Source organism: Aquarana catesbeiana, linkage group LG06 (assembly GCF_042186555.1).
Source record: "Aquarana catesbeiana isolate 2022-GZ linkage group LG06, ASM4218655v1, whole genome shotgun sequence".
Lineage (NCBI taxonomy): Eukaryota > Metazoa > Chordata > Amphibia > Anura > Ranidae > Aquarana > Aquarana catesbeiana.
Window position 1 is genome coordinate 25622277 of NC_133329.1, and position 261495 is coordinate 25883771.

The 261495-nt window shown below is 43.5% G+C and overlaps 2 protein-coding genes across 5 annotated transcripts; both read left to right on the forward strand.

The window, feature by feature from the left end:
* Positions 1-10385: 10385 nt before the first annotated feature.
* Positions 10386-132805, forward strand: LOC141148237 (uncharacterized). Of its 4 annotated transcripts, XM_073635487.1 has the most exons (11): positions 10386-10560; positions 24405-24652; positions 41087-41308; positions 66321-66347; positions 69770-70042; positions 71369-71569; positions 74844-75065; positions 79065-79262; positions 84818-84867; positions 106365-106626; positions 131936-132805. In XM_073635487.1, the coding sequence occupies exons 1-11, from the start codon at positions 10511-10513 to the stop codon at positions 132118-132120; spliced, it is 1938 nt and encodes a 645-aa protein (XP_073491588.1). In that variant the 5' UTR covers positions 10386-10510; the 3' UTR covers positions 132121-132805. The 4 variants fall into 4 exon arrangements, with proteins under 4 accessions (XP_073491588.1, XP_073491589.1, XP_073491591.1 ...); XM_073635488.1 differs by lacking the exon at positions 66321-66347 and having other exon boundaries at positions 131936-132804; XM_073635490.1 differs by lacking the exon at positions 74844-75065 and having other exon boundaries at positions 10388-10560; positions 131936-132803.
* Positions 132806-171582: 38777 nt separating this feature from the next.
* On the forward strand, positions 171583-225640 carry LOC141148238 (guanylate-binding protein 3-like). Its single transcript, XM_073635491.1, has 11 exons — positions 171583-171799; positions 171898-172096; positions 179922-180049; positions 188874-188983; positions 190231-190418; positions 199192-199449; positions 201726-202006; positions 204610-204822; positions 205113-205215; positions 209806-209990; positions 225271-225640. Exons 2-11 carry the CDS (start codon positions 171910-171912, stop codon positions 225493-225495), a joined length of 1878 nt encoding a protein of 625 aa, XP_073491592.1. The 5' UTR covers positions 171583-171799; positions 171898-171909; the 3' UTR covers positions 225496-225640.
* Positions 225641-261495: the final 35855 nt, after the last annotated feature.

The window sequence follows — 261495 nt, forward strand, 5'->3', positions numbered from 1 at the left end:
TAACTCTATTAGTCCAAGATTATTCTACATTCTAGAGAGAAAAGATTCGACATTATAGAGAGAAAAGATTCGACATAGAGAGAAAAGATTCGACACAGAGAGAAAAGATCACTGCTGAAATTGGGTGGGGGAAGTAAAATAAAAATAATGATGATGATGAATGTTATTGGCCGATTGTAACCAAAGAGGAGGAGCAGTAAAATAGCTAGAACTAAGTACACACGTACAGCCAACTTACTTTCACTTACGATTTGCTAGCAGAGAGAGACGCACACACTGAATCATTTGAGAAGACAGTCAATCTTAGCTGGTCCTTTTGTCAGAGAACCTGAATTATTTAGCAATTAAGCATAAGCACAGCAGAAGAACAATAGTGAAGCAAGCTACAGTTCAACTTAACTTTTTCATAATAATCTGCTGCTATTGTGTTAGTGTTGTGAACTTGATAGTGATACTAGTGTTACTAGTGTTGTGATAGCCTCAGAGGCTGCCCGTGTTGTGGGGGGGATTTATTATTATAGATTCTATATTATAATGCCATATCATTATCTGACACAACGTCGGATGCCGCGCCCACCATTGCACTTGGAGATTGAGAAACGAATGAGAAAGTTGGCTGACTGTTGGGGTAGAGTAGACCATTCAACATGAACGACGAAGATTCGAAAAAGCAACGAAAAACATACAAATATCGAATATTTGGTTTATGATGTCTGTCGAAAGTTCTTAGAAGATTTGACGGAGCAGCTAAACTGTACGAAGCTGCAATCATAATTTTCCGGTCAAATGCATCTGCCCATAGGCTAGAAAAATTCTAATGTTGGTTGACTAGTAAAATAATTAATAAATATAATTATTACTAGTGCCATACAACATTAGAATTCTACTACAGCTAGCTTGTAGGCAGAAAATTTGACCGGAAATGTACGATTGCGGCGTCGTACAGTTTAGCTGCTCCGTCAAATCTTCTTTGAACATTTGACAAACACCATAAGCCTTCAATGACAGTTTCGACCTTAATTAATTTGGATTTTTGGACAAATGCAATTTTTAACAAAAAACTAAATAAATAAAAACGAATTTTCGGGAGTAACTAAATAAATTTATTTTTCGGACAAAAATGAAATTCCGAAACGAAATATTTCAGTGTGCACTTGTCTAGTTACCAATAGACATGTAACAATAATATGTATATTACATGCATACAAAAAAAAACATTATTTTATGTTTCAATAGTTTTGTATTAATTGTTTTAGTAAAATAAGAAAGAACAATTGGTAGAGCAGCGAACAATCCTTGCTTGCTCCAAGTGTGCAACGTAGAAAATAAAAAAATGTGGGGCTTAATAAAGATTAACGAAGACCCAACACGCAGGTTAGGTCTGCTATGTGGCCCCCCTAACAAATTTTAACTATAATATAAGTCAGGACAGTAACTAGTTCTGAAATACTGACAGAATGTTTGAACTACATAAACTCTCTGAGGCAATCGTCCTACTAGCCACCTAGTGCATTGTGTGTATGCAAGACAATGTGGTCACTGATACACAACATTGCTATGGTTAAATCACAGTAAATTAGTCCAGGGGGCATATTGTGTTATAAGTAAAGCTCTTTCAGCAATCATTCATTACAACTGTCCCCTATAGGGGACCCCATTCCCAACAATAAACCCAGGAGTGTCTGGGTTAACAAGAGATAGGAAAAGCGAGAAGAACATAAAAGCACGATACCATAGGTAGGCATGAAATAAAGAGATGAAAGAAAAGAAGGAAAGAGAGAAGGGTGAATCCATCCGGGAATCCGTGGTCAGTCATCCAAGTAAATAACCCTACATATCAGGGACCTGTAGGTACGCAAGCCAGGAAAAAAAAACAACATTTTTTTAAAGTGGTTGCAAACCTTTACATACCCATTGAAGGGACTAGTCTCAGGTGATAAACAGAGATGAAACAAATCCTCCTACAAAAGCATGACTCCCACAGGCAGAGGCATGATGGGATTTGTAGTTTTGCAACAGCTGGAGGGCCTCCAGTTTGAGACCCCTGCACTATAGAGGGATACGCTTTGTTCATAATTCATGTTTGAGGTTTACAATCACCTTTTAAATACTTCAGTCACCTGGAGGTTTATGGCCACGTCATATCATTCTATGGCTGCAAATACAGTAGCTGATCAGACCTGATAATCCTGAAATAGATAGATATTCCACAGTAATCAACTACTATATCCAGTCACAGGATTATGACCCACAATTGCATCCATTTACTGAATGATTGAAGGTCCCATCATGTCTTCCAGTAATTACAAGTATTTTATCTGTACACATGTCCAATACAAATAAGTTCAAAACAACACTGCCACTCGATAGACAAGTATCCAGATAAGAAACTTGGCTAATAAAGATAAATTCAACACAATGCTGCTAGGAGAGTTCCCAGAAACAGAAAGCAACACGTTCCACCCATCCCAGACACTAATGGAAGATTCCAACCTCATCTACTAGTAATTCACCTAGATTTGTGCATTGATATTGGGGACATTTCTCATTCACGTGCCTTCCTCACATCAAATGGGTGTTGGGAACATACCCCAATATTTATAGTCACACGGGGAACTCTGTCACGTGAATGTGCCTCAAGGCAGTTGCTGATTATTAATGATGGAAGGTGAAAAAGTTTATTAAAGGAACCTGTTCTAATTACAAGTTGTGTTAAAGTGACAATCAAACTCTAACTAGAACAACCATCCCTAAGAACAGTTGAGGGGACTTTAAAATCATCTGTCACCATTATATAATATTATTGTTTTATCACCTCTACCTCAAATTTGACAAATTACAAAAAAAAGAAGAAATATGTTTCACAAAAGGATAATCTAGGAATTTGAAGTACATGCATGAAGGAGCCAACTTCCCAAAGATCCTCTATGAATGAGAGCGATAATAAACAATGGCTGCTTACCAAAATGATTTGGCATCAAACATTAATGGAAAAAGATAACAAGCCTTAGGGGATAATTCCCCAAAGTATCCACACAGGTATTAGCGATCAGTCCAGATTCTGCTCACAGCAATAGAACATATGAAATACAGATGCTCATAGAATGATACTGTATGACAACATGTTTATTTAAACCAATAAATTGCACTCACATTTTCGTAGTTAAAAACAAGCATCTCAATCAAGTAAAAAGCAGCACAAATTTCAAAAACGGCGATATCATATAGATTCAGCTGTCAATCGGTAAGCATGGTGACATCACATCTCGTCCCATTCTCACGCGTTTCATCATACATTTGAAGCCATCAGGGGCTTTTATTGCTGTGAGCGGAATCTGGACTGAAGAGCTCTGGGATCGCTAATGCACTTGTAACTTCTGGATTATCCTTCTGGGACACTTATTTCTTTTTTTTTGCACAGTGTGGGGACACTATTTGCACATATTTGTATTTTTCACTTATTTTGATAAGCGCTGCACTTTTTTTTGTATTTATATGTTGTAGGATTGATTATTATAACCTGTGCTAGCAGTCGTTATCTTCTTTGGTTATTACAGATCTAGCGCAAATTTATTAAAAATTTTTTTGCAGATTTCACACTTGTTGCCACATAACAATTAACACCTGCCCCAGACTTCCTGGCACCATGGGAATGGATTATGTAAATAGAACAGGGCAGTTTCACAAAATGTCACATCATGCATCCTGATCTTGGATAATCAATATCTGCTTTGACACATTCCATGGTGATTAGATGAAGGTGACTGGGCTACCTGCATAATGATAGATACTTTGGTCGAATAAACAGAAAAATAAAAAAAAAATTCTAAACAATCAAAAAATAAATAAAAAAGAATGATAAACAAAATAAGATGAAAAATAAAGAAATAAAAAAAATACAAAATATAACAAAAAATAAAAAATAAAAAAAAACCCTTTTTTATGTTTTTATTTTTTATTTATTTTTTATATTTTTAATTTTTTGTATTTCTTAATTTTTCATCTTATTTTGTTTATCATTCTTTTTTTAATTTATTTTTGATTGTTTATCATTTATTTTTTATTTTCGGATTTCGGATTGGACTCCCAGCCTTGCCCATGTCTGCCCACTGCCTGTGGGTTAGTTGGAGATCCGTCAAGGGTTTGTTACATACCCCCAGGCGACTACTCTATTCTCCTCTTTCCATCTGGTTCCCCCAGAGGCATTCTTGCAGGCAATCTGTTTTTCCATCCGGGGAAACTGGTATGGGGCGACTTTTGGGCCGCCTCACTTCCAGCCTCCATACGGTTGCTTGCTTGGAACGCAGCGTCTGTGATGCATGCTCACGCGTACATCATTTCCGGCACCATGCTGATCACGGTCCACCTCCCCTCTCTGCCGCCTGGCCCCTATCCCCTCATGCCTCCTCCTTTATATTAGGAATCGGCGGCGATGGGTCACGGATAGGGGATCGGACATGTTTTTTTAACATGTGTTCCCCTCGGCCTAAGTGGAAAGATGAGCCCGCCCTTCTGTGTGTCAGTTTACTGCCAGTTTAACGCTATATCGTTTTGCGTGTGTTACTGCCAGTTTAACACCATATCGTTTTGTGTGCGTTACTGCCAGTTTAACGCCATATCGTTTTGCATGCATTACTGCCAGTTTAACACCATATCGTTTTGTGCATTACTGCCAGTTTAATGCCATATAGTTCTGTGTGCATTACTGCCAGTTTAACGCCATATAGTTTTGTGTGTGTTACTGCCAGTTTAACGCCATTTACTTCTGTGTGCATTACTGCCAGTTTAATACCATATTGCTTTGTGTGTGTTACTGACAGTTTAACGCCATACCGTTTTGCGTGCGTTACTGCCAGTTTAACACCATATAGTTTTGTGCGTTACTGCCAGTTTAACACCATATAGTTCTGTGTGTGTTACTGCCAGTTTAATGCCATATCATTTTGTGTGCGTTACTGACAGTTTAACGCCATATAGTTCTGTGTGTCACTTTATGCTTGGAGCATTATATTGCAGTATATTATAGTGTATCCATGGAGTGTGTCTGTGTAGCTTGAGTACTCAAATTAAAGTGCACCAAACACCTCTTTACATTGATTAAAGTGCATCTACCTACAGATTTCAACTTCTTCTTTACATTTTCTTAAAAGCAATGCCCCCTCCTTTCCAATAATGTCTGGGAGGACAACAAGGAGAGGCAAATGTTCCCTTGGCACTGTAAGGGGGCCAGCAACAAATATGTCCACAGGCAAAGGTGGACATGTTGGTCACTCCTCAGGCAGGTCATAATTTCCTCTGTTTAGTGAGTTTCCCCCTGCTATCCAGCCACAGCATGCAGAGGAGGTGGTGGACTGGCTTACTAAACCTTCCTCATACTCCTCATCCTCTGTCACGCAAGCAGAGACAAGTGTGCAGTCCCCTGCCATTGCCAGGGTGGTTAAACCTGCCTCCTTGTCCACATCTATTCCTACCATAGCCCCAACATCAGCCATTGAGGAGTCAGCTAAGTTATTTGACCACAGCGTCAGCCACTTGCTCCTTGATGATGCCCAGCCATTACGGGATTCAGATGTTGGTTCTGAGGTTGAGGATGACAGAAACTTGAGCCTAGAGAGGCCAGACAAATTGGCATTCATGTTCCCCAAGCCGCAGCGTATTGCCGAGTTGTCTCCAGTGGTAATGATGAAGATGGAGGAGATGGAGATGATGATGATGAGGTCACTAATGCGACTTGGGTGCCAGATAGAGCAGAGGAGGAAACTGAAGGTGAGGCGGCACAACCCCAAGGAGGCCGACATCAAGAAAGAGTAGAGAGCAGCCACCCTATTCCATCACATTCTGTAGCTGTTATCTCCTGGCCCACGTCCCAAAGCTCAGCTGTCTGGGCCTTTTTCAGCACATCTGCAGCAGATCGCACTGTTGTTATCTGCAAACTGTGTCTCAGGCACATCAAACATGGCAAAAAAACAACCATTTGGGTACCACATGCCTAACAAGGCATTTAACGTCCAACCATTCAGCCCATTAGCAAGAGCACCTAAAAGCCACACAAAAGGGGCACAAATATGTCCCTAGTAATTCTCCTCCTTACCCACTTCATTCTGCCCCTGTTATACCGAGTCATTACCTCTCGGCAACCATCGGATGATGGTATAGCACAGGGTGTCCTAGGTCCTAGCAGCACATCTGCCACCAGCATACCACCAGTTGTAGACTGTAGCCGGCAAATTTCTCTGCCCCATCTGCTGCAGTGGAAAAAAAAAACAGTCCCTGCCACCCACATGCCCAGCATCTGAATGCAAGCTTGTCAAAGTTGTTGGCTCTCCAACTTCTGCCTTTCAGCCTGGTGGATTCTGTCCCCTTCTGTGAATTTGTACACAGAAGGGGGCAGAATCCCCCAACTGTGGCAGAATCCACCAACTGCTTGCAAATGTACCACAACGGCAGGTTCCCAGTGGCTACTACTTTTCACGTAAGGCCGTTCCATCTCTCTACCATCATGTGGAAGGGAATGTTCTGGCATCGTTGGACAAAGCAGTCAGCCGTAAAATCCACCTTACTTCTGACACGTGGTCTAGCAAACATGGGCAGGGATGATATATTTAATTTACAGCACACTGGGTAACGCTGCTTGCAACTCAAAATAATGCAGGACTTGACTTGTGCAGACGACTGATGCCTCCACGGACTTGCTGCCTCGGTTGTCCTGTTCCCTCTGTGGCTGTCGCCGGCTGAGGTACGTGCCGGGAAGAAGTTCCTCAGTTACCCCTGCACCTTCATCTATGTGACAGCAGGTTGGAAAGCCCAGGCGATCTACCAGTCACCTGGCGACGATCGATTGGTAGATGGCGTTCCACGGGTTGCCGACCTGGGTTCAGAGTATGGATAAAAGATTATGGGGTCAATTCACTGATGTTTACCGCATGCGACAAGGGTATAATCTTACTCATTTGCATAAATAAACACATGCGGTAAGTTAAGTACAATTCACTAAAAAAAAATAATGATTTTGCAGTAAACAACAAAAAAAATTGTCGGTAACTATCGCAAAAAACGTGCGGTAGTCTGATAAGTCCAATTCACAAATGAAACTGGAACTAAAAAAAGGTGTGATATTTAACACCACCCTTTTGGTGTCGGTAACTAGTGTGGTACCAGAAGGAGGGGCCAATTCAAACCCTCAGAAAGGGGCATTCCACCCACCGAGAGCTTAATTCAACCCACAGAACACCCACAGGAAGGGGCACTATTCCACCCACAGAAAAGGGTGGAATACTACCCTCAGAGAGGGGTCTAATTCCACCCACAGAGGACCCACAGAAAGTGGTCATTATTCCACCAGCAGTGGACAAACAAAAATGTGGCATTATACATCCCAAATACACAAGTATTTTTTTGTTTTAAAAAAATATTTAAAATATAGTCCAGTTCTTTAGTTTCCACAATATAAACATAGGTAGCAGCACAGAATTGGGCCAAAAACATAGAAAAGAGCACTTTCAACACCTCTAGTAGGCCATACATTTACAAAAAAACTAATTTATGAATGTATGGCATGATGGATTTAGTAAAGGAGCTTGGATTACCAAGTAAATGCCTCTAAATACAGATTACTGTAAAAATGTTAGATTAAAAAATTGTCCTTTGCAAAAGAAAAATAAAAAAAACGTGTTAAAAAGTAAAATATTATAAGGAAATGACCTTCACAACCCTTAAAGCGGAGTTCCACACAAAAATGGAACTTCCGCTTTTCGGAACCCTCCCCCCCTCCGGTGTCACATTTGGCACCTTTCAGGGGGGAGGGGGTTGCAGATACCTGCCTAAGGCAGGTATTTGCACCCACTTCCGGCATAGACTCCCATGGGAGTCTATGCCTCTTCCCGTCCCCACCGCGCTGTCTCCTGGGAAACACACAGCTCCCAGGAGAGAGCGGGGACCACTAACGATGCGCAGCGCGACTCGCGCATGCACAGTAGGGAACCAGGAAGTGAAGCCGCATCGCTTCACTTCCTGATTCCCCCACCTAGGATGGCGGCGGCAGCTGCCGAGAACCGAGCGGGTTCTCGGCGTTCCCTGCTGACATCGCTGGACCCTGGGACAGGTAAGTGGCCATGTATTAAAAGTCAGCATCTGCAGTATTTGTAGCTGCTGGCTTTTAATTTTTTTTTTTTTTTTGCAGTTTGGGTGGACTCCCTCTTTAACTACCGACATGTGCGATAAAATGGGGTAGTTACCAATTTGGTATTTAACCGCTTCAGCCCGGAAGATTTTATCCCCTTCCTGACCAGAGCACTTTTTGTGATTCGGCACTGCGTCACTTTAACTGACAATTGCACAGTCGTGCGATGTTGTACCCAAACAAAATTTATGTCCTTTTTTTCCCAGAAATAGAGCTTTATTATATTATTTATAGTGGTATTTTATCACCTCTGCGGTTTTTATTTTTTGCGCTAGAAACAAAAAAGGGCAACAATTTTGAAAAAAAGCATTATTTTTTACTTTTTGCTACAATAAATATCCACCAAAAATATATAAAAAAATATTTTTTTCCTCAGTTTAGGCCGATATGTATTCTTTTACATATTTTTGGTAAAAAAAAAATTTCAATAAGCGTATATTGATTGGTTTGCGCAAAAGTCATAGCGTCTACAAAATAGGGGATAGTTTTATGGCATTTTTATTTTAATTTTTTTTATTAGTAATGGTGGCGATCTGTGATTTTTATCGAGACTGCGACATTATGGCAGACATATCGGACACTTTTGACACTATTTTGGGACCATTGTCATTTATACAGCGATCAGTGCTATAAAAATGCACTGCTGACTTTGTAAATGACACTGGCAGGGAAGGGGTTAACCACTAGGGGCGATGAAGGGGTTAAGTGTGTCCTAGGGAGTGATTCTAACTGTGGGGGGGATGGGCTTCAACTCACATGACAGTGATCGCTGCTCTTGATAACAGGGAGCAGTGATCTCTGTCATGACACAAGCCAGAACGGGGAAATGCCTTGTTTACATAGGCACTTCCCCATTCTGAGGCTCTGTGACACGATCGCCGGGAGACCGGCAGACATCGAGTCCACCAGTCACGCGGACACGGTTACGCTGTACATGGCAGGTACACGTGCCTCTGGCTGCCCGCGCGTGCCTGCTGTCCCCGGCTCATAAAGGGGACGTACAGGTCACCCATTTGCCCACCGCTGCCATTGTGCCGATGTATATCGGCGTGCGATGATCGGCAAGTGGTTAAAGGGGTTGTAGAGAACATTAAGGTGAAAAACCTTTTGTGCTGCAGCACCCCCCCTCCCCTTTTTCTTACCTGAACCCAATCGTTCCAGCGACTGGGATGAGCACAGCAGCTCCAGCCGCTGTCTCTGGTCCTCATTGGACAGGTTGACTGTATTTGATTGACTCAATCAAATCCAGTGACAAGGGAGCCGGGGGCAGGGCCGAGTCCTGCTGTCTGGGTCTATGGACGCAGCAGCAGGACTCAGGAGCGCGCCCGTATGGGTGCCCCCCATGGAAAGCGGCTATCTGGGGGGAACTCGAGAAGAGGAGGAGCCAGGAGCGACACGGCGGGACCACAGAAGAGGAGGATTGAGGGCCTTACCACTTAGGAGGTAAGTATGATATGTTTGTTATTTTAAAAAAAAAGAACCTTTACAATCACTTCAATGCTAAATTCTTAGTGAATTGAATTTTCACAACTGATTTACCGCATGCGTTATTTTACCGCATTTTATTTACCGTCATTTAACTCTTAGTGAATCGACCCCTATGTGACGTATAACAGTTTGGGGGGGGGGGGTAAATTTGATCCAAAAGAGTGACAACAAAATAGGAAAAAGTAACGGAGGGTCATGGCTTTAAAGTGGTTGTAAACCCACTTTTTGGACTACTACCTATAAGTAAGCCTAGAATAAGGCCTACCTATAGTTAGATGAAATATCTCCTAAACGTGCGCCGTTTAGGAGATATTTCACTTGTAGTCCTCCAAAAATACCAACGGTGCATGTGCGGGGAAGAAAATAAAGTAAGTGCTGTTTTTTCCCTAGCCTGTGCCGTTAATCGTGGCTCCCGTGCGCATGCGCAGGAGTGAGGTCACGCGTCTCCAACAAATCACAGATCCGAAGTCCGTGGCCCGGAAGGAAGAGGTGCCAGAAGATGGACGCTGCCTACACAGGGGACACCTCTGGATGTTTTTGCAGGTAAGTGGCACATAATGGGCTAGCATGCTATGCATACTAGCCCATTATTCTTTTCATTTGCAGGCTTTGCAGCGAGCAAAAGAGGAAGTAAAACCCATCAGGGTTTACGTCCTCTTTAACAGTTTCTTAGAATGAAGGCCAGTTGGGAGCGATGTTTGCAGCTGAGGGGAAGTGAAAGTGAAAGAAATTCTGACAAATATCACACAGACATTTCCAAACACCGAAGAAAGTTACAGACACAGAGTGACATCCCCGGAGCAGAGACCTTGGAATAACAGTAATTCCTAACATAATATTACTATGCAAGACAATCGATTTTCAGATGGAGGGGATTGGGAACAACAGAAACAGTAAGTACTCTAAACTGACTAACAAATCCCTTAGAATAACTGTTTAGAATGGTCAATAATAGGGCTTTGTTATGTGCCAGTCCCCCTCACTTTTATCCACTTCAGCTCCCAGAAGAATTTGCCCCCTTAATAACCGGGCCATTTTTTGTTTTAGGGCACTGCGTCGTTTTAACTGACAATTGTGCGGTCGTGCGGCGCTGTACCCAAACAAAACTGATGTCCTTTTTTTCCCACAAATAGAGCTTTCTTTGGGTGGTATTTGATCACCTCTGCGGTTTTTATTTTTTGTGCTATAAACAAAAAAAAGCGACAATTTCAGAAATAAAACACAATATTTTGTAGTTTTTGCTATGATAAATGAAAAAAAAAAAATTTCCTCAGTTTGGGCTGATATGTATTCTTCTACATATTTTTGGTAAAAAAAAAAATTGCAATAAGCGTACAATATATTGATTGGTTTGCGCAAAAGTTATAGCGTCTACAAAATAGGGGATAGATTTATGACATTTTTATTTATTTTATTTTTTTTTTACTAGTAATGGCGGTGATCTGCGATTTTATCAGGATTGCGACAGACAGATCGGACACTTTTGACACTATTTTGGGACCAGTGACATTTATACAGCGATCAGAGCTAAAAATAGCCACTGATTACTGTATAAATGTCACTGGCAGGGAAGGGGTTAACACTAGGGGGTGATCAAGGGGTTAAATGTGTTCCCTCTCTGTGTTCTGACTGTAGGGGGGCTGGGACTGTCTAGGAGGAGATAGAGATCGGTGTTATACAGCGCTCTATGATTCTACATTGTGATATATGTGTATGAAGTAAGTTGTGATATATATAAAAAAATAAGTGCACCCCTTTGAAACTGACATGGTGTATTCATTTCCATGATGTACGTTAAAGTGATTGTAAGGGTTTGTTTTTTTGTTTTTTTAAATAACAAACATATCATACTTACCTGCACTGTGCAGCTCGTTTTACACAGTGTGGCCCCGAGGATTACCTTGCGGGCATGCTCCCAAGTCCAGCATTCGGCGTCCATAGACACGAATGCCGGACTCGCCCCCGCCCCCCCGGCGCCTGCGTCATTGGATTTGATTGACAGCAGCGGGAGCCAATGGCTGCGCTGCTATCAATCTATCCAATCAAGACCTGGGAGCCCCTGGAGAGAGGGAGAGCGCGTCCCCACCGACTGAATGAATGGGGTTCAGGCAAGTAAAAAGGGGGGGGGGGGCATGGGGGGGCGGGTGACTGCCAAGTGTTTCTTCATCTTAATGCATAGGATGCATTGAGGTGAAAAAACACGAGCCTTTACAACCCCTTTAAAGTTCATGCTTTTCATATAGAAAAAAAATAATAAATTACCAGCTTTACCAATGAATTTAACCTCAGCTATAAAATGTCTGGTGTTCTCATTCTATTGATGTGTGTAGTGTCATCCTACACTATATCACCAAAAGTATTGGGACGCCTGCCTTTATACGCACATGAACATTAATAACACCCCAGTCTTAGTCCGTAGGGTTCAGTGTTGAGTTTGGCCCACCCTTTGCAGCTATAACAGCTTCAACTCTTCTGGGAAGGCTATCCACAAAGTTTAGGAGTGTGTCTATGGGAATGTTTGACCATTCTTCCAGAAGCGCATTTGTGAGGTCAGGCACTGATGTTGGACGAGAAGGCCTGGCTCGCAGTCTCTGCTTTAATTAATCCCAAAGGTGTTCGGGTTGAGGTGCAGGCCAGTCAAGTTCCTCCTCCCCAAACTCACTCATCCATGTATTTATACTATATACTTGATATTTGCGTTAGTAATGGAACCATTCATGCGTGGAATTAGAAAGAACAAGGAGATAGTAGGGATGCATATAGGCCATACGGAACATAAAGTAGCAGCGTATGCGGATGACTTATTATTTTTTCTCTCCGCTCCCCAGACATCTATAGCCGCATTGATGGTGGAAGTACAGAAATTTGGAAGGGTGTCTGGCTTTAAGATTAATTTTGAGAAATCAGTCATCCTTCCTAGTCATGTCCCAGTGGAGATAGAAAGATCACTGAAGGAGATGTATCCATTTATTTGGAACAAGGAGTCGCTGACATACCTGGGGGTACAGATAAGCGCAGACTATGAACTATTGTTTGAGTATAACTATGGCGCATTAGTGAAAGAAATAACAGAGGAGTTAAAGAAGTGGAAGGGGAAATATTTGACCTGGTTCGGAAGAATCAGTGCCATAAAAATGAGCATACTGCCCAGAATATTTTATGTGCTGCGTACAGTGCCAATCAAGCTGCCGGCGACTCTCTTTAAACAAATGCGTTGGCTGTTGATGGCCTTTGTGTGGAACGATAAAAGGCCTAGACTGGCTTACGACATTTTAAGAAGGAGTAGAGCGGAGGGAGGCCTAGGACTCCCGGATATAACATCCTATTATAGGGCCATGGCGCTAGTTAGAATAATGGACTGGTGCCATGACCTAAATAGAAAACCAGGGGTACAGGCAGAAATGTTGATGGGGAGAAACCTAGCAGGAACACCATGGATCCAAGGGTCATTGAGAGGGCTGTCACAATGGACATCACCAATGACCCTGAATACATTAGAAATATGGGATAGAATGAATAAAGAGGGTGGGTATGCCCCACAGACCTCCCCTCTGGCTCCTCTGGAGGGATTCCCGTGGTTCCCCCCGGGGGAGAAGATGGGAAGTCTGGGGGTCTGAGGTCAAGACGGGAATACTAGATGCGGTAAGTTTGCCCCAAGTGGAGCTTTATTATCATTGACAGAGATGATTTTGAAATTTGGTGAGACAAGAATGGCGGAATGGAAACACCGTCAAATGATGAGTTTCCTTAAGAAAATAATACAGTTAAGACCCATAAATACACTAACTGCATTCGAGAGGCATATAAGTTCCTAGCGAGATGGTATAGGACACCAGTTAAAATAGCACAAATCTCTTCAGAAGCTAATGATAAGTGTTGGAGGAGTTGTGGACAGAGGGGAACCTTTCTTCATCTTTGGTGGACATGTCCAATAATTAAGCGATTTTGGGAATCGGTGGCTCCATGGATTAAAAAAATGACAGCGGATCACATGGAGTTTGGGCCTATACAATATTTATTCCATGGAGCGCCCGGACCTATCAAAAAATATAGAGAAAGCATAACCCCACATTTATTAAATGCAGCAAAAAAATTAATTCCAAAGTACTGGAGACAGGACCGGATTCCGTCAGTCATAGAGTGTAGAAATGAGGTTAATACAATAAGGGAAGCGGAGAGGTGGGTTCATGTGGTTAAAAACCAAGGAAAGAAATTTGAAACAATATGGGCAAATTGGGAACAATGCGCTAAGGAGATAATAGAAAAGGGAAATATAGATGGGTAAAGGAGAAAGAAGTGGTATAGTCATTAAGAATAAAGATATAAGAAGACTGGCCTTGAAGGATAGACGTAAATAGTAATAAACTTCTAAAATGCTAATCAAGAGGGAGGGGGGTAAGACAATGTACGGTTATATGTATATGTGGATTTTTTATTTTTTTTCCTTTTCTCCCACAGTCTTGGTAAACATTGGATGTTTGGGGGAGGGGGGGGTGGGATGGGGAGAGATGGAGAGAGAAACTTCCTTTTTTTTCTTTTTTTTTTTTTTTTTTTTTGTTCTTTGTGCTAAAATAAACACACACATAAAGAAACGTATGGGTACTAGAAGTTTAGAAGGGAAGGGGATGTCCCCCTTGCTCATTATTTTTAAAGGGGAAAGGGAGGGAAAGGGAAAGGAAAGGGAAGGAAGGGAAAAGGAAGGGAAGAAGGAAAAAAGAAAAAGGAAACACATATGCATCCATGTATTTATGAACGTTGCTTTGTGCACTCATCCAAATCATTTGGCAGAGGGGGGATTATGGTGTGGGGTTGGCTTGGCCCCTTAGTTCCAGTGAAGGCATAGCTCCCAATTGTCCCTGATTTTAAAGGGACTGTCCATGATTTGGAACAAAGTCCCTCTGTCCTCCTCATTTGTCCCTCATTTTGGTCTGATCTATAAAGTTGTATATAAAAAGGACTATTTATCTAATTCTCCTTTAGGGGGCATGGCAGGGTCTACATCTACATCTTTTTGCTAATAGGTGTCCCTCGTTCCCATATTAGAAAGTTGGGAAGTATGGTGAAGGGAACTCTTAAGGCATCAGCATACCAAGACATTTTGGACAATTTCATGCTCCCAACTTTGTGGGAACAGTTTGGGGATGGCCCCTTCCTGTTCCAACATGACTGCGCACCAGTGCACAAAGCAAGGTCCATAAAGACATGGATGAGCAAGTTTGGGGTGGAGGAACTTGACTGGCCTGCACAGAGTCCTGACCTCAACCCTATAGAACACCTTTGAGATGAATTAGAGTGGAGACTGCGAGCCAGGCCTTCTCGTCCAACATCAGTACCTGACCTTACAAATGTGCTTCTGGAAGAATGGTCAAACATTCCCATAGACACACTCCTAAACCTTGTGGACAGCCTTCCGAGGAGATTTGAAGCTGTTATAGCTGCAAAGGGTGGACCAACTCAATATTGAACCCTACAGACTAAAACTGGGATGTCACTAAAGTTTGCGTGTGTGTAAAGGCAGGAGTCCCAATACTTTTGGGAATATAGTGTACCAAGATCAGTAGAGGAAATTATAGTGTATAGACTCCTATTGCATGTGTGTGGGATTCATATGTATGACTTTTGTCTTCTGTAAATGAATAGTTGTGTTTTATCTATCTTCAATGCCACACTCCAGAAAAATGTACACTTTCTTTATGGTTATGTAAAATTCCTACAAGACATCGTTTCTGCTAAATGGGGCAATGCCAGCTTTCAATGTCACGTTTGTACTTGCTTTCTTAGCAGTACACCATTACCTGTATTGATGTTTTTATTTGATAAACGAAAAGGCTAATTTTTATTATGTTTTATATTCAATTAGATCCCCTTATTCTGTAGGCATAGCTTGAAAAAATGTAATGGTGGTCTGTAAAAATATATAGAAAAAGTCCACAACTTCCACAACATTGTAGTTTAGAGTTTCGGGTTTTTTTTTCTGGGAGGTATGATGTGACGGGAGGGCCCGTGGAACCCAGAATCCCGAGGAAAGGTTGCAAAACCCTTGATTCAGCTCCCCATGCACCTCTTATGTCTAAGTCACCCTGTGCCATCCTGGCACAGGGTGACTGAGAAAATATATCTTGGATTACCTAAAATGGGACAGTAATATTTATCCACAATATCTCCCAGGATATATGTAAAGACTATTCTTGGTTTGTCTGATTCTGAACTCAACATGTTAGTTCAGAGAGCTGATCACATTGGCCTCTGTACAATGTAGGAGACAGGCCGACTCCTGCTGGAGCTCCTGCTATTGTGAGAAGGTGTCCTGTGTTTATACTTTTGATAATGTATAATCTACTGTGTGAAGCTCGGTGGCAACAAGTCTGACCTGTAGTGAAATCCTGATTAATCATAACAATGCTCAGGAGGGCACGGAGTCACTTTGGCTGCTTTAAGGGATTCGTTAATTAGCTCATGTTAATTAGGTTTCTGGTTACAGTTGTATTGTTAGAGTAATATGAGCAGGAGGGGGGACCTCCTCTTCTACTGTATATAAGACTTGTATTTTGGTTCTAATAAAGAGTCCATGTACAGCAACTAAACAAGTATCATCTTGTTTTGTGCTTGTGAGCGGTTGGAATATCTGATATCTATATTCAGACTGGGAGGAAGTGGTATATGACGAAAGCACTCAAGCGGAGTGTGGGACGTTTCGTTACATATATCAAATTTTATTTCATTTTTGATCAGGTCCTTTTTTCGGGATCCATAGTGTACACTTGTTATACAGTACAGTGAGTTTAGCATTGTCGTCCTAGGATGATGAGATGGCAGAGTGTCCATGAGCATCCCATAGGGGAGTATCCATGAGGGGAGGTTGAACAGTAGTAAGGGTAGTGCCGAATTTAGACCTTGGGGGGCCCAGGGCACTTTAAGATCAAGGGCCCCTTGACATAGAAATTAAATTGTATAACAAATAAAAAAGTGAGCTGAAATGAATGATAAACTGCATTTGTTCTAAAAAAATATGTTAGGTTCTCAAGAAGACACTTGTCTGATTTTTTTTCTTAAGTTTATTGACTGTAAGAATACACATTACGCAGGCATTACACATCCCGGTCATACATCACACTACAATATTTACAAAAAGTATTTTTTCCTGAACTTAGCATCTGCAAAATCTGTAATTAACTCATCAAATCGTATCTTGAAGACACTGCTCAACCAGTGGCTATCATGCTCAAATATATTCTTATGCCCCGTACACACGATCAGATTTTCCGACAAGAAAACCATGGATTTTTTTTCGAAGGATGTTGGCTCAAACTTGTCTTGCATACACACAGTCACACAAATTTTGTCGGAAATTCCGAACTTCAAGAACGCGGTGACATACAAGACGTTTGACAAGCTGAGAAAAATGAAGTTCAATAGCCAGTGCGGCTCTTCTGCTTGATTCCGAGCATGCATGGGCAAGTTTTGTTATCGGAAAATTTGAGAACCTGCTCTCAAACATTTGTTGGCGGAAAGTCCGACAGCAAATGTTCTATGGAGCATACACACTGTCGGACTTTCCGACAACAAGCTCACATCCAACATTTGTTGTCGGAAAATCCTATCGTGTGTACAGGGCAAAAGAGCTACATCAACACCTGAAAAGGTATCGGCAAGTCCTTCATCATGTAATAAAACTGCCTGTGAGACATGACCAGAGCTTGGCAAAGGCTGCAAACTGGACGATTTCCTCAACAAACATACTACTGAAGACTCTAGGAAAAATATGTTTTATTTTTTATAAAATTGTCCATTTTTGCCCTTTATATAGTGCATCCAGAAAGAATTCACCACACTTCACTTTTTCCACATTTTGTTATGTTACAGTCTTGTTCCAAAATGAATTAAATTCAATATTTCCCTCAAAATTCTACAAACAATATCCCATAATGACAACATGAAAGAAGTTTGAAATCTTTTTGAATTTATTAAAAATAAAAAACTAAATAAATCCCATATACATAAGTATTTACAGCCTTTGCTCAATACTTTGGTGAAGCACCTTTGGCACCAATTGCAGCCTCAAGTCTTTTTGAGTATGATACTACATGCTTGGCACACCTATTTTTTGGCAGTTGCTCCCATTTATCTTTGCAGGACCTCTCAAGCTCCATCAGGTTGGATGGGAGCGTCGGTACACAGCCATTTTCAGATCTCTCCAGAGATGTTCAATGAGGTTCAAGTCTGGGCTCTGGCTGAATCACTCAAGGACATTTGCAGGGTTGTCCCGTAGCCACTCCTTTGTTATCTTGGCTGTGTGCTTAGGGTCATGGGTTAATCCATAAGCCAGTCCTCGCCCTGCACCCAGAACCTCCAGCGATTATCAAAACCTTATCCCAGATTGTTTTGGTCTACCTCTAAACTCCCAAAGAGGGGGTGGAGCGGAGACTGGCTGATGGATTAACCCTGATTGGATATGTACCTGGCATTTGGAGTCTTCCTATTCAGAGGGATTTAAAGCGATGGGATTCAAAAAAATTGAAAGTCAACATCTACAAATACTGCATCTGCTGACTTTTAATGATCGGACACTTACCTGTCCCAGGGTCCAGCGATGTGGCTTCACAGCTGGGCACGCACTACGCATTCGCGAGCCGCGCTGCGCACTATGACTGGCCAGGCAATCACCTGCGAGAGGGAGGACGGAGAGGTGAACTTCCTTCCGGCGCTGCGGTACCCCGGGAGGAAGTGGGAGCTGGAACTCTCTAAAAAGAGGGTTTTCTGCTCCCCCCTCAAAAAAAAGACATGCCAAATGTGGCATGTCAGGGGGGTCACCTTCCCTTAAAGCGCAAGTTCCATTTTTGGGTGGAACTCTGCTTTAACACACACATTGGACCATTTTATATGATGGTCCACGGGATCCGGTAAGAGGCTCATTTATCTGGTGTCACCCGTTGGTGGAAGCACTGAATATTGAGAACGTGGGAACACTTATGGAATAATTGGATTGTGAATTGATTGTTCCTTTATTAACTTTGTTTTTCAGCACATTTTTTCTTATGCCCTTACTGATGGGCTTTTATGGACTGATTATTTTTGTCAAAAATTTGTTTGGTCATCATAACACATAATATTTTTGTTTTAACAAATATTGTTTTAGGGTTTAATCACTGTTTATTGGTTTAGCGCTCCTTCCAAACGTTATTATATTTATTATATTTTGGCTGTGTCACAATTTGCTTAAACGGCTGCTCATTTTCAGCATATATGCTCCAGCGGAGGTTTTCTATACGATCAGCAACTGAAACTTGGATGAGGACCTCTGGGATTTGCAGTGAATTTGGGTGAAGTTAGGAGAGCATGAGGGGGCTACATGATGACAAGGCTAAAATTGGATGAGGAATATGTCATTATCAGAGGGTAAGATCACCTGGGGCTGTAGCTCAAGATCTAGCGGCCAATGCAACAACTATAAACAAAATTCCAGGGACGGGGAGAAAGCAGGAAAGAAGCCCAAAGGGCTGAAAAAGGATTTGTCATCCAATGCAACAACTAACCAGGTGTACCTGGGTATGGGTCCTCACAGATGTGGGAGCAGTGTGACCACATGGAATGGTGGTGTGCCACAGTCGCAGGGCTACCCGGTCTTCTCTAGGGCCACTGGTGGTGTGGGTGTTTCGCTGCATGGCAGCCCTCAGGTTGTGGCTCTCTAGCACACCCATGCAGGCACAATAGCACTCTGGAGGGACACGGGGTACACACAGGAGCTTAAGCAGAGAAAGAAACAAACAGTGATAGCAAATACTAAAAAAAAAACACTGACAGAAACCAAAGGGAATATACAGCAAAGTCAGAGGGAAACACTGATAACAAAGTCAGGATCAAACAACAACCAGAATGAGGAATACCCAGAAAAGCAAACTCCAGAGGAACAGAAGGGTCTGGCGTCAGCGTACACTAAGCCACAGGTTCAGGGCGGATTGGCCGGAACCCACGCAGCTCAAAGAGGAGGTAAAACCCAGCGCCAGATCAATGTACATTTAACCGTAACAGAATGCTTATGATTTGAATGGACATGTGTGATTCGTTTTGTTATAAATCAAAATTTGGACCAAATTGTCATTATTTGGTGATTCGGATGTACTGTATACAAATCTCCAAATCACAATAGTATCGTATTTCAACTAATCTGAAATAAAGTATAATGAAAACAACAAATTAATTTGTTTCATTTGGATGACAGGATGCAATAGTTTGAGCTTTTTGGAAATGCGTGCAGCATCCAAAACAGCATAACGACATATTGAATGATCCAAATTGTTTCAGATCCATGTCGTTTTTATGTTGTATTCACTTTTTTCATTATTATAAAAAATGCACTACATATGTGATGGAAACATATTGTAATAAATACAGTAAGGTATAAAAGTGAAAATCACTACTTATTGTGTTTGGGTTGGGTGGAGGTGGATCCGTTAGAATCTCCGAATCATAACATAACAAATTAATCTGAAATGTATTTTAAATTTGAAATGAAAGTGATTGTAAAGTCTCATTTTTTTTCCTATAAAAATAACAAACATGTTATACTTACCTGCTCTGTTGCAGTGGATTTGCACAGAGCAGCCCTGACCCTCTTCTTCTCAGGTCCCTCTTTTGTGCTCCCGGCCCCTCCCTCCTATTCAGTGCCCCCACAGCAAGCAGCTTGCTATGGGGACACCCAAGCTGAGTCACAGCTCCCTGTACCCATTCAGATACTGAGCCCCGACCCGATCCCGCCCCCTCTCAACCCTGATTGGCTAGCTGAATGATTGACAATTGATTGACAGCATCGGGTGCCAATGGAGCCACTGCTGTGTCTTAGCCAATCAGGAAAGAAAATCTCAGACGGCTGAGACACTCATGGACATCGCTGGAGGTAAGTGTTAGGGGGGGCTGCTATACACAGAAGGCTTTTTATATTAATGCATAGAATGCACCTTCTGCCTTTACAACCCCTTCAATCAATTTGTTACTTTTGGATACACTCGACTCCAGTCAATATCATCCAATCCCCTCATTACATATTTTTTGTGTGTTGGACTAGCAGGGATAACTCAGAGTGCATAATCTTCTGAAATAGCTTACTAAAATATGAATCAATTCCGAACAACTAATATATGAAACAAATCCTAATATATTAACCGCTTCAGCTCCGGAAGATTTACCCCCTTCCCGACCAGAGCACTTTTTGCGATTCGGCATCGCGTCGCTTTAACTGACAATGGCGCAGTCATGCGTCGTGGCTCTCAAACAAAATTGACGCCTTTTTTTTCCCACAAATAGAGCTTTCTTTTGGTGGTATTTGATCACCTCTGCGATTTTTATTTTTTGCGCTATAAACAAAAGAAGAGCGACAATTTTGAAAAAACACATTATTTTTTTACATTTTGCTATAATAAATACCCCCCAAAAAATATAAAAAAACATTTTTTCCCTCATTTTAGGCCGATCGTATTCTTCTACATATTTTTGGTAAAAAAAATCGCAATAAGCGCATATTGATTGGTTTGCGCAAAAGTTATAGTGTTTACAAAATAGGGGATAGTTTTATGGCATTTTTATTAATAATTTTTTTTTTACTAGTAATGGAAGCGATCAGCGATTTTTATTGTGACTGCGACGTTATGGCGGACATGTCGGACTTTTTTGACACATTTTTGGGACCATTGTCATTTATACAGTGATCAGTGTGATTAAAAATGCACTGATTACTGTGTAAATGACACTGGCAGTGAAGGGGCTAAACACTAGGGGGCGGGGAGGGGTTAAGTCAGTACTAGGGGAGTGATTCTAACTGTAGGGGGGATGGGCTGTGTGTGACACATCACTGATCTCCGCTCCCGATGACAGGGAGCAGTGAACAGTGATACTTGTCACTAGGCAGAACGGGGAGATGCTGTTTACATCAGCATCTCCCCGTTCATCCTCTCCGTGAGGCGATCGCGGGAGTCCCCGCGGCGATCGAGTCCCCGCGGCGATCGAGTCCGCGGGACCCGCGACCCAAATCATGGAGCTCCCGGACGGCGCGCACGCAATGGCACGGTGGGGAATTCAAATGGACGTACCTGTAAGTCCATTTGCCCAGCTGTGCCATTCTGCCGACGTACATCGGCGTGCGCCGGTTGGGAAGTGATTAAATCAACTCAAAAAATTAATCATTCTAACATAACAAATATGATGAAACAAAATTATTTACTTAACGAATGGATACAAAACAAAACACATTTTTCCGTTGTGCACATCTCTAGATTTAAAGTAAAACTGGTAATACATGGCTGAACCAATTCCCCCATCTACACAATCGATGTGGATGGGGGAATCCTTTCCACTGTGTTATTGTATTCTGGCAGCGGGGACTCCTCCACTGTCAGAATAAACTGATCGTTGCTGCAGCCAATTGGCTGTAGCACTGATCAAAGGTAAGTTTTTCAGCAAGCCTGTTCAAGAGAAGATGATCATTAGATTGAATTCTTTTGATCAGAAATGGCCCTAGATAGATTGAAATTTGGCTGGACCCTACTGAACCCACCCAATTTCAACCTGTAATGACACCCCGAGTATGAAAGGGGTTAAAGCCATTTAGGACATTCCATTTCCGAACACAAAGGCAGCTACCGAACACTCCAATCAGCCAAACAAGAAACCCATACGAATAATTCTCCCCCCAAGTACAAGACGAGGCTCTGTATTGAGGGTCAAACAGGAATGAATCTATTTTGAGATCTCACACAAATATATACAGCAGGATGAAAATACAACCTCTCACCAGAAATCTAATTAGCATGAGCTCATTAACTAATCCCTTTAAGCAGCCTGGTCATTGTTATGATAAATCAGGATTTCACTACAGGTCAGACTTGTCACCGAGCTTCACACAGTAGATGATACATTAACATAAGTTTAAACACAGGACATTCTCACAACAGCAGGAGCTCCACTAGGAGTCGGCCCGTTTCCTACATTGTACAGAGGCCAATGTGATCAGCTCTTTCAATTAACATGTTGAGTTCAGAATCAAACAAACCAAGAATAGCCTTTACATATATCCTGGGGGAAATTGTGTATAAATATTACTGTCCCATTTTAAGTAATCCAAGATATATTTTCTCAGTCACTATTTGTAATATGGCATATCTTGGGTCCCCAGAGTCTGGGGGACATGGACCTGAATCTTAAGTAACGCCACCTCAAGGGCCCCAGGCATACAGTTTACAAAGAGCACCGTTCCCCCAAATGCCAGGGCCCATAATCGGTAGGCAAGAGGCTGGCATTCAGTCCCCTCCAAAAGCCTCTGTCCTTGCTAGGTCTGTCACACAACCCATCTATGGTCAGCTTAGGGAGGAATACTCACCTTCTCATAGCTCTGGCATCTTTTCGGGTCGGCTTGGCCGCTGTAAGCTGACCTCTGCATACATCATGGGGTCACTGTGAGCAGATGGGTGATTTTGCTTTATTGCAGAAGAGACATTGCGTGTCTTTTCTGCAATAAAATATCTGCCTGCTCACAGTGTATCATTATGTAACTTTAAGACTTTATTGAGTTTGAGAAGAAGATGATGATTATGGAGGTTTGAAGGTGTAGCAGGAAACATTCTGAAATACACCCTAACCTGGATGCCATATATAGGTTCTACTAGCCATATCCAAATAATCTGCCCATGGCTATCACTTTGGGCAGGTGTGCAAAGTGGTGGGAGTTATAAGAGATGGAAGTGGTGAGATAGCAAACAGTGATTAGGAGGGTGGGGGTACTAAAGAGGAGCTCCAGGCTTCTGCAGAAATTTTCAGCAGTTCAGCAGCTACACATACTGTAGCTGCCCTTTAATATTAGGACAATTACCTGTCCAGGAATCCAGCGATATCTTCACCCAAGCTGATTTTTTAATCGGCTCTCGAGTGCTGCCGCCACCATTTCCAAAATTGTCAGTGAAGCCTTGCGGCCTCACAGCCGGCTCTCCACTGCACCTGCGTGAAGTGCACTGCAATCTGTCATTGGGCTGGCTGAGGGGGTAGGAGGAGAGGAGCCAAACTCACCCAGAAGTGGGAGCGGGTACTTGTCAAAACTATGTTAAAATGATTGTAAAAGCTAAAGATTTTTTTACCATACTGCATTCTCTGCATTAGTGTGATAAATCTTTTCTGTTCGCCCCCCCCCCCCACCCAGCCCGCCTAAATACTTACATGAGCTTGATCTCGATCCAGCAATGTGGTCAAGAGCAGCAGCACTGCTCTCTCTTTCCCCATTGGGCATGGAGGTAGCAGTGGCAGCCATTGGCTGCTGCTGCTGTCAATCAAATCCAGTGAAGAGGGAGCAGGGGGCGGGGCCAATAGATGCACACAGCCTGGCCATGGATTGAGTCTGCATGGGTACCTCCATAGCAAGCGGCTTCCTATGGTGGCACTTGGAGATGAGGAGGAGCCAGGAGTGCCATCGGGGACCCCAGAAGAGGAGGATCAGGGTTGCTCTGTGCAAAACCACTGCACAGAGCAGGTAAGGATAACATGTTTTTTATAAAAATTAAAAACAAAGGATCCTTTACTATCACTGTAAGTACAGATAATATTGGTTTGGGATGCAGGAAGAGCAATGGGGGTTTGGGAATGGTAAGTCTGGGGCAGTGGGTAGGATGCCCAGGTGCTGATAATTTGTTGAGTTAAATTAAACCCTATAATATGTCCTAATTTTATTAAGGTTAATACTTCTCTTCCTCTGTTTTAGCAGTAATGAACAAATAAACAAATACCCAGTATTTTTCTTCTGGAACAAGAATACTGAGATACAGTGGCTGCGAGATTTTCTATCAAAGACTTCAATCACCGGTGCCTCTATTTGCTATATTTCACATCCTCCTGACTGGAAAACTCTAGCTTGGAAGTCCTCACCCATCATTCTGTGCCACTCGTTCTCTACAAACACTGAGTGGACCTGTCTAGAGGAATTCCTTACACACTCCAATGGATTACCTGGTAAGTAATATATAGTGTTAGATAGATTTGAGTTCATATGGAGTTACAGCATTGTACTATATGGGTTATTAGCTATGGTTAAGGGTACACTCCAAAACGCGTAAGCCCTGTATTGTTTTGTGCTACACCTGGATTAATAAACTCATTTATTGTGCTAGATTGAGTTGCCGGCTCTCTTTTACCTGTATGCCTGCTCAGATGCTAAGAGGACACTACTAGCCAGCGCACCGACGGCTAACCACCTCGGGAAATTACAATAGGTGTCTTCTACTATATAATATGGGGTTAAGAATGTAGGAGTAAAGCCCAGCTCATGCTAACTGGAACAAGCAGTGGGCAAAATAAAAAAAGACATATAATACAGTCTGTCAGAAGCATTAACACAGCATTTATTTTTTCTGAGCCCTTCCAACCCGACTCCCCACCCCCCATCTTAACGTAGTTATACTACTATTGATCCTGCCAGTAAGTCTATTTCTTTGGTCTGTAACAGCTCAAAGTGGAAGTTAATTCCCCCTCTCTCCAAGCAAAAACTATGGGAAATTATGTTAGATTTTTTTTTCTATCCTTTTTAACCACTTGACCACTGGGTACTTAACCACCTCAATACAGGGCATTTTCGCCCCCTTCCTGCCCAAGCCATTTTTCAGCTTTCAGCGCTGTCGCACTTTGAATGACAATTGCGCGGTCATACAACACTGTACCCAAATGAAATTGTTATCATTTTTTCCCCACAAATAGAGCTTTCTTTTAGTGGTATTTGATCACCTCTGCGGTTTTTATTTTTTGCGCTATAAACAAAAGAAGAGTGACAAGTTTTAAAAAAAACACAATAATTTTTACCTTTTGCGATAATAAATATCCATTTTTTTTTCTTTAAAACAAATTTTCTCTCAGTTTAGGCCGATATGTATTTTTGTACATATTTTTGGTAAAAAAATTCACAATAAGCGTATATAGATTGGTTTGCGCAAAAGTTATAGCGTCTACAAAATAGGGGATAGATTTATAACATTTTTATTTTTTTTAATTTTTTTACTAGTAATGGCAGCGATCTGCGATTTTTATCGTGACTGCAATATTGCGGCGGACACATCGGACACTTTTGACACATATTTGGGACCATTCACATTTATACAGCGATGCGTGCTGTAAAAATGCATTGATTACTGTATAAATGTGACAGGCAGGGAAGGGGTTAACACTAGGTGGTGATCGAGGGGTTAACTGTGTTGCTAGGGAATGATTCTAACTGTAGGGGGCGGGGACTCACTAGGGGAGGAGACCGATCGGTGTTCCTCTGTACTGGGAACACACCATCGGTCTCCTCTCCTCTGACAGGACCGTGGATCTGTGTGTTTACACACACAGATCCACGGTCCTGCTGTGTTACCGGTAATCGCGGGTGCCCGGCGGACATCGCGGCCGCCGGGCACGCGCACCGGGTGCCTAGTGACACAGCGGGCGCACGCGAGCGCCGTCGGCGGCGCACGCGCGCCCCCTGGTGGCCTAGGAAAGCGAGGACGTCATATGATGCCCGCCCGCCACGAGAGCTGCGCCGCCTGGCCGTCAATTGACGGCCGGCGGTCAGCAAGCAGTTAAACCCCCTTCCTAACCAGACCAATTTTCAGCTTTCGGTGCTCTCACATTTTGAATGACAATTACTCAGTCATGCAACACTATACCCATATGAAATTTTCGTCCTTTTTTCACACAAATAGAGCTTTCTTTTGGTGGTATTTGATCACCTCTGGGTTTTTTATATTTTTGTGCTGTAAATGAAAAAAGACCGAAAATTTTGTAAAAAAAAATAATTTTTCTTCATTTTTATTATAACATTTTGCAAATAAGTAATTTTTCTTCATAAATTTGGGCCAAAATTTATACTGCTACATATCTTTGGTAAAAATAACCTAAATTGGTGGATATTATTTAGTCTGTGTGAAAGTTATAGAGTCTACAAGCTATGGTGCCAATCACTGAAAATTGATCACATCTGATCACACCTGATGTACTGAGGCCTATCTCATTTCTTGAGACCCTAACAAGCCAGGCAAGTACAAATACCCACAAAATTACCCCTTTTTGGAAAATAGACATTCCAAGGTATTTAGTAAGAGGCATGAGTTTTTTGAAGTTGGTATTTTTTCCCACAATTCTTTGCAAAATTAAGATTTTTTTTATTTTTATTTTTTTCAAACCAATTTGTCATTATAACAGGTTATTTCTCTCAAATGGCATGTACATTACACAAATGACACCCCAAAATATATTCTGCTACTCCTCCTGAGTATGGCGATACCACATGTGTGAGACTTTTACACAGCCTGGCTACATACAGAGGCGCAACATTGAAGTAGCACATTCAGGCGTTCTAGGAGCATACATTACACATCTAATCTCTCAACCACCTATTACACTTTTGAAGGCCCTGGAGCACCAGGACAATGGAAACACCCACAAAGTGACCCCATTTTGGAAAGCAAACACCCCAACGTATAATCTATGAGGCATAATGAGTCTTTTGAACAGTTCATTTTTTTCCAGAAGTTTTTGGAAAATGTGGAAAAAAAATGAAAACACATTTTTTTTACACAAAGTTGTCCATTTCTAAGATATTTCCAACACATAGCATGTACATAGCAAAAATGACACCCCAAAATATATTCTGCTACTCCTTCTGAGTATGGTGATACCACATGTGTGAGACTTTTACACAGCCTGCCCACATACAGAGGCACAACATTGAAGTAGCACATTTAGGCGTTCTAGGAGCATAAAGTACACATCTATTTTCCTTACGATCTATCACATTTTTGAAGGCTCTTCATATTTCTAACACATAGCATGAACATACCAAGAATTACACCCTAAAATACATTCTGCTGAGCAAAGGGTAAACAAAAGATTACCTGTGGTTTTAGTAGTGCAGTTGTTCACAGGAGGAGAGCCCTGATCCAGGCAGCAGGCAGGGACATGGTCAGCGACAGTGAATGGAATTGTCCAGGCAGCAGGCAGGAATATTGTCAATAGTACAGGCAGGGATAATGTCCTTGTACAGTCCAGGGTCAGTGCAAGTAGAGACATTGCCAGCAGTGCCAAAATATTGGTCCTGGTAGTAAGCAGGAACATGGCCCAAGTAGCAGGCCAGGAAAGAATGGGGACAGGGGTAGAGGCTTCTCCCACCCAAATCCTAAATCTGGGAATGAGAAAACTAAAAAATTAGTTTTCTTCATCCAGAAAAACATTTCTGGAGCCCCTCACATATGTGATACCCCTGTGTTCCCACTAGCATAGCAGAGTAAATGATCAGTCCAAGAGGCAGGCAAATAACGTGGTCAAACAGTCCAGGGTCAGTTCCAGAGCAGGCAGAGGTAGGTACAATTTAACGTTAGGCATAAGCTTGGTCGTATAACAGGCCAGGGTCAGTTCCGGAGAAGGCAGAGGTATGTTTATCGTTAGGCAGAAGTTTGGTCGTATAACAGGCCAGGGTCGATTCCAGAGAAGGCAGAGGTATGTACAGTTCAGCGCAGTGGCATAAGGGGTGTGGAGGAAAATGACAGGAAATGAGAATTACGTTTACCATACTTCCCTAATAATGTAGAGAAGTATGGTAACGGCGGAAACATTCACCTATACAGAGGCCTGGTTGGGAAGGACATTGGGGACAATAAAATGAGGTGTCTCTTCTAATTCCTCCTCTGGAACACACCCGGCATCTCTTCTGACGTCTCTGGCCTGTTTCACTGGGGGGGATTTTGTCAGGAAAGTGGCGTTCGTGGAGTCTGCTCACGGAATCAGAGCGAATAATTTCTGGTGGGCTTTCAGGGCACAAAGTGGCGGAGATTACTTGTTCCTGGTAGTGCAGATAGGATACGGGGTTCTCTGTAGATTTTTGGTAAATAACATATTTGTTATACATGGCCAAACTGAAAAAATAAATGGACACTTTTTTATACCAGTGGGAAGGTAGGGTTCAATCATCTGATCGTTGAAGTCCACTCCCCCCATAAACAAATTATAATCGTAAACACAATCAGGTTTCTGGACTGGGCCGTTTCTTCTTGGGACTTCCACGTAGGTGTCATTATGGATTGTCGTGAGCATGTGGACGTTTCGTCTGTCCCTCCACTTAACAGCTAATAGCTCCTGGTTCCGCAAAGACGCCGTCTCCCCTCGGCGTAGCCTTTCATTGACCAGTTTTTGCGGGAAGCCTTTTCTATTCCTTCTTACGGTACCACATGCTGGGGTGTCTCTCCTGTGAAGATTGCGGAAGAGGGGCAAACTTGTATAAAAGTTATCCACATAAAGGTGGTACCCCTTTCCAAGGAGTGGCTAAACAAGCTCCCAGACAACTTTGCCGCCTTACTCCAATATATTCTGGACATTCAGGGGGATGCAGTTGGGTGTCCTTCCCTTCGTACAACCGGAAGGCGTAAATGTACCCCATGGCTCGGTCGCAAAGTTTGTGCATTTTTACCCCATATCGGGCCCTTTTGCTGGGGATAAATTGTTTGATGCTGAGCCTGCCGGAGAATTTTACAAGGGACTCATCTACGGAAATATTCTGTTCGGGGGTATAAAATTGGGGAAATTTTTCAACGAAATTATTTAGGATTGGCCGAAGTTTGAATAATTTGTCAAATGCTGGGTCATTTCGGGGAGGGCACTGGGTGTTGTCATTGTAGTGGAGGAAGCGCAAAATCATAAGGTATCTTGATCTTGGCATTATCGAAGAGAAGAGTGGCATGTGGTGGATGGGGTTAGTTGACCAATATGAGTCCATTTCGTTTTTTTTTGTGAGTCCCATTGTAAAAGTTAGGCCTAAGAAAATTTTAAATTCCTCTATGGTAAGCTCTCTCCACTCAAAGGGATGGGCATAACTAGAGCCAGGGTTGCTTACTATGTACTGCTGTGCATAGAGGTTGCACTGGGCCACAATGGACGATACTAAGTCTTTGGTAAAAATCAAATTAAAAAAATCAAGCATCACAAAATCATCGGTGTTCACCTGGACACCTGGCTGGGCGGTAAAAGGGGGGATATTTGCTGCTCCGGAATGAGGGGGAAGCCACAGGGGGTTTTGAAGGGCATAGGGAAAGGTGGCATGGCCTCTATCCTTTTGTGGCTGAGAGGACACTCTACTGGTACCTGAAAAATCAAAAAGAAAGCGCCTCTTAAGTATCAGGATTTATTGTAGTATAAAAATCACATCAAAGCACTTACATATAAGCTGGTGAATGAAGACTTCCAAGAAGAACTAATCCCAATGTCGTCAACCATCCAGGTGTATGTATGGATGAATAGGAGTCGGCTGTTGTGCGGTAGGCAAAGGGGACACTTCCGCGTTCCAACAGGGTCACATGGTCGGTGACGTCAATCAGGCAGTTCTAGTAGCTGGGATCCACTACGCCTTTCTGAGCATGGGTCTTAAGAGAAGTAGATTTGGGCATCAATGTATGTCTTTAAACTGGTGTTGTGCGTTAAAGCATGCTGGTATGATGATGGCTGAATTTTCTTCTCAATCTGACAGTCACCTGTCTCCATGTGTTCACTCTAGAGATGAACACATGGAGACAGGTGACTGTCAGATTGAGAAGACAATTCAGCCATCATCATACCAGCATGCTTTAACGCACAACACCAATTTAAAGACATACATTGATGCCCAAATCTACTTCTCTTAAGACCCATGCTCAGAAACGTGTAGTGGATCCCAGCTACTAGAACTGCCTGATTGACGTCACCGACCACGTGACCCTGTTGGAACGCAGAAGTGTCCCCTTTGCCTACCGCACAACAGCCGGCGTCTCCGAGCGGAGGTCCGCGGCCATCCGCCCAGCTCCTATTCATCCATACATACACCTGGATGGTTGACGACATTGGGATTAGTTCTTCTTGGAAGTCCTCATTCACCAGCTTATATGTAAGTGCTTTGATGTGATTTTTATACTACAATAAATCCTGATACTTAAAAGGCGCTTTCTTTTTGATTTTTCATGTCTGTTATGGAGAGCTGACTTCACTCAACAGGAAGCTGCCCTGGGTATTGGATGTACAGAGATCCATTTGACTCCCACATCCATTAACAACATCGATGGATTATATACTATAGACTTTACTTCGTTCTTTTTACATAGCATTGGACTATTTTTACTGGACATTGTTTCCACTTGTCTATTTATCCTTACTGATTGATTTTTCATTGATTGATTATACACACATATGTGTGTTCATACATTTGTACATTATCCCTTTATACACATGGACTGAGCGCTGCTACATTATATATTTTACTTTACTGGTACCTGGCCTTTGTTGCGGTGGCACTGCGCTTGAGGTGGACGGCACAGCTCTTGAGGTGGATGGCACTGCGCTCGAGGTGGTAGTAGGCTGCTGCTCCATGCCAGAACGCTTTCTTTTCACGGGCACACGTTCCTCTTCCGATTCTGTATCAGACTCGCTGCTTGTCACGGGTTCATAGGCTGAATCCGAATCAGACAGAGACTCAGAGAGCTCCCCGCTGCTCTCATTGGTCATGCTGAGACGCTGGTAGGCCTCCTCGGCCGTAAATAATTTTTTTGCCATATTGGTGGCTGGTGAGGTTGATGTGGCGCCAGGGCCGGTACAAGGCAGGGGCGGAAGGGGCACGTGCCCTGGGCGGTACCATTTGCTATAAGGAGAGGGGGCGCAGCCTGCAGGTGACGTTCTGCCACGGCCGCCGCCCGCCAGTGTGTACAATAGTACAACTACTGTCTACAGTCAAGTGCATTTACAGCGCCCAGCGGCACTGTACAAATTGCCTTTGTGCGCTCCTGCATCCTCCCTTCCCTCAGCACACAACTACACTCTTACAGTTTACTCCCCCATGGAGGAGTCTCGTAGTCCCTGCCAGCGCCGTGACATCACGCATGGCCGGAGGCAAGGTGGGAGGATGCAGAGGAGCGCAGGGAGGCGGGAGTTGGGAGTTGGGAGCTGTGTCGGCGCGCAGGGAGGCGGGAGCTGTGTCGGCGCGCTGTCACCTCAAGCAGCAAGCCGAGCTGAGCTGAGGCGCTGCTGCCTGCCTGGCTGGCTGGCTGGCTCTAGTAGCTGCTGCTGGATTCAGTCTGGAAAGAAGCGAAGGTAGACGATTGCAGTGCCAGTGTGTGCCACTGCCAGTGTTTTGACTCAGATCATCAGCAATGGTGGTCACTGGTCATTAACCTCGCCTCAGCCTCCTCCCCTCCCCCAATCCAGCCATTTATTAATCTCTTTTTTAGTGTTTACTTACACAAGTTCAGGCTCAGAACTTCTGAGTCTGAACTTGTGTAAGTAAACACTAAAAAACAGATTAATAAATGGCTGGATTGGGGGAGGGGAGGAGGCTGAGGCGAGGTTAATGACCAGTGACCACCACTGCTGTTTAATGACGGCTACAGGGTGGTTGCTTAACTCCGGGAGGACGTACTATGACGTCCTCCCAGAATTCCCCTCTCGCAGTGCTGTGGGCTGGATGTGTAGTGCCCACAGCGCTGCTCAGTGACATCCAGCCATCCATCCATCCATGCTCAGCCATCCCTAATGCTCTGCAATGCCCCACAATACTCTGCAATGCCCCAGAATACTGTGCAATACTCTGTAATGCCCCACAATACCCCGCAATACTCTGAAATACCCCGCAACACTGTGCAGTACTCTGCAATACCCCCACAATACTGTGCAATACTCTGCAATACCCCGAAATACTTTGCAATACCCCACAATACTCTGCAATACCCCGCAATACTCTGCAATACCCCGCAATACTCTGCAATACCCCGCAATACTTTGCAATACCCCGCAATACCGTGCAATACTCTGCAATACCCAGCCATACTCTGCAATACTTTGCAATACCCCACAACACTGTGCAATACTCTGCAATACCCCACAATACTGTGCAATACTCTGCAATACTCCACAACACTGTTCAATACTCTGCAATATCCTGCAATACCCCGCAATACTCTGCAATACTTTGCAAAACCCCGCAGTACTTTGCAATACTCTGCAATACCCCGCAATACCCTGCAATACCCTGTGATACTCAGCTATACCCCGCCATACTCTGCAATACCCCGCCATACTCTGCAATACCCCGCCATACTCTGCAATACCCCGCCATACTCTGCAATACCCCGCTATACTCTGCAATACTCGGTGATACCCAGCCATACCCTTCCATATCCAGTCATAGTCAGCATTACTCTGTGATACACAGCCATGCTCTGCCATACCCAGCCATGCTCGGCCATACCCAGCCATGCTCAGCCATACTCGGCTGTACTCAGCCTCTGTATGTGGCCAGGCTGTGGAAGTCTCACACATGTGCTATTGCCATACTCAGGAGGAGTAGAAGAATCTATTTTGGGGTATCATTTTTGGTATGTACATGTTATGTGTTAGAAATATTGTATAAATGGACAACTTTGTGTTAAAAAAAAATGCGTTTTAACCACTTCCCGCCCGCCGGTTTTCATACAACGTCCTTGACTTTGTGCGGGGATATCTGAATGAAAAATGGGGGGGGGGGGGGCGCAGTTTGCCATCTTCGCCCTGGGCACCAAATGGCCTTGTCCCAGCACTGTGTGGTGCAGATGAGCACTGATGGGCACAGGTGGCACTGATGTGGCACTGGAGTGGGACTGGTGTGGCTCTGGTTGCACTGTAGTGGGACTGGTGTGGCTCTGGTTGTACTGGTGTGGCTCTGGTGGCACAGAGGTGGCACTGGTGGGCTCAGGCGGCACTGGTGGGCTCAGGCGGCACTGGTGGGCACAGGCGGCACTGATGTGACACTGCAGTGGCACAGATGAGCACAAGTGGCACTGATGGGCACAGTTGGCACTGATGGGCACAGGTGGCACTGATGGGCACATATGGCACTGATGGGGCACTGGTGTGGCACTGGTGTGCACTCTAGTGGCACTGGTGTGCACTGTGGTTGCACTGGTGTGGCTCTGGTTGCACTGGTGTGGCTCTGGTGGCACAGAGGTGGCACTGGTGGGCTCAGGCGGCACTGGTGGGCTCAGGCGGCACTGGTGGGCTCAGGCAGCACTGATGTGGCACTGCAGTGGTGCTGATGAGCACAAGTGGCACTGATGGGCACAGGTGGCACTGATGGGCACAGGTGGCACTGGTGTGGTAGAGGTGTGGCACTGTATTATCACTGGTGTGGCACAGAGGTGGCACAGGTGGTACAGATGGCACAGGTGGCACAGATGTGGCACAGTTGTGGAACAGATGACACTGTTGGGCACTGTTGTGGCACTGTTGGGCACTACTGTGGCACTGTTGGGCACTGCTGTGGCACTGTTGGGCACTTATAAATGTAGAAAAACTCACTGATTGGCACCGTAAAGCTCTCCTCTCCTCTCACGCTGCATCGGTGTGAGGAAAGGAGAGCTGTAACCTCCTGATGACCCTGCTTTCCCTTTTTGTTTACATTCGTGATCGCTCCGTCATTGGACAGAGCGATCACATGGTAAAGGGCCGCTGTCATTGGCCCTTTACCGTGATCCGTGTTGCGCCGGGTCCCGTGGACCCGGCGAACACGGATGTTCCTGTGTGCGCGCCCGGGGGGGCGCGCGGGAGCAGTTTTCCGGGATCACGTCATATGACGTGATCCCAGAGTTATCCAACCGCCCTGCAGCCGTCATTCGGCTGTGGGCGGTTGGCAAGTGGTTAAAAATTGTTTATTTTAGCCCTGCCCCCTCCATCATTCTGGCCTAGGCTACTTACATCTCTCAGGAATCTGCAGGATCAGTACACAGAGCGATCAAAGGGCGGACTGGGCGGTGGGTGGGGGCAATCTCGGCCCCACCCGCTGTAGCTGTCAGATCGGGAGAGAGGAGAGCCGGCTGGTCACATGAGCGCTGAGCGGCGCTATTAAATAAGGTATAGAATGGCTTTTTTTTTAAATAAAGCACATAAACAGGACACTTAGTATTACGAAAGCCAGGGGATTGCGTGATTTTTACTAAGTGGGTTTACAACCAGTTTAATGCATTCTATGCATTAAGATAAAAAAAAACTTCTGTGCTCAGCAGCCCCCCTTAGCCCCCCTAATACTTACCTGAGCCCCATCTAGATCCAGCCATGTTGCAAGAGAGTCTCAGCTGCCAGGGACTCTCCCTCCTTATTAGCTGAGACAGCAGCGCAACACCATTGGCTCTCACTGTTCTCAATCAAGGTCAGTGAGCCAATGAGGAGAGAGAGGGGATAGGGCCGAACTGCGGCTCAGTGCATGAATGGACACATAAAGCAGTGGCTCGGGTGCCCCCATAGCAGGCTTCTGGCTGTGGGGGTACTAAGCAGGAGGGAGGGGCCAGGAGGGACTCGAGAAGCTGAGGATCAGGGCTGCTCTGTGCAAAACCACTACACAGAGCAGGTAAGTATAACAAATTTGTTATTTTTAAATAAAAAAAACCTGAGAATTTAGTATTTAATATTAGTATTAGTACTTTTAAAATTAAAAAAACTATGCATACCTTTTCTGCAGCTGCTCCAGTCCGATCCCAAACTGAGTTGTCAATGGCAACTTCTGTGTATAGACATGTGTAGAAGAGGCCGCCAACAACAGAAGCCCCAAAGTAATTCTATGGGTGACGTCACTTCCCAGGCATTTCCCAGCCATTGTCAGGTATCTCCTGCACACAGAGTGTATGTCATAGCACATGTTGGGGAAGATTTACTAATACTGAAGAGTATAAAATCGGGTGCAACTGTGCAGAGAAACCAATCAGTTTCCAGGTTTTATTGTCAAAGCTTAACTTAACAAGCTGAAGTTTGAAGCTGATTGGTCTCTGAGCTGCACCAGATTGTGCACTCTACGGGTTTAGTAAATCAACCCCTTTGTTCGCCTTGGCATCTAGGTGGGCTATGCATAAGGAAAGGAAAGTTCAAGATGTACTAAATTTTACACAGATCAAAGTCACAAGGGTTGATTTACCAAATGGAAATAGACTGTGCTCTTTGCAAGTTCAGTTGCTCCAGAGCTTTGTAAATGAGAGGAAGTTCTGTTGACTTACATCATCCAATCAGATGCAAGCAAAAATACTGTTTTTTTATTTCCTTTGCATGTGATTGGGTGTTCTTTGTAAAGTGAAGTTTCTCCTCATTTACTAAGCTCAGGAGCAACTGCATTTGCAGAGTGCACAGTCTATTACCCTTTAGTAAATCAACGCCATAGTTACATAGGTTGGATAAAGATGCCTGTCCATTAAGAAAACCTAAACCCTCAGTTTATCCAGGTGAAGGCACCAACTCTTACAAAGCATGGTTTTATTTGCTGCAACGGAAAAGAAATCTTCAGGTTCCCCAAAAGCAATCAGATACTCCCCGGGTTAAAAAATACAAAATGTACAGTGCCTTGAAAAAGTATTCATACCCCCTGAAATTTTCCACATTTTGTCATGTTACAACCAAAAACCTAAATATATTTTGTTGGGATTTTATATGATAGACCAACACAAAGTGACACATAATTGTGAAGTGGAAGGAAAATGATAAATGGCTTTCAAATTTTTTTACAAATAAATATGTGAAAAGTGTGGGGGACATTTGTATGGCACCCCCCTGAGTCAATACTTTGTAGAACCCCCTTTCTCTGCAATTACAGCTGTAAGTCTTTTTGGGGATGTCTCTACCAGCTTTGCACATTTAGGGAGTGACATTTTTGCCCATTATTCTTTGCAAAATATCTCAAGCTCTGTCAGATTGGATGGAGAGTGTCTGTGAACAGCAATTTTCAAGTCTTGCCACAGATTCTCAATTGGATTAAGGTCTGGACTGTGACTGGGCCATTCTAACACATGAATATGCTTTGATCTAAACCATTCCATTATAGCTCTGGCTGTATGTTGAGGGTCGTTGTCCTGCTGGAAGGTGAACCTCCGCCCCAGTCTCAAGTCTTTTACAGACTCTAACAGGTTTTCTTCTAATGGGGCGTACACACGGGCAGACTTTTCGACTGGGCTGGTCCAACGGACTTTCAACGGACTTTCGACGGACTTTTTAATGAACGGACTTGCCTACACACGATCAGTCCAACGGATTCGTACGTGATGACGTACACAAACTAAAATAAGGAAGTTCATAGCCAGTAGTCAACAGCTGCCCTAGCATCGGTTTTTGTCCGTCGGACTAGCATACAGACGAGCGGATTTCTGGGTCCGGCGGAGTTACGATGTAAAGATTTGAAGCATGTTCCAAATTAAAAGTCTGTCAGATTTTTGACTGGAAAAGTCCGCTGAAGGTCCGATGAAGCCCACACACAATCGGATTGTCCGCCGGACTCGGTCCGTCGGACCAGTCCGGTGGAAAAGTCCGACCGTGTGTACACCGCTTAGGATTGCCCTGTATTTGGCTCCATCCATCTTCCCATCAACTCTGACCAGCTTCCCTGTCCCTGCACAAGAAAAGCATCCCCACAGCATAATGCTGCCACCACCATGTTTCACAGTGGGGATGGTGTGTTCAGGGTGATGTGCAGTGTTAGTTTTCCCGCCACACATAGCGTTTTGCTTTTAGGCAAAAAAGTTAATTTATTTTTCATCTGACCAGAGCACCTTCTTCCACATGTTTGCTGTGTCCCTCACATGACTTCTCACAAACTGCAAACAGGACTTCTTATGTCTTTCTTTCAACAATGACTTTCTTCTTGTCACTCTTCCATAAAGGTCAGATTTGTGGAGTCCACGACTAATAGTTGTCCTGTGGACAGATTCTCCCACCTGAGCTGTGGATCTCAGCAGCTCCTCCAGAGTTACCATGGACCTCTTGGCTGCTTCTCTGATGAATGCTCTCCTTGCTTGGCCTGTCAGTTTAGGTGGACGGCCATGTCTTGGTAGGTTTGCAGTTGTGCCATACTCTTTCCATTTTCAGATGATGGATTGAACAGAGCTCCGTGAGATGTTCAAAGCTTGGGATATTTTTTCATAACCTAATCCTGCTTTAAACTTCTCCACAACTTTATCCCTGACCTGTCTAGTGTGTTCCTTGGCCTTCATGATGCTGTTTGCTCACTAAGGTTCTCTAACAAACCTCTGAGGGCTTCACATAACAGCTGTATTTATACTGAGATTAAATTACACACATGTGGACTCTATTTACTAATTATGTGACTTCTGAAGGCAATTGGCTCCACTAGATTTTATTTCGGGGTATCAGAATAAAGGGTGCTGAATACAAATGCACACCACACTTTTCACAGTATTTTTTGAAAAAAATTTGAATTTGAAAAGCATTGATCATTTTCCTTCCACTTCACAATTATGTGCCACTTTGTGTTGGTCTGTCACATAAAATCCCAATAAAATACATTTACATTTTTGGTTGTAATATCACTATCCCTACCTCATCCAGTAAGAGGAAGCATTGTAATCATCAATACAAATACAAGGTTTCCTGTGATTGGCATAGCAGTGCTCAGCCTTAGTTGATTATTTTCTGGAAATGGGACAGGAAGTCTCCATACCACTGTTGGAACACAGTGCTGTATATTGTATGTAGTTGATGATGCGTACAGTTTATACAGTGCTAACAGTGGCCACATTTCTTAGTGAAGGAAATAGTTTATTTGGGCCAACTTGGTTCAAATGGACTATTTAAAAGAGAAGTATGGGTTTGTTTGTTTTTCCCCCCATCATACCTACCTAGGTGGACGCTGGATCTGTCCCCCAGCGCCTCTTCACTGAGAACTGAGCCATCGAGCATCGCCGATGGCTCGGTTCTCACAGCTCTCCGAGCAGAGAACTGCTGACTGTCAATCAGAAGATCTCCTCTCTGCTCCTCCATGCTCACTGGAGCGCTGAGCTGTGGAAGGGTGGGGATCGGCCATCTCAGGCTCTCTGCAACTCGCTGAGGGGCTGAGACAGGCATCAGTCCAGGCACCTGGCGGATTCAGACTTTATTGTCGTGATGATGCGGTGCCTGGACTGATTCCAGTGAGAGCAGAAAACGGGTCACAGGAGTGCAAAACAAATCTCACTCCTGTGACCCATAGGAGAAGCCCAGCCAAACGAGCCCAGGCTGGACTTCTCCTTTAAAGTGAGACCCTTGCAAACCCTTGCAAAAGTCAGTCACCCCCCCTTACCACACCCCCCATACCAGGCTTTGTACTCCCATCGGAGGGACCCAGGAATGGCATGGCAATTGTGACCGGGTAGAAGGGAGGGAGGTCTGCTAAAATCTGTCCTACTAAGTACCCAGGAGAAACGTGTAAAATGCTACTACCGGGTTCTTCTGTCACTTACTGCTGGGAAGAAGTTAATGTAGCTGTGCTTCATTAGCTTCATTAGAGGGCAGGTAATACCCATGATGACTCCTTAATGCGGAGCACCACCCAAAAGGGGAAGCTCCACTTATTTGCACCCTCCCTCCACTGCTACATTTGGCACTTTTTTGGGGGAGGGGGGAGCAGGTACATGCTCCCACTTCAGGTTCAGATCGCCACAGCCAACTGAACCATAGGGCCCCCCCTCCTTCCCCCGCAGTCTTCTGGGACACTTTAAAGAAGACTACACAACCATTCACAGGGTGCAACACAACTCACGCATACTGGCACTTGCACCCCAAGCCAATTAAAGAACCAGCTCGGGTGAAGACATTGCGGGATCCCTGGACAGTTAAGTATAACTGATTACCTCGACTCTGCAAATCCTCTCTTACCTCTGACACCCTTGGTTCTGTCATGTCACCAGCTGTGATAGTAAATAGAGACTCACACAATATTAAAGAAGCAGTTGAAATATGTTTACTGTAATGTCAAAAACACAAAGTACATAAATATATATATATATCAACTTGGTCCTAAATGGAGACACTCCTGTATGCCCCGTCCCTTGTCTCAAACTTATTAAGTAAACACAATATATTAATGAACAAAGGTCCCTTGATTGTGAATGTACAAAAGTATTACCTCAATACAGGAACCTATGTGAAGAGGTGAACAGGAGTGTAAACACCCGGCACTATAGCTTATGTGTCAAGTGCCTTCCTTCTGTCTCCTCAACCCAAAGGCCAGCAAATCTTGCACAATATGGAAACAGTATAAACTATATTACTTTCAATAGGATGGCTCCCTTTATCAGTTCAGCACATTAGAGCAAATGAGGAAAAAGGATTATAAAAGGAAAGTGAGGAAAAGGTGTTCCTTGAAATCCAGATATCTTCAGCTAGCCTCTTTATGTTGTAAATTAAGTAATCCAAAATGGCAAGGTGTAACAAAATTAGCAAAGCTGTGGTTTATCCTGGTAGTAGTATAACTCAGTGTTTCTCAACTCCAGTCCTCAAGGCGCCCAAACAGGTCATGTTTTCAGGATTTCCCTCAGATGAAACGGCTGTGGTAATTACGAAGGCTGTGGAACTGATCAAATCACCTGTGCAAAATAATGGAGAGCCTGAAAACATGACCTGTTGGGGCCCCTTGAGGATTGGAGTTGATAAACACTGGTATAAAATTCCTCCTTTTATAAACCCAAAGGTGTCAACTGATGTAACTACTGAAATCAGTAATGTGTACTGAACATAGGCATCTGCTTGCTGTGTTATAACAGAGGATGTAACTTCTGTGGGACTACAAGTACTCTGGATAATGGCGGCAGCCGCCCTACGCTGCAGCTCACTGGATCCTGAATGGCAGGCGCCTCTGGATGACCCGGAACACCCTCCGGTCCGCTGTACTGAAGAAGCGATGCTGTCCACAAAGATCCCTCTGGATGCAGCTATCCCCGCTGTGTAGGCCACAAATCACCAGCAAACTCCCTGTCACACAGACCTCCTGCTGGCAGAGTCAAAACGGCGTCCAGAAAGACTGATCTAGGCCTTGCCAGCCCCTTTAATATCCTCTCCCAACAGTCTGTTCTGTTTGCTCAGCATTCTTTTCCTTGTAGTTCAGATCAGTCCTGCTGGCAGAGTCACTTCAGCATTCTGAACTACACATCCCATGATGCTTTGCATTGTATCCTCACACAGGAAGTAAGAAAATTCCAGCAAACACTAGAGGGAGCCAACCCCACATTAACAACACAGAAAATGTCTCTAAATTATAAGCATTATAGCTGACCTTGGCTACATATTTTAAACCAAAAATCGTTTAATATATTGTGTTTGTGTGCACTAAAATTTACTCCTATGTATTTTTTACTAAAATATTACCCTTGATAAACCTTTGCGCTGATATCATGTGACATCAAAATTTGGAACTACAATTATAATTTACAGAAACCAATAGGAACAAATTTACTATTCCTGATTATTATGAGTTCTAAACTTTTTGCAAAAAAAAGCCTGCCTATTACAGTATGTATATATATATATATATATATATATATATATATATATATATATATATATATATATATATATATATATATATATATATATATGTAATCTAATATGTAAAATTTACATGTTTAGGTAAACGAGTGATTGTCATTATTACTGATGTGAAGGATAGAGGTTCTGAGAAATCAATACAAGAAGAATGGGGAAAATGGAAATTCCCTGGATTTGAACTCATCACCCTGACATGCGAAGAAATAGACTCCATCAGTACATACATATCACAGGACTTATCACCAGAGAGGAAAATGGCTAGAAAAATTCATATTCTGAAAAATATTCTTCAAACAACTGCAGGTAGATGTGGGGTGTTATCTGTTGTATCTAGTGGTGGGCAAGTCTGCAAATTTTTAAATATGAAAGATGTCAGATCTGAGCTGCTTTATACTTTATACTCTGTGGAATCTGTCTCAACTATATCCTTCATTGCTGTAATAACATACACTATTTATTGTTGTAAAGCCAGACGTAGATAATGCAATTTCCTCTGCAAGTGCAGTTGCTCCAGAGCTTAGAAAGTGAGCAGAAGCTCTGTTGACTTCCATCGTCCAATCATGTGCAAGCAAAAATGCAGTTTTGTTATTTTCCTTGCACGCGATTGTGAGCTCTTTGCAAAGTGAAGCCTTAATTTACTAAGCTCTGTAGCAAAGTGCACAGTCTATTTGCATTTAGTAAATCAACCCCACTGTGTTCTCTAGACGGGGGGGCAGGGAATCATCCCTGCTGGGGGAACACAGAGGGGCTATAGCCACAGGCCATAATTGCATACTAGAAATCCAACATGCTGGTCGTACCCAAGTCGATCGATGGATCAGCCTGCCCATGGATGTAACAAATCTCGACGAGTCCCTGCTGAACTGGCTGAGATTTGAACCATCTATGACCGGTTTAACGCGTAACTCCACTTTTGTTGAGAAAAAAACATTCCCCTCAATGTGATCTCTGTACATTACAGGGATTGTAGCCTCCCTGGCGGTATGATTATGTCAGATTTTTGCATCTCAAAGCGGTACAATTGTTTTACATAGAAACTTGGCATTTTATATTGTAGGCCTGTAATTCTTAGCAATAACACAATTAAATCTGTCCAAACAAGAGTCTAGTAAACAGCCTGGGTATGATACAGTTTGAAACACAAAATCATAAAATATAACCGCTTCAGCCCCGAACCATTTGGCTGGCCAAAGACCAGAGCACTTTTTGCGATTCGGCACTGCATCGCTTTAACTGACAATTGCGCGGTCGTGCGACGTGGCTCCCAAACAAAATCGACGACCTTTTTTCCCCACAAATAGATCTTTCTTTTGGTGGTATTTGATCACCTCTGCGGTTTTTATTTTTTGCGCTATAAACAAAAAAAGAGCGACAATTTTGAAAAAAAAACACAATATTTTTTACTGTTTGCTATTATAAATATCCTCAAAAAATATATAAATTTTTTTTTTTTCCTCAGTTTAGGCCGATAAGTATTCTCCTACATATTTTTGGTAAAAAAAAAAAAAAAATTGCAATAAGCGTATATTGATTTGTTTGCTAAAAAGTTATAGCGTCTACAAAATAGGGGATAGTTTTATGGCATTTTTATTAATATTTTTTTTTTACTAGTAATGGCGGCAATCAGCGATTTTTATCATGACTGCGACATTATGGCGGACACGTCAGACATTTTTGACACATTTTTGGAACCATTGGCATTAATACAGCGACCAGTGCAATTAAAAATGCATTGATTACTGTAAAAATTTCACTGGCAGTGAAGGGGTTAACACTAGGGGGCACTGAAGGGGTTAATGTGTGTCCTAGGAAGTGTTCTAACTGAAGGGGGAGGGGACTGTGCAGGAAAACTAACAGATCATCTGTTCATATTCTGTATGAACAGATGATCTGTCAGTTCTACCCTCAGAGAACCAGAAACTGTGTGTTTACATACACAGATCCCGGTCTCCGTGTGCTGCTGGGCACTCGCATCAGCTCTGTTGGCGAGCAGGGTGCCCCCCTAGTGGCCGTCTATGGTACCGATGTACCATGACGGCGATTCGCCTGCCTGTGCCATTCTGCCACAGTATAACTGCAGCGGATGGTCAGCAAGCGGATAATATAATAAATAACTATAAATAATTATAAAAATAATAGTATAATAATAATAAAATTAATTTCCCCACGATTCACTCACTCAATTCTGCAAGTGCTCTAATTTACTATCGCTGTTTTCTAGCTGGTCTAAAACTACTTTTGACATAAAGGGACAATTTTTGGTTGCTATGGACAATCTCAAGTTTCCAGGCAGAAAGAACAGTATATATCATAAAAAAATGCATGCAGGGCATTGGACAAAGCACTGGGGACAAAATGGATGTGAAATGATTTCATACAGTAATGTAATCTGTAAGATGAATTTTCTATTTTTTGAATTTGCAGCAGGGCTCCGCCCCCATGCGTTGCAACGCTCGCAGGGAACGGAGCCCGGCACACAGAGGCATCAGGCTAAGGACACAGCCTGCAGACAAAGCGGGGGGTATATCGCAGGATCCTGGGGACAAGGTAAGTACACTGCTCCAGGATCCTGCAATGCAATCCTGAGTGTGGCTCGGGGTTACCGCTAATGGTACTGAAATTTAACCCCGAGCCACACTCGGGAAAACCACCAGGGAGGTTAACAAACTTCGGTGCAGATTTCTACCTTTTGTTATTTTAAATAAATCACTTTTTGTTCCTCTGTGCCCAGGTGTCGAGTGAGTCTAATGGAATTAGTTTCATAATTATCAACCAGCTGTGCACCTGCTGGGCTCTAATAAGGAAAATTGCAGGGTCCGCATCCCTTTAGCCATGATTTTCTATTGGGAGTATCTCACCAAAAATTATATTTTTTGTTGTAGGAGTTGCCTGAAATCTGACTTGTGTCTTACTGCAGACTTCTGGGAAAATCAGAGACTATACGGAAAAATGTTGTAGCATCGTTGGGCAAGGCAGTTAGCTGCAAGGTCCATATTACTGCTGACACATGGTCCAGATAGCATGGGCAGGGACGATATATTTCACTCACAGTACACTGGGTAACTCTGTTTGCAACTCGGAAGGATGCAAGACAGGGCTCAGTGCTGAAGCTTGCTGCCACATCTCCATACAGCTGGTGGTGATGATGTGAGATTTGTCAGCTCCGCTCCTCCTCCTCCTCCATGCCCTCCTCTGCTGAATTGTCCTATGAACCACCAGTACCCCCTAAGTGTTCAAGGGGCTATTCAATGGGTCAGGCAAAAAGATGCCAGGGGACAGGAGCCACACCGGAGCAGAGATTTCAGCTCTGCGGGGACAGGCCCAGAGATGGTTCACGCCACGGAAGCTTGAACCAGGAATAGTGGTGTGTGATAGTGACACTAACCTCCTGTCCGCCCTTAGACAGGGAAAGTTGACACATGTGTTATGCCTGGCAAATGTACTCAATTTGGTGGTGCAGCATTTCTTAAACAGGCAACCAAGTTTGGAAGATCTGCTAAAGCAAGCCAGAAATGTCTGTAGTCATTTCAGGCGGTCATACATAGCCAGTGCACGGTTGACTGAAATTCAGCGGGAATTACACTTAAGCCCATAAACTGCCTGATTTGTGACATGAATTGGCAAACTTTGCTAATGTTAACACAATTTAAAGTGATATAAAAGGCTCTTGTTTTCTAAAATAATAAACATGTTCTATTCACATGCTCTGTGCAGTGGTTTTGCACAGAGCAGCCCCTATCCTTCTCTTCTCGCGTCCTCCGCTGGCGCTCCTGGCCCCTCCCCCTTGCAGAGTATGTGCATGCTCCCGAGCCCTGCTCCAAGTGTCCATAAGACACAGAATGCTGCTTGGCCCCGCCCCCCGCTCCCTCCTTACTGGCTGTGATTGGTTGTGAGCCAATGTATCCCAGTCAATGAGGAGGTAGAGGCTTGGGAGAGACGTTGCTGCACACAGAAGGTTTTTTTACCTTTATGACCATTTTAAATATTTACAGTCTAGTCAAGGGGTCTCCAAGCTTTCCCAACAAATGTCCTTTAGGCTTTTGGGGGCTGGACTGTGGCCAGTGGGAGTAGAAAATGACCCAATGTCAGAGAGAGTAAAAAATGCCCCATGATTGGTTTCAAAGGGAGGGATAGTTCCCCATCATTAATTTTAGTGGGAGGAATAGTGTCCCATCATTGGTATCAAAAAGGAGGGTTTCACCGTATCAGATCAAAGAGTGGTTGCCATATCCCTGATATACCGTATATACTCGAGTATAAGTCGAGTTTTTCAGCACATTTTTTTGTGCTGAAAGTGCCCCCTCGACTTATACTTGAGTCAAGCACTTTTCTGCAGCAAAAAATTTCATTTTCCGAACCGACTTTGGGGCCCCGTATCTCAGGGCCACTTGATTCTAGAAACCCCAAATTTGGTGTTCAAACCCAGTAGAACTGGTACCACAGGAGTTGGAGTTACTAGCACCAAGTGGCCCCGAGATACGGGGCCCCAAAGTAGGTTTGGAAAATGTCATTCTCTTGCAGAAAAGTGCTTGACATTTTCTGAACCGATTTTTGGGGCCCTGTATCTCGGGGTCACTTGGTGCTAGTTCCACTGGGTTTGCACACCAAATTTGGGGTTCCTAGCATTAAGTGGCCCTGAGATATGGGGCCCCAAAGTAGTTTAATTGTGTCCATCTGCAGCAATGTCATTTCGGGACCCTTTGGGTTCAGAGACCCCAAATTTTGGCTGCAGGTAGGGGGCATCTAGGAACCCTTAACTACCAAGTTTGAAGTTCGGGGGACATATGGCTGCAAATGGGCACAGGGAGGCATGCAAATGGGCACAGTGAGGCTGCAAATGGGCATTGTTGACCCTCTTTTCCACTTACAGTAGCTATGCATTTCTCACCCTCGTCTTATACTCGGGTCAATACGTTTTTCCCATTTTTTTGTGGTAAATTAGGGCCTCGACTTATACTCGAGTATATACGTTATACTGTAATTGAAAAAAAAAAAGAGAAATCCCCCTTCATTGGGACTTTGTAGGCAACATACACATGTATTAAGCAAACGATTATATTTATTGAATATGCATATAAACATACGATCATAAAATGATCAATATAAAAAAATCTGAATTTTTACAGAAAATGTACACAACAAAACCACAAAAAAAAAAAAAAAAAAAACAAGTTACATGAAAAAATATGACAACAAAATTTGTACTCTCCGGTATATAGTGATCCCCGGTAACTGACGCGTTTCTGGTTAAACACCTTCATCAGGGGTATAAAGTAGGAGCATGTATGGTCGTAACTTTGTTTTTACTATAAAAGATAAAAAGGACATATCATAATGGTACAGAGAAACAGGGATATCCATGACAGCCATATAGAACAGTTGAACAATCACATCATCTGGGAAATACCTACCATGCAAATTATTCCTTAGAGGAAGATGGGTGAAGCAGCTGTGCCAGCGGGGGTGTAGATGGGCGCCAACCAAAAAGCGGTGAGAGTATGGGAACCAAATGTTCCCTATATTAACATTTGCCTGATGAACAGCAAAGGGTCAATTCTGGCAATATGACAGAACTAGCAGTGGAAAAAACAGAAAAAAACAAAAAATAGAAAAATAAAAAACTGTTTGAAAAAAAGGAAGTGTAAACCCCCTATAAGATTTCAATAGGGGCCATGATAGCTATTCCTAAACATAGGGTGTGTAGAACTCCTATCTTAAATGATGGTGTGTCACACCTACATAACAGCATAAATAGAGCGGGGGGGGGGCGAGAAAAGCAAAAAGTATATTTACCAAAGTCTGTTGATCTATACAGGATGGGAGGCTAAATATGCACAAGTCACTCAAAGATTCCTACCTTCTATAGTCTTCCTAAGGTCCACAAGGACCTTAAAAAAACCCAGGTAGACCCATTGTATCTGGGAGGGGGAGTATTACCGAACATCTTAGCAAATACATAGATGAACAGTTGCGTCCTTTAGTCACTAATCTCCCCTCATACATCAGGGATACAGCCCACCTGTTGCAAAATCTGGAAGGACTGTCTGTCCCACTAGACTCCATTTTGGTCACTGTGGACGTCGAAGCACTCTATAGCTCGATTCCACACACAAAGGGGATTGAGGTAATCAAACATTTTATTTCCCAATCACATAGAGACGATAAACCATTACACCGGTTTATTTTGTCAGCCTTGGATTTCATCTTGTTGCACAATGCATTTGCTTTTGATGGCTCCCACTTCCTCCAGATACAAAGTGTGGCAATGGGGACCTGTTGTGCCCCATCTTATGCCAACTTGTATCTGGGGGAGTTGGAGAACTATTTTCTATCTGATGATAGATCCAGTGCGTTTACTGAAAAGTTATTAGTCTGGTATAGATATATCGACGATATCTTCCTTATCTGGAATGGATCAGTCGACACTCAGTCCACAGGTCGCACTGACTTTAACTTGAAATTTACGATAGCTTGTGATCATCACAAGATTACTTTCTTGGATGTCACTATTTTGAAAAATCCAGATGGTCACCTCTCAAGTGTATTGTATCATAAAGAGACAGCGGGCAATACAATTTTACATGCTACCAGCTTTCACCCCGCACCACTGATTAAATCTATTCCCTATACCCAATACCTTTGTATTTGTCTGAACTGCTCTGAGGAGAGTAGTTTTCAAATAGAGGTGAACAAACTACAAACTAGACTTCTACAACGGGGATATTCCTCTACAGGCTTGAAAGAGGTCTATAGAAGAGCCAAGGAAAAAAACAGACATATGGTGCTCTTTGACACCTCTAAAAAGGGACAAAATTGAAATAAAGAAGATTCACAGATAAGAATTATCACCACATTTAACAAACAACACAGTTTAAAAAAATGTTGGCTAGACATTGGCATATCCTCCGCATTGACCCGATCAATTTAAATTGATCAAGTTAAATCAATTTATACCACATAATCCCCCGATTATGTACAAACGCACATGATCATTGAAAGATAGATTACTTATCAGTGAGTATACCAGAGTATTTAGAGGTGATCCATGTAAGAGGCGGGGTACCTTCAGATGCGGAAGGGGCCCCTATTGTCAATTTATCAATACTGAGAAGGACTATTTACTACCGAATAAACTCAAGTATAAGCCTTCTCACTATGCTAATTGTGGCACACCCGGGGTAGTCTACCTTGTAACCTGCCCTTGCGGCTGCTTCTATGTTGGGAAAACCAAGTTAGAGCTACATAAAAGAATGTACAGACATGTAGAACTTCCACTAGGTGGACACACCCGAGATGTACATCAGGGTAAGTTTCCCAATATAAAATTCTAAGTATTGGATCGCGTCCATCCCAACAACAGAGGGGGCCACATTACCACCAGGCCTTAATGACTGTATAAGCTATCGCCCATTTTTAGAAGGTTTCATATCTGGTGTTTGGGAAGGAGTGGGTTAGACACTCCTAGAGGGTTTTGTGTTATTCATTTTTGGATAACTCTGGATATTGGACTCCTCCTGCCCTTTGGAGTAGGCTGTTCTCTAGCAAATGGGTTATGCATGGATTTTCTCTCATACCCCTTATTTGCCAACTTTTGTTCTCCTTTTCCTTGTCAAAAGAAGTTTATTGAGTATACAATGTTATAAAGATACATAAAGTAAGTTTACAAGGATCTATAAAGTAAGCTCATTGTTTTACAGTAGGGTTTATATAGGTAAATATCATGAAATTTCAAATATTAAACATTGGGTTCACGTAAACCTAAATTAAATTAAAGATATATATCATTTCCTTAATTACTTTTGTAGGTATTTAAATGATTTATACCTACTATACATATTGTTTACAAGTAGAGTGTATATAGGTCAAATAAATTCTGATAATGAGCTTTAATCGTAAGGTGGAGAAAAGGAAAGAGAAAGAAGAAAAAGGGTAGAAAGGTAGAGGTATGGTCCACAAGGTTGTCCCGCTCGTCAGTTTATTATTCTTTTTAGTTCTCTTTGAAGCCTTAGAATGGGTGTCTCTGTAAGTCATTTAATCTGTTACCATGGCAACAGGACAGAGTCATTGAAGTTTGACAGGAACTGTTGTTTTATCCAAGGATGCCAAAGTTTTTCAAATTTTGGAATTTGATTTTGATCGATGGCTACCATCTTAGCATGGGACATTGTATTATTAATTCTGTGAATTGTTTCTGCTAGTACCAATGTAGGAGATTTCCATGCCTTGGCCACTGTTTGTTTTGCAGCCGTTATTAGTTGGATCATAAGTTTGAATTGAGAGAGTGTTAACCATTCTGGTTTTAGATTAAGTAAAGTTAAATATGGATCTGGTTGTATTATTTTTTTAAATATTTTAGATGCAATCACAAAGACTTCCTTCCAGAAGGTTTGGATTACTGGGCACGTCCACCATATGTGTAAATATGTGCCTATTTCTGGGCATCCTCGAAAACAAAGAGCTGAGGTATTAGGAGAATATTTTGCCACTCTAGCGGGTACAAGGTACCAGCGAGTTAGGACTTTATAATTTGTCTCCAGTGCTAAGATGTTGGGTAAAGATGACTTAGATGTGAGCCATATGTTAGACCAGTCCGTGTCTTTTAAAGTTCGTCCCAGGTCCTCCTCCCACCTCTGAACGTAAGAGGGTCTATTAAGATTTGCTACTCCACATAATTGATTATAAAGTGATGAAATTGTACCTTTAGCAAATGGATCTTTTGTACAGATTGATTCAAAAATGGATAATTGGGATAATGGTGTATCCCCCTTTAGGAATGGTGTATAGAAATTTTTGATTTGGAGATATCTAAATATCTCAGAGTTTGGTAGATCATATTTTTCTCTAAGCGATGGGAATGAAAGGAATGATTTAGATGCTATGAAGTCATTTAGTGTCTGAATGCCTGATGTTGTCCAAGCTTTAAAAGAATTTGGGTAGATCCATGCCGGATAAAAGGCCGGATTTCTGATAAAAGAAAGGAGAGGATTGTGTGGAGATTGTAACTGATATTTGGTTTTTAGTTTATCCCAGAGAGATAAGAAGTGTTTAGTTATGGGATTATGAATTTTAAAGCGGTCTTTAGGATCAAGCCATAATAAATTTGATATTAATAGAGGGTCATTTTCTGAAGCCTCTATAAATACCCATAATGGGATTTCCTGTTTTGCATGGTATTTGGACAGACTGGCCAAATGTGCTGCTCTGTAGTAGTTAGTAAAATTAGGGTATCCCAGGCCTCCTTTATTTTTGGGAAGATGTAGTGTGTGTATAGGTATACGTGGTTTAGAAGAGCCCCATATAAACGAAGTTGCTCTTTTTTGTACTATTCTCAAAAAATAGGAAGGAATTGGAATAGGGAGGACTCTGAATAGATAAAGCAATTTGGGTAGAATAGTCATTTTGATTGCATTAATCTTCCCTATCCAGGATAAAGGAAGTTGCGACCATTGTTTTATTAGATTTGTGATCTGTCTTAATACAGGAGGATAATTGGTTGAGAATAAGTCAGAATGAGATGCTGTTAAATGAATTCCAAGATATGGGATTGATTTTTCTGCCCATGTGAATGGGAGTGCAGCCCTAGCCGGGATCAATTCCATGTTTGTGAGTGAAATATTAAGCACTAGGCATTTCTTAGGATTAATCATAAGGCCGGATAGGGCTGCAAATCCATCAAGAGCTGGTATTAAGTTAGGACCAGAGACCTGTGGTGATGATAGAAAAAGTAATATATCGTCTGCAAATATACATAATTTGTGTGTAATACCTCCTACTTCAATGCCAGTTATAGTTTGGTTTGTTCTGATGTATTGGGCCATGGGTTCGAGTATAAGGGCAAATAATAAGGGAGATAATGGGCAACCCTGTCGGGTACCTCTTTCGATATTAACCTCCCTGGCGGTTTTCCCGAGTGTGGCTCGGGGTTAAAATTCAGTACCATTAGCGGTAACCCCGAGCCACACTCGGGATCGCATTGCAGGATCCTGGGGCGGCGTTACTTACCTAGTCCCCGGGATCCTGCGATGTCCCCCGCAGTGTCCGAGGGCTCCGTCCTCCTCCGAAGCCTCTCCGTGCCAGGCTCCGTTCCCTGCGAGCGGCGCGACGCACGGGGGCGGAGCCTGGCGGCAAATTCAAAAAAATGTCAAAATCATAACACATACAGTACTGTAATCTTACAGATTACAGTACTGTATGAAATGATTTCACATCCCTTTTGTCCCCAGTGCTTTGGCCCATGCCCTGCATGCAGTTTTACATGATATACACTGTTCTTTCTGCCTGGAAACTGGAGATTGTCCATAGCAACCAAAAAGTGTCCCTTTACGTCAAAAGTGGCTTTAGACCAGCTAGAAAACAGCGATAGTAAATTAGAACACTTGCAGAATTGAGCGATAGTGAATTGTGGGGAAATTTATTTTATTACTATTTTTTTTAATTTTTTTTAATTATTTATTTTTATTTATTATATTATAATTTATGTTTTTGTGTTTCAAACTTCATCATACCCGGGATATCTACTAGACTCTGGTTTGGACAGATTTAAGTGTGTTATTGTTAAGATTTACAGACCTACAATATAAAACGCCAAATTTCCATGCAAAATAATGGTACCGCTTTCAGCACCTAAAATCCGAAATAATCATACCGCCAGGGAGGTTAAAGGCTTCAGATTTGTATCCAGCATATTTTATATAGGCTTTGGGTTTATTATATAATGCTTTGATCCATGTTAAAAAGTGGGGTCCAAAACCCCATTTTTGTAATGAATATTGCATATATTGCCAGGATACTGTGTCAAATGCCCTCTTAACATCGAGAGATAGAAAACATAAAGGGATTTTCCGTTTTTTAGCAATATGTGCCAATAACACTGCCCTGCGTATATTATCGCCTGCCTGTCTATTTGGCATGAAGCCTACTTGATCATCTATGTATTAATTTTCCTATAATGCTATTGAGGCGTTTTGCTATTATTTTTGCTAATAATTTAATATCGAGGTTTAACAGAGAGATAGGCCGATAATTCACACAGGAAGTATCATCAGAAAGGGGTTTTGGGATCATACAAACAATTGCCATTAGTGTTTCTTGCCGAAAAGAATGTCCATCTAGAAGTTTGTTAAAAGTTTCAGTGAGAATGGGAGAGAGTATTTCTGAGAATGTTTTATAGTATAAAGCCGAGTAGCCATCTGGGCCTGGTCTTTTGTTAAGTTTTAGGTCTTTTATGGCGTTAGCAACTTCATCTATAGTTATAGGCTCATCCAAACTGCTTTTTTGATTCTGAGATAACTCAGGTAAGGTTATTTTTGAGAAGAAGGATTCAGCCTCTGTAGGATTAAATTCATTGTTTGTCTTGTATAAAGTTGCGAGATGTGAGTGAAATTTATGGGCTATTTTAACTGGATTACAAGTGTAAACATTTTTTGATAATTTCAAACGTATTGGTTTGAAAGATTTGTTAGTTGAATTTAATGCCCGAGCCAAATATGTACCTGGTTTGTTTGTATTCATGTAGAAATTGTGTTTGGAGCGTTTGAGGGATTTATCAACTGACTCAGTGAGAAATAGATCGTATTCCAATCTAGATTTTTCCAGATGAGATTTTGTACTCTGAGATGGATTATCTTGAAATGATATGTAGGCTGCATTAAAATTGAGTTCTAGTTTTTTTGCTAGATTTTTGCGTTCCCGTTTAAATAGTGCCATTTGTCTTTGTATTGTACCACGCAAGACAGGCTTATGAGCTTCCCACAGTGTTATTGGGGAGATGTCTGTTGTATTATTAATTGATATGTATTCCTTTAAAGCTTGTTCAATGGCCATTATTATTATTATTATTATTATTCAGGATTTATATAGCGCCAACAGTTTACGCAGCGCTTTACAATATAAAAGGGAGACAATACAGTTATAATATAATACAATACAATACAATAGGATTAAGAGGGCCCTGCTCAGAAGAGCTTACAATCTAATAGGGTGGGGTAGGTGGTACAAAAGGTTGTAACTGTGGGGAATGAGCTGGTGGAAGTGGTAGGAGATTAGTTGGAGACGTGATAGGCTTTCCTGAAGAGATGAGTTTTCAGGGATTGCCTGAAGGTAGCAAGAGTAGGGGCTAGCCGGATAGATGGAGGTAGCGAGTTCCAGAGGATGGGAGAGGCTCTGGAGAAATCCTGGAGACGAGCATGGGAGGAGGAGATGAGAGAGCTTGAAAGCAGGAGGTCTTGAGAGGAGCGGAGAGGACGATTTGGGTGATATTTGGAGACAAGATTAGTGATGTAGCTTGGGGCAGAGTTGTGAATGGCTTTGTATGTTGTGGTTAGAATTTTGAATTTAATTCGCTGGGTGATTGGGAGCCAGTGTAGGGATTGAAGTAGAGGGTTGGCAGACACTGAGCGGTTGGTAAGGTGGATAAGTCTGGCAGCAGCATTCATGATAGACTGAAGAGGGGATAGCCTATGGAGCGGTAGGCCAATGAGAAGGGAGTTGCAATAGTCAAGGCGAGAGATAACAAGGGAGTGAATGAGGAGCTTGGTGGTTTCATTTGTTAAAAAAGGGCGAATTTTAGAGATGTTACGGAGGTGAATTCTACAAACTTTTGACAATGATTGGATTTGAGGCTGAAATGACAAGTCGGAGTCTAGGATTACACCTAGTACCCTGGCGTGAGGGGAGGGACTGATGGTTGCATTGTTGATTTTGATGGAAAAGTCATGGAGGGGGGCACGGGCGGGGGGGAATATTAATAGCTCACCTAGCCCATCTGATGTAGTGGGTGTTTGAGCATTATGTCCGGTAAGTACCACGTTGGGTCATGCGCTTTTGGTATGGCTGAGGCTATAGTAGTGTGTACTGCATTATGGTCAGACCACGGAATCGGAATTATATCTGATGCAATAATTTCTGGTATCATTCCTATTGTTAGAAAAATATGATCTATTCTGGTGAAGGTTTGATGGGGGTGCGAGAAATAAGTGAATTTCTTTTTCATTGGGTTACTTTCTCTCCACGAATCTACCAGATTGTATTTGGAAAGAAGTTGAGAAAAAGGTAATCTAGAGGTTATTTTGGATGGTGTAAAAGGTGATTTATCTAGAAATGGGAGGAGGACCTGGTTTGAATCCCCACACATTATCACTGTTCCTATTTTGTGTGTATTAATCACTTGTAATATATGTGAGAGGAATGGTGTAGGTTGTTTGTTAGGAGCGTAGTAGGAAATCACCGTGATTGCTGTATCCATTATATAACCCATGAGTATCAGGTATCTACCTTCTGGGTCTTTAATTTCTGATGATAAGGTGAATGGTGTGGATCGGTGAAATGCAATTAGAGTTCCCCTTTGCTTGGTACAGGCAGAAGCCGTGTAAATTTGTTGATAAAAAGGAGAAATATATTTTGGAGTAGAATCTTTGGTGAAGTGTGTTTCTTGGAGGCATACTATGTGAGCCTTCTTGTTATGGAAAGTACGGAAGGCTTTGGTCCTTTTTTGAGGGACATTTATTCCCTGAACATTCAGGGAAAGTATATTCAGTGGTGCCATGGCAACAGATCAAATAGTTTTGACTTAATTTTTGTTATGCAGAGCTGACTGCGCAGATCAACCTGTGTGGACTGAAGAGATGAATAGATAGAAAAGAAACCAGTGAATTCTGGAGTAAAGAGTAAACAAAAAACATATGAGATTAGATGATACATTGTATAAATTATTTTTTGCAAGTAATCACAATTTACCCGTGAAAGAGAATAAATATCTCTCTCAGGGGAATAAGTGCCTTCGTCACACTCCCACATAATATGGTTGGGAGAATGAGGAGGGCTAATGGGGGTACATGGATCTTCCGCTTACAGGAGAGAAGTGCTATGTCAAAAGACATCAAAATGATGTTTCATTAATTGGAGTGCAGAATATAGTTTTTGTTGAAATTATTTATTCCAGGGTGGTTGTATATGGTTAGTCTTGCCCTGCGCTAAATAATTCAGTTAGAAAGGTACTGTTAATAACTTTGGTATTGATGAAGATAGTTTGAATTATTTTGGGATTTTAACCCTTTTAGAGTAAACAATTACATATTTTATTCATATGTAACTGTTTAGATATGTTAACTCATAAAATTGAGGTTGTATTGCTTCAGATTAGAATAAAAAAAAACATAATTCTAGGAACTAGTTAGGTAATAATATATTTGTTTTAAGAAAAGAAAGAAAAAGCTTCCATTACTTCTGGATTATTGAATATATTTGTCCTAAAAAGTAATAAATCTATTGTTATTACCTGATAATATATAACTGAACAAGAATTTCCTTATTTCACTTATATATTCTAAGGCTATATGAATCAGAAGTAATAAGAAATATAACTGGAATGTAACATGATCCCACACAGTGTGTGACTATCAGAATGCAGTTACATTCAGTTATAAATACAGGTTTTTTATAGAGAACTATCTCTTAGTATAATAAATGAAGAGATATCAGGAATTAGGATGTCAGTCCATTGAATCTTCTTGGTCCATGGATGATGTGGCATAACGGCCTCTTTTGTGAGAATGATGATTCCCATTTTGTTCTGATATTTTCTGGGTGCTGTCTGAAGGTGAAGATGATGCCATTCTTCTGCGTGTGGGAGTGTTGCTGCTTGTGGGTTCTGTCAGATTTAATTTTAAAAGGGTTTGTTGTAGTTCATCTGCTGATCTGCTTCTGTAAATTGTACCTTGGTAGTTAAATCTGACTGAAAAGGGGAAGCCCCATTGATACATAATGTTGTGGCGTTGCAGTTCCATTAGTTGGGGTTTCATGGATCGTCTTTTAGTAATAGTAAGTTGGGATAGGTCAGCAAAAATTTGATAATTGTGTCCTTGAAAATTAAGTTCCTTTTTTTCTCTTGCAGCAATTAGTATTTGTTCTTTCGTTCTGTAATAATGAAATTTTGTGATTATATCACGTGGGGGTCCATCTTTCTTTTTGGCTGTGAGGGCTCTGTGTACTCTGTCCAGTTCTAAACGTTCAATAGGGATATCTGGCTTTAGTTCTTGTAATAGAGCAGTAATAGTAGATTGCAGGTCTGTCACAGTTTCAGGTATTCCCCTTATGCGCAAGTTTGAACGTCTGGCTCTATTTTCGTAATCTTCGAGCTTAGTTTGAAGTATTAAATTCTCTTTTTTTAATTGTTCCAATTCTGTTATATTTTCTTGGGTTGTAATTTCAATTTCATCCATTTTTATTTCTAAGGCTGCGGTGCGGTTTCCCAGCTCTCTTATTTCTTTGGTTAGGCTTTTTGTTATTTGGTCTGAGGTTTGTTTTAAAGCCTTATGAAGCATCTTTTCAAATTGTAATAATATTACTGGGGATACTGAGGAGGCTTGTGGAGAAGTTTGTGAGAGGATTTGTTCTGTATCTGACTCAAATGGAGAGTCTTGCTGTGACATTTTCTGTCTGTGAGAGCGCCCTGATGCTGTATCTTGTGAGGTGACTGGAGCTGCTTCAGCTGCAGTGAGTGCCTGTGAGCTCTTTGTGAGGTGATTTTTATTTCTGCCATGGCTTCCTCCCAGTACCATATTTCCTGCCCAAACTTTCACAGTTTGTTCCCTGGGGTAAAAAGGTTCAAATGGATACCTTTTGAGCCTGCAGGCTCCGCTTTGTCCTTCTCTTCTCTCCTCAGCGGTGTGGAGCTCTAACAATGCATGTCTGCTCTGCTAGGCTCCGCCTCCTGCCCCCTGTTCTCCTTTTCTAACCAAATGAAACCCTATAAATCCTTGCATATTTAGGGCTACACTGCAAGGTGAGGTGTCTGAATATATATTGTTTACTATTGCTATTTTGTAATTTGATTCCATCTGATGTTTGAACATTATCTGGGTTATATACGTCCTTACCTACAATGCTTCCTTATTATGGTTTTTTCTGACTGTTGTATATTTTTCTTTCTAGGTGACGCTCTGACTGTGGGAATGTGTATGGGCATTCCACCAGTGGTTCTAATTTCTAACTCTCGGGCTCCCAGGGAGCCAATTTGCTCTAGCGGTTATGATTGTTTGTTTATGTTTTATTTTTGTGCCCTTTTTTTCGGTCCGTGGCTTTCTAATGTGATCTGCCGCCTCTTGGGGCGTTCCTATGGTGGGACGCATGGCGACGCCTCTCTGGGAGACTGGTGGATGCGAGATGCATTCCATCTGTCCCTGATATGTCAGCGCCGCCTGTGCGTGCGGCCTCTTGTCGGTTGATCATTCATGCGCGGTCGCGCCGAGAATGCGCACGAGCGCGGGCGTCCGGCACCATTGTTTAAATGGTCCCCCCCTCTGATGATCTGACAAGCACTGCAGAGCGGGGAGACGCCAACCTTTGTGTTTTTTCACATGTACATGGTAAGCCCCTTCTTCTCAGACGGCATATTTAGATATTTATTTATATTTTTATATATATTTATATATATATATATACATATTTATATATTTTAGACTAAGGGCTGCCTGCTGATGGCCGCTTATATTTATGTTTTACCATTTGCCCTCTGAATCTAGCTCTGTCCCTTATAGGGGATATATACCCATAAGACCCATATAAGACCCATAAGACACGGGACGCCCTAGAGTCATTCACTGACCTGGAGCTTTATTCAAAGCTCTGATTAGCCTCCCATCCTGTATAGATCAACAGACTTTGGTAAATATACTTTTTGCTTTTCTCGCCCCCCTTGCTCTATTTATGCTATTATGTAGGTGACACACCATCATTTAAGATAGGGGTTCTACACACCCCGTGTTTAGGAATAGCTATCATGGCCCCTAATGACATCTTATAGGTGTTTTTCTCTTCCTTTTTTTCAAACAGTTTTTTTATTTTTCTATGTTTTGGTTTTTCTGTTTTTTCCACCGCTAGCTATGCAAATGGTAATATAGGGAACATTTGGTTCCCATACTCTCACCGCTTTTTGGTTGGCACCCATCTACACCCCCGCTGGCACAGCTGCTTCACCCATCTTCCTCTAAGGAATCATTTGCATGGTAGGTATTTCCCAGATAATGTGATTGTTCATCTGTTCCATATGGTTGTCATGGATATCCCTGTTTCTCTGTACCATTATGATATGTCCTTTTTATCTTTTATAGTAAAAACAAAATTATGACCATACATACTCCTACTTTATACCCCTGATGAAGGTATTTAATCAGAAACGGGTGCCGGGGATCACTATACACTCGAGAGTACAAATTTTGTTGTCATATTTTTCATGTAACTTGTTGTTTTTTGTTTTTGTTATTTTTTATGTGTGTACATTTTCTGTAAAAATTCTGATTTTTTTTAATATCGGTCATTTTTTAAAATAAAGTCTATCTTTATTAAGATTTTTTCCATTATCAGGAAATACAAACAGGTAGTACATGTCAATCCAATAATACAGAGTAATAAGAACAGTCATTGAGAAGACATACAACAAACGTCAAACCTTAAGAGTGGTGTCACAGTGCTACCAGTCCATCAGAACATGGGATGTTTACCATACAAACCAGGGAGGGGAGGTTAAGGGAGGGAAGGAAGGACCCAGGGAGTGGCTGAACAAACAAAAATATTATTTCACATAAAAGAGATTGTCGCTCACTGGGTCTAGTGTCAGTGGGGTCTCCAAGGCGCCCAAACTGAGAGGATCAGGGCGCCTCAGGGGGGACCCCACTTGGGGGGAAGGGGGATTGGGCTGAGATAGGGAGAACACCATGGGATCCCAACAGATTAATAGAAATGAGAAAGGATAGAGTTCAACATCTATACTTAAGAGGGCGCCACATAACCAGAGGGTAATAGAACAGTTCCTGGGTTAAGCTCTGAGTGATCCCACAAGTCCCAATTTTTTTTAAATTGAGGAAGTGTAATGTGAACTGTTGCAGTTAGGTGTTCCATTCTGCGGATGTGTTCCAATATTTGCAGCGTCTGTGCAAGGGTAGGAAGGGAGGTGGACAGCCATCTCAGGGATATAGCCCTTTTTGCTGCCAGAAGAATATAGGCAACTAATTTTTGGGTGTGTTTGGGGATGCCAGGGAACGGCAGACCCAGAAGAAACTGGATCTTGTCCAGGGGTAGAGTAATTTCAAGGAGTTTCTGTAGATGGGCATGTATAGAAGCCCAAAAGGGTTGGATAATGGGGCACTCCCAAAAAAATGTGAAAATGGAAGCCTGTGTCCTCCTGGCACTGCCAACACACCCAGGGAGTCTTGGGGTCATATCTATGTATGATCTCTGGGGTTCTATACCAAAAAGAGAAGTATTTTTTATGTTGTCTCCCTCTATTCCACACATCTTGAAGACTTGGAAGCTGTCTCCCATATCTTCCACCATTGTGGAAGTTGAATAGGCTGCTTAATGATCTGGGACCATTTCTGCATGTAGGAATGATATGTGTTAGTGAGTGAGAGAGCTTCATGTAGGTATCTATAGATATCAGAGATAAGATGAGCTTGGTATGGACCTTGAGAACATAGGAGTTCAAAAGGGGTGGGCTTATCCAAGGTTAAATCAGAGGATTTAGAGAGAAAATAGTGTTTAAATTGGAGGTAGGAATAGAATGATTGTTTAGAGAACTGGTATTTATGCTGCAGTTCATTGAAAGGTAGGAGTGTGTGGGTGAGTTAATGTACCAGATTTCGGAGCTGAAAAATTTCAGCCTGTGTCCATGGGAGCATTCGGGTATAGAAGAGGCTATCTGGGATGTCAGGATTAAACAATACATTCAATAGGGGTGGACATGGCGCGGAAAGGGTGAATTGGCGGGAACATTTTTTCCATATGGAGAGGGTGAATAGCATTGGGTTTAAACAAAGGCTTCAAAGTTGTGTCATAGAGGCCTCTAGATCTGTCCAAATCATGGAGCAGGGGGGTTAACCGGGCTGGTGATACTCATTTCAATCTCTGCCCAAATGCTGGATGCCATTCTGTAAGACCAGGTGATAATCGATTTGAGGTGAGTAGCAAAATAATATTTAATAAGGTCTGGGGCTCCCAATCCACTTCTGGACCTAGGATCTAACACTACTGAACTAGCTATTCGATGAGTCTTATAGTGCCAGATAAAGTTGAGGAATGACCTCTGAGTGGCTTTGAGTTGGGACATGGAGACAGGTATCGGTAGGGTTTTAAATAGATAAAGGAGTCTCGGCAAAATAGACTTCTTCAGGACATTGATGCGACCCAAGAGAGAAATGGGATATGTATCCCACTGTCGCAAGAGGTGGTCAATGTCACGGAAGAGTGGGGGAAAATTGGCCTGATAGAGGGAGTATGATGGGGTAAGATGTATCCCTAAATATTTAAGAGAATTTGGGCACCAGTGATAGGAATAGTTTTGTTGAAGGGTGGCAAGGTCTCAGTGTGGAATATGTAGTGGCAGGGCCTCTGTTTTGCTTGTGTTGATTTTATATCCTGAGAGGAAGCTAAATTCTTTGAGTAGAGCATGTAAGTTCAGGAGAGAGGTGTGGGGTCTGGTCAGAGTGAGCAGAATGTCGTCTGCAAACAATGACAGTTTATACTCATTATGACGTAAGGAGACTCCACGGATGTCAGAATGAGTGCAGATAGCTGTAGCTAGAGGTTCTAGACAGAGGATAAAAAGTAGGGGCAAAAGCGGTCATCCCTGTCTGGTTCCATTACTCAAAGAGAAAGAAGGTGATAGATAGGATGATAGCTGAACTTGGAAGGAAGGATGGGAGTATAAGGCATGTAGTGCTGCCATAAAGGGGCCATCAAAACTATATTTGGAGAGTGTAGCAAACAGAAAGGGCCAGCTGAGCCTATCAAAGGCTTTCTGTGCGTCAAGGCTCAGAATCAAGGCTGGGCGGGACGTTTTGTTTAACAAATCTATGAGGTCTATGATACGTCTTGTATTATCTCCAGCGTGTCTGGCTGTTACAAAGCCTACTTGGTCTTTATGTATGAGTCTGGGTATTAAGTGAGAAAGTCAGTTAGCTAAGATTTTTGTAAATATTTTGTAGTCGGAGTTAAGTAAAGCAATAGGTCTGTAGTTGTCAGGGAGGGAGGGATCTTTACCGGGTTTCGGGATCACAGAGATGTGGGTATGAAGGAATTGGGAGTGAGGTTCTGTGCCTTGAAATAAGGAAGTATAGAGAGAAATCAAATGTGGACTTAAAATAGGTAAAAAGGTTTTATAATATGAGTATGGCAGGCCATCTGGGCCAGGGGATTTTTGGGTAGGAAGATTTTTAACTACTTCAGCTACAGTAATTCCTCAGGGGTAATTGCAGAGTTCAGAGAAAGGAGATGATCAGGGGATAGTTTGAGTAGATGTAGCGAAAAGAAGAAAGAAGAAGAAAGAGTCAAACCTCTTCTGCGTAAAATCATAGTTAGGGTCAGTTTGTAAACAGCTATATAATTTGTGATAGAATTCTCCAAAAGCTTTGGACATGGTGAGGGGGCAGTAAGTAGGAGTACCGTCAGTTTGTCTGAGGAAATCTGAAGATGAAAGAGAAGGGCAAGGTTTTAGTTTATTCACTACCATTCTATGGGGCTTATTTGAATATTCATAGAATTTCTGTTTGGACCACAGGAGAGATTTGTCAATTTTTTTCAAATATAGTGATCCAAGTTGATTACGCAGAAAAATAACGGCTCGGAGCCCAGCCTCTGTGGGGGAAGATACCAAGAGTTTCTCAGCTTTGCGGAGTTTAGACAAGAAGGAGGAGCGTTGGAATGTTGCATCTTTTTTTAAGCGAGAACCAGTGGCTATGCAATGTCCTCGAAAGACGGCCTTGTGGTCCTCCCATAGGGTGGAGGGCCCCGAGACAGTATCTACATTAAGTTCAAAGTATTCAGTTAAGCTTTTTGAGAGGAGGTCTCTAGTTTCAAGGGTGTGGAGAAAGGACTTGTTAAGACGCCAATGACAAGTTCTGGGGGAGGTGGAAGAAAGGGCAATATCTAGTTGTACGGAGGAATGATCTGACCAAGTTATGGGGTTGATTTCCGAGGAGACCACAGAAGTCAGGAGGGCAGAGGAGATGGGGGTGAGAGTAGAACGTGTATTGTTTGTGTGTAGGATGTTTAATCCTCCAAATGTCTAGGAGGTTTTTCCCTCTGATAAGCTTATGGAAGGATTTGGAGAAGCGGTCAGATGACGGTGTTGTGGGTGGGAATAATATGTGTCTGTCTTTACTAGGTGACACGGTCATGTTAAAATCTCCGTCAATCACCAAAAAAGGCTGTGAAAATTTGTCTAGAGTGTCAAACATAGTGGTAAGGAACTGAACCTGACCTGAGTTAGGAGCATATACATTTACTATGGTAAGAGATTGGGTGAGAAATGCACAATCTAGGATAATAAATCTGCCCTGGGGGTCCAGGTGTGAGGATTTGGCTCTTAAAGGACAGGAACGATTAATTAAGATTGCAACACCTGCTTTCCCAGAGGGGTCAGAGGCCATGAAGGATATCGGGAAATGTTTGCTAGCAAATTTAGGGGATCCCCCAGGGCGGAAATGAGTCTCCTGGACCAAAATTAAGTCAGCTTTGGAAGCTTTAAACTCTTTCAGAGCCAACCATCTCTTACAAATAGAGTTTAAACCTTTTCCATTGCAGGTAACAAATTTTATTGCCATATTAAACTAGTATGGTAAATAGGCAAAAGGTAAACAGCGTAATATACAGTAGGTGAGGGATACCATTGTGTAATGATCAGTATGTGGTATATGTAGTATAGTAGTAGCATTGTGACAAAAATATACACAGTCCAAAAAGTGTATCAGCCTTAGGTCAAAAAAAGGGGGCCTGAGGAAAAGCAAAATGAAAACAAAAATGAAAATAAAAGTAGAAATAAAAATAAAAATTGAAAAAGGACAAAAAAGAAAAAAGGAAAAATGTATCTGTGTCAAAAAAGAAGCCTGGAAGGCTAAAAGCCTCCAGGAAACCCATGTCTGAGCCTAGGGGTGGGAAGGGGAGCATGAGGACCTCCAAAAATGGGGGACGGACATCCCCCCTCACCCTCCAGATATCAAGGCCTGGGTCACAAAACAGGAACTATAGAACAAACTAACTTGTGAGCTAGGGTGCCATAAAAACAGCAAGCAGCACACCCCATGGGCAAGGGGTGAATAAATCCATCACAGGATGATGGGTTAAACAAGAACCTCAAAAGGTCATGTAAAGTGGGAGTCAAAGCTTTATCCAGATCACAGGGTCTTCAGGTCGGGAACCTGGAGGTGGGGCGCCTTTGAGGTGTGAAGTTGGCTTTGGATGATTTCTGTTGAACCGAGGTCCAGATGCGACTCTGAGCTGTTGGAGGCTGAGGGGTAGCAGGGAGCAGCAGAGGGTCTTCGTCTGGAAGCGGCAGAAGGCCTAGGTTACGTAGAAAGTTGTCACTTTCCTGGAGATCCTGTAGTGAATACTGTATGCCTTCACGGGAAGCAGAGAGGCAAAACGGGAATCCCCAGTGGTACATAACTTTGTGGATTTGAAGGTGTAGTGTCAGCGGGTGTAAATTTCTCCACCTGGCAAGGGTGATAGGTGAGAGGTCTTTGAAAATCTGGATCTTAGAACCCTTGAAGTCCAATCTGGATTGGTTGCGGGTGGCAATAGTAAGTGCTTCTTTGCTGTCATAGTAGTGAAACCTGGCAATCACATCCCTCGGATTGGCTCTAAACGTCAATCTATGTCAGGGATATTAGGGGCCACCCACCACATTGAACAGGCTTAGGAGGTATGAACGGAGGTCTCTATCCTCTATTGCTTCAGGAATACCTCTGATTCACAGGTTCTGCCTGTTTTCAAAGTCCTCCTGTTGTGCTTGAAGCTGGGTGACTGAGTGCTTCATGGCAGCATTATCTTCTTCCAAAACTTGAACATATTGCACTAGTTCATCAAACTTGGACTCCAGTGTATCATTGCGGTCTCCCAATTGGCCTATTTCCCCTCTCAGTTCCTTGGCAAGTTTACCCACCTCATGTGCAATGTTATGGGTGATGGCCTGGAGCAGGGAGTGCAGTTTAGTGTCCAAAACCTCTGCCGTTAGTGGGGGATGATCCCTGTAAGGGCGTGGGGACATAATCAAAGAGTACCTGTCATGGGCTCAGAGCGCTCCGGAGGGTCTTGCACCCAGTCCTGGCTACTCGAGGCCATGGATGAGGGCCTGTGAAGGAAGCGGTCTACGGTGGAGGAGGCCCAGGGCTGGAGGACTGCAGCGTAGGTCTGTCTCTGGTCTCCAATCTTGCCCGTGGTGTGCTCGTGCACTGCGGGAGACGAAGGAGGTGACACCCGTGGTTATCAGAGCTTCGGATTGGTCAGCGGGAGTCCCAGGAAGGCGGCGGGGGATGGAGCTCTAGTCTTACACATCCACCATATTCAGAAGCCACGCATGCGCCTACCACCGATCATTTTATGATCATATGTTTTTATGCATATTCAAAAAATATAATCTTTTGTTAATACATGTGTGGGTTGCCTACAAAGTCCCAATAAAGGGGGATTTCTCTTTTTTTTTTAATCATTGGTGTCAGTGGGAGGAATAATGCCCCATCATTGGTGTCAGCGGGAGAAATGGTACCGCATCATTGGTGTCAGCGGGAGAAATGGTACCGCATCATTCTTGTCAGTGGATGGAATAGTACCCCAAGGGCTGGATAATGGCAAGCAAAGGGCCACTTCAACCTCCGAGCCGCAGTTTGGAGACCAATGATCTAGCCAATAACAGAAATATGTGCTGACTCATTAAATAACTGAAGTATGAATTAACTGAGATTTGGGAACCTAGACCATGCTTAAAAAAAAAAAAAATCAATTTTACAGACGCTCCCAAAATTAAGCATCTTACCCACCTAGAGCCCCATGGTGTGACCCTGCAGTCCCAAGTATTCTCTCCTCTTCTAATTACATGAAGAAAGGTCCTTCTTTGGGTGTCTACATCATTTCCAGCATGAGGTTGGCACTTTCTATTGGCTTTTTCAGTAGTGGGATCCTCTCAGCATCCAGAAGATGAGTTTGCAGTAATGATGTCAACATGAGGGGACTGTCAGGGACTGAGTGGTGCATAAACATCTGCAGCACTGCACTAGCAGTCCCCTGAACCCAGAAATGGTGCCAGTGAGGGACCTAGATTGTGGCCTTAGGTGATCATATCTTGTTTTACAGGGTAAGAAAAAAACATACAAAATAGGTTAGCAGAGGATGGGAGAGGTTCACGTTTGCCTGGAGATGAGCTCTAAGATTATTTGCTTTCAGTTTGACATACTATTGCTATCATGTTGTTGTTAGAAGTGCTGAAGCCTCAGCATGTTTCTGTGCACAACCTTCATTTTATGAACGAGAAATCACTCCAGCTGTGAGGTGATGAGGAGGGAATGCTGATGGGAAGGCTGAGCATTAAAAGTGAGCTGTTAAGGGGTCTAAATGACCAAAGCAGATCAATTTACCCATCAATGGCCCATCTGTGGCAAATATCACTGTGGGTCCCTAAGTTGTGTGATTCTTCTTGGCTCTCCTCTCAGACCGATAATGAATCTTATCTAACAAGATGAAAAACATTGTTACCAGTACTGCATCTTTAGCTACAATTAGATACATATTTTAAAAACACTGCTACATAAATTGAAGGTCTTGAAGCAAAAAGGAGGCAACTCCAGTTTCACAATTTTTTTTTCACAACTTAAATTATTTTTTTCAACTTGGCTTTTTTACCTACTTGTTGTCAATGTATTAACACATGATTCAGCACTGTCAGCACTCAGCACACAAATATATTTTTTCAATAAAGCAGGGCAAATTTTAATGTTTTGAAGCTGCCTAGTTCTTCCATCAAACATTTTAGACTGGCAGTTCTATCTGTTGAGGAACATGGAAATCAATGCTCAAAGTTGTCTCCTTTTTGGACCAATCAAAAGAGCAGATTTTCCTGAACAAAATAGGACAGACATATAACCGAAAAAGTGAATACATTTCAGCTTCCTCCTTTTTGCTGCAAGCCCTTCAATTGTTATGTATATTTTTGGCTTGTATTCATTTGTATGGCTGTAGACCAGTGATGGCGAACCTCGTCACCCCAGATGTTTTGGAACCACATTTCCCATTTACTCTGCAGTGTAATTAAGAATCATGGGAAATGTAGTTCCAAAACATTTGGGGTGCCAAGGTTTGCCATCACTTCTGTAGACTGTAGATATTGGCAATCATAAATGTCACTGCACTGGTGGCCCAGGGGGACAAGACCTCTGCAAACGACAGATATTGTAGGTCATTTGCAATAAACTTACACTTACACAGTATGCTATTTTGAACCAAAGCACAAGCTGTTTTTCTCAGTTTTTCTGTATCTTTTTCTACCTAACAGAAAGAAGGAAGGTGGTCACTAAGAGATGTAAGTTATTAAAATATTTTTACACTTGGGACACTATAAGCAAAGTAGAAAAATGGAAAATGATGTGTTAGGTATTTAATTACTTTTTCATGTGTATGTACTATACATTTTAATGAATAATACACCTGTAACTCAAAATATATGACATACATTTTGCACTGGTTGAGTTTAGCCATCATAAATGAATCAGCCAATTTGGTTTTACTTGAATTTTTGGAATCCCAATAAAATTCCAGGAACTTGAGTTGCATTAAAGTCAATGGGCGGGACACATTTTGATAGTCACTTGTGGTCCTTTGGAGCCCTCTAGGCTACCTTTTGTCCCTCAAGACTGGGTTTCAAGACTTCATTCTGGGGAAAGATGGGCAGTTTAGAGTCGTAGGACTGTATACTTAATTTTTGCTGTTGTCCATCTTTCCCCTCTTAACCCTGGAGAAAGGCTCATAGGACAAAGTAAACAAGGCCTGATTTTTTTTTCTCCCTATGCTAAGCCTTAATCATCTCAACAAGGACTGAATAGGAATTCAAATGAGTTTCCAACCAAATGTGGTGGTCCCCACATATTATATTCGGGTTCCCTTTGTTGCATACTACCCAGCTGACAATATTTTTACCCATTCTGCATTTCTGTCCTTGCCTGTGTTTGTTTTCCTTGACTGTATGAGTAGAAAAAATGAAATTAAAATTAATAGCATTTATGTTCTAAAACTTAATCTGTAAATATTTTATAAGAAAAATAAAAATTCATAAAATATATATATATATATATATATATATGTATATTTAATGATGGAGGGAAAGAATATGTTAAGTTCAAATAGTCTTTATTGAGATTTTGAACAAATACAAAGGAGAAGGGGGGAACAAAACAGGAGAAAAGTAATACGAGTTCACAAATATATTAAAGGAGGAAAAGAATATGTTAATGTGGAACCCCCTCAGGCCATAACCTGGAGGAAGGGGGCTGTTATCACCAGTTCCTCACCATGTATGATTCAGTGACTTTATCCTTATTGCTTAACACAGCAACGTTTTCCAGGGAAAAGACTACAGGGGTTGCTTTCCTCTGCATGCTCCCACAAACAGAACACAAATGTAAGTTGTGAACTTTTTAAATATTTAAATTGCTGCCCCTGCCCATGTTTGCTTGACTTGGCAGGGATGGTGTTACAAGAAAAAAATAAAACTAACTTTTAAAAAATTGTAAATATGTGCACAATGAAAATAACAAATAAAGTGATGGTGGTTGAAAATATCATGGGGTTGCCCAGGTCAGAACATTTCTGCTAAATATGGGAGGAGTTGCAGTTCATTGTCTTTGTGACAGATTAACCACTTCCCCCAGGAATGTTTACCCCCCTTCATGACCAGGCCATTTTTTGTGATACGGCACTGTGTTACTTTAACGGACAGTTGCGCGGTCGTGCGACGCTGTACCCAAATAAAATGTATGTCCTTTTCCCCAACAAATAGAGCTTTCTTTTGGTGGTATTTGATCACCTCTGAGGTTTTTATTTTTTGCGTTATAAACAAGAACTTTTGAAACATTTTGAAAAATAAACAATATTTTTTACTTTCTGCTATAAAACATATCCAATAAATAAAAAAAAAAAAATCTAATTTCTTCATCAATTTAGGCTAATATGTATTCACCTAAATTTTTTGGGCAAAAAATCCCAATAATTGTATATTGATTGATTTGCGCAAAAGTTATCGCATTTACAAACTATGGGATATTTTTATGGCATTTTTATTTTTACTTGTAATGGTGGCGATCAGCGATTTTTAGCAGAACTGCGACATTGCGACAAATCGGACACTATGTGACACTTTTTGGGAACCAGTGACACTAATACAATGATTAGAGCTAAAAAAAATGCACCGTCACTGTACTAATTCCACTGGCAGGGAAGGGGTTAACATCAGGGGCAATCAAAAGGTTAAGAGTGCTCCTTGGGAGTGCTTTCTTACTGTGTGGGGGATGGCTTAACTGGAGGAAGAGATAAATCCATGTTCCTGTTTAGCAGAAACTCAAGATCTTCATCTTCCTCTCTGACAGATATGGGCAGACTGCCGTTCTGCCTCTCCTGTCAACGATTGGCAGGCCCAATCAAAGTGGGAGCAGTCGGCGGTGGCACACGTGTGCCCCAAACCCGGAAGAAGCCACAATGTTCAGGTACAGTATCTCACAAAAGTGAGTACACCCCTCACATTTTTGGAAATCTTTTCTTCTATCTTTTCATGTGACAACACTGAAGAAATTACACTTTGCTACAATGTAAAGTAGTGAGTGTACAGCTTGTATAACAGTGTAAATTTGCTGTCCCCTCAAAAGAACTCAACACACAGCCATCACGACGATCGTTGTTGACACGCCGCAACCCCACGATCTAGGTAAAAAGTCTGACAAAGACTCTTTACCACGTGATCAGCCGTGACCAATCATGGCTGATCACAATGTAAATAGGAAGAGCCGGTGATTGGCTTTTCCTCACTCGCGTCTAACAGACGCGAGTAGAGGAGAGCCGATCGACTGCTCTCCTGACAGGGGGGTCTGTGCTGATTGTTTATCAGCACAGCCCTCCCTCGGATCCCACCCAGGACCACCAGGATTGCCACCACACTGGACCACCATGTATGCCCCCTAGACCCCCAGGGAAATACCAATCTATGCCCAGGCAGCTGCCAATCAATGCCCAGCTGCCAATCAGTGCCCACTCACAATGCCTACCACTGCCAGTGCCACCAGGGATGCCTATCAGTGCCTCATATCAGTGCCGCGTATTAGTGCCCATCAGTGCCGCCTATCAGTGCCACCCATAAGAACCCATCTTTGCAGTCTTTCAGTGCCCATCAGTGTCGCCTATCAGTGCCCATCAGTGCCCACCAGTGCCACCCAGTGACACCCATGAGTGCCCATCAGTGCCGCCTATCAATGCCCATCAGTGCTACATATCAGTGCCACCCATCAGTACCACCTACCAGTGCCCATCAATGCCGCATATCAGTGCCCATCATCAGTGCCCATCATCAGTGCCCGCTCATTGGTGCCACCTCATCAGTGCCACCTTATCAGTGCCTGTCAGTGCCGCCTTATCAGTGCCCATCAGTGAAAGAGAAAACTTACTTATTTACAAAATTTTTTAACATAAACAAGTAGAGCTGAAAGCTGAAAATTGGTCTGGGCAGGAAGGTGTATAAGTGTTCTGTATTGAAGTGGTTAAGGATGTTTTGCAGAACTGGCTGCAAATCACATCTGGGCAGATTCACTCACCCCCATACTCAAGCACCCCTTTTTTTGTCTTGGAGAAGATGATAGTGTTTATGGACATGCAGAGGGCTGCTAGGATAGGAGGACATCAGCTCATGTATGTCAGATATTAACATGCTTTCTCTTTTTTTTTTTACATTTGTATTTAAAGTGGAAAAAGATAAAATTGGAATCTTCTCCAGATCGGATAGCAGTGAATACACCTGGTTGGTGAAGTTGCTCACATCAACAAATTTCAGTGGTTGGGTTCTGAGTGCCACACCGTATTATATAGCTAACTATCAATTCGAAAAGTTCAAAAATGATGTGTCTCAGTGCACATTCGGTATATTATATCATACGAAGAACAGTGGAAGAATCAATGTGACCAATGTAACAAGTTCTCTGTATGATGAGGAGCTGAAACATCTTCATGAAAAACTTGGTAAGAGTTAGATTATTATGCAAATTAATTAGCACTTTTAGTGTTTTATCTTCTTTCCTTCTTTTGCCCAAAAAAGACAAACGAAATTATTACATCATTAGTCATAGTCATTTGAAAAAAAAAGTGCATCCATAATACACAGTAAACCTTGTGGCAATCTCCTTTAACCACTTCAACCCCGGAAGATTTGACCCCCTTCTTGACCAGAGCACTTTTTACAATATGGCACTGCATCACTTTAACTGACAGTTGCGCAGTCATGCAATGTTGTACCCAAATTAAATTTGCGTCCTTTTTTTCCCACAAATAGAGCTTTCTTTTAGTGGTATTTGATCACCACTGTGTTTTTTATTTTTTGCGCTATAAACAAAAAAAGAGCAACAAGTTTGAAAAAAAAATAAATACATTTTTTACTTTTTGCTATAATAATTATCCCCAAAAATGTTTTTAAAAAACAAATTTCTTCATCTGTTTAGGTCAATATGTATTCTTCTACATATTTTTTGGGAAAAAAAACGCAATATTGATTGGTTTGCGCAAAAGTTATAACTTCTGCAAACTATGCAAATCATTTATGGCATTTTTATTATCTTTAGTCTTTTTAAAAGTAATAGCGGTGATCTGCGATTTTTAGCAGTATTGCGACATTGCGGCGGACAGATTGGACACTTTTGACACATTTTTGGGACCATTGACATTTATACAGCGATCAGAGCTATAAAAATGCACTGATTACTGTATAAATGTCACTGGCAGGGAAGGGGTTAACACTAGGGGGTGATCAAGGGGTTAAATATGTGTTCCCTCAGTGTGTTCTAACTGTGTGGGGATAGGACTGACTGGGGGAGGAGACATATTGTTCCTACTTAGTAGGAACAATCGATATGTCTCCTCTCACCTGACAGAACAGGGATTTGTGTGTTTACACACACAAATCCTCGTGCTGGCTCTCATGTCCACGATCGCACCGACGTGCATCGGAGTGGTGGCTCTTAAAGGGAACAACATACCTATACGTTGTTTTGCCCAGCGGAGCCATTCTTCCGACGTATATCGGCGTGAGCCGGTCGGAAAGCGGTTAAATATGTATTGTATAATGCAATTTGCATGACTGTAAACGGAAATATTAAGCTGACAGTCCCACAGAGTTCAGGAAGGTTGAAGGAGTTGTGAACATCCAAAGAACAAAATTGATGGCCTCGGGTAAAGAAGACCCAACAAATGGGGTGGGTTTATAAAAACTAGAAGAAATCTTGTTGCAATGCAGCTGGTTTGTGTGTCTAGAATTTGACCGGTTTCGACCAATGACTTGTATCCCATCTACAGGGAGGGACAATGTGATTGTGGTGATTGACGATCTGGAGAAAAGCACAGATCGGGTGAAAAATCAGATCCTGAAGGAGCAGCACAGTATTAAGAAATGGGCCCGGGATCTTTTTATTTTTTGCCAAGAGGAAAAAAAAACTGATCCACATATCATACCAAGTATGGAGGAAAAGATGAAGCATCTGGAAGCCATGATAACAGGTAATAATCACACATTAATTAATAAAACTTAACTTTTTTAGCACAGTACCTAGTTCATTTTCACTACCAACAACTCTACTTTTTAAAACACACATTTACAGAAGACAGACTGCAGGTAGATGTGCCTCTTTCCAGATCTATTGTCACATCCTGTGCCACCAAGGCTGTAGAAGTGTCCATAGATGATCGAGGGAAGATGGGTCTCAATATGGTCATTGGCTATACAAATGCTAATGTGGAGTTGATGGCTGGGGATATCTCCCCCCCCCATTGGCTGGAAATATTACAAGATCCAATGCACGTTACATTCATGCATGGTGACACAATATTGGCATTTATAAAGTTTTCCTAAAGGTTAAGGGCACAAAAAAACCAAAAAAAAACACTAATCCAACTAATAATAAAAGCTATGTATGCATGGGGCCTTTCATCAAATCTATATACCGCTGTTCATATAGTTTTGATTCCAAGTAATTTAAACGATAACCTTAGTATGTCCATTTGACGACCAGCAATGTACCGTTACGTCGCTGAACTTTGAGGCTGGATTCTCACTATTGGGAATTGGAAGAGGATTTCTCCGCATCCAATTCACATGTCAGGAGATTGTGACCGGCTCCATTGAGCCTCAATGGAGCCAGTTTACGCATCTTCAGAGCGGCTCCGGTGTGAATTTCACAGGGGTCCTATGCGTTTTCTGGTCCATTTCAGGTCCGAATTCAGGCCAAAAATTTGGACCGAAATCAGACCTTAAATGGTAAACAGGGATGTACCGGACTCCTGCTGTGAGTGGCTCATTACAGCAGTGTGAACCCAGCCTGAATGACTATACCAGGATGATTCCTTCAGCTACAGGCATCGTCCCAATAATGCTGCAGGCATCAACCCAGTATTGTTTTTTTCAGCAGCTGGCTTTTTTGTAAAAAGAAATCCTAGTGGCTAATTAGCCGCTGGATTTCTTTTAAAAGCAGCAGGAAGGGCGCTAGGATTGCTTTTACAAGAAAGGCGACTGCTGGCTGAATTAGCCTTCCACGGCTCTCTGTTTCCCGTCACACCAGGAAACTTGAAAGTGCAGCCGGCGGCTGACCATAGAGCTGATCAGAGACCAAAACAGCTCCATTCATCTTTATGGTCTAAGAAACCAGAAATGATAAGTATTTTATCACTTCTGGTTTCACGGTTGTAAACAAACCCTTAGTGGTTTGAAAAAAAGCATCGGATCATACTGAACTTGGTAGGATCCAAGGCTTTTAAGGGCAGAGGAGAGATCTGGGGTCTAATAGAGAAGGATGGGCAAATGGTTCGGCCCGAGCATAAGTTTGGGTCGAACTTTGGTTGTTCGGATGTTCTGCAGAAAAAATTTGAAAGCCGCGGGAACACCATTAAAGTCTATGGGACACTAACATGAAAAATCAAAAGTTATTATTTTAAAGGTTAATATGCAAGTTATTGTCATAAAAAGTGTTTGGGGACCTGGGTCCTGCTCCAGGGGACATGTATCAGTGCAAAAAAAAGTTCTAAAAACAGCAGTTTTTTCGGGAGCAATGATTTTAATAATGCTTAAAGTGAAACAATAAAAATGAAATATTTCTTTAAATTTCATACCTGGGGGGTGTCTATAGCATGCCTGTAAAATGGTGCATTTTTCCCATGTTTAGAACAATACCACAGAAAAATTACATTTCTAAAAGAAAAAATGTCATTTACAACTGATTGCGGTTGTAATGAATTGTTGGTTCTAGGCAATATAGATAAAAATCATTGAAAAAAATGGCATGGGATCCCCCCCCAGTCCATTACCAGGCCCTTTGGGTCTGGTATGAATATTAAGGGGAACCCTGAACCATAAATTTAAAAAAAAATTGTGTGGGGGTTCCCCCCAAAATTCATACCAGGCCCTTCAGGTCTGGTATGGATATTAAGGGGAACCCTGCGCCAAGTTTAAAAAAAAATGGCGTATGGGTCCCCCCCAAAATCCATACCAGACCCTTCAGGTCTAGTATGGATTTTAAGCGGAACCCTGCGCCAAAAATTTAAAAAAATGGTTATTGTTTCACTTTAAGCATTAAAAAAATCACTGCTCCCAAAACAACGGACGTTTAAAAAAAAAATGTTTTGCATTGATACATGTCCCCTGGGGCAGCACCCAGGTCCCCAAATACTTTTTATGACAATAACTTGCATACAGTATAAGCCTTTGAAATTAGCACTTTTGATTTTTCATGTTCGTGTCCCATAGACTTTAACTGTGTTCGTGTGTTCTACCGAATTTTTTGCCTGTTCGGATGTTCTGGTGTGAATCAAACCGGGGGGTGTTCGGCTCATCCCTACTAATAGACCCCATATCTCCCAGAGTACCTGTCACTGCCTATTGCTCTCACAGGGGATATTTATATTCTATGTGATTACAATTAAAGTGATCAAAAAATAAATAAAAGGGACAGTGTAAAAATAAATAAAATAAATAAATGTAAAAAAATGTAAGCACCACCGCGCGTAAAGGCACGTCAGTCCCGCACATGTGAGGTATCACCACGAACGTCAGATTAAGGGCAGTAATTCCAGAACCAGACCTCCTGTGTAAATCTAAAGAGGTAGCCTGTAAAGGCATTTAAAGCGTTGCCTATGGATAATAACATTTACGTAGTTTGTCACCATTGCACGGGCATGTGCAATTTTAAAACGTGACATGTTTGGTATCTCTTAACTCATCGTAACATATTTTAGCAAACAACTGGGTATTATATTGTGTTTTTGTGCAATAAAATTCAAAAAAGTGTATTTTTTTCCAAAAATAGTGCATTTGAAAAACCCATGCGCAAATACCGTGTGACCTAAAAAATTGCAACACCCATTCTTTTATTCTCTAGTGCCTCAGCTTTAAAAAATATATAATGTTTGGGGGTTCTATGTAATTTTCTAGTAAAAAAATACAGATTTTTACATGTAAACAAAAGGTGTCAGAAAAGGCCTGGTCCTCAAGTGGATATTTAGTCTCATCCAGATCAGTTTACAGTAGGCCTATTATTTTCACATAATTAAAAACAACAAATAATGCCAAAGTTCTTTGCACTTTAAAGTCATTACTGGAGGATCCTTCTTTGCATATAGGCCTTAATTGCACCTGAGAGTACAAGCTGACTTATGTAACTTCTATTTCTAAGAATGTGCGGTACTAGGGAAGTGGTTGGTTCACCCCTAGACCCCCCTTGGGCTAAAATTTTCTCTCAGACAGTGAAGAGGATGTACCACTTACTCAAACTCTGTGTTGCAGATTCAACAGGATATTTCCTTGCCTCCACAGGTTCAACAGGACAATGCGTTGCAAGTTTGACAAGACAACGCACCCCTGCCTTTCCAGGTTCATCAAGACAAAATGTCCGAGCTTCTGCTAGTTTAACAGGGCAAGGTCCTTCTGCATCCAAGGTTTTCACAGCACCCAGGTCATTTTTTCTTAACAATTCTTCCACCAGCCAGGCACAAAGCAGGGAATCAGGTAAGTCGCCATCTCCCAGCACTGAGTGGCCAATCACCAGTCCTGTCACATAATAGGGAGGGGAAATACTTTACATATCTAGCAGTAGAGATGCACGATTCTGGCTAAAATGAGGATCACGATTTTTTTGCTTAGAATAAAGATCACGATTCTCGCGGTGTAACATCATCTTTCACATTATACAAAAAAAGTGAGCTAACTTTACTGTTTAGTTTTTTATTAAATCATGAAAGTGTATTTAAAAAAAAAATACATTTGAAAGACGGTTGTGCAAATACAGTGTGACATAAAATATTGCAATAACCGCCATTTTAGTCTCTAGGGTCTCTGCTAAAAAAAAATATATGTTTAGGGGTTCTAAGTAATTTTCTAGCAATAAATACTGACTTTAACTTGTAAGCAACAAGTGTCAGAAAAAGGTTTAGTCTTTAAATGGTTAACCACTTACCACCCGTCGACCGTCATATGACATCCACCCAGAACGACCGCTCTTGCGCACCCGTGGGGGCGTGCATCCGGGCGATCGGTGGTGTGGTGTGTCAATCAGACACACCACTACACCGATCTCCGTAAAGAGCCTCTGACGGAGGCTCTTTACCATGTGATCAGCCGTGTCCAATCACAAAAATGTAACCAGGAAGAGCCAGTGATCAGCTTTTCCTCACTCGCGTCTGACAGACGCTAGTAGAGGAGAGACGATCGGCTGCTCTCCTTACAGGGGGGTCTGTGCTGATTGTTTATCAGCGCAGCCCCCCCTCAGATGCCCACCCAGGACTACCAGGATGCTGCCAGGACCACCAGGGATTGGCACCACCCTGGACCACCAGGTATGCCACCCTAGACCACCAGGGAAATGCCAATCAGTGCCCAGGCAGCTGCCAATCAGTGCCCATCCCCAATGCCTGCCAGTGCCATCAGTGATGTCTATCAATGCCAGTGCCATCAGTGATGTCTATCAATGCCAGTGCCATCAGTGATGCCTATCAATGCCATCTATCAATGCCGCATATCAGTGCCCATCAGTGCCACATATCAGTGCCCATCAGTGTCCAGCAGTGCCCATCAGTGCCCAGCAGTGCCGCCTGTCAGTGCCACCCATAAGTACCCATCAGTGCAGTCTTTCAGTGCCCAGTGTCGCCTATCAGTGCCCATCAGTGCCACCTATCAATGCCCATCAGTGCTGCATATCAGTGCCACCCATCAGTGCTGCCTATCAGTGCCCATCATCAGTGCCCCTCAGTGCAACCTCGTCGGTGCCACCTTATCAGTGCTGCCTTATCAGTGCCCATCAGTGAAGGAGAAAACATATTTATTCACAAAATTTTATAACAGAAACACAAGAAAAAAAGTTTTTTTCAAAATTTTAGGTCTTTTTTTATTTGTTTAGCAAAAAATAAAAAACATAGAGGTGATCAAATACCACATAAAGAAAGCTCTATTTGTGGGAACAAAATGATAAAAATTCTGTTTGGGTACAGTGTAGCATGACCGCGCAATTGTCATTTAAACAGCGACAGTGCTGAAAGCTGAAAATTGGCTTGGGCAGGAATGGGGTGTAAGTGCCTGGTATTGAGGTGGTTAAACTGACTTCATTTACAGACCAAAGTTCATCCCTTTGATCTAAAAGAACTAAATGTTACAACATTTCTCTTTGTCTCCGCTTAAGTGATGTTATGACAAACTTGGCAGGCTGCCTGTTTTTTTTTTTTTTTTTTTACTGCTGTCAGCAGTGAGCAGAGAACTCTCTGCACTGAATCGAGGAAATTATTTTTTAAGATCATGAGAGGGGAAGAATTGTGATCTTGATTCTTTAACGCTTAACTATGAAGCTCTATCTAGCAGCCACGTTCTTTTCACTTTTCTTTTGATTGGAGAGAGGAATAGTGGGGAACAAAAGGAGGGTTGGTATGTGCTTATAGGAAAAAGACAATGAGGTTGATTTACCAAAACTGGAGAGAGCAAAATCTGGTGCAGCTGTATAAGGTAGCCAATCAGCTTATAACTTCAGCTTGTCAATTAAGCTTTGACACAAATAAAAACTGGATGCTGATTGGTTTCTATGTAGAGCTGCACCAAATTTTGCACTCTCAAGAAGGGATGAGCACGATGTTCGAGTCGAACGTAAGTTCGGCTCGAACATCGGGTGTTCGCATGTTCCCCGAATAGCGAACAATTTGGGGTGTTTGCGGCAAATTCAAAAGCCGCGGAACACCCTTTAAAAGTCTATGGGACAAAAAAGTGTTTGGGGACCTGGGTCCTGCCCCAGGGGACATGTATCAATGCAAAAAAAAGTTCAAAAAACAGCAGTTTTTTCAGGAGCAGTGATTTTAATAATGCTTAAAGTGAAACAATAAAAATTAAATATTCCTTTAAATTTCATACCTGGGGGGTGTCTACAGCATGCCTGAAAAATGGTGCATTTTTCCTGTGTTTAGAACAGTACCACAGAGAAATTACATTTCTAAAGGAAAAATTGTCATTTAAAACTGATCGTGGCTGTAATGAATTGTCGGTTCTCGGCAATATAGATAAAAATCATTGAAAAAAATGGCATGGGATCCCCCCCAGTCCATTACCAGGCCCTTTGGGTCTGGTATGAATATTAAGGGGAACACTGAACCACAAATTTAAAAAAAAATTGTGTGGGGGGTCCCCCCAAAATCCATACCATGCCCTTCAGGTCTGGTATAGATATTAAGGGGAACCCTGCGCCAAGTTAAAAAAAAAATGGTGTAGGGGTCCCCCCCAAAATCCATACTAGCCCTTTAGGGCTAGTATGGATTTTAATGGGAACCCTGCCTCAAAAATTTTATAAAAAAAGGTTATTGTTTCACTTTAAGAATTAAAAAAATCACTGCTCCCAAAACAACAGCCGTTTAAAAAAAAAATGTTTTGCATTGATCCATGTCCCCTGGGGCAGGACCCGGGTCCCCAAATACTTTTTATGACAATAACTTGCATATAAGCCTTTAAAATGAGCACTTTTGATTTTTCATGTTCGTGTCCCATAGACTTTAACGGTGTTCGTGTGTTCTTCCAAATTTTTTGCCTGTTCGGATGTTCTGGTGTGAACCAAACCGGGGGGTGTTCGGCTCATCCCTACTAATAGACCCCAGATCTCCCAGAGTACCTGTCACTGCCTATTGCTCTCACAGGGGATATTTATATTCTATGTGATAACAATTAAAGTGATCAAAAAATAAATAAAGGGACAGTGTAAAAATAAAAATAAATGTAAGCACCACCACGCGTAAAGGCGCGTCGGTTCTGCACATGCACAAATAGCGTTCACGCCACACATGTGAGGTATCACCACGAACGTCAGATTAAGGGCAGTAATTCTAGAACCAGACCTCCTGTGTAAATCTAAAGAGGTAGCCTGTAAAGGCTTTTAAAGCGTTGCCTATGGATAATAAAATTAACGTAGTTTGTCACCATTGCACGGGCATGTGCAATTTTAAAACATGACATGTTTGGTATCTCTTAACTCATCGTAACATATTTTATCAAACAACTGGGTATTATATTGTATTTTTGTGCAATAAAATTCAGAAAAGTGTATTTTTTTTCCAAAAATAGTGCATTTGAAAACCCATGCGCAAATACCGTGTGACCTAAAAAATTGCAACACCCATTATTTTATTCTCTAGTGCCTCAGCTTTAAAAAATATATAATGTTTGTTTGTCAGAAAAGGCCCGGTCTTCAAGTGGATATTTAGTTGCATCCAGATCAGTTTACAGTAGGCCTATTATTTTCACATAATTAAAAACAACAAATAATGCCAAAGTTCTTTGCACTTAAAAGTCATTGCTGGAGGATCGTTCCTTGCATATAGGCCTTCATTGCACCTGAGAGTACAAGCTGACTTATGTAACTTCTATTTCTAAGAATGTGCGGTACTAGGGAAATGGTTGGTTCACCCCTAGACCCCCCTTGGGCTAAAATCTTCTCTAAGACAGTCAAGAGGATGTACCACTTACTCAAACTCTGTGTTGCAGATTCAACAGGATGTTTCCCTGCCTCCACAAGTTCGACAAGACAACGCACCCCTGCTTTTCCAGGTTCATCAAGACAAACTGTCCCAGCTTCTGCTAGTTTAACAGGGCAACGTCCTTTTGCATCCAATGTTTCCACAGCACACAGTTCATTTTTTCCTAACAATTCTTCCACCAGCCAGGCACAAAGCATGGAATCAGGTAAGTCACCATCTCCCAGCACTGAGTGGCCAATCACCAGTCCTGTCACATAATAGGGAGGGGAAATACTTTACATAACAGTAGAGATGCACGATTCTGGCTAAAATGAGGATCACGATTTTTTTGCTGAGAATAAAGATCACGATTCCCTTACGATTCTCGCGACGTAACATCTTTTACATTATACAAAAAAATTGGGCTAACTTTACGGTTTAGTTTTTTTTTAATTCATGAAAGTGTATTTAAAAAAAAAAATTACGTTTGAAAGACGGTTGTGCAAATACAGTGTGACATAAAATATTGCAATAACCGCCATTTTAGTCTCTAGGGTCTCTGCTAAAAAATGAGATATAATGTTTAGGGGTTCCAAGTAATTTTCTAGCAATAAATACTGACTTTAACTTGTAAGCAACAAGTGTCAGAAAAAGGTTTAGTCTTTAAGTGGTTAACCACTTCCCGCCTGTCGGCCGTCATATGACATCCACCCAGAACGACCGCTCTTGCGCGCCCGTGGTGGCGCCCATCCGGGTGATCGGTTGTGCGGTGTGTCAACCAGACACACCACTACACCGATCTCAGTAAAGAGCCTCTGACGGAGGCTCTTTACCACGTGATCAGCCGTGTCCAATCACGGCTGATCATAGTGTAAACAGGAAGAGCCGGTGATCGTCTTTTCCTCACTCGCTTCTGACAGACGCAAATAGAGGAGAGACGATCGGCTGCTCTCCTTACAGGGGGGGTCTGTGCTGATTGTTTATCAGCGCAGCCCCCCCTCGGATGCCCACCAAGGACTACCAGGATGCCACCAGGACCACCAGGGATTGGCACCACGCTGGACCACCAGGTATGCCACCCTAGACCACCAGGGAAATGCCAATCAGTGCCCAGGCAGCTGCCAGTGCCCATCCCCAATGCCTGTCAGCGCCAGTGCCATCAGTGATGCCTATCAATGCCATCAGTGATGCCTATCAATGCCATCTATCAGAGCTGCATATCAGTGCCCATCAGTGCCACATATAAAAGCCCATCAGTGCCCAGCAGTGCCGCCTAGCAGTGCCCAGCAGTGCCGCCTAGCAGTGCCACCCATAAGTACCCATCAGTGCAGCCTTTCAGTGCCCAGTGTCACCTATCAGTGCTTACCAGTGCCACCCATGAGTGCCCATCAGTGCCCCCTATCAATGCCCATCAGTGCTGCATATCAGTGCCACCTATCAGTGCCCATCAGTACCCATCAGTGCCACCTTGTCGGTGCCACCTTATCAGTGTCCGTCAGTGCTGCCTTATCAGTGCCCATCAGTGAAGGAGAAAACTTATTTAATTTACAAAATTTTATAACAGAAACAAAAGAAAAACTTTTTTTTCAAAATTTTAGGTCTTTTTTTATTTGTTTAGCAAAAACTAAAAAAACATAGAGGTGATCAAATACCACATAAAGAAAGCTCTATTTGTGGGAACAAAATGATAAAAATTCTGTTTGGGTACAGTGTAGCATGACCGCGCAGTTGTCATTTAAACAGCGACAGCGCTGAAAGCTGAAAATTGGCTTGGGCAGGAAGGGGGTGTAAGTGCCCGGTATTGAGGTGGTTGAACTGACTTCATTTACAGATCAAAGTTCATCCCTTTGATCTAAAAGAACGTAATGTTACAATGTTTCTCTTTGTCTCCGCTTAAGTGATGTTATGATAAACTTGGCAGGCTGCCTGTTTTTTGGTTTTTTTTTGACTGCTGTCAGCAGTGAGCAGAGAACTCTCTGCACTGAATTGAGGAAATTATTTTTTAAGATCATGAGGGGGTAGAATTGTGATCTTGATTCTTTAACGCTTAATAATGCAGCTCTATCTAGCAGCCACGTTCTTTTCACTTTTCTTTTGATTAGAGAGAGGAATGGTGGGGAGCAAAAGGAGGGTTGGTATGTGCTTATGGAAAAAAGACAATGAGGTTGATTTACTAAAACTGGAGAGACAAAATCTGGTGCAGCTGTATAAGGTAGCCAATCAGCTTCTAACTTCAGCTTGTTCAATTAAGCTTTGACAAAAATAAAAACTGGATGCTGATTGGTTTCTATGTAGAGCTTCACCAAATTTTGCACTCTCAAGTAGGGATAGATAGGAAAAAAAGCTGCGCTAAATTAAAAGTCCAAAAAAATTGACATCAAAGGCAGATGAATGTTCTTTAGAATAGAAGGTCATAACAACACCACAGTGTGCATCCACAAACAAAAGTGCCCGACCACCATAGCTGTAGATTAAGCTTACCGGACGGCAAGCTTTAAAGGGCAGGTGGCTTTAGTCCAGCCTAGGCCTTTAAGCTTGCTGATGGCCACAATGGGAGCCTCTTTCAAATGGTGAAAAATCGTCCTCTTAGACTCACGTGCAGCATCAACTGCAATCAACATGTGGTCAGGAGCATGACCAAAAAAAGAACTCAAGTAGGGATGAGCCTGATGTTCGAGTCGAACATCGGGTGTTTGCCTGTTCGCCGAATAGCGAACAATTTGGGGTGTTCGCGGCAAATTTGAAAGCCGCGGAACGCCCTTTAAAAATCTATGGGAGAAATCAAAAGTGCTAATTTTAAAGGCTTATATGCATGGTATTGTCATAAAAAGTGTTTGGGGACCTGGGTCCTGCCCCAGGGGACATGGATTAATGCAAAAAAAGTTTTAAAAAACGAAAGTTTTTTCGGGAGCAGTGATTTTAATAATGCTTAAAGTGAAACAATAAAAGTGAAATATTCCTTTAAATTTTGTACCTGGGGTGTGACTATAGTATGCCTGTAAAGTGGCTCATGTTTCCCATGTTTACAACAGTCCCTGCACAAAATGACATTTCTAAAGGAAAAAAAGTCATTTAAAAGTACTCGCGGCTATATTGAATTGTCGGTCCCAGTAATACAGATAAAAGAAGTCATTGAAAAAAATGGCATGGGATCCCCCCAGTCCATTACCTTTCCTTTTGGGTCTGGTATGAATATTAAGGGGAACCCCGAACCAAAATAAAAAAATGGTGTGGGGGGCCCCCCAAAATCCATATCAGACCCTTCAGGTCTGGTATGGATTTTCAGGGGAACCCCGCGCCAAAATTAAAAAAAGAAACTAGCGTGGGGGTCCCCCCAAAAATACATACCAGACCCTTATCCGAGCACGCAACATGGCAGGCCACAGGAAAAGAGGGGGGGACCAGAGAGCGATTCCCCTCCTGAACCATACCAGGCCACATGCCCTCAACACGGGGAGGGTACTTTGGGGTAGCCACCCAAAGCACCTTTTCCCCATGTTGATGGGGACAAGGGCCTCAACCCCACAACCCTTGCCCGGTGGTTGTGAGGGTCTGCGGGTGGGGGGCTTATCGGAATCTGGAAGCCCCCTTTAACAAGGGGACCCCCAGATCCCGCCTCCCCCCGTGTGAAATGGTAACGGGGTACAAATGTACACAAATGAGGAAAAACTCTTGCGAGCCACAACAATCTAATGCCAAATATGTTACAATACTCAGCTGCAGGCGCAGATCCGTTTCATATGCTGTGCAAAATAATTCAAAGAAAAAATATATGCTGCGCTAGAGTGAACTATATCAATCTGATATCTCTTGATTATAAAATATGTGCAAATTAACCCTCTCTGAATCAATCAATTAGTGATAAACAAAAATCAAAAACGTATATATATAAATAAATTCATTCATATAAACCAGACTATTTAAAGTGCAGTGTGCATAAGAAATATTGCCAAATATTTAAAGTCCGAAAACAGATACAAAAGTGCTTAGTGCTCCATAATATAATAAGCAGTCCTGATAGATATTCCTAAAGTGATTGGTGAAAAGTCCTGTAAATCAACATCAAATAGGTGTGTAAAAACAGTGTCCATAAACAGTGTTATCCAACATGCTCATGAAATCCTTGGTACTTCAAACCATGCTCCGGTGCACTTCAGTGGCCCCCCTAGGTTAGTGTGCTCACTTCAGAGCGTGTGACCCAGCTGCTACACTGAGTCAAAACACGCTTTGGAGCCACCCCCGGGCTCTGTGCTGATTAACAGATGTCAGTCTCCAGCTTAGTTCAATGCAGCTCCATAGGCATAAACAAAAGAGAAACTCAATGGTGTGATATTGTTGGGTAAATGTATTTATAAATAAATTACACTCCCAAAATGGGGTACTCACATTATCCCGGTGCATAAGTGCACCGCTCTATATCAAGCCTCCGAAATGACAATAAAATGTAGGTATGGCGTGTGGTATGGTATGCGTCTCTACTAGACAGACTCCGTGCTGCTCACTCCACACAATAGGCAGACAGCCATACAGTTCAAAGCCTCCAGCCGGATGCACCTTCTTTGGCAGGACTGCTGTCTCCTATGGCAACTAAGCTTTAACAGTTTCCAACACGGTTGTCCTCCTATCTCACAGTTTCCCACTGTAGGTCTTCACTCACTGAGCTCCCAGTCTCACACTAGACTTCCAGATCCCAGTCGTCACGTCACCAGATCCCCTGAGCTCTTCCACAGCTAACCCACTGTATACTCCTCAAGCGTCAACCCCGCTAACCCACTGGGTCCCTGGCTTGGCACTCGCTGAAGATTTCCAACTTCTTCACCGTCCCCCCGGTGGTGAGAAGACGGCTCTTGTACTTTTTCGGGGCTTACTTACAGTAGTCTCTGGTAATAAGGTGATTGGTCCCTTAGTGGCGACTGCTTCCCCTCTACCTCTGACCACGACTGGTTCCCCATCCGGCTGAACCTCTGTAATTCGGTTGGACTCCAATCCTGCAGTCCCAACCCCGCGCTGCTTCTCCTGCTCCTAGATAGGCCTCAGGCAGCCTAGCAGCCAGGTGTCCCCGGGATAGGCTGCAGGCTTCTGGCCTAGCAACAAGGAACAACATAACACATGTCCACCCAGACAGCCATCCAGGTGGCACAGAACACAATCACCTGACTCCACCCAAATAAATTGTCTCTCCCAGCAGGCCAAGGGACTAAAGAAACCCCAGCCAATTGGCTAAGACAACCCATCCATTCATAATCTGACCTTGCTATGCCCTTATTGATCAAATGTCACCAGCAACAGTGCCACCCAGTGACAGAAGAGAATAGGTGCAGCAACTCCAGAATTAGAGAGGGATCAGTGGATCCCCTAAAAATTAGCCAGAACGCTTTCTATCTGGCAAACTAAATTTGTGAGCAGCCCTGCGTAAACACCAGGGTGCTACACCTTTAGGACAGAAAGTGAAGGGAGATCTCTCCAGTGGGAAACAGATGGCAAAAATAAACCTTACAAGGATTATAACCCTCCCTTACTCTATCCAAAGTTTGCCTTTAGTACTACTTTAAGACTGAATATTGAAATTCTTGCATAAACCAAATTGAAATACAATAGAAATGAATTATACTGCTATTTCTGACTAATTATAAGAGCAAAAAAATATATATATAAAGACAGTTATTCATATGACCATATCACTGTCAAATGCACAGGTTTGCAGAATGCAAATTGTTATCAGTATAATTTTTTAAAATATTTTTTATGTTATTATTGTTGTTGTTATTATTTATTTTTTAGGATTTAATTTAGGCAAAGAACAAAGTACAGAGAAAAACAGAAAATCTATTGTAAGTAAAGCCTCTACAATGTATTTATTTGCGAATGTTTTCTCCAAGCTTCCACACATGCTGGACCTGATTTACTAAAGCTTATGCACATATGACAGTTTATTCAATGAACACAGACTACCAAATTATGTCTGTCTTTACAAACACAAGGGAACACAAAGCTTAGTGAATGAGATGAAGCTAAGTGTAAATTCACCTTGCCAAGTGAACAGCCTTTTCTCCTTTAGTAAACGGGAGAGATAAAAACACTTAAAAGAGAAGTATGGGTATTTTTTTTTAGATTCATACTTACCTAGGTGGATGCAGCATCAGTCCAATGCTGCATCTGTCCCCCCGGCGCCTCTAACACTGAGAACCGAGCAATGAATCTCTGCCGATCGCTCGGTTCTCACAGCTCCATAAACTGTCAGTCAGCAGCTCTCTGCTTTGTCCCCCCCCAGTGCTCACTGGAGCGCTGGGCTGTGGAAGGGCGAGAGCAGCCGGCTTAGGCTCTCAGCGGCTCACTGAGAGGCTGAGCCAGGTGCTGGTCCTGGGATCTGGGTGGATCACGACATTATGGTCGTGATGATGCCCGAGCCTGGACTGGCTCTGTGACGTCAGCAGGAGCGGACTCTCTGCTGAAAACAGGTCACAGGAGTGCAAAATGAACTGCACTCCTGTGATTCACAGGAGAAGGGTGGCTTAACCTCCAACGTAAAAATGCATTTAAAAGCAAAGGAGAAGGCCTTCAAAAAATACAAGGCTGAGGGATCATCATCAGCATTCCAACTTTACAAAGAATGCAACAAGAAATGTAAGGGTGCAATCAGGGTGGCTAAGATAGAACACGAAAGGCACATAGCGAAACAGAGTAAGAAAAATCCCAAGAAATTCTTTAAGTACATAAATAGTAAGAAAAGGAGGTACGATCATATTGGTCCCATAAAGAATGATGAAGGTAATCTGGTTACTAAGGATGGAGTGATGGCGAAGGTATTCAATGTATTCTTCTCCTCAGTGTTCACGAGGGAATCGGAGGGACTTCAGTAACCAAAACTGCAATGTTTAACATCATGACATGTTACAGGAAGCACCCCCATGGCTAACAGAGGACAGAATTAGAAATAGACTTGAAAAACTTAACATTAATAAGTCACTGGGACCAGATGGCTTGCATCCGAGGGTCCTTAGGAAACTCATTCAAGTAATTGCCAGACCATTGTTCCTAATTTTTACTGACAGTCTACTAACTGAAATGGTACCAGCTGAATGGAGAAAAGCCAATGTAGCACAGATAATTAAAAAAGGGCCAAAATACATCTCTGGGAATTACAGACCAGTTAGCCTAACATCAATAGTATGCAAGCTCTTGGAGGGGATGATAAGGGACTATATAAAAGATTTTAGTAATGAGAACGGTATCATTAGCAGTAATCAGCATGGATTCATGAAGAATCGTTCTTACAAAACCAATCTATTAACCCTCTATGAGGAGGTGAACTGCCATCTAGATAAAGGAAGGCCCGTAGACATGGTGTATCTGGATTTTCCAAAAGCATATGATACAGTTCCCCATAAATGTTTACTATACAAAATAAAGTCCATTGGCATGGACCGTAGGGTGAGTACATGGATTGAAAACTGGCTACAAGGGCGAGTTCAGAGGGTGGTGATAAATGGGGGGTACACAGAATGGGCAGGGGTGGAAAGTGGGGTCCTGTTCTGTGCTTAGACCAATCCTATTTAATTTGTTCATAAACAACCTGGAGGATGGGATAAACAGTTCAATCTCTGTATTTGTGGACGATACTAAGCTAAGCAGGGCAATAACTTCTCCGCAGGATGTGGAAACCTTGCAAGAAGATCTGAACAAATTAATGGGGTGCGTAACTACATGGCAAATGAGGTTCAATGTGGAAAAATGTAAGATAATGCATTTGGGTGGCAAAAATATGAATGCAATCTATACACTGGGGGGAGAACCTCTGGGGGAATCTAGGATGGAAAAGGACCTGGGGGTCCTAGTAGATGATAGGCTCAACAATGGCATGCAATGCCAAGCTGCTGCAAGCAAAGCAAACAGAATATTGGCATGTATTAAAAAGGAGATTAACTCCAGCGATAAAATGATAATTCTGCCGCTCTACAATACTCTGGTCTGGCTGCACCTGGAGTATGCTGTCAAGTTCTGGGCACCAGTCCTCAGGAAGTATGCGCTGGAACTGGAGAGAGTCCAGAGAAGGGCAACAAAGCTAATAAAGGGTCTGGAGGATATTAGTTACGAGGAAAGGTTGCGAGCACTGAACTTATTTTCTCTGGAGAATAGACGCTTGAGAAGGGATATGATTTCAATGTACAAATACCGTACTGGTGACCCCACAATAGGGATAAAACTTTTCAGCGTAAGGGAATTTAATAAGACATGTGGCCATTCACTAAAATAAGAAAAGTGGTTTAACCCTAAACTGTGTAGAGGATTATTTACTGTAAGAGCGGTAAGGGTGTGGAATTCCCTTCCACAGGTGGTGGTTTCAGCAGGGAGCATTGATAATTTCAAAAAACTATTAGATAAGCACCTGAACGACCACAACATACAGGGATATACAATGTAATACTGACAAAAAACACACACATAGGTTGTACTTGATGGACTTGTGTCTTTTTTTCAACCTCCTCAACTATGTAACTATAAGTACAGCCAAACAAGCTTCTCCTTTAACTCCCCTAACTCCTCTAATGAAAACACTTCACTCCCCTGTACAGAAGGAGCGGTGATGGTGCATATAGAAGAACCCATAACCTCCATTTTCCTCCTGCAGCCGCTGAAAACCTGCTTCTCCCTCTCTCCCTCACCCCTGCATTCAGCAGCTGCAGGAGGAAAATGGAGGGGATTGGTTCTTCTATATACCACCCCTCCTATCCAGGTTCTTCTGCCCTTGGGCTCCTGTGAACTCTCCTGGCCCCCTTATCCCCCGCAGTTTTGGCAGGTTCTCCCCTCCCTTGCCAGCTGCTGCAGGGGATGCTTTCAGGATAGAGAGAGAAGGGGCCGGTAAATATATAATTTAATGGCCCCTTCTATTTTTGAATGGACAGAGTCAGTGATCCGTGCTGACCACTGACGCGTTTCATTTATAAATGAAGCATAGCAAACTGTTTACTATGCTATGGTTTGTGAATAACCAGGAAGCTCTGTACAGAGCTATTCCTGTCTATTGATTCTGAAGCTGCAGAGATGGAGATTGAGGGCTATGTCCTCAATCTCCTTTCTCTGTCTCAAAGGTGGAACATCAGAGGTCTGCTTAGACCCATGATATTTCACCACAGTCCCAAAACAGGGCTCCTAAAAAATGTAAAAAATTATAGAGAATAGAATTGTAAAAAACAAATAAAAAAATAAAATGGTAAAAAAAAATAATTACAGAAACAAAAACTAATGACACCAGTGGCAGAACACCAGGGTCACAAAGGTTGCACTTTTAACCTGGCATTCCCCCACCGCAGAGGGGGGCTCAAGACAGTGGGAAGGGGCCAGCTGCAGAAGGTGTGAAAGTGTCCCATTGCAGGACTGTAATAAACGGATTAGTAGGAAGGGCCCCAGGCCCAGAGGGAAGGGCCACGGCCGAGTCTTTCACCAGGGCCTTGAAGGTTCTAGTTAAGCCTCTGATTTATATTCTGAATGGTATAAGGTTATTAGTGGTGTTTACCGCAAGGTAAATTTCAGTCTTTGCAGATGACACCAAGCTATGTAGTGGAATAACGTCCTTACAGGATGTCTCCAATTTACAAGCCAACCACAATGCTCTGTTTATTTGGGCAACTATGTGGCAGATGAGGTTTAATTACTAAATGTAATGTTATGCATTTGGGCGCTAAGAATATGCATGCATCATACATACTAGGGGGAGAGCAACTGGGGGAATCCATAGTGGAGAAGGATCTGGGGGTTCTAGTAGATTACAGATTTAATAATAACACGCAATGCAAAGCTGCAATTTCCAAAGAGAGCAAAGTGCTTTCTTGTATTAAGAGAGGTATGGACTCCAGAGAGAGAGATATCATCTGTACAAATCATTAGTAAGACCTCATCTGGAATATGCAGTTCAGTTTTGGACACCAGTTCTCAAAAAGGATATCGGGGAACTGGAGAAAGTGCAGACAAGGGCAACCAAACTGATAAGAGGCATGGAGGAGCTCAGCTATGAGGAAAGATTAGAGGAACTGAATTAATTCACTCTTGAGAAGAGGAGAATAAGGGGGGATATGATCTCCATGTTTAAAAACATAAAGGGGGATATGATCACCATGTATAACTACATAAGGGGGGATATGATCACCATGTATAACTACATAAGGGGGGATATGATCACCATGTATAAATACATAAGGGGGGATATGATCTCCATGTATAAATACATAAGGGGGGATATGATCACCATGTATAAATACATAAGAGGGATATGATCACCATGTATAAATACATAAGGGGGGATATGATCACCATGTATAAATACATAAGGGGGGATATGATCACCATGTATAAATACATAAGAGGGGATATATTCTCCATGTATAAATACATAAGGGGGGATATGATCACCATGTATAAATACATAAGAGGGGATATAATCTCCATGTATAAATACATAAGGGGGGATATGATCACCATGTATAAATACATAAGAGGGGATATAATCTCCATGTATAAATACATAAGGGGGGATATGATCACCATGTATAAATACATAAGAGGGGATATAATCTCCATGTGTAAATACATAAAGGGGGGATATAATCTCCATGTATAAATACATAAGGTACATAAGGGGGGATATAATCTCCATGTATAAATACATAAGGGGGGATATGATCACCATGTATAAATACATAAGGGGGGATATGATCACCATGTATAAATACATAAGAGGGGATATCATCTCCATGTAAAAAAAAAAAGGGGAGATATGATCACCATGTATAAATACATTAGGGGGGATATGATCTCCATGTATAAATACATAAGGGGGCGTTATGATCTCCATGTATAAATACATAAGGGGGGATATGATCACCATGTATAACCCCTTCCCGCTGAGCGTACACAGATGTGCATACTCAGCTTTCCGGGGTTATACTGGGATGATGCCCACAGCTGTAGACATCATCCCGGTACCATTGTTTACAGCGGGCGATCGGCTATCCAGATATAACAACCGATGCGGCTAAAAGCCGCTCGGCTGTTATACTGGAGCAGCGGGAGGGGACTTCCCCCCCTCCCGCTGCCACCCGCCGTGCCATCGGGAGGCCCGGTGACCAATCGGGTGCCTCCAGCGGCTGGGGGCGGGCTGGAACGAAGCTGTGGGCAACTTCGTTCCAGCCTTCTAATTGTAAATGCCCTGACGTCACTTCCCGTTTACTCGGCTGCCAATGGCGCCGGTTTTAAAAAAATACACAGTATTCAGAATCGCCGTTTTCAGCGATCTGAATACTGTGAAGTGCAAAGGAGGGATCGGGGGTCTTTTAAAAGTCATCAAAAAATTTTTTTTTTTAAACACAATTTATAAAAATAAAAATAAATAAAATAAATAAGAAAAATTTTTTTTAAAGCGCCCCCGTCCCCGCTAGCTCGCGCAGCAAAGAAAACGCATACGGAAGTCGCGCCCTCATATGTAAATGGTGTTCAAATCACACATGTGAGGTATCTCCGTGATCGTCACAGCAAGAGCAATAATTCTAGCACTAGACCTCCTCTGTAACTCTAACCTGGTAACCGTAAAAAAAATTTAGATCGTCGCCTATGGAAATTCTTAGGTACTGTAGTTTGTCACCATTCCACGAGTGCATGCAATTATAAAGCGTGACATGTTTGGTATCTATTTACTCGGCGTAATATCATCTTTCACATTATACAAAAAAATTGGGCTACCTTTACTGTTTGGATTTTTTTAAATTCATGAAAGTGTCCCTTTTCCCAAAAATTTGCGTTTAAAACACTGCTGCACAAATACCGTGTGATATAAAATATTGCAACAATCGCCATTTTATTCTCTAGATTCTCTGCTTAAAAAAATATATATAATGTTTGGTGGTTATAAGTAATTTTCTAGCAAAAAATATGGATTTTAACTTGTAAACACCAAATTTAAAAAATAGGCTTAGTCACCATATATAAATACATAAGGGGGGTATGATCACCATGTATAAATACATAAAGGGGATATGAGCTCCATGTATAAATACATAAGGGGGGATATGATCACCATGTATTAATACATAAGGGGAGATATGATCACCATGTATAAATACACAGGGGGGATATGATCTCCATGTATAAAAACATAAGGGGGGATATGATCACCATGTATAAATACATAAGGGGGATATGATCACCATGTATAAATACATAAGGGGGGATATGATCACCATGTATAAATATATAAGGGGGGTTATGATCACCATGTATAAATACATAAGGGGGATATGAGCTTCATGTATAAATACATAAGGGGGGATATGAGCTCCATGTATAAATACATAAGGGGTCCATATAGTGAACTTGGTGTTGATTTATTCACTGTACAGTCATTCTAAATGACAAGGGGGCACTATTGATGTCTGGAGGAAAGGCGATTTATTCTCCAAAAGCTTCTTCACAGTAGGAGCTGTGAAAATGTAGCTCAGTAGACTGTTTTAAAGAAAGGGCTGGATGCATTCCTAAATGTGAAAAATATAACTGGATACTAATAGTTACACCCGAGGAAGTTGTACCAGGGAATATCCTGTTGTGTTCTGGAGAATCAGGAAGGATATTTTTCCCTCACTGGAGCAATTTGCATCATGTTTTCTTTGTGGGAGGGGGGTTTCCTTCTTCTGGGCCAGTTGTGTAGTATGCAAGCTCTTGAAGGGGATGATAAGGGACTATATACATGATTTTAGTAATGAGAACGGTATCATTAGCAGTAATCAGCATGGATTCATGAAGAATCGTTCTTGCCGAACCAATCTATTATTTTTCTATGAGGAGGTGAGTTGCCATCTAGATAAAGGAAGGCCTGTAGACGTGGTGTATCTGGATTTTGCAAAAGCATTTGACACCAGTTCCCCATAAACGTTTACTGTACAAAGAAAGGTCCGTTGGCATGGACCATAGGGTGAGTACATGAATTGAAAACTGGCTACAAGGGCGAGTTCAGAGAAACTATTAGATAAGCACCTGAATGACCGAAACATACAGGAAAAAAAAAATGTAATACTGACACATAATCACACACATAGGTTGGACTTGATGGACTTGTGTCTTTTTTCAACCTCACCTACTATGTAACTATTTACCATAAAACTAAAATATGTTGATAGTTAAGAAACACAAATAAATGAACACCATATCAGCTATCAAAAAATGTGCTGAAGGGGGTGTGGACAAATAGGTAATCTTTTTCATATATTTTGTAAAAATCTTACCAGTTACTGGAGGAAAATATTCTCTATCATCTCAGAAACCACAGGGGTGCTATATAAACTTGAATCTGCCCTTGTCATGCCCCACCTAGGTATAGTGAACTTTCCTCATAACTAGGGATGAGCCCAATATTCGAGTCGAATGCAAGTTCGACTCGAACATCGGGTGTTCGCCCGTTCGCCAAATTTAGAACATTATGGGGTGTTCGCGGGAAATTCGAGCTCCTGCGGAACGCCTCATAATGAACTACCAGATCGTCAATGCACTGCGAGATTGCAGTGCATTGACAGCTGCTGATTGGCCAAAGCATGTACCTGACCTGCATGTTTTGGCCAATCACAGCACACTCTGCTGTGAGAGCCATGATTGGCCAAAGGCAGTCCACGCCCCACACTATGTAAGGCTGCTTACACAGCGTCCATATATAGTGATAATTAATGAGAGCAGCAAAATTACATTTCTAAAGGAAAATATGTCATTTAAAACTGCTTGTGGCTGTAATGTATTCCCGGATCCCGGGAATATACATAAAAATCATTGTAAAAAACACCCAAGTTTTTTAAAAAATAGGGTGGGGGTCCCCCCTAAAATCCAAACCAGGCCCTTAAGGTCTGGAATGGATTTTAAGGGGAACCCTGCACCAAAATTTTTTAAAAAAAGGCGTGGGACTTCCCCCCAAAATCCATACCAGACCCTTCATGTCTGGTAATGATTTTAAGGGGAATCCCATGCCAACATTTTTTTAAAAAATGGCTTGGGGTCCCCCCCAAAATCCACACCAGACCCTAATCTGAGCACGCAACCTGGCAGGCTGGAGAAAAAGGGGGTGGACAAGAGAGCGCCCCCCCTCCTGAACCATACCAGGCCACATGCCCTCAACATAAGGAGGGTGCTTTGGGGTTCCCCTAAAACATCTTCTCCCCATGTTGATGGTGACAACGGCCTCTTCCCCACAACACTTGCCTGTTGGTTGTGGAGGTCTTGCTAGCGGGAGGCTTATCGGAATCTGGAAGCCCCCAGATCCCAGCCCCCCTTATGTGAATGGGTATAGGGTACATTGTACCCCTACTCATTCACCAAAAAAAATGTCAAAAAGTAAAAATGACAGAAGACAGTTTTGGACCTTTATTTAAAAAAAAAAAGTGTCCTGCAATGTCCATCTGTCTTCAATCATGGCGTCAGACAGACCAAAGAAAAAGAAAAAAAACGGAAAAACTCTGCCTCCATGGGAGGCGTCCCCGCCGACTGCAGCCTTTTTGCAATGACAGCTGTTATATAGCTGAGGGCGGGGCCACTCAGTGATGTAAACGGGTGACCCTGCCCCCCTCCGACGTCACATGTTCACACAAATTTTTTACCTGTTCGCATGTTCTGCTGTGAACCAAAGGGTGTTCGGCTCATCCCTACTCATAACCTTAGGACGGTCGTCCTACACACTGTAGTGGCAGCAAAAACAGTGATAGCCAGGCACTGAATGAAAAAAAAAAAAAGGAACCTAACCCCTCTGATCAGGGCTGGCCCTAACATTGGACCCAATGGTACCATTGTTCCAGGCGGCACTTTCAGGGGGCGGAAAATTGCCATCCGTCAGCCAGCCCGTTCCACCCGCTCCACTGCGGATCCCACTGTGAGGAGCCCGGCGCCGAGGTGAAAGGAGCATGCAGGCAGAACAGCGCTTGCACAGTAGTAGCCGCCGTAAGACTCCGAACAACCGAATTGAAGATCAGCTGTAGACGGCGCCTGCGCACTATAGCCAATATAGTGCCACACACTCCCGATACTCCTGCAAGTGGCGGACTTGTTCATGATGGGAGCGTGTGAGGGGCAGGTGGCAACAGAAGGGGGTGTATTTAGTAATGATGGGCAGTGCTGTTAAGATAGGAGCAGAATTTGTCACGACACTCAAACACATCTCCTAAACAAATATATCTCTGCTATTCTTCCTACACGTGTTGCCCTTAACTTATGTAGGAAGAATAGCAGAGATATATTTGCTTAGGAGATGTGTTTCAGCTTTGTGACATATTCCTCCCCCATCTTATCAGCACTGCCCATCATTACATGATACGCCCCCTTCTGTTGCCATCCTCCTCTCACACGCTCCCATCATGAACAAGTCCACCCCTTGCAGAGGGCATCGGGAGCTTACTCCAATGTTCGGTGGCTTTCGGCCGCTCCATACTGCGCAAGCGCAGTAAAGGGCGGGCATTATTCGACAGGGGGCCTTTCTCATCAGAACACCGGCGGGCGGGGGAGCAGAGAGATGACATCTCTCACCGCCCGCCCTGCATTTTTTTTTTGCCACTTCAGCGAAATATTTTCCGGGGGATGTTACTTCACCTCTACAGTTCAGTATATTCCCTTATATCATCACATCATTGTGGCTTTCAACTTCCTCTCAAAGAATAAAACAAGAAAACAAACGGTTTACATTGCTTTCAATCATAATTACCCCCCTTATTTATCCATCCCATGTTATTACCCACCCACACCCCCCTAAACCACCACCTCCCCAATTATCCACCCCCTTTAGTTCTCCCCCATTGCTTTTCCCCTACTTCCTTCCTTCCTTCCGTACCTTCTCTCCTGCTCCCCTACTCTCCCTCGACCCTTATCAGCTCTTCTACTATATATTTTCTATTATCTTACCTGTCTAGTATTCTCTAGTTATTATGGGGCCTCTATCTAAATACCGCACACCTCTGCTGCTCTTATTGAGTACCGTATTTATCGGCATATAACTCGCACTTTTTTCCCCTTAAAATCAGGGGAAAATCGCGGGTGCATGTTATACGCCGATCCCCTGCGATCCTGAGCTGTCAGATGTGAAAAATCGCCGACCGCGATTTGAAAATGGCGCCGCCGGCGCCGAAATACACAGTGCTGGTCCTCGGCTCTTCTCGGCCACTTTCGGCTTCATTCGAGCGCCGCCCGAACCTAGCCGAGTGTACTCGGCTAGGTTCGGATAGCTCCGCTCACAGTCACGCCCATCCTGAGTGGAGTCGAAAGTGAACGAGAGCCGTCGAGAAGATCCGAGGACCGGCTCTGTGTATTTTGGCGCCGGCGGTGCCATTTTCAAATCGCGGTCGGTGATTTTGAAGTTCAGCGAGCTGCAAGGCTGCACTGGGGCAAGGCTACACTGGGGCAGGCTGCACTGACAAGGCTGCACTGACAAGGCTGCACTGACATGGCTGCACTGACATGGCTGCACTGACATGGCTGCACTGGCAAGGCTGCACTGGGGCAAGGCTGCAATGGACACTGGGGAAGGCTGCACTGACAAGGCTGCACTGACAAGGCTGCACTGACATGGCTGCACTGACATGGCTGCACTGACATGGCTGCACTGACATGGCTGCACTGGGGCAAGGCTGCACTGAGAAGGCTGCAATGATGGGCATTTAAATGTAAGTTTTTTTCCCTTCAACTTCCCTCCTAAAAGTTTTTTCACTTAAAATTCCCTCCTAAATTGGGGTGCGCGTTATACGCCGGTGCGTGTTATACGCCGATAAATATGGTATCTATATTTTATCCACTTCCTCCATGTCATTTCGAAAACTTCCAAATCCAACCCTTCGTTATACCTTAAGTATTCTAAATAATATATTATATTGACTTTATTGAGCCACTCCATATTGAGGGTCTTCTTTCCTCTTGCCAATGTCGAGGGATAAGGCTTTTGGCCGCGTTTATAAGGTGTGGCACTAGCGTTTTCAGATATATTTTCGTGGGTATTCCACTCCCATGAAATAGACATACTCGGGGATCATCTGGTATGGTGACATCTGTAATCTCCATTATAATACCCCTTATCTCATCCCAGTACTTCTTGATTATTGGGCACGTCCACCAAATGTGTGCCATTGTCCCGATGTCATTACATCCCCTCCAGCATTGTTGTGATGTTTCCGGCCGAATCTTATGTGCTCTATCAGGTGTGATATACATTCTCGCCAATAGTTTATAATTCATCTCCCTTATCCTACAATCCACCGAGGTGGTGTTTACTCTTTTCAAAATTTGCCCTGTCTCCCATACATTAAGCTTGAAGTCCAGTTCGTTCTCTCACTTCGCCAGAAATGGAGGAGGTTCTACGCTCCACAATTCCATCAAGACTCTATAAATCTTAGAGACCCCCCCCTTTCCCTTTTTTCTCGGTAAAGATTTTCTCCAGGGGAAGCAAGTTCCTGGTCGACCTAATGGGCCGCGGGAGTGAGTCAATAAAGTGTTTCAGTTGTTTATAATGCCAAGGATTTATAATAAACCATGCATCTTTATCTTTTAGTTCTTGGTATGTACAAATATTACCCTGTCACATAACATCTTTTAATTGAGCGTCCTCCTTTAGTATCCACTTCCCAAACATATCCTCCTTCCCTGGAGTGAAAAATTCAGTACCTTTACGTGGGATCAATGGGGAATTAAACTCCCATTTTTCCCTTTTATGTAAATTATCCCATATTTTTAATATGTGTCTAGTGCTCTCCATTGTTCCCATGCTTACTTTTCTACAGTGTGGTGGAATCCATACAATCTTACCCAAATCTACTTCACTCCTGCTATTCTCAATTTTCACCCAATGTTTTTCTCTATTATTTTTTACCCATTCTAATGCCCGTGATAAGGTGATTGCCTCATAATATTTCCTAATATCAGGTGCTCCCCATCCCCCTTTTGTCTTCTCTTTGGTTAATTGTGTGAAATTTATTTGTCGTTTCTTTCCTCTCCAGACAAACCTCACCAGCATAGTGCGCAACCTTTTAAAATAACCCGGTGGCAGTGCAATTGGAAGCATTTGCATTTTGTAAAGGATCTTTGGTAATATTATCATCTTATATAAATTTATTCTCCCACCCCATGAAAGCTGTCCTCTTGAGATTTTACTTAATTCTCTCTTGATCTTATTTAGAAGTGGGATAAAATTAGCCTGGAATATTGACTCTATTGTTGGGGTAATTTTAACTCCCAAATAGTTTAGTTCTTCTATTCTCCATCTAAAAGGGAAAATATTTTTGGTAGGAAGTATCCCCATTCGTATTGATCTCCAGCGTTTCGGATTTATCTGGGTTCATTCGAAAGGTAGAGAGCTTCCCGAATTCTTTTAGGGCCGATAACAGGTTTGGGAGAGTGGTCCTTGGGCGAGTGACAAAACAATATGTCATCCACATAAGCGGCTAATTTGTACTCCTCATTGCCCACTTTAACCCCGCCCGCCCTGCATTACTGCAGTTCCGCCCTCACTGTGCAGCTGCGGGCAGCAGGGAGATTACATCATCTCTCTGCTGCCTGCCTTTACTTGGGACACAGCAAGTGGCAATCCACTGCATGTGGCAGGTGACGTTGTGGCAAGTGACAATCTGCAACGTGTGGCAGGTGACATCGTGGGAAGTGACAATCTGCAACATGTGGCAGGTGAAGTCATGGCAAGTGACAACCCACTACGTGTGGCAGGTGACGTCGTGGCGAGTGACAATCCGCAACACGTGGCAAGTGACAATCCACATCTGGTGACAGGTGACGCGGCAAGTGACAATCCACATCTGAAGGCAGGTGACGTTGGCAAGTGACACGCTCGGGGCTCCCACTGATTCTGCATCATGGTGAGTTGAACTATTTTATTTTATGTAACACTGTAATAATAGAAATATTGCACTTCAATAATTTTTTTGCGATACAGCAATGCGTCACTTTAACTGACAATTGCGGCGGTCGTGTGACATTGTACCTAAACAAAATTTATGTCTTTTTTTTCCCCACAAATAGAGCTTTCTTTTGGTGGTATTTGATCACCTCTGTGGTTTTTATTTTTTGTGCAATAAACAAAAATAACGACAATTTTGAAAAAATATATATATTTTTTTAACTTTTTGCTATAATAAACATCCAAAAAAATAAAGATTTCTTAATCAGTTTAGGCTAATATGTATTCTTCTACATATGTTTGGTAAAAAAAACCCGCAATAAGTGTATATTGATTAGTTTGCGCAAAAGTTATAGTGTTTACAAAATAGGGGATGGATTTATGGCATTTTTATTATTTTTTTTACTAGTAAAGGTGGTGATCTGCGATTTTTAGCGAGACTGCGACATTGCGGCGGACAGATCGGACACTTTTGACACATTTTTGGGACCATTGACATTTATACAGCGATCTGTGCTATAAAAATGCATTGATTACTGTGTAAATGTCACTGTCAGGGAAGGGGTTAAATGTGTTCCCTGGGAGGTGTTTTTAATGGGGGGGTGTCGGACTGACTGGAGGAGGAGAGAGATCTCTGTTCCTAATCACTAGGAACATCAGATCTCTCTCTCCTCCCCTGTCAGAATGGGGATCGGTCTGTTTACATTGACAGATCCCCGTTCTGGCTCTCTGTGGAGCAATCGAGGGTGGCCAGCTGACATTGCGGCCGCTGACCACGCACAGGTCCTTTTATACTCCTATATACATTTATAGAGCCATGACAGGTCCTCTTTATACTCGTATCGGATCGTTTGTATGTATGTAGTGGTAGCAGAGTGATATAAAAGAGACAGCATTCAGGTGTTAACTGAATCAATGTCTAAGTGATCACGTATCTGAAACCAGAAAGAGACTATAGGAGGACATTGCCACCAAATTTGAATTAAAGTACCCAACTCCTGTCCACACCTCCAGCATAGGTCAGAAGAAAGTGGAAACACATTTTTTATCTTAACAGGCGTGGCATACCAATACGTGAGCAGGTTATAGGCAGTTTCTTGGGTCCTGGTGCTAATAGAGCATGTATGTGCTAAAATGCAGACATTCCACCATTGTTGTTCAGAAATTTTGTGTTGAAAAGCAGCATAGGCGTGCGCAGCCTATTGCATTAGGGTGTGCACCCGAAAGCTCAAGCACACATACGTGTGTGTATATGTATGTATATTCAAAAGTATTGGGACACCTGTCTTTACACACACACATGAACTTTAATGGCATCCCAGTCTTAGTCCGTAGGGTTCAATATTGAGTTGGCCCACCCTTTGCAGCTATAACAGCTTCAATTCTTCTGGGAAGGCTGTCCACAAGGTTTAGGAGTGTGTCTATGGGAATGTTTGACCATTCTTCCAGAAGGGCATTTGTGAGGTCAGGCACTGATGTTGGATGAGAAGGCCTGGGTCACAGTCCTCACTCGAATTCATCCCAAAGGTGTTCTATCGGGTTGAGGTCAGGACTCTGTGCAGGTCAGTCAAGTTCCTCCACCCCAAACTCACTCATCCATGTCTTTATGGACCTTTCTTTGTGCACTGGTCCAAATCATTTGGTGGAGGGGGGAGGTTATGGTGTGGGGTTGTTTTTCAGGGGTTGGGCTTGGCCCCTTAGTTCCAGTGAAGGTAATTCTTAAGACGTCAGCATACCAAGACATTTTGGACAATTTCATGCTCCTAACTTTGTGGGAACAGTTTGGAGATGGCCCCTTCCTGTTCCAACATATCTGCACACCAGAGCACAAAGCAAGGTCCATAAAGACATTTACTTAGCAGGGCTGGTGGGAAATAACTTCAAGTGCAATGATTCACATTATAACCGTAACTAAAACATATACAATTAAGTGTAATACTCTAAAAAATAAAAATTCCAAAGTGTGAACCTCCCAACTAAAAAGTTGTTGCACTTGAAGTTAATTTGTATTACAATTATCTGTAGAGGGGTTTCCACCATCCCTGCTAAGGCAGCACTGATGAGCACTAATAGGCTGCATTGATTGGCAGCACTGATTGTCAGCGTTGATGGGCACTAATTGGTAGCACTGATGTGCACTGATTGTCAGCACTGATTGGGACTGATAGGCGGCACTGATGGGCACTGATATGCATCATTGATGGGCTCTGATTGGTAGCACTTATGGGCACTGATAGGCTCTGATTCGCATCACTGATTGGCAGCACTGATGGACACTGATTGGCAGTACTGATGGACACTGATTGGCACTGATAGGCAGCACTGTTGGACACTGATGGGCACTGATAGGCTGCACTGATGGGCACTGACTGGCAGCACTGATGGGCACTAATTGTCAACACTGGCACTGATAGGCAGAATTGATGGGCACTGATATGCAGCACTGATGGGCACTGTTTGGCAGCACTAATGGGCAGCACTTATGGGCACTGATTGGCACTGATAGGCAGCACTGATGGGCACTGATATGCAGCACTGATAGGCAGCATTGGTTGGCACTGATAGGCAGCATTGGTTGGCACTGATAGGCAGCATTGGTTGGCACTGATTGACAGCATTGGTTGGCACTGATTTACAGCATTGGTTGGCACTGATAGGCAGCACTGACTGGCACTGGTTGGCATTGATAGGCAGCATTGGTTGGCACTGATAGGCAGCACTGGTTTGCACTGATAGGCAGCACTGATTGGCAGCATTGATTGCACTGAAAAGCAGCACTGGCACTGATTGGCAGCATTGGTTGGTACTGATAGGCAGCACTGGTCTGCACTGATAGGCAGCACTGGTTTGCACTGGTTGGCACTGATAGGCAGAATTGGTTGGCACTGATAAGCAGCACTGGTACGGATAGGCAGTACTGGTTGGCACTGATTGGCAGCATTGGTTGGCACTGATTGACAGCATTGGTTGGTACTGATTGGCAGCATTGGTTGGCACTGATAGGCAGAATTGGTTGGCACTGATAAGCAGCACTGGCAAGGATAGGCAGCATTGGTTGGCACTAATAAGCAGCACTGGCACTGATAGGCAGCATTGGTTGGCACTGATAGGCAGCATTGGTTGGCACTGATAGGCAGCACTGGTTTGCACTGATAGGCAGCACTGGTTTGCACTGATTGGCACTGATAGGCAGAATTGGTTGGCACTGATTAGCAGCACTGGCACTGATTGGCAGTACTGGTTGGCACTGATTGGCAGTACTGGTTGGCACTGATTGGCAGCATTGGTTGGCACTGATAGGCAGCATTGGGTGGCACAGATAGGGGAGAGGGGGAGTTTCACATTCAGGAGATCGTGAGAATTGCCAGAGCTGTTCAGTGTATGAAACTGTCAGATGATGACACTGCATGCAGGGAGAGAGACCAGCTGTTAAAAGTCAGCGGTGATGTTGGTGGTGGGCGGGACTGAAAAGTTACCAAACACCAGCCAATAGGATGGGTCTGGGCGGGCCACTACATTTCTCTGGCTCCGCCCCCTCTCTGAAGCAGCCCAATCATTGGCTGGTGTTGGCGCTTGGTCCCGCCCACCCCCGACATCGCGGATTAGCTGTGATGACTTACAACTCAGCCACGATGTCGGGTGTGGTCGGGACCAAGTGCTATAAACACCAGCCAATGTTTGAGCTGCTTCAGAGAGGGGTGGGGCCACATAAATGTAGCCGCCCGCCCAGACCCCATCCCATTGGCTGGTGTTTAATGGCGGTTCGGTCCCGCCCACCCCGACATCACCCCGACATTTTGACAGCTGGTGTCTCTCCCTGCTTGCAGTGTCATTAGCTGACAGTTTCATACACTGGACAGCTCTGGCAATTCTCACGATCTGCTGCCTGTGAAACTGTTTCACAGGCAGCACGGGCCACACACTCACTTGGATGCAGCATTTTGGGGCAAATCTCTGGAGACAGCACGGGGTGATTAGGGTGTGCCCAGGCACACCCGGCACACCCCGTGCGCACGCCTATGAAAAGCAGATTCCTACCTTCGCCTGAAGCCATCTTGCTTCTGGCTGTGGTTTTGTTGCAGCCAAGAGTGAGGCTGGCCATACACAGTGCTAATTTTGCACGATTCCCCCATCAACACAGGCAGTGCTGACATCAGCAATTCTCTTATTCTGGCAGGGGGGCGGGGGAAGCCACCCCCAGCCAGGAGCAGAGAATTGCTGATTCCCGTGTCAGCAGTGCTATAGCAGCCATTTGCGATAATCCCAAGCGAATCCGGCAGGCTGGTTGTACCCAAGTTGATCAATGAATCAACTTGGTACATTCAGCCTGCCCATTACCTATTCGAATCTCGGCCGGTTTCCTGCTGAATAGTGTATGGCCGGCCTAAGACGCTGAAGCAGCCTTCTACAGTCCTCTCACTTCAGACATAATTTCTCTATCTCTGTAGGCTTTTTGTCAAAATAGAAGTTTCCACTTCTTACTAGTAAGATGAGCATGTACCTGTAAGTACATCCAAAAAAGCATATAAGGGAAGTCTTTATCTGAACACAAACAAGTGGCCACTGCCCCCACCTATAACTGGTCTTTGCAGCAAGGAGCACTGGAAAGGTGATGTATGTCAAACAAATGCAAAGAGATTTCAAGGGTCAAACTTACCAACCAGCCAGCGACCAACCAAATTGTCCTGTCTAATAGTGTGCATTAAAACAGGGGTTTAGTCTGCACACATTTACAAATACATGCATGAGCTACAGGCCCCGTAAAGGCACGCTGTTTTATGTGGTCCGTAATGCTAACACAGTGGAAGAACATGCATTTTAATGGAAGGTAAAGGGCAGGTGGACCTGGAAGGACTCCACCCCTCCTTAAAGGTACAGGGGCACACTGCGCCCACCTATAACTGGTCTTAGCAACTGGAGCTTGGAAATCTCTTTGTATTTGTTTGACAGAAGTCTTTATCTGCCCTAATTTCTGTCAGAGTTGAATACGTTTTAAATTTTTTTTTATTTTTTCTTTGATTTAAAACGATGGATTTGTGTCTATTTACAACCAGACTAATGATGTAACTTTGGAAACCAATGCCAGCATTAAAATGTGTGCTAAAATTAATTATTGCAAATATGTGTGTTACATTCTATGTAGGTGTGTGAAAATCAGTGACAGTTAGTGGTATCATTTGGGGGGGCAAACAATGCACCCACAGCAACCCTCCCTTGGTCGGGACATCCCCAACTCCCCCCCCCACCCCCATGGGTTGGTCGGTCACCTGCACCAAAACCTCCCCCAGCCGGTCGGTCACATACGAGTCCTGCACTTACCCCATCTATGGCACGGGGAGTGATTCCCTCTGGGCGACGGGTGGCTAGTTCCCCTCCTCGTCACTACAGCAACCCCCCCTCGGTTGGTCGGGTCACCCCCAACCTCCCCGCCCGTGGGTCGGTCGGTTGGGTCACCTGCACCAAAACCTCCCTCCAGTCGGTCGGTCGCATACGAGTCCTGCACTTACCCCATCTATGGCACGGGGAGCGCTTCCCTCAGGGCGACAGGCCGCGGGTTCCCCTTCTCGGCATCACTGTGGCCATGCATCTCCTCCCTCCTCCTCCTAGGCCAATGGGCTCGCTTCTCCTTTTGGCCAGTGCTCTGCTCCCCGAACCCACCCTTTTTTTGAAGACAATTAGAGCCTCTGGCACTAATCACATAATTAAAAAAAAACAACAACACCCCCATTGGAATCCATGCATCCGGCACCCTGCATGTAGATTAGGGGGGGTGATTGCATGGATAGGGGGGCAGCGCCTCGTGCGCCTGTGATGAGCAGTGTTAATTTCATCAACTAAAATATTTTAGTAGATTAAATTAGTATTATTTTAGTCGACCTAAATACGGCTAAAACTAAAACACTTCATATGACTAAAAATACGACTAAAACTAAAATGACATTTTAGTCAAAAGACTAAAGTACAACTAAAACTAAAATGGCATTTTAGTCAAAAGACTATGACTAAAACTAAATTGAATTTATATCACAATGGCTAAAGCTGTGTCTGTAGTGCATGTTCAAACCTTAACCTCCCTGACGGTATTCCCGAGTCTGGCTCGGGGTGGATTTTCGGTACCAAAAGTGGTAACCCCGAGCCACACTCAGGATTGCATCGCAGGATCCAGGAAGAGGTAACTTACCTTGTCCCCTGGATCCTGCGATGTCCTCCCCGTTCTGTGTGCGAGCCGTCCTCCGCCGAATCTATTACAGTGCCCGGGCTCCGTTCCCTGCGAGCGTTGCGACGCACGGAGAATGGCGCCAAATTCAAAAAGTGAGGAACACAATACAGATACAGTACACTGTAATCTTACAGATTACATTGCTGTATCAATTTATTTAACCTTCCTTTTGTCCCTAGTGGTTTGTCCAGTGCCCTGCATGCAGTTTTATATTACAAAAACTGTTCTTTCTTCCTGGAAACTAGAGATTGTCCATAGCAACCAAAAAGTGTCCCTTTACATCAAAAGTGGTTTTAGACCAGCTAGAAAACAGCGATAATAAATTAGAATCACTCGCAGAATTGAGCGATAGTGATTTGTGGGGAAATCCGTCATCAAACACTGAAAAGTAATGACAGCGACAATTCTGCAACTGAGCAAATGTCTGTGTTTTTGATTTGATTACATTATTAAATACATTTTATTATTATTATATTATTATTTGGTATAATTATTTATAGTTATTTATTATATTATAATTTATGATTTTGTGTTTCAAACTTTATCATACTTGGGTTGTCTACTAGACTCTTGTTTGGACAGATTTAAGTGAGTTATTCCTAAGAATTACAGGCCTGCAATATAAAACGCCAAATTTCCATGCAAAATAATTGTACCATTTTCAGCTTCAAAAATTTGACATAATCAAACCGCCAGGGAGGTTAATACCGGAAATAATAAACATGTTATTAGATTTTTACTCCAGAAGTATATAATGTTTGGCAGTTCTAAAGAAATAATGCATTAAAATTTAACTAAACCCATTAGATTTTAGTCTAATAAAATGTACTGGAGATTTTAGTAGACTAAAATTTGACTAAAACTAAAACAACTCAGATGATTAAAATACGACTAAAACTAAATTGAAATTTGATGTCAAAAGTAACACAGCTGATGAGTCATCGTTTCCCAGCCCGCACCTTAACAACCAGCTATTCGTTTAACCCCCTCAATACTGGGCACTTTCACTCCCTTCCTGCCCAAGCCATTTTTCAGCTTTCAGCACTGTCACACTTTGAATGACAATTGCGCGGTCATACAACACTGTACCCAAATGAAATTGTTATCATTTTTTCCCACACATAGAGCTTTCTTTTGGTGGGATTTGATCACCTCTGCTGTTTTTATTTTTTGCGCTATAAACAAAAGAATAGTGACAAGTTTGAAAAAAACACAATATTTTTTACTTTGTGCTATAATAAATATCCAATTTTTTTTTTTTACATATTTTTTACTCAGTTTAGGCCGATATGTATTCTTCTACATATTTTTGGTAAAACAAAATCGCAATAAGCGTATATTGATTGGTTTGCGCAAAAGTTATAGAGTTTACAAAATAGGGGATAGATCTATAGCATTTTTTTAATTATTTTTTTTTACTAGTAATGGCGGCGATCTGCGATTTTTATCAACTGCGATATTGCGGCGGACATATCGGACACTTTTGACACATTTTTGGGACCATTCACATTTATACAGCGATCCGTGCTATAAAAATGCATTGATTACTGTATAAATGTCACTGGCAGGGAAGGGGTTAACAATAGGGGGGTGATCGAGGGGTTAATTATTTTTCCTAGGGAGTGATTCTAACTGTAGGGGGAGGAGACTCACAAGGGGAGGAGACCGATCGGTGTTCCTCTGTACTGAGAACATACCATCCGTCTCCTCTCAACTGACAGGATGTGGATCTGTGTGTTTACACACATAGATCCACGGTCCTGCTGTGTTACCGGGCAATCGCCGGTGTCCGGTGGACATCGCGGCCGCCGGGCACGCGCATCGGGTCCCCAGTGACACGGCGGGTGCACACAATTGCCACCAGTGGCTGTCATATGACAGCCGGCGGTCAGCAAGCAGTTAAACAAATACACAAAACAAAATTAAACCACTTTCAACTAAATTTGTTACTTTTTCATTTGGAGATTTGTATTCATCTGAATCTCAGAATAACCAAAAATTTGTCTGAATTTACATTCGGACCGGAACGAATTGCACACCCTTCTCCACTCTATCCAAAACTAGAAAAAAAGGTTGCTTAGAAATACACTTTAATAAATTTGCCTCAAAGTGCTTATTTTGGTTTAATGAGAATGCAATAATTTTATATTTACTGGACGGTTGCATGTATGATTATTGATATTATTTCTTGACTCTCATAGACCAAACGAGTCCATACAGTTGGGATCTTCTCAATAACTGAAGACACCGAGTACAACTGGCTGAAATCTCTGCTTGGAAAAAAATTTAGGAGTGTCAAATCATTCTACATCTCCTTTAGCCGGTTTCATCAGTTCCAGGATGGTTTGTCTCAGTGCACCCATGGAATCCTGTATCACACCAAGAACAGAGGACGTATCAATGTGACCGATGTCACCGACTCCTTGTACGATAAACATCTGAAACATATGTCTGATACACTTGGTATGTATTTAGCTTACATTATACAGGTATACTATCAATATCAATTCCACTGTTTTTTTGTATTATTTAATAATTTTTATTGCTATTTTAAGTAGAAAAACAGTTAAGAAAACAGTACAATGTAGTTTATGTCAGACCTCATAAATTCCAATGGAACATCCCTTTAATAATATGTTCCTATTGTTAGTGAAATTAATCCGTACAATGGATGTAGTTAAAACTTCGACATGTTCTAATCGTAAATATATCTTACATTAACTTTAAACACATACCATATACATTTAAATGTTTAATTCCCACCCTCCTCCCTTCAAGGAAATAGAAGGTAGGTGGGAGGGAGTAACAAATAAGAGAAAGGAGAAAACAAAAATAAATAAATAAATTCAATCAATTCCAGTGGTGGGGCACAGCAGCACTAAAGATTTATAAAGTTTTACAAATTTCTTCTGGTAGCAATTTGGCCCAATATGGGTCAATGATGCTGTTCATCCAATCCTATTTTAGCAACCATTATCAATAAAATACCCTAACCCAGATTTTTTAATTACAATCATGACATGTTGAGTAATGATGGCATACTTAGGATAACATGCATAGAAACTCTCTCAGTATCTGCCAAAGCTGCCTTACTCTCAATTGGGACCTGCCCCTCTTCCCTGATCAATACCAATCTAATCATACAAACATACATCTGGAATGTCAAAGAGCTGGCAAGCATGAAGAGCAAAGCAGTAGCCATAGGTGTGTACAGCCTATTGCATTATGGTGTGCACCCCAGAGCACAAACACACATGTGTGTATATCAGCAGAGCAGCGGGTGGAGTCTGTAGAGCAGAGGGTCTAAACCAGGGGTAGGCAACAGTGGCGGCTGGTGAAGTTTTAGGATGGGGGGGCGCAAGACCCAGCCCTTCCTTTTTGACCCCCCCATCCGGTGAAAATGGGCGTGGTTTCGACTAAATAGTGGGCGTGGCTCTAAGGTGGTGTGGTTAGTGTCTGAGATGAACAAGGAATGGAGGGAGAGGGAGAGAGGGATGGAGGGACAGCAGGCCCAGATCCTACACAACAATAGAAATATGTGTATTCTAGAAAGTTTAACAATTAGCAGATAAAGATATTCCAAACACCTGGTGTTAGCACTTCAATCATCCTGGCACCATGGTTGTTATGGTGTCAGGATGATTGAAGCACATTATTTCTATCATTACATTGTAATATAAAATGAAATCATTCAACTCACCATAATGCAGAATCAGTGGGAGCCCCGAGTGTGTCACCTGCCACGTCCCCGGCCACCAGATGCCATCAGGTGTCCCCAGCGGAATCTGTCCTTACATGCAGCCTGTGTCACACAAAATGCAGCTTGTGCCATACCAAATGCAGCCTCCTGTGTCCACCAAATGCAGCCTCCTGCGTCCCCAAATGCAGCCTGTGTCCCCCAAATGCAGCCTGCTGTGTCCCCCAAATGCAGCCTTCTGTGTCCCCCAAATGCAGCCTCCTGTGTCCCCCAAATGCAGCCTTCTGTGTCCCCCAAATGCAGCCTCCTGTGTCCCCTAAATGCAGCATGTGTCCCCCAAATGCAGCCTCCTGTGTCCACCAAATGCAGCATGTGTCCCTCAAATGCAGCCTCCTGTGTCCCCCAAATGCAGCCTCATGTGTCCCCCAAATGCAGCCTCCTGTGTACCCCAAATGCAGCTGCATGTGTATCCCAAATGCAGCTGCATGTTTACCCCAAATGCAGCCTCCTGTGTCCCCCAAATGAAGCCTCCTGTGTCCCCCAAATGCAGCCTCCTGTGTCCCCCAAATGCAGCATGTGTCCCTTAAATGCAGCCTCCTGTGTCCCTCAAATGCAGCCTCCTGTGTCCCTCAAATGCAGCTGCATGTGTCCCCCAAATGCAGCCGCATGTGTCCCCCAAATGCAGCCTTGCCTGTGTCCCCCAAATGCAGCCTTGCCTGTGTCCCCCAAATGCAGCTTAGCCTGTGTCCCCCAAATGCAGCCTCCTGTGTCCCCCAAATGCAGCATGTGTCCCTTAAATGCAGCCTCCTGTGTCCCCCAAATGCAGCCTTGCCTGTGTCACACCGACCCCCCCCCCCAGGAGCACAGCGGTACTACTTACCTTGCTGTGTGTTGTCCTCTTCTGTCCTGCGGTGTCTTCTTCCACAGCGTCGATGGAGAGGTCCGTCTGTTCCTCTCATAGTACTTCCTGTTTCCTTTCTCCCCGGCGCAATGGGAGAATGAAAACAGGAAGTGACATCAAACTGAGATGTCAATCAAACCGCCCGGCCGTAGTAATATATACTACAAGCACTGGGCGGAAGCTACTCAGCGCCTCGGAAAGCGCCACAAGACGGGCTAAATGCCCGCAAATGAAGCGCCATGTCTGCAATCTTGTGATTGCATAGACGTGGTGCTTCCCATAAGTGCACTGTGTCTGGCGTCGCACTGTGTCTGGCATCCGAACACAGTGCACTTAAGGCCCTTTTTTTGTATTTTTTTTTTTTAAGGGCCAGCATTAAAATGTTTTTTTTTTTGACTGCCTGGAGGGGGGAGCGGCGCCCATGCGCCCCCTATGGACGGGCCGCCACTAGTAGGCAACCTTAAAGAGATGGAGATCTACCTGAACAAAACAGGAGAAGTCAAAGATCACTGGGTACAGTGTCACCTCCTCACACCTGATTTAAGCCTTTAATAGCGGCACTACTGTGTCGCAAACGTGTGCATTGCATGCCAATAATGGGTTTAAATCAGGTAGCAAGAAGGCAACATATTGCCACTTCAACATCTAACACCCACTCGGATTGCTTTTTAGAAGAGCAGTACTTGTGCTGCACTTTTGAAGGAGCCCTTAGTTGCATTTGGCAGTGGCACCCTTGGGGCTCATTCACACGTAAAGTTGGGGGTGGTAAAACAGCAGAATATAATAGAAGTCTATGGCTAAGCGCAGCAAACCTCTAGGAAAGTTGCAGATATGGTGTGGGTAAACCACAGCACATCAGTGTGAAAGCAGCCTTATAATATTTTTCCCAGTGTATTGCTTCACATTGACCTGAAGACCTTTTCTTTCCTGCTGAAGGCACCACTCTGGAGACCACTCTGGGGATAAGAGGTAGAGTGCAGTTGCTATCACTTTGCATGGGACAGGAGCCAGCACTACAGAGGAGGTATCAACTTATGCGGCTCTTCCTCCCTACTACAGCTCCAACTTTACAAGTAGTCCCTCTACATTGCACTGTGTTTGATGTTCTGGGGTGGTGGGTCAGCAAGCCCAGACCAAGATCTACCAGTCACCTGTCCGCGTTCTACTGGTAGATCATGATCGACAGGTTGCTGACCCCACATCTAAGCAGACCCCCTGATGTCTCACTTTTGAGAAAGAGAAAGGGACTGAGGACAGAGCTTTCCCAGTCCATTTCTCTGCAGCCTCAGCTGCACTGTACAGTGAATGAATGGTAAGTGCTTCTACACAGCAGCAGATGCCCTTTTCTCCCGTATCTCTCTTCCCTCACTCACACAATTGCAACAAGTTCAGGGGGTCCCCGGGTTACGAATGAGATAGGGACTGTAGGTTTGTTCTTAAGTCGAATTTGTTTGTAAGTCGGAACAGTACCTTTTCTAAGTGCAAATCCAGTCTCAGAGTCAGGAAGTGAGATTAAATCCATCTAATGAGGATACAGACAGTATATTTTTTTTTATTTTAATTATTCTTTACTTTTTTAAATTACTTTGCTATTTTTTTTTTTTATTTAATTTAATACTGTATTTCTTATTTTTTTTATTTATATTTTTTTATCAATTTTTTTTCACTTAACTTTATTGCTATCACACAGGAGAAAACAATTCCCTGTGTGATAGCAATTGGAGGTGACAGGTTCCCTTTATTGACCCTGTCACCTCCTAGCACTGCTAGATTTTCTGTCATAGCTGAGAGGGGAGGAGCACAGCATATTACAGTACTGCCGGGCTGCTCACCTGATGGCACAGCAGGGAGATGGATAGATGGTGTGTCCAGGCAGGCCGGCCGTGGTGCACCTCCATGGGGCAGCGCTCGTAGGAAAGACCGGGGATCCTAGAGGCTTCACTAGGTCGGACAAGGCCGCAGTAACGTCACTCGGGCCCCGTTCGTAAGTAGGGGTCGTTCGTAAGTCGGATGTTCGTAAGTCGGGGACCCCCTGTAGCACTTGAGTGTCCCATCACAGATGAGGAAGTGGCATTAGCCATTAAAGCCCTAAAACCACACAAGAGACCGGACCCGATGGGTTTTTCGGCGATCATAAGCAATTCTCACACATTTTGACACCCATGTTAACAAACACTTTTAACTCCCTGCTGAAGGGACATTCATTTAGACCCAAGACGCTAACATTCATAATCACCATGTTACCCAAACCACGATCTGACACTTCCTCCTGGGCAAACTATCGCCCCATCTCCCTCCTGAATCTCGATGTCAAACTGTTAGCCAAAATTATGGCAAACTGGATTCGTCAAGCTGGTGATAACATTCGACATGCCCTCCTCCTATCTCACAGTGCCAAAACGCGACGTATTCCAACATGCTTTCTGTCCCTGGACATCAGGAAAGCATTTGACTCAGTTGGTTGGCCATATCTACACTATACCCTCCAACGCTGCTGTTTTGGGAGTCATTTCCTAACCTGGGTGTTATTACTCTATAATCATCCACGGACGTACATCAAATATGCTGGGTATAAATCCGCAATGTTTAACATACAGAGAGGCACCAGGCAAGGCTGTCCCCTCTCCCCCCTATTGTTTGCCCTGCTTATTGAACCCTTGGCACAACTGATCAGATCGGATCCTGATGTCCGGGGGATAGAACTTGTAGGACACCAACATAAAGTGTGCCTGTTTGCGGACGACATACTAATATTTTTATCTTATCCCCACGTTTCTGCCCCATACCTGCTTTCTTTGTTGGAAAGCTTTGCCTGAATTTCAGGCCTTCAGGTTAATCCCAAGAAGTTGAATGCGCTGAACATTTCCCTATCTCCCATGGAACTCCAACAAGCCAAGACTTCCCTGCCATTTACATGGGTGCCACATCAACTTCCCTACTTGGGGGTGCATCTCACGGCTTCTATCGCCGATTTCTTTGCTGCTAATTCCTTACCCTTGCTTAGACAGGTTACTACTTTAATGTCACAATGGTCCTCTCTATCCCTTTCCTGGATGGGCAGGATCAACGCCATTAAAATGTCGATATTGCCCAAATTCCTATACCTCTTCAGAGTACTTCCCATCCCGATTCCAAGCTACTTTCTATGCCTTACACTACGCAGTATAATGTCCTATATTTGGGGTGATATAAGGCCGCGTATCCCCAAATCCACACTTTATCTTCCCAAAGTGAGCGGGGGGGCTGGGGATCCCAAATTTTTCTACATATTATTACGCAGCACAACTCGCACATTTACCCAAGTACCATACTACAAAAGAAACACCAATATGGGTGGCAATAGAATCTATCGATTGCATCCCCATTTCTGTAGCAAATATGTTATGGCTGCATCCGGCCGATAGAATGAGCATACAACGAGCATACAAAACCCCATAACAAAACACTCTCTATCTATTTGGGATAAACTTAGAGCCACATGCAATTTACAATCAACTTATAACCCCCTCCTCTCATTTCTCAGGAACCCAGTGTTTTACCCAGCATGGGAATCACCAGGTGCATTTGCTGCTTGGTCTTCCACCAATCTCCTCAGACTTCACAACTTGGTCACTAACAATGCTATACACACATCCCCTACCCTATGTGAAACCTATGGACTCCCAAGGTCAGAGTTAGGGGAGGTAGGGGCCGGATGTGGGCGGTGGGTTAGAGCGGATGCAGAGCCCGTGCCGAGTCCGCGCTGCACGAGTAGCTCTCCTCGATATGCTGCCGACTGGGGACGAGGCTGCATAGCCCCCTCCGTCCTTACGTGGCCCCCTGTCTGTCGGTCCTGTGACCTCACCTCCCGGACCCCCTGGCTGACAAAGACGGAAGCCCGCCCCTCATCCCGATAGGAGACTGGAGATCGGCTCACATGGGCACACGCATATAGCGAAGCTGCAGAGAGAAGGAGAGCAGAGTGGCCGTAGCACGCAGAAAACTTCTGACGATCAGCGCTAATGTGATGTATGCCTCTCCTGGGATTCCCGGTGCTCTGCTGAAGAGGATACTGAGGTAAAATACACCCGGTTTTCCTGCCGGTTTGGCAGGTCCAATTTGTATAGGAGGTGGAAGCTGTATCTCGGGTGAGTCAGACGATATTAGCTTGAAAATCAGACACTGCACACAGAGGAGAGCACTGCTGAATCACCTGATATAAATGACATGCCGCATATAGAGCATAAACAGATTGTGTAGAGTATGCTGGGATCATAGTTGTATCGGCTAGAGAATATAAAACATTGTGGACTGTCAGCAACAGAAAGGAATCCCTGTTTTCTTAATATACCTTAACAATCTGTCTCATCGTACCAGAGTCTCACACTGATGAAGCTATGTAGGAGGGTGAATTGCGCCCTCCAATTGGTGATCTTGAACTGTGTTATCAAAATGCTTTTATCGTGTTTACAATGGTTAGACTCTGTCCCAGCCTAAACGAAGGGGGAGGGAGGTGGCTGGTTTATACAGGAAGACAACTCATTTAGGCATACTTCTCTCCTTCCAAACAACTAACAGACAGATCCTCACAATTAAAACCCAGGGCGATGTATAATCAATAACAACATATGGTTAGTTGTTGCATGGTCTGCCTTGATCGTAGCTGAGATAAAGAAAAAGCGTAAAGAAAAAAATAAATCCCGGGCAGCCCTCCGGATTTCGGCCCGTGTCCACACATAAAGAAAGAAAGAAAAAAAAATCGAGCATACAGATATACAAACCAGAACTTGAATTGTATATTAAGGGTACCTTTGTGATTGTGATTTTTTTATTTTTATTTTTTTTTTTATTAACTCCATCCAATTGCAAGTATAAAATGGAGTATTACACCGGTAGCAGCCTCAGCACTGGTGAGCTAGGTGATTTCAACGCCCTACATGCACATAGGGGGAGTGCCCATTCCTCTTCATCTCCTTTATCTGAGTAGCGAACTGGGTTGCAGACACCCCGATAGTTAGGAGGCAGGGGGAAATGAGGGGCAAATCTGGGCGAGGGGCTTCAGGTAAACCACCCAGAGTAAGTGCCAGCCCATGAACCATTAAAAAATATATGACCCAGGAAGGTGAAAAAGAAAGCCCGGAGGTCATCAGGAGCCAAAAATAAAGTAACAGAGAGCTCACAAAAGAACGGATTGAAGAAACAATTGGAAGACTCAGATAACTCGGCAGGAGGAAGAGAGGCGCCATTCGATGAATCCACAATGGATACTCGACAAAAAAAACAGCTACCAACAGCTACCAACAAAAGATGAAATGGCAGAAATGTTTGCAAAAATGGAAGCGTCAATAAAAGGTGAAATAGCAACTTTGCATGAAGGTATGAACCACTTATTGAAAAGGGTGGAGGTCACTGAAGAAAGGTTGGTCACAGAGAAGATAAAAATGCTTAAGGCACAGATGGCCGAGATGCAAAGGGACCAAAGGAATATACTATATAAAATCGAGGACCAAGAAAACCGAAACAGAAGAAAAAATCTTCGGATCAGAGGCCTACCGGAGACAAGAAGGGAAAATGATGAATTACAAGAAAAAATGGATAACATCTTTGGCCATATGGTAATTAAAACAGGAACAAACAACAAAATTAAGTTTGAAAGAATCCATAGGGTTAGGAAGCCCGCCGAAATAACAGGAGAGGCTCCAAGAGATGTCATCGCTAGATTTCACAATTTCCAGTATAAAGAACAGATAAGGGTATATTTGAAAACTAACCAACCTGCTAAATATGGAGAGACCACCCTCTAAATTTTCGCAGATCTGACTGTGGAGACCTTAGCCAGGAGAAGAACTCTAAAACCCCTGTTGGATCAGCTGAAGGCGCACAATATTCAATATTCGTGGGGATTCCCTGCCTGCGTAATAGGACGCAAAGAGGGTAAATCGGCAATTTTAAGGTTCCCAGAAGATACGCCTAAATTCTGCAATCATTTGGAGGTCCCAATAATAGAAATCCCGGGATGGTGGGAAAAACGGGTAAACAGAGAAAACGCTGAGGAACAGCAGACGTGGCAACCAGTAATTAAATCTAGACGACGATAACTGAAATATAAATAAGAGTTACAAGAAGAAGAAGAAAACTTACCACTTAATGCTGGCCAGTGGCTAGGGGTGGAGGGGGGGCGGTGATTTGGAGGGGGACGGGGGGAGCTGAGCGATAGCGGACACCCCAAACAAAAACTGGGGGGCAAATGGGTTCTAACAGGCGACCATATCTGAGTTCAACCTCCAGGGGGCCAACCGTTGAGCCAGGTGGAGAGAGGAGGGCTACAGTTTTTGGGGGCATGGGGAGGCTACCCCCCCGAGGGAGTAGGACAGAGGGGGAGGGGTGGGGGAGTAAGTTGGATTTGGGTTATGGAGGGGGTTCGGGAGGGCGAGGGAGGTGGGGGTGTGAGGTGGGGGTGTGGGGTGGGGGGGTGGGGGAGGGGGATGTCAGGGTAAGGCGAGTTATCAAGATATGGGCCCCTATCCACTATATGGTTTAGTAATCCGAGAGTAAGAAAAGATGTCTAGCTTAAATATTATTTTCTATAATGTAAGGGGCTTGAACTCCCCCATAAAACGGGCCAATATATTAAGTGACTTGAAATTCCTGAAAGCTGAGGTGGCTATGCTCCAAGAGACACATCTTTGTACTAGTAACTGCCAAAAAATGTTTTCAAGAGATTTTCCAGTATGGTTTTATGGAGACTCCCCGATCAAGGGAGCAAAAGGAGTAGCCATAGGGTTTGCCAGAGAGGTAAGGTTCGAGCTGGAAGAGAGAATGACTGACTCGGAAGGACGATATCTCTTTTTGAGAGGTAAAATAAATGGATCGGCTTGGCAAACATCTATGGCCCGAATAAGAATACAACCAAATATGTAATGGGTGCCTTGGCTAAGTTTGAAGAATTTAAGAAAGGGGGGGCCATTATAGCTGGGGATTTCAATCTATGTCTAGACCCAGCGAGAGACAGTACGTCCCATGCCCGGGGGACAGGTGGAGTTTGGGTGAATAAACTCAAAAAGAAGCTGCATCAGCTCCAGCTCGTGAATGTCTGGAGCATGCAGCATAATAGTGTAAGAGACTATACATTTTATTCCCCCGTGCATGGGACGTATTCGCAAATCAATTTTTTTCTTGTTGAACACCGGTTATTGGAGGTGGTCACTGATGCAGGTATTGGTAACATGACGTTCTCAGACCATGCACCGGTGAGTCTCCAAATGAAAATAGGGGTGCCCCAAACACAGGGTACAGGCTGGAGATTGAATTAGGATCTTCTTCAAGACAAAGATACTGAAAAGAGGATCAAAGATGAACTAGACCTGTATTTTAAAACAAATGTGCCCGGGGAGATTACTGAGGCCATAGTCTGGGAGGCTCACAAAGCTTACATCAGGGGCATAATAATGATGGTAGGATCAGAAAAAAATAGAGAAGGGTAAAAGAGAAGAGCGCCCTGTTAAATGTAATCCACAAGCTGGAACAACAACACAAGACATCGGGAGACGGGAGGTGTTGGCAAGACTATATGGTAGAAGGGAAGAGATGAGGGATTTAACTGAGCACGAAATGCATAAGGCTTTTAACTTAGTGAAAAAAGATAGATACATAAACGGCAATAAACCGGGCAAATTACTAGCGAGGGCCTTGAAAAAAAATAATAATACTAATTATATTGAGAAAATAAGGACAAAGTCTGGGGAAATTAGATATAGAACATGTGACATTGCGAAAACCTTCCAAGAATTTTATGGAGAACTATACGCAATTAACATAAACAACTCACAAGAGACCAAAGGAAATAAAAGAGAGAAAATCAAAAAGTTTCTTAAGGATGCTAGACTACCCAAGATAACAGAGAGCGATAAAACCATATTAGAGGCCCCTATAACAGAACAAGAGCGAAAGAAAGCTCTACAGGAAACTCCAACTGGCAAAAGCCCTGGGCCCGACGGGCTGACTGTCCTATATTATAAAAAACTTCAGGACCTACTGATTCCCAAAATGTGCTCATACATGAATGGGATAGGTGAGAAATGGGAGATGAGGAAAGAAGCACTAGAAGCCAGTATTGCTATTATATTGAAAGAAGGAAAAGACAGCACATTTTGCTCGCGTTACAGGCCCATATCACTTTTAAATGTCGACACGAAATTATTCGCTAAAATTCTAGCCGATGGGATGAAACGGATAATCAATGAGATTATACACCCAGACCGGGTGGGTTTTGTACCAGGTAGAGAGGGGAGGGATAATGGCATCAAAACGCTACTGGTAGCCCAGAAAATCAGAGACAGTGGAGCCCCAGGTCTACTCCTGTCAATCATGCTGAAAAAGCTTTTGACAGGGTAGACTGGGGCTTCATGTGGGATACTCTGGAGGAGATTGGACTGGGTGATAGAATGCTTAGCTGGATAAAAGCCTTATATATACACCCCACAGCGTGAGTGAAGATGAATGGAATTCTCTCTGAACCATTCAAAATGTACAATGGCACAAGACAGGGGTGCCCACTTTCCCCACTGTTGTTTGTGATGGCATTGGAGCCCCTCCTAGTGAAGATAAGGCTCAGTCCGGGTATTAGTGGGGTTATAATAGGTATAGAAGAATATAAATTAGCTGCCTTCGCGGATGACGTACTATTTTATATCACTCACCCTAGGACTTCTTTCCCGAATCTGTCAGCGATCATAAAAGACTATGGCAGACTGTCCAATTTCCGGGTTAACCCGACCAAGTCAGAAACATTAGGCATTAATAAAGGCAATGTTGGGGATAAGACATATCAAAAGTCTTACCCATTCAAATGGGGGTTAAAAGAGCTCAACTACCTAGGAGTTAAAATAACCATATCTAAAGAGTCATTATTCCAGGCGAACTTTATGTCACTCCTTAACAAAATCAAGACTGAACTAAACAGAATCTCACAAACCCAACTTTCATGGGGCAGAAGAATCAACTTATTTAAGATGACAATTCTGCCAAAAATCATTTACAAAATGCAAATGCTCCCAATCCTAATCCATCAGACCTATTTTAATAGATTACATACCATGTTCTTAAGGTTCATTTGGAGAGAGAGAAAACTCCAAATAAATTTTACACAATTAACAAAAGATAGGAGGAAGGGGGGGTGGGGGGCACCTGACATTAGAAAATATTATGAGGCGATAGCCTTATCACGCTTATTAGACTGGGTAAAAAGTAATAAAGAAAAGCAATGGGTGAAAATAGAGAATAAAATGAGTGAAGTAGAATTGGGTAGGATAGTATGGATTCCACCACAGTGTAGGAAACTTAGCACGGAAATAACGGATATTACAAAACATACACTTAATATTTGGGATAATTTGCATAAAAAGGAGCACTGGGAGTTTAACTCGCCATTAATTCCACTTAAAGACACAGATTATTTTGCACCGGGGAAAGAAGATCTGTTCGGGAGGTGGATTTTGAAGGACGATGTCCAATTAAAAGATGTCATGAGACAGGGCAAGATGTGTACATTTCAAGAACTAAAAGCTAAAGATGAATGGTTTATCATGGATTTATGGTGGTATATAGGGATGAGCCGAACACCCCCCTGTTCGGTTCGCACCAGAACATGCGAACAGGAAAAAAGTTTGTTCGAACATGCGAACACCGTTAAAGTCTATGGGACACGAACATGAATAATCAAAAGTGCTAATTTTCAAGGCTTATATGCAAGTTATTGTCATAAAAAGTGTTTGGGGACCTGGGTCCTGCCCCAGGGGACATGGATCAATGCAAAAAAAAGTTTTAAAAACGGCCGTTTTTTCAGGAGCAGTGATTTTAATAATGCTTAAAGTCAAACAATAAAAGTGTAATATCCCTTTAAATTTCGTACCTGGGGGGTGTCTATAGTGTGCCTGTAAAGGGGCGCATGTTTCCTGTGTTTAGAACAGTCTGACAGCAAAATGACATTTTGAAGGAAAAAACTCATTTAAAACTACCCGCGGCTATTGCATTGCCGACAATACACATAGAAGTTCATTGATAAAAACGGCATGGGAATTCCCCAAAGGGGAACCCCGAACCAAAATTAAAAAAAAAAAATGACGTGGGGGTCCCCCTAAATTCCATACCAGGCCCTTCAGGTCTGGTATGGATATTAAGGGGAACCCCGGCCAAAATTTAAAAAAAAAATGACGTGGGGTTCCCCCTAAATTCCATACCAGACCCTTCAGGTCTGGTATGGATTTTAAGGGGAACCCCGCGCCAAAAAAAAAAAAAAAACGGCGTGGGGTCCCCCCAAAAATCCATACCAGACCCTTATCCGAGCACGCAACCTGGCAGGCCGCAGGAAAAGAGGGGGGGACGAGAGTGCGGCCCCCCCTCCCTCCTGAACCGTACCAGGCCACATGCCCTCAACATTGGGAGGGTGCTTTGGGGTAGCCCCCCAAAACACCTTGTCTCCATGTTGATGAGGACAAGGGCCTCATCCCCACAACCCTGGCCGGTGGTTGTGGGGGTCTGCGGGCGGGGGGCTTATCGGAATCTGGAAGCCCCCTTTAACAAGGTGACCCCCAGATCCCGGCCCCCCCCCTGTGTGAAATGGTAAGGGGGTACATAAGTACCCCTACCATTTCACGAAAAAAGTGTCAAAAATGTTAAAAATGACAAGAGACAGTTTTTGACAATTCCTTTATTTAAATGCTTCTTCTTTCTTCTATCTTGCTTCATCTTCTGGTTCTTCTGGCTCTTCTGGTTCTTCTGGTTCTTCCTCCGGCGTTCTCGTCCAGCATCTCCTCCGCGGCGTCTTCTGTCTTCTTCTCCTCGGGCCGCTCCGCACCCATGGCATGGGGGGGAGGCTCCCGCTCTTCTCTTCTTCTCTTCTTCTTTTCTTCTTTTCTTCTTTTCTTCTCTTCTTCTCTTCTTCTTCATTTTCTTCTCCGGGCCGCTCCGCAATCCATGCTGGCATGGAGGGAGGCTCCCGCTGTGTGACGGCGCTCCTCGTCTGACAGTTCTTAAATAACGGAGGGGGGCGGGGCCACCCGGTGACCCCGCCCCCCTCTGACGCACGGTGACTTGACGGGACTTCCCTGTGACGTCACGGGGAATGCCACAGGGAAGTCCCGTCAAGTCACCGTGCGTCAGAGGGGGGCGGGGTCACCGGGTGGCCCCGCCCCCCTCCGTTATTTAAGAACTGTCAGACGAGGAGCGCCGTCACACAGCGGGAGCCTCCCTCCATGCCAGCATGGATTGCGGAGCGGCCCGGAGAAGAAAATGAAGAAGAAGAGAAGAAGAGAAGAAAAGAAGAAAAGAAGAAAAGAAGAAGAGAAGAAGAGAAGAGCGGGAGCCTCCCCCCCATGCCATGGGTGCGGAGCGGCCCGAGGAGAAGAAGACAGAAGACGCCGCGGAGGAGATGCTGGACGAGAACGCCGGAGGAAGAACCAGAAGAACCAGAAGAGCCAGAAGAACCAGAAGATGAAGCAAGATAGAAGAAAGAAGAAGCATTTAAATAAAGGAATTGTCAAAAACTGTCTCTTGTCATTTTTAACATTTTTGACACTTTTTTCGTGAAATGGTAGGGGTACTTATGTACCCCCTTACCATTTCACACAGGGGGGGGGCCGGGATCTGGGGGTCACCTTGTTAAAGGGGGCTTCCAGATTCCGATAAGCCCCCCGCCCGCAAACCCTCACAACCACCGGCCAGGGTTGTGAGGATGAGGCCCTTGTCCTCATCAACATGGGGACAAGGTGTTTTGGGGGGCTACCCCAAAGCACCCTCCCAATGTTGAGGGCATGTGGCCTGGTACGGTTCAGGAGGGAGGGGGGGCCGCACTCTTGTCCCCCCCTCTTTTCCTGCGGCCTGCCAGGTTGCGTGCTCGGATAAGGGTCTGGTATGGATTTTTGGGGGGACCCCACGCCGTTTTTTTTTTTTTTTTTTTTGGCGCGGGGTTCCCCTTAAAATCCATACCAGACCTGAAGGGTCTGGTATGGAATTTAGGGGGAACCCCACGTCATTTTTTTTTTTAAATTTTGGCCGGGGTTCCCCTTAATATCCATCCCAGACCTGAAGGGCCTGGTATGGAATTTAGGGGGACCCCCACGTCATTTTTTTTTTTTAATTTTGGTTCGGGGTTCCCCTTTGGGGAATTCCCATGCCGTTTTTATCAATGAACTTCTATGTGTATTGTCGGCAATGCAATAGCCGCGGGTAGTTTTAAATGAGTTTTTTCCTTCAAAATGTCATTTTGCTGTCAGACTGTTCTAAACACGGGAAACATGCGCCCCTTTACAGGCACACTATAGACACCCCCCAGGTACGAAATTTAAAGGGATATTACACTTTTATTGATTGACTTTAAGTATTATTAAAATCACTGCTCCTGAAAAAACGGCCGTTTTTAAAACTTTTTTTTGCATTGATCCATGTCCCCTGGGGCAGGACCCAGGTCCCCAAACACTTTTTATGACAATAACTTGCATATTAGCCTTTAAAATTAGCACTTTTGATTTCTCCCATAGACTTTTAAAGGGTGTTCCGCGGCATTCGAATTTGCCGCGAACACCCCAAATTGTTCGCTGTTCGGTGAACTTGCGAACAGCCAATGTTCGAGTCGAACATGAGTTCGACTCGAACTCGAAGCTCATCCCTAGTGGTATAGCCAGCTGAAACATTTTGTTGACTCACTCCCGCAGCCAATTAGGCCGATGGAGAACCTACTCCCCTTGGAGAAATTATGTTTGGAGAAAAAAGGGAGGGGGGTGTATCTAAGATCTATAGAGTTCTCAATGAATTAGGAGGTGTGGTGAGTCCGAGATTTATTGAGAAGTGGGAGAAGGAGCTGGATATCAAGATTAGCGGACGGAAGGTGGGGTTGATTCTGAAAAGGGTGAATGTCACCTCGGTTAACTGTAAGCTTTCAGAGATGAATTACAAGATTCTTGCAAGGATGTATATCACCCCTGATAGAGCACATAGAATCCAGAAGGAAATTTCGCAATTATGTTCGCGAGGTTGTAAAGAAATCGGGACAATGACGCACATATGGTGGCAGCGAACCATCAGCGAGATTACGAGCATCGATATCCCCGATGACTCCTGGGTGTGCCTACATCATGGGAGTAAAATCCCCACGAAGATATGTTTGAAGTCGTTACTACCACACCTCCTTAATGCTGCCAAAAGTCTTATTCCTAGATATTGGCAAGATAAAAGGAGACCTACAATGCGGGAGTGGTTCAACAAGATTAATGAAATTTATTGCCTCGAATACTTGAGGTACAGTGAAGGGACAGAGATGGAAGTCTTCGAGGAGATATGGAGGAATTGGGCAAACTTTAAGTATTCACTCCGAGCGGCCGAGGTGTGTGGAATATAGTTTGATGCCCCACTGTAAATAGAGAAACTAGACAAGTTATACCAATTTGTGAAAACGTGAAGCATGGGGATCAGATTAGATAGGAGTAATGGTATTAGGGGGAGGAGCCGGGAAGGAAATTCGCACAATAAGGGTTATATCGGGGGGAAGGGGGGGTGTTGGGTGGAGGAGGGGGGGTTGGTATAGGAGGGTTGTTGGGGATAAATAATTTCAAGGGGTCGATTTGTATTTTTTTTATACTATCATGAGCAAATGGCTAATAAATACTGATGATAACGCCACAATGATGTGAATATGTAAAGGGACGAGATTGAACTGTAAAGTTGAAACCATTGCCCCAGAAAATACTTTGCTGAAGTGGCAAAAAAAAAAAAAAGAGTTATGGGATAACAAGCGGCAAATATATAAAGTAATCACCAGACATGTTTTAATAATTAGACCACTCAAGATTATTTGGAACAAAATTGGCCATGGCCATTATTATTGGTTTTAATATAATTGTATAACAACTCACATAAAATTCACCATGGGAATTAAAACCGACTTAAATATATAATAACCATTTACTCAGCTCAGCTATTACAGCTCAAGCTGTATTACAAAACCACATCAGTATTTTTTAAACTGTCCTCCTTTCTTAAGAAAGGTGACCCACCACATTATAAAGGCCGCGACAAGGGAGGAAGGGTTGGGGAGCTCCTACAGCTATACCATCCACCGGCGACTGGCATCTGACCCTGTTCGCACCCCCTTTATATAGGGGCCTCTAGGGGTTCTGGAACCTTCTATTCCATTTCAAGGCTCCCCCTTATAGGCAGTTACAGGGCTCCACCAAAGGCCATGAGCCCCCGACACGAGGGGAGACTTGAAAGCCCTGCCGCTGTTATCCTATGAGGAAAAGGGGGGCCTTGAAACTCCTATTCCCCTTTTCCCCCTATTCCGTTACCTACAAATTAAAAATTTCTACATGCCACTTCTCAGGTTGGGGTCCCTGCTAACAGAGATGACTCAATTTGAATGCATCTGTAAAAGCGACCCACATGTACGGGGGCTCAAATCGATCCTTTACCAACAACTGAATGTCAAGCTTAACAACTCATTGCCACCATACACTGATAAATGGGCACAGGATCTTCAGAGCACATTTGAGGTCGCAGATTGGTCTAGAATATGGAAGGCCACTAAGGCCCCATGTACACTGAGGCTGTTAAATGTTTGTTCAGAGGCAGTTGGACTTTTTTTTCATTAAAAAAATATTTTAAAAACTTGTATTTGCTTGCAATGATTCATAGACCATTTATATACCCCTAATGAGCCCTTGATCCAATCCAATACACCACTAGCATTGCTGTTATCCGAAGTATAATTGGAATTTGACCCATATGTTGTTAGATTTGAACAAGCAACTTGTGGCAGGTGACGTGGCAAGTGGACAATCCATAACTTGTGGCAGGTTATGTGGCAAGTGGAAATCCACAACTTGTGGCAGGTGATGTGGCAAATGACAATCCGTTACTTGTGGCAGGTGACGTGGCAAGTGGACAATCCACAACTTATGGCAGGTGACATGGAAAATGACAATCCGCAACTTGTGGCAGGTGATGTGGCAAGTGGACAATCTGCAACTTGTGGCAGGTGATGTGGCAAGTGGACAATCTGCAACTTGTGGCAGGTGACATGGCAAGTGGACAATCCACAACTTGTGGCAGGTGACTTGGCAAATGACAATCCGCAACTTGTGGCAGGTGACGTGGCAAATGACAATCCACAACTTGTGGCAGGTGATGTGGCAAGTGGACAATCCGCAACATGTGGCAAGTGACAATCCGTAACTTGTGGCAGGCGATGTGGCAAGTGACACGCTAAATACAAGTACACTGCTACTCTCTCAGCTGCTGCTACTCACTCTGGTCTCACAAAATGGCTAAAATAGTTAAATAATACTGTTTTTTGAGCTTGGGTATGGTCTTATGATGTTATATTAACTAAACGCTTCTAGACGCAAACACGGTAAAACGCGGCTAAACGTGGCATGCAAACGCGGCTAAACGGGCGTTTTAAACACCGGTTTAAAGGTCTCAAAAAAAATCATTCAGAGGACTTTGCCTCAGTGTCCCATGTACAAGGAGTCTAAGGCTAGGTTTCCACTAGTGCGTCCCCAAAGTCGCGCGATTTTGCCGCGATTTTTTACCACGATTTTACCGCGACTTTTTACCGCGATTTGAAGCAATGCCTGTATCTATAGACCTCAAGTCGCATCAAAGTGGGACCAAAGTAGTGCAGGGACTACTTTGAAGTCGCTGCGACTTGAAGTCGCACAGATATGAACGGTACTCATTGGAAATCATGGGAAACAATTTGTCATGCGACTTTTCAGTCCCAAGTCGCATGAAAAGTCGCACTAGTGGAAACAGAGCCTAAATCAGCCTCCACTAATATCTCTGCCTTAGAAACAAATTATAAAGTCTTATCACGCTGGTACTTTGTGCCAGCCAGAATTGTTTCCGAGGCTGCTCCGATCCTGGCACACACTTGCATATCTGGTGGCAATGCCCGATCACTTAAGAATTCTGGAAAGCTGTATTTGCAATGACCTCGAAGGCTCTAGAAACCAATCTTCGACCGGATCCTGCAACCGCTCTCCTAAACCTTAAACCAGCTGAACTGACTCATTCCCAATACCAACTATTTCTACACTTATCCATGGCGGCCAAGCAGACCATTGCTAGGGCTTGTAAATCTCGGGACCTTGGTCGTGGCTGAGGCAAGCATAAAATGAATAGAGCCCTGGTTTTCGCTAAAATGACAGCAACTGAAAACGATAAGATACGTAAATTCGAAAAACTATGGCAACCGTGGGTAAAACACTACCTACCTTCGGATTTCGACAACACCCTCCTATTACCTTTATAAGTGTACTTCTCGCCTCTCCACTTATTTTGTTACTTTTTCTTGTTTATCCTTGCTTTGAAACAACAGCATCAGCTACCAAACCTGAACCGTAATACCGACCAAGGGAAAACCTACCCCCTTCTGTACTCCTCCTGTCTCTTTCCCCCATGGTCTATCCTTTATGCCAGCGAGCCGGACTTAGCTACACCAGAGCGTATATCTTTCCCATAAACTGGGCTCGATTGCTCCCATCTCTCATCTTTACTACCCCCCCTCTTCTTCCTCTCCTCTTATTTGATCTCATCCCCAGTCACTTTCTTATTACAATCACAATCAGAGTAACAGTCTCACTCCCTGCCACAGCCTGTCTCTGGCACTTTGTGTCATGGACTGACTCACTATGGGCAGGCCGACCCCCCGCAGTTATTTGTGTTCCACAGTTGAAATCATTCCCGATCATTCTCCTATTTAAACATTTGGTTCCAATGTTTTTTATATATGTATATATATATATATATATATATATATATATATATATATATATATATATATATATATATATATATATATACTGTATATATATATATACACACAAGCCTGCTCTTTCACATGTTATTCATTACTTGCAATTGCGAAAGTTATTCTGTTAACCTTGTAATTCATTTATTGTGACAAATAAAAACCTATTGACAAGAATGGTAAGTGCTCTGTGCTGAGCGGCTTTCTGTTCATTCACAAACCAAAGCATAGTAACATGCTTCAGTTAAGATTGAACACAGGAGTGATTGCTACAGAAAACTCACTGTGTTCATTCAAAAAAATGAAGGGGCCAGTAAATTAAATATTTACTGGCCCCTTCTCCCGCTCTCCATCCTGAAACATCCCACACAGCGGTGGGAGAAGAGAGGAGTGAAGCTGGCAGTACTGCAGGGGGCGCCAGGAAGCAGGGAGAATTGGCACTGCACAGGGTGATTAGGGTGTGCCCAGGCACAGCCAGCACACCCTGTGTGGGTGCCTATGGCATTAGCCATTATTGGCTTTGATTACTTGCTTAAACAAAAGCAAGTATCAAAAAGTAAAAAAAAAATCCATCCATCCAATAAATTTTTATTATATTCAATACATTGAGCTGCGCAAAAAAGTCAACAAAATACCAAATATACAGTATCTCACAAAAATGAGTACACCCCTCATATTTTTGTAAATATTTTATTCTATCTTTTCCTGTGACAACACTGAAGAAATGACACTTTGCTACAATGTAAAGTACTGAGTGTACAGCTTGTATAACAGTGTACATTTGCTGTCTCCTCAAAATAACTCAACACACAGCCATTAATGTCTAAACCACTGGCAACAAAAGTGAGTACACCCCTAAGTGAAAATGTCCAAATTGGGCCCAAAGTGTCAATATTTTCTGTGGCCACCATTATTTTCCAGCACTGCCTTAACCCTGTTGGGCATGGAGTTCACCAGAGCTTCACAGTTAGGGATGAGCTTCGAATTTGAGTCAAACTCATGTTCGACTCGAACATAGGCTGTTCGCCAGTTCGCTGAACAGCGAACAATTTGGGGTGTTCGCGGCAAATTCGAAAGCCGCGGAAAAACCTTTAAAAGTCTATGGGAGAAATCAAAAGTGCTAATTTTAAAGGCTTATATGCAAGTTATTGTCATAAAAAGTGTTTGGGGACCTGAGTCCTGCCCCAGGGGACATGGATCAATGCAAAAAAAGTTTTAAAAACGGCAGTTTTTTCGGGAGCAGTGATTTTAATAATGCTTAAAGTGAAACAATAAAAGTGTAATATCCCTTTAAATTTCGTACCTGGGGGTGTCTATATTATGCCTGTAAAGGGTAAAGACCCTTCAGGTCTGGTATGGATTTTAAGGGGAACCCCGCACCAAAATTTAAAAAAAAATGGCGTGGGGTTTCTCCAAAAATCCATACCAGACCTGGCAGACCTATACCAGACCTGAAGGGTCTGGTATAGATTTTGAGGGGGACCCCCGGACATTTTTTTTACATTTTGGCTGGGGTTCCCCTTAATATCCATACCAGACCTGAAGGGCCTGGTATGGAATTTAGGGGAACCCCCACGTCATTTTTTTTCTAATTTTGGTTCGGGGTTCCCCTGTGGGGAATTCCCATGCCGTTTTTATCAATGAACTTTTATGTGTATTGTTGGACCGGCAATTCATTAATAGCCGTGAGTAGTTTTAAATGACTTTTTTCCTTTGAAATGTCATTTTGCTGTCAGACTGTTCTAAACATGGGAAACATGCGCCCCTTTACAGGCGTACTATAGACACCCCCCAGGTACGAAATTTAAAGGAATATTACACTTTTATTGTTTCACTTTAAGCATTATTAAAATCACTGCTCCTGAAAAAACGGCCATTTTTGAAACTTTTTTTGCATTGATCCATGTCCCCTGGAGCAGGACCCGGGTCCCCAAACACTTTTTATGACAATAACGGTGTTCGCGTGTTCGAACAAATTTTTTGTGTGTTCGCATGTTCTGGTGCGAACCGAACAGGGGGATGTTCGGCTCATCCTTTTTCACAGGTTGCCACTGGAGTCCTCTTCCACTCCTCCATGACAACATCACAGAGCTGGTGGATGTTAGAGACCTTGCGCTCCTCCACCTTCCATTTGAGGATGTCCCACAGATGCCCAATAGGGTTTAGGGTATATACAAGCTGTACACTCACTACTTTACATTGTAGCAAAGTGTCATTTCTTCAGTGTTGTCCCATGAAAAGATATAGTAAAATATTTACAAAAATGTGAGGGGTGTACTCATTTTTGTGAGATACTGTATATACAGTTTTGTGACAAAGTGTTGGCCCCTTTCCTGACTTTTGATTGTTTTGGACATTTGTCACACTTTAATGTTTCAGATCATCAAACAAATTTAAATATTAGCCAAAGATAAACACAAGTAGACACAACATGCAGTTTTTAAAGGAAAGTTTTTATTATTAAGGGAAAACAAACTACAAACTTACATGGCCCTGTGTGAAAAAGTGTTTGCTCCCTAAACCTAATAACTGGTTGGGCCACCCTTAGCAGCAAGAACTGCAATCAAGCATTTGTGATAACTTGCAATGAGTCTGTTACAGCACTTTGCAGGAACTTTGGTCCGTTCATCTTTGCAGAATTGTTGTAATTCAGCCACATTGGAAGGTTTTCGAACATGAACCACCTTTTTAAGGTCATGCCACAGCACCTCAATAGGATTCAGGTTAGGACTTTGATTAGGCCACTCCAAAGTCTTCATTTTGTTTTTCTTCAGCCATTCAAAGCTTGACTTGCTGGTGTGTTTTGGATCATTGTTCTGCTGCAGAACCCAAGTTTGCTTCAGCTTGAGGTCACAAACAGATGACTGCACATTATCCTTCAGGATTTTTTGGTAGAAAGCAGAATTCATGGTTCCATTTATCACAGCAAGTCTTCCAGGTCCAGAAGCAGCAAAACAGCCCCAGACCATCACATTACCACCACCATATTTTACTGTTGGTATTAGGTTCTTTTTCTGAAATGTGGTGTTACTTTTACGCCAGATGTAATGGGACACACACCTTCCAAAAAGTTCAACTTTTGTCTTGTCGGTCCAGAGAATATTTTCCCAAAAGTCTTGGGGATCATCAAGATGTTTTCTGGCATAACAGAGACAAGCTTTTATGTTCTTCTTGCCCAGCAGCGGTTTTCGTCTTGGAACTCTGCCATGTAGGCCATTTTTGACCAGTCTCTATCTTATGATGGAGTCATGAACACTGACCTGACCTGAGGCAAGTGAGGCCTGCAGTTCTTTGGATGCTGTTGTGGGATCTTTTGTGACCTCTTGGATGAGTTGTTGCTGCGCTCTTGGGGTAATTTTGGTTGGCTGTACAAGCAGTCCCCGGGTTAAAAACAAGATAGGGACTGTAGGTTTGTTCTTAAGTTGAATTGGTTTGTAAGTCGGAACAGGTACATTTTTTAAGTGTAGCTCCAGCCAAAAAATCTATTTGTAAGCTTTTTGGATAGCATAGGGAAGGGTTATCATCCCTGTAACATTTGTTTTGCTGTCTGAGATTTCACCTCACTTTCTGTCCCAATGACAATTGGATTTGGAAAATTTGGGGTTTTTAGGGAAACATGGACTGGTGATAAAGCCTCAGTGGAGACATCTTGTTCCCATGATAATGCTTACAGGAGTGAATTTCCCTTCCTAGGGGTAGATCTCCTTGCACTTCCCATTGTCACCCTCTTTTTGGAAGTAGGAGTCATTTGTAAGTCTGATGCTTATAACTAGGGGACCACCTGCAGTTGTCCGTCACCAATATGTAGAAGAATATGCATCAAAACCGCCACATTGATGGTACAAATGTCAGCTTACCAGCTATAAATTACCTTCTGCTTAAAGAAAGGTCACAAAGAGCCCATGGGTTAAAATTGTGTTAGGGTCACCACACATCTGCTGGCACTCTGCAAGGGTAACAGGAATCCTTATGGGGATCCTCCACATGTCATCATCCCAACAGCGCTCGTATAAAAACATGGAAGCAAACCATCCTCACACGGAGACTTCCTCCACTTCATAGTTACCAGTCTGTGCAGACTCCCCCATAAGGGTTCCTGTTACCCTATATAGCTATGAGCACCAAATAGGAGGACTTCTTATTACGTGGACTTTTACTTTCATTTTTCTATATATATAATTCATATGTAGTATATGTACATTTGATTACTAGTGTATGTGTATATATATATATATATATATATATATATATATATATATATATACACACACACTAATGACCCCACCCCCTCTGACGCTACGGGAACTTCCCTGTGGTGTCAAAGGGGGCGTGGCTACCGGTTACGTAAACGGGTGACCCTGCCCCCCTCTGACGCCACGGGGAAGCCATAGGGAAGTCCCTGTGGTGTCAGACCCTAAGTTATATAAGAACTGCCACAAGCAAAGAAGCTTCACATTTGTACACCGTTACCATTTCACATGGGGGGAGGCCGGGATTTGGGGGTCCCCTTGTTACCGGGCAAAGGGTTGTGGGGATGAGGCCCTAGTCCCCATCAACATGGGGACAAGGTGCTTTGGGGGGCTACCCCAAAGCACCCTCCCTATGTTGAGGGCATGAGGCCTGATATGGTTCAGGAGGGGGCGCTCTCTCATCCCCCCTCTTTTCCTGCAGCCTACCAGGTTGCATGCTTGGATAAGGGTCTGGTGTGGATTTTGAGTGGGACACCTACGCCATTTTTTTAAATTTTAGCACAGGGTTCCCTTTAAAATCCATACCAGACCTGAAGGGTCTGGTATGGATTTGGGGGGCCCTACGGCATTTATTTTTAAAATTTGGTACAGGGTTTCTCTTAATTTCCATATCAGACCTGAAGGGCCTGATATGGATTTTAGGGGGACCCTCACGCAATTATTTTTTTAATTTTGGTTCGGGGATCCCCTTAATATTCATACCAGACCCAAAGGGCCTGGTAATGGACTGGGGGGGGCCCCATGCTCTTTTTTTCAATGAGTTTTATCTATATTGCCGAGACCCGACAATTCATTACAGCCACAATCAGTTTTAAATGACAATTTTTCCTTTAGAAATGTCATTTTGCTGTGGTACTGTTCTAAAAAAAACGGGAAAAATGTGCCACTTTACAAGCACACTATATTCACCCCCAGGCACGATATTTAAAGGAATATTTCATTTTTATTGTTTCACTTTAAGCATTAAAAAAATCACTGCTCCCGAAAAAACGCCAGTCCCCAAACACTTTTTATGACAATGACTTACGTATAAGCCTTTAAAATGAACACTTTTGATTTTTCATGTTAATGTCCCATAGACTTTAACGGTGTTCCGGCGGCTTTCAAATTTGCCCCGAACACTGCATATTGTTCGGTGTTCGCAGAACATCCGAACATCCAAAGTTCGGCTCAAACTTATGCTCGGGCCGAACCATTCGCCCATCCCTACTCCTAACTTCAGCTTGTTCAGTTAAAGCAGAGCTCTGCTCACATTTTCTACTTTGCATCATTCTCTTCAATCCCACAAGTTAGAACAACATTGGAATTTTTTTTTCGAGTTCTCTGTACCTTATTTTCAGGGTGTATTTTTTTTCTTCCTGTACAGGGCGCCATGGCGAGGTACATCATATTCTGCAGCGCCCTGGCTCCTGGGAGATGTGTGTCATCATTCCCAGAAATTAACAGCGATGCGCGACCTTCCTCTGATGCCGCCGTTGTGATGGCAACCAGAGATACAAACGTACGCCGCACCTCGGGTTTTATGCTCATACACGATATCCGGAGGTGCATGCTGGGTAACCAGCAGCACCTTATCCCGGAATATATACAGAAAAATCAGTGCTACTACCCATACACCACATAGATAGCAGGTGATCGATCCACAGTCGCTGGCTGAGTAAAGTAATGTAGGAAAAATGATCTGCTTGTTGCTCTTTTAAAAAATATTTGCTTTATTGAAAAGCCATAGTGAGCAAATGCAGATGAAGTCAGTAGACGTGTTTCAGCCTTCAAGGCCTTAGTCATAACTCTTATCCTGGAAGACTACACTAGTGGGCGTCACATGCCCACAATTAAGATGGGAGCGTGCAGCCAAAGGATTATAAAGATTTGGTTTATAAAAAAATATTATAACACTACAGCCACTTTGCATATAGTTAGCTTTTTAAAAACTTAGTGATAAGAACATCTCAGTTCTCTTTAAAAAAAAAAAAAAATGACATCTGGAACATTGCTTTAAGCTTTGACATTAAAATCTGTAGGCTGATTTCAGCTTCACCCGATTCTGTGTGCTTCAGTTTTAGTCAGTCTCCCCCATACTGTCCAGTATGTCAGAAGGTTGCACCTTATTGTCACTGCTACTAATTCCAGTTATTATACAGGAAAGAATCGGGTGATCGTGGTCCTTGATGACTTGGATGACAACAGCGATAAAATGAGGAAGACCATACTGCAGGAGCAGCCCAAAATACGTCAACTGGCACGTGATCTCTTCCTCGTCAGGAAAGGAACAGACCGACAGAAAATGTGTTATTTTGAACATAACAGAAAACCAGACTTTTCATAAATGTAATACAATATACTATATTTTTCGCTCCACAAGAAAAAAAACATTCTGAGGTGGTAACTACACATCATCATTCACCATTCAGTTGCTAGAGGTTCCTACACATTACTGCTTGCTGATTGGTTGCTAGAGGTTACTACACATTGCCACTCACCATTCGGTTGCTAGAGGTTACTGCACATTATTGCTAACTAATTGGTTGCTAGAGGTTACTACACATTGCCACTCACCATTCGGTTGCTAGAGAATACTGTAAAATGATTGCCTGCAACTCAGTGTCCCCCTCTGATAGCTTCTCAGTCCTGCCACTGATTTATTAATCCCCCCCCCCCCGCTGCTGATAGCAAAAGGGCAAGGAAATAGAATGCACACACAGCCCGTTCTGTGTGTCTTTGATCTCTGCTGACCGGAGAAGGGGGGACATAGCGAGTCGGCTCTGCCTCACTCCCTGTCACAGACTCACAGCCGCTCCGGTCCTGACAGAGGGAGAAGCAGGCTCTTTAGAACATGCAGCCCACAGCTGAGAAGCCGAGCGGCCAGCCTGGTATTTGAACATGGCCGCGGCTGGGGGGTGTTCCTGGTCTGTATTCCTCCATAAGTGCATCTTATGGAGCGAAAAATACGGTATATACACTACCGTTCAAAAGTTTGGGGTCACCCAAACAATTTTGTGTTTTGCATGAAAAGTCACACTTATTCACCACCATACTTTGTGAAATGAATAGAAAATAGAGTCAAGACATTGACAAGGTTAGAAATAATGATTTGTATTTGAAATAACATTGTTTTTACATCAAACTTTGCTTTCATCAAAGAATCCTCCTTTTGCAGCAATTACAGCATTGCACACCTTTGGCATTCTAGCTGTTAATTTATTGAGGTAAGCTGGAGAAATTGCACCCCACGCTTCTAGAAGCAGCTCCCACAAGTTGGATTGGTTGGATGGGCACTTCTGGCGTACCATACGGTCAAGCTGCTCCCACAACAGCTCAATGGGGTTCAGATCTGGTGACTGTGCTGGCCACTCCATTACCGATAGAATACCAGCTGCCTGCTTCTGCTGTAAATAGTTCTTGCACAATTTGGAGGTGTGTTTAGGGTCATTGTCCTGTTGTAGGATGAAATTGGCTCCAATCAAGCGCTGTCCACTGGGTATGGCATGGCGTTGCAAAATGGAGTGATAGCCTTCCTTATTCAGAATCCCTTTTACCCTGTACAAAGCTCCCACCTTACCAGCACCAAAGCAACCCCAGACCATCACATTACCTCCACCATGCTTAACAGATGGCGTCAGGCATTCTTCCAGCATCTTTTCATTTGTTCTGCGTCTCACAAACGTTCTTCTTTGTGATCCAAACACCTCAAACTTGGATTCATCCGTCCACAACACTTTTTTCCAGTCTTCCTCTGTCCAATGTCTGTGTTCTTTTGCCCATCTTAATCTTTTTCTTTTATTGGCCAGTCTCAGATATGGCTTTTTCTTTGCCACTCTGCCCTGAAGCCCAAAATCCCGCAGCCGCCTCTTCACTGTAGATGTTGACACTGGTGTTTTGCGGGTACTATTTAATGAAGATGCCAGTTGGGGACCTGTGAGGCGTCTGTTTCTCAAACTAGAGACTCTAATGTGCTTATCTTCTTGCTTAGTTGTGCAACGCGGCCTCCCACTTCTTTTTCTACTCTGGTTAGAGCCTGTTTGTGCTGTCCTCTGAAGGGAGTAGTACACACCGTTGTAGGAAATCTTCAATTTCTTTGCAATTTCTCGCATGGAATAGCCTTCATTTCTAAGAACAAGAATAGACTGTCGAGTTTCAGATGAAAGTTCTCTTTTTCTGGCCATTTTGAGCGTTTAATTGACCCCACAAATGTGATGCTCCAGAAACTCAATCTGCTCACAGGAAGGTCAGTTTTGTAGCTTCTGGAAGGAGCTAGACTGTTTTTAGATGTGTGAACATGATTGCACAAGGGTTTGCTAATCATCAATTAGCCTTATGAGCCAATGAGCAAACACATTGTACCATTAGAACACTGGAGTGATAGTTGCTGGAAATGGGCCTCTATACACCTATGTAGATATTGCACCAAAAACTAGACATTTGCAGTTAGAATAGTCATTTACCACATTAGCAATGTATAGAGTATATTTGTTTAAAGTTAGGACTAGTTTAAAGTTAGCTTCATTTAAAAGTACAGTGCTTTTCCTTCAAAAATAAGGACATTTCAATGTGACCCCAAACTTTTGAACGGTAGTGTATATTGTCTTTCTTTGCTTAATATGTTCAGGACTAAAATAAAAATGTTAGGTAAATGTAAAACACTGTATATGGATATTTTGTAGTTTATTAACAATAGATCTGCTTCACGTGTTTTCTTCATTGTCCATTGAGGGACATAATGATAAATGACTCCCAACTGTCCCTGATTTGGAGGGACTGTCCCTGATTTGGAGAAATGTCCCTCTGTCCCTCTTTCCTCCTCATGTGTCCCTCATTTTGGTCTGATCTACATAGTTGTATATAAAATGCACTACTTATCTTTCAAAAAGTGTTTCCAAGTGCTAAACCTTTCATCCACTTTCTAAAAGCCAATATAAAGGAATAGTAATGGTAAAAATAAGCCTTTGTGGGTTTAACTTTTTTTTTGTTAATTCTCCTTTAAGGGGTGTGGCAGGGGGTGTGTCCTATGCCTACATACTTTTGCTGATAGATGTCCCTCATTCCTATCTCAAAAAGTTGGGAGGTGTGCTGAAGGCTCCCTAGAGAGTCTGCCCATGGACAGGGTGAATATTGGCTTGAGCGAGCTTCAGGCTCTGAACTCTCCATGTGGCACTTTCCAGTCTCCTGATTCCATGTCTTTTAGCCGCAGAGAGATTTCAAGTTTCAGTGCAGTGGTAAAGTCTGGTGCACCCAGTCTCTAAGTATGTACTTACTGTATATGTGACAACCATATCCCAATATGCAGTGTTGAGCCCCATGCCTTCCCCAGCCCCTTGGAGTCTTGAGGCACATCCAAATATTAAAAAGAAAAGTGGAAACCTGTAGTTTCATCTACAACACAATGATATGCAAATCTAAGTGTTTGGATCATCTGAAACTACATATTTTCAAGCGTGTAATTAAAGCATCCCGCTTGTACATTTCCCATTGGATAAAATGGAGTTATGTGGGATTTTCTTATTCCAGCTACTTGTAACAATTCTGTGATCAGTTCAATTAGATCCTCTGTTTGAATGCAACTTTTCAGGAAATCCAAAAATACAGAATAAATTATCACAAAGTCTGCGGGCTATTTGTTTTGCAGTTTGGATTTGACATTGGAATGCATGAGCTAATTTTTTAAAATGGTCTAACCACAAACACATCAATACTTTCATTTGTATTATTTTTTGCTGGCCAAAAGTCAATGCATACAAGTTCTGATGGGAGAGAAGTTACAATAGATTTAAGAGGCACCCATCCTTCCATCCCAGGAATTTTACTCATTGCACGTCTCTTAATGTCTTACTTCATTGAGGTCCAAAAAATCTTTGATAGGCTAAAAATTGTGTTCTTTCTTGACCTTGGTGTCCATCATCATCATCATCAATAACTTTTAAAGCGTCAGACATTAGAAAGGATTACAGATCGGTGTCACTTATGCCGCGTACACACGAGCGGACTTTTCGACCGAACTGGTCTGACGGTCTATCCGACGGACTTTTGGCGGACTTCCGACGGACTTTCTGAACAAACGAACTTGCCTACACACGATCACACCAAATTCCGATGGATTCGTACGTAATGACGTACGACCGGATTAAAATAAGGAAGTTGATAGCCGGTAGCCAATAGCTGCCCTAGCGTTGCTTTTTCGTCTGTCAGACTAGCATACAGATGAGCGGTAGGATCGATAGGAACTGGGTCCAGCGGAGTTCCAACGTAAAGATTTGAAATATGTTCCAAATCTAAAGTCCATCAGATTTTCGACCGAAAAAGTCCGCTGCAGGTGCGATGAAGCCCACACACGGTCAAATTGTCCGCTGGACTCGGTCTGTCGGAGCAGTCTGGTTGAAAAGTCTGTTTGTGGACACTCTGTAAAGAACACTGTAGTATATTGTAAGTGTAATTGTATATTAATATATATATACAGTATATATATATATATATATATATATATATATTTATATATATATATATATACAGTATAAAGAAATGTGAATAAACTATATAGTATACAAAACAGTAAAAGTGTCAATAAAAAGTGTATCCGAATAGAATAGCACAATCATTCCTTAGGAATCCTTCAAAATTTTGGTACTTCGCATCCCTCTAGGGAGGTTGGGGCCCTCAACTGGGGGGGTGTCAGGGCAAAATTCAACTTTTATAATATATTGTATGTTAAGAGGGGAAGTGATTTTTTACCTTCTATTTTTTTTTTTGTGTAATATTTTGATATGTGTATATAGAGTTTTAGATATTATGTAAATGTTATGCCGTGTACACACGGTCGGACTTTTCGTCTACAAAAGTCCGACGGACGCCGACGGACAAAATACGGCTTACAATCCGATCGTGTGTTGGCTTCCCCGGACTTTCAGCGGACTTTTCCAGCCGCAAATCTGACAGACTTTAGATTTGAAACATGCTTCAAATCTTTACGTCATAACTACGCCGGACCCAGAAATCCGCTCGTCTGTTTGCTAGTCCGACGGACAAAAACCCACGCTAGGGCAGCTATTGGCTACTGGCTATCAACTTCCTTATTTTAGTCCGGTGTACGTCATCACGTACGAATCCATCGGAGTTTTGTGTGATGGCATGTAGGCAAGTCCGTTCGTTAAAAAGTCTGCCGCAAGTCCGCCAAAAGTCCGCCAAAAGTCCGTTGAAAGTCTGTCGGACAGGCTGTCAGACTTTTGTAGCCGAAAAGTCTGACCGTGTGTAAGCGGCATTATATATGGACATATGTTTTTGTCCTTAGTTGACTGTTAAGCTAAATTCTAATAAAATAAAAATTTAATTATAAAAAAAAATTGGTCATAATACATGCATTACATCAAGGCCAGTGATGACTTCACCACGTCATACAAGCGCCCTCAACACCGATGTCACATTGGATAAAAATAAACAATCTCCCATCATGAAATATGTTATAATTCTCTCCTTTTACTGATTAAGATTAATGTCCACATCCACTTTAAATACGGTGCAAAAATAGCAAAAAGAAGTTGCCTTACATAAAATAGTATTGTAGCAGGCTTATAGCTTGAGCTTGGAAGGACGCTAGATTGGACCGGCAAATAGCAACAGCGACAGCATGTAATGCCATCACAAACAAGCCACACCCAACATGTTTTGTTGGAATGATGTCTTCAGGGGACAGGCTGGCTTGTTTGTGACATCATCACGTACTGGCACTGGTTTGTGCTGTTTGCCGGTCTGATCTAGCGTCCTTCTGAGCCCAAGCAATCAGATGCACGTCCACTACTGCACCTACATAGCTTTCAAATTTGGGACCAACAGCTGTGTCCATGCAGCCACTGCAGATTCCCAATAGACATGAGTGGGACTGCCTGCATGCAGATGCATGGAACACATGTTCATCCTGTATGAACAAAAACAGCACTTCGCACAGCTGTACAGATAGGTACACCCAATGTGAATGAGGCCTAAAACTTAAAGCGGGCTTCGGTCTTCTGATATGTTTGCCCTACCCCTTCTGTCCAATGCTGTCATCTTTGAGTATTTTCATACATCTCTGCCAGGTCTTCGAGACTCAGTAGACACCTGCGGCACATCTTTTAGATTGTAAGCTCTAACAAGCAGGGCTCTCTGATTTCTCTTGTATTGAATTGCATTGTGACTATATTGTCTCCCTCCATTTTGTAAAGTGCTGTGCAGACTGTTGGAGCTACATAAATCCTGAATAATAATTTACGTGTGAATGCACATACAATGCTGGACCTCGATATCAGCAGTGTTTGTACACGTGTGGGATACCTCATGTGTATGTAGCTAAAAGCCCCTGTGGCACATCTGCACATGCTTGAAATCCTGTGGCGCATATGCGCCCTTCAGTACAACTGCTATTGAATACATCCCAAGAGGGCAACAGGGGAATGAGGGATGCTATATCATTCTCTACCACCTTCAGGGGTACCGCCATACTAGAAATGCTTACACCGGCCGGCTGTTGTATGCACAAGGTGTACACCAGGCCCCTTTTCAATTCTTCTCAACTGGTTGAGGTTGTTTAGAGACTCTAGTTATCCGGTTGTAGGTTAATTTAGTCTTGCTATAACCTTTGAGTGTGGCTAGTAGGTAATTGACCTTTTCACCCTTTATAGCACTCTTAAAGTGGTTCTAAACGCTCAAGGTTTTTTACCTTCTTGCATTGTATGCATGAAGGTAAAAAACCTGCTCTGTGCAGCCCCCCAATACTTACCTGAGTCCAGTGGCGTAACTAGAAACCTCAGGGCCCCAGTGCAAGAAATCATGAAGGCCCCCCCCCCGAAAAGCATGATTTTGATACTATATTTTTTTCCACTGGTACTGGAGGGGGGGTGGTACTGAAGGGGGGTGGTGGTGGTATTGGAGGGGGGTGGCACTGACTGGAGGGGGGTGGTACTGACTGGAGGGGGGTGGTACTGACTGGAGGTGGGTGGTGGTACTGGAGGGGGGGTGGTACTGGAGGGGGGTGGTGGTGGTATTGGAGGGGGGTGGTACTGGAGGGGGGGTGGTGCTGGAGGGGGGTGGTGGTGGTATTGGAGGGGGGGTGGTACTGACTGGAGGGGGGTGGTACTGACTGGAGGGGGGTGGTGGTACTGGAGGGGGGTGGTAGTGGTATTGGAGGGGGGTGGTGGTGGTACTGGAGGGGGGTGGTGGTGGTATTGGAGGGGGGTGGTGGTGGTACTGGAGGCAGGCCCGGATTTACTCCCTTTGCCGCCCCAAGGCTGGGTCTTTCAATGCCGCCCCCTCCCCCACACACCACCATTCTTGTCCTTTATCGATGACTGCTACAATAGATCAATTAAAAACATATCTCCACACACGAGAACACTGAAAATAACTGGCTTTAATTGTGGAATGTGTGCGATGGGAATATGGACTGTGGGTGTGATATCAGGGGGTCTAAACAGACCTCTGATGTTTCATCTTTGAAACAGAGAAATGAGATTGAGGACACAGCCCACAATCTCCATCTCTGCAGCCTCAGCTCCACAGAATGAATGCACAGAAATAGCTCCATACAGAGCTTCCTGTTCATTCACAAACGGAAGCATAGTAAACACAGTTTACTATGCCTCAGTTATAAATGAACTGGGTTCTATTCATTAAGACATGGGAGGAGCCGGTAAATTACACATTTATCGGCCCCTTCCCCACTCTCCATCCAGAAAGCATTCCCCCCGCAGCAGCCGGGAAGGAGAGGAGAGGGGGGAACCCGACAGCACTGTGGGGGATGAGGGGGGCCAAAGAGTACACAGGAGCTTGGGGCAGCAGGTGGTGGATAGCGAGGGGCGGCATATAGAGGATCCCTTCATTTTCCTCCTGCAGCCTTTTAGCTGCAGGCTGCAGGAGGAAAATGAAGGGGAACTGTTCCTCTATATGCCACCCCTCCTATCCAGGGTGTACAGGGGGCTGCACTGGAACCCTGGAGCATGCAATTGTGACCCCAGCAACTCCTGTACATACACCCCTGCTGGTGGGATGGGATGAGTGACAGTGTTGGAAGATGGGATAAGTGGGATTGCTGGGTGAGAGGGGGGGTTTGAGTGTCAATGCTGGGGGGAATTGGATGAGTGGCTGTGGTGGGTGGGTGGGAGGAGTGGCAGTGCTGGGGGGGATGGGGTGAGTGTCAGTGCTGGGGGGGATGAGATGACTGTGCTGGTGGGGAAGGGGGGGTGGAATGAGTGTCAGTGCTGGGGGGGATGAGTGTCAGTGCTGGGGGGATGAGTGGCTGTGCTGGGGGGGTGGAATTAGTGTCAGTGCTAGGGGGGTGGGATCAGTGTCAGTGCTGGGGGGGTGAGTGTCAGTTCGGGGGGGTGGAATGAGTGTCAGTGCTGGGGGGATGAGTGGCTGTGCTGGTGGGGGGGTGGAATGAGTGGGATTAGTGTCAGTGCTGGGGGATGAGTGTCAGTGCTGGGGGGGTGGCATCAGTGTCAGTCAGTGCTGGGGGGATGAGTGGCTGTGCTGGTGGGGGGGTGGAATGAGTGGGGGGGTGGGATCAGTGTCAGTGCTGGGGGGATAAGTGTCAGTGCTGGTGGGGGGGTATAAGTGTCAGTGCTGGGGGGGTGGGATCAGTGTCAGTCAGTGCTGGGGGGATGAGTGGCTGTGCTGGTGGGGGGGTGGAATGAGTGGGGGGTGGGATCAGTGTCAGTGTTGGGGGGATGAGTGTCAGTGCTGGTGGGGGGGGAGTATGAGTGTCAGTGCTGGTGGGGGGATATGAGTGTCAGTGCTGGGGGGTGGGATCAGTGTCAGTCAGTGCTGGGGGATGAGTGGCTGTGCTGATGGGGGGTGGAATGAGTGGGGGGGTGGGATCAGTGTCAGTGCTGGGGGATGAGTGTCAGTGCTGGGGGGTGGGATCAGTGTCAGTGCTGGGGGGTGGGATCAGTGTCAGTCAGTGCTGGGGGGATGAGTGGCTGTGCTGGTGGGGGGGTGGAATGAGTGGGGGGTGGGATCAGTGTCAGTGCTGGGGGATGAGTGTCAGTGCTGGGGGGGTGGGATCAGTGTCAGTGCTGGGAGGATGAGTGGCTGTGCTGGTGGGGGGGTGGAATGAGTGGGGGGGGATGAATGTCAGTGCTGGGGGGGTGGGATCTGTGTCAGTACTGGGGGTATGAGTGTCAGTGCTGGGGGGGTGGGATCATTGTCAGTGCTGGGGGGATGAGTGGCTGTGCTGGTGAGGGGGGTATGGGTGTCAGTGCTGGGGGGATGAGTGTCAGTGCTGGGGGGGTGGGATCAGTGTCAGTACTGGGGGTATGAGTGTCAGTGCTGGGGGGGTGGGATCATTGTCAGTGCTGGGGGGATGAGTGTCAGTGCTGGTGGGGGGGTATGAGTGTCAGTGCTGGGGGGGTGGGATCAGTGTCAGTCAGTGCTGGGGGATGAGTGGCTGTGCTGGTGGGGGGGTGGAATGAGTATCAGTGCTGGGGGTGGGATCAGTTTCAGTGCTGGGCAGAAGGGATGAGTGCCTGTGGTGGGATGGAATCAGCGGTGGGGGTGGGGACTGGGTTCACTGGCAGCGCTGGGTGCCGGGATCAGAGACACTTACTTGCTGTCAGTGTTCACTCGTTTTCCCCTGCATTGCTTTGTGTCTCTCTCGGCTCCCTGCGCTCCACGTGTCACTGTCTCTACTCCAGTCCTTACACAGCGGCCGCGACCTCCTGCAGCTCCTCCCCCACCTTCTCTTACTTGATGTTAGCAGTGTCCGCCCCGCCTCCCTAGATTCTCTCTGTCTCTGGATAGGCGGGGGCGGGGCGGTCCACAGTATCAGCGCTGCCTCTGCCTTCTTTCTCTCTGCTCAGCGAGCGAAAGCCCCCCTCCCCGTGGCGGAACAAACTGACACATGCTGCCCTCACAACAGCAGCCAGAGCGAACGGACCGGTGGCGGGCTTCTCACACTGGTGGGCGGCAGGCCCCCCCTGAATTGGCGGAACTACAGGGCCCAGTCGCAAGTGCGACTGCAGCGACCCTGATAATTCCGCCACTGCCTGAGTCCCATTTCGATCCAGTGATATGCGCGAGATCCTCGGCTCCGGGGACTCACTCATGGCTGAGGCAGTAGCGGGAGCCATTGGCAATCACAGCCAGTAAGCTAATGAGGATAAAGAAGAGACGGGGCCCAGCTGTGGCTCTGTGTGTAAATGGAGCAGTGGCTCAGGAGTGAGCCTGCTTGGGTGCCCCCCACAGCAAGCTGCTTGCAGCAGGAGGGAGGGGCCAGGAGCAGCACCCGGGGACCTGAGAAGAGGAGGATCCAGGCTGCTCTGTGCAAAACCATTACACAGAGCAGGTAAGTATGACATGTTTGTTATTAAAAAAAAAGCCTTTAATATCACTTCCATTCTGTGGATTTACATGTTTATTGATTTACCCTTAGCTAGTTTGAATTGCCAATTTTCAGCTTTCAGTGATGTCACACTTTGAATGACAATTGGGTGGTCATGCAATGCTATACACAAATTGAATTTTCATCATTTGGTTCACACAAAAAAAAGCTTTCTTTTGGTGGTATTTAATCACCACTGGGTTTTTCTATTATCAGCAATATAAGCAAAATAGGTGCAAAAAGGTTGAAAAAAAAACACATACTTTTAGTTTCTATTATATAATTTTGCAAATAAGCAATTCCTTTTCATAAATTTAGGTTAAAATTTATACTTCTAGGTATCTTTGGTAAAAATAACCCAAATTAGTGTATATTATTTATTATGTGTGAAAGTTATAGAGTCTACTAACTACAGTTTGCCATTTTTCGTGTTTTGTTGCCTCACAACCTGGAATTAACATGGATTGTTTGAGGATTTGCATCATTTAATTTACAGAACACGCCCACAACTTTGAAGATGTTTTTTTTTTATTGTGCAGCAAACAACAAATAGGACAAAATAATGCCTTGTACACATGGTCGGATTTTCCGATGGAAAATGTGCGATCGGAGCGTGTTGTCGGACATTCCGACCGTGTGTGGGCTCCATCGGACTTTTTCCATCTGATTTTCCGACACACAAAATTTGAGAGCAGGCTATAAAATTTTCCGACAACAAAATCTGATCGCGTCAATTCCGACCGTGTGTGGACAATTCCGACGCACAAAGTGCCACGCATGCTCAGAAGAAATTCCGAGATGGAACAGCTCGGTCTGGTAAAATTAGCGTTCGGAATGGATAGAATACACTCTCTTCTTCTTTATAATGCTAGAAGAATGAAGTAGTTTTCCTGCTCATATTCACACAGAGTTCCTACAAACTCATTTATTTATTATTTATCTTGATTCCCTCAATATATTTTGATTTGTCGCATTTGACAAAATTTTTTTTTGTTTTTTTTATTTTTGTTTTATATTTTTTTCAAGGCTGATTTTTTTTTGGTTTTGTATTTGTTTCAAGGCTGATGTTTTTTTTATTTTGTTTGTTTTACTCCAGAATATTTTTGTGTGTGTTTTGTGTGTCAATTTACCACAACACCATTATTATCTTATATTATTTAATCTCAAGGAGATTGTTTGGTGTTGGTGTCTCTTGTTAATTTCACATTGTATTTTTGAAATGTATGAAACAAAAATTCCTTTATTAAGGGCTCAGAACCAAACAAAGAGGGAGGCAACGCTGGATAAACATCAGAAATTGGTGAAACCTTGGACCCCCAGGGCAGACATCAATTCTTTTACAGCAAAATTGGTGGCCTGAGGAGTCCATATCTAAGGGAGTGCAGTCTGGTCCAGAAGTTCAAGAGATCCGGAAAGCAGCAGATGACATCTGTGTCCCCAGGCTGTGGTACTACAAGAGACTGCATCTTTTGCCAGACCAGACTGAGCCCAGGGCCATCACTCTCTGGTCTTCCTTCCACGCTTCCTTCCCAGCTGTGGCTCTGGTGTTGGAGATGTGGCAGGAGGAGGAGTAGGACCTGGAGGAGGAGGAGGAGGACTATGTGTGAGGTCACAAATGTGGTTTGCACATGTGATTTGGCCCCTCAACCCCTTATTTAGAGCTTCCAAAATTAAGAACTCACACAGGAGTCATTGGCCCTCCTCCATCTGCATCATTTTGCAGGCAGTTATGCCAGCAAAGTCCTCCTCCACACTGTGAGGTGTTCTGAGGGCCTCTGTAGCCTTCCAAAAGTGGACTATGGCAGCCTGTTCCAGGTTACTCCTCTTCCTGCCACTTTGTCTTTGAAGGTGGAGGGGAGGGACCTGGATATCAGGCAGCCTGTTTGGCCCGGCCACCTCCTGGCTGAGACTTCCCTGTGTATGAAAAAGGGACATGGTTTTAGTTTTTGCATCATCAATCACAATCATAAATCAGTACTCCAAACTAACATCTATTTAACATCATTGATTGGACGACCAGAAATATTTAGAAGAATGCTATACCTGGCTCAAGCTGGGCTCCTCCACATGTTGCTGCCTGGAAGGCCCAGGTTGGGCGTCAGAAGTCTCAGCTGGGGGGGAGGAAGCATGGAAGGAAGATTGGAGAGTGCTGGCCTGGGTTCAGTCTGACCTGCCAGAAAATGCAGCCTGTCATAGTACCACAGCCTGGGGAGATAAACGTCATCTGCAGCTCCGGATCTCTGGGAATCCTGGACCTTCTTGTGCTCCCTTAGATAAGTGCTCCTCAGGCCACCAATTAGAACCTTCAAATAGGTGATGTCTGCCGTGGGGATCACCGGCTTCACAAATTCTAACAAATTATCCAGTGCTGCTTTCCTCTTTGTTTGGTTCTTATATTCAGGGTGGTTTATCTGCCATAGACAAGGCAGCTCCCTGAACGTATCAATGAAGATTGGGATAAAGTCCTGATCCTTCAAGATATCCATTTCCACTGTAAGACACAACACAAGACAAACCCTAATGTCAGCCTAAAGTCTTCTAAACTTGTGAAAATACAGGCCTCAATCTAGAAGCAGTATAGGCCCAATGTTAAATCTTACCTTCGCTATCATTATTGGCGCCTCCGTTACTCCTTCCTCCGCTCACAGATCGTACGTACTACGCACGCGTGTTATGCTTTATAGACACTGCGCATGCGTGAAACTCCGCCTGCCCCTGACGTTCTTTTTAGTCTATTCCCCGCCCCTTCTCGTTCATCATAGTGGGGGAAGAGCACATGGCGGAGACAGAGCAGGTGTCTGATAATTACACCAACAAGGAGGAGGAGGAGGAGAGCCCGGAGCCTGAAACATCTGGATCCAGAAGGAGATGATTTAAGGCCTTAAATATGTCCTTTGGGGAGATGTTGGAGATGGTTGACATAATGAAGAGGGCCGACTATGATGGAAAGTATGGACCTTACCCCAACCCCAATGTCAGAAAGGCCAAGATCATGGCGAAAGTTGTCAAGAGTCTGCACCGGAATTTCGGGGTACGGCGATCCAAGGATCAGCTCAGGAAGTGGTGGTTGGACCTGAAATTAAGGGATCATGAGCAGTACAGAAGGATCAGGAGAGTGCTGCAAAAAAGTAAGTAGTTCTCCAGGTTCCTATTCTTTATGTTTATTACGTTCGTGCTGCTCCATGTGCTTTTCTTAACTGCTGTCCAGTTTAAAATGGCAACATTCATGTTCATGGGCACATTATTCGTTCATATGAAACATTGTTCGTTCGGCCTAGAAAACACCATTGTTTTGGCCACATGCATTTGAAAACATTTTTTATGGCCTACTTGTCTGAAAATAATTTGGTTGTGTAGATGGGTTTGTAACTAGAATGAAATGCAAACTAGATTCTGTGTAAGGAGAGGACACTTAGTAGCTGTTTACACATCTGGACGCTGGAGCACTAGTGTGGGACCCTTTTTATTAGGGGGTCCACACAGGTGCTCCAGTGTATACTATAGGGGTGTCTCCATTTGTGAAGCTTGTACTAAACAGGTAAATATTCAAGCTTGACAAAGGACAATAAAAATTCTACAGTAGGTGACCGTGATATTGTGTCAATCTTGCCGCATTTCTCTGCGATTTTTGACAACTGCGAGCCCCGTCGCGGGAGCCAGCGCCGAGATGGCTTACTCATCGGGACTGACAGGCAGTGCTGACAGCTGTCTGGTATGAATCGTGAGGGGGAACGCCGCGCCAAATTTTAACTGAAAAAACCGGCATGGGTTCCCACCCAGGGGCATACCAGGCCCTTAGGTCTGGTATGGATTGCAAGGGGGACCCCCTACGCCGAAAAATCGGCTTGGGGGTCCCCCCAAAATCCATACCAGACCCTTATCCGAGCACGCAGCCCGGCCGGCCAGGAAAGGGGGTGGGGACGAGCGAGCGAGCGCCCCCCCCCTGAGCCGTACCAGGCCGCATGACCTCAACATGGGGGGTGGGTGCCTTGTGGGAGGGGGGAGCCCTGCGGGCCCCCCCCACCCCAAAGCACATTGTTCCCATGTTGATGAGGACAAGGGACTCTTCCCGACAACCCTGGCTGTTGGTTGTCAGGGTCTGCAGGCGGGGGGCTTATCGGAATCCGGGAGCCCCCTTTAATAAGGAGGCCCCCAGATCCCGGCCCCCCACCCTATGTGAATGAGTATGGGGTACCCATTCACCTAGAGAAAAGTGTCTATACAAAAAAAACACAGTACACAGGTTTTAGTAGTAATTTATTAGGCAGCTCCGGGGTCTTCTTCCTACTTCGGGGGGGGGTTTCTTCCGACTTCTCCCGGTGTTCTGCCTCTTCTCCCGGGCCCCTCCGCTATCTACTTCCAGCTCTTTTGCCAGCGGGGGGCCCGGTCTGCTGCCGCTGTCTTGTCGCCACTGTCTCGTCGCTTCTTCTCTTCTTCCGATGTTGACACGATGCTCTCTCCGGCTGGAATGCTTTGTGCTAGCTGCAGAGCCATTTATATAGGTGGTGACCCCGCCCCCTTGTGACGTCACGGTCCCAGCATGTGCAGGGACTCTGGCATCATAACGGGGTGTGACCCCAGAGTCCCTGCGCATGCTGGGACCGTGGCGTCACAAGGGGGCGGGGTCACCGCCTATATATATGGCTCCACAGCTCGCACAAAGCATTCCAGAGAGCGTTGTGTCAACATCGGAAGAAGAGAAGAAGAGAAGAAGCGACGAGACAGTGGCGACAAGACAGCGGCGACAAGACAGCGGCGACAAGACAGCGTCAGCAGACCGGGCCCCTGCTGGCAAAAGAGCTGGAAGAAGATAGCGGAGGGGCCCGGGAGAAGAGGCGGAACACCGGGAGAATTTGGAAGAAACCCCCCCGAAGTAGGAAGAAGACCCCGGAGCTGCCTAATAAATTACTCCTAAAACCTGTGTATTGTGTTTTTTTTGTATTGACACTTTTCCCTAGGTGAATGGGTAGGGGTACCATGTACCCCATACTCATTCACATAGGGTGGGGGGCCGGGATCTGGGGGCCCCCTTTATTAAAGGGGGCTCCCGGATTCTGATAAGCCCCCCGCCCGCAGACCCCGACAACCAACGGTCAGGGTTGTCGGGAAGAGGCCCTTGTCCTCATCAACATGGGGACAAGGTGCTTTGGGGTGGGGGGCCTGCAGGGCGCCCCCTCCCCCAAGGCACCCACCCCCCCATGTTGAGGGCATGCGGCCTGGTACAGCTCAGGAGGGGGGGCGCTCGCTCGTCCCCACCCCCTTTCCTGGCCAGCCGGGCTGCGTGCTCGGATAAGGGTCTGGTATGGATTTTGGGGGGACCCCCAAGCGGATTTTTCGGAGTAGGGGGTTCCCCTTACAATCCATACCAGACCTAAGGGCCTGGTATGCCCCTGGGGGGGAACCCACGCCATTTTTTTCATTTAAAATTTGGCGCAGCGTTCCCCCACAGGATTCATACCAGACAGCTGTCAGCACTGCACTGCCTGTCACTCATCGCGAAAGGAAAAAAAAAAATTTCCTTTCCCGATGAGTGAGCCAGCGCGACATGCACAGTACCCTGTCGCCGAGAACCAGCGCTATAGTATCGCGCTGGAAACACAATCTCGCTGTCAGGTACTGTACATCTTGGAACTCTGCCAAAGCAGACAATTGTACCCCACTTCCAAGCAATGTTTCATATTTATAGTTCTGCCATCAAATATCTGTGTGCTAAGTATACCTATTTGTTTTTACATAGGGGATAAAAGACTCGGAGGAAACCCCCATCTGAGGAGACCACAGACCCCCCACCTCTGGAAGATGGTGAAATCCCCCAAAGTCAACAGGAGGAGGAGGAGGAAGGAGACGTGGTGGAAATAGTCACCACAACAGGTGAGTGTCTGCGACCACAGGCTCAGGTAAGAGATGGATGCCGGCATATTTTTAATACATGTTGTGTTTTTGTTTCTATCTTTTTAGGTGATCGTGATGTTGTGAATCCAGGGCATTTCACCTCTGAAAGTGCACAGATCCTGATCGGGGAGATCATGGGGTGTAATAGGGACTTGGAAAACACCCAGAAAAGCATCAATGATGTTCAAAAAAAATGAAGAACATCATTGATGTTTTAGGGAGAGTTTAAAACCTATCCAAATCCCTTTTTTTTGTGCTTTTTGTGAGCTAAAAATTTTTACCATTTTTTGACATATTTGCGAAAAGCCAAATTTTGAAGATGCACACAGTGTGTCAACATGTGCTATCTGCCATCACGGGAGATCAATGTAGGCGTTTTGGGGGTGCAACCCCTTCCTCAATAATAAAGTAGCTTGGAGGAAGGGATTGCACCCACAAAACACGTCCCTTGATCCCCCGTGATGGCAGATAGCACATGTTGACATTCGGCAATTTGTGTGCATCTTCAAAATTTGGCTTTTCCTGGGGTAACTTCACCCCATCTGAACGCAATATCAAACACAGTTTGTAAATACTCATATCTGATATTGCCTTCAAGTTCTACCAAATGTGAACTTTGTATATTCAAGATTTGTGTCTTTCTTGTTGGTTTTAAACATGTCTGTTTTATTTTAAATGGACATTTCTACTTTTTCTAATGTGACTCCAAAAATTGTTATACAACAAACATGTTGGTTTGTTTTAAAAACCTTTTACAAATGCACATGTGATTGTGCTGGTATTAAAACGATTGTTAATCAAGAATGTGTGGATTATTGTTTCAATGCTCCAAAACTATTGTTGTGCTCTGATTGGTGTTTTCAGTGACAATGGGGGTTATTTCCTAAGGGAAAATCCACTTTGTACTACAAGTGCAGTTTCAAGTGCACTTGTAGTGCAAAGTGTCTTTGCCTTTAGTAAATAACACCCAACAATGCTTTGTAATGTTACACAATCACGCCATTTTCAGGACTCACCACATTTCTGTCAGGGTCAGCTAAAAGAAACACAAGCAGTAAATGTCACCAAAGACATGGACTGGGCTTGTGTCAAGGTAAGGACCCCAACACCAAGCCCCCGCAAACAGCACGAACTCTACGAGGAGTACGTATACGCAACATGGCTAGATAAATGGTCGGCTGCTCAGAACGAAGTAACAGAACGCACTGAAGAACAGCAAGGCCTGTGAAGAGCGACCTGAAAAACAGTAACGAACGAACAAGAACACAATGACAAGAGTCACGCGTAACTCGCTGCACGCACTGAAGACCAGATACAAACCCACAAGCACAAACTGAACAGCAGAAAACGATCTGAAAGCCACGAGTCTGAAAAAGCGCAAATCGTCTCTCACCAAACTTTTACTAACACGAGATTAGCAAAAGGAGCCCAAAGGGTGCCGCTCTTGGTTCTGAACTGGCCTTTTCTAGTCTCATCGTACGTGGTGTACGTCACCGCGTTCTTGGCGATCGGAAATTCCGACAACTTTGTGCGACCGTGTGTATGCAAAACAAGTTTGAGTGCATCTTCAAAATTTGGCTTTTCCTGGGGTAACTTCACCCCATCTGAACGCAATATCAAACACAGTTTGTAAATACTCATATCTGATATTGCCTTCAAGTTCTACCTAATGTGAACTTTGTATATTCAAGATTTGTGTCTTTCTTGTTGGTTTTAAACATGTCTGTTTTATCTTAAATGGACATTTCTACTTTTTCTAATGTGACTCCAAAAATTGTTATTCAACAAACATGTTGGTTTGTTTTAAAAACCTTTTACAAATGCACATGTGATTGTGCTGGTATTAAAAAGATTGTTAATCAAGAATGTGTGGATTATTGTTTCAACGCTCCAAAACTTTTGTTGTGCTCTGATTGGTGTTTTCAGTGACAATGGGGGTTATTTCCTAAGGGAAAATCCACTTTGCACTACAAGTGCAGTTTCAAGTGCACTTGTAGTGCAAAGTGTCTTTGCCTTTAGTAAATAACACCCAACAATGCTTTGTAATGTTACACAATCACGCCATTTTCAGGACTCACCACATTTCTGTCAGGGTCAGCTAAAAGAAACACAAGCAGTAAATGTCACCAAAGATTTTAGTAGTTATTTTTTTTTTTATTTGAAAAAGGTTTCAGACATTGTCTGGCATATTGAAAGCCCCCCTATCCGCAAAGTATTCAAGGTATCTTAGACGGACATCGAGGGCACTCAGTGGGGGCAAGCCAGGACGGCCACTTTCAAGCGCTGGTTCATTTTGAATTCCAGCCTCAGGCCCAACTGAGCCAGCATAGTTGGCAGAATGTTGCCATTAAAAGTTGTGTAGAACACAGCACGCCATGATTCCAAACGTGTTCACCACTCTTCTGGCTCTGGCCAGCCGGTAATTAAAAACCCTCTGGTCCTCATCGTGAATGGCCACATAAGATGGTCCCCCAGTGCAAACGCTTCATCCGCAATGAAGACGAATGGGAGTCCTTCCACATTGTCTTCTGGAGGTGGCAAGTCCAAGCTGCAATTCTGAAGACGCCTGTAGAACTCCGTCTGGGCGATGACTCCACCATCAGACATCCTGCCATTCTTCCCCACGTCCACATACAGGAACTCGTAAGTAGCCGACACCACCGCCAACATCACAATACTATTGAATCCCTTATAGTTGAAATAGTATGACCCAGAGTTGGGTGGTGGGACGATGTGGACGTGTTTCCCATCAATTGCCCCTCCGCAGTTAGGAAAATCCCACCGCTGGGCAAAGTGGGAGGCCACAGTCTGCCATTCCTGTGGTGTGGACGGAAACTGTGGAGTCAAAGAAGAAAAAAAAATAGTCATTTTGCACATAAACAGGGAAAGCAGATTAGACACAAACATTCTTGGCCAACATCAAGATAACATTTATTTGAGGGAGTTTTTAAAGACCAAAGTATAAGGTACACCTATCAGATCCCCCCCCCCCCCCTCTCATGGGCCAATTTCTAACATTATAGGGGGGAGCTCTTGGACAGGTAACCCTCTCCACTTCATTGAGAGATGAATGCCTAAATAATGGGTATTACTTTGGCCAGCCCCTCCTTAGTTACACTATTGACAGCCCACTGGACAGGTAAGAAGTGTCATAATACAAAGATATAAATACACAATGTACACATTTGAGCACATTTAGACATTCTGCTATTACCTATCAAGATAATAATAGGATACAAAAACTTTAAACATTACCATTTGAAAGAATACAGGCAGACCCTTGCACTACATGCTTTGGGGAATTCATCCATAAATCTGACCACAAACCAGGTGGGTATAGTGTGTATGGGTTTGGCAAAGTCAGCAGATAGATGATTGAGGATAGATAGAGAATTGGTATCAGCTGACTTAGCAGTTGGGGGGAGGGAGGGTTCCAAATGATTTGGGGACCCCCAAAAAAAGCCTCTGGCACTCTGCCTGAATTTAAAGCACAAATCACATTTTAAAACATTTTAGGGGGTGTTTGGGGTAAAGCACTACTATGGAGCTGATAAAATACATTGTTAAGTGACTACATGAGGTGAATATAGGGCCAGGAGACCATGCTGGAGAGGTAAGTGAAGGCAAATATGCATGAAGGACAAAAAATAATTACATAAAAATCCAGCATGCATGAGAACAAAGGGGACATTCACAGCATATTACAATCATGGTAATTAGGGAATGAGGAAAGAAATACAATATATTATCAAACATTAAATACAATAAAATGTGATGGTAAAGGATAAAAATCTTACCTTAATATACTCCTTCTACAGGACCTGGATGATGGCAGAACAGGTCTCTGGGATAATGATCCCCTGAGCCTGGGGGGAGATGCCTGTCGAGAACTTAAGGTCCTGCAGGCTTCACCCTGTCGCCAAGTACCGCAGGGTGGCGACGAGCCTCTGCTCCGGAGTGATGGCTTGCCTCATGCAGGTATCCTGCCTGCTAATATAAGGGGTCAGCAAAGCCAACAAACGGTGAAATACGGGGTCTGTCATCCGGAGAAAGTTCCTGAAATCATCAGGATTATTCTCACGGATCTCACGGAGCAAAGGCATATGACAGAACTGGTCACGCTGAAGCAACCAATTCTTGGTCCATGAACTCCTCCCCACCCTGTTCATGGACTGGGCTTGTGTCAAGGTAAGGACCCCAACACCAAGCCCCCGCAAACAGCACGAACTCTACGAGTAGTACGCATACGAAACATGGCTAGAAAACGGTCGGCTGCTCAGAACGAAGTAACAGAACACACTGAAGAACAGCAAGGCCTGTGAAGAGCGAACTGAAAAACAGTAACGAACGAACAAGAACACAATGACAAGAGTCACGCGTAACTCGCTGCACGCACTGAAGACCAGATACAAACCCACAAGCATAAACTGAACAGCAGAAAACGATCTGAAAACCACGAGTCTGAAAAAGCGCGAATCGTCTCTCACCAAACTTTTACTAACACGAGATTAGCAAAAGGAGCCCAAAGGGTGCCGCGCTCGGTTCTGAACTGGCCTTTTCTAGTCTCATCGTACGTGGTGTACGTCATGCGTTCTTGGCGATCGGAAATTCCGACAACTTTGTGCGACCGTGTGTATGCAAAACAAGTTTGAGCCAACATCCATCGGAAAAAATCCACGGATTTTGTTGTCAGAATGTCCGATCAATGTCCGATCGTGTGTACGGGGCATAACAGAAAAAGTCAATGTGCATAACTATTCACCCCCCTAAAGTCAATACTTTGTAGAGCCACCTTTTGTGGCTATCACAGCTCCAAGTCGCTTTGGATAAGTCTCTATGAGCTTGTCACATCTTACCACTGGGATTTTTGCCCATTCCTCCTTGCAAAACTGCTCCAGCTCCTTCAAGTTGGATGGTTTGCGCTTGTGAACAGCAATCTTTAAGTCTGACCACAGTTTTTGTATTGGATTGAGCTCTGGGCCCTTAAACCACTCAAGTGTTGCTTTAGCAGTGTGTTTGGGGTCATTGTTCTGCTGGAAGGTGAACCTCTGTCCTAGCCTCAAATCACACACAGAGTGGTACAGGTTTTGATCAAAAATATCCCTGTATTTAGCACCATCCATCTTTCCCTCAACTCTGACCAGTTGCCCAGTCCTGACTGCTGAAAAACATCCTCACAGCATGATGCTGCCACCACCATGTTTCACTGTGAGGATGGTGTTCTTTGGGTGATGTGATGTGTTGGGTTTGCGCCAGACATAGCCTTTTCTTTGATGGCCAAAAAGTTCAATTTTAGTTTCACCAGACCAGAGCACCTTCCTCCATACATTTTGGGAGTCTCACACATGCCTCAAAAGGTGCCATTTTGTATTTTGCTGAAAGTAATGGCTTTCTTCTGGCCACTCTGCCATAAAGCCCAAATCTATGGAGCGTACGGCTTATTGTCGTTCTATGTACAGATACTCCAGTCTCTGCGTTGGAACTCTGCAGCTCCTCCAGGGTTACCTTAGGTCTCTGTGCTGCCTCTCTGATTAATGCCCTCCTTGCCGGTCTGTGAGTTTTGAAGTGCGGCCGTCTCTTGGCAGGTTTGCTGTTGTGCCATGTTCTTTCCATTTGGTTATGGTAGATTTGATGGTACTCCTAGGGATCATCAAAGATTTGGATATTTTTTTATAACCTAACCCTGACTTGTACTTCCCAACAACATTGTCCCTTACTTGTTTGGAGAGTTCCTTGGTCTTCATGGCAGTGTTTGGTTAGTGGTGCCTCTTGCTTAGGTGTTGCAGCCTCTGGGGCCTTTCAAAAAGGTGTGTATATGTAATGACAGATCATGTGACACTTAGATTGCACACAGATGGACATCATTTCACTAATTATGTGACTTCTAAAAGTAATTGGTTGCACCAGAGCTTTTTATGGGCTTCATAACAAAGAGGGTGAATACATACGCACATGCCAATTATCAGTTTTTTATTTCTGAAAAATAGTTTTATGTATATATTTTTCTAATTTTACTTCACCAACTTAAACTATTGTGTTCTGATCCATCACATATAATTCAGATTAAAAAAAAAAACATTGAACTAAAGGCTGTAATGTAACAAAATAGGTAAAAAGCCAGGGGGTGAATACTTTTGCAAGGCACTGTATGCTACGTATCATTGAAAATTGATCCATCCTGATGTACTGACGACCTATCTAATTTCTAGAGACCCTAACATGCCAGGACAGTACAAATATCACCCAAATTACCCCTTTTTAGAAAGTAGACAGTCCAAGGTATTTAGTAAGAGGCATGGTGAGTCTTTTTTAATTTTTTCCCACACTTCTTTGGAAAATTAAAAAATGTATTTTATTTATTTTTTACACAAAATTGCCATATAAACAAGTTAATTCTCACACACTGTATAGGCATACTTGCAATTGCACCCCAAAACACATGCTGCTACTCCTGCTGAGTATGGCGATACCACATGTGTGAGACTTTTTCAAAACCTGGCCACATAGAGAAGCGCAACATCCAAGTAACACCTTCAGGCATTCTAGGGATGTAAATTACATACAGCATTTAATTTCCTGACTACCTATTACATTTTTGAAGGCCCTGGAGAACCAGGGCAATGGAAACACCCACAAAATGACCCCATTTTGGAAAGCAAACACCCCAACGTATATTCTATGAGGCATAATGAGTCTTTTAAACATGTCATTTTTTCCACAAGATTTTGGAAACTGTGAAAAGAAAATGAATTTTTTTTTTTTTTTTTTTACACAAAGTTTTAAAGGCTGAACTGATGGGCACTGATAAGGCTGCACCGATTTGCACTAATTAGGCTGCACTGATGTGCACTAATGCACTGCACTGATAATTTACACTGATTTGCACTGATGAGGCATCACTGATGGGCGTCACTGATAAGCTATACTGATGTGCACTGATGAGGCACCGCTGATGAGGTTCTATTGATGGGGTGGCACTGATAGGCAACACTAATGACACAGCACTGATTGGCACTGATGGGCACTGATACGTGGCACTGGTTAGGCAGCACTGATTGGCACTGATGGGCACCTAGAAGTGGCATTGGTGAGGAAGCACTGATGAGGTAGCACGGATTGGCACTGATTGGCACCTAGAAGTGGCATTGGTGGGGCAGCACTGATTGGCACTGATGGGTACCTAGAAGTGGCATTGGTGAGGTAGCACTGATGAGGCAGCACTGGCATTGGTGAGGCAGCACTGATGAGGCAGCACTGATTGGCACTGATAGTTGGCACTGGTGAGGCGGCACTGATGGGTTCTGTGACTGACAGAAATCTGCCCACACCATGTTATTGCCCAAAATTTTTTTTGATTTCAAATATATATTTGTATGACAATTTGAAACAGTTTATTGATATTAATTATTTATTTTTACTCTGTATTCCGAAGGCTGTTTTTTTTTTTAAACATGTGACCAGCAGCAGAGGACTAGAAGTTCCTCCTTCTTATGTTTCCCTGCAGACAAGCTGGGAGAGAGCTGGGTCATGTGACAGCTGGATATCAATTAGGAAAAATGTATTTGGATGGGGTTTCTTAATTAAAATAATTACAGTGCCATCATCCACATACGGAAAGAAAAGGGACAATGTAAATTAAACAGTGTGTGTTTAGTATCACTTTAATACATTTGATTAACTACCTCAATACAGGGCACTTTCATCCCCTTCCTGCCCAGGCCATTTTTCAGTTTTTAGCACTGTCACACTTTGAATGACAATTGCGCGGTCATGCTACACTGTAACCATGTGATTTCTTCTACCATTTTCTTCACACAAATAGAGCTTTTTTTGGTGGGATTTAATCACTGCTGGGTTTTTTTTTTTTTACTAAAAAAATAAATAAAAAAAAAAAAGACAGACAGTTTTTGTTAGTTTCTGTCAGTAAATTTTGTAAATAAGTAATGTTCTCCTTCACTGATGTGTGCTGATGAGGCTGCACTGATGGGCACTGATAGGCTGCACTGATGGGCACTGATGAGGTGGCACTTATGGGCACTGATGAGAAGGCACTAATATGACGCACCTATGGGCACTGATAGGTGGCACTGATGAGCACTGATAGGTGGCACTGATGAGCACTGTTAGGCGGCACTGATGGGTGGCACTGGTGGGCACTGATAGGTGGCACTGGTGGGCACTGATATGTGGCACCGATATGTGGGACTGATGGGCACTGATAGGCAGCACTGGTGGGCACTGACAGGCGGCACGGATAGGCAGGACTGGTGGGCACTGTTGGGCATTGATGGATGGTACTGATGGGCATTGATGCACATCAGTGATGGGCGGCACTGATAGCCAGCACTGACTGGCATCACTAATGGGCACTGATTAGTGGCACTTGTGGGCACTGATTGCTGGCACTGGTGGGCACTGATTGCTGACACTGATGGGCACTGGTTGCTGGCACTGGTGGGCACTGATTGCTGGCACTGGTGGTGCTATATTGTAATCAGGGCACTGATGATCAGTGCCCTGATTACATGTCTAGATGTCCCCTGCGAGGAGATGCTGTTGATCGGCTCTCCTCTCCTCACACTCTGTCAGTGTGAGGCGAGGAGAGCCATTTACCAGTGTGACAGACCTAGCCGGGACAGAGGCTTTTGGAAAGGGCTGAATGCAGGCCTCTTGCCTTTTGACTATCGGCCCTGGATTTTAAGTAACTCTTTGTGAGGTGTATGCCTGGGGACCCTGAACTAATGTTACTTTGGATTCAAGTCCATGTCCCCCCAAAACACAAAACTTTGGGAACCCCGTATGTGCCATATTATAAACAGTGACTGCTTCACAATGTTGTGTATATATTGTGTGTTGTCTCATGCTGTTGTGTTCTGTTTGCTGTGCTAGTTTGGGGTGGGGCTGTATTCCAATGTTCTATTGTGTTTGTCTGCCTTGGATCACAGGATGTGTATTTCTATGGAGGGAGGGGGGATTCCTCCAGCAGCTCTCCTTGCTGATAAGACTGTGTACTGATGAGAAGTTATACACACCTGACCTGTATGTTCATTGTCATTGGACAGTTTGGCCCGCCCAGTTTTCCAAGGGTGGGGAAAAAGAGTCTCTGAGTTATTTTATCTGTTGTATCCACGTATGAAAATAAATTAGTTGATACCTGCTTGAACATTAAGACAGAGCATCTTGTCTCATACTTGGGGGACAATTATTTGTATGGGTTCCTTGTTTGGCTGATGGAAGTGTTTGGTAGCTGCCTTTGTGTTTGGGTATGGAATGTCCTAAACGACTTTAACCCTTTTCATACTCGGGGTGTCGTTACAATCGGCATCTCCGTGTTTACATGTGATCGGCTGTGATTGGACACAGCCGATTACATGGTTAAAGAGCCTCAGCCACGGCTCTTTACAGAGATCGGGTCGCGGCGTGTCCTAGCAACACAGCGCGGCCCCAATCAGATGTCGTCATCCCAGAACGAGAGCTGCACCGTCCCTCTGTAATTTAACGGTGGGTGGGCGGCAACTGGTTAATTTACCTTTAAGCTATTGTGATCTAAGTCCTTTGCTTTACTACAGAGAGGTAGCTCACTAACTCTTAAGTCAGGTGTAAAATAAACAAGTGTGTCAGTTGGACAAAAACAACAGAAAGAGGGCACCTGTGTGATAGTAAAGACAAGTAACACTTTATTCAGATACACTTATATAAAAGTATCTTGCAAGCTGCACACAGGGTGGATGTGGATCACCAATCAAGCAGTCAGCCGTCACAAGGGATGAGAAGACCAATGTGGGGATAAGCTCAGACCCACCATATGGAGGTATATATCCAGCAGCGTCTCCAGCTCTTCCACCCGCTCTCACAGAGCTAGTAAGAGACCAAACCAGAATGGGGCGGGCCGCAACGCGTTTCCGAGGCGCCGCATCCTTCAGGCAAAAAGAGTTTTTTGGGGCCAAGCAGTTTAGAGACTCATGGAAGAACAGAGGACCCATCATCACCAGCGGCTCCTGCGGGGTTAAGAGCTACACTTCTAAAAGGGGTCATTCACTTTGAAACCACCCATATAGTGTACATGGGGGGGCAGACACCACCACTGTGACATGCTGCAAATTATTTTATTCTTTAGCTGGGATATAATAGATACTGCCCACGGTTGTTTTCAGTTGAGTTTTTTTTTCACATTTTTGTCTGAATAATGAAAGAAATATATCAGGATGATGAAGCACAAGTAATTTTATTGCCCCCTGAAATTGCACCTCTCTAAGAGCCTGTCCCACTCTTTGTGACCTTTCCGATTTCGTGATTTTAAGTATTTGTTTGTCCCTTGCAAGCCATTTCATAATCAGCCTACCGATAGCACTGCCATGAATTATTTCTCATATGGTGACCCACTTCTCATAATCATAGTATCGTTATTATGACCACAAATGCCACTGTGGTTTGCTGGTTTTCATCCAGCCACTTCCCCTCTTGTGTTCTGTCTGTGCCATTATGAACTGTATATACGCAGCTCCTCTTTATTGCGTCATATGAAAATCTGTATTTATATTCACACTGTCAGAAATGACAAAAATATTTAACCATGAATGTTTTACGGGGATCTTCCTACATCTATGGTCTAAACTTTCATTTTATAACATCAGTATTTTAATAACAATACAAACAATAGTTACAGTTGTGCTCATAAGTTTACATACCCTGGCAGAATTTATGATTTCTTGTACATTTTTCAGAGAATATGAATGATAACACAAAAACGTTTCTTTCACTCATGGTTAGTGTTTGGCTGAAGCCATTTATTATCAATCAACTGTGTTTACTCTTTTTAAATCATAATCACAACAGAAACTACCCAAATGACCCTGATCAAAAGTTTGCATAACCTGGTGATTTTGGCCTGATAACATGCACACAAGTTGACACAAAGGGGTTTGAATGGCTATTAAAGGTAACCATTCTCACCTGTGATCTGTTAGCTTGTAATTAGTTTGTGTGTATAAAAGGGTCAATGAGTTTCTGGACTCCTGACAGACCCTTGCATCTTTCATCCAGCGCTGCACTGACATTTCTGGATTCTGAGTCATGTGAAAAGCAAAAGAATTGTCAAAGGATCTGTGGGAAAAGGTAGTTGAACTGTATAAAACAGGAAAGGGATACAAAAAGATATCCAAGGAATTGAGAATGTCAATCAGCAGTGTTCAAACTCTAATCAAGAAGTGTAAAATAAAGGGGTTCTGTTGAAACGGTCAGGTAGACCAACTAAAATTTCAGCCACAACTGCCAGGAAAATTGTTCGGGATGTAAAGAAAAACACACAAATAACTTCAGGTGAAATACAGGACTCTCTGAAAACACATGGTGTGGCTGTTTCAAGATGCACAGTAAGGAGGCACGTGGAGAAAGATGCATGATCGAGTCGCCAGAAGAAAGCCATTACTACGCAAATGCCACAAAGTATCCCGCTTACAATACGCCAAACAGCACAGAGACAGGCTTCAAACCTTCTGGCACAAAGTCATTTGGAGAGATGAAAAAAATTTAACTAACTTAAACCTAACTTAAAAAATGTAGCTTTTTGGCCACAACCATAAATGCTTCGTTTGGAGAGGAGGCCTATGATGAGGCCTATGATGAAAGGTACACCATTCCTACTGGGAAACACAGAGGTGGATCGCTGATGTTTTGGAGATATGTGAGCTACAAAGGCACAGGAAATTTGGTCAAAATTGTTGGCAAAATAAATGCAAAAAATACTGGAGGAACATTTGCATTCATCAGCCAGAAATCTGCGCATGGGACGTACTTGGACATTCCAACATGACAATGATCCAAAACACAAGGCCAAGTCGACCTGTCATTGGCTACAGCAGAATAAAGTGAAGGTTCTCAATTGGCCATCTTAGTTTTCTGACTTCAGTATCATTGAGCCACTCTGGGGAGATCTCCAACGTGCAATTCATGCAGGACAGCCCAAGAATTTACAGGAACTGGAGGATTTTTGCCAAGAGGAATGAGCAGCTTTACCATCTGAGAAGATAAAGAGCCTCATCCACAAACACTACAAAAGACTTCAAGTTGTCATTGATGTTAAAGGGGGCAATAAACGGTTTTAAGAACTGCGGTATGTAAACTTTTGATCAAGGTCATTTGGGTAGTTTCTGTTGTGATTATAATTTAAAAAGAGTAAACACAGTTGATTGATAATAAATGGCTTCAGCCAAACACTAACCATGAGTGAAAGAAAAGTTTTTGTGTTATCATTCATATTCTCTGAAAAATGGCCAAGAAATCATAAATTCTGCCAGGGTATGTAAACTTTTAAGCACAACTGTATTAGTTATATTTGACAATCCAATATAAGCTTACTTGAAAGCTCTCCTTTCATGTTGTGAGTTCTGCCTGTCTGCTGGTTGTCTCTCCCATGACTTCCTGGATTCCCGACATGCTTTACCAAGTTCGGCTCCAGAGCAATTTATTTTTTCCCCCTTACATGTAAAAAGTCTTAATTTTTGGCAATAAAATTAATTAAACCCCCAGAACATTCTATATTTTCTCAAAGCAGAGGCCCTGTAGAATACAAAGGTGATAGTTGCAAGTTTTTGCAAAAATTGAGAAAATGAAAAAGGTGGGATTATATTTGAGGAAGGGGGGCCATACAGATCCCATCCTCCATCCCATATAAGTATGTATAAAGGGGTTGAAGGGCGGGACTTTGAGTGAAGCACACGGATGCAGTAAAGAAATGAATTTAGAAGATGGTTTATTAATTGAGTCACTTCCTAGAACATAGGTTGGGGGTATACAGTTCGTTACATATTTTGTATCAATACTTCAGGATAGATATCACATATAAATGCATTGTCCAACCAAGGTTTAAAACAGTATTTTAGAAGTACATGGGTCACGTAATAACATGATTAATTGCATTGCAGAGAATACTCATAAAAGTAGCTTGCACATTAAAGCGTCATTAGAAATACTAGTTAAGGTAAGATAAGTAGGAAAAATAATCTAAAAACATTCATAATGACTGTGTTAGGAAATATAAGCCAGTATTTTACAGTTGCACGAGTCACTTCAGTGCGTGATTAATTGCAGTGTAAATGATACTGAAAAACAAAAATGGATGCATTAACCACTTCAATACCAGGCACTTAGACACCTTCCCGCCCAGACCAATTTTCAGCTTTCAGCGCTGTCGCAATTTGAATGACAATTGCGCGGTCATGCTACACTGTACCCAAACAAATTTTTTATAATTTTGTTCCCACAAATAGAGCTTTCTTTTGGTGGTATTTGATCACCTCTGCGGTTTTTATTTTTTGCGCAACAAATAAAAAAAGACCGAAAATTTTGAAAAAAAACAAGTTTTTCTTTGTTTCTGTTAAAATTTTTTTGTAAATAAGTACGTTTTCTTCTTCAATGACGGGCACTGATATGGCTGCACTGACGGGCACTGACTGGCACTGATACGGCGGCACTGATGGGCACCGATGAGGTGGCACCAATGAGGTGGCACTGATGAGGTGGCACTGACGGGCACTGATGAAGGGCACTGATAGGCGGCACTGATGGGCACTGATAGGCGGCACTGATGGGCACTGATAGGTGGCACTGGTAAGCGGCACTGATGGGCACTCATAGGTGGCACAGATGGGCACTTATAGGCGGCACTGATGGGCACTCATAGGTGGCATTGATGGGCACTCATAGGTGGCATTGATGGTTACTTATGGGTGGCACTGATAGTTGGCACAGATGGGCATGGATGGGCACTGATAGATGGGCACTGATGGGCACGGATGGGCACTGACAGGTGGCATGAATGGACACTGATGGGTGGCACTGACGGCACTGGTTGTTTGCAGTGATGCCCCTAAGGGTGGCATTGTTGGGCATCACTACAACATAATGGTGCCAATCAGTGCCCATTTGTGGGCACTGATTGGCACTGACTGGGCACACTGGGCACATGTGGATGGCCATGGGGTACATACCTGGCCATCCACATGTTGCCCCTTCCCTGGTGGTCCTAGTGGCGATCCCTGGTGGTCCAGTGTGGTGATCTGAGGGGGGGCTGCGCTGATAAACAATCAGCACAGACCCCCCCCTGCCAGGAGAGCCGCCGATCGGCTCTCCTCTAATCGCGTCTGTCAGACGCGAGTGAGGAAGAGCCGATCAACGGCTCTTCCTATTGACAGCGTGATCAGCCGTGATTGGACACGGCTGATCACGTGGTAAAGAGCCTCCGCCGGAGGCTTTTTACCAAGATCAGTGTAGCGGTGTGTCAGACTGACACACCGCTCCACCGATCGCCGCGATGCGCGCCCCCGGGGGCGCGCTGCGGCATGTTATCCTGCTGGACGTCATATGACGTCCAGTCAGGATAACACAACCACTTCCCGGACGTCAATCCGCTATAGGGCGGGCGGGAAGTGGTTAAAGCATCACTAAGGAAAAGGGAGAAAGTATACTTGGTGAAGAGAAACGGCCGTGGTAGGTTCATGAATACATTGTTGTAACGGTAGTTGTTAGCTCTACGCGTTTCGGGACCTTAAAGTCACTCGTCAGGAGCAAGACCGTATTGATCGTCTAAAAAATGAGGATAAGAACATAAGTGGTAATCTGAAAAAATACGTGGGCAAATACAGAAAATCTAAAAACCCCCACACATATCCATACATTTGTCCCACAGACTTACATGAGCGTGACCGCGCATGGGAGAGAACACCGCCACACAAGTCAAACCGGCCAAAGATGCCACTCCCCAGAGCTGAGGGGGCCCATCCAGGCAACGCAACCAGCAGCGGCAACACCCCCAAATTGGTGAAGGGAGAGAGGTGAAAGGGAGGTATGGTGTATGGGAGAAAGAAATGGCCCCAGGAGGGGGAACCTGCTGGAGAAAAAGAGCCAGTGAATATAGTGCACTGAAATAAAGGAAGAGTATGAGGGAATGTGAAGTGATAGAGAGTGAGAGATGATGAGAGATGCAGTGAGGAGACAGAGTGAAGTGAGGAAAAGAAAAAGAAAAAGAAAAAGAAAGATGGGCAATGGGAAAAGAAGAGGGAAAGGAGAAGGAGAAGAAAAAAAGGGGGAAACAGAAAAGATAATAAGGATAAATAGGGTGAAAATATATTACCTGCTGCATATTTAAGTTTTTTCCAGTTCTCCCTGTGCAATAGTTTATTGCACACACCACTGGAACAATTTACTTTATAATGACGCTTTAATGCGCAAGCTACTTTTATGAGTATTCTCTGCAATGCAATTAATCATGTTATTACGTGACCCGTGTACTTGTAAAATACTGTTTTAAACCTTGGTTGGACAATGCATTTATATGTGATATCTATCCTGAAGTATTGATACAAAATTATGTAACGAACTGTATACCCCCAACCTATGTTCTAGGAAGTGACTCAATTTATAAACCATCTTCTAAATTCATTTCTTTACTGCATCCGTGTGCTTCACTCAAAGTCCCGCCCTTCAACCCCTTTATACAGTTGCAAGTTTTGTTTCACAAGATATTTGCGCAACTGCATTTGACACAGTTCCCCACACACGGCTCATGTGTAAGGTAAAGTCCGCAGGCTTGGAAAGATTGGTTTGTAAATGGATAGAAAACTGGCTAAAAGACAGAATTCAGAGAGTAGTGGTTAATGATTCTTACTCTGAATGGTCTAAGGTTATCAGTGGTGTACCCCAAGGTTCAGTGTTGGGACCTTACTTTACTTACTTTAATAGCTTTATAAATGATATAGGGTCTGGGATTTCTGTCTTTGCAGATGACACTAAGCTATGCAGTGGAATAACGTCCTTACAGGATGTCTCCAATTCACAAGCCAACCTCAATGCACTGTCTAATTGGTTAACTGCGTGGCAAATGAGGCTTAATGTTGATAAATGTAAAGTTATGCACTTGGGGGCTAAGTATATGCATGCATCATAACAGGGACACGCGTTGAGGTGAGTGGTTGGTGGGGTACTGGCTAGAATCAGAGCCAGATACACACAGGTTACAAACGTTAGAGCAAGAGGAATAATTCTAGCACTAGACCTCCTCTGTAACTCTAAACATGTAACCTGTAAACATTTTTAGAGTGTCTCCTATGCAGATTTATTAGTACTAATGTTTGGCGCCATTCCACAAGTGTGCGCAATTTTAAAGCATGACACGTTAGGTATCTATTAACTCAGCGTAACATCATCTTTCATACCCTGTTTCCCCGAAAATAAGACCTAGCGTGATTGTCGGTGATCGCTGCACTATAAGCCCTACCTGCCAAATAAGCCCTATCCTGTTTCCCCGAAAATAAGCCCTACCCTGAAAATAAGACCTACAAGGACTTTAACTAGGGCTTATTTGGGGGGTAGGGCTTATATTGCAGCCATCACCAACAATCACGCTAGGTCTTATTTTCTGGGAAACAGAGTAGAATCGGGCTAACTTGTGGTTTTTTTTTGTTTGTTTTTTATTCATGAAACAGTTTCTTTCCAAAAAAAATGCATTTAGAAAATTGCTGCGCAAATACCACGCAACATAAAAAGTTGCAATGACCACCATTTTATTCCCTAGGGTGTCTGCTAACAAATATATATATATAATGTTTGGGGGTTCTGAGTAATTTTCTAGCAAAAAAATTATGATTTTTGTCAGAATTGGCCTGAGAGGCCATAAGTAAGTAATATACAAATGATTATTATATATTGTTTTTAAGATAATTTACTATATTTTCAAAAACTGTATTTAAGCAGGTGGCTTAACGGACAAATTACTGAAGTTTGAAGTTATAACTTCCAACCAGTAATTTCGCAGTAAATAGATAAATAATAACTTATTATCTTATAACATACAGCATAATAATATATAATTTAGCTTGTACCTTTTCAGCAGCAGCAGATTCTTATTCTTCCTCTTAACTGTGTGAGAAAAACATGGTATTGATGCGTACATCTTATACCCATAAACCCATGTATTTCCTTGTAGATAAGAGGACTGGGCTGGAAGGGATTATTTGTCTTTTAGACACATGCCCCCTTCTATGACACTGCAGTGAGAGGCGTGCCTCCACTGCAGCATTTTTATTGGACAGCTTGTTCCCATGGTGTTTTACCATTGGTCCAAGACTCCAAGCTGTCCATAGAGCTCAGTGCCTCGACAAGAAGTGAGGAGAGGCACTGTGAGCTCATCTTCCCAGTCTGCTGCAAACAGCGTGTGCCAGCTTGTATTTAAACTGGCCGCTCTGTATGTAGCTTCTCCATAACTAAGCTCCGGGGGGTGGAGTGAAACACGTTGGGGCGTAGCCTGGTTGAAGTCCAGGCTGAGGTTGCCACTCTCTTCACCTCTGTAGTACATTTTGAATGTGCAACTTCCAGAGGCTACCCTTTTCTCTTCTGTATGTAGCTTCTGACAGGCTGTGCATGGAGCCCTGTATCCCTGGAACCATATATGATAGGAGCCCTACATTTTGACCAGTGGAGGGGTAGGACTTCAGCTACCCCAGGTCGTTGAGCTATGACCCGCAAAGTCAATAATTTTTTTAATTTGTTTTTTTATGTTCATGGCAGGTGAGGCTCTGTCTCACCTGCCTCCCCTGACTGCATGTCCCTGCATCATACATACTAGGGGGAGTACAACTTGGGAAATCAATAGTGGAGAAGGATCTGGGGGTTTTGGTAGATCATAAGCTTAATAATAGCATACAATGTGAAGCTGCAGTTTCCAAAGCGTGCAAAATCCTTTCTTGTATTAAGAGAGATATGGAAGTGCCAGAGAGAGTGATATCATTTTGCCCCTGTACAAATAATTTGTAAGACCTCATCTAGAATATGCAGTTCAGTTTTGGGCTTCAGTTTTCAAAAAGGATATCGGGGAACTGGAGAAAGTGCAGAGAAGGGCAACCAAACTGATAAGAGGCATGGAGGAGCTCAGCTATGAGGAAAGATTAGAGGAACTGAATGTATTCTCTCTTGAGAAGAGGAGATTAAGGGGGGATGTGATCAACACATACAAATACATAAGTGGTCCATATAGTAAACTTGGTGTTGAGTCATTCACTTTAAGGTCATCACAGAGGACAAGGGGGTACTCTTTACATCTAGAGGAAAAAAAGATTTCATCTCCACATACGGAAAGGTTTCCTCACAGTTAAGCCTCGTACATACAATCAGACTTTCCGACAGCAAAACCGTGGAATTTTGTCCGAAGGGTGTTGGCTCAAGCTTGTCTTGCATACACACGGTCACACAAATGTTGGCCAACAATTACAAACGTAGGGACGTACTAGATGTACTACATGTTTTTTCAGCTCTTTAGCGCCACCCTTTTGGCTCCTTCTGCTAATTTCATGTTAGTAGAAGTTTGATGAGTGTTGATTTGCGCTTTTCTTTTCGTGTTTTTCATTTATCGCTTTTCATTTCGTGCTTTTCAGTTCGTTTCTGAACGCCTGTTCGTCAACCAGACATATTGCGGAATCGGAGGAGATAATGTGTTATTTATTATTGGCTTTGGAGTTATTGCTTTGACATTATTTTTTGGTTGAATAATGATTTGATTTGGTATATTTTCTATATTTTTGGATGCATAGAATGTACTTTTTGGTAATTTTTTATTGGCAGATAGCATGTCAATTTTTTTTTTAATGCACAATAAATAAATTGTGTAAAATAATACTTGGCTATGTGTTTTACTTCAAATAACAGTTTGGTAGTAGGCAGTTACATTTTAAAAAATACAATGTAAAATTGACAAGTTACACCAACATAGTTGTATCATTGTTCTTAAAAACTACGGGATAATGGTGTTGTGGTAACTTGCCCAAATAAAAAAAAAAAACAAAAACATAATAATATTATTGATTATCCTGATATCACTAGAAAAAAAAGCCTTTGAACATTTGTTTGCAAAAACTCCATCAGTATCACCAGCAAAGCAGCTTTATTATTATCCCATTAAAGAAGAAGAGAATTGTGTACTGCATTTCGAGATTTCATAATTTGCCACGTCACGAATGTTAATACTCTATTACGAATGCTAGTTTACAAGACCGACCGCTTCTGCTTCTGAGCATGCGTGTTTGTACATTGGACTTTTGTCCGATGGACTTGTGTACACACGATCAGAAGGTCCGACAACAGACATTTATTGGCGGAAAATTTGAGAACATGCTAGCCAACATTTGTTGGCGGAAAGTCCGACAACAAATGTCCAAAGGAGCAGACACAAGCTCACATCCAACATTTCCCGTTGGAAAATCCGATCATGTGTACAGGGCATAAGAGCTCTGAAAATGTGGAATAGACTCCCTCCAGAGGTGGTTCTGGCCAACTCAGTAGATTGCTTTAAAAAAGGCCTGGATTCTTTCCTAAATCTACATAGTATAACTGGATATTAACATTTTTAGATAAAGTTTATTCAGTAAATATCCGATTGCCTCTCGGGGGATCAGGAAGGATTTTTTTACCCTGCTGTAGCAAATTGGATCATGCTTTGCTGGGGTTTTTCACCTTCCTCTGTGTAGCACCCTGGAGTTTAGGCAGGGATGCTCCTCCCAAATTACTTGCCAGGAGTAGTTATCCTGGTTGATTGTTATGCCGTGTACATACGGGCGGTCTTTTCACCCAGACTGGTCCGACGGAACAAATCTGTCCGACAATCCAACCATGTGTGGGCTTCATCAGACCTTCAGCAGGCTTTTTCTGTCAAAAATCAGACGGACTTTAGATTTGGAACATGTTTCAAATCTTTCCACCGGAACTCCGCCGGACTCAGTTCCTATCGAGAAATCCGCTCGTCTGTATGCTAGTTCAACGGACAAAAACCGACGCTAGGGAAGCTATTGGCTACTGGCTATCAACGTTCTTATTTTAGTCCAGTCGTACATCATTACGTACAAATCCGTCGGACTTTGGTGTTCGTTAGAGAGTCCGTCGAAAGTCCATCGTAACTTCGACGAAAGTCCGTCAGAAAGACCACTGGACCTTTGATGCCGAAAAGGCCGCCCGTGTGTACATGGCATTAGAGATCTATTGATTTCTCCCTAACTTTGGCCTTGTTACACTTTTCTCTTCTACCACTAGGTGGCCGGGCACTTGGTGGTACTAGGTATGAGAAGGGCAACCCAAGATCAGGTTATGGGTATATGGGGTATCTCAGCCAATGGGCAGCGGTTTTCTTAAATCCCTTGGCCTGCTGGGAGAGCCTATATATTTGGGTGAAGTCAGGTGATCTATGTTCTTTGCCACCTGGACGGCTGTCTGGGTGGACATGTGTTGTTTTGCCCCGGGCTGCTAGGCTGGAGATTGGACCTATCCCGGGAGCATCTGGCTGCTAGGCTGTCTGAGGGTCTATCCAGAAGAAAGAAAGCAGTGCAGGGTTGGGTTTGCGGCATGCAGTCCAACCAGAAGTGACGGTTCTGCTGGCCAGAGAACCTGTCAGTGGTCGGAGGTAGAAGGGAAGCTGTCGCCACTAAGGGACCATCCACCTTCTTACAGTGAGTAACTGAAGCAAGTACAGGAGCAGTATTCTCACCAAACGGGCACGGTGGAGAATTGGGAAACTTTAGGCAGTGATCAAGTCAGGGACCCAACAGAAATGAGATAAGGGCGCTCTGGTGGAGGTGGGTAGCTGGTCAGAGGGATGATAGTGATGAGGTGGCACTTCTGGCAGCACTTTGGTTAGAGGAGAAGCAACTCTGAAGATATAAAAAAGAAAAAGAAAGGCGCCTCTAAGTGCAGTATGCAAAATTTAATAAAGTGCACAAAGGGTTAAAAGCACTTACAAGATTGTTGAGTGTTAAAAAACATAATAAAATCAGGAGTCCTCATCTGTGGCATGTGCCCATCCTGGGCATGGTGGTAGAGAGCAGTGTAGAGCTGTCCAGCAGCTGTCAAGCGTTCTCACATGTTTTGGAGAGAGGAAGCAGCAGGAAAGCCTGTATTCACTGTGGGACACATGAGGCTGATGGTGTCTGTGGAATGAAGGGGGCGGTAATGCGTTTTGGAGCATGTGCGGCTCCTTCGTCAGACCAGGTCTTCCTGATGATGCAATTACCATTGCAAAACATGTAGAGGCTGCTGGGAATTATACGCTACGTCACTACATCACTTCCTGTCAGGCGAAAGCTAGGCCTGAACCGCTAGCCACAAGCTGAGCGGGAACGAGGCTTGCACCGCACGCCGGTGCGGAGGAAACATACGGCAATATCTTTTTATTCATTCAAACTGCTGGATAAGCTTGGTGCCGGCCCATGGGCACCAAAAACATGTGAGTTTTGATCTCTTTTTGTATAGTTTTAAATAAACAGTGTTAGCTTATTGCACTATGATCGCTGTTTGTTGTTTTTTATGAGGACGGATTTATTTGCTCATAATTGCATTGGGGCCAGCATAGACAAGCAGCAAAGTGGAATGGTTATCCCTTAATGAGCCAAAGGCATATATATACCAACATCTGGTGAGTGGCCAATCCATGTGGTGGTGGTGTTGTCACTGGAGTGGTGAAAAAGTCATAATAATCACGGAAGAGGAATTAAGAGCACAGAAACAGCACATTTATAGTGGATAGCCCACACAGGGATCCACGTCTTTATTGGCACACTAGCATAATTGGACTATATGTAATAGAATGTAATACACAGATATTGGAAGTTTAAGTGGTGTTATCATGTAATAGTGATTATATATCATTGGGTTATATGTAGATTTGATTTTATTTATGTCACATATAAGACCTATTTAGGTAAATGGGTGTATTTGATGCTATGTTATTGGGGTAGCGCAGTCAACACTAGATATATATGTATCACTGCATGGGGATCACAGGAAGGAATCAGGAGGAGAGCAGAGCTGAACACACAGAGAGAGGATGACGCAGTTTGAATCTAAAATGCCGGCCACTGTCAAAGAGAGTCTTGCCTCCTGGACTGGCTCCTATGATAGATAGCACACTGAATATATTTCCTGGTATTGGACCAGGAAATTTAATCAGTAGGAGCCGGTCCAGCAGATGGGCATTTTTTGGGGCAGTGGCTGGCTTATTAGATCCAAGCTGTGTCACAGTGGGAGATCTTCTCTCTGTTTAATCTGGCCGGCTCTCCTGGATGATCACTTCTGGCAGAGGCAGTAAAACCTTTTTTACAGGGCATCAGAGCGGCCCGGGGGCAATTGCCTCCCTGCCCCCCGGCCCAGTCCGCCCATGCTCCACACTTGCCCTCAGCTTATTTCCACTCACCTAATGCCAGTAGGCAAGTGGACATTTTGAGGGCTGCAGTAAAGGGTTAATGTACAGTATTTTGAAGTGTACAGTAAAGGGTTAATGTATGGTGAAGGGAAGTGTACAGTAATGGGTTAATGTACAGTAAATTTAGGGGAGGGGGTTGTTTGGATTTTAGGGATTAATGATAGTACAGAACACTCCCTACAGACGTAGAATCATTTAGAACTCTATATACATCACATTTACAGTTAATGTAAAATGACTGGAAATACAGAGTAAAGGGGTAATGTACAGTCACATGAGGTGTATATTAAAGGTATATATACAGTAACCAGAAGGGTACGGTAATGTCTTGCAGTATACTGTAAAGGGGTAAAGTGCAATGAAATTATTTGAGGTGAATATGGAGGGATTGAGAGGGATTTGTGTATAATTGTGTACATTGATCATGTCTATGTTGGCTGCATGGTGTGTGCCCGGTGGGCAGGGAGTAGAGGTGGTGGAACAATTTGTGTTGCATTGTCCAATATTTTAATTAAAGATCAATCACTGGTTTGCAATTGTTTGCATGTAAATCTATTACAAATCACTAAGTGCATGTATGACCTTCTGTAAACTTCTACTGTGTATAGAGTGCAGGTGGTGGGTGAGAATAGCACACTCTTCTTCTCTTTGGCCTCATTATGTCTAATGTGTATAGAGGGCAGGTGGTGGTTCACTATCTTGGTGCACTAATTGAGGGCAAGGGTTAAAAGCCCACACTGCAGGTTTTATTTCACAAGGCACTCCACATTAAATCATACGACCAGACTTTCCAGCAGAAAAGGTCAGACAGAATCATTCCGATCGTGTGTGGGCTTCGTCTGACTTTTTCTTTCTAAAATTCTGACGGACCTAGCAATAGAACTGGTTTCAAATCTTTCCGGTGGACTCAATTCCTATCGGGAAAACCATTCATCTGTATGCTAGTCCGATGGACCAAAAATGACGCAAGGGCAGCTACTGGCTACTGGCTATTGAACTTCCTTTTTCTAGTCCTGTCGTACGTCATCACGTTCTAAACGAATGGACTTTGGTGTGATCGTGTGTAGGCAAGTCCGTTTCAGCGGCACTGCATCTGAACTCCATTGGAAAGACCGTCAGAGTCTACTCTGAAGGAAAGTCTGGTCGTGTGTACGTGGCATTAGTGTGATGTATAGATTGCCGCATAAGTATAGTAGCATCTGCATTCACAACTGAGGTCTACCCCTGAGTTCTGCAAGTGTGACACAACAGTCCTAATAAAGAGGCATTCTGTGTGTTTAGCAAGCAGAAGGGGTTAACAAGAGCCCACAATCATATTATTCTATGCTATCGTTGCTTTCAGTTTCCTTTTTACACACATCCCCGTTTAACTATTACAAGCATTGATAATGCTGTTAGACACCGAGGAGAATACTGCTAAACAACGTGTGAACCGGTCATTGCTCCTGAAGCCATTTTCTTGGATCTAAGTGAATAACTTACAAGAAGTAATACAAATTTGAAGAAGAGCTCTTTGCTACTGAGCAGACCAGTAAATAGGTAGGTATACAATTGGGTAGAGGTTAGTTTCAATCAGGAGATTCAGGTTGTGCTGCAAATTGCCTGTGTACAAACAAACTTATGTGGATTCTTCCTAGGTCTTCATAAAAATGTCTATCAGAATGGAGGCTCCAGTGTGCCTGATTGAGAACCGTGAAGATGGTATGCTCCAAGTCAATCCTGGGGCTGCAAGCATCCTGTCCAGGATAGATCAGCCGGTGGTGGTGGTGGGAATTGTAGGAATGTACCGCACAGGGAAGTCCTACCTGATGAACAAGTTGGCTAAAGCCCAAAGAGGTGAGCTAAGGGGTCAGGCGCAAAGATATTTTGTTATTAATACTTTATGTACAGTATAATAAATAAATATAAATATATATATATATATATATATATATATATATATATATATATATATATATACATAGATATATAGAGAGAGAGAGAGAGAGAGAGAGAGAGAGAAAAGGTCCAAGGGTTAAGGTGCACATCAGTCACAGTGGATTGTGCTTAGCAATCAAGCCTTCCCACGGGCTTCGATATAGTGGAATTTCAGATAAGATTGCTGCACAAAATATCTTTATTGGAAAAAATTCATCAAAAAGACATCAACACAACATCCTTAAAATCAGGCATACATGATATAAACGTTTTCGGGCTATTATAGATCACGCCCTTCCTCAGAGAATCATGCCTATCTAATGAGCATAAATGTAGTAGTTTATATAGTCCATTATTAATTAATTAAAGCGAACAACCAATTCATCTGGAATCAATCAGACAATCAATTAAAGTCTCAAAATGTATTGTCAAGATTGGATTTACTGTGATCTTGGAATCAAAGGTCACATGCGGGAACGCAACAAATGCTCACACCTTGTGGGTGTGATCCTAAAAATAAATTAACAAACAATCAAATACCCCAAAACAAAATATTAATGTGAATCACAATGAAAATAAGAATCAAACAAGAAGTAAAATGAAACCCAAAACATGAAATAAAAAAATACAAACTTAAAATAAGAGAATGAAATGAAATAACCATCATTGTGCGATCATCTGCGTGCATCGATACATCTATGTAACCCCATACATAAAATATGCATAGAATCAGATAAACGACCAATGTCACACAAATGAAAAGGTAATATAAGCAATCATAAATGTAGAAAACTAAATGTGATGGTTCACTAAATATACAAATTCATTAAACTACTCATGAAAAGTTCAAAGAAATAAGTACAGGTCAGAATCAGAATTTAACCCTTTGATGTTATTGATATTATTTGACAAAGGGTGAAATTGTGAGGTGAAATGCATTCTGCGACCCAAGTTTCTAGTAGGTAAAATATCATTATTTATATTAATACAGTCTGAGTGAACTAAATCTGCAGGATAACCTCGTTGTCATAGCCTGTCCTCCATCTCATTTAATCTAGTGTTACAGACGTCTGTTTCACTCGTGATTCTGGTTACGCGTTGACTACGGGGGATAGATTTAAAAACCCCCGGAGGATGAAAACTTGAAAATAGCAACATTTGATTGCAGTCAGTAGGTTTTCTATATAAGTCACTGACTGTATGTCCATCCTTAATGGATAGAAGTGTATCCAAGAATGGAACAGCGTCAGTGTTATGGGTGGCTTTGTTCCCCCTACGTCTAGTGCAGCAGCTGAATTGTTCATCAGCAAAGTGGACGAGGACATTAATGATTTTTTGCATAGTAATAATGGGAGGGATCACAAAAAACATAAATGTAAGCAAGGTCCGTTGCGCCCTCAAAGTGAATGTATAATATAGTACTCTGATAAATTGCAGCTAGATCTAAAGTGTATGAGTGCACTAAATTGGTATAAAATATATAAGTGATCAGCGCAACTTAATATTATAAATATAGATGATTTAGCACTGTGCAATAATCTGTGCAAAAATTGCTAAAAATTGCGACTGTGCAAAAAAACATTAAAGATGCTGTGCAAAATTGCTAGGTGCAAATATGAGCTAGTGCTCAAATAAAACAATGCCAATGAATGCTCATGCTATAAATATATGTAGATGATTTAGCACTGTGCGATAATCTGTGTAAAAATTGCTAAAAAAAATGTCTGTGCAAAAAAAAAAAAAAAAAACGCTAAAGATGCTGTGCGAAATTGCTAAGTGCAAATATGAGCTTGTGTTCAAATAAATCAATACCAATGAAGGCTCATGGTGCTGTGCAAAGTACAAATATGAATCTGTGCACATAAGATGATTTCCGTGCAAAAAAATTATATAAATATCAATAACAATTTTTTTGCACTGAAATCATCTTATGTGCACAGATTCATATTTGTATTTTGCACAGCGCCATGAGCGTTCATTGGTATTGATTTATTTGAACACAAGCTCATATTTGCACATAGCAATTTTGCACAGCATCTTTAGGTTTTTTTTGCACAGTTGCATTTTTTTTAGCAATTTTTGCACAGATTAATGCACAGTGCTAAATCATCTATATTTATAATATTAAGTTGCGCTGATCACTTATTAATTTTATTCCAAAAAACATGACACAAGATGAAATTATGCCTCTTTCCTCCTTGGCCGCACTTAAAGAAATCACCATCGAGCTGGCTGACAAAGGCGGCTCAATAGTGATAATGAATACCATACAGTATGAGAGGGAAATTCACAGACAGTTGGCAGATCCCAAGGTGTATAGACGTCTGGAAACCAATCCCGCATCACGTGTTTTGAATAGGATTAAAAAGGTGGTTGGCCAAGCAGTACAAAGTAACATCATTGATGTCAACACACAAGCCTATTTAATTCCTGAACATCCCGTGACTCCGATCATTTATGTGCTCCCAGAGATACATAAAGACTCCATTAATCCCCCAGGCCGACCCATTGTGTCCAGCACTGCATCAGTAACTATGCCTTTGGCCAAATATCTTGATAAATGTTTAACTCCATTGATTACACAGACTCGCTCATACATAAAAGATACCCAGGATTTTTAAAATAAAATTCAATCTTTGGTTATTCCATCTGATGCATTGCTGGTCACATGGGACATTGCCAATTTATATACAGCTATTCCACATATTCTAGGTATAGAAGCCTGCAAACGTTTGCTGATTGATTCCAAAAAATACACTTCTGCCCAGATTTCGTTTCTCCTTGAATTATTGACTATTGTATTAGAGGAAAATTTCTTTCTATTTAAGACAGAGGAAATTGAGTACTGTCCGTGATACTTTTTTTATTTGCACTAACATACTTTGTTTTCTATGTAAATCACTGACTATATGTCCATCCTTAATGGATAGAAGTGTATCCAAGAATGGAACAGCGTCAGTGTTACTCAGCATGTTAAATGTTAAACCAGGAATTAATGAATTCAAATAAAGATTAAACAAGGACAATGAATGTAAGTCACCAGTCCATATAGCAAAGACAATGAACCTGTACCAAGCTGTACAGTGCTCATTGAATAATGTACAATGGAAAATGAAAGCTTGTTCGATCATATCCATAAATGCATTAGCGTAAGGTGGAGCTACATTACAACCCATCGCTGCCCAGCAAGCTGTAAATAATGAATATCCTTAAATAGAAATACTTGATTTGGTTGAAGCCGTATTAGTGCAATTGTGACAGAGGAAATTGAGTACTGTTCGTGATACTTTTTTTATTTGCACTAACATACAATTTTTCAGGACAAGCTTTCGGGGTATGTCCCCTTCTTCAAGGTCCAAGCAGTACTGATTCACACATTTTTAAGCAGAATGTTAAAGAAGAAGAATAAAAAAAAAAAAGAGAAAACCAGATTGGTTTTCTCTTTTTTTTTTTTTTTTTTTATTCTTCTTCTTTAACATTCTGCTTAAAAATGTGTAAATCAGTACTGCTTGGACCTTGAAGAAGGGGACATACCCCGAAAGCTTGTCCTGAAAAATTGTATGTTAGTGCAAATAAAAAAAGTATCACGAACAGTACTCAATTTCCTCTGTCACAATTGCACTAATACGGCTTCAACCAAATCAAGTATTTCTATTTAAGGATATTCATTATTTACAGCTTGCTGGGCAGCGATGGGTTGTAATGTAGCTCCACCTTACGCTAATGCATTTATGGATATGATCGAACAAGCTTTCATTTTCCATTGTACATTATTCAATGAGCACTGTACAGCTTGGTACAGGTTCATTGTCTTTGCTATATGGACTGGTGACTTACATTCATTGTCCTTGTTTAATCTTTATTTGAATTCATTAATTCCTGGTTTAACATTTAACATGCTGAGTAACACTGACGCTGTTCCATTCTTGGATACACTTCTATCCATTAAGGATGGACATATAGTCAGTGATTTATATAGAAAACCTACTGACCACTAGGGATGAGCTTCGAGTTCGAGTTGAACTCATGTTTCGACTCGAACATTGGCTGTTCGCAAGTTCGCCGAACAGCGAACAATTTGGGGTGTTCGCGGCAAATTCGAATGCCGCAGAACACCCTTTAAAAGTCTATGGGAGAAATCAAAAGTGCTAATTTTAAAGACTTATATGCAAGTTATTGTCATAAAAAGTGTTTGGGGACCCGGGTCCTGCCCCAGGGGACATGGATCAATGCAAAAAAAAGTTTTAAAAACGGGCCGTTATTTCAGGAGCAGTGATTTTAATAATGCTTAAAGTCAAACAATAAAAGTATAATATCCCTTTAAATTTCGTAGCTGGGGGGTGTCTATAGTATGCCTGTAAAGGGGCGCATGTTTCCCGTGTTTAGAACAGTCTGACAGCAAAATGACATGTTTGTGTCCCATAGACTTTAACGGTGTTCGCGTGTTCGAACAAACTTTTTTCCTGTTCGCATGTTCTGGTGCGAACCGAACAGGGGGGTGTTCGGCTCATCCCTACTGACCGCAATCAATTATTGAAACTAAAGGGGATTGGGAAGAATGTAGCAAGGACTACTCCAAACAATCCCTACCTTCCCATAAGAAAATATGTGGACTATTGCGGTACCCCATGAAAACATACAATATAGATAAAGATTTCAATTTATTAAATTACAAATAATAAAAGATGTATGTATAGATACAATTTGACAACAAGGCAACTTGGAAATTGCTGCAAGATCGCTCGACTTGGGCATCTCACAAGTGCCGTTCTCGCCCGATTGGGCAGTGGTTGGTGAGTGTGTTTATACAACTTGAATTACTCCAATTTTATGTTTCATGACTTTGTATTTTTTGGTATATACCCTTTGGAAATATATGCCGCAAAACTGTTGAGTCTAACGTCCTTAAGTACATCAACTGGCCTTCACTTACTCATGCGGGCTTTACGCACTGTCATTTTAGAATATATGTTGTCTTGCAACAATTTCCAAGTTGCCTTGTTGTCAAATTGTATCTATATATACATCTTTTATTATTTGTAATTTAATAAATTGAAATTTTTAATTATATTGTACGCAATCAATTGTTGCTATTTTCACATTTTCATCCTCCGGGGGTTTTTAAATCTATTCCCCGTAGTCAATTAAAACATGTAACCAGAATCACGAGTGAAACAGACGTCTGTAACACTAAATTAAATGAGATGGAAGACAGGCTGCGACAATGAGGTTATCCTGCAGATCTAGTTCATTCTAAACGTATTAATATAAATAATGATATTCTACCTACTAGAAACTTGGGTCACAGAATGCCTTTCACCTCACAATTTCACCCTTTTTCACATAAGATCAATAACATCATTAAGAAACATTGGTCTATTTTACACAGTGCTTACCCTTCGGTGCCTGAATTTAGAAATCCCCCCCTGCCATATCGACGAGGAAGGACGACTCATGACAATTTAATGAAATCAGGTTAATATTCCATACCAAGCTCCCGCGTAACCTTTTTAGGTCCTAAAAACACGGTTCATTTCCATGCCTCTGTTGCATACAATGCTCAAGCATGATAGAAGGAAGAAGTTTCCAATTAGAGAACACTATACTTGCCAATCGTCCTATATTGTGTATATTATCCCCTTCCCGCTGAGCGTACGCAGATGTGCGTACTCGGCTTTACGGGGTTATACTGGGTTGATGCCTGCAGCTGCAGGCATCATGCTGGTATCGTTTTTTACAGCGGGCGATCGGCTTTCCTGGTATAACAACCGATGCGGCTAAAAGCCGCTTCCCTGTTATACCGGAGGAGCGGGAGGGGACGCCCCCCATCCCGCCCCCTACCGCCGCTCTTACCGGGCCTCCGGATGGAACCAATCGGACGCCTCTGGCGGCTGGGGGCGAGCTGGAATGAAGCCATGGGCAGCTTTGTTCCAGAATCCTAATCGTAAACACGGAAGTGACATCATGACGTCACTTCCCGTTTACTCGGTTGCCAATGGCGCCGGTTTTAAAAAAATACACAGTATTCAGAATAGCCGAAAACGGCGATCTGAATACTTTGAAGTGCAAAGGTCTAAAAGACCCCCGATCCCTCCATAAAGACTACCTGTCACCACCTATTACTGTCACAAGGGATGTTTACATTCCTTGTGACAGCAATAAAAGTTATAATTTTTTTTTTTTAACACAATTTATAAATATAAAAATAAATAGAATAAATAAGGAAAAAAAACATTTTTTAAAGCGCCCCAGTCCCTGCAAGCTCGCGCAGCAAAGAAAACGCATACGGAAGTCACAGCCGCATATGTAAATGGTGTTCAAATCACATGCGAGGTATCACTGCGATCGTCAGAGTGAAAGCAATGATTCTAGCACTAGACGTCCTCTGTAACTCTAACCTGGTAACCTATGGAAATTCTTAGGTACCGTAGTTTGTCGCCATTCCACGAGTGCGTGCAATTATAAAACGTTGACATGTTTGGTATCTATTTACTCAGCATAACATCATCTTTCACATTATACAAAAAAATTGGGGTAACTTTACTGTTTGGTTTTTTTAAAATTCATGAAAATGTCCCTTTTCCCAAAAAATTACGTTTAAAACACCGCTGCACAAATACCGTGTGATATAAAATATTGCAACAATCTCCATTTTATTCTCTAGATTCTCTGCTAAAAAAATATATATAATGTTTGGGGGTTCTAGCAAAAAATATGAATTTTAACTTGTAAACACCAAATTTCAAAAATAGGCTTAGTCATGAAAGGGTTATTAAATGCCCCTGTGGTCTCCTTTATGTAGGGGAGACCACACAGAAAGTTAAGGACCCCATAGCCCATCATAAGTATTCAATCAGGGACAAACTTGTCAAACTTCCCCTAGCTAGACATTTTGTCGAGCAGGGACATACAGTGTCCCAATTAAGATTTATGGTGGTTTGACGGCATTTCCAAAAATAGACGCGGGAGAGACAGGGAAATGGCTCTAAGGAAGAGAGAAGTTAGCTGGATTCATCGGCTGGACATTTATGAATGCTTATATTACCTCTTCATTTGTGTGACATTGGTCGTTTATCTGATTCTATGCATATTTTATGTATGGGGTTACATAGATGTATCGATGCACGCAGATGATCGCACAATGATGGTTATTTCATTCTCCTTTTTTAGGTTTGTGTTTTTTTATTTTATGTTTTTATTTCATGTTTTGGGTTTCATTTTACTTCTTGTTTGATTCTTATTTTCATTGTGATATACATTAATATTTTGTTTTGGGATAATTGATTATTTGTTAATTTAGTTTTTTAGGATTCTTGATTGTTATATCCCACAAGGTGTGAGCGTTATTTGTGTTCCCGCATGTGACCTTTGATTCCAAGATCACAGTAAATCCAATCTTGACTATACATTTTGAGACTTTAATTGATTGTATGATCGATTCCAGATGAATTGGTTGTTCGCTTTAATTAATTATTAGTGGACTATATAAACTACTACATTTATGCTCATTAGATAGGCATGATTCTCTGAGGAAGGGCGCGATCTATAATAGCCCGAAAACGTTTATATCATGTATGCCTGATTTTAAGGATGTCGGGTTGATGTCTTTTTGATTAATTTTTTCCAATAAAGATATTTTGTGCAGCAATCCCTTCTGAAATACATATATTTGTATATATATATATATATATATATATATATATATATATATATTTTTTTTTTTTAATCCATCTTATCGCTGCAGGTTTTGAACTGGGGGCCACAGTGCAATCGAAAACCAAAGGTATCTGGATGTGGTGTGTTCCCCACCCCACTAAGGAGAGCCATACACTGGTTTTGTTGGATACAGAAGGCCTGGGTGACGTAGAGAAGGTGAGTCATAACTAATTGCCTTCCATGACCCTTCACACCTGAGACATATTATCTTATCCACTGAAGAGGTCTTAAAACCCATCTACAGCTCAGTGTCATTCAGTCTGGAAGAATCTTGATGATAGGACTTATTTTACTCTCACTTTCTCCCCAGCTCATGTTTTGTCTAAAAATACACCAAACAGGTAAAGGTGCCACACTACAAGCCATACATTGTATAGTCACATACACTTTAAGGGTCCAGCCCACTTTGGTCACACCCCCACAAAAACCATAAGCATTTTTCCTCTTTAACTCTTTAAGGTGTCCCTCCTAATTATTTTCAAATGTTGACAATTATTTGGGCGCTGCTAGTGTTGCCATGGTGACGGGTTGTTCCTGGGGAGGCTATGATCAGTTGACAGGTGTGTGCCATTTGGAATCTTTCTGAAACCATGTTGGCAAAAAGCAAGAAAAAACGCATACCACCTGACAAGATCTGGAAAAAAGTAAATGTCCCTCAGCCTAGGGTTGTGTGCTGTGTAGGACAGATTGGGCCAGTCCTCCAAACTTCCTTCCCCTGCATGTGTAGGAGAGTGGATACACTGGTGCGGTGTGAAAGTAAGTTTGTTGCACAGGGTGACCACTGTAATTGAACTGTGGCAAGCATAACCCCAGTCCTGATAGAGTTCTGCATCCTGCTGCCTTAACATAGAGATAAAGTGAAATGACCATCTCTGGCAATATCAGGTAGGCTGTATGAGGTCCCATGATTTCTAATGGTGGACCTACAGACCTACACTTGAGAATTATCACTTAAAATTAAAGAGAACACCTAGTAGTTCAAGCCTTCTGGTCTGATTTGTTTAACATACTCTTCACAATCTTTGACACACCCTTATCTCCAGACCCTGCTGTTGTGCTTCCGAATCTAAAAAATGCCAAAATTGAATCAGCGTCAATTCAAACTCCTCCTGTAGATCACAACAGCACCTAAACAAATTATTGCTAAGGCCTGGAAGACCCCCACCCTATGTATTCTTGCAGTTAAAAATAAAGTTACACGAGGGCGTGACTTCCGCTGTCACGGTCAAATGTGAGTATCGGGAGTTCCAAGACCAGCCTGAGTCTCCGTCAGTATCCTGCGTAGTACCTGCTACTGAGGTAAAATATATGGGTTTAGTTTTTTTGTTTTTTTTGGAGCACAAGTGGTTTAGTGGTGTAGAATTTGGTTTGGTATGAAAAAAGTGTTGATGTTGAGTTGATGTAGATTTTGATGATGTTGATGTCACGAGAAACACAGAAATATTCACATATTAATGAAAGAGGAAGGTGTTACGGGAGAAGTGAAGGGAAAAGTGCATAGGGAGGGAAGGGAAACAGGGAAGGAATCACACAGTAAAGGAGACATTGAGATAATACATTTTGGTAACACAAATATAGGTTACACTAAATATGAAAATAGTATTGGAGTAAAAAGAAGGGAGGGGGATATATATATATATATATATATATATATATATAACTATATATATATAGATATAGATCTATCTATATCTATATATATATAGATAGATATATATCTATATATATCTATCTATATATATAGATATATATATACACATAGATAGTAGGGGTTTTCAATTTTTTCCTTCCCCTTTCCTTCCTTTTTGAAAATGGATAAGAATATTATAAAAACAACCATGTTCAAATTTACTGATAAATGGATTATTATCCCCCACAAAAAGACTATATAGGGGAACAAGGCAATGGTGTCCATTATCTCCCCAACTATTTGCCATTGCGATCGAAGTATTGGCAAATAGATTTAGACAATCTAAAAATTATAAAGGGATTGAGCTGGGAGGGAGGAGTGAGCATATAAGTTTATATGCAGATGATATTATACTATATATGGGAGATGCTCAGACATCCTTAATGGAGGTAATGAAAATAATAGAAATATATTCTTGTTACATTGCCATATCTTTTCGTTACATTGCCGTATCTTTATCTATCTTGGATGATAACAGCCCAGATCTGGATTCATTAACTTTGATATATAGCCAAATTTCTTAGTCTGACTGAGGGATTCCTATATTTTCTGATATGAACAATCTATGATTATATCCGGTCTTCTATGAATATTCACTTTGATACGGCATCCCCTGTTTGAAAGTATCATACCTAGACACTCGTGATCATTAATTTACAGGTGGTTCCTGGGTGTTGTTTGCCTGGTGATTCTCTCTGACCTCATTGCGCCACCTTGCTTTTTCCCTTTGTTGGAAATTACTTTGTCGATCACTGATTGATTAATATGTGATTCTTTTTGCAAGATAGTGAGACCCCTTTCTCTTCTTTGCAACTACTGAACCCCAAATTTGTCCTGAAGAAGTGTACAATGAAACGCGTAGACGCATTAGGGCTCATATCATATATAGATTGTTTTTTGTATATATGATTTTTATCAATGTTTCTTTTATGTCCCTGTTGTTTGTATTTTATATATATATTTCAATAAATGCCAATATTTTTGTATATTTCTACTGTTTGTTGTGTCTTTAAAGTCCGACCACAGGTTTTCCTTTTTGGAGTTATTTATTTCTTCACAAATTTACGGATGATGCATTTTGAGTGCTGTTTCTTTTTTGTATCCATGTCCAGAGATACCAAGGCACTCGTCACAGGGATAAACTCCCTCAGCTGTGCCATTATTTGCACTCTTCTTATGTTTTTTTTTTTCTCAAAAAAGTTTTTATTGTTTACATAGGTGAGGTTACATAAAACATTGAACATACACATTGTACAGAGACAATATGATCTATAACAGGGAGAACAGGCAGTCAAAAATTCAAAGTTACATTGCATCCCCATATGTCATGGCGAGCTATGTGTGATTGAACAGATCTTTTGTATGTTTCAATTCTAGACCTGTTGGGGTTGTGGGTCTGTAAAGGTTTCCATGTCCTATTCGTCTTGTCTAGTGAACAAACCGTGTTTAGAGGTGTAACTGTCATGAGTTAAGGTGTGTGATTATGTGTAACCCCCTTGGGGATATTCGGGGATCTTCTCCACTTAGAAGGTTGTCCTGTGTATCACGGCATGTTTTGGTAGTAGAATAATAGCTTGGGATATTGCATATGTGGTGTGTGTTGTCATTGGTATCCTGTTCAATTTGTTGATAGCAGGTTTATCGGGGGGTGGGGGTAGACGGGGAAGAGGTGGGGGAAGTTATGAGTTATTCATTTCTAAGTAGGTCATCTTAGGTATGGGGAAGGGGCTGATGACCTGGGTGTATATGGATGCAGAGTGGATATAGGGGGGACAGGGATGGTCGGGAATATTTGTTGGGAATATTTGAATTGGGAGAGTTTTGTGATTTTGCAATAGCAGCAGCAGCCATCTCTTGCTTCCCCCCTCTGAATGGGATCCCCAGAGGCCCATGTTTGCTGCTTAGCATTATGGGCATCTAGTGGTTCGATGGGCCTGGTAGGTTCAGAAGTAATGTTGAAAGATAGTTAGGCGGTTTATGTGTTTTCAGTGGTATGTTTCAGGGTATCCTGAGTCAGATCTTTTAATGGTTCTGGGAGTAAAGTAGAGCATAGTCTGATGTTGTTTGATAATGTTTCCAACACGCCCATTTGATATCAAATTTTTGGGGTGAGTCTCTTGCTATGTTTCTTATGTTATTTGAGGTAGATTTTCCTGGCATAAACCCAGTTTGATCTCCATTAACTATAGACAAAATTACCCCATTAAGCCTCCTGGCTAATATTTTTGTCAACACTTTGTAATCTATAGTTAATAGTGAGATTGGTCTATACGATGCACAATCACTTCTGTCTTTATCTGGTTTAGGTATTAATACTATGGATAAAGCTACCTTTATCAATGGCAGAAAGAATACAGCTGATTAAATATATTATATTACCCAAGTGTCTATATGTGTTCTCACACTCCTCAGTAATGATATCCAAACAGATATTTAGAAAACTTAATTCCCAGATTATTAAGTTTTTTTGGGCGCATGGTAGATGTAAGCTAAAGCTCACATCACTACAAAGGATTGGCACTGCCAGATATGTATTTATATTATATGGCAGGTCAATTAAAACATTTAAGAGCGTGGGTAACGCAGGAACAAGAAATGCTTTATTAACCACTTCCCGCCCGGCCGGGCGGTGGTTCAGTTATCCTGACTGGTCGTCATATGACGTCCTGCAGGTTAACAGCCGCCACGCGCCCGTAGGGTGCTCATCATGGCGATTGGTGGTGCGGTGTGTCAGTCTTTACCACGTGATCAGCCGCGTCCAATCACGGCTGATCACGATGTAAACAGGAAAAGCCGTTGATCGGCTTTTCCTCACTCGCGTCTGACAGACAGGAGTAGAGGAGAGCCGATCGGCGGCTCTCCTGACAGGGGGGGTCTGGGCTGATTGTTTATCAGCACAGCCCCCCTCAGATGCCCACACTGGACCACCAGGGAGGCCGCCAGGACCACCAGGGAAGCCCCCAGCATGTGGATGGCAAGGTATGTACCCCATGGCCATTCACATATAAAAAAAATGCCCAATACATGCCAATCAGTGCCCACAAATGGGCACTGACTGGCACCATTACAGAAATAAAAAAATAAGTGATGCCCAGCAATGCCACCCACCAGTGTAATCAGTGCCACCCATCAGTGTCCTTCAGTGCCACCTATCAGTGCCCATCCATGCTCATCAGTGCCCACCTATCAGTGACCATCAGTGACCATCTGTGCCACCTATCAGTGCCACCCATAAGTACCCATAAGTGCCACCCATAAGTGCCCATCAGTGCCGCCTATGAGTGCCCATCAGTGCTGCATTCCAGTGCCACCTATCAGTGCCCATCAGTGCTGCCTATCAGTGCCCATTAGTGCCACCTCATCAGTGCCACCTCATTGGTGCCACCTCATCGGTGCCCATCGGTGCTGCCTTATCAGTGCTTGTCAGTGCAGCCATATCAGTGCCCATCATTGAAGAAGAAAATTTACTTATTTACAAAATATTTTAAGAGAAACAAAGAAAATTTATTTTTTTTTATATTTTCGGTCTTTTTTTATTTGTTGCGCAAAAAATAAAAATCGCAGAGGTGATCAAATACCACCAAAATAAAGCTCTATTTGTGGGAACAAAATTTAAAAATTTTTTTTGGCTAAAGTGTAGCATGACCGCGCAATTGTCATTCAAATTGTGACAGCACTGAAAGCTGAAAATTGGCTTGGGTAGGAAGGTGTATAAGTGCCTGGTAATGAAGTGGTTAAGCAAGATGCAGGTATATGATCTTCTGGTGGGCCTGGAAACAACTGAATCGAAGGAGGATTGGAGCAAAAATTCCCCTTCTGATGCTGGCAAGGTCAGTGTGGAAGGTGGCAAAAAAACTGACCGGATTTGTTGATATCCCGCCAGAAACTGCTTTGTGGAATAACCCAACAATTGAACAGTAAAACACACGAGCGGGATGTCCGACAGAAAAAGTCAGACAGAAGCTTTTCATCATCTATTCCGATCGTGTGTAGACCTCATCGGACTTTATTCTGACGGACCTAGAAATGGAACATGTTCTAAATATTTCCGATGGAACCAATTCCTATCGGGAAAACTGCTCGTCTGTATGCTGTTCCGACGGACCAAAAACTATGCATGCTCTGAAGCAAGTACGAGACAGAAGCTATTGGCTACAGGCTATTGAACTTCCTTTTTCTAGTCCTGTCGTACGTGTTATACATCACCTCGATCTGGACAGTCGGACTTGAATGGAATTCCGTCGAAGTTCCGTCGGAACAACCTTCAGAGTTTATTCCGACGGCAAAACCGGTCATGTGTACACGGCATTAGAGGTATTTGAGGATAGCGAATTCTGGAAACAGAAAAAAGGTAGACAGTTTTATAAAAATCTGCGATATGTATTACAGGCACAGTTTGGAGGGGAGGAATTTAAAATATCTAAATACACCCTTATAGGGATCCTGAAAACACAGGGATCAAAGGGTTTAATATCCAAATTATATTCACACTTATTAGAAGGTAAAATATGCGGTCAACCCGTGGGGGCAAGGGATAAATGGCAGGTAGCTATTCCAGATATGACCGACCAGGATTGGGACGAAAATTGCTCTTCTCATTTGAAAGTATCCCCAGCAATGAATAATAGAATAATTCAGCTAAATATAATACATCAGACTTACCTTGATCCAAATAGATTGTATAAAATGAGGAGGACGTCTGCACCAAACTGCACAAGATGTGGGCAGGAGGGTGCAGATTTCCTACATTTGATGTGGTATTGTGGCAGTATAAGGGGATATTGGAAACAAGTAGTGAATAAACTATAAAAAAGTAATAAATAGACCAATTGTGGAGACAGTTGAAGTATGTTTATTGGGAATACTACAAGAGGAGAGTTGGTCCACATATATCAAGATATTTTTGCAAGAGGCATTATTTTTGGCACGAAAACACATAGTGAAAAAATGGATCCAGCCCACACCACTGACAATCAGCCAATGGGTGAGAGCAGAGTTGCCAACCTCCCGCAGCATTTTGTACTGACAAAACATGGACAAATTACTGGCAGAGCACATTTTTTACTGGCAACCTGAGAAATTACAGAACTCCTATTGAAAACTAAAACAGTGAATATTTGAACAGTATAAACATGATATGGAAACACTGACAATACCTATAACAAAGTAATATGCTTGATTTACACTTAAAAAGTCAACACAGCATGAAATTATCTTCCACCTAACTTTGATGAATCCCTCTTGCTCCCATGATCAGCAACTTCTTGGCTTTTCCTCAACATCACGTCTCAGGCTTCCTCTAGTGGTACACGGGGTTCCCCTTCCCTCCCCCCCCTCTTCTCTTGGCCTTTCCTCATTCATGTATTTCCCCTTACTTTACACTCCTAACTCTCTATTCCTTTCGCTTACACACAATGGCAGCCGATATTACCCCTCTAAGGTGTAGCCTGAACACAGTATTGTAGAATACCCCCCTCCTCACTTGACTTCATTTGACTGCCATTAAGACTCTTCTATGCTAGCCCCACGTCTTTTTCTTCTTGTCCGTCTGAATCTTTTTTTTTCTACAACCATGTAATGCTGCCATAATGTTATTTACATGTTTTGAGTTCTTGTTCTGGACCACTGTATGTTTGTACCACTTATAATCATTAATAAAATCTATGAACCAATAAAAAAAAAGAGAAAGAACTCTTTCAATAATGAAGAGTGTGGTAGTCTCATGCATGTTCCCTTGGATGGCACTTCTGCTGATTTGAGGTTCTCGATCCATCATATACATCATACAAGTGTGCAAAGCTAGAGATTAGGGTTGCACTGATACTGGTATTGGTATCGATGCTGATACCGAGTACTTACACAAGTACTCTTACTTGTGCAAATGCTCCCGATACCTGGAACTGATACCTTTGTGGTACAATTCGAGCCCATACAAAATGAATGAGCTACTCATGCAAATGGTCCCAATACACGAAATCGATACCTTTGCGTTGCTATTTGAGCCCATTCAAAATAAATTGTCTCAAACCGCACTGAAAATAATCGCATACGATTGGAACAGGAATGTGGTGCAATTCTTGTCTGAATAGCATGTGGTTTCCCCCACCACTCCTGTGTGATCCCAGTATAGGAAGACAGGGAATCACTATCTAAGGAGTGCAGCAATGGCCAAACAAACAGTTTATTAAAAAATGTTATCACAACTCATGTTAAAAGTACGCTTACAGGGCTGGAGGAAATGTATAGGTGCAGGGCTGTCTTTAACGCAGGGCAAAAGGGGCAGCTGCCCCGTGTCCAGTTATTGTTGTGGTGTCCAAAGCAGCTGCCCCTTGAGCCTGCACTGCCAGCAAATAGAAATGTTTCCCCAGGGTGCAATCAGTAATAAAGACAGCCCTGTAAAAGTGGTCTGCCCCCAAGCTGACAGCATTCCACCCTATACCCACAAGGGTCCTGGAACTTCCAACATCTCCTCCAGCCCTGTAAGCACCGCAAGCAGCTGTGGTTTTGGATTTGACATGCAGGATAAACAGTATTGGTGGTGATTTACTAAAACTAAAGCGTGCAAAATCTGATGCAGCTCTGCATAGGAACCAATCAGCTTTCAGGTTTTATTGTCAAAGCCTAATTGAACAAGCTGAAGTTAGAAGCTGATTGGCTACCATGCACAGCTGCACCAGATTCTGAGGGCACCAGTTTTAGTAAATCCCCCCTCCCTAATAATGAACTTTTAACATGTGAGCTGTGATAACATTTTTATTAAACTGTTTGTTTGCCCATTGCTGCACTTCTTAGATGGCCCTTCCTTGTCTTTCTATACTGGGATCACGCAGGAGTGGTGGGGGAAACCACATGTGATTCGGGCAAGAATCGCTTGCATTCCTGTTCAAATCAAATGCAATTTTTTGCATTGCAGTTTGAGCCCAATTAATTTTGCATGGGCTCAAATCACACCGCAAAGGTATCAGTACTTGGTATAGGTGAGTACTTGGCCAAAAGTATCGGTACTCATACTTGCCGGCAAAAAAAGATATTTGGTGGTGACCTAAAACTTATTAGGCTTTGGCAAAAGTTTTCTTCAACCAGTAGAGCTTCCCCACATGAATGAGCCAATCTTCTGATTGTCCAAAGCAGAGCTATATATGTGCAGCTGGTCAGATGCACAAATACCACCCATGTATAAACCTCCCATCCCCAAGTGTCATTTTTTATTGTTCAGATTTGAATATATTTGGTGGCACTGGTAGCCATTATTTTAGACACACACTGATAAAGTCCAATATTATTTTACAGGGAGACAAGAGAAATGACTTGAATATTTTCTGTCTGTCTGTCATTCTGAGTAGCACTCTGGTCTACAACAGCAAAGGCACAATCGACGAGGACGCCATTGAGAAACTACGGTATTATACTTCCTGTTCATTAATTAATATCAACTTTTTTTAGTTTTGGATTGAGTGGAGAGTGATTAGAACATCTGTCAGTTTTTATTGCTGTCTGTATCCCATTACGGAGACTCCCCATCTCTATTTCTTCTCTTGTACCATTATCATTAAGGCTGGGTTCACACCATTGCGAATTGGATGTGGGTTCCACGCATCCTATTTGCAATAGCAGGAGATTTTGACCGGCGCTCTCTGGAGCCGGTTCACATATCTCCGATGCGGCTCCGGTGCAAATTTGCACAGGAGTCATGTGCGTCTTTTGGTCTGTTTCAGGTCTGAATTCAGCCAAAAATTTGGGCTGAAATCAGACCTGTAACGGTGAAGCAGGATGCACCGGACCCCTGCTGGGAGCCGCATCGGTATTAGGTGTGAAGTCAGCCTAAAAGTGCAAGTAAAAGACAATCCCAAATTTTGGGTTGTCCCCAGAAAAGTAATAGAGGGGAACTTTTCCAATTAGGACACTAGTTCTGGTGACCAGGGGTCTCCAAGGATTTTTTTTAATTTTCAGGGATTTCCTCTCACTTCCTGTTTGGCTCAGAGACACAGATGGCGAAAAAATGTCTGACCAGGGTTATAACTTCCCTTACTCTATCCAAAATAGAAAAAAAAAACATTGCCTATATTTCTACTTTAAATAATGCCTTTGCTATCAGTGTAGGCTATTAACTTACTTCTCGAAGCCTGACCAAAAAACTTCCAGAGATGACATCATCCTGTCCTGGCTTGTTGCTAGGACATTGCAAAGAGACTCCCAGCTGTTACTGCTCACCCCCACCAACACAGGAGCAAGCTCTTTCTCTTATTCAAACCCCCTCACATGTGCTTTCTTTCCCCTGATGCAATAGATCTGAGCTCAGAATTTGAGAGCTCATTTTTGTGATGATGAAGGTGAAAAGTTTCAACTGGGAGCCTCTTAGCAACATCCTAGCAACAAGATAGGACGGAATGATGCAACCTCCAGGAGTTTTTCAGTCAGGCTTTATGAGGTATGTAAATAGCCTACACCTATATCTAGAACGTTATTCAACTTTGGTCAAAGCTGCACAGTTTGTTATTATCTACAGACGCCCATTTCCAGCATAGGCAGTTTTTTTGAAAAAGGTGAACTTACCCTTTAAATCATAAAACAAAACTTGAAAATTATCTTCTGAATTAAAAAAATAAAAAAATTAATTTTTTTAATATTTTTTACTTACCTTTAACAGTTTTGTGAGTGAATTGGCTGATTTGATTAAGGTGAAATCTAAAGACAATGAAGATGAGGAGGATGAGTTCTCCAGACACTTCCCCATCTTTATCTGGGCAGTGAGAGATTTTGTCCTTAAGCTGGAGTGTGATGGAAAGAAGATCACTGAAGATGAGTACCTGGAGAATGCGCTGGCACCACAAAAGAGTGAGTTATTTTACAGAAACTATAGAAGAAATTTCATAGCAACTACATAGCAAGACAAACAGGAACTCCTTAGGTCCTGCTCTGGCCCTGCCTGTGCAGTGAGATTACATTGACTTGAATGTAGCCATATTTCTACAGTCTCCAGTGTAGGAGTTTCACTTTGGTGGGAATCTAATGCAGCCTGAGTGTAGTTTGCCCATTAATTTTTACTTTAGTGTCAGTTTATTTTATATTTTAAGTTTCCTGCAGTATATTTCCATGCGTTACTGAACGTTACTGAACGTTTACTGCGGTATATTTTAGTGCATAACGCAGTATATTTCAGCGAGTTACTGCACATTTAACACAGTACATTTCTATGCGTTACTGCACGATTAATGCAGTATATTTTGGTGCCTTATTGCATGTTTAGCGCAGTAAATTTCAGTGCATTACTGCACGTTTAATGCAGTATAGTTCAATGCGTTAGTGCAGGTTTAACAAAGTATATTTCAGTGTGTTACTGCACGTTTAACGCAGTATATTTTAGTGCCTTACTGCATGTGTAGCGCAGTATATTTCAGTGCATTACTGCATGTTTAACGCAGTACATTTCAGTGCATTACTGCACATTTAACGCAGTATATTTCAGTGTGTAGGTGCCTGTTTAACGCAGTACAGTATATTTAAGTGCAGTATTTTTCAGTGTGTTGTTGCACGTTTACCACAGTATATTGCAGTGCGTCAGTGCAGTTTTACTGCAGTATATTGTAGTGTGTCAGTGCAGTGTGTCTGTGTAGTGAGTACCCAAGTTAATTGCTCCAAAACCACTTTCCATTGATTAAAGTGCATCCTCGTACACATTTCCACATCTTTTTTACATTTTGTTAATAAGCGCCCCCCCCCCCTATCATGTCTGGGAGACCAACAAGGAGAGGCAGACATTCCTATGGCACTGGGAGGGGGCCAGCAGCGTATGTGTCCACAGGCAAAGGTGGACATGGTCCATCCTCAGGCAGGGCATCATTTAATTTCATCTGTTTAGTGATGTTACCCGTGCTATCCAGCCACAGCATGCAAAGAAGGTAGTGGACTGGCTTACTAAACCATCCTTATCCTCCTTATCCTCCATCACCCAGACAGAGACTAGTGCACAGTCCACTGTAGCTGCCAGATTTGCTTATTCTGCCTCCGCCTCCTTGTCCACCGCTACTCTGGTCATAGCCCCAATATCGGGCATGGAGGAGTCAGCTGAGTTATTTGAACACAGCGTTAGCAACTTGCTCCTTGAGGCTGCACAGTCATTAGTTGATTCAGATGCTGGTTCTAAGGTTGAGGAAGGTAGGAACGTTAACCCTTCAGAGAGGGGAGAACACTGGTAAACAACAAGTTGGCAGTCATGTTCCCCCAGCCACAGCGTATTGCCAAGTTGTCTCCAGTGATAATGAGCATGGAAAGGATGATGAAGTCACTGACGCGACTTGGGTGCCAAATAGAGCAGAGGGTAAAAGTGAGGGTGAGGCACAACACCAACGAGTCAGCCATCATGGAAGAGTAGAGAGCAGCAACCCTATTCCACCAGATTGTGGAGCTAATATCTCCTGGCTCACTTCCCACAGCTCAGCTGTTTGGGCCTTTTTTAGCACATATGCAGCCAATCACACTGTTGCAATTTGTCTCAAGCACATTAAGCATGGCAAAAACACCAGCCATTTGGGTACTACATGCTTGACAAGGCATTTAACCAAGCCACACAAAAGGGACACAATTCTGCTCCTCCTCACTCCTCATCTTTCTGGTTTAACCCCGCTATATCTCATGACCTCTCATCGGCTTCCACTGACAGGGATGATAGTATAGCGCAGGGTGTCCTAGGTCCTTGCAGCATGTCTGCCAGTAGCACACCACCAGCTGCAGACTATAGCAGGCAAATTTATCTGCCTTATCTGCTGCAGCAGAAAAAAAACAAAAACGGTCACTGCCACCCACACGTCCAGCATCTAAATTCAAGCTTGTCAAAGCCCCTGGCTTTCCGTATGGTGGATTCTGTCCCTTTCATGAATTTTCAGAATGTGCTGTACCACAATGGCAGGTTCCCAGTTGCTATAAGGTCCACGTTACTACTGACACATGGTCCAGCAAGAATGGTCAGGGACAATATATTTTGTTCACACCACACTGGGTAACTCTGCTTGCAACTTGGAAGGATGCAGGACAGGGCTCAGTGCTGCAGTTTGTTGTGCCACCATGTCTTTATACAGCTAGTGGGGATGATGTGAGATTTGTCAGCTCTACCCCCTCCTTCTCCTCCATGCCCTCCTCTGCTGAATTGTCCTATGAACCACAAGTACCCCCTAAGCGATTAAGGGGCTATTTAATGAGTCAGGTTAAAAGGTTCCACACAGTACTTCATCTGGTCTGTCTAGGGGACAGGAGCCACATCGGAGCAGAGATTCTTGCAGCTTTGCACGGGCAGGCCCAGAGGTGGTTCACGGCATGCCAGCTAGAGCCAGGAATGATGGTGTGCACAAATTGCCACAAACCTCCTGTCCACCCTTAGACAGGGAAATTTGACACATGTGCCTTGCCTGGCACATGTCCTTGATTGCATAGTGCAGTATTTCTTAAATAGGTACCTAGGGTTGGAAGATCTGCTAAAGCAGGCCAGCAGAGTCTGTAGCCATTTCAGGCGGTCAAACACAGCCAGTGCTTGGTTGACTGAAATTCAGCTGGAATTCCACTTGCCAGTAAACTGCCTGATTTGTGACCAGGTGGAACTTTGGCAATGCTACAGCGGCTACTGTCACTGAGTACCTGTGTGAGTATGGCACAATTACAGGCTCAGACCGGCTCAGCTTTTTTTCCCCATGCCAATGGCTGCTGATAAAGGATACCTGCACTGTACAGTCACCATTTGAGGAGACCACAAGGATGGTGAGCTGTGACAATGCATACATCAGAGCCACAATCCTTGTTGTGTTCCTGCTGGAGTAGACTCTTTGTGGCAATATGGACAGGGCACTAGAGGCAGAGCAGCAGGAGGAAGAGGAGGACTTCCTTTGTTCTCAAGGCCCACTTTATGCAGACACCATTCTTGCAACGCCAAAGAACACACAAGAGGAGAGGGAGGAGGAGAAGGATTCTGGCAGTTTTGAAGGCAGTGAAGCAGAGCAAGACATACATCAACCCTTAACAGATGGTTTTCCATCCCCAGAACCCTTGAGAGTACGTGGCTGGGAGGAGGCAGTTCCAGATACTGTAATCCTCATTGACCCAGAGGAGTCTGCTTCTCATGCCTCTGCAAACTAGCGGTGCATGGGCTCCCTCATTCTTCCAAGCCTGCAAAAGGACCCGAGAATACGTGGCATTAAGAAGGATCACTATTGGTTGGCAACCCTCCTTGACCACTGTTCCAACCATCCCCACAGAGGGAGCAGTAGATGAAATCTCTTGATGATACCTTAAAGAGGAGTTTATTTAACACCTTTCCCAACTCTGGTAGGTTACAATCTCGTGGAAAACGTAGTTTTGAGGCTTTTTTTGATCAAGAGAGGAGTGGTGCAGAAGGGAGCTTCTCAGTGATACCTATCAAAAAAATTTTAGCTTTCAGCGCCCATGGCTATCAGCTTTCACATCCCATTGGCAGCATCTGCATCATATGTTGTGAGATTATGTAGGGACAAAAACAGACATGGAGAGCTTTCCAGTTGACAATCCACTAAGTTACTGGGTCATGAGAATAGACCACTGGCCAGAACTTGCCAAGTATGCAATTGAGCTTCTGGGCTGCCCTGCATTCAGCATGCTTTCCGAATGGGCATTCAGTGCTGCCAGAGGTTTTGTGACAGATAAGAGAGCACGTCTGTCCACACACTCTGTGGACTGGCTGGCATTTATCAAAATGAATCAGTCCTGGATTAGCAGCAGCTATCATGCCCCAGATGCCAATGTTGCTGTTTAAGTGCTTTCTGGATCTGGAACCTCTGAAAGACTGTCCAGGCTGCCTAGCTTTGTGGGTGTTGATTTCATCTGGAAGAACATTTTTGGTGTAGATTTCATGGGCACAATTAACACCCAAGGACCAATTTTTCCACACCTGTTTGACAAGTGCATCTCATTTAAATTTTTGACAGCAAGGCCAATTCTTGCTTTCATCAAGAGTACCTCTATAAGGTTACAGTGTGAAGACACCTCCGACACCCAAAGACTAATTTTTCCGCGCCTGTTACTTCTATCCAAAGTCTGTGAAAGAGACACCAGAATTTATCCAAGAAATCTCTAATCTGGTTCCCAGTGCACTACTGTACATTGTGGCCTCATCATACAGACTGGCTCCCTAAGCCGTTGTTTACAAAATAAAGAAAGCTTGCAGGGAACATATAATTTCTTTGGCTTTATAAATGCAATTATTTCTGCAGCAGGTTCTATACATGGTACAGATGTGCCACTTTACAGGCAGCACTTTCCCCAACACTATATTTAAAGGAATGTTTCATTTTTATTGTTTTTTCACATTTTTATGGTTTCACTTTAAGCATCAGTATATCACTGTTCATTTAAAAATTATGTTTTTTACAAACTTTTTTTTCATGAATACATATCCCCCAGGGCAGTACCCAGACCCCCATAACCACTGTATGCCCAATTACTTATTTACTTAATTACTGCCTATAAGCCTTCAAATAGGCACTTTTGATTTTTTCAGTTCGAGTCCCATAGACTTCAATAGGTTTCATTATTCGGTTCCTAACGTTTGTGATTTTTGAAAGTTCTGCCGCAAACCGAACAGCGGGTCATTCGGCCCATCTCTGCTGGCCAACCCTGATTGCTGCTGTATTGGCCATATGACTAAAAAAAGAAAAAAACATTTAAAGGGAGGAAGGTAGGGCAGTGTATACGCCCACATGTGTGACTCTAGTCATGTGGGCTGCACAGATAGGAAAAAAGGAGGAAGTTAAGATTTTATAAGGGAACTGAAATATGAGCATGCTCAGTAGAGGACACCACCTGGTCTAAACAATCTCAGCCTGCAATGAGGACACAGAGAAGATGGGAGGGACGGCTAAAGACAGGATCAACCAGTTATATTATACTCTTCACACAAAAAAATGTTTTAGTGATTTTGTGAGTATAAACACTCTGTTTTATAGCATGTAATGAGAGTTTTTCATAGCCTGGGTTTAACCAGTTCAGCTTCACAACCAGAGGACTCTTTGCTATTCAGCACTGCGCTGCTTTAACTGGCAATTGCGCGGCCATTCAACACTGTACCCAAATTAAAATGTTATAACTTTTTTTACACAAATAGAGCTTTCCTTTGGTGGTATTTAATCACCACTGGTTTTTTTATGTTTTGCTATATTAACAAAAAAAAAAACACCGAAAAGTATGAAAGAAAACATTTTTCTTTGTTTCTGTTATAAAATTTTGCAAATAAATTATCTTTCTTCATAAATTTAGGCCAAAATGTATTCTGCTACTGTTCTCTGGTAAACATAACCCAAATCAGTGTATATTATTTAGTCGGTGTGAAAATAATAGAGTCCACAAACTGTGGTACAGTATAGTGGCACAGTGGCGCAGTGGGTAGCACTCTCGCCTAGCAGTAAGAAGGGTCGCTGGTTCGAATCCCGACCACGACACTACCTGCCTGGAGTTTGCATGTTCTCCCTGTGTCTGCGTGGGTTTCCTCCGGGTACTCCGGTTTCCTCCCACACTCCAAAGACATGCTGGTAGGTTAACTGGATCCTGTCTAAATCGGCCCTAGTATAGGTATGAATGTGAGTTAGGGACCTTAGATTGTAAGCTCCTTGAGGGTATAGGGACTGATGTGAATGTATAATATATATATGTAAAGCGCTGTGTAAATTGACGGCGCTATATAAGTACCTGAAATAAATAAATAAAATAAAAATGTATCAATCCTGATATACTGATGGCCTTGAGACCGAAAATGTTATAACAGTGGAAATACCCCTCAAATGGTCCCCCTTTGGAAAATAGAGAATCAGAGGTAAGAGGCATGGCAAATTTTTGGAAGTTGTAATTTTTTGTCCCAATTTTTAGAAAAATTAGGAAATTAAATTTTTTTTTTTCACCATTTATTTAACATACTGTACAGCATCTTCATATAACTGGTGTGGCGGTAATCAGGGATACTGACTGGTGACAGTATGTAAAAAAATAATAATCATTTTTTAATTTAATTTTTTAATTTTTATTTTTTTTACATACTGCCATCAGAGTAGTTTGATATAACCATAGTGACACTGTACTACTCTGGGGGATGATCAGGGTTTTTTTTTTCACACTGTGATTGCTTGTTACAGTGATGATCACTGTAATAGAAATCATTTGAACTGTCATGAATGGCTTTCATTCATGACGCATTGTTAACTATTGTGATGCTGTGATTTGCCCACTGTTATCACATGGTACAGGGCAATGCTGTATCCTGGCCTAGACTGACAAGGCCCAGGCCTAGAGCAGCACTTTGTAGGGGGCAGCACGAAAAGAGTCCCCGCTGGCTTGCGCTACACTGTTAGCGCCAGTCTTATGGGGTGGACTGGGCTGAGAGGCAAATTAGTCTAGCGCCCCCATAAAGCGGCTGCACTGCTTCCGGTATGCAGGCGGCCGGAATTCCGCAACTGTGGGGGGGGGGCACCGTTTTTAATTTTGACTGTCCTATCATCCTGGACCACAAACCTTCCTCATTGTGCTATATGTTTTCTGCTGCACCATTGTCATGGTTATATCTTCTTAGTCCTCTCCATTAAAGTAATAAGAAATTTGTGCTTAACCGGTTCAATACCGGGCATTTTCACCCCCTTCCTTTCCAGACCAATTTTTAGTTTTCAGCGCTGTCGCATTTTAAACGACAATTGCGCGGTCGTGCGATGTTGTACCCAAACAAAATTGACGTCCTTTTTTTCCACAAATAGAGCTTTCTTTTGGTGGTATTTGATCACCTCTGCGTTTTTTATTTTTTGCGCTATAAACAAAAGAAGAGCGACAATTTTGAAAAAAACACAATATTTTTTACTTTTTGCTATAATAAATATCCCAATTTAAAAAAAAAAAAAAAACTAATTTTTTCCTCAGTTTCGGCCGATACATATTCTTCTACATATTTTTGGTAAAAAAAAACGCAATAAGCGTATATTGATTGGTTTGCGCAAAAGTTATAGCGTCTATAAAATACGGGATAGATTTATGGCATTTTTAAAAAGAATTTTTTTTTTTTTACTAGTAATAGCGGCGATCGCAATTTTTTTCATGACTGCGACATTATGGCGGACACATCAGACACTTTTGATACATTTTTGGGACCATTCACATTTATACAGCGATCAATGCTATAAAATTGCATTGATTACTGTGTAAATGTGACAGGCAGTGAAGGGGTTAACCACTAGGGGGCGGGAAGGGGTTAAATGTGTTTCCTAAGGAATGCTTCTAACTGTAGGGGGAGGGGACGCACAAGGGGAGGAGACCGATCAGTATTCCTCTGTTCTGGGAACACAGATCGGTCTCCTCTGAGCTGACAGGACGTGGATCTGTGTGTTTACACACACAGATCCACGGTCTGGCCCGGTTAACGGGCAATCGCGGGTGCCCGGCGGACATCGCGGCCGCCGGGCACACGCACCGGGTCCCGAGCAACGCGCATGCACCCCCTAGGCGGCCGGGAACCCGAGGCCGTCATATGAGGTCCACCCAGGATGGGAGATCCCATCTGTGGACGTCTTTTGACTATAGGCCGATGCTGAAGTGGTTAAAGTAGAACTATAGGCAACACTTTTTTTTTCCATTTTGGATAGAGTAAGGGAGAGTTATTGCCCCTGTCAGTTTATTTTTTACCATCCCTGTTACATTGCAGAGATTTTCCTTCACTTCCTGCCCCATAGCCAAACAGGAAGTGTGAGGAAATCTATGCAAATAAAGGGAATCCATTGCCCCCCCCCAGAACTAGTGTGCCCACTCAAAAATTTCAGGGCAAGTCTTAACAGCAAGGGGTGTGGCCTTGACAGGTAGGGGTGGGTCATATTTAAATTAGGGGGTATACGAGTTTAGTCAGGCCTAGGGAAGCACAAAACCTAAATACACTACTGGTACAGGGTACTGTGATTGGCCCACTGTTATCACAAGGTACAGAGCGGTGAGGGGGAGCTGCAAGTGGTTAGCTGAACTCTAGGCAGATCTAAAAGACACAAAGAATTGAGCTCTGTAATCATTAATATATCCTAATTGTATTTTTTTTAATGCAAGCAGTGTAAGTACCTTAATTTGGCCCAGATTCAGTCCTGCAGTCCCTGTAAAGTATATATCAGAATAGAGGATGGAGCATAAGCATAAGAAACCAATTATTTTTATTGTAGTGCAAAAAACATGCATAGAGGGAGAAAGCAGAGTGACAAAGAGACTACTTAGATACAAATTGTTTGCAAAGTAAAGCATCTTATCTGTGTATTTAACAGTTTACCTGGAGTTAAGATTTAACCCGTTGGTCATTGGTTTTCCCCCTTCTTCAAAGGTTTTTTGTGAGGCTATGGATTTCAGCAACTTTTGGGGAAAATAAGACTAGGTCTGAATGCAATACATGTTGCCAATTAGAGAACCAAATCAATCAAATCCAGTACATTTGCCTACAGGGGTACTACTGTATGGTTATTGAACTATGAATTTCATAATTTCCTAAACACAACTCCTGTACTAACTGAACCGGCAAAGTTATGTTCTGTAATGAAAGGATAATGATTGCAAATGTATTTTTTATTTATTTTTATCTTAAAAGTTGGGGTTGTGCAAAACCCCCAAAGGGTAGAAGAACGTAACCATTGCAGAGGATGCATTCGCATGTACTTCAAGACCCGAAAATGTTTTGTTTTTGACCCTCCCTCCGGGAACAGTGATGTACTTCAGAGGATGGATGAAGTATCCGAGGAAGAAATTAGCTCAACATTTCTGGCTCAGGCTGAGAAGTTCTGTACATACATTTATGAAAATTCTGAAGTGAAATATCTGGATCAAATTCACGAAGTGACGGGAAAAAGTAAGCTTATCTATCCTAACTTTTTGATAAAGTAATTCAAAGCTAAGCTTTTAGTGCTTATAGATTAGGGGTATGCTACTTTCTTAGTAGTAGATTACATCAAGGGAATGGGAGTTTCTGTTTTTATTAACTCCATTAAACTGGAACCATCCTAGATACCATTAAAGCCATCTCTGAGCAAAACTGTCAGCCATGCATGGGTCTTCTACCCATCCTGCAGCCACCCACTTCTAATTACAAAAATAAAATATTCCCAAGCCGATTTTAACATGTTGAAATATACCATTATGTGATGCCTCTTTTGGGACTGAAGACCAGTGGCCACTGTTGCAGTTGAGTCCCATCGTTGCCGTTGGTGGCCGTTGTTATTATATTAACACACCACCAACCTTGTGAGGAACCCAATGGACCCAATGAATGTTCACATTGCCCAGCACCAAGATGGGCACTCTAAGAAGAATTATACTTTGCAGTACAGGGGAGATTAGACACTTAAATTATATTACTAGAGTGATTAGATAGAGAGGGAGGAGGGTATTGTTTTGAGATAGGGTTTCCCTGGCAGGACTGCCATAAGGAGCAAATCCTTAAGGTCTGTCATAGATGGAGCAAATTTCTTTCCTGCAATCATGGGTTGCAGGAAAGAAATTTGCTGCATTCCCCCCTCAACAAAGTCAGTTTTGACAGGGGAATCCCCCCTTGGAGCCATTGGGGTGGATTTACTAAAGGCAACTGTACTGTGCACTTGCTCCAGAGCTTAGTAAATGGGCTTGATTTTCACTTTGCAAAGAATACTCAATCAAATACTCAACATGCAAAGAAAATAAAAAACAGCATTTTTGCTTGTACATGATTGGGTGATAGAAACCAGCAGAGCTTCCCCCTCATTTCAGAGCTTCCCCTCAGATCTAGAGCAAATGCATTTGCAGTGCACAGTATATTTGCCTTTAGTAATTCAACCTCATTGTGACTACCTGGTAGGGGGGGCAGGGAAAGCTGTCCCCGCCAGGAGAATACAGTGTTGGTTGCTAGTGGCTATAACAGCCAATTGCAATAATTGCACATAAAATCCAGCAGTCTGATTGTACCCAAGTTGATTAATCAATCAAATTAGGTACATTCAGCCTGCCCAAACATGGTTCGAATCTCAGCCGGTTCCTGCTGAACTGGCTGAGATTGGAACCTTCTATGGCCAGATTAAGTATAGCTAAAATGAAAAATGAAAAAAATCAGTACAAGAGACATAACTTACAGTCAGTATAAGGCATCCTTTGTGCTGATTCCTCTGCTGTTAATAGTAATGTTAATCCATCCTGCTACCCCCCCCTACTATAATCTTCTGGTGCAGTGAGGGTTAATACAACAAAGGAGCTGTGACAATCTCTCATCAAGCGGGCTTGATCTTGCCAACCCTTTATACCAAGACCTGCCATTCATAGAAGCATACAGTTTATGTGAATGAAATGGAGCATGAGTGGATGAATGAAAGTTCTGCCTCCATTCACAGATCACTTTCCATTCATAGAAGCTGTAGTATGGCTATGAATATGGCCTTTCATTTTATTAACCCCCACCACACCTGAAGATTATAGCAGTGGGGATGGAAGGTGCAGGACAGAGGAGCTGCAATTGTTGGATATCCACGAATATAGTGTTAGAGATGTCTGATTTTAAATGTGAGGAATCCTCAGCAGCAAGCTTTTTATAGTTCACAATGAGGTAGACTTGCCATCAGAGTCATCAGCTCCTCACATCCACCATCTTTGGCAGTAGGTGCTTCTTGTCTTTTGGTTGCTATGACGATGTTAGAAATCATTACAGAAGGATGTGGCAGGTGTCAAGTGGCAGGATGGAGCAGTTGGTACACATGGCTATCCCATTGGACATCAGTCCTGTTGTCTTTTTTTTAAATAGCTTAGATTGTCATCGTATTGTAATTGTAGGCTTACAGGATAGTCATAACCTACAAAAGCATTAGATGTACTACAAAAAAACTTACAACCTTGAATTATCTGACACCTTTTTATTATGACCTTTAATGACTGATGATTCATATTTATACTCTCTGCTTAACTAGGCCAACTTTGTTGCCATCCCTTCTTACCAAGCCAATTGGCAGACCTTAGCATTACACTAAGAAGACATCATAGCTACACAAGGCACACCAAAATAATAATGTGGATGCTGAAAGGAACAGATTTTCCATTCTGGGTCAGTACACTCAGAATCAACCTTGTTTATGACCCAAGGCTCCTAAATGTCTTTTCCATTTTCAGTGCTGGGAGAGCTGGCGACCGTCTACACGAAAGCCATAATGTCTTCTAAAGCCACTTCCATGGAGAATGTAGTGATGAGCATATCAAAGATAGAGAATGAAGCGGCTGTCCAGGAGGCAACTGAGCACTATGAGAAGATGATGAGAGAGAGAGGACGATTCCCCACAGAGACGGACAAGGCATTTACAGAGTTGAGCATACAATGTGAGGAAGAAGCTCTTCAGATATTCATGAAAAAGTCCTTCAAGGACTCTGAACTCAGCTTCCAGAAACAGTATATGGTAATGTTTGATCATGGTTACTTGATAGTTTACGTTTTTGTGGTTGTATTCGAGATGTGCAATGAGAGATCACACAAACACTTGTAGGTATAACATTTAATTAAGTAATGACAGATACAGATGACAAATATAATACTGTTAGAAAATATAACAGGAATACTTAACCAAAGACGATTTTTCACCACTGAGTCCTGCCTGCTTGCGCGGTGTGGCACAGATGATCAGACAAGACGTATGCATGTTGCAGCTCTGGAGACGATACTGAATATTCCAAGTTTTAGCTATAATATATACAGAACGAGTTAGGATTTTACCAATTGTAAACAACATTACCTTCTAAGGAAGATAGTACATTCCTCAAAGGAAGTTAGTGGACAGTTTACAATGGCATTCTTATAGCTTGAAGTCATCTAAGGTAACTAAGCTTTGGAGGCTTGCTTTCTTGGATATTGTGAGACAACTTTAATAAGGAGAAATAACATTTCCCCATCAGGAAGGCATATATATTTGTTTCTATCATTGTATATCTGAAGGTCAAAAAATAACAGATTAGGCTTATGCCTAAACATTTCATTGTTGAAATAATTTGGGCTCACTTGTGAAAGTTGTATAAATATCCTTAATCAGGTTTAAATTACTTTTTCTGTGGACGGCTTTGAAGCTGGGAGGTCCCTGAAGTGAAAGTTGAGGCCCTGATATCTGCCTGACGATATTATAATACTCAGTTCCTGAAGAGTTGTATACCTTCACCCAACGAATGTGGATAACAGGCCCATGAATTTATCACACGGAGGCATGGTGGAGAGGATACTGAGACTGAAGTTTACATACCTCAGACACTACATCTTCAGTGCATGTTCATCCGCTGGACCACACTGGTTTCTAGGATGCTGTCAGCTACGCAGCATGCTAGCAATCAGTGTTACTGTATAGCCAATAATGTTCTAGAAACTAGTGACAGTTTGGTGAGTGATACATGCAAAGATGTATACACAATGTGGCCATGCTCAGAGCACTCTGGTTTGTCTCTGTACACCATCATAGAGTTGGCCTTTATTACCTCCAGTTTCCCTATCTCCAAACTGGAGGTCATTTTTTTTTTATTCTTATGTAGCAATAGTGACCTATTATAAAAATGGTGCACATAAGAACTACCTGAACCTCTTAAAACTCTTAACAAGACTGTCACAATATTTTCATTAATTAAGTGCAGTACTTTTTAAAGGGACCATGCCTCCAGAAAAGTGTTGCAAATGCTTAATGAATTGTCCCATACGTGTGTCTCATAACTCCTGATGATGGATAACTATATTATATATCAGCTTTTTTATTTGATATTGTTAGGTTTGATATTGTGAGGTTCCAAAAGAGAGCATCCGCTACTGCTAGCATGAAGTCAAACATTAAAGGGGGGAGTTAGATAAAGATAAAGATATACTTTATTGTCATTGTATACATACAACAAAATTTTTTCGGATACCCTTTACAGCAGCAATAAAACATTTCTCAAGAAAACCACACATACATACTCCTAGCACATGCCCACATATCTATTTAAATATATCAAGATATAAAATGTTATTTAAAAATAAATAAATAAAAGAATGTTAAAATTCTACATAAAATTCCTAAAACACTGTACCTGATGGGATTATGGACAATACGGCCCTAGGAAAAAAACTATGCTTTAAGCGATTAGTGTGCGTTTTAAGTGTTCTATATCTTTTCCCTGATGGCAATGGGACAAACACATTGTAACCTGGGTGGGTTGGATCAATACTAATAGCTTTTGCCCGCTTTTTTAATCGGCTGGCATATGCTGTGTCCAAATTTGGTAGATCTGTTCCTATGATCCGCTGTGCTGTTTTCACCACACGAGACAGGCACTTCTTATTCTCCACCCTGCAGCTGGCATACCACACTACAGCGCAGTGGAGAAGAATACTCTCAATGGTACAATGATAGAAATTGACCAGAAACCTTAAGGGCAATCCAGCCTGCTTCAGTCTCCGAAGGAAAAACAGTCTCTGCTGCGCTTTTTTCACTAGAAAAAAAGTATTTTGAGACCATGACAACTCCCTTGTAATATGTACTCCCAAAAATTTAATAGTGTCCACCTATTCCACCTCCTCACCACCTATATGAACCGGGCAATGATTGATCTTTCTTGATCTCCTATAATCCACTATTATTTCTTTAGTTTTTGCCGTATTGAGTATTAAATCATTTTCTCTACACCACTCAACCAAATGTTGAATTTCCTGCCTGTAAGCCGTCTCATCATTATCTCGTATGAGTCCCACTAAAGTGGTGTCATCAGCAAACTTCACTATAGTGTTAGACGCATGCATGGGAGTACAGTCGTGAGTGAACAATGTAAACAAGGCTGGACTTAACATAGTCCGAGTGTGTTAGCGAGTGTCTTTTGACACCTACCAAATGCGCTTGACAGATTGTACATATGGCCATGTTCCATGGATGTGTCTTTGTGTTGGGTCACTTTAGTCATTGAAGTACATCCTAAACACCCCTAAATCTCCCCAATTTATCCTTAGTCTAGTTTTAGTCTAGTTTTAATTTCAGTCTGTTTAACTTCCCAACAGAAGAACATGGAGCAGAAAAAACATGAATTTTCTGAAATGAATAAGATGAGGTCCCTCAAATACTGTGAGGAGCTATTAAGAAAACATTCCAAAGACCATGAGGAAGCCATGAGACAAGGTCTGTACTGCACTCCAGGAGGGTACCAGAAGTTTCAGGAGGATATGGAGCAGATAGTGGAGAGATACAACAAGGAACCAGGGAAAGGTCTACAGGTCAGTTTTCTGTTTTTGTGGCATAACAAGATTTTTTTTTACATTAACATAGAGCTATTTATCATTGCAAAAAAACCTCAATAAATATGCATCTGAAAACTCTTTCACAATTAAAGTGTTCCCAAAAAACTGTCCGAAAGATTTAAAAAATCATTATTATTTAAAATGTTCACTGTTTCTGGATCAAATTGGTGAAGATTTTTTAAAGATATATAATTATTAATGTATTTAACATTTTTATAATGTTCTATAAGTTATTCAAAATAATTAGATTAGATTTCATATTGCAGGCAGAGTCTGTTCTTCAGGACTTTAATATGACAAAAGAAACTCTTAAAATCTCCATTATGAAGGCTGACGAGACTTTGACTGAGCAGCAGAAGAAAGATGAAGGTATCAAATTATTAATATTAAAACACAGTCATTATTGTTACTATTGTAGCGCTACCCCTTTAGGAGCCATTGCATTTTTGGCTCCCCCTCACAAGCACAGTCAGGCAACATGAATTTCCTGGAATTCACTCAGTAGTCAAGAACCAGTCCCAGGTGTTTTGTTTTTGGTTTAATAGGGATGAACGTGAATGGAGATGGGAAGGTATGGGATGCCCAGAACTGTAACTTGAATGCAACTTGAGGACTTGAAACTGTCTCTGGCTACCAAAAGTCACAAGGCTGTCCTCCCATAGGATAAACAGATCAGCTCAACTGGTAAAACAAAGTTTCCAATCATTGAATGCAGGTGCTCTATCTCCGTAGAAAACGTCAAGGCACCTGGCTGTTCTTTAGATTCCCCAACCAGGAGGTGTAGGGTAGCTGTACTGGCTATAAGTGTCTCTAAGCTGTCCCTTTGCAATAAGCATGCTGGGTATTCCACCTGGCTGCTTCTCCTCTATAGGCTCTGGGGTGTAGTGGTTGAAGCTACTCACTCAATCCCTTCAGTGTATCCTGAAGCATGTATGACTGCTGAACGGGCCTCCTGTTGGACAGGTCCCAATATTGTTTCCCAGGATGGCTTCAGATAAGCCTATCTAAGGCTGGAAGGGTGTGAGGCTTTAGCTGCTTCTATCTCTCTCTTTCTTCTGGCTATTTCTGTCTTCCCAGGGGCAGATCCCCCAGCATAGGAATCTCCTCCGGGCAACTGGACCCTGGACTCTGCTCCCACATGGCCAGTCTCCAGAAAATTTACCAGACCTTATCTCTGCTTCTCTCCCCTCTAAGTTCTAGAACATTCCAAAAGCCATGGCGATGCTACAGAGACCCAGCTCCTGGAGCTCTGCCAACTACTCTAAACAAATTAACCCTGGCTCCTCTGTCTACAGAGGAGCCCAACTAAATTTTCCTACACTGTACACAGAGGGTGCTACACTATTGTTATTGGATTGAGTTTTTTCTATTGTCATTTTTTTAACTTTTCAAATAATTATTAGTTAACTCTGTGATATAAATATCCATATTCAACTGCCCCAAAGCCTTACAAATACACTATGAATGCAAAACATCTTACTTGGTTTTGCATTTGGGAAAGGTCCTTTTCAGTCCAACATGACCATGCCCCTGTGTTCAAAGCCAGCTCCATAAAGACATGGTTTGGCCAATTTGGTGTGGAGGAGCTTGTGCGTCCTGCACAGAGCCCTGACCTCAACCCTACCACCTGAACACCTTAGAGAATAATTTAGAGTGTTGATTGTGAACCAGGTCTTTGCATCCAATATTGGTACATTATCTCACAAATGGGCACAAATTCCCACAGATACGCTTCAAAATCTAGTTCAAAATCTTGCAGACTTTTTTAATCATTGAGGGGTACATCACCAAATGAATGGCTATGGTTTAAGAATGGGTCAAGTCCCTTTAAACATCCGTTTTCATCATACATTGCAAACTTTCCATGCAGATAACCACAATGGGCCTGATTTTATGTTCAGTGCTCATGGATCTATGTGCATTGAGCTCTGTTTGAATTTGTATGCATAGACATAGTTGCTGGTTTACTAAAGGAGCTGAGAATCTTCACTCCAAATGCATTCTGTGAATATTTCTCCAACCCAATTATGTGCAGCCCAATTATCAAAAAAATCAAATTACAGTTGATTGTGAACACCCAAGAATGTGCAGATAAAGTTAGTAAACAGTTTCCCTGTACACTACAGTACCCTGAGAGCTTTTATCATTCCTGCCCCTGCATGCCCTGTGTACTCCAAGAGAGCTTCCAGCATCCCTGCACCTGTGTACCCTGTGTACTCTAATGCCCTGTACACACGATAGGATTTTCCAACAACAAAATCCATGTTTTTTTTCCAACGGATGTTGGCTCAAACTTGTATTGCATACACACGGTCACACAAAGTTGGTCGGAAATTACGAACATCAAGAACGCGGTGACGTACAACACGTACGATGAGCCGGGAAAAATTAAGTTCAATAGCCAGTGCTGATCTTCTGCTTGATTCTGAGCATGCGTGGAACTTTGTGCATCGGAATTGTGTATACACAATTGGAATTTTCGACAACGGATTTTGTTGTCGGAAAATTTGAGAAACAGCTCTCAAATTTTGTGTGATGGAAATTCCTATGGAAAATGTGTGATGGAGCCTGAATTTCCGACAACAAGGTCCTATGACACATTTTCCGTAGGAAAATCCTATTGTGTGTACGTGGGATTAGAGAGCTTCCAACATCTCTGGACCTGTGTGTTCTGTATGCTCCAAGTTCTTTACTGGCCAGAATAAGAACTTAAGCAAGTAAAAAAAAAAAAAAAAAACACAGGTGTAAAGCTTAACCTGAGGGAGTTTGGTTCCCCCTGTTCCTTGTGTTAGTTATACACTTGATGGTTTTGCACTCTCTGACACACCTCAAGGCTGAAAGAAGGATTGTTTTTTTTTGGGCAACAAGTTACATACAATGGGTACCCAAAAACCTGGTTCAGGAACAGAGATTAAACCTCCTAGATTCCGACCTTAGGGGATGCACTGAAAAATAGGGAACACACTCAGGGGCTATAAAGACACACTCCATACTTATCCCCCTCCCACTGGTCAGTGGTAAACAGCTATTGATTGGCAGCGTTGGTGCCAAAAATCTGTAATGGAGCACTCAGATCCTACACAATCCTACACAATGGAGGAAGCTCTTCAGGGAACAGATCCTGAGGGTCACAAAAATATTGATGGTACAGAAAATATAGAAAGTAGCAAAGATGGTAGTAAAAGGCCTCTTACCAGTGCAGGGGCAGATCCAGAATCTAGTCTCGGGAGGGGCACTGCCAGAAAATATATTTTTTGGGGTACATCTATCGGGGAAATGGCTGGTGTTGGCACTTCAATCATCACGGCACCATGGTTGTTATGGTGTCAGGATGATTGAAGCATGTTATTACTATAATTACATTGTTATAAAAAATTAAATAGTTTAACTCACCATAATGCAGAATCATTGGGAGCCCCGAGTGTGTCACTTGCCACGTCACCTGTCACCAGATGCAGATTGTCACTTGCCATGTCGCCTGCCACATGTTGCGGATTGTCACTTGCCACGTCGCCTGTCACCAGATGCAGATTGTCACTTGCCACGTCGCCTGCCACGTTGCAGATTGTCACTTGCCATGTCACTTGCCACATCGCCTGCCACGTTGCGGATTGTCACTTGCCATGTCACTTGCCATGTCGCCTGCCACGTTGCCAATTGTCACTTGCCATGTCACTTGCCACGTCGCCTGCCACATGTTGCGGATTGTCACTTGCCACGTCGCCTGTCACCAGATGCAGATTGTCACTTGCCACGTCGCCTGCCACGTTGCAGATTGTCACTTGCCATGTCACTTGCCACGTCGCCTGCCACATGTTGCAGATTGTCACTTGCCACATCGCCTGTCACCAGATGAAGATTGTCACTTGCCACGTCGCCTGCCACATGTTGCAGATTGTCACTTGCCACGTCGCCTGTCACTTGCCACCTGCTAAGGTGGTCTCTTGTGTCCCAGAGACAGGCAGCAGAGAGATGATGTAATCTCTCTGCTGCCGCAGCTGCCTGAGTGGAGGAGGGGAAGTTGAACTGCAGGGATGCAGGGCGGGGGCGGGGGAGCAGAGAGATGACATCCGGCTCCCTGATTGGCCAGCAAGCAGCAGCCCGCCCACAAACACATTGAGCGGCACATGTCAGTCAGCGGTGGCTCTCTCTCAGCACATTGACCGAGCACATTGACCGAGCACATTGACCGAGCACATTGACCCAGCACATAGACCCAGCACATAGACCCAGCACATAGACCAAACACATAGACCCAGCACATAGACCCAGCACATCGACCCAGCACATCGACCAAACACATAGACCCAGCACCTGTTCTTTTTCCAGGCTTCATGTCCAGTCTCCTTTTTACCCTCCAGGGCAGAGTTCTTCTGGGACTTGTAGTCCCATTCAGTCTTTCTCTTGATGAGCCATGCCTACCTGGGGACTACATCCCCCTTTAGTCCTTGCAGCTCCCAGCATTATTGGACAAGCCTCTCAGTGCCACAACTGTGGCCAAAGACAGTGTTCGTCTCTCCTGCTGTTTGGTGGGTGGAGCTTAAACCATGGTTACAGTCATAGCAGAGTCACTTTCCCTCTCTCCCCTGACCAGCCACAAATTTCAGCCATAGAGAGGGAAAGCCCAGGGCTGTATGACTGCAGTGACAGTAGTGCCGAATGCCAGGCAGCACAGGCCACTGTATTCAGGGTCCCTGAGGCCTACACAATTATGGCAAAAGGGCTACAGGTTGAGGACCAGGGGGATAATTAGGTTATTGAACTGCGATCAAGCAAATTTGCTCACACATGTGGACATGTGAGCCAATCAAACTCCATGATTTATCTACGCTTCCCTATCCTTCTTTTTTCTGGTGTTAGAGCTAAAAGTTATAAAATCTCTGCTTCAATCTTGGCTTTACAAGTAATTAAGAATGATATATCACCATCAAACTCAAAAATGATTTCCCTATTTGACAGAAAACAAATCATGTAGAAAAATGGAGGAACTGGAAAAGAAAATAAAGGAAATAAAATTGTCTAAAAAAGCTGAAGATGAAAAGCAAACTCCCAATATGAACCTTATAGCAATGCTGGAGAAGAAGTGGAGTGAGAACGTGATGCTGCAAGAAAAATTGAATCTAGTAATGCAAGCAAAGGAAAGAGTAAGTGCTATGGGAGCTCTATGTGAATCCAGGAATATGTGGGAGGTGAAGAACTCTTTATGACAGTGGTCATCAACCCTGTCCTTGGGGCCAACTAACATGCCAGGTTTTATGTATTACCTTGGGGAGATGCAGACTAGACTATGGCAATCACTAAGCAGCAAATTATATCACCTGTGATGTATTTCAGTTATCTTACAAACCTGGCCTGTTAGTGGGCCCTGAGGACAGGGTTGATGACCACTGCTCTAGGATATGTAGGGATTTTTTCTCAGAAAATAGGTACAGGTACTCTCCTCTTCCAAGTCACCCCTTGTCTCCACCCCCTACCCATCTCCAAGTTCCGTCCTGTGGTCTCACCCACCTCCCAGTACTGCCCCTTTTAGAGAAAACTGTATCAAGTATCATTGCGGTGTTAAGTAAATTAAATGGAATTTGGTACTGATAATAAGAAATGCAGTAAAAATAGATCCCCTGCAATGCCTTAGGCAGAGCTTTGCAGAGGCCAAGCGCAGGCTGAGGAACTTACAATACAAATATTCCATGATCTTTCCTGCCCGCCTCAGAATAGAACATGACGGTCGTGCAGTCTTCTTTGAAGATCCTGAGGAAGTGATTTCCTGGTTGTAACGTTGCGCTATTCCGGAAAGAGCTGATTGATCAAGTCCCAAATATATATGTATATATATAAAGGTCTAACCATTATGTCCACACTCATTTACAGCGTCATTTTTCTTCAGAGTCGCATAGCTACATTGTCCCCTGCAGTTGCATGGAACCCTTTTTTCTTTTTGAAACTGCACACTTTTTGATGTGCACTGTTTCTTACTATACACAAAAACTGTTTAAATGCGACATGGAACTGTTTACGAACCAGCGCAAGTACAAAGTACAAATCCTGGACATTTACAGTATAAAAGTCCACTTACTCTCCGGGGCTCCGGAGGGGCAGAAGTCCTACCAACAACATGCATCGTGCAGCGAGACTTTACCCCACACACCACTGGGAAACAGTACCATGATTACTGGTATCTTTTCTGGAACTTGTTAGTTGCAGTTAATTGGAAGCAAGGGGATCGGGAAACCGTGCCATGCCTAGTACAACTGGTATGGATGATGTCCCTTGTTCTACTCAGACCCAAGGCCAGATGTTCTGCATTTTTCTTATAACCTGGAAGATGGGATGTTTCCCAGTTGGACACAAGTTAAGGGAGTTGTGTGAATTGTCCACTGACCCACAGGGCCGATATGTATTCATCCTTGCTAAATTATATGGAGAACCCCTACTCATATTGGCTTTTTATGTACCACCCCCATTTAACATCTCTATACTTAAAGAGGGACTATCATTCATGGCCCGCCATTCGGCTATATCTGCAGTTTGGCTAGGCGACTTTAATACCACACTAAATCCCACTTTAGACAGGCTGCAACTTACTCCGCCTACCCTTAATACTCCCAACGAAACTAGGTTCTCTAAGCTCATTTCCACCTTCCACTTAACAGATACGTGGTGCCACAAGTTCCCACAGGCTAAATCGTATTCGTGCTTCTCATCTTCTCATAACTCCATGTCCCGCATAGACTTCATACTCATATCCCACAGATTGACACCAAGACTATCAGAGGCTGCATTCTGCCCCAGAATACTACCAGATCATAGTCCCTACTGGATTACATTAAGCATCCCTATAGCAAAACCACCACGGTCATGGCGTTTGAACCCATTTTGGCTCTCTCTTCTACCGGAGGATGATGAGCTTATAGATAAGTGGAGACTGTACTTTGTGGAGAATGACAAGTCAGCATCGCCTTCCGCAGTATGGGACTCCTTTAAGCTATTCACTCGCTCCACGTTAATTACTGCTATCAATAAAATCAAGACAAATTCCTCCAGTGCCCTCGGTAAGGCGCTGGAGGACCTATCCTTTGCTGAAAGAGACTTTGCCACCACCCCGATCCCCGCAAATGCGGACCTGCTTAAACTACAAACTAGAGTAGTTACCCAGCTACAATACCAGAAAGCAAGACAAAAACTTTTTTTCTCCAAACAAAAAATGTTTGAATATGGGGAAAAAGCAGGCAAGTTATTGGCATACTTGGTGCACAGCGAAGATAGACCCCCGGTGGTTATCACACTACATGGCCCTGGAGGACAACAAATAACAGACCCACCCAGAGTAACCTCTATGTTCCGAGATTTCTTTACTGACTTATACAAAATGACAGCTCCCACTGAGACACAATCTTTGTCTCTCTTTCTTGAGAAGGTGATTTTCCCACAGCTGACAGAAGAACAGATAGACCTACTAGAGGCACCCCTCACCACAGATGAAATTACAATTGCTATTGCCAGTTTCGCTAGGTCTAAATCCCCAGGATCAGACAGGCTCCCAATTGAGTTTTATTCCCAATTCAGTGAAATACTAACCCCTAAACTGCTAACTTTATACAATCATCTCTTCGAGACTGGGACTTTACCCCCATCCATGACAGAGGCAACAATAGTCCTCATCCCCAAACCAGGAAAGGACCTGGGATACCCAGAATTAGGGATGAGCCGAACACCCCCCTGTTCGGTTCGCACCAGAACATGCGAACAGGAAAAAAATTTGTTCGAACACGCGAACACCGTTAAAGTCTATGGGACACGAACATGAATAATCAAAAGTGCTAATTTTAAAGGCTAATATGCAAGTTATTGTCAATAAAAGTGTTTGGGGACCTGGGTCCTGCCCCAGGGGACATGGATCAATGCAAAAAAAAGTTTTAAAAACGGCCGTTTTTTCAGGAGCAGTGATTTTAAAAATGCTTAAAGTCAAACAATAAAAGTGTAATATCCCTTTAAATTTCATACCTGGGGGGTGTCTATAGTATGCCTGTAAAGGGGCGCATGTTTCCTGTGTTTAGAACAGTCTGACAGCAAAATGACATTTTGAAGGAAAAAACTCATTTAAAACTACCGCGGCTATTGCATTGCCGACAATACACATAGAAGTTCATTGATAAAAACGGCATGGGAATTCCCCACAGGGCAACCCCGAACCAAAATTTTAAAAAAAAAATGATGTGGGGGTCCCCCTAAATTCCATACAAGGCCCTTCAGGTCTGGTATGGATATTAAGGGGAACCCCAGCCAAAATTTAAAAAAAAAATTGACGTGGGGTTCCCCCTAAATTCCATACCAGACCCTTCAGGTCTGGTATGGATTTTAAGGGGAACCCCGCGCCAAAAAAAAAAAAAAAAAACGGCGTGGGGTCCCCCTAAAAATCCATACCAGACCCTTATCCGAGCACGCAACCTGGCAGGCCGCAGGAAAAGAGGGGGGGACGAGAGTGCGGCCCCCCCCCCTCCTGAACTGTACCAGGCCACATGCCCTCAACATTGGGAGGGTGCTTTGGGGTAGCCCCCCAAAGCACCTTGTCCCCATGTTGATGAAGACAAGGGCCTCATCCTCACAACCGTGGCCGGTGGTTGTGGGGGTCTGCGGGCGGGGGGCTTATCGGAATCTGGAAGCCCCCTTTACCAAGGGGACCCCCAGATCCCGGCCCCCCCCCTGTGTGAAATGGTAAGGGGTTACTTACCCCTACCATTTCACTAAAAAACTGTCAAAAATGTTAAAAATGACAAGAGACAGTTTTTGACAATTCCTTTATTTAAATGCTTCTTCTTTCTTCCTTCATCTTCTTCTTCTTCTGGTTCTTCTGGCTCTTCTGGTTCTTCCTCCGGCGTTCTCGTCCAGCATCTCCTCCGCGGCGTCTTCTATCTTCTTCTCCTCGGGCCGCTCCGCACCCATGGCATGAGGGGGGAGGCTCCCGCTCTTCTCTTCATCTTCTTCTTCATCTTCATCTTCTTCTTCTTCTTCTTCTTCTCTTCTTCATCTCTTCTTCCTTCTTCATTTCTTCTGCGGGCCGCTCCGCATCCATGCATGGAGGGAGGCTCCCGCTGTGTGACGGCGTCTCTTCGTCTGACGGTTCTTAAATAACGGGGGGCGGGGCCACCCGGTGACCCCGCCCCCCTCTGACGCACGGGACATGACGGGACTTCCCTGTGGCATTCCCCGTGACGTCACAGGGAAGTCCCGTCAATTCACCGTGCGTCAGAGGGGGGCGGGGTCACCGGATGGCCCCGCCCCCCGTTATTTAAGAACCGTCAGACGAAGAGACGCCGTCACACAGCGGGAGCCTCCCTCCATGCATGGATGCGGAGCGGCCCGCAGAAGAAATGAAGAAGGAAGAAGAGATGAAGAAGAGAAGAAGAAGAAGAAGAAGAAGATGAAGAAGAAGATGAAGATGAAGAAGAAGATGAAGAGAAGAGCGGGAGCCTCCCCCCTCATGCCATGGGTGCGGAGCGGCCCGAGGAGAAGAAGATAGAAGACGCCGCGGAGGAGATGCTGGACGAGAACGCCGGAGGAAGAACCAGAAGAGCCAGAAGAACCAGAAGAAGAAGAAGATGAAGGAAGAAAGAAGAAGCATTTAAATAAAGGAATTGTCAAAAACTGTCTCTTGTCATTTTTAACATTTTTGACAGTTTTTTAGTGAAATGGTAGGGGTAAGTAACCCCTTACCATTTCACACAGGGGGGGGGCCGGGATCTGGGGGTCCCCTTGGTAAAGGGGGCTTCCAGATTCCGATAAGCCCCCCGCCCGCAGACCCCCACAACCACCGGCCACGGTTGTGGGGATGAGGCCCTTGTCTTCATCAACATGGGGACAAGGTGCTTTGGGGGGCTACCCCAAAGCACCCTCCCAATGTTGAGGGCATGTGGCCTGGTACGGTTCAGGAGGGGGGGGGGCCGCACTCTCGTCCCCCCCTCTTTTCCTGCGGCCTGCCAGGTTGCGTGCTCGGATAAGGGTCTGGTATGGATTTTTAGGGGGACCCCACGCCGTTTTTTTTTTTTTTTTTTGGCGCGGGGTTCCCCTTAAAATCCATACCAGACCTGAAGGGTCTGGTATGGAATTTAGGGGGAACCCCACGTCAATTTTTTTTTTAAATTTTGGCTGGGGTTCCCCTTAATATCCATACCAGACCCGAAGGGCCTTGTATGGAATTTAGGGGGACCCCCACATCATTTTTTTTTTTAAATTTTGGTTCGGGGTTGCCCTGTGGGGAATTCCCATGCCGTTTTTATCAATGAACTTCTATGTGTATTGTCGGCAATGCAATAGCCGCGGTAGTTTTAAATGAGTTTTTTCCTTCAAAATGTCATTTTGCTGTCAGACTGTTCTAAACACGGGAAACATGCGCCCCTTTACAGGCATACTATAGACACCCCCCAGGTACGAAATTTAAAGGGATATTACACTTTTATTGTTTGACTTTAAGCATTAATAAAATCACTGCTCCTGAAAAAACGTCCGTTTTTAAAACTTTTTTTTGCATTGATCCATGTCCCCTGGGGCAGGACCCGGGTCCCCAAACACTTTTTATGACAATAACTTGCATATAAGCCTTTAAAATTAGCACTTTTGATTTCTCCCATAGACTTTTAAAGGGTGTTCCGCGGCATTCGAATTTGCCGCGAACACCCCAAATTGTTCGCTGTTCGGCGAACTTGCGAACAGCCAATGTTCGAGTAGAACATGAGTTCGACTCGAACTCGAAGCTCATCCCTACCCAGAATCCTATCGTCCAATATCCCTTCTACAGGTTGATATCAAAATATTGGCCAAAGTACTATCCATTAGGCTTAATCAGGTCATCTTATCACTAATACATACAGACCAGGCAGGTTTCATGCCTGGTCGCAAAACCTCGTTTAATCTCTGGAAACTATATATGAATATACAGGCTACACACGAGGAGGTTGGCTCACGAGTTGTGGTGACTCTTGACACAGCACAAGCCTTCAACTCGGTGGAGTGGAGGTATCTCTGGGGATGCTTGGAGGGCTATGGCTTCGGCCCGAAATTTATTAAATGGGTTCAATTACTATACCAGGAACCCAGGACCAAGGTGGTGGCTAATGGGTGGTCGTCTCAGATGTTTGACCTCAGCAGAGGCACGAGACAGGGCTGCCCCTTATCCCCATTATTGTATGCCCTTGCTGCAGAACCCCTGGCGATATCCATCTGAGCGAACCCGGAGATTAAAGGACTAAGACTGGGCTCTTTAATTGAAAAAAGCAGTATGTATGCAGATGACACGCTGCTATATTTAGCGGATTCGGGCCCATCATTATGTACCGCACTCCACGCGATCGAACAATTTGGAATATTTTCAGGACTGAAAATCAATTGGGATAAGTCCCAAATTCTACCAATTGATAGCTTCCCACCCCCAGAATCCCAAACCAGACTACCGCTTCAGAGAGTTGATGTTATTAAATATCTAGGGATCCATATATCTAGATCCCCTGCAGGCTATGTATCCCTCAATATAGACCCTCTCATTTCCATGGTTAAAAATAAAGTACAAGTTTGATCCAAACTACCACTTGGGACCTGGGGTCGCATAAAGTTAATTAAAATGATCTTACTCCCCCAAATACTGTATGTTCTCTGGTATACTCCAGTTTACTTACCCCTGAAACATTTCAAATCTTTAGAGTCCCTTCTCAAGCCATTTGTGTGGGGTACCAACAGACACAAACTAGCATGGCAAACTCTCAAGAACCCAACTGACCTTGGTGGCACAGCTCTTCCTGACTTTAACCTGTATTACATTGCATCACAACTGTCTCACGCTCCTATGTCCAAAGTGGGCACAACACACTAAGGACTCGATATATGCAATAGCATCGGGCTCGGGGGGGCGTGGAACTAGGAGAAAATAGACATACCATGATATATCATTACAGGAAAATATGGGACTTAGCCGCCATTAAACTTGAAATTCCACAGTTCAATGATTACACGCCGATATGGCACAACAAGAACCTTCCTGAATTCAACAAAATTCATGACACATTTTTATGGTCCATGCAGGGAGTATTTTATCTGCATCACTTACTAAAAGACGGACATCTTAAAACTTTTGATTCACTTAAAGAAGAATTTACAATTCAGAACCAGATGTTCTTTAGATTTCTACAAATCCGTCATGCGTCACAATCACAATTTCCTGATTCCCTCCCAAACCCTACACTTAATGTCCTTATGGCAGTAATTAAGAGTACAGACCCCCATAAACTGATTTTAGCTTTCTATAACATGCTCTCAACCCCCGTCTCTACTAAAATAGCATATGATCTCAAACCAAGATGGGAAAGAGAAGTGGGACCAATAGAGGATGAGGAGTGGGGGGAGGGACTGGAGTCTTGTAAGGCTGTGTCCCCCAAATTATCAGACCATCTGTCGCAGCTTTACATTCTTCAGAGGGCATATCTCACACCCATTAGAGTGGCAAGATACAAAAGTACACAATCTACTACATGTCTGATGTGTGGGAAAGAGACAGGTACTTTTTTCCACTTGATCTGGACATGTCCTAAGATTCAAGGCTTATGGGAACAAATTGTGACATTTCTGCACCATACAATGGGCTCACCCCTAGCTCTAGCGCCAAAACAATGCCTTCTGGGTATAATTCCAGACACAATTGACAAATACACAAAAACATTTCTCCACAAAACACTCTTTGCAGCAAGAAAGGTTTTGGCAAAAAATGGATGAGCCTCCTAATGGAAGTGCCTCCTAAAATAGTGGAATGGAAGGTGGAAGTGAATAATACCTTGCCGTATAAGAAATGCATATATATTAATAGAGGTTGCCCTGCCAAATACAATAAGATATGGGATCGTTGGCTTCAAGAGTCTGATACCTGTGTATAATGAAACCAAATTGATATGGAATGATTTCTAGGATGCGCGCCTCGATGTGTAGTTTCTACGTGTTAAATGTATACATATGGAATATTCTCACATGACAAGCACAATGTACTCATTATCATATGTACTGACTGTATAACAATCAATGTACTAGTTACCAAGTTCATGTGTTTAAGCAAACATAACATGCTAACATGGTATGCACCAGTTGATCAATAAAACCTTTGTTTGATGTAAAAAAAAATAGATCCCCTGCAATCAGCAACAATTACCCTCCCCCCCCCAAACAACAATAGATCCCCCCAGCAACAATAGACCCCCCAGCAAAAATATACCCCCTAGCAACAACAGATCCACCCGAGGAACAATAGACCCCTACCAGCCAGCAATGGCTACTGGGAGACCTATATTTGGCCAACCACTACCAACCAGCCAACTGTAGATCTCCCAGAAGCCAGCATTAATAGACCCCCCAGCAGCCAGCAACAATAGACCCCTCCCTGAACAGTAGATCCCTCCCAGCAACAATTGCCCCCCCCTCCAGCAACATAAGACAACCCCAGCAACAGTAGACCCCTCCTTCAACAATAGACCCCCCCAGCAACAATAGATTCCCCAGCAGCCCAGAACCCATTGCCATTACATACATTCAGTGCTGGAGGTGCCGGAACTGCATTCCCCCCGTGTTCCCACTGGAAAAAAGCCCTGGTGATAATACAAGGAGAGGTCACCATCAGCTGTTACTGGCAGGGATATAAAATATTGAGTAAATTGAGGGGGCGTGACCGGAAGCCGCTCTGCATGGACGCCTAACCTGTTAGCTCTCCTCCAGCCCGCAGCTTAAAGGCCTGAAAAGGGGGATTTTCAGCTCCAATATATGGGAGGAAACAGACGGACCAGATCCTCCAGGACCCGGGGTTCGTCCCAGCCACCATCCGGCTCCGCTGCGACCATCCGGACATATTTTAACCAGCCCTCCATGTCGGAGGACGAACGGGACAAGATGGCGCCGACAGCCTCCTCCTCCGCCACGAGACCGCAACGACAACAGCCCTCGACGGCTCCATCCACACTCCACAACAATGAGGAACAGACTCGGGGGATAGATGGACTGTCTGGTCAAGGGACCACAGCGGTGAGTCCCCCCCCACCTCTCCCTGCACATGAGACCCCCCGGAGCACACCGCGGGACACCTTACCAGGCCGCCCTGCACCTTCCTATACACAGTGCTCAGAGGCCTTCCCGCAACTGCTGCGCTCATTGTCAGACCCCTACCTCCCTCAGGGAGGTACGATCTCCCCCACTCCCTCACTCCAACCAAGTGACTTTCCCCCGCTACCGGACCCGGAGGGTGACTGGAGCAGTGATCGGGGACAGGGAACTCATCATGGGAGATTTACCCCCCAACAAGTCCACGGCCCCCCCCCGAGCACCCCCCAGCCACAGAGGCGCGGACACCAAGGCGCCTCCAGATCAATGGGACAGGGGACAGACCACACTAAATCATACGCCCAGGTGGCCTGCTCACCAAATGGGACCCCCTTGGACAACCCGGTGGGAGCCCATCCCTCCTCTCCTAAGCAGAGGCCTACATGGGAAGACCCACGAGCACCTAAAATACCACATCAGCTGCCATCACAAGATCCATATGATCCCATGCTCCCCCCAGCATTACACAGGGAATCCTCCCCTCCAAGCTACCTCCAATCTCATATGGGCCACAGCTCACGTTTGCAGCAGCCCACTTCCTGGCAGGACTGTTTCCAAGCCATACCCACAAAAGAGGACTTCAAACTCCTCATCGAAGAGGTTAAATCCGCATGTCGGGCGGAAATCCAGATTATCCACACCAATCTCAAACATCTATCTGAGAGGATGGAAATGGCGGAGGAGGAAATCCAAGAGACTAGACTGGCAGTGCACCGTACCCAAATACAAGGGGCAGACCACCATTTAATGATCTGGAATATGCAACGTCACATCGAGGACCTTGACAATAGGGGGCGTCGAAATAATATCCGAATCAGAGGTCTACCTGAACCAGAGGGTCCTGAAGACCTCCACGAAACCTTGCAGCTTCTATTCAACGACCTCCTCGGGGACCCCCCAGATAAACCTCTAGAAATGGACCGAGCACACCGAGCCCTACGTCCCAAAGGACCACCCTCCAGACCCCGAGATGTTATCTGCAGGGTCCATTCCTTCCCCCTAAAGGAGGACATTATGCGCAAAGCACGCAGCGCAAAAAGAGTGGTCTTTGAAAATACACAAATCCAGCTCTTCCCAGATCTCTCCTGGATCACCCTGCAGAAGAGAAGATTACTCCAGCCTCTGCTTATCTTACTTCAAGAGAAAAACATCACATATCGATGGGGCTTCCCCTTCAGCCTTACAGCCCGCAATCAGGGTAAATCTGCAACACTACGCTTCCCGGAGGACTTGGAGAACTTTTGCGACATTCTAGAGATCCCCACCCCCCGGCTGCCCGACTGGGATCTCGTGGACTTGCCAACACCACCTCCTGTGGTATGGCAGAAGATCCCCCCGACTAAACGCCCCAGAGACCGGGATTCACCTCGAGGATCTACTAAACTCAAGCCTAAAAAAGGCTGATTGGCGAGACATTTGCCTCTGTCCTACCCATTTTTGCTACAACTGCTCCCCCTAAGGCCCCCTTTTTTCAGTCATTGTACTTCCAATGTCGGGTTTTTTTTCTGTTACAGGAGACTAGTTAGTGCTAGTTCTGGTTGTTTCCGGCCCACTAGGCCCCCTGGTGGTTTATCCTACTAAGGTTCCTCTCTAGTATTTAGTTCAGATAGCTTCATTTCAGTTGAACTTGTATTGAAGGGTTCTCTATGTCTCCCCGGACCGAGCCCTGGTTTGGGGTTCTGACCGGGGAGACTTATTGGAACTTACTGGGGCTTGGGTGGTCTATACTGTCCGAGCCCACAATGAATCGTTTACTCTTAATTGTGATGACAATAATCACTTTCTCTTTTTCTTCCCTCTTTCTTTCTCTACCCTTTCTTCTTCTCCCTCCCCCCATCCTCTCCCCCCCGCTGGTCTGTCGCGGATCTGGGACGGGCATCTGGTCGAGCCTCATCTATGGATCTCTCCATCCTTCGACTCTCGTAGAAGCGTCTCAGCAGGATAAGCTAAGTAAACATACCCCCACATATACCAAGAAACATGGTTAGATTTATCTCACTCAATGTTCACGGGCTGAACTCAAATAAAAAGAGGCATCTTACATTGAAAGAAATCAGGGGATCAGGGGCAGACATAGCACTACTACAGGAAACACATTTTAATAAGGGGGGTGCCTTCGCCTTCGCATCCAGACATTATCCTCAGGCCTTCCAAGCATTCAACCCTCGTAAACGTGCAGGTGTAGCGATCTTATTTAAACACGGATCCCCGTTCAAATGCTTAGAGTCCTTCATTGATCCAAGAGGACACTATATAATCTTGCGTGGCCAGTGGCAATCACAGGCGATAACCATTTGCAATATCTACGCTCCTAACGTACGTCAAATACACTTCCTATCCAAGGTCCTTGCACGCCTCTTTAAGTCCCCCAGCGAATGTCTGATCGTGGGAGGAGATTTCAACTTGGCCCACTCGGTGGGATTGGACCGCCACGTGATTAACCCCACAGCCCCACAGGACCGAGCTGCCCGTGACTCCAAGCTATTTCGACAATTAACTAGGCGTTATGCCTTATTTGATACATGGCGAGCACTACACGTAGGAGACAGACAATATACCTTTTTTTCGGCCCCCCACCGTATGCATTCCCGTCTAGATTACTTCTTTGTCAATAACGCCACCTTACGGATCACAAAGACGGCCCAGATCCTTCCCATTTCCTGGTCAGATCATGCCCCAATAACCTTATCACTTGAGATGGGAGTCGCGGTGCGTAAACCCAGCAATTGGCAGTTAAATAACTTTCTCCTCCAACACGTCCCGTCCAGATCGGAATTAGAGACGACTCTAAAAAACTACTTCTCAGATAACAATACTCCCGACATCTCCCTCACCACCCTCTGGGAGGCTCACAAGGCAGTCTTCAGGGGACGATGCATCGCGCTCTCTTCAGCCATGAAGAGAAACGCGATAGCAACCAAGCTCCAAACTGAGAAAGAACTCAAAATCCTAGAACTTCGCCTACAAACCTCACCATCTATATCTCTCCTTAAAAAAGTGGTATGTCTTAGAAATACCCTTCGAGATCTGGCACTAGGCCAGGTAGAGAAAGCACTCCTGCGACTAAAACAAACATACTATGATAAAGGCAATAAAGCCCACTCCCTTCTAGCGCGCAAACTGTCTGAACGCTCCCATATGTCCACCCCTCACCAAATTAAAGATAGATCAGACACCCTACGTACACACCCTCAAGACATAGCCCAGACTTTTGGGGAATTCTACACCACCCTGTATAACAACCCTGAGATCCCTCATGACCCGTTACCTCCCGATCTTAAGGAACGAATGCGACACTACTTAGAGGACAGTGGCCTTCCCAGACTCCAAAGAACGGACCTTGACTCACTTAACGTCCCAATCACGGAGGAAGAAATAATAGCCACTATAAAAACTCTGCCCACACACAAATCCCCCGGTCCAGATGGGCTTCCCTACGAGTACTATAAGACATTCCTCCCGATTTTATTACCCTACATGTGTAAGATATTTAACGCCTTTTTTCAGAACACTACCATTCCCGCAGACATGCAGAGATCATTTCTCACGCTTATCCCCAAGCCTGACAAGGACCCCTCTGTATGTGCAAGTTACAGACCAATCGCACTTCTTAACTCCGATTTAAAAATCTTTACTAAGCTTCTCTCAATGCGATTGAACCTGATACTTCCTTCCTTGATACACAAGGACCAGGTGGGCTTTGTCCCCCTGCGTCAGGCGGGGGATAACACGAGACGAATTATTGACCTCATTGACGTGGCGAACAGGGAAGGAACAGATGCGTTGGTTCTGGGTCTCGACGCAGAAAAGGCTTTTGACCGCCTTAGTTGGCCTTTCCTGTTCGCCACACTGCACTATATGGGATTTCGGGGCCCTTTTTTGCAGGCTATTAGACATTTATACACCAACCCCTCATCCCAGGTTAAAACTCCCTTTGCGCTGTCGCAGACCTTCCCGATTGCTAATGGAACTCGCCAGGGGTGCCCGTTATCACCGCTACTATTTGCGCTCTGTGTGGAGCCCCTGGCGGCGACCATCCGGAAAAATACAAACATACACGGGATTCAGGTGAGAGATAGGGAATTTAAGCTGGCATTATTTGCCGACGATATCATACTCACCTTGACCCAACCCAGGATTTCACTTCCCAATCTACAGGCCGAGCTCGACCTGTATAGATCCCTATCGGGATATAAAATAAACGCAACCAAATCCGACAACACTTACAACAATGCTTCCCTTACCATTGGAATGACTTATCCTTAAAATACCTAGGAATCCAGATTACCTCCTCCTACTCTACCCTGTATAGAGCCAACTACCCCCCCCCTCCTAAAAAACATCAGGGACCTACTAAGAAAATGGAAGACACATCATATCTCCCTCTTAGGGAGAATAGCCTCGGTTAAGATGGTAATTCTGCCAAAACTGCTCTACCTATTCCAAACTCTCCCCATTCCAGTCCCATCAGCGGAACTGCGGAAAATACAGGCGGACATGATACGTTATATATGGAACTATAAGAGACACAGAATACCACGATCGGTCCTGCTGGCGTCGCGAACGGACGGCGGGCTATCCTTTCCTGACATAACCAAATATTACCAGGCAGCCCAACTACGAGCCCTGGCCTCATGGTTTACCCAACGCTCCTACAACAAGTGGACAGAAATCGAAAAATTGTGGATGGCACCGGTCCACCCAAACAGTATGCTATGGAATGCGAAGGCGAGGGTAGATCCCTCACAGCTGCTGGGCCCCATGCTGCACCTCAGCACACTCTGGCGTAGATTGTCACGAGCCCACACACTATGCTCCGAGAGATCACTCCTCACGTCCTTTCTATACAACCCCAAAATGCCCGCAGGCCTCACGCATCAGATGTCCTCCCCGTGGGCGACCAGAAACTTGTTCCACTTCGGCCACCTAGTCCACCCATGCAACCGCAGGCTACTCTCCTTTGCGGAGCTTCAAAAAAAATTTGGCATCCCAAAGCAAGCATTCTATGGTTACCTGCAACTCCGACATTATGCCCAATCTATCGCCCCAGATCTACAATTCTCAACCCCAACTACATTTGAGGGCCTGATACTAGAAGGCTCGACTAGACGTGGGCTAATTTCTGACATATACCGAATATTGAACTCCTACAGTTTCCCGGATCAGGGCAAGCACACATACATGCTCCGTTGGGAGAAGTATCTAGGCGAGGAGATACCAGAAAACACATGGCAGGTGATCTGGTCCCAGGCAGCCAAAAGCTCACTCTGTACTTTGTACAAGGAGAACGCATATAAAATTCTCTATTTCTGGTACATGACACCTGACGTACTCCGAGCCATATACCCCTCCAGTTCGGACAGATGTTGGCGATGTTGCAAAGATAGAGGGACCTTATTTCATATTTACTGGTCATGCCCTAAAATTGCCCCGTTCTGGACGGAAGTTCAATCGCTACTGATTCGCTTGCTGGGGGTACAGGTGCCCTGGTCCCCGAAATTATTTCTCCTTGGGATATCCGGGTTGAACATACCCCGCCACTCTAGGAAATTGATGGGCCACGTAATCACAGCAGCAAGGTGCCTGGTCGCACTGCGTTGGAAAAAACAGACCCCTCCCAATCCAACAGATTTATACACCAGAATAAAGGACATAGAGCTCATGGAAAAAATGACAGCCCGCTTACAAGATAGACTGGAAACACATGACAAAGTCTGGGAAGATTGGCATGGACGGGAGGACCCACCCTAGATCGGCGGCAGAACCTCCCTCCCCCCCTTCTCCCCCCCCCCTTTGTTTTTCCTATATTCTCTTCTCTCCTCCTTTCTCTCTCTACTATCTCTTTCCTTATTTTTGGATTATGTCCAGTATAAAATATATATCTGTTGGTTGACGAATTTTCCAGATGAAGAAGGTACTTCATTTTTATTTTCTCTAGATGAAAGTATTCTATCGCCTATTGAATGTCAGGTTGAATGTCTACCAATGATAATCTGTATTGAGCAAATTACAACTCTTTTGTACTTTTATATTTCTGTGACCAATAAAAACTGTTATTTGAAAAAAAAAAAAATATTGAGTAAATTGAATACAAAAGGAAAGTGGGGTGTCAATGGCTGGACATCATAGTAGTTGGGAAAGCTATGAAGGAAGGGATATGGTAGAGACTAAAGGCAATAGCAGTTTTAGATAGAGACAAGTGTACCAAAATATGAAGGAAATTCAACAGAATTGGAGCTTTCTGAAAAAAACTTCTTGTGGCAGCTTTTCTATTAATCAGTTTTGTCATTTGTGTTTACACAGGAACAAGGCTTGTACATCAGGCAAGGGTTTTATGAAGAAGCTGACATGTACCACCAACAGCTTAAGGACTTAAAAGGAGAGGTGGAAAAACTGAAAGAAACTTCATGGGTGGATTCTGCAGCTGATATGTTCTGCGATATTGTACAATTTTTGTCATGGAAGGGGACTGTTGTTGCGGGCCTGGTAAGGACGGCACGTGACTTCTTCAAGAAGAAGGCTTTATAAAAAAAATCTTATTTGCTGACATATAGACATTATGTTATCGTTTTAAAATTGAACTGTGTTGGAGTGTTTTTTTAACTTTTAGATTACAACTGTTCTTGCTTCCTGTTTTTTTTTATATAGCAATAAAATATTCACCATAAACGCATGAAGCCATCAGTATCTGTTCTTTTTTTCTCTCTATATGCTTCCTCCACAATAAGGATGTGAGTTTTTCTTAGGCTCGATTCACATCTATGCATGTTGCTTTTGAGTGTTGCTGCATTGCGGTTTGCGGGGCTTGCCACATTTTTGGACACACGTTTTTATTGTGATTTTACCATGATTTTGCTGCGATTTGCATTTTTCTTCCTTACACTGTATATAGCTGGTTGCTAAGGAGGGAGCCGGGAAGATGGCCATCGCATCCTTAACAACCGATGAGTCATGTAAAAAAAAGAATTGCAGCCTAAAAAAAAGAATTGTGAAAAAAAAGTATGCCCTCCCCCCAGGTCCATACCAGGCCCTTGGGTCTGGTATGGATTCGGAGGGGACCCCCCATGCCAAAGTTAAAAAGAAAATGCTGTGGGGACCCCCAAAATCCATACCAGACCCTTATCTGAGCATGCAGCCCGGCAGGTCAGGAAAGGGAGGGGACGAGTGAGCACCCCCCCTGAACCATACCAGACCACATGCCCTTAACATGGGGGGCACCCCCACCCCAAAGCACCTTGCCCCCATTTTGATGGGGACAAGGGCCTCTTCCTGACAACCCTTGCCTGGTGGTTGTCGGGGTCTGCGGGGGGCTTATCGGAATCTGGAAGCCCCCTTCAACAAGGGGGCCCCCAGTTCCCGGCCTCCCCCCCCATGTGAATGGGTATAGGGTACATTTTACCCCTACCCATTTACCAAAAAAAGGTAGTGTAGTGTGACAAAACACAATAGACAGTTTTTGACAAGTCCTTTATTATTATTATACATGATCTATATGGTGCCAACATTTTACGCAGTGCTTTACAATGTACAGGGGGGGCAGCACAATTACAGTACAGTTCAATACAGAAGGGACAGGAGGGCCCTGCTCGTAGGGCTTACATTCTATTATTAAAAATGTCTTCTTCTTCCTCCTCCCAGCTTCTCCCGCTTCTTCCTACGGGCTTCTCCTTTTCCCTCCGGTCTTCTCCTTTTTCCTCTGTCTTCTTCTTCTCCCACTTCTTCTTCCGGTCTTCTTTCTCCTGTCTTCTTTGTCTGGTGTTCTTCTTCCTCCATGCAGCTCCTGCCGACGACCCTCCTCCAATGCTGCGTCCCGCTGATCTGTCTTCGCCGATGTCAAGCATTTCTTAGATAATGATGGGGGCATGGCCTTCGGATGACGTCATCTGGAGATCTTACTGGAAGGAGCATGATGTCACTGTTACTTAAAGGATGAGTTCACTTTAAAAAACAAAAAAAACAAATGCACATTTTTTGCAGGTAAAAAAATGTTCACTAACTAATTTTTTTCTTAGGAGCCTGTAAAGCATTGCATCCATGATCAGCAGATCATCGGTTCATGGTCCGCCTCCTGCAGACTGTCAGTGTGGCTGTCTGCTCGTATATCCGATACGGACAGGCAGTTACTTGAGTCTAGGAAGATTCAGGCTAGGTTCCCATCTATGCTGTTCCTGCCATTTTCAAGCATGTTTTGCGTTTTTAAATCTGCGTTTTTGATGCGTATGTGCAGTTTTGATGCATTTAGCATTTTTTTTCTCTTTAACACACTGTAGAAAGCTGGTTGCTAAGGAGTGGGCTGGGAAGATGACCGCAAAATTCATACCAGGTTCTTTAGGTCTGGTATGAATTTGGAGGGGAACCCCACGCCAAAATAATAATAAAATAAAAAATGGCATGGAGCCCCCCAAATTCTTACCAGATCCTTATCCAAGCATGCAGCCTGGCAGGTCAGGAAAGGGAGGGGACGAGAAAGCCCCCCTCCTGAACCATACCAGGCCCCATGTCCTCAACATGGAGGGGGTGCTTTGGCCCCCCCCACCCTTAAGCACCTTGTCCCCATATTGATGGGGGCAAGGGCCTCTTCCCCACAACCCTGGGCTGTGGTTGTGGGGGTTTGCGGGCAGGGGGCTTAATAGAATCTGGAAGCCCCCTTTAACAAGGGGGTCCCCAGATCCTGGCCCCACTATGTGAATGAGTATGGCCTACTCACTCACCAAAAAGTGTCAATTAGAAAAAAAACACCCCCTCTCCTTACCTATTTAAGAACTGTCAGATGGCGGAGCAGACAGACAGCAGTTAGCCTTCGATGAGTGCTGAGCTTCTTTTTCTTTTTTTTTTGGGACCAGTGGCGGGCGGCATGATTGATGATGAATCTACATCAGTGGACACTGTCTTTGGATTTTTAATAAAGGAATTGTCATAAACTGTGTTTGTGTTTTTTTTACTAATTGTAAGATCCCTGGCCCGCTGTCATGGAGCAATAGGGGGGAATTGGGGGGAGAGTTGCAGAAGCAGAAACCACCCTAAAAACAGGTGGAACATGTCACATGTTCCCAAAGGTGAACTTATTCTTTAAGGGCCACTGGTGGAAGATGGGGATAAGGTATGTAAAATATCCAGCTTTTCTTCCCACAGGTTTCTTTTCTGATTCCATGTAACATTTTAGGAAGAGGTAGATGGAAACTGTTAGTGAGGTTTATTTAAACCCAACATCTATTTTTAGTATAATTCTAATATTAACCACTTCCCCCTTGCCGTATAGCAGAATGACGACTGCAAAGTGGTTAAGTTATCCTGACTGGGCATCATATGACATCCAGCAGGATAAGCTGCTTGCACGCGCGTGGCCATGAGTGTGCGCAGCACGATGATCGATACACCGCATCTCCGATCCTGATAAAAAGCCTATGATGTACTGTAGGCTATTTGCCATGTGATTAGCTGTATCCAATCAAAGCTCATCACATGATAACCAGGAAGTGCAGTTTATTCGTTTTTCCTCTACCCGCACTGACAAGACGCGAGTAGATGAGAGCTGATCAGTGGCTCTCCTGACAGGGCAGTGCATTGATTATCAGTGCAGACCCACAACGGATGCCCACTAGAGCCCACCAGGGATGCCTGTCAGTGCCTCCTTATCAGTGCTGCCTATCAGTGCCGCCTATCAGTGCCCATCAGTGCCCATCAGTGCAGCATATAAGTGCCTCATCATCAGTCCCCATCGGTAAAGGAGAAAACATACTTATTTAGAAAATGTTATAACAGAAACAAAGAATAACTTTTTTTTTCAAAATTTATTTTTTATTTATTTATATAAGAAAGCTCTATTTGTGTGAAAAAAATGATATAAATTTTGTTTGAGTACAGTGTTGCATGACTGCGCAATTGTCTTTCAAAATGTGACAGCACTGAAAGCTGAAAATTGGCCTGGGTAGAAAGGGGTGAAAGTGGCCGGTATTGAAGTGGTCAACTGTGCGCCTATGGAAAGTACAACTTGCTGGTTACTAATTACAGCTGCTGGACACTTACCATATTTACATTCCAGATAAGGAAGGTAGAGATACTAGGCAGATATTCAAGAGGTGCAGCACTATATGCTCTAAACAAATATACTTCAAATAAAAAGATATCTAAATCCACACTGGTGTAAAATTATTCTCTGAGTGACAAATTAACCACTCACCCTCTGGAAGAATAATCCCTCTTCCTGACCAGGCCATTTTTTGCGATACGTCACTGCGTTACTTTAACTGACAATTGCGCAGTCGTGCAACGCTGTACCCAAATAAAATTTACGTTATTTTTTTCCCACATATAGAGCTTTCTTTTGGGGGTATTTGAACACCTCTGCATTTTTTTAATGCTTGCTCTATAAACAAAAAGGCCGACAATTTTGACAAAACACCATATGTTGTAAAACATATCCAATAAAACCATTTATAAAATCAAATATCTTCATCAATTTAGGCCAATATGTATTCTGCTACATATTTTCGATTAAAAACCCAATAAGCGTATATTGATTGGTTTGCGCACAAGTTATAGTGTCTACAAACTCTGGGATATATACTGGAGTTTTTACTATTTTTTATTTTTTTTATACTAATAATGGCAGTGATCAGAGACTCATAGCAGGACTGTGATATTGCCGCAGACAATCTGACACTAAGTGACACTTTTGACACTTTTTGAGGACCAGTGACACTAATACAGTGATCAGTGCTAAATAACATGCGCTGTCACTGTACTCATGGCACTGGCTGGGAAGGGGTTAAAAATCTAGGGTGATCAAAGGGTTAACTGTGTGCCTAGCCAGTGTTTATGTGTACTGTATGTGCTGCTTTTACAAAGGAATGTGATGGATTTTCCCTCCATCACATCCCCTCTGACAGGACAGAGCTCTGTATTGTTTACATATGCAGAGGTCTGTCTAGCCTCTCTCCTCAACGGTCAGCGGGTGCCGGCGGACATCCATTGGCCGGCATCTGGCTAATCACAGCAGAAGCGGCATGCTGGCCTCCTACCCGGAAGTGCAGAATCATGTATACTGTATATACGTAATTCTGCCCAGTTCGGTCGGCAAGTAGTTTTAATACCTAGCGCGTATAGTATAAATAAATACACAAACCTTCCTCATTACCTTTTTGGAAACTATGCATCTCAAAATGTTCATGTATAAATGTGCTACAGTACCTCATAATAGGTGCAAACCAATAATGTGCTCAGTAAAAAAAGTGCTCTTGATATAATGTCAGTGTAAATATTAAAATCTTCAATGGCAATTCTGTAATATTTCACAGGACATTGTCCTTCAACAAGAATCCAGTGACCGTAGTGATATCTGTGTGGTAGGTTGAAGCTTGGATGCCCAGCCTGGGGAAAGGGTTAAATGTTTCAAGCTCAGTTCCCTGGTTTTGGGTCCTAGCCAGTCCACCAGTGCTATAAAAAGGAGGATGGCTGAGGTCCAAAAAAGGTGGGGTTGAAGTGGGTCCAGCTGTGAGCACAGTCGTTGGCGCAGGTGAAGAAACTGGGGTTTTCATCCAAGGACATCCAAGCCATGGACAATGCCATTATGTACTCTCACCTCATAGAGGTATGCCCGGGCAGACACACTATAGTAGTTAGGAGTTACATTAACCATTCTGAGCCTGGTCTATTTCAATATTCAAAGGGGTGCATGTTGGTTCTGGTGTATCCAAAAGAACCAGGGTCTGTAACAGCACTACAGAATATAAAGAAACACCATTACATAGGAGTTAACTTGGAAAGTCAAGAAGAGGACTGTAGATGCTAAGAGTAACCAAGTATAAGCTCAAGTCATGAAGCAAACAGTTGGGCGTGGTTCCTGGTAAGTGTGACGGGTCCTCCGGTAGAGAGGGGGTCGATATGCTGGCTCCCTCCCTAGAGGTCAGTATTCAATAGCAACCGGATCTCAATCCGAGTTACAGAGATCTATGGCCTGGTCACAAGGTAGGGAAGGAAGGAGTTAATGAGCACACATGAGGTCCACGCTAGGTGCTCGGCGGGACCCCATTCTATTACCGGCAGTGAGGTAACAGAGGTACGCTGGACTGATGGAGAGGGCACAGGCTCAGCACATCCTTCCTAATGCAGCATATAGGTTACATTGTGTAGTGACATAGGACAAGTCAATTTTCAAAGGAATTCTGTATTTTTACTGTAAACAGTGACTGCTCATCTCTAAGTCAAGGAACTGCCTTAAAGTTAGATTTTTTACTTGACCGCTGTCTCTGCCTGGTCCTGGACATTAATGAGCATGCTCTACATGAGAGATAACCCTACATGTATGAGGGCAGATGACCCACAAGTGCTTATCCACATACATCTTGTGGAAAACTCACTCACCAGATTTCCTGTGACCCGTTATATAATAAGAAGGTCTCCATGCTCATTTTTCTATTTCTGCTGTTCCTCTTTAAGATCTCCTCCTTTGCTCCTCTGTCCTCCAATCTTTTGTCTTAGAGCCAGTTTCCTCCACTCCTCACGCCACCACCCATTTTTGCTCTGAAGGAATAGCTCTTTATTAGATCATGTCTTGTGTTCTTAATTTTTTATATACAGTATATATTTGTTTAGAGTGCATAGCATAACCTCTTGAATATCAGAGGAAGGGAAGGGGATCAGCCACTAGAGTACTGGTCTGTATTGCAAAGAGGATTTTGCCAACATCCCGAACATGTTTAATTGTAGAAAATTATTACCCCAATTGGGACTTTTAAGGCAGAATGTGAAAAACAGTAAAGGTATTAGGGATGAGCTTCGAGTTCGAGTCGAACTCATGTTCGACTCGAACATTGGCTGTTCGCAAGTTCGCCGAACAGCGAACAATTTGGGGTGTTCGCGGCAAATTCGAATGCTGCGGAACACCCTTTAAAAGTCTATGGGAGAAATCAAAAGTGCTAATTTTAAAGGCTAATATGCAAGTTATTGTCATAAAAAGTGTTTGGGGACCTGGGTCCTGCCCCAGGGGACATGGATCAATGCAAAAAAAAGTTTTAAAAACGGCCGTTTTTTCAGGAGCAGTGATTTTAATAATGCTTAAAGTCAAACAATAAAAGTGTAATATCCCTTTAAATTTCGTACTTGGGGGGTGTCTATAGTATGCCTGTAAAGGGGCGCATGTTTCCTGTGTTTAGAACAGTCTGACAGCAAAATGACATTTTGAAGGAAAAAACTCATTTAAAACTACCCGCGGCTATTGCATTGCCGACAATACACATAGAAGTTCATTGATAAAAACGGCATGGGAATTCCCCAAAGGGGAACCCCGAACCTAAATTAAAAAAAAAAAAATGACGTGGGAGTCCCCCTAAATTCCATACCAGGCCCTTCAAGTCTGATATGGATATTAAGGGGAACCCCAGCCAAAATTAAAAAAAAAAAATGATGTGGGGTTCCCCCTAAATTCCATACCAGACCCTTCAGGTCTGGTATGGATTTTAAGGGGAACCCCGCGCCAAAAAAAAAAAAAAAAAACGGCGTGGGGTCCCCCCAAAAATCCATACCAGACCCTTATCCGAGCACGCAACCTGGCAGGCCGCAGGAAAAGAGGGGGGGACGAGAGTGCGCCCCCTCCTGAACCGTACCAGGCCACATGCCCTCAACATTGGGAGGGTGCTTTGGGGTAGCCCCCCAAAACACCTTGTCCCCATGTTGATGAGGACAAGGGCCTCATCCCCACAACCCTGGCCGGTGGTTGTGGGGGTCTGCGGGCGGGGGGCTTATCGGAATCTGGAAGCCCCCTTTAACAAGGGGACCCCCAGATCCCGCCCCCCCCTGTGTGAAATGGTAAGGGGGTACAAAAGTACCCTTACCATTTCACTAAAAAACTGTCAAAAATGTTAAAAATGACAAGAGACAGTTTTTGACAATTCCTTTATTTAAATACTTCTTCTTTCTTCTATCTTCCTTCATCTTCCTTCATCTTCTGGTTCTTCTGGCTCTTCTGGTTCTTCCTCCGGCGTTCTCGTCCAGCATCTCCTCCGCGGCGTCTTCTATCTTCTTCTCCTCGGGCCGCTCCGCACCCATGGCATGGGGGGGAGGCTCCCGCTCTTCTCTTCTTCTTCATCTTCTTCTCTTCTTCTTTTCTTCTTTTCTTCTCTTCTTCATTTTCTTCTCCGGGCCGCTCCGCAATCCATGCTGGCATCATGGAGGGAGGCTCCCGCTGTGTGACGACGCTCCTCGTCTGACAGTTCTTAAATAACGGGGGGCGGGGCCACCCGTTGACCCCGCCCCCCTCTGACGCACGGGACATGACGGGACTTCCCTGTGGCATTCCCCGTGACGTCACAGGGAAGTCCCGTCAAGTCACCGTGCGTCAGAGGGGGGCCCCGCCCCCCGTTATTTAAGAACTGTCAGACGAGGAGCGTCGTCACACAGCGGTAGCCTCCCTCCATGATGCCAGCATGGATTGCGGAGCGGCCCGGAGAAGAAAATGAAGAAGAGAAGAAAAGGAGACCCCCACAACCACCGGCCAGGGTTGTGGGGATGAGGCCCTTGTCCTCCTCAACATGGGGACAAGGTGTTTTGGGGGGCTACCCCAAAGCACCCTCCCAATGTTGAGGGCATGTGGCCTGGTACGGTTCAGGAGGGGGGGGCGCACTCTCGTCCCCCCCTCTTTTCCTGCGGCCTGCCAGGTTGCGTGCTCGGATAAGGGTCTGGTATTGATTTTTAGGGGAAACCCCACGTCATTTTTTTTTTTAAATTTTGGCTGGGGTTCCCCTTAATATCCATATCAGACTTGAAGGGCCTGGTATGGAATTTAGGGGGACTCCCACGTCATTTTTTTTTTTTTTAATTTAGGTTCCCATGCCGTTTTTATCAATGAACTTCTATGTGTATTGTCGGCAATGCAATAGCCGCGGGTAGTTTTAAATGAGTTTTTCCTTCAAAATGTCATTTTGCTGTCAGACTGTTCTAAACACAGGAAACATGCGCCCCTTTACAGGCATACTATAGACACCCCCCAGGTACAAAATTTAAAGGGATATTACACTTTTATTGTTTGACTTTAAGCATTATTAAAATCACTGCTCCTGAAAAAACGGCCGTTTTTAAAACTTTTTTTTGCATTGATCCATGTCCCCTGGGGCAGGACCCAGGTCCCCAAACACTTTTTATGACAATAACTTGCATATTAGCCTTTAAAATTAGCACTTTTGATTATTCATGTTCGTGTCCCATAGATTTTAACGGTGTTCGCATGTTCGAACTAACTTTTTTCCTGTTCGCATGTTCTGGTGCGAACCGAACAGGGGGGTGTTCGGCTCATCCCTAAAAGGTATATAACAAAAATGTATTAACTGATAAAAGAAGGTTGACCACATGGTCTAAACTACATCACATCATAAAATCCATTGCATGAGGACATCAGATATATATATACTCAGAGCACTCTAAAGCTCAGATGAATTAGAACATCATGTTGGCCCTGATTCGGTAAAGGGACAAAATTATTGTGGATGTTCACCAAGCAAATTGGAAATGTATGTATGTAGGGGAAGAGATGGGTGCATATGTCTACAATATATGTATACAAAAGATCATAGTACAATATATAGTATTACATTTAACAATAGATGAACACAGAATGGCAGATATACAGTGGGGACGGAAAGTATTCAGACCCCCTTACATTTTTCACTCTTTGTTATATTGCAGCCATTTGCTGAAATCATTTAAATTCATTTTTTTCCTCATTAATGTACACACAGCACCCCATATTGACAGGAAAACACAGAATTGTTGACATTTTTGCAGATTTATTAAAAAAGTTAAACTGAAATATCACATGGTCCTAAGTATTCAGACCCTTTGCTCAGTATTTAGTAGAAGCACCCTTTTGATCTAATACAGCCATGAGTCTTTTTGGGAAAGATGCAACAAGTTTTTCACACCTGGATTTGGGGATCCTCTGCCATTCCTCCTTGCAGATCCCCTCCAGTTCTGTCAGGTTGGATGGTAAACGTTGGTGGACAGCCATTTTTAGGTCTCTCCAGAGATGCTCAATTGGGTTTAAGTCAGGGCTCTGGCTGGGCCATTCAAGAACAGTCACGGAGTTGTTGTGAAGCCACTCCTTCGTTATTTTAGCTGTGTGCTTAGTGTCATTGTCTTGTTGGAAGGTAAACCTTCGGCCCAGTCTGAGGTCCTCTGGAGCACTCTGGAGAAGGTTTTCGTCCAGGATATCCCTGTACTTGGAGGCATTCATCTTTCCCTTGATCCCTTCATTTTTCCCTTGAAGTTTGTTCTTGGCCTCATCAGACTAGAGAATCTTATTTCTCACCATCTTGGAGTCCTTCAGGTGTTTTTTAACAAACTCCATGCTGGCTTTCATGTGTCTTGCTTCCGTCGGGCCACTCTGAATGAATGAATGAATGATTTGTAAAGCGCTGCAAATACGAACTTAATCGCCTCAAGGCGCTAATGCGTTTTGTGTCTGAGCAGCTTGTTAGAAGAGGAAGGTTTTTAGTTTTTTCCTAAAGGCCAGATAGTTTCCTTCCATGCGGATGTGAGTCGGAAGAGTATTCCATAGCCGAGGTCCCTGGACTGCGAATCTGCGTTCTCCCCTTGCTTTGTAGCGGTATTTGGGAACGGGGAGGAGGTTTTGGTTGGATGATCGCAGATTGCGATTGGGTGTGTAGTGTTTTATTTTCTCTTGGAGGTATTGAGGGGCGTTTCCTTGTATGCATTTGTGGGTGAGGCAGAGGGTCTTGAATGTGATCCGATTCTTTATCGTTAGCCAGTATAAGCTCCTCAGTGATGGAGAGATGGACTCCCAGGGTTTTTTTCCTGTTAGCAGTCTTGCTGCCGCGTTTTGAATGGCCTGTAGGTGCGCAAGCTGATATTGGGGTAAGCCTATGTAGAGTGAGTTCGCGTAGTCAAGACGGGAATTGATGATTGTTCCAACTACTGCTGCTTTGTCCTTTTCTGGGATAAAGTGAATGAGTCTGCGTAGCAGGCGGAGGAGATGGTGAGATCCGCTGAATACTGATCCTATTTATTATTATTATTATTATTATTATTATTATTATTATTATTATTATTTGTGCATCCATTGTCATTTCTGAGTCAAAGATAACTCCGAGACTCTTGGCTTTGGTGCTCGGGGAGATGGTCTGTCCAAAGATGGTGGGAGGTATGCATGGAGACTTGGTTTTGGGATTTTGGTTAGCGTTTAGGAGGAGAAGTTCTGTTTTTGACCCGTTGAGTTTGAGGGAACTGATGATCATCCAGTCATCTATCAAAGTGAGACATTGCTCTAGTTGATAATGGTGGTCTTTTTGTCCGGTGATGCGAAAGTAGATTTGGGTATCGTCAGCGTATGAGTGGAAGCAGGGGTCTGATTTTTTGATTATTTTGAGGAGTGGGCGGATGTAGATGTTGAATAGCAATGGCGACAAAGGTGAACCCTGGGGGGTCGCCACAGGAAATTGTCTGGGTGTCGGAGGTGAATGCTCCAATTTCACTGTCTGAGAGCAATGCTCTAGGAAGGATGCAAACCATTGTAGACTCAAATCTGTGGCCCCTGCAACTTCTGTGAGGCGGACAAGTAGAGTATTGTGGTCCACTGTATCAAATGCTGCACTTAAGTCTAGCAGTATCAGGAGACATGATTCTCCGTCATCTGCAGCTTCGAGGGCATCATCCCATATTTTTAGAAGTGCCGTTTCTGTGCCATGGCCTGGGCGGAAGCCTGATTGTAGAGTGTCCAGAAGTTGATGTGTGTCCAGGTGGTGTAACTGTTGTACTACCGCTTTCTCCATGATCTTGGAGATGGTGTTAAGGCTTCTTATCGGTCTGCGGTGGTTAGGGTCCTTGGGGTTGAGATTGGGTTTCTTTAGTAGGGGTTTGATGGTGCCTTGCTTGAGGGAGGTTGGCACAATCCCTTCTTTGAACGACTGATTTATGAGGTGTGTTATGGTGGGAGCCAGGATGTCGGAGCATTCTTTCAGGAGTTTCGTGGGAATGATGTAATTTGGTGATGTGCTGTCTCGAAGGCTTCTCATAATGGTTTTAGTGGTGTCAGTGGTGATCGGGGTCAAGAAGAAGTCCGGCGGTTGTGTGCCATAAAGCCCCGACTGGTGGAGGGCTGTAGTGATGGTTGACTTTCTACAACTTTCTTCCATCTCCCGACTGCATCTCTGGAGCTCAGCCACAGTGATCTTTGGGTTCTTCTTTATCTCTCTCACCAAGGTTCTTCTCCCCTGATAGCTCAGTTTGGCCGGACGGCCATCTCTAGGAAGGGTTCTGGTCATCCCAAACATCTTCCATTTAAGGATTATGGAGGCCCCTGTGCTCTTAGGAACCTTAAGTGCAGCAGAATTTTTTTTGTAACCTTGGCCAGATCTGTGCCTTGCCACAATTCTGTCTCTGAGCTCTTCAGGCAGTTCTTTTGACCTCATGATTCTCATTTACTCTGACATGCACTGTGAGCTGTAAGGTCTTATATAGACAGGTGTGTGGCTTTCCTAATTAAGTCCAATCAGTATAATCAAACACAGCTGGACTTAAATGAAGGTGTAGAACCATCTCAAGGATGATCAGAAGAAATGGACAGCACCTGAGTTAAATATATGAGTGTCACAGCAAAGGGTCTGAATACTTAGGACCATGTGATATTTCAGTTTTTCTTTTTTAATAAATCTGCAAAAATGTCAACAATTCTGTGTTTTTCTGTCAATATGGGGTGCTGTGTGTACAATAATGAGGAAAAAAAAGAACTTAAATGATTTTAGCAAATGGCTGCAATAATATAATAAAGAGTGAAAAATTTAAGGGGGGCCTGAATACTTTCTGTCACCACTGTATAGCATATCAATTATAAATACTTACATATCATCATAAGTATAAAAAATATATATGCATCAATGGCATGCTCCGATAGGTGCGCCCCCAAGAACGTTAGCTTTGAGGGCTGGAATTTTTAAAATCTTTGTTATATATCTTTACTGTTTTTCACATTCTGCCTTAACCTCCCTGGCGGTATGATTATTTCAGATTTTAGGTGCTGAAAGCGGTACAATTATTTTGCACAGAAATATGGCGTTTCATATTGTAGGCCTGTAATTCTTAGGAATAGTTCACTTAAATCTGTCCAAACAAGAGTCTAGTAGACATCCCGGGTATGATAAAGTTTGAAAAACGAAATAAAAAATTATAATATAATAAATAACTATAAATAATTAAAACACATAATAATATAATAATAATAAAAATTATATAATAATGTAATCAAATCAAAAACACTGAAATTTGCTCAGTTGCAGAATTTTAGCTTTTATTACTTTTAGTGTTTGATGACGGATCTCCTCACAAATCACTATCGCTCAATTCTGCAAGTGATTATAATTTATTATCGCTTTTTTCTAGCTGGTCTAAAACCACTTTTGATGTAAAGAGACAGTTTTGGTTGCTATGGACAATCTCCAGTTTCCTGGCAGAAAGAACAGTTTTTATATATATAAAACTGCATGCAGGACACTGGACAGACCACTAGGGACAAAGGGGATGTGTAGTTATTTGATACAGTACTGTAATCTGTAAGATTACAGTATGCTGTATCTATACTATGTGTTTCACTTTTGAATTTACCGCCGAACTCCGTCCCCGTGCGTCGCAACGCTCGCAGGGAACGGAGCTCGGCACTGTGAATCGAGCGAGACACAGCAGCTCGCCGATCACAGCGGGGAGACATCGCAGGAACCAGGGGACAAGGTAAGTAATCTCTTCCTGGATCCTGCGATGCAAGCCCGAGTCTGGCTCGGGGATACCGCTTTTGGTATGTAAAATCCACCCCGAGCCAGACTCGGGAATACCGCCAGGGGGGTTAAATGTCCCAGTTGGGGTAATGATTTTCTACACTTAACCCCTTAAATATCTGCCTAGTATCATGTTTGACATCCTGCCTCTTGCATGCCATCCTGCATTTTGTTGCAAAGTTTCTTACCTGAAGACCCTGCCAGGAACAACCGAGTTGACCACGCCCCCTAAAACGTCCCAGTTCCAGCATGCCCAGCATGTCACCGAGTTGACCACGCCCCTAAAACGTCACAGTCTTCCGATGGAGACCACACACGGTCGAATTGTCCGGCGGCTTCCATCGGACTTTTGTAGGCGAAAAGTCTGACTGTGTGTACGCGGCATTACTGAAGGAGCTTACAAGGCAGGCTGAAAACTCTACTGCTAATTTGGAGTCAGTGGCTTAGCATTTTCAGCCTTCAGCAGGATACTTAAGGTAAGCAAGTTTGTAAACGGTTCACAAAAAAACAATTTGCTTAAGAAAACTGTACTGTGGGGCATGATCCTATACATAACAAAAAAGTGCTTTGGGGTTTTCATAGACATTAATTGCTGCATGCTCAGATAAGGGTCTGGTAATTTTTTTTTCATTTTGGCGAGGCTTCCCCTTCAAGATCCTCAGCACACTGCAAGTGGGATCAACATGGTCTGACTTCTGGTGCGACTTCTATTCAAATCAATGGGATAACATAGGGAACCACTGCTTTTGAATAGAGGCAGAGAAACGCTTGATGAGGCTTTACGCTCTGTATACAGCGTTAAGCTGTCTTTAACAGCTTTTGCTGGCGTCTGGCATTTTTATAGCTCTAGCGCTGGAGCCTCAGAACGCTCTGGTCCTGGGTTTTTTTTGGAGCTTAAAGAAGCCTATGCCACTTAGGCTGCATTTACACCTGAGCCTTTTAAGCTCATAAAATGCTTGCAAAAGCCAGAAGAAAAGCCTGAAAAACGCCCAACAAGCAAAATCCAATTCATTGAAATGGCCCCTGTTCAAATCTAAACGTTTTGTAGCCTGAAGCAAAACGCCTGAAGCTCAAAAAAGTACATGAGCTTCCTTTTGGGCAGATTACAGACATTTTTCTGCTTTTTACATTTGTGACCTTTTGACCTGTGCAAAAGCACGGCAAAAACACAGCAATAAACATGGAAAGTAATTTTTAAGCTGTAAAAAAGCTCCTAAATGTGGCTGTAAAAACGCCCATGGGCATGAGGCCTTATACTCACCTAGGTGGATGCAACATAGATCTGATGCTGCATCTGTCCCCTGTTGGCTCTGCACTGAGAACTGAGTGATCAAAGTCTGAGTGATTGCTCAGTTCCCCCCTCCCAAAGAGCTTTGACTATCAGTCACCGACTTTCTGCTCTGCCCCTCCACCGCTCACTGGAACGCTGGGCTGCGGGGGCGGGGAGCAGGAGAGGCTGGCTCAGTCTCTCAGGATGAGAGGCTGAGCCAGCTACTGCTAGGGCATCTAGGTGAATCTCAATTGTAAAATTGTGATCTTTCCAGAGCCTGTAGCGGCTGAAGTCAGCCAACAGTGTTAGCACTCCTGTGATCCATAGGAGAAGTACAGCCAAAATTGATTTGGCCATACTTCTCCTTTAAGCCCATGTGTGTAAAAGGAAGCACTACAGATACTGAGCAGGTGTAGTTATATGGTAGACATCTGCTTGTAATTGGCTAATTGACACATGTCACAGATTTATGGCTATGGAATATAAAGGTCTGTATATATAGGATTGAATATATATCAAAGCAGAACTATGGCCTCCTGTTAAAAAATGCACTGCAGACCTTACTGTAAGTAAATCTCTGCCTACAATGTACAATTAGTCTGTTTGCAAAGTCACACAATTACGTGTTGAGCCTGCCAGTGAATTTCACCTTTTATGATGGAGTGACAACATTATTGCACTGCTTTTGAACTCAAAGCAGGGTTGTCACATTCATATAGGATTTGCCTCTATACTCTACAATGGGATGAGAAGATGACACAGGGGGTGTGGCTATCAGAATTGTCACTTCGGTTTCACAAGCCTGCAGCTTGTCATTCAGCACATGACTACACTAATGCCGCGTACACACGGTCGGACTTTCTATCCTACTTGGTCCGGCACACTTTCCGACGGACATGACTACACAAAAGGCGACCCACACATGCCCGGACTTTCCGGTGGGCTAAGTCCGCCCGTCTTTCCGACGGACTTTCGCCGGAGTTCCGGCGGACTTTCAGAATGAACGGACTTGCCCACACACGGACAAGTCCGTTCATTTTGAACGTGACTCAGGTGCGACGGGACTAGAAAAGGATGTCAATCTTGCCGCTTTTATCGGCGAGATTGACACCTTGCGAGCCCCGTCGCGGGGCATACCAGGCCCTTAGGTCTGGTATGGATTATAAAGGGAACCCCCTACACTGAAAAAACGGCATGGGGTCCCCCCTAAAATCCATACCAGACCCCGATCCGAGCACGCAGCCTGGCCGGTCAACATCATCCAGTGACCACGCCCCCTAAAACGTCACAGTCCCAGCATGCCCAGGGACTGTGACATCAAAAGGGGGCGGGGTCTCCGCCTATATAAGTCACAACGCAGCCCTCGGAGAGCAGTCCAGCCGGAGAGAGCGTCGTGTCAACATCTGGAGAAGAGAAGAGAAGAAGCCCAGAAGCCCAGAAGCCCAGAAGTCCGGACCTCTGCTGGCAAGAGAGCTACCTGAAGACAGCAGAGGAGCCGGCCGAAGAACTGGAGGGAAGAGAGCGGAGCAGAACCAACCGGACGCCGGGAGAAGATGAAGCGGAGGGACCCCCGAAGCCGGAGGAAGATCCCCCCCCGGAGCTGTTTAATAAAATATTTTAAAAACCTGTGTAGTGTGTTTTATTACTTACACTTTTTCCCTAGGTGAATGGGTAGGGGTACCATGTACCCCATACTCATTCACATAGGGTGGGGGGCCGGGATCTGGGGGCCCCCTTATTAAAGGGGGCTCCCAGATTCCGATAAGCCCCCGCCCGCAGACCCCGACAACCAACGGCCAGGGTTGTCGGGAAGAGGCCCTTGTCCTCATCAACATGGGGACAAGGTGCTTTGGGGTGGGGGGGGCCCACAGGGCGCCCCCCTCCCCCAAAGCACCCACCCCCCCATGTTGAGGGCATGCGGCCTGGTACGGTTCAGGAGGGGGGGGCGCTCGCTCGTCCCCACCCCCTTTCCTGACCGGCCAGGCTGCGTGCTCGGATCGGGGTCTGGTATGGATTTTAGGGGGGACCCCACACCGTGTAGGGGGTTCCCTTTATAATCCATACCAGACGTAAGGGCCTGGTATGCCCCGCGCTCGCCGCAATAGGAAAATTTGTCTTTCCTATTGCAGCGGGCGCGAGATGCAATACCCTGCCCTCCGTCGGACCAGCATACAGACGAGCGGGCTTTCCGTCGGACCAGCACACACACGAGCGGACTTTCCGCCCGAAACTGAGTCCGGCAGAAAGATTTAAAACTTTTTTCAAATCTAGGTCCGGCAGGCTTTTGGGAAAAAGTCCGCCGGAAAAGTCCGCCGGTGCCTACACACGGGCGGATTGTCCGCCGGACCAAGTATGCCGGAAAGTCCGACCGTGTGTACGCGGCATTAGTCTTATCCGCTGCTTTCTGCATAGACAGCACTTCCTCTGTTGCTGAACCCATCCCACTGTGAGCTTCAGTGTCTGGCAGGGGGTGAGTGTGAGATGCAAATAGGGGATGATTTGACTTTACTATATGAGGCTTGTGCCTCATATAGTAATTGGATTTGGGACTAATTTGAACTGCCACACAGGAGGGCATTTGAAGCCCACAAGCATGTATTTCCTGGATGCGGTGAATGCTGTGCTCCCAGCATTCACCGAGATGTTGTGATGATGCTGTTGCACAATGCATGCTGGGAAGCCTGAGACTAGCTTCCAGGGGACTGTGGGAGGTCTGGGAGAGGCCAGAAACACGCCTACTCCCATGGGAGGAAAACCAGGAAGTGCTAAGAAGATTAGAAAAAAAAAGGTAATTACGGCGATTTAAATTTTTTTACACAGCATGCCAGCATCTAGGCAAGGAAGAGAATGCATAGAGATAATGTTCAAAATTTGGGTGGAACCCCGCTTTAAGTAGGCAGGACTGATGAGCAGGATCATCAACAACTGAGTAACTGTGGAGAGAGATGGGAGCTGGCAATTAGCCGACAGCTGACTGGCCAGTTAAGAGAAGGAAGGGGTGAGCCCAGCCTTGACAATAGGCCCAGCTGACCACACACCTTACAATCTATTTGAAGATCTCTTTTTGTTTTGACAAATTTAGGAGTGGGATTCTATAGCTCGGAGACATAAGCTGGATGCCCAGGTAAGTTAGGGTGTCGAGAGGAGCCCATGAGAAAGGAGCCCATGAGAAAGGAGCAACAAACGTGATTGGGCGCTTGAGATAAGAGTTAAGCCCAATGGCTTACATGTGAGTTTTGGAGTGATTTGATTTATATAGGGAAATTGGTCAAGAAGGTGACATAAAGGCAGCAGGGATTGTAAAGGGTTAGTTAGGAAGATGAGAATATCATCAGCATAAAGCTCTATTTTATGCTTTGTGGCTTCTATATTTAAGACTGTGCTCTGAGAATGAGATCTTATATGTTTGGCTGATGGTTGTTTGATTAGCGAGAAGATGGGTGGCAAATGTGGGCATCCCTGTCTTGTTCTATCTGTAATAGGGAAGGAGGAGGATAGGAATCCCGAGGTCTAGTCTTTGGCAGTTGGGGTAGTATATAGAGTGGATATGGCTGATAAAATGCGACTGGAGAAGCCAAATTTGGCAAGAGCTGCTTGCATATATGACCAGTGGACTCGGTCAAAAGCTTTCTCCGTGTCCACTGATATTAGCAGTGATGGAGTTTTATAATGATCCGCCCATTGTATTAGATTGGCAAATCTTCTGGTGACGTCAGAGGTTTGGCGACTGGAAAAAAAACAACCTGGTCTGGGTGGATCAGTAATGGAGTAAGTTTAGCTAGGTGGTTAACAATGAGCTTGGTATATAGTTTTGTTTCTGCATTTAGGAACGAGATGGGATGGAAGTTATCAGGTGAATTTGAAGGTTTGAAGGGGGGCGTGGCCAGCGGCCGAGGGGAATGGCCGCAGTGTAAGAGAGCTCCGTCTTCCACGGACATACCGGAGCACACAGCGAAACTCCTGAGCCTTGGAACGTGGCGATTTTTGCCTCTGACAGGTCGGGCACACCCTGGGGTCATGTCCAGAAAACGGAAAGAGAGTTGGAGACTAAGCAGAATGACAGATTTCTACACGCAGCTCCACAGCACACAGGCCCAAGATGGCGCCGGTAAGCACAACGACAGAGAGCGTGGCAGGCTCTCTAGTCACAGCAGCACTGCACAGCGATCCCTGTCTCACCCACAAAAGGGACACAAGGGACAATACAATCAATTCCAGTCATCCTCCTCATCATCTAGTCCTGTTAAGGCAAAACAGCAACATATACAAGGGGGAAATATGGAGGAAGAGGAGATAGATACCTCCCTTAATGACACCAGGGAACTCCAGGACTCCATTTTAGAATTCCCCACCAAAAATCAGCCAGTGATTGATACAACTTTTAAAGGACATGCTAGTGTCTCTCCGCAGTACCATACATGCAGACATATTAACCCTTACAAGTCACTTCAAGGCAGAAATTAAAGCTGTCGATAACAGGGTTACCCATATAGAACACAAGATGGGAGAATTTGCTGGCACCATTAATGAAGTAATTGACGCCCACAATGAGAAGGAAGATGAACTACAACAGTTGAAAGCTAAAATGGCCGATCTCGAAGATCGTTCGAGAAGAAATAATATTAAAATCCGTGGGATACCTGAGTCAGTTAAACCACCAGAATTGAATGCCTATTTTCAAACAATCCTCCAAGCAATACTTCCTGAAGCTACCTTAACAGACCTATCTATAGATAGGATTCATAGACTGCTGAAAGCCAAACATTTGCCAGATCATTTACCAAGAGATATGATCGCACGGATCCATTTCTATCAAACCAAAGAAAAATTTCTCCAATGCATGAGAAATCCTGAAAACGCACCAACCTGTATCCAAGGCCTCTCCTTCTATCCAGATCTATCGGCTTACACAATGCAGAGAAGGAGGAATATGGCCTCTATTACTAAACCACTGAGGAATCATCGAATCACCTACAGATGGGCATATCCGGCAAAACTGCTGATCACGAAAGAAGGGAAAACGTTCCCTATTAATTCGGTGGAAGACAGCATATGGCTTTTGAAAGAGTGGAATATCCTAGACAAAGAAAAAGATCCTTCGTCCACCTCTTCTTCACCTTGACCTCAATCACCCACCTGGCCACAGGACACAATCGACTGAAAGCTCAGGATACACAATGCCACTACTATGCATATTTACACTCCGGTACACCCGTAAAACTTTATTCAGTTCTCTTTTCGTCCCTTTGAGAGTTACAGGATTATATCCCTACAGATTCGGTTGAATGATTTTTTTTTTTATTATTTCTCTTTTGTACTTCTTGTTCATATTGGAGATTATACGTTTTTTGTTTTGATCTCTGATTTACTCTACTTATTGCAGTACAGCACTTCGGACTCCACAGAATTTCCTGCTACAGTCTACATATCTACAAGGACTGAGGATCCAAGGACTACAGTGACTCTCACCCTTTACAGAAGGTACCATGGGGTTTAAAATCTCTTCATTTAATGTTTGGGGACTGAATGGCCCACAGAAAAGAACCATGTTCTGGAAGGAAACACAACTTCTATAAAGTGATATTTTGTGTCTACAAGAAACTCACTTTTCTGCATCAAAACCCCCAAAATTTTCTCATCAATGTTTTCCAACGATTTTCTGCTCTAATGCCCCAAAGAAGAAAAGAGGGGTGGCTATCCTCATCAAAGATACTGTATCTTTTAAACATATCTATACAGAGACAGACGAATTGGGTAGATATATTATACTTGTATGCGAGGTAAACAATATGGTCTACACCATAGTGAATGTCTACAGTATTTACCTAATGTGAAACACATATCTTTTCTGAACAAGGTTTGGAAACGGGCTCGTGCAGTGCGGAAGGGATATACCATAATATGTGGAGACTTCAACGCTATACCAAACAAATCCTTAGACGTTTCGGCTGAGACCCCGAAATTCCAGGAAAGAGCAACCCTTTCGCGCTTCATGGCCTCAGAAAACCTACATGATGTGTGGCGATGCCAACACTGGACTGAGCGGGATTATTCCTACTTCTCGAGTGTGCACCGCACATCCTCAAGAATTGATCTCTTTCTGGTTGATAAATTTCTTTTACAGAACGTTAGTGCATCCACTGTGCACAACATTACGTGGTCAGACCACGCTCCAGTCTCCATTGAGGTGGAGGGATCCCGCACTGAAACACGGGCAAACAGATGGAAAAATGATACCTTTCTTTTCACACATCCAGACCATAAGCACAAAATTACTAAAGAACTCCGTGAGTTCTTCATCACTAACACCCCGTCTGTGTCGGATCCCTTCATGCTCTGGAACTGTCACAAAGCATATATGAGAGGAATTCTCATGAAAATAAGCAGTGTTGCCAAGAAGCAACGTCACCAGCAGCTAAATGATCTACTTCTTCAAATAGACAAATTGGACTCGGTAAACAAGAAATCGCCTGACCTTACCATTAGCTCCCAACTAGATAAACTTAGACATGATCTTTGACTGCTACTTATTTCCCAACATAATCACACAGCCCGGGAATGGAAGGCACATTTTTATAGTCAAGGTAACAAAGCAGGTAAATTATTAGCGAATCAAGTAAAAGAGAAAACAATCAAAATACCGTTTATTTCCCACCCAACCACGGGCATCAGACTTTCTAATCCAAAGGAAATTGCTAACACATTTAGGGATTACTACAACAATCTCTATAACTTAAAAGAAGATACCTCTATCCAACAACCCTCCCCAGAGATGATCCAGAATTTCCTGGATTCAATCTCCATGCCCAAGTTAAATCTTGGCCAACTTAAACCTCTAAACGAACCAATTTCTATAGCTGAACTCCACAAAACAATTATGACTCTCCCTAATAACAAATCTCCAGGCCTGGACGGATTTTCATCTGAATACTACCGCACATTTTATTCCATATTAAGTCCACATCTATTAAGAGTATATAAAACTGCTGCCTCCAAAACCTCCTTTCCTCCAGAAATGTTAACGGCCACAATTGAAACCTTGCCCAAACCCGGAAAATCACCGATACCCCAAAAAATTTCAGGCCTATATCATTATTAAATGTAGACTTGAAGATATATGCCAAGATCGCACACAGACTGGCCCGGTTCCTGCCTGCCCTAGTAAAACAGGACCAAGTTGGTTTTGTTCCGGGTCGGCAGGCACCGGACACAACACGCAGAATTATTAATCTACTTCACGCTGCAGAGTCATCGAAGGTCCCTTCTCTGCTTCTGTCATTAGATGCAGAGAAGGCTTTTGATAGAATTCATTGGGGATATTTAAGACAAGTATTGGATAAATTTGGAATATCAGGAACGATTAATTCAGCCATCTTAGCACTATATACTAAACCCTCCGCAATGGAATACACAGAAGGAATGTTTTCTGACAGCTTCAATATTACCAACGGGACGAGGCAGGGTTGCCCCCTGTCTCCCCTGATATTTGCCCTTTTAATGGAGCCCTTGGCCGAAAAAATTAGGTCCCATCCAGACATATCGGGCTTTTCAATTTCAAAACTAGCACATACCATTTCTCTGTTTGCAGACAATGTGATCCTATCCCTCTCAAATCCCAAAACTTCTGTACCAGCAGTACATAACACACTAAATCACTTCAACCAAATCTCATATTATAAAGTAGTCGCAACAAAATCTAATCTACTTGCCATAAATATAGATGAGAACCTCCAAAAAATCCTTTCTTCGCGTTATTCATATCCGTGGGCTGACAAACCCATTCAATATCTGGGTATTCAATTGACAACCCCAAGCTGTAATCTATTCAAAGTAGATCCCATACCCCTCATTTCCTCCATCCAACCTGAATTAAATTGACTGACAGGCCTTTTGTTTGTCTTGGATGGGAAGACTGGCGGCATACAAAATGCTCATTCTACCAAGAATCCTTTACTATTTCAGAGCTCTCCCAATCTTTATACCAGCAAAATTTTTTAAAATGGTACAAACTCAGCTACACAAATTTGTATGGGCAGATAAAAAGCTGAGATGCTCTCAGTCTTCCCCATCAAAACATAGAAAAGCCGGAGGGATGGGACTTCCTATCCAACGAGATTATTTCACAGCCAGCATACTAGATCAAACAAAATTTTGGTTCCAAAACCAATCATCTAAACACTGGGCAACTATAGAAAATACCTGGTTAAGGCCTAACTCTTTAAGATCCACACTACTAGCTAACTCATTTTCAAATACTCACTTTAAATCCACTTATCCCATTATACAACTAGTAATGGACACATGGAAAAAATTCTGCTTCGATTCAAAACAAACCACAGATCTTAAAGAGGTATCTACCCCTCTGTCTTCAATTTTCACCCACATTAGTGACCTCACAACAACAACTTGGGAAAAAAAAAGAAATTACCTCAGTTACAGACCTTCTAAACCATGCAAAGATCATTTCCTTCAATAAATTAGTCCATAAATATTCACTTCCCACATCAGATTACTACATGTACATGAGAATTGCAACATTCTTAAAAACACACCCTTGGCAACCTACTAAGATTCCACATAAAGCATGGACCTATTGGAACGACACAACTAAAACCAAGAACGGGATCTCCATATTTTATAATCTAATACAACAGAAAAATTCTTTCACTAAACTACATCACTTCAAAAATGGGAATCAGACCTCTCTACATCCTTTTCAGAGGAGCAATGGATAGAGGCGATTAAATCTAATCATTGCTACACAAGATTCACAACACACAAATAACTCAAAAACTACTCCTTAGATGGTACTATACTCCCTATATTACTGCAAAGTTCTCTACAGATAGCCCCAACAAATGTTGGCGTGGTTGTGGCAAAGTAGGCACACTACTTCATATGATATGGGACTGCCCCAATCTTTGAAGTTTTTGGAGAGCTCTATTCTGATTAATATCTAAAACTACGGGCTTCATAAATATAGGGAACACTGAATTGGCCATACTAAGTATCCATATGGACCAATATCTACCATCTCTTAGACCAGTGGTGTAACAGATTTTGATGGCAGCTAGACTGACAATTAGGGATGAGCCGAACACCCCCCAGTTCGGTTCGCACCAGAACCTGCGAACGGACCAAAAATTTGCATGAACGTTAGAACCCCATTGATGTCTATGGGACTCGAATGTTTGAAATCAAAAGTGCTCATTATAAAGGCTAATTTGCATGGTATTGTCCTAAAAAGGGTTTGGGGACCCGGGTCCTGCCCCAGGGGTCATGTATCAATGCAAACAAAGTTTTTAAAACGGTCTTTTTTTGGGAGCAGTGACTTTAATGATGTTTAAAGTAAAAAAAAAAAAAAAAAGTGAAATATTCCTTTAAATATCGTACCTGGGCGGTGTCTATAGTATGCCTGTAAAGTGGCGCGTGTTTCCCGTGCTTAGAGCAGTCCCTGCACAAAATGTCATTTTTAAAGGAAAAAAACTAATTTAAAACTGCTTGCGGCTTTATTGTAATGTCGGGTCCTGGCAATATGGATGAAAATCAGTGAGACAAACGGCATGGGTACCCCAAAGTCCATTACCAGGCCCTTTGGGTCTTGTATGGATATTAAGGGGAACCCCACACCCAAATTAAAAAAGGAAAGGTGTGGGGCTCCCAGGCCCTAAATACTCTGAACAGCAGTATACAGGCGGTGCAAACAAGACAGGGACTGTAGGTTTGTTGTTACGTAGAATCTGTTTGTAATTTTGAACTGGTACATTTTTAACGTGTTTAGCGCCAGCCAAAAAATCTATTTTAAGCTTTTTGGAAAACCTAGGGAAGGGTTATCACCCCTGTGACATTTGTTTTGCTGTCTGTACTCCTCTTCAGAAGATTTCACCTCACTTTTTGTCCCAATGACAAATGTTTTTTGAAAATTTGGGTTTTTTTGTCAAACAAGGATTGGTGATAAAGCATCAGTGGAAAGGAGAAACGTTTTTCCCATATTAACTCTTACAGGAGAGAATTTCCCTTCCTAGGGGTAGATTTCATCTCACTTCCTGTTGTCTCCTTCTGTTTGCAAGTAGGAGTCATTTGTAAGTTGGATGTTTGAAAGTAGGGGCCTGCCCTATATACTCAACAGAAATTTGGGCCTTTTGTGTTGTTGTGGCCACAACACTAGGAGCCCTCACAGGGCCCTGCTGTGAAATATTAGATCAAGAATTGTAATTACATGCCACTGTTGAACAGGGGCAGAAAAATTGGGCCTTTGGTGGTGGTGGTGGTGGTGGTGCTGGTGCCACAACACTGTAAGTCCTCACAGATACTCTTGGTGGGTGCAGAAACGGGCCCTGCTGTGAAATATTAGATCAAGAATTCTAATTACATGTCCCTGTTGAACAGGGGCTGATAAATTGGGCCTTAGGCACTGGTGCTGGTGCCACAACACTGCAAGCCCTCACAGATACTCTAGTTGGAGAGCAGGAACTAGCCCTGCTGCAAAGAATTGCATAAAAAATTGTAATTACTTGCCCCTGTTGAACAGGGGCTGAAAAATTGGGCCTTAGGCACTGGTGGCGGGACTGGCGGCACCCAGAACCAAAAATGTTCTTACAAGCTATCATCATGATCATTGAGGAGGAAGAGGATAATTACTCAGTATAACAGGATAGTCACTCGGCATTAGCATAGGCAGTCTTTGAAGGGATCTGACATTTCAAAAAAATTTATTTGGTTACATCAACATCAGGTGCTTGGTAGCTGGTGGTGATCCAAGACTGATTAATTTTTATGAAGGTCAGTTGATTGACCGAGTCGGTGGACAGACGCACCCTGTGATCAGTTACAAAGCCTCCAGCAGCACTGAATGTGCATTCCGAAAGAACGCTGGATGCAGGACAGGCCAGTAGCTCAATTGCCTACTGTGCAAGCTCTGGCCAGTGATCTATCCTCAAGACCCAGTAACCCAGAGGATTTTCGGTGGGAAAGGTGTCCAAGTTAGATCTTGCCCCAAGGTATTCCTGCACCATGTAAAACAGACGCTGGCGATGGTTGCTGGAACCGATCATACCTTGGGGCTGTGGACTAAAAAATCGTCTAAATGCATAGGTCAGATGGCCACCTTCTCCACCGCTCCTTCTTTGACTGACCGAAGCCTCAGCAACATGTTGTCCAGAAACAGGAGTTTGTAACCTCACAGTCTCTGGGAACGCGTTGCACAGACCTTTCTGCAAGGCCTCCCGAAGATGTTTCATCCTTTGCTCCCTCTGCTATGGCAAGATAAGGCTTGCAACCTTACCCTTGTAACGTGGATCAAGGAGGGTTGCCAGCCAGTATTGTTCCTTCTCCTTGTTACCACGAATACAAGGATCCTTCCACAGGCTTTGCAGGATCAAGGAGGCCATGCAGCGTAGGTTTGCTGAGACATTCGGTCCGGAATCCTCTGGGTCACTAAGGACGACATGGTCCGCAGCCACCTCCTCCCAGCCACGTACAAGTCCATGTGTTTCTTAGGACTGTAAATGATCCCTTAAAGACTGATGCTGATGCTGAGTGCCAGGCTCCACCTCCATACTGACACAATCTTCCTCCTCTTCCTCCTCCTCCTCCTCGTCCTCTTCCTGTGTGATCGGCGGGCACGCAGGAACACTGTCTGGATAAAGGGGGCCTTGAGAGCTAAGGAAGTCCTCCTCTTCCTGCCTCTGTTCTGCCTCAAGTGCCCTGTCCATTATTCCACGCAGCGTGTGCTCCAACAGGTGGACAAGGGGGACAGTGTCACTGATGCATGCACTGTCACTGCTCACCATCCTCGTGGCCTCCTCAAATGGTGACAGGACAGTGCATGCATCCCTGATCATGGCCCACTGGCGTGGGGAAAAAAAACAAGCCCCCTGACCCTGTCCTGGTGCCATGGTCTCACAGGTACTCATTGATGGCCCTCTGCTGCGTGTGCAGCTGCTGCAGCATGGCCAAGGTTGAGTTCCACCTGGTGGGCATGTCACAGATTAGGCGGTTCTTGGCAAGGTTAAATTCCTTTTGGAGGTCTGCAGCCGAGCACTGGCATTATATGACTGGTGGAAATGCACACAGACTTGAAAGCTTGCTTAGCTTCTTGAAAGCTTACGGAGCACCGCTGGTTCCGAGGACAAAGCACAGGAAGAGGCCATGGAGGAAAAAGAAGAGGAGGGGGTGGAGGAGAGAGGTGTGTCAGAATCACCAGTACTGGCATTTTCGAGGCGTGGTGGCCTCCAAAAACCTCCAACACTACTGCACCTTGTCCTGCATCCTTCCCAGCTGCCAGCAGATTCACCCAATGCACCGTGAAACTTAGGTAACGTCCCTGTCCATGAATGCTGGACCATGAGTCAGCGGTAATATGCACCTTACCGCTGACCGCCCTGTCCAGCGAGGCCAAGACATTGCCTTCCACATGCCGGTAGAGAGTCGGAATCGCCTTCCATGAGAAAAAGTGGCATTTGGGAACATGCCACTGAGGACCCGCACATTCCACAAACTCACAGAAGGGGGCAGAGTCTACCAACTGAAAAGGTAGCAGTTGAAGTGCTAGCAATTTTGCCAAGCTAGCATTCAACCGCTGGGCGTGTGGATGGCTGGGAGCGAACGTCTTTCGGTGGTGCAGCAGCTGGGGCAGGGAAATTTGCCTGGCACAATCTGACGTTGGTGTACCGATAGCAAATTGCCCACAAGTACTTGGCTGTGACACACCTAATTTTACACCTTCATTCCTCTCAGTGCAGGTCTCAGAGATGACTGAAGGCATAGTGGGGTTGGAGATCCCAGCTGATGAGGAGCAAGGAGAGGTCCTCTTTGTTCTTTGGTGTGGGTCTTTTAGGTACGCTTGCCAATGAACTCCATGGCAGGTCAACATATGTCATAGGGCATGTGGTGCCCAAGCGGGAGATGTTTTGGCCACGCGAGATACGCTTGAGACATATGTTGCAAATAGCAGCAGTGCGATCTGATGCACTCGAATCAAAAAAGGCCCATACCAAAGAACTTTTGGAATAACACGCAGAGACAGCAGCGCCCTGCACATGCGGAGCTCTGCGGTGTGATGCAGTCAGTGTGCTGCCCTTAGGCTGGACCCTGGAGGGCATCCTGCCTCGTTGGTGATGTGCCTCCTCCTCCTGCTCCTCCTCCTCTCTCCTATCAGGCACCCACGTTGAGTCAGTGACCTCATTATCCCCTCCCTCCTCATCACTGGAGCAAACCTGGCAGCATGCTGCAGCTGGGGAAACATGACTGCCAGATTGCTGTCCTTCTTGGGCACCCCCTCTGTCTGGGCTCACGTTACTGCCTTCATCTAGCTCAGTACCATCATCAGAGCCTTTAAAACGCTGGGCACCCTCCTGGAGCATGTACCCAACACTGTGGTCAAACAGTTCGAGGGACTCCTCAGGAGGACATGGTAGGGCTAGGAAAGGAGTCACTGATGCCATTGAGCTGAGGGAAGAGGCCACGTTGCCAGACAAAGTACCCTGAGCCTGGGTGAGAGAGGATAAGGAGGATGAGGACGGCTTGGTCATCCACTCGACCAGGTCTTCCGCATGTTGCGGCTCAAGACGGCCAGCTGCCGAAAAAAAGGCCAAGCGTGTCCCACGACCAGCACTGTTGCCTCTAGACACAGAGCCTGCTTGCCCTCTTTTATTGGCTTGTGACTGTCTGCCTCTCCTTATTGGCCTTCCAGACTTACTATTGGCCTGCAATGAGCTGCACAAAACTGGGATGTATAGATATATATATATATATATATATATATATATATATATATATATATATATATATATATACCGATTATACTGCATTATACTGCAGCTAGCAGAATCAACTGCCTTCCTGTAGTATTATTAGTATGATAACACCTGCACCTGGCTGCAGGTAGCTACCCTGTTTCCCCAAAAATAAGACCTAGCGTGATTGTCAGTGATGGCTGCGATATAAGCCCTACCCCCCAAATAAGCCCTATCCTGTTTCCCCGAAAATAAGCCCTACCCTGAAAATAAGACCTACAAGGACTTTAACTAGGGATTATTTGAGGGGTAGGGCTTATATTGCAGCCATTACCGACAATCACGCTAGGTCATATTTTCGGGGAAACAGGGTATACTGTAGGTGCAACTGTGCAGGGTACACAGTACAGTAACTGAAAATACGTCAAGAGCCTACACAAGCACCTGGCTGTGTTAGCTATACTGTAGGTGAGACTGTGCGGGGTACACAGTACAGTAACTGGAAATACTTCAAAGAGCCTACACAAGCACCTGGATGCAGGTAGCTATACTGTAGGTGAGACTGTGCGGGGTACACAGTACAGTAACTGGAAATACTTCAAAAAGCCTACACAAGCACCTGGCTGCAGGTAGCTATACTGTAGGTGAAACTGTGCAGGGTTCACAGTACAGTAAGTGGAAATATGTCAAGATCCTACACAAGCACCTGGCTGCAGGCAGCTATACTGTAGGTCCAACTGTGTGGGGTACACAGTACAGTAACTGGAAATACTTCAAAGAGCCTACACAAGCACCTGGCTGCAGGTAGCTATACTGCAGGTGAGACTGTGCGTGGTACACAGTACAGTAACTGGAAATACTTCAAAGAGCCTACACAAGCACCTGCCTGCAGGTAGCTATACTGTAGGTGAGACTGTGCGGGGTACACAGTACAGTAACTGGAAATACTTCAAAGAGCCTACACAAGCACCTGGCTGCAGGTAGCTATACTGTAGGTGAGACTGTGCAGAGTACACAGTACAGTAACTGGAAATACTTTAAAGAGCCTACACAAGCACCTGGCTGCAGGTAGCTATACTGTTGGTTGAGACAGTGCGGGGTACACAGTACAGTAACTGGAAATACTTCAAAGAGCCTACACAAGCACCTGGCTGCAGGTAGCTATACTGTTGGTGTGACTGTGCAGGGTACACAGTACAGTAACTGGAAATACTTCAAAGAGCCTACACAAGCACCTGGCTGCATGTAGCTATACTGTAGGTGAGATTGTGCGGGGTACACAGTGCAGTAACTGGAAATACTTCAAAGAGCCTACACAAGCACCTGGCTGCAGGTAGCTATGCTGTAGTTGAGACTGTGTAGGGTACACAGTACAGTAACTGGAAATACTGTAAAAACACCTGCCTGCCTGTGAGTATATTAGGAAGAGAAGAACAGGATCTAGCTAAACTGAATACAGTATATATATATATATATATATATATATATATATATATATATATATATATATATATATATATATATATATATATATATATATATATATATATATATATACACAACACCTGGGATGCATATATATACACAATACACTGTAACTGAAGCTAACTGACTCGACCTGGCTACTCTATCTAACTTAAATCAAATGACACTGTGTCTCTCTCTCTCTCTATCCCTGTCTCAATGCCAGAACACACTACACAGGGCTGACGTGCAGGCGGCCTTATATAGTGTGGGGCGTGTACTAAACCCCCTGAGCCATAATTGGCCAAAGCCTCCTTGGCTTTGGCCAATTACGGCTCTCTGTACACACAGCGCTGTGATTGGCCAAGCATGCGGGTCATAGTGCATGCTTGGCCAATTATCAGCCAGCAATGCACTGTGATGCCGCAGTGAATTATGGGCCGTGACGCGCCACTCAAATTTGGTGCGAATGGACCATATCGTTCGTAATTCGACTCGAACACACGATGTTCAAGTCGAACATGGGTTCGACTCGAACATGTAGCTCATCCCTGCTATTGGGACATATTACAGGCTGATTGAATCCAGCAATAAATCACTAATAGAAGTGATCCACTGCACAGTTGCATGAGGGATAGAGGGTAGGGTGGTCTGGATCTAGAACCATTGACCAGATCCAGACACCCCATGAAGAAAACAAAAAAAAAAGAAAACCAAGAAAATTAAAAAGAAATAAAATAAAAAAAGTTATGTAGCACCCTTCTAGCTACCGTATATACTCGGGTATAAGCCGACCCGAATATAAGCCGAGGCATCTAATTTTGCCACTAAAAACTGGGAAATCTTATTGACTCGAGTATAAGCCTAGGGTGAGAAATGCGCAGCTACTGTAAGTGGAAAAGAGGGTCAACAATACCCATTTGCAGTCTCACTGTGCCCATTTGCATGCCTCACTGTGCCCATTTGCAGCCATAGGTCCCATGAACTTCAAACTTGGTAGTTAAGGGTTCTTAGATGCCCCCTAGCTGCAGCCAAAATTTGGGGCCTCTGGACCCAGAGGGTCACGAAATTACATTGCTGCAGATGGACACAGTTGACTGAATTTGGGGCCCCGTATCTTGGGGCCACTTAGTGCTAGGAATTTGATGTGCAAACCCCATTTGAACTAGCACTACAACATATCCAAAGCTGGGGTTCCTAGCATCAAGTGGCCCCAAGATACGGGACCCTGAATTCGGTTCAAAAAATGTCAAGCACAGCAGCGAATGACATTTTCTGAACTGACTTTGGGGCCCCATATCTCAGGGCCACCTGGTGCTAGAACACCAAATTTGGTGTGCTAGTTCCACTGGGTTTGCACACCAAATTTGGGGTTCTTAGCACCAAGTAGCCCCAAGATATGGGGCCTTAAATTCGGTTTGGAAAATGTCATACTTTGCACCAGAAAAGTGCTTGACTCGAGTATAAGCCGAGGGGGGCACTTTCAGCACAAAAAAAATGTGCTGAAAAACTCGGCTTATACTGAAGTATATACAGTAGGTTGCTAATAGTTGAGGCAAATTTACTTTTGGCTCCTCTGTAGCAGATGAGCAATGTTCAATTGCTTTTGGTTGTTCTGGGTTCTGCTGGTTGCAGGCTCTGCTGCGTCCCAAAGGATTCTGGTAGGTTCCAGAATTTAGTGAGTGGAGGAGGCAGATCCTCACCTGCATATTCATACAGTCGCAGCCAATCTGCTTTACTTTGGAAGAATAGACCATCTTTAACTTTGCGTGTCCTACTTGGACTTGTGGATGTTGCTGCATTATGTAAAACTATTAGAATAGCTTTTACATTTTAGAATGGAATGCCTCAAGATTGTCCATAATTTTTAAAGGGTGCCTTGACTGAATAAAGGTTGAGAAACACTGGTCTGACCTTTCTCATGTTTGGATGTGCCTTAGAAAGTTATAGAGTTTACTGGCCTCTGTTTGTTTTGATATTCTATGTCATCATTCCCATTCCACACTTTATCGCCACAAGACTCAGCGATGACTCAAGCCCCATACACACTATCAGTTTTTCTGCTGAGTTAGTCCTTCAGATTTGCCAAAACCATGTAGTGCAAGGGCCTGCCTGATTGCATACACATTGAAACTCCTAAGGTTTGACCTCATATTATATGGTTTTGGTAAATCTGAAGGACTAATGCCACGTACACACGGTCGGACTTTCCGGCATACTTAGTCCGGCGGACCAGAGTGTGCCGGACAATCCGCCCGTGTGTAGGCACCGGCGGACTTTTCCGGCGGACTTTTTCCCAAAAGCCCGCCGGACCAAGATTTGAAACAAGTTTTAAATCTTTCCGTCGGACTCAGTTTCGGGCGGAAAGTCCGCTCGTCTGTGTGCTGGTCCGACGGAAAGCCCGCTCGTGTGTATGCTGGTCCGACGGACCAGATACGACGCGAGGGCAGGGTATTACATTTCGCGCTTGCTGCAATAGGAAAAACAAATTTTCCTATTGCGGCGAGCGCGGGTCATGCCAGGCCCTTGGGTCTGGTATAGATTATAAAGGGAAACCCCTACGCCGAAAAACCGGCGTGGGGTCCCCCCTAAAATCCATACCAGACCCCGATCCGAGCACGCAGCCCGGCCGGTCAGGAAAGGGGGTGGGGATGAGCGAGCGCCCCCCCCCTCCTGAACCGTACCAGGCCGCATGCCCTCAACATGGGGGGATGGGTGCTTTGGGGGAGGGGGGGCGCCCTGCGCACGTTTTAGGGGGCATGGTCACTGGGTGATGTTGACTACGCCCCCTAAAACGTCACAGTCCCAGCATGCCCAGGGACTGTGACATCAAAAGGGGGCGGGGTCTCCGCCTATATAAGTCACAACGCAGCCCTCGGAGAGCAGTCCAGCCGGAGAGAGCGTTGTGTCAACATCTGGAGAAGAGAAGACCAGAAGACCAGAAGCCCAGAAGCCAAGAAGCCCAGAAGTCCGGACCTCCGCTGGCAAGAGAGCTACCTGAAGACAGCGGAGGAGCAGGCCGAAGAACTGGAACACCGGGAGAAGAGAGCGGAGAAGAACCAAACGGACGCCGGGAGAAGATGAACCGGAGGGACCCCCAAAGCCGGAAGAAGACCCCCGAAGCCGGAGGAAGATCCCCCCCGGAGCTGTTTAATAAAATATTTTAAAAACTTGTGTAGTGTTTTATTATTTACACTTTATATACCCCATACTCATTCACATAGGGTGGGGGGCCGGGATCTGGGGGCCCCCTTATTAAAGGGGGCTCCCAGATTCCGATAAGCCCCCCTCCCGCAGACCCCGACAACCAACGGCCAGGGTTGTCGGGAAGAGGCCCTTGTCCTCATCAACATGGGGACAAGGTGCTTTGGGGTGGGGGGGGCCCGCAGGGGATGAGGGGATGATAAGGGACTATATATAAGATTTTAGTAATGAGAATGGTATCATTAGCAGTAATCAGCATGGATTCATGAATAATCATTCTTGCCAAACCAATCTATTAACCTTCTATGAGGAGGTGAGTTGCCATCTAGATAAAGGAAGGCCAGTAGACGTGGTGTATCTGGATTTTGCAAAAGCATTTGACACAGTTCCCGATAAACGTTTACTGTACAAAATAAGGTCCATTGGCATGGATGATAGGGTGAGTACATGGATTGAAAACTGGCTACAAGGGCCAGTTCAGAGGGTGGTGATAAATGGGGAGTACTCAGAATGGTCAGGAGTGGGTAGTGGGGTCCCCCAGGGTTCTGTTCTGGGACCAATCCTGTTTAATTTCTTCATAAATGACCTGGAGGATGGGGTAAACAGTTCAATCTCTGTATTTCCGGACGATACTAAGCTAAGCAGGATGTGGAAACCATGCAAAAAGATCTGAACAAATTAATGGGGTGGGTAACTACATGGCAAAGGAGGTTCAATGTAGAAAAATGCAAAATAATGCATTTGGGTGGCAAAAATATGAGTGCAATCTATACACGGGGGGGAGAACCTCTGGGGGAATCTAGGATGGAAAAGGACCTGGGGGTCCTAGTAGATGATAGGCTCAGCAATGGCATGCAATGCCAAGCTGCTGCTAACAAAGCAAACAGAATATTGGCATGCATTAAAAAGGTGATAAATTCCAGAGATAAAACGATAATTCTCCCACTCTACAAGACTCTGGTCCAGCCTCACCTAGAGTATGCTGTCCAGTTCTGGGCACTAGTCCTCAGGAAAGATGTACTGGAAATGGAGCGAGTACAAAGAAGGGCAACAAAGCTAATAAAGGGTCTGAAGGATATTAGTTATGAGTAAAGTTTGCGAGCACTGAACTTATTCTCTCTGGAGAAGAGACGCTTGAGAGGGGATATGATTTCAATATACAAATACCATACTGGTGACCCCACAATAAGGATAAAACTTTTTTGCAGAAGGAAGTTTAACAAGACCCATGGCCACTCATTAAAATTAGAAGAAAAGAGGTTTAACCTTAAACTACGTAGAGGGTTCTTTACTGTAAGAGCGGCAAGGATGTGGAACTCCCTTCCACAGACGGTGGTCTCAGCGGGGGACATTGATAGTTTAAAGAAACTATTAGATAAGCACCTGAACAACCGCAACATACAGGGATATACAATGTAATACTGACATATAATCAAACACATAGGTTGGACTTGATGGACTTGTGTCTTTTTTAAACCTCACCTACTATGAGTTTGCCCACTTACAAAGAAATTAATGGGCCTATAATTTTTTTTATCATAGGTGTATTTTAAATGATAGAGACAGAATATCAACCACAAATGCAGAAAGAAAAACACATGCCACAAATGCTATAAATTAAGTTGCAGTTCAGTGAGTAAAATAAGTATTTGATCCCCTAGCAAAACATGACTTAGTACTTGGTGAAGAAACCCTTGTTGGCAAGCACAAAGGTAAGAAGTTTCCTGTAGTTGGTGATCAGGTTTGCACATATCTCAGGAGGGATTTTGATCCACTCTTCTTTACAGATCTTCTCTAAATCCTTAAGGTTTCTTGGCTGTCTCTTGGCAACTCGAAGTTAAAACTCCCTCCATAAATTTTCTATAGGTTTAAGGTTTGGAGACTGGCTAGGCCACTCCATGACCTTCATGTGCTTCTTGAGACACTCCTTTGTTGCCTTGGTGGTATGTTTTGGGTCATTGTCATGCTGGAAGACCCATCCACGACCCATCTTTAGTGTTCTGGCTGAGGGAAGAAGGTTCTCATCCAAGATTTTACAATATATGGCCCCGTCCATTGGACCAATAAGGAAAAATCGGCCTGTATCTTTAGCAGAGAAACAGCCTCAAAGCATCATCATTTCCACCTCCGTGCTTGACTGTCGGGATGGTGTTCTTAGGGTCATAGTTAGCATTTTTCTTCCTCCAAACACAGAGTCAAGTTAATGCCAAAGAGCTCAATTCTGGTCTCATCTGACCACAGCACTTTTCCCAATCCTTATCTGAATCATTTAGATGTTCATTGGCATGACTGTACATGTGTCTTCTTGAAAAGGGGGATTCGCCATGCTTGGAGGAAGAAAAATGCTGACTATGACCCTAAAAACACCATCCCTACAGTCAAGCATATAGGTGGAAACATTATGCTTTGAGGCTGTTTCTCTGCTAAATGTACAGACTGATTTTGCTGCATTGACAGGGCCATGTATTGTAAAATCTTGGATGAGAACCTTCTTCCTTCAGCCAGAACACTGAATATGGGTTGTGGATGGGTCTTTCAGTTGCCAAGTCGACAGCCAAAAAACATTAAGAATTTAGAGAAGATCTGTAAAGAAGAGTGGACCAAAATCCCTCCTGAGATGTGTGCAAACCTGGTAACCAACTACAGAAAATGTCTTACCTCTGTGCTTGCCAACGAGTGTTGCTCCACTTCCCCACTGTATGTGTGACCACAGTAATAAAACAAAAAACTTGTTTCCAAAATTTAAGAAGGATCGGATATTGCCCCAAAATATGTACAAGAGTGCCCTGAAGTCCACAATTCTGCCAGCAAAGGGTGAAGAGGATGGAAATGTGGAAGCAAGCTGATGAGGTGTAGAGTACCACCTGTAGACCAGTTTTTGCAAAGATTCCCAATGGGAGACACATCTGAAGTGCTGTAGAGGTTTTCTAAGGATGATATGCCACTGTTTCAATGGTATACGAAAGTGGAGCTCTGATTCCCAGTACTGTATCGAAGGAGGCTTCAGATGTAGGTTATGTTTGTGGAGTAGGGTGTAGAAAATGGAGATTCAGTTGCTGAAGGGAGCTTCAGAATTATA

Coding starts and splice junctions, on each gene's coding strand:
- LOC141148237 (XM_073635487.1), top strand. CDS start 10,511: ATGCAAGACAATCGATTTTCAGATGGAGGGGATTGGGAACAACAGAAA. Junction 24,653..41,086: donor ACACTCCAATGGATTACCTG/GTAAGTAATATA, acceptor TTACATGTTTAG/GTAAACGAGTGATTGTCATT. Junction 106,627..131,935: donor ACATATGTCTGATACACTTG/GTATGTATTTAG, acceptor GTTATTATACAG/GAAAGAATCGGGTGATCGTG.
- LOC141148238 (XM_073635491.1), top strand. CDS start 171,910: ATGTCTATCAGAATGGAGGCTCCAGTGTGCCTGATTGAGAACCGTGAA. Junction 190,419..199,191: donor TGCGCTGGCACCACAAAAGA/GTGAGTTATTTT, acceptor TTATCTTAAAAG/TTGGGGTTGTGCAAAACCCC. Junction 209,991..225,270: donor TAATGCAAGCAAAGGAAAGA/GTAAGTGCTATG, acceptor GTGTTTACACAG/GAACAAGGCTTGTACATCAG.